Source organism: Tamandua tetradactyla, chromosome 24 (genome assembly GCF_023851605.1).
Source record: "Tamandua tetradactyla isolate mTamTet1 chromosome 24, mTamTet1.pri, whole genome shotgun sequence".
NCBI classification, from domain to species: domain Eukaryota; kingdom Metazoa; phylum Chordata; class Mammalia; order Pilosa; family Myrmecophagidae; genus Tamandua; species Tamandua tetradactyla.
In genome coordinates, this window is record NC_135350.1 from 27,000,115 (window position 1) to 27,243,907 (window position 243,793).

At 39.5% G+C, this 243,793-nt stretch overlaps 1 protein-coding gene and 1 pseudogene across 6 annotated transcripts; one reads left to right on the forward strand and one right to left on the reverse strand.

Moving 5' to 3' along the window:
- Window positions 1–40,154: 40,154 nt before the first annotated feature.
- Window positions 40,155–239,590, forward strand: TSPAN5 (tetraspanin 5). 6 transcript variants are annotated; one of them, XR_013168319.1, is made up of 9 exons: window positions 40,160–40,603; window positions 203,706–203,756; window positions 226,327–226,473; window positions 229,649–229,819; window positions 232,188–232,313; window positions 234,756–234,803; window positions 234,918–235,034; window positions 237,414–238,874; window positions 239,327–239,590. XR_013168319.1 is itself a non-coding variant. In XM_077142762.1 (8 exons), exons 1-8 carry the CDS (start codon window positions 40,523–40,525, stop codon window positions 239,416–239,418), a joined length of 744 nt encoding a protein of 247 aa, XP_076998877.1. In that variant the 5' UTR covers window positions 40,155–40,522; the 3' UTR covers window positions 239,419–239,590. The 6 variants fall into 6 exon arrangements, 4 of the variants coding, with proteins under 4 accessions (XP_076998877.1, XP_076998875.1, XP_076998878.1 ...); XR_013168320.1 differs by having other exon boundaries at window positions 239,416–239,590; XM_077142762.1 differs by lacking the exon at window positions 237,414–238,874 and having other exon boundaries at window positions 40,155–40,603; window positions 239,416–239,590.
- Window positions 100,888–101,699, reverse strand: LOC143668144 (small ribosomal subunit protein eS1 pseudogene; annotated as a pseudogene).
- Window positions 239,591–243,793: the final 4,203 nt, after the last annotated feature.

The following is a 243,793-nucleotide window of genomic DNA, read 5'->3' on the forward strand; positions in this document are numbered from 1 at the left end:
AGCAACCTGTCTTCAGAGTCCGGGTATCATCTTGATGATGTCTTAATTTGGACATTTTCATGGCCTCAGAACTGCAAATTTGTAAGTTAGTAAATCCCCATTGTTAAAAGTCAACTCATTTTTGGTATATTGCATTTTGGCAAATTTAGCAAAATAAAACAACATGATCTAAGAGTTTAAGAAAAAAAATTACAGAATCACACAATTACTTGGACAGTCTATCTTGTACCCATGATTAATACAATAAAATTAAAATGTTTGCGTCTGGCTTATTCAGCAATCCAAATATCAATGAATGATTTTTTTAAATGTTTCCCATTTGTAACCACAGATTTACCTTTTTGCTGATGTAATACATAGCCTAATATTCAATATTTGCATTTTAAAAACACATACAAGATTGGTGATAAGAAGTCAGCCAAGAGTGAGGTAGGAGTTCATGGGAAAATCTGCTTGAAAATTGGCTGCAGTTAATTCGCAAGGAGAATAATCCACATGTAGATTATTGAAGGTTAGCTGTGTATTCCCCAAAGAGCAAAATATTAGTTAATGATTTCTATTGAGGGAAAGAAATTTACTGCCTGCTTCAGTGTTTCAAGAATTTTACACATATTTTCTCAAATTCTTATGGTAAATTTACAGCATAGGTGTTATTACCCATGTTTTCTAGACTTGAAACTGAGGTCCAGAGAAGCTAATTAACATACCCAAAATCACATAAGTATTAGTGGAACCAAGATTGGATAATCCTGAGCTTATCTACCACACAAAATTATTTCATTTGTTCATTCATTCATTTATTCAGTTATTATTGTAGTGTACAAAGAACTGCCTAGATGGATAATAATTAACAAAACAGCTCAAAGGAAGAACAGGTTGGAAGTTAGTGCCTTTATAGTACACAACTTTAATGACAAAACATAAAAGGGAAGAATTATTTAGTAGAGGCTGATGTCTTTATAAAAACCAATAATTTTCTGAGATCAAGGATCTCAAGTCAATAGATGATAGCCTGGGAGATCTCAGTTGGGTCTCTAAGTCATTTGCAGCTATGACATCTCTCTCTCTCTATGCATGCTGAGCCGCTTTACATGTAAGCCTAAAAAAGAGTGATTTTTCTTTGATATGTAAAGTTCAAAGGAAGTTTGTTAGCCTGGAATTTACTTATCTACAAGTTGAATAATAACATAAAAATGGAGAAAGATTCTGGGTTGACTGGTAAGCTGTGGTTCCCACCCAAATTGCAAATATTTGGGCAAAATCAGGAAAGCAAAACATGGAACAGTAACTTTGAAGGGAAATGGGCTGCCCAGGAATCTGGAAACGGACTTGGATGCTCTTTAGTTTTATTGTATAATCAGTGATTAAAATCAAGCCAAGGTAAATAATAACCAAAGTAGTATTATTTTATCTTTTGGCCTTATGTGCCGGTTAGATAGCTTTCAACTCATACAAAATAAAACCCTCAGGGTTCTTCTTAAGAGTAACAATCTCCTGGATACTACTACTACTTCTTCTTCTTCATTATTATTATTATCATTTTTATTATACATTTTTTAAGAGAAGAGCCATTCTCATCCACCCTACTCTTATATCACCATCTTGGAAAACCTCTTGCTCTGGAGGATTAAGAATGGGGATATTCTATAAATCCCTTGCAGACAAAAGCAGGAAGAAACTGGAAAGGCTTCTGACCCATACATTCTACATTTAGAACTGGGGAAATGTGGTAGACGAATAATGCTTCCCCCACCCCCAAAAATGCCCACATTTTAATCTCCAGAATCTGTAAATGTGTTATTTTATATGACAAAATATTAAATATATTTGCAGTTGTGATTAAGCTAAGGACCTTGAGATAGGTGGGGCCAGTCTAATCATGTTGGCATATCCTTCCACCATATTGCTCCACAGTTAAACCAGGAGCAAGACTCTTCCTGTTTAGGAAGAATGCCCAGATAATCTATAGTTTCTCAGACTGAAGTCAAATCCTGTTGAAGTCCTTGTTACTTTTATTTTTCTCTTAGATTATTTTTTTTGTACTCTCTAAAAGGTGGATTGCAATTTATGCCTTTCAAATTTATCTCCTTGCCTTTTTTACTCTATCTGAAGATCCATAGCACAATTTAATTATTAATCAAAAGAACATTCACTTTATTATAAGGAAATAGCCAATGGTTATTCTAACATTGTCACTGATGGCTTCAGTTGAACCAAAGAATACGAAATTAAACAGCATTCAGTGGGCCCCCAACTAATATTATCATTATTATCACTATGACTAAATTTGGACATTTTCCAATTTATAATCACCATTGTTGATAAAAAAAATTGTATATACCCATTTTTAAAATGTTTTTATTGTAAAGTATAGCATACATACAAAGTAAAGAAAGAAAAAAGCAATAATTTTCGAAGTACACTTCAACAAGTAGTTACAGAACAGATTTCAGAGTTTGTCTTGGGCTACCATTCCACCATCGCAGATTTGTTCTTCTAGCTGTGCCAAAACGCTGGAGACTAGAAGGAATATTAATATAGTGATTCAGCAACCATACTCGTTTGTTAAATCCCATTTTCTCTGTTGTACCTCCTCCTTCTCCTTTAATCCTTCTCCCAATCTATAGGGATCTTTGGGCAATGTCTGTTCTAACTTTTTAATGTTGAGAAGGGGTGTCCACTCTAAAAGGTAGGGGAATGAAATTAATTGATAATCTTGGATAGGCTGGTCCCTCTGAGTTGCAGGATTTATATGATATAGGAACCCTCTGAGAATGATATACTCCAGGAAGACAAACCTAGTGCATGAAACCTTTATAGAGTCTCATGCACATTCATTTTTAAACAGATTAAGGAAAAGCTTTTGATCTTTGGCCCATATGAAACAAGATAATAATAATTCAAGTTAACTTCCAGTGGCCAGGTCCTCATATTACAGACCCTTTGGATTGAACAAAACCAAGTTCTCCAACTCTGACTTTCTCCATTTAAATCATTCTCCTTTATAATAGAAGTATAAGGGATAGAAAAAAATGCTTATATTTTGCATTTATAACTTAATAACTTATTTCCATCTACACTACTAAATTTCAACCCTGCTAGCTATTCCTTTCTTATTTATCTACTCTCTTTTCAACTCATCACAGGCTACCCTTGCCCCAGAAGGATTTTCTAAACTTTATTCCCTATTATCAAAATCTACATGTTCAAAACTTAAATATATAAAGGACATATCTCTCATGAAGCTTCAGATCTTTGACTTAGCACCGTGAGAGGCAGGTCTATCATGGAGCTAGTATAACCTAATTTTTAAGCCATTCCCCCATACATGGGCCCCTTGCAAGTTCAGACATGTTCACATGGTTAAAGATTTTTGCAAACTCTGCAAAAGCAAAATATTTCAATTATAGTTGGTTAATACTATTGTCTGTTTCCACTTTGATTTCCCATCTATTGCACTGCAAGTAGGTAGCAGTACAATGGACATGAGTATTTTCAGGATCCAGCTAAGGGGAAGTTGAGTTGGGGGTACATTAGGTTTCATTTTAGTGGAATGTATTTATGAGGTTTACAGTCACTTCCTTATATGATAAAGCTATTGCTGGTTGATTTGCATAGAAATGGTTTCTGGAAACAAGTCCAGATCTTGAGTCAATTTGTTGGCATCATGACATGAAGAACCAGGGACAGAGGTCATGTTAAGATGGGAATGCTTTCTGAACAACCTAGAAATGGAAGTATATGGGAGTGGAGGAAAACAAGGTTCCAATATCTGGAGCCAGAAGCAATTTTGTGGAAAATTCCTCCAAGCATCAGATCTGTCAAATTTTAACCAGAGGATTCAGTTCTCATCAATGCCTCATCAACCAAAAATTCTCTCCTGTCAGAAATACACTTGATAATACATTGTATATAATTATAAATCTGTAATACCTTGTCATGGGAATCATCTAAAATATATTTTACTAGAATTCCTGTGTGTCTGGCACACAATCCTGCAGTAGCAAGTACATCTATGTGTGAAACTGCAGGTTTTATGCATTTCATATATCAATGATAAAACACAAATCTTGACCAAACATAATAGAGGAAGACAAGTTTCTTTTCTCTCTATAGAAAGCCATGATACAAAATTGGCATCATATGAAAAGGTAATCAAAGAATATGCAGCCAAAAAAAATGTAGGGAAAAATATTATGCAAGGGTGTCACATAATTTAAAAGCAAAAGTATTATATATTTCTAGATTTAGGGAGGTTTGTAGTGATTTTCCTATTTCTAAAATTTAGGTTTTCTTTATTTTTTATTCTAAGTAAACATTTACTTTTATACCTAATTTTGTACTTATAATTTTATGTTCTTTTACTTAAAGAGAATAGTAAATAAATTTCAAGCCCCACATAACTTAGATTCATTCCTGCATCCACTTCTCTATATTGATTATCCAAATTTGGCAGTCTATGCTGGAGGTTTTTATTGCCCATGAAAACCTTTAGTTTGCTTCATTTCTTGTATGACTAAATCTACTGGGAAAATAAGAGAAAATAAACCAACACAACATTTTATAAATCTGAGAGCAAGTCTTATGAGTGCAATTGTCAACGAATCATTAATTAACTGTGTAGTCTTGAACAAGTTCTTATCCTCTTCAAAAGTCAAGTTCTTCATAGATGAAAGAGTTCAAACAAATGAAATACCTCTGAAGGTAAGAAATGTGAGACATAGCTCATGATATTCCTCAGTAGGAATATATAGCAAACTATATATAGTTTGCTATATATTTGAAATATATAGCAAACTCTGAAAAACAAAAACAGACAAAAGTAGCAATCTGGTAAGCAAATACATTGCAGAGCCTCACTTCATACCCTGAGAGGTTGACCCTGGGTTCTGGTTGCCCAATAATAACAGAATTGTGTTGCTAAATATTTGTGAGGATGACTTGAAATGCTTCATTTCCAGAAAAAAAAAGTCCATTTCATTATTTTCTGCTTTTTCAGAGCCAAAATCAGTATGCAGCTGTTGGTATTTTTATATAGGAAGCACATTTTTAAAGTGGTTTTATTGAGATATATTCATGTCATACAACCCAACCAAAATGAACAAACCATGGCATTCAGTACAATCACAAAGTTTTTCATTCATGACCACAATCAGTTTTATAATATTTTCATTACTCCAAAAGGAAAAACCCCATAACTCTATGCCCCTTATTATTGACACTTAGCATTGATGTGTGGGTCAGTTTGAATCTGTTGTGTACCCCAGAAATGCCAAGTTGTTTAATCCTCATTCAATATTGGTGGGCAGAATCTTTTTTATTGTTTTCATGGAGATGTGACCCACCCAATTGTGCATGGTAACTTTTGATTAGATGGTTTCCATGGAGGTGTCTCTCCACCCATTCAAGGTGGAGTTACTTACTGGAGCCCTTGAAGAAGGAACCATTTTGGAAAAAGCTTGCTAACCACCAGAACTGATAGAGCCAACAGAATGGACAGAGCCCCAGGGAAGCCACTGAATATTCTTGGAGAGAAAGCCAGTAGATGTCACCATGTGCCTTTCCAGCTGAAAAAGAAATCCCGAATGTCATCAGCAATTTTGAACCAAAGTATCTTTCTTTGGATGCCTGTAGTTTGGACTTATTTATAGCCTTCGCTTAATTTGGATATTTTCATGGCCTTAGAACTATAACTTGCAACTTAATAAAGTCCCCTTTTTAAAAGCTGTTCCATTTCTGGTGATTTGCATTCTGGCAGCTTACAAACTAATACAGTATAGCACTTTTGTTAAAATTGATGAAAGAATATTAAAACATTATTGTGAACTAGAGTCCACAGTTTGCATTAAGTGTATTTTTCCTCATATATCACCCTATTATTAACACCGTGTAATAGTGACAAGTGCATTAGTTCTAGTTCATGAAAGAATGTTCTCATATTTGTACTATCAACCAAAATCATCATCCACAACAGGGTTCACTGTCTTATATGGCCCCATGTTTTATCCTTTAGCTTTCCTTCTAGTGACATACATGACTCTAAACTTCCCCTTTCAACCACAATCACACATATACTTCAGAGCTGTTAATTATACTCACAATAATGTGCTACCATCACCTCTATCCATTTCCAAACATTTATAGTCAACCTAAATAAAAATTTTTCACAAATTAAGCATCAGCTCCCCATTCTCTACCCTCATACAGAATCTCTAACCTGTATTCTAGATTCTGACTTTATGAGTTTGCTTATTGTAATTAGTTCATATTAGTGATACCATACAATATTTGTCCTTTTGTGTCTGGCTTATTTCATTCAACATAATATCCTCAATGTTTGTGGTAGTTTGGAGGTGTTATGTACCTTCAGAAAAGGCCATTCTTTTAATCCATTCCTGTGGGTACAAACCTATTATAAGTGGGGCTTTTTGATTAAGTTATTTCAGTTGAGATGTGACCCACCCCATTCAACATGGTTTTACTCACCTTATGGAGTCCTTTATAAGAGGATAAAGGACACATACAAATGGCCAGTGAGCTCAGAGAAGCTAAGAGATGAAATTAAGAGAACCTCATAATGAAAGCCCCAGGGAAGCTAAGAAAGGACCAACAGAATCTCAGAGAGGAAACCACTGGAACCAGAAGCTGAAAGCATTGAAACCTAGGAGCAAAGGACCAGTAGATGACAGCCATCTGCCTTCCCATGTGACAGAGGTATACCAGATGACAGACTCCAACTATTGCCTTTTGATGCCTTGAGTTGGACATTTTCACAATCTAAGAGCTTTAAGTTGTAAGTTAATAAATCCTCATTGTAAAAGCTGACCCATTTCTGATATATTGCATTCTGGCAGCTTTAGCAAACCAAAACAAGATTCATCCATGTTGTCACATGCATCAGGACTTCATCCTTTTTTACAGTTGAATAATTTTCTATTTTATGTGTGTACCATATTTGTTTATCCATCCATTGGTTGATGGACACTTGGGTTGCTTCAATCTTTTGGCAATTGTGGATAATACTGCTATGAAATTCAGTGTGCAAATGCCTGTATTCCTGCTTTCAGTTCTTCTTAGTATATAATTAGTAGCAGGATTATTGGATCATATGACAGTTCTATATTTAGCTCCCAGAGGATCTGCCACACTGTCTTCCACAGTGGCTGCACCATTTTACATTCCCCCCAGCAGTAATGATTGTTCCTATTTCTCTACATCCTCTCCAACACTTGTAGTTTTCTGTTTGTCTAATACTGACCATTCTAGTAGATGTGAAATGATATCTCATTGTGGTTTTGATTTGCATTTGCCTAATTGCCTGTGATGTGAGCATCTTTTCATGTACTTTTTAGCCATGTGTATTTATTTCACCTTTGGCAAAATGTCCATTCAAGTCTTTTGCCCATTTTTAATGATCTCTTTATTGTTGAGTTGTAGGATTTTAAAAATATATATTCTGGATATTAAACTGTTATCAGATATGTGGTTTCCAAATATTTTGTCCCATTAAGCAGGCTGCCTTTTCAATTTATTGACAAAGTCCTTTGAAGCTCAAAAGTTTTTAATTTTGATGAGGTCCTGTTTATCAATTTTTTTCTTTCATTGCTTGTGTTTTAGGATAAAGTTTAAGAAAGGATTGCCTACCACAAGATCTTAAAGATGCATCCCTACATTTTCTTCTAGGAGGTTTATGGTCTTTGTTTTTATATTTAGGTCTTTGATCCATGTGGAGTCAATTTTTTCATGAGATGTGAGATCTGGGTCCCCTTTCATTCTTTTGGATATGGATATCCAGTTCTCCCAGCACCATTTGTTGAAGAGACTGTCCTGTCTCAGTTAAGTGGACTTTGCAGCCTTGTCAAAAATCAGTTGGCCTTCTCTCTTTAAACCAATCTGGCAGGTAAACTCACCCCCCCCCCCATATAGGACATGACTCCCAGGGGTGTAAATCTCTCTAGCAATATGGGACAGGACTCCCAGGATGATCCAGGACCTGGCATCATGGGATTGAGAAAGCCTTCTTGACCAAAAGAGGGAAAAGAGAAATAGACAAAAAAGTTTTAGTGGCTGAGAGATTTCAGTCAAGAGAGTATCCTGAAGGTTATTCTTATGCATTATATAGATATCCCTTTTTAGTTTATAGTATATTGAACTGGCAGGAGGGAAGTACCTAAAACTATTGAGCTGTGTTCCAGTAGCCTCAATTCTTGAAGATATAACAATACAGCTTTTACAATGTGATGGTGTGATTGTGAAAACCTTGTGTCTAATGCTCCTTTTATCCAGAGTCTGGACAGAAGACTAAAAGAATAACAATAAAAAATAAATAAATGATGGGGGGAATAAAGGGTTAAAAATTGGGTAGATTGAAATACTTGTGGTCAATGAGAGGGAAGGGTAAGGAGTATGGGATATATGAGTTTTTTCTTTTTATTTCTTTTTCTGGAGTGATGCAAATATGCTAAAAATGATCATGGTGATGAGTACACAACTATGTGATGATATTGTAAGCCATTGATTGTATACCATGTATGGACTGTATGTGTGTGAAGACTTCTAAATAAAAATATTTTTTTTTAAAAATCAGTTGACCATAGATGTGAGGGTCTATTCCTAAACTCTCAATTCAATTCCATTAATATATAGTATTAATATTCAATTCTATTAATATATGTTAATGGAATTGAATTGGGAATTTAGGAATATATATATATTTATGCCAGTATCATGTTGTTATGACCACTATTGTTTTGTATTATGTTTTAAAGTCAGGAAGTGTGGGTTCTCCAACTTTTTTCTTTCTTCCTTTTCAAGACATTTTTGGCTATTTGAGACATTTTTGGCTATTTGAGACATTTTAACCTTCCAAATAAATTTGATGATTGGCTTTTCCATTTCTGCAAAGTGGACTGTTGGAGTTGTGATTGGGATTGCATCGAATCTATAAATTACTTTGGACAGAATTAACATCTTAATGATATTTAGTCTTTTGATCCTTAAACTCACAATGTCCTTCCATTTATTTAGGACTCCTTTGATTTCTTTTGGCAATGTTTTATAGTTTTCTGTGTATAGGCCTTTTATATCCTTGCTTAAATTTATTGCTAGGCATTTGATTCTTTTAATTGCTATTGTAAATGGAATTTTTTTCTTGATTTCCTCCTCAGTTTGTTTGTTACTAGTGTATAGAATCACTACTTTTGTGTGTGTGTGTGTGTGTTGATCTTGTACCCTGATACTTTGCTGAACTCATTTATTGTCTCTAGTAGCTTTGTTGTAAATTTTTCAGGACTTTCTATATATATAGGATCATGTCATATGCAAATAGGGAAAGTTTTACTTCTTTCTTTCCAGTATGGATCATTTGATTTCTTTTTCTTGCTCAACTGTTCTAGCTGGAACTTCTACTACAATGTTGTATAAAATGGTGACAATGTGGAGAGTAACACTCCCGTTGTGAACAACATCTGGCCTTCCCTGAAAAGAGCATATTTTATTTGAAGCAAAGCAGTCACTCCCTAATGGCCATCGATGGAATTGCTCACCAAAGAAATTTCTGGCCTTTGTCTTTCCCCTAACTCTGTTAGGAAAGAACCCTTATCTCTCTCTTGGTTCCACATGAGGTTTTTTGTTTGTTTGTTTGTTTTTTTGAGGAAGGGAAGGGGACTAGAACAAGAAATCTGTCATGTAGTTAAGTAGGCAAAAAACATTAATCCAGTTTTGTTTGGGAGTTGCTTGTCCATATGATTATTTAAAAGTTCAAGTTTAGTTTCACAGACCCTTTCTCTAAAATTACTTTTGGGGTAATATTTAAAATGAGAGACGTTTTGTAACTCTGTATAATACAGAGGGAATATAACATTCCAGTGTACGCAAAGAAGGAAAATTCTTCAGTGAAATAAAGAGTATTATAAAATGGAAAAAAAAAATGGTGACAATGAGCATCCTGTCTTGTTCCATATCTTAGAAGAAAAGCTTTCAGTCTTTTACCATTGAGTACATTGTTAGCTGTGGGCTTTTCGTATATGCCCTTAATCGTGTTAGGGAAGCTTCCTTTCATTTCTATCTTCTGAAGTGTTTTTATCAGGAAAGGATGCTGTATTTTCTTACATGCTTTTTCTGTGTCAATTGAGATGATCATCTGGTTTCTCCCATTTGATTTGTTAATGTGGTGTATTACATAAATTGGTGTCTTGTGTTAAACCACACTTGCATACCTAGGATAAAACCCAGTTGATCATGATGTATAATACTTTTAATGTGCTCTTGGATTTGATTTGCAAGTATTTTCTTGAGGATTTTTGCACTTATATTTATTAAAGAAATTGGTCTGTAATTTTCTTTTCTTGTAGTATCTTTATTTGCATTTAGTATTAGTGTGATTGGTGTCATAGAATGACTTGGGGAATATTTCTTCTTCTTCAATTTTTTTTTTTTTTTGAAGACTTTGAGCAAGATTAGTATTAATTCTTCTTGGAAAATTCACCTGTGAAGCCATTGGTCCTGGATTTTCTTTGTTGGGGGATTTTTGTGACTAATTCAATCTCTTTCCATGTAATTGGTCTGCTGATGTCTTCTGTTTCTTCTCTGGTCAGTGTAGGTCATTTGTGTGTTTCTTAGAATTTGTCCATTTCATTTAAGTTGGCTAATCTTTTGGCATACAGTTGTTCATAGTGTCGTCTTAAGATCTTTTGTCTGTGGAGTCAGTAATAATGTCTCCCCTCTCATTTATGATTTTATTTATTTTTATCTTCTCTCTTTTTTTCCTTTGTGTTTCTAGCTAAGAAGATCTATTGATCTTCTCAAAGAACCAACTTTTGGTTTTGTTGATCCTCACTATTGTTTTTTCATTCTCAATTTCATTTATTTCTACTTGAATCTTGTTTTCTTTTCTTTCTTTTACTTTGGAGTCAGTTTGCTATTCTTTTTCTAGTTCTTCAAGGTGTACAGTTATGTCTTCAATTATAGCTCTTTCTTCTTTTTAAATGTAGGTATTTATGGCAATAAATTTCCTCTCAACACTCTCTTTGCTGCATCCTGTAAATTTTGATATATAGTGTGTTCATTTTCATTTGTCTTGAGGTATTTATTGATTTCTTTTGCAATTTCCTCTTTGGCCCACTGATTGTTTAAAAGTTTATTATTTAACCTCCATATATTTGTGAATCTTCCAGTTCTATGCCTATTTTTTTTTTTTATTTCCAGCTTCATTCAATTAGGGTCAGAGAAGGTATTTTGTAGAATTTCGGTCTTTTTAAGTTTATTGAGACTTGTTTTGTGACCCAATATATGGTCTCTCTCTTGGAGAATGATCCATGAGTACTTGAGAAGAATGTATATATTGATGTTTTGGGGTGCAAAGTCCTATATAGGTCTGTTAGGTCTAGTTCATATATCATATTATTAAATTTGTCTGTTTCCTTATTGATTCTCTGTCCAGATATTCTACCAATTGATGAAAGTGGTATATTGAAGTCTACAACTATTATTGTAAAAAAACATTTATTTCTCCTTTCAGTTTTGCCAGTGTTTGCCTATCTATTTTGGATCACCCTGGTTAAGTTCACAACTATTTATAATAATTTCCTCTTGGGAGAGTGCCTGTTTTTATTAATGTATAGTATCCTTTTTTGTCTCTTATAATAGTTTTGCACTTAAAGTTCCTTGTCCAAAATTAGTATAGTTATCCCAGCTCTTATTATTTACTGTTTGTGTGGAATATCTTTTTCCAGCCTTTCACTGTGAACCTATTTGTGTCCTTGGGTTTAAAGTGAGCCTTTTAAGCAACATATAGATGAATCGTAATTTTTTATCCATTCTGCCAACCTGTGTCTTTTTGATTGAGGAGTTTTACCACTAAGATTCAATGATATTGTTATACAAGTAGTAATTACTTCAACCATTTTTATCCTTTGGTTTTATAGGCCATATTTTATTTTTGTCTCTCTTTGTATCCTTCTAGTTAGTCTTACTGCTAATCTTCATTTCTATAGTCTCCTCCTCCTATCTTTCCCTTTCAGCCTGCAGAACTCCCCTTAATATTTCTTGTAGGGCAGATCACTTGTTAACAAACTCTCTCAGGTTCTGTTTATCTGTGAATATTTTACACACTCCCTCATTTTACAAGGACAATCTTGGCAAATAAAGAATTCTAGGGTGTCAGTCTTTCTCTCTCAGTACTTTAATATTTCATACCACTGCCTAATTACCCCCAAGGTTTCTGATGAGAAATTGACACCTAATCTTATTGCTGCTCCCTTGTGTGTGATGAATCACATTTCTCTTGCCACTTTTAAGAGTCTCTCTTTGTCATTGGCACTTGAAATTCTGATTACCTTGTGTCTCAGAGTAGGTCTATTAGGATTTTTTCTGTTTGGAGTACTTTGTGTTTCCTGGGCTTGTTTATTTATGTCTTTCATAAGAGGTGAGAAAATCTAAGTTATTACTTCCTCAAATATTCTTTCTGCCCCCTTTTTCTTCTTTTCTTCCTCTAGGACACCCATGGTACATATGTTTGCTTGCTTCATACTGTCATTCAGTTCCCTGAGAGCTTGTTCAATTGTTTCTATTCTTTTCTTGAGCTGTTCTGTCTGTAAGATTTCAAATGTCTTATCTTCTAGCTCATTGATTCCTTCGTTTTGTTCAAATCTGCTGTGTATGCCTCTAATTATTTTAAATCTCATCTATTGTGCCTTTCATTCCTATAAAATCTGTTTTATTTCTTTTCATACTTTCAAATTATTCTTTATGTTCACCTATGTCTTAACATCCTCTATCTCTTTAGCCATATTTTCCTTCACCTCCTCAAATTGGTTTAGAATATTTGTTTGAACTTCTTTTATTAGTTGTACCAAATTCTGTGCTTCTTCTGACTTGCAATTTGTTTCTTTGACTGGGTCATATCTTCCTGTTTCTTAGTATGGTCTGTAAATTTTTGCTGATTATCTAGGCATCTGATTATCTTGATGAGTTTACACTGAAGATCAGTTTTTCTCTCTTGTTTAGGGTTGTTTAAGATTTAGGGTTTTGTTGTTTGACTTTGTGTTAAGGGCCTTCTTTGACCTTTGCTTAATTTATTCTAAACCTTTAGGATTGCATGTGTTTAATGAGATTTATTCAACTCTTCTACATCTGATTCTTGCCCTGAGTATGCAGTACAATCTTTAAGATTGTTCCCTTTGTGCAATTGTTTCACCTCCAGGAGAAAGCTTTCTTTCCTCTATTCCTTCTCTGGGTATCTTGATCTGTTCTGTTCATTTTTGTTTTGCTTGTACAGTGTTTTTCTTGTTGTTTTTTTTTAAACTCTCCTTTCATTGTCTCCAGCTGCTTTGCCTGGAGGATAAATTCTGGGAAGAGGATCACCCCAGAGAGGACATTTCCAAGTCAGTATTTCCCAGCAAAACAGGGTCAGGGAACCATGAAGGAGGTACAGACCAACTGCTGAAAGGCCCTGGAGAGAGGGTCAGGAAAGATGCTAAAAGCTTTTGTTAGCTCCCCTACACTATGCTTTCCTGGGTTGCCCAACAGATGGTGTTCTTTAGCAAACTTTTCCCTCAGCCCCAAGTTGGGCAGTGTGTCTGTCTTTAAAATTCATTCAGTTATGCCCCTGCCAGGGGCAGGGTTGAAACAACTGCTACTGTAGTTCCTATCTGGGTGGGCTAAAATTAGGGTTCAGAGCTGGGACCCAGTCATCTAATTTCACTGATCAAAAGCCATGATCAGTACTCAGCTGTGCCTCACACTCCACCCCACCCCCAAAGCCCCATTTTTATGGAGGAGGGTTTTCATGTCCCCTTCCATCTGTAGCAGCCACCCAGGGACCAGACTTGATGCAGCTTTCCTCAAGGGTGGGGGATGGATGCCAGCTGCTGCCTCAGAGGAAGTTACAGTTCTTTACTGCAGTTTCTCATCTCTTTGTCTCACTCATTCCTGAATGCTGTACAGTGCTTTCCTGACCTCTGGAGCCCCTGAACAGTTGTTTCAGACAGTTCCTGCCTGTCCACTAGCTGTTTTTGGAGAAGTGAGTCCTGTAACTCTCTACTCCATCATCTTTCTCACAAGTACCTGGAATCACAACATAACTGTTTTAATATTTTTATATTCCCTTCCAATATCTTTATAGAAGTAGATTTTACATAAAGCAATTCCACTATGCAATGCATTTCTTCATTAAAAATTTCAATTTAAATCAATAACAACATAAGCTCCCACCATGTATCAGGTACTGGACACACAAAAATGAATGAGGCACAATCCTTGCCCTTAGGAGCTCATGGCGTAGTGAGGAAGTCAGACAGTAAACCACCACATAATGTGCTAAGTCCTAGGACAGGACGGAGTGTCAGGGCCAATGGGAGCTAACAACAAGGGCAGAAAATTGATGCCTAAAGGTTAAAAACATGGCTTGTAGAGTCAAACATCTCTGGATTCTTTCATTGGTTCTGTCCCTTGTTGTCCATGTGGCACCAATTATTGAAACACTCTGAGCTTCTGTTCCTACCTCTATAAAATGGATATAGCAATAATGACTACCTGACAGGATTGTTTTGATGATAAAATGAGATAGTACATTTTAAACATTTATCATCTTGTTTGGCTTAAAAAGGCATCAAGTAAGCACTAAAAAAATGTGCCAAAAATTTGGACATGCTTCTTAATTTGGGCTTTCCTGAAAGCAGCGATTAAGAAAAGGAGTCGGATGTAGAAATTTTGGGGGAGATTATCCCAGGAAACAAGAGAAAGGAAGAGGAGTAAGTGACCTGGGGAGGGGAAGTAGCTAATAAACGGTGCACTATTGAGCCATTTACACTTTGGGCACCTGGGGCTCAATCTTACTAGGGACTTTCCATGGGGTCAGGTAGAATACAGCTGAAAATTTTCCCTCCAAAAGATAGGGGACTAAGACATTTATCCACTAACTTCGACCTAATGTTACCCCCAAGGGTATTAATTTCCTCCACAGTTTCAGACCATCCTACCAAGGCCCTGAGTCCAGCAAGAAGAGATGCAGCAGGTCTCTGAGATGAGATGCTGTCAGATTCGTGGGTATTGTCCATCACAGCTGTAGTTGAAATATAAGGTGGGTCAGAGGAATATGGAGTAGGGTTCTTCTCAAGTTTAGTGTGTACCCCAGTTGCCTGGAGGGCTTGTTAAATCAAGCTTTTTAACAAACTTTTTCATTAGAAAATCAATAATAATATCCAATGCTGATGAGAATAAAGTATAAAGTGCAGAGAAACAGTCACTCTTATGTATTGTTATTGGGAATGTTAACTAGGACAATTTAATTTTACAGTAGAATTTAAATTCGCGGACCTGGTCTGTCTTGTTTTCAACTGTAGTCCCAGCTGCAAAAACACAGTTTAGCACACAATAGGAACTCATCACTTTTCATTTTGAATGAATGACTTATCTTAAAAGCTTATATTAAGCTGAAAGGGTTAAGATACCTAGACAAAAATCAGTGTTACTATATACCAGACTCTTGACTAAATAGATGGGAAGGGTCCACCCAGCCGGACTATCTATCCAAAAGAATATAAAAATTATAAAATTTCCTCACTATCATGAATTCTTACAATGGGACAAAAATTATAACTACACTTAAGTTTGCAGTATAAAAATATATGCATATTGTATATGTAGTAAACCACAAATAATTGTTTCCAATTCCTCCCCCACTAAGAAATTGGTAAAAATCCCTACCTTAGCTTAAAATTTTTCATCTCTCAAATTTCATTGAAAATGTCGAGTCTCATAGACACCCCAAGGAAAGAGTCTCTGATCCTCTGAGTTATGGTATGTTCTCCTGTCAATCACTCTCACAGTAGTACAAACTTCTTTTTTGGTAGCACCCATCACATTTGCATCTGTATAATGACCTGAGTTATGCTTGTTTTGAGCTCTAGCTTTGCCACTATTATATGTTCTATTAAAGCAGAACTTCTTTGTCTTCTTTCACTAAAGTAATCCCAAAACTTGTTTAGTGTCTGGAATATATTTGCTAATCAATACATATTTGCTGGATCATCTAATTAATTAATGAAGGAACGAGTGATAGAATGAATAAATGAGTGCGTGGAAGTATGACTAAGTGAGTAGTCTCTCATAGTCTGGTCCTGATTCCTCTACTTTGGACTTCACCTGAGTTCTGCTGATGATCCTCTTCACATAATAGCCTATTCTACGCCAGTCTATAAAGGAATGCCATTTTCTTTTATTATGGCCCTTATTTCTCTGCACAAATTCAATTTTTGCTTCTGAGGTAGCTCGAAATAGCAGTCTTTATCAATCCTGTTGCAAAGGAAACTGTTTTTTTCTGCAATAAGCTCTGTGAAATGCCTACTACTGCTGCTTATTTATTATCAGAGGAAGCCTCCCTTTCTATTTGCATGACTCTGTAGCTTTCTAGACCTCTATCTGAGTTCTCTGTGTTCCCTGAGCCGCAGCCTCTACATTCTGCCCACATAGTGTAAATGGAAGCTAAATTCTTCTCCTTTTAATGGACAGAGTAACTCATTGATTGGGGTGAGAGCTACAGAGGTATCATCACTGGGCAAAAATATGCACTTCCTCTGTAACTTTATTTAAGTACTCTTTCTGGCTGCAACAGGGAAAACTTTTTTCTAATTTAACCATTTCATGTCCACTATATATGCATAACTTTGAGATTCTTTCCATATGGCAGTTATTATAAATAATGGTATATTGAAATAGTTTGTTAAATGCTTTCCCCATGCAAGAATTATTTCTTTGAAAGAGCCTAGAAGTGGAGATGCTGGGTTATCAACTGAGCATGAAGGTCTTTAAGGGTCTTGATACAAATCCAAATTGCTTGTCTAAATGTATGCCACCAGGACAAAAAAGGGCCCTTTCCTAGACTGTATAGTATGATTTAAAAAAATTAATCTTTAGTAATAGTATTAGTGAAAAAATGGTAATTTTATGTTATTTATTTGATTATTATCAAGAATCAACATGCTTACATATCTACTTTCCCATTTTAATATTTGCTTATCAATTTTTATGCTTAGAATTTTTCATTTTTATGTATTCAAATCCACTGGTCTTTTGTTTGATAATTTCTTCTATTAGTTCAAAGCTTAGGAAATATTCCCCCTGATAGAAGTTTTTAAATAAATGTTTGCCTGTATTTCCTTCAACTGTTTCTATATTTAGAACTTTAAGTATTTGAATTTTTAATCAAATTAGAATTTACTTTGATGTGTGGAATGAAGTGAGAAATCAATTTTATTTTCATATTTTTGGACACTTGTCATAACACCGTTTATTGAGTAATTCTTCCCTGCCCAATGATTTGATGTACTTCCTAATGGCATAATAGATTCTTATGTACAATATAATAAGGTCAATTTATGAGTGCCAAAGTCAATATTTCTTAGACAAATGTTTCTCGAGCACATGCTACAGTTTATTAACTTGCTATCAGGGTATCAGAAAGGTGATGGAATGAGTCTGCCAAAATGGAAGGGTTATATAGTGGAACATGGAATGGTTACATAAGCAGATAGTTTTCTTTTTCTTTTTAAAGTAAGAAAGATTTCATTTTCACTTTGCAAGGTCATAAAAATGTCATGTCTATATCAGTTATTACAAACAAAGTCTGTGGCAGGGGAGTCCGTTATCCTGGTTGTGCTTTTCTGCTTTTCTGATACATTTTAATATCACTTTATTAGTTAATAAAAATAATCCATTGGTATTTTTAATCCGCTTCCTTGATTTTGTGACTCTCCTGGGTTTTCTCCTATTTTACTAGCTGCTTCTTTTTAGTCTTCTCTGCTGAATCTTCTTCCTTGTTCCCAGTTCTAAATGTTGGTGAGCCTCGGGATCCTCAGACTGCTTCTCTCTGTGTATTCTCTCCATTGATAACCTCATCTAATCTGCTGATAACCCTAGCGGTTTCCTCTGTGTTTTAGACTCTTAAAGCAACTGCCTAATTTCCACTTGGAATCTAATAGACATTTCAAACTTAATAAGTTCAAAATACAGCTCAACTTCAATCCCCAGCTCCTGCTCTTTCCCAGTCTTCCCATCTCCATACACAGCATTAAGATTCAACCAATTGCTTCAAGACAAAATCCTAGGGGGCCAACGTTGGTTCTTCTTTTTGTCTCACCTCATGTACCCAACTCATCAGCAAACCTTCTATGTCCACCTCCAAAATTACTTTGGAATCTACTTCTGATTCTTTCTACCCCATTATCTTAGTACAACCCACTGTTTTCTCCACCTGAATTATTGAAATAGCCTGCTAACTTCTCTCCCAGCCTTCACTATTTCTCCCCTCTCCCCCTCCCTAACCTATTCTAGGCAATGAGGTCAGACAGATTTCTTTAAAATGTAGTTAGATTACATTCCTCACCTGGGTCCAATATTCCAATAGCTACCATCAGACTTTTAGGACAAAGCCCAAATTCAAAGTCCCTATCATGGTCCATAGGCCCTACATGATCTCTCTTATATTACTGCTGTCCTCACCTCCTACCAGTCTTATCCCACTCTGTTCCAACAATGACACTGGATCCCTGTTACTCCTAGAATACATCAAGCATAGTTCCATACCTGGAAATACTGTTCTCTCAGAGAGCCAAGTGGCTCTCTCTTTCATTTTATTCAATTATTTGTTTAAATGTTACTCTTTTTTCAGGAAAGCACCCCCTTCCTTCATTCACTATCCCAGAAAGTCTAGGACATGTTTACAAAACAAAGAGCAATGCCCTTTGGTTGTGGATTGCGTTCAGGCTGCCCTGTAATCAAAGATGAGGCTGGAAACTTAGATTAGATTTCTATTGTGGAACTTAAAAGATAGATGAAGGGGTTTATATTTAAAGGTTAGGCAGCAGGGAGCCATTGTAGGTATTCAAACAAGGAGCTAACAAGGTCAGAGAAGCATAGATAAAGGGGGCTAAAATGGGAGAATGAGAATCCTGTTTAATGGCTGTAACCAGTATAGGCAAAATATAGGGAATCTCATATGAGGAGGATCAGTAGGAATAGAAAGCTGGAAGCCGATTTAGGATAAAAACAGTGTAGTTTGTGCATATGTGATGTTGAAAGCAGAGGGAATAGCAAAGTTAAAGATATCTTCAAGTCACTGGAAGCCTGAGTTACTGGGGGGTTGTACCACTAACAGGAAGATATTAGAAGTCAAAGCTGGTTGGTGGGTGAAGAGCTGATGAGCCACCAGATGGACATGGCTGATTGTGTCTATAGATTTAGATTGGGAGTCATCTTCTTAAGAATGGTAACTGACATTGTGGGATGTCATTAATGTCTTTTAGGAGAGTAGTTTCAGTAAAAGGATAGCTGAAGCCAAGCAGAGATTCTTGATCCTTGTTGTACATCAAATTATGGAACTTAAACAAATGGAAATAGCTGGAAACCCTCCATCTCCACCTCTATGGAATCAGAATCTCCAGAGATGGAACCCAGAACCATGTATTACTTAAAAGCTCTGCAGGTGACTCTCTTGGGCAACTAGAGTTGAGAACCACTGAGTAAGGGATAGAAGTTTACTATGAGAAGGGGAGCAAGTTATATAATCCATTTTCCTTGTCTGGAAGAGAGACACCCCATCTGTGTTTCTTAAGTTTCCTCTTTCACATCCTTCAAGCACCCCTTTATTTTTTTTTTCAGATTATCAATATCTAGTTAATATTTAAGCAGGCATTGATCTTCTCTCATCATTGAATATTAAAGAATCAGAGGATGTGAGAGGTAGAAGGAAACAGTCATTTTATTGCAGGGGTTTGCAAATGTTTTTTAGCATCAAAAACCTTTTGGCAAATGAAACCTTATATGAAACCCCAATGTGTAAACAGAGAAGAGCAGAACTATTTTGAGAGAAATCACAGCCCCAAACCCACTTACTTCTGTCTTGCTATGAGCAGGGACTTTGGAGAGTTCTTCTAGATCCCAAGGTTTCTAACCCCCAGGGACAGTCCAACCTTCTCTCTTTCAGGTAAGGCAGGAAATGACAGCTTTTGAGTTGTGAAGTTGTTTGTCTCCGGTGGCTTAATTAGTTAGATTAAGCATCCTAAATCCATAAACTGTTTTCTTTCCTTCATAGCGTGTCTAACATTTCCCTAAAATTTACTTTCCACTCCAACAAAGAAGGGTGGACAGGAAATCAAATTACCCACAGCAGCTTTGCAACCAAGGTTAAGTGAGGGAAGAGGCTGCAGTTCCTGACTGCCCTGAATTATGTGGGTTATCTACAGGGATCTCATTTATCTGTGCTGCTCCAATTTCAGCTCTCTTTGGTAATTCTGAGTGGCCTGTAAAATCGTTATCTGGCCAACTCGGGGAGATAAAAAGCCTTGTTAGTTTTAAAGGGAAAGTTTCAGTGATTGAAATTTTATCAGCAGGATGGGCATGGAAAAACTTTTTTTTCTTATACATATCTGAGGAAAAAGTAATATGACCTGAGGAATTATAATTGAAAATGAAAATTGTAAAATGTCTTTGGCATATATTATATGACAGTCAAAGGAGGCTACTTTGAGATATAGTTGGCATCTAATATTCTCTCTAATTATCCCGCAGCCATCTCCTGGCTCCAATTCATCTCCTTGGGAATGTTTGTCACAATGGTAGGTGCCATTTTGGAATGTGACTTCCAGAGAGGCTAAAATAATTTTCTGCCTTCGGGACAGTTAAGTTTGAATTCTTAATTATTTTAAATTTATTCATAAACTTGAAGGATTCTTCCCAAACAATTGCATCTAGGAGATTTAACTGCTTTACTCACTTATGCTATGTAATTGTGCAACACGCCTCTGTTAAGTTGAGTTGCTAATATTTGGTTGTGTAGTCACGTCACAGATCTAGATGGAATCCTAAAAAGCCAGTGCATTTCCATATTACTGTGCAGGAACATATTCAATCATAGAATATTGAATTTATCTTCTTTTTTAGGAAGTCTTACAGCAAGGTTTTCTTTTCCATAATGCCAGAAATTTCTGCAGGCTACTATTTAATTCACAGCTTCTTGTTCAGGCCTCAGAGAGAGGGTGATTCTTGTCTATAAACCATCTCCCAGCATCCTGGTAAGTATACTCATTTCCTTCATTTCTGGTATCATTGCAAGGCTTTCTTCATCAGTTTTGTAGGGAAGGACCTGGTCTTCATGTCCATGGGGAGACTATGCTCTAACTACATCCATCTTTAATTTGTGGTAAGTCAGCAGCCAAACTGCCTGCAAAGAAAACTTTTCCTAGTTGTGGCGACCTCATGTAGATGAATAAAACTCACAGGTACCGCATTTTGTGTGGCAACCCAACATGCAGGTGCTTATGTTCGCACCTAGTTGTGTCTCGGAATCAAATGCAGGCCCATTTTAGATAGTAGTACTGAAAAATAAAATTTGAAGCTCAACAAATAAATACTTCAGCTGACATATTCAATCTTAAGTCTGTGAAGATTCATGTGTAACAGAGGTTTGAATTTACCCTGCTGTTTGCATTTTTCCCGTGCATCTCCTGCCTTCTTCCTTTGATTTATATCAGCAGCCAAGCAGCTGTGGCTTGAAATACATATGTATTAATTTCCAGGTTCTAGCCATTGCTCCAAACTCTTCCTTCCTTGCTCTTCTGTCTTTAGCCATTCCTCTCCCTCCATTTCCCAAGATCTCATGCACTGTGCTGGCAATTTAGCCCTTAGTGGGAAGAAGAGGCTCGACAAGGCTATGCATATTGTCCCAGTGGCTGTGGCTAAAGGTATAGATTGATGATGATGACAGCAGACTTTGGATTTACTTGGACTTCCCATGTACAAAGTCATCCCAGTAGATGACAGGGCTTGAATCCACGTGGGTCAGCTCTCCCTAAGGGGAGACTCAGGGGAGCACTTTGAAGAGTTCTTGGATCCAGTATTTTCCACAGTCCCTTGGTGAAGGAAATCACCTGGGCACTTGCTAAAAACTCAGATTCCTAGATTCCAAACTAGATCCACTGAATATGAACATCTAGGGAAGAGGTGTGGACATTTATTTCTATCAACAGGCCTAGATGATTATTAGCATGAGCCCAGGTTCAAAAACACAGCTCTAGAAAGTCCCCTATTGTTCTTCTAGGTTCAGTGCCTGCCTCCCTGGGAGGACCCAGGGACCAAAATGCTGGACAGTTTTAAGGTGCCAGATTTATGCAGCCAGAGGAGTGTCACTAACAGGGTGCAGGGAAAGGCTGGGAGCTAGATATTCCACCCAAATTACACCCTTGCTTCTACAAAAGTACTTTAAGTAGTGGTGAGTTCTGAGGCACTGAAGAGCTAAAAGGAAGGGACAGAGTGTTTCTTAGTAACAGCAGTACATTTGAACCCCCTGTTAATTCTCTTGTCCCAGACCTGGTTTTGTAGTTTGATCTAGGTTTGCAAACCTCCCAGGGCTACTGGCTGGCCCATGAGTTTAACAGTATATATTGGGCTATTTTCTGCCTTATAGTGGATCTTGCCTGTGCTGGATGGAGTCTCAGAGGTAAGAAGGGGATGATGGACAAGCGGGAGAAGAGGGGTGGACAGGTAGAAGCGGAAGGTATAGAAACCACAATTTGGAAGTTTGCACATTTCTGGTGTTATATAAGACAGCAGGGTGCTGAAGTTCAACATACAGTGTTTTCTTTAATCCTAATGCATTATCTTCAAAGACAATAGCTCTTAGGCTGTTACCTCAAATTTTAGTTTCTCGTGGTGATATTTGGTATTAGGGCAAATTGGAAGATAAAATTTTAGATTTTCAGTGATCTTATGGCTTTTTTATCTTTAGAAGATAAATGAGCATTGAATTCAAATGAAACAAAAGTTAGCTTTTAGTTATAAATCATTACAGAGTATTTTATGCCTAATAATTACGTCACTGTAGAATTGATGAATTCATGAAAAAATATGGAAAATTATATTGGCTATGGCTGTGAATCTGGTGATGGGAAGATGCTAGATTTATGTATGTTAATTTGATTCATATGCAAGTCAAAACATGCATATTTTTAATCAGCAGATGGTTTAATATGCCTTCCACACTTGTAAAAAATGAAAAGAACTGTGAACTATGTTTTGCCTTGTCGTTCACTCTCTCAACAGTATTCACATTGGGAACTTAGGAAATGTGGGGCATTTGGGTACAAGGCAGAGTTAAAATGTGGTAGAAAATATCTTCCTTTTATAGGGGAAAGTAGAGTAAACTTAAACACATTTTTTCCCACTTTATACTTTGTTTATGCTTTGAGAACTGTTTCTCCATGACTGTGTTGTCATTTGTACTTTTATGACTTAAGTGGGTTTCCTACGTATTAGAAATTCAGAGCTGTTTTATAATTTTCCATTTGACCTTTTGTAGCTTTTTTTTCTTTATTAGAGAAGCTGTGGGTTTGCAGAACAATCAAGCATAAAACACAAGATTTCCATATACCACCCTATTATTAACATCTTGCATTGGTATGTAACATTTGTTATAATTAATAATAGCACAGTTTTATAAGTGTACTATTAGTGAAAGTCCATGGTCTAACAGGGTTCACTGCTAGTGTAATGTAGTTCCATGAATTTTTTAAAATGCTGTTACCATATTGATAAGGTAACATTTCCTCTTTCAATCACATTCAGATATATATATATATATATATATGTTTCAGTGTTGTTAATTGTGTTCACAATGTTGTCCCTCCGTCACCACCATCCATTGCCAAACATTTCCAACATTCCAAATAGGACCTTGTGCATTTTGAGCATTAACCTCCCATTCTTTATCTGCACCCCATCTCCTGGTAACCATTGTTCTGGTTTGCAAGCTGCTGGAATGTGATATACCTGAAACAGAACAGCTTTTAAAAAAAAAATTTATTAAGTTGCCAGTTTACAGTTCTAAGACTGTGAAAATGTCCAAATTAAGGTACGCAGGTAAAGATGCCTGGGTTCAAGAAAGCTGATAATGTTCAGGGTTTCTTTCTCAGCTGGAAAGGCACATTATGACGTCTGCTAGCTTTCTCTCTAGAAATCTTCAACAGCTTCCCTGGGGCTGTGCCTCTTCTGTTAACACTGTCAGTTCTGGTGGCTCTAAAGCTTTTTCCAAAATGGTTCCCTCTTAAAGGGCTCCAGTAAACAACTCCACCTTGAATGGGTGGAGACACATCTCCATGGAAACTATCTGTTCTAGTTTGCGAGCTGCTGGAATGCAATATACCACAAACAGAATCACTTTTAAAAAGGGGAATTTAATAAATTGCTAGATTACAGTTCTCAGGCTGAGAAAATGTCTCAATTAAAATAAGTCTATAGAAATGTCCAATCTAAGGCATCCAGGGAAAGATACCTTGGTTCAAGAAGGCTGATAAAGTTCAGAGTTTCTCTCTCAAGTGGAAGGGTACATGGCAAACACAGTCAGAGTCTCTCTCTCATCTGGGAAGGTGCATGGTGAACATGGTCAGGGTTCCTCTCTCATCTGGAAGGGCACATGACGAACATGGCATCATCTGCTAGCTTCATCTCCTGGCTTCCTGTATCATGAAGCTCCACGGGAGGTGTTTTCCTTCTTCATCTCCAAAGCGCTGGCGGATGGACTCTCTGCTTTGTGGTGCCGCAGCGTCCTCTCTCTCTATGAATCTTCTTCATTCTTGAAAATGTTTCCTCTTTTATAGGACTCCAGAAACTTATCAAGACCCTCCCAAATGGGTGGAGACGTGTTGTCACCTAATCCAGCTTAACAACCACTCTTGATTAAATCACATCTCCAGGGAAATGATCTGATTACAGTTTCAAGGATACAGTATTGAATAGGGATTATTCTGCCTTTATGAAATGGGATTTAGATTAAAACATGGCTTTTCTAGGGTCCATACATCCTTTCAAATCAGCACACCATCTAATCAAAAATTGCCACCCACAATTGGGAGGTCACATCTCCATGGAAACAATAAAAAAGATCCTACCCAGCACTACTGAATGAGGATTAAAGAACTTGGTTTTTCTGGGGTACACAATAGATTTAAAATGGCACACCCATATTCCAGAATCTGACATTATGAGTTTTCTTACAAATTATTTCAAATCAGTGAGATCATAAAATTTGTCCCTTTGTGTCTGGCTTATTTCACAAAACATGAATGAGGTCTTCAAGCTTTATACAGATTGTCATGTGTATCATGACTTAATTCTTTTTTATGGTTGAATAATATTTCATTGTATGTATATACTACATTTTATTTATGCATTCATTATTGACGGACACTTGGGTTGTTTCCATCTTTTGGCAATTGTGAAAAATGCCACTATGAACATTGGTGTGCAAATATCTGTTCAAATTCCTGCTTTCAATTCTTTGGGTATAGACATAGTAGTGGGATTGCCAGGTCATACAGTAGTTCTATACCGTTTTTCCTTGTCATTTCTGAGGAACTGCCACAATGCCTTTCACAGTGGCTGCAGCATTTTGCATTGCACTAGCAATGAATAAGTGTTCCTATTTCTCCGCATCTTTTCCAACACTTATTTTCCATTTTATTTAATGCAGCCATTCTAACGGGGGTAAAATGGTATCTCATTGTGGTTTTGATCTGCATTTCCCTGATGGCTAATGATGTTAAGCATCTTTTTTTAAAAACTCCTTTTATTGTGAAACATAACATATAAACAAAAAAGCAATAAATTTCAAAGTACGTTTAAGCAAGATGTTATAGAATTTCAAATTTCAAGGTATGGTATGGGTTACAGTTCCACAATTTCAGGTATTTCCTTCTATCTGCTCTAAAGCACTGGAGACAAAAAAGAAATATAAAATAAATAATATTTGATAAATAAAACCTAAATAAATCCTATCTTCTCTATTGCAACTCCTCCTTCTCCTTTGATCCTTTCCTCAATCTTTAGGGATATTTGGGCAATGACCATTCTAACTTCTTCATGTTGAAAGAGTATTGACATTATGGGTTGGGGGATGCAACTGATTTGATGCTTTTGGAGAGACTGGTAACTCTGAGTTTCAGGGCTTATTTGGCTTATGAACCATCTGGAAGTTTTAGGTTTCTGAAAAATAAACTTAGTGAGTGAAACTTTTATAAAGTCTCAGATAGAGCCCTGGGTATTCTTTAGGGTTTACAGAAATACTGTTGTTTGGGACTTGGCATACCGTGGCAATTAGCAATATCTAGCTGAAGCTTGCGTAAGACTAACCTCCAGAATAGCCTCTTGACTCCATTTGAAGTTGAGCATCTTTTCATGAACTTTCTAGCCATTTGTACATCTTCTTTGGGGAGATGACTTTTGCCTATTTATTAATTGGACTCTTTGTTTTTTTGTTATTAAGTTGGAGGATTTCTTTATATATTCAGAATATTAAACATTTACTGGATATGTGGTTTCCAAATATGTTCTCCCATTGCATAGGTTATTGTTTGACTTTCATGATAAAGTCCTTTGAGGAACAAAACTAATTTTTATGAAGTCCCATTTATCTGTTTTTTTCTTTTGTTGCTTGTGCTTTGGGTATGAAGTCTGAGAAACCATTGCCTTATACAAGGTTCCGAAGAAGTTTCCTTATGCTGTCTTCTGGGAGTTTTATAGTTCTGGCTCTTATATTTACGTGTTTGTTCCATTTTGAGTTGGCTTTTGTATAAGGTGTGAGGTAGGGGCCCTCCCTCATTTTTTTTTTTTTTTACAAATGGCATTCAATTTTCTCAACCATTTTTGAACAGACTGTTCTTTCCCAATTGAGTAGTCTTTCCCCCTTGTCAAAAATCAGCCAGCCATAAATGTAAGCATTGATTTCTTTATTTTTTTATTTTTTCATTATTATTTTTAAAATACCAATAAACACCAAACGCAAACATTCTTAAACTTTTGATCATTCTATTCTGCATATATAATCAGTAATTCACAATATCATCACATAGTTGCATGTTCGTCATCATGATCATCTCTTGAAACATTTGCATCTATTCAGAAAAAGAAACAAAAAGAAAACAGAACAAAATCATACATACCATATCCCTTACCCCTACATTTCATTGATCACTAGCATTTCAATCTAAATTTATTTTAAAATTTGTTTCCCCTATTATTTAATTTTATTCCATATGTTTTACTTGTCTGTTGATAAGGTAGATAAAGGGAGCAGCAGACACAAGGTTTTCACACTCATGCAGTCACATTGTGAAAGCTATATCATTATACAATCATCTTCAAGAAATATGGCTACTGGAACACAGCTCTACATTTTCAGGCAGTTCTCTCCAGCCTCTCCATTACATTTTGACTAACAAGGTGATATCTATTTAATGTGTAAGAATAACCTCCAGGAAAACCTCTCGACTTTGTTTGGACTCTCTCAGCCATTGACACTTTATTTTGTCTCATTTCACCCTTCCCCCTTTTGGTCGAGAAGGTTTTCTCAATCCCTTGATGCTGAGTCTCAGCTCATTCTAGGATTTTTGTCCCACGTTGCCAGGAAGGTCCACACCCCTGGGAGTCATGTCCCACATAGACAGGGGGAGGGTGGTGAGTCTGGTAAGCATTGATTTGTGATATCTCAATTTGATTGCATTGTTTTATATGTCTGCCCTTGTGCCAGTATCATGCTGTTTTGATTATTATGGCTTTGTAGTAAGTTTTAAGATCTGGAAGTGTGAGTCCTCCAACTACATTTTTCTTTTTCAATATGGCTTTAGCTATTTTGGGCCCTTTACCCTTCCATATGAATTTGTTATTTGGTTTTTCCATTGCTGCAAAGATGATTGTTGGAAAGTTGATTGGGATAGCATTGAATCTATAAATTGCTTTTGGTAGTACTGACATCTTAATGATATTTTGTCTTTCAATCCATGAACGTAGAATGTCCTTCTATTTAGATCTTCTTTAATTTCTTTTTGCAATGGCTTATAGTTTTCTGTGTACAAAGTCCTTTACATCCTTGGTTAGATTTATTCCTAGATATTTGATTCTTTTAGTTGTTATTGTGAATGATTTTTTTTTCTTGATTGCTTCTTTCAGCTGTTCATTGCTTGTGTATATAAAAGCTATGATTTTAGATTGTTGATGTTATACTCCACTACTTTGCTGAATTCATTTATTAGCCCTAAGAGCTTTTTTGTAGATTTTTCAGAATTTTTTGTATATAGAATCATGTCATCTGCACGTAATAAAAGTTTCACCTTTCTTTCCAATTTGGATGCCTTTTAGTTTTTTTCTTGCCTAATTTCACTGACTAGAATTTCAGTACAATGTTGAATAACAGTTGTGGTTGTGGGCAGCCTTCTCTTGCTCCGGATCTTAAAAGGAAACTTTCAGTCTTTTACCATTGAGTATAAAGTTAGCTGTGGGTCTTTCACATATCCCTTTTATCATGTCAAGGAAGTCTTCTTCTATTCCTAGTTTTCTATGTGTTTCATCATGAAATGGTGCTGGCAACTATGTGATGATATTGTGAGCCACTGATTGCATACCATGTATGGAATGTTTGTATGTTGAGAATGCTTGTGTTTGCAAAAAATGTTTAGTGGGTACAAAATTTATAATTTGACTAGTGCCTTTCCTAATATAACTTATGTGGACAGTTTAATTGATCACCATAAGTACATGGAATCTTGAGTAGGGCATGAGATTTTGTAGGTTTGTCCAGAGTGATGCCCTGATAAATCCCAGAGTGATTTGAATAGTGAATAAAAAAGTATTTGCAAAACGATGATCATGCATCTATGTGATGATGTTAAGAATTACTGATTACATATGTAGAATGGTATGATTTCTAAATGTTGGGTTAATTTCTTTTTTTCCATTAATTAATAAAAAAAAAAAAGAATAAAAAAAAAGTATTTGCAAAGTCCCCTTGGGGGAATGGTGAGAAAGGGGGAAAATTCAACTTCCCCATGTGGAGAATTCCCCATATTCTCACAAGCAGTGGGGACAACCAAAGCAATAGGCCAAGCCCTCAATCTTGGGGGTAGTTCATATGAAAATTATCCCTGCAAAGGATAGGCTAAGCCTACTTAAAATTAGGCCTAAGAGTCACCCCCAGAGAACCTCTTTTCTTGCTCAGATGTGGCCTCTCTCTCTCAGCCAACATGACAAGCAAACTCACTGCCCTCCCCCTCTCTACATGAGACATGACTCCCAAGGGTGTAAGCTTTCCTGGCAATGTGGGACAGAAATCCTAGAATGAGCTGGGACTCAGCATCAAGGGAATGAAAAAACTTTCTAGACCAAAAGGGGAAAGAGAGAAATGAGACAAAATAATGTGTCAAGGGTTGAGAGATTTCAGAGTTCAGAGATTATCCTGGACGTTATTCTTACACATTATATAGATATCACCTTTTTAGTTAAGGTATATTGGAGAGGCTGGAGGAAAGTGCCTGAAAATGTAGAGCTGTGTTCCAGTAGCCATGTTTCTTGAATATACAGTGATACAGCTTTCATAATGTGACTGTGTGATTGTGAAAACCTTGTGTCTGATGCTGCTTTTATCTACAGTATGGACAAATGAGTAAAACATATGGATTAAAAATAAATAAATAATAGGGGAAACAAATGTTAAAATAAATTTAGTAGCTTAAAATGCTAGTGATCAATGAAAGGGGTGAAAAGGGGTATAGAAAGAAATAGGGGAAACAAAGCTAAAATATATTGGGTAGATGGAAATACTAGCAATCAATGAGAGGGAGGGGTAAGGGGTATGATATGTATGAGCTTTTTCTTTTTTCTTTTTATTTCTTTTCTGAATTGATGCAAATGTTCTAAGAAATGATCATGGTGATGAATATACAACTATGTGATGATGTTGTGAGTTACTGATTATATACTAAGAATGGAATGACCATATGGTAAGAATGTTCATGTCTGTATGTTATATTTTTAAAAAATTAAAAATTAAAAAATTGAAGAAAAAAAGAATGCTTGTGTTTGTATGTTGTTTATCAATAAAAATATTTTTTTAAATGGTCCTGGATTTTGTTAGATAACTTTTCTGCATCAATTGAGATGATTGTATAGTTTTCCCATCATCTATTAATGTGGTATATTACATTAATTTATCTTCTCACATACATGGGATAAATCTCACTTGATCATGGTGTATAATTCCTTTCATGTACTGTTGGATTTGATTTGCTAATATATTGTTGAGGAATTTTGCATCTATCTTCATGAGAGATTTTGGTTTGTAATTTTCTTTTCTTATGGTATCTTTATTTGACTTTTGTATGATGGTGATGTTGGCCTCATGGAATGAATTAAGGAACACTCCTTTCTTTTCAAAATTTTTTGGAAGAGTTTGGGCAGAATTGGAGGGAAGTCTTCTTGGTATGTTTGGAAGAATTCCCCTATGAAGCCATCTGGACCTGGGCTTTTATTTTGGAAGGTTTTGATTGCTGATTCAATCTCTTTACCAGCAGTTAGTTTGTTGAGATCTTCTATTTCTTCTTGAGTCAGTGTATGTAGTTTGTGTGTTTCTAAGAAAGTGTCCCCTTCATATACATTATGTAATGTATTGGCATATAATTGTTCATAGAATCCTCTTAGAGTCCTTTTCATTTCAGTGATGTTCATAGTAATGTTTCCCCTTTGCATTTCTGAATTTTTGCATTTGCATCTTCTCTTTTTTTTCTTTGTCAGTACAACAAAAATTGATCAATTTTATAATCTTTTTAAGGAACCAACTTTTAGTTTTGCTGATTCTATATTGTATTTTCTGTTTTCTATTTCATTTATCTCTGCTCCAGTCTTTGTTATGTCCTTCCTTGTGCTTTCTTTGGGTTTAGTTTGGTATTCTTTTTCTATTTCTTTCATTTATTTTCTTTTATTTTTTTTATACATGGGCAGGCACCGGGAATCGAACCCGGGTCCTCTGGCATTCCAGGCAAGTGTTCTTGCCTGCTGAGCCACCATGGCCCTAGTTCTTTCATTTTCAAGGTTAGGTCTCTGATGAAGACTTTGCTTTTTTTAAATGTAAGTTATATGCCTCAAGATATTTCCTAATTTTTCTTAAACAACCATTGGTTGTTTAAGAATATGTTATTTAATTTCCACATATTTGTGCATTTTCCATTTCTCCCTCTGTTATAGACTTATAGCTTCATTCCATTGTGATCTGATAATATATATTGTATGATTTCATTATGTTTGAGTTTATTGAGGCTTGTTTTGTGACCTAACGTATGATCTATTCTGGAGAATGATCCATGTGCACTCATGAAGATTGTGTATTCTGTTTTGCTGGATGAAGTGTTCTGCATATGTGTTAGGTCTAGTTAGTTTAGAATATCACTGAAGTATTGTATTTCCTTATTGATCTTCTGAGATGATGTTCTATCCATGATTGAAAGTGATGTAGTAAAGTCTCCAAAAATTAATATAGAATCATTTATTTTTCCCTTCCAAACTGTCAGGATTTGCTTCCTATATCTTGGGCTCTGCTGTTAGGTGCATATATATTTATAATTGTTACATCCTCTTGTTGAATTGTCTTCTTTATGATCTGTGCTTGTTTGAAGCTGTTATGTACCCCAGAGAAAGCTATATTCTCTTGCTCCATCCCTGTGGGGGCAGACCTATTGTTGGGTAGTATCTTTTGATTAGATTGTTTCCATGTAAATGTGACCTAGCCCATTCAAGGTGGGTCTTATTCCTTTCCTGGAGTCCTTTAAGAGACCTCTTGGAGAGAGAGCTGAGAAGGAAAATGCCCTGGGAGAAGCTGAAAGATAAAGAAATGCCAGAACTTTTTGGAGACAGCCATTGAACCAGAAGAGAAGGACCAGTAGACATCAACATGTGCCTTCCATGTGACAGAGGAACCCTGGGGATGCCAGCAGCCTTTCTTCAGAGACAGTATCTTACTCTTGATGCCTTAATCCAGATATTTCCATGGACTTATAACTATAAATTTTAAGCTAATAAACCCCATTGAAAAAGCCAACCCATTTCTAGTATATTGCATTCTGGCAGCTTTAGCAAACTGAACCACCATCTTTGTACCTCTTAACTCATTTGTCTTTAATCTATCTTATCTGATATTAGTTTAGCTCTCTTTTGGTTACTTTTGCATGATTTATATTTTTCCCATCCATTTACCCTCAACCCTGAGGAAGTGCTGCATCTTTAAATCTTCATGGCCTGCACCCCTGTCTCAGGAGGGCTGAAACAATGACTGCTACCTTTGTCAGGGGTGGGTTGAAACAATAGCCACCCTCAGAGCTGAGATCCCAGTAATCCGAAGTTGCTATTCAAAAGCCATGCTCAGGACTCCCAGGGATGAATCCAGACCTGGCACTGTGGGATCAACAATTACATCCTGACCAAATGGGGGAAAAGAAGTGTAATTAATAAAGTATCAGTGGCAGAGAGAGTTCAAATAGAGTCAAGAGCTACTCTGGAGGTTGCTCCTATGCAAGTTTCAGTTAGACCTTGCTACCTATCATAATCTGCCAACCCCCAACCAGGACCATCCCAGACAATCCTAAAGAACACCTGGGGCAATTTATAAGATTCCACAGGGTTCCAGGCACTAGAATAACTTGCCAGAAACCTACAACTCCCAGTTGGGTTCCCAGTCCAGATAAATCCTGACACCTAGCCCAGCCTCTCCAGAACATCAGATAGTTCCATCTCCCTACCCCATATTAGTGACAGACCCTCCCAATATCAAAAATTTAGAACTGCCATAGCCCAAACAACCCCAGTGAGAGGTATGGAGAGATCCAAGGTGATGGTGGAATTATACATAGAAGATAGGACTTAATAAGCGAATATGAATACTGTATCATTAAATTCATATTTCTTTCAGTCGCCAGTATTTTAGAGCAGCTAGAAGTAAAAGCCTAAAATTGTGGAATTATAACCCATGCCGAAATCTGAAATATGTTCTACTACTAATTGTGGTGCTGTGCTTTGAAAGTTATAGCTTTTTTTTTTTCAATGGGCAGGCACCGGGAATCGAACCCGGGTTCTCGGGCACTTCATGCTGAGCCACCGTGACCCGCCCAATAGCTTTTTTGTATATGTTATTGTTCACAAAAAAAGGAGGGGAAAAAAGTCAATAGTGATAATAAAAAAGTATTTAAGCGCTCTAGCCTCCTGTATTCTGGAGCAGCTAGAAGGAAAAATATGATAGGATCGTATGGTAGCCCATGACAAACTCTGGGATCTGTCCTGTAACTATTCGTTGAAGAGTGCTTTGAAAACTATTGCTTTTTTATTTCTTTGCTCCGTATATATGCTATACTAAACAATAAAAAAAAGTTAAAAAAAAAAAGCCATGCTAGTGATCAGCTGTGCCCGACCCTGGTTGTGGGAAAGAGGATTTTTAGATCCCTTCTGTCACTAGAAAGCTAGCCAGGGGCTACACTCCATTGCAAGGGTGGTTTTGGGCATCAGCAGCTGCTGCAAGGAGAGACCAATTTACTGTTTTTTTTTTTTAAACCATAATTTAGAAACCATTTCCTCCTGCTCTTCCCTGGATGCTGTTCGGTGTTCTGGGCTTTGCAGTTTCAAAATAGTTGTTTCAGACAGTTCCTCCCTACTCATTAGTTGTTCTGGTGGAAGGACTGAGTCCTTGAGCTCCCTATTTTGCCATTTTCCCACAATCCTCCCATCATTGCTATTTGAGATTGGAGTTATTAATTTATTCATTCACTTCTTCCGTAAATATTATGCACCCAATATGTGTTGAGTACTCGCAAGCCAACATACTACCCAGCCTCTGTCCTCAAGGATTTTACCGTCTACTCAAAAAGGTAGGTGAGCTATTGAAATTAAAAAATATATCATCAACTGGGAAGATAACTGATCTCTCACTACACATCTCAATTTACCTCAGAGGTGTAGGATTTCTTGTCAAAGGCATGAGATTGCCAGAGCCTAAAGTAGGAGAAAAGCAGAGGAAACTGACTTCCTGTGGGAGATTGTGGGCTAGGGAGGAAGGTCTGGTTGGTCCCAGGGCTTCCTGAAATTTCCTTTCAGAGAATGTTTTTGCTCTCAATACCCTTTGTTAGGTTGTTAATGATCAATTAGTGAACAGCTGAATCTACTAGGGGAAATCCTGTTTAAAGAAATGCTGTAAAACAGAATCCTTATATGTAAGTATTCACTTTTTAATTTATTTCTACAGTTTCTATTAAGATTTCCAAAAGTGAGGACATACACACCTCGTAATCCTAAAATAGACACATCCAAAATTTAATGTAAATCATATTTAGACTTGTGAGATCAACTTATCATTACCATATTTTGAACTATTCCTAAATTTGTCATTCATATAAGTGTAGATTATAAAATTGATTCTTTCAGAGCCCTGATCTCATTCAAACAAGTGGTTCAGTTTTGAGGAATTTAATCTTGATAAATTTAACTAGTTTTTGTTTCTAGTAATTGCACCTTAATGCTATTACTACAGAAAAGAATAAAAAAGTAAATTCAGAAAAGGCAACTTTTTTCAGGATTCCATTCTAATCATTCTCATATTCCTCTTGTACTTTCTTGTAATTGCAGCACTTAATCAATTCTGACCCATGTCTTAACCACTTCTGTTTGTCTTTTTATTCAATGCAGTCTTGGGACAAGAATCATGAACAGGTTGTACTTTAACAGGAGATTTACTCAATAAATATTTGCTGCTGAATCAATTAGTTCTGCATAACAAACATAAAGAGATATCTGATGAATCTGCTAATATCTATGTTTCTGGACATTAAGTTCAGTATTCTACCAATGGTAGTTCATTTGAAAAGGAGATATCACACAAGCAAAATTTTTAGAAGGTAAAAGAAACCAAAAGGCAAATTACTGAATGACGGGATATGATTAGCATGTCTCGTGTTAAATGGAACAGATTCATAAGGGGTTGAATTATATTTTGCAAAATAATTTGATTTGGTGATAGCTGGAAGGGTGGAATTTGTAGGGGAGGACATCGTTTGGAGGTGAGAGTGAGGTAGGAATGAGCATGTCTCATTTCACAAATGACTTGAGGTGGGATTATCAGGTTTTTTTTAACCAAAGCCCTTTGATTTGCAAATTTGAGATACCCACTTCATAGTAGCTAGAGCCAAAATGGAATGTGATAGGATCTATCTAAACATCTCTAAACCTCAGGGGGTGGGGGGTGGTGTTGCTCTTGGAGAAATCCAAAAGTAGAAAGCAAGCCTTTTGCAGGGCTGGAAGCCTTTCAGAGCACAAAATGCACAAGCACTCACTGCAGAGGCTGTCAGTGACTCGTACACTGTTTCCTAAACTTTATGTTTAGGCTTCCTTCCTCTTTCTGCAGAGGCAGTCTTAGCTTCCTCCTGGACCCGCAAGCCTCCTGGTTCTCGTGTAACTGTCACCTCCATTTCAGCCACAGGCAGAGATTCCTTTGTGACTGAACGGCAATTTCACGGAGACTTTCAGGTTGGCCCACTTTGGATCTATCCTGGCCCAGTTAACTGAGATGTGCAGACGTGGCTGGGTGTGGCGGGAGCACTGCATGGTTGAGAAGGTTTGAGAGAAAAGGGGCTGATGTCAGCTGGCACTGCATATGGATTCCCCTGTATTGTTCAAGAGAGCCAGAAACAGGTGGGGAAGAGAGGAGAGATGGGGGGAAAGGAGGAAAAGGATGGTAGTGTAGGAAACATGAAAACATTTGTGATGAGGAAACAATCAAGAAAGCGGGCAAACTATCTAAAAGGGAGCGTATTTAAATAAGGATGCTTTCAGCTGTATGAAACTAAAAACTCCTCTTAAAGTGGCTTAAGCGAGAAAGTTATCTGACAAGAAGCTGTGAGGTAGGGTGAGATTCAATTAAGTCAATCAGGCAAACAACATCCTGAAGGTTCAGAATCTTTTCTATCTTTTCATTCCATCTTTGGTATGGCTTTTACCTTTAGGCTGTGGACCATCAGGGAGTTACTTCCAAACACCAGGAAAGTCTGAGGGCAAAAGGAGACCTCTTTGATGTAAGAAAATTCCAACAGATTCTCCTCTTATTTCATTGGCCAGAATTGGGTCACATGCCTATTCCTGAACCAAGCATTGGCAAAGAGGAATGGGACACCAGATTTGGCTTAGGTTAGGATCTACACTCTGGAGCCAGGCCAGGTCTAGCTTTCGCTAAACCCAGGGCTGTTTATAGGTGGGAGGCCACTGGACTCCATCAGGGTTCTGAGAAGGAGGGAGTGGGGGTGGGTGGGCAACCAGCAGTGCTGGTACTGAAAGAAGGAAAAGGAAAAATACAACAATAGAAGGGCAGAGAGTCCGACAGTGAAAGAGAGAAAGAGGACTGGGATCAAAGATGTATGTGTGTGTGTGGGGGGGGGGGGAGCGGATAATGAAACAGAGAAAGAGACAAGCCTGCTATATCTGGTGCCTTAGGTTAAAATGCTGTTGTCATATCTTGCTGTTCAGCTAGGCAACTAGTAGAAAAACATGCTTTACTGTTTTCACTGCTGTTTGAAAGGCAGAATAACTTTGCAGTAAACAACATCAGCCATTTTTCAACCTCAGAATTAAAAAGAAGATGGCCATAGTAGACTCCAGGGAGAAAAATCACTCTTCTTTTCTTTTAAAATAGACCAGAATTGTCACCTTTGCTTAAAAGAAAACAAAAAATAGACCAGATTTATTGAGTCATGAAAGAATTGTGGTGAAATAAATAAAATGATTACTTAGTTATTGGTTTATGACTTTATATATAATTTATAATTTTATCTTAATTATAAAAGTAATAAAACCACATTAATAAATTGGAAACTACAAACATGGAAACAAAATCACCCACAACGTAACAACTGTTATTATTTGGCAAGAATTAAGTCCTAATTTTTTTGTCATATAGTTGCACACAATTTTGTAGAATGCCTTATTCTTAAAAATAGGTTTGTCATTTACATAGTTCAAATTTCAAAAGCAGAGTTAAAAAAGAGAAAGCAGGTCTTCTTCCTACTAGTGTCCTTTACCCTTCAGACTGCCCACCAACTCTCCCTTAAACCACTGATACCAATTTCTTTTATTTTCTTCTGTAGATCGCCTACCCATTAACAAGGAAATATGCTATATATAAAAATACCCCACTCTCCTTTGCCAACACCAACTTTATTTTTTTGCAAAAATGGTAGCTTACTGTATATACTGTTTTATCATTTATCAGTATTACTGGGAAATAATTTCAAATGTAGTGCCTTTAAATTTTAACATTATACCATGTTCACACTTTGCCACATACTTTTTATAATCATCACCCTTAATGGCTACAAAAGCTTTTGAGTAAACGACTCTTCCATTCCTTTAATAGATACTTAGCAAGTACCTTCCACATCTGCAGGGTGATACCCAAATTAAAAGGAGATGGACCACACCCTTGAGGGAGCCACAGCAGAGTAGAGAAGAAAGACAGGTAAACAAGTATCACAGGTGTTTTCAAAGTACCCAAATACAAGAATGTAGGAGGTGCTGGGGGAACAATGGAAAGGAACCTTGAAGACACTAAGCCAAGTCAGGCAAGGGGCAGAGACCCCGCCAATGGCATGTGCTAAGGCAAAAAATGTAAAGGAACATTGTGGTCCAAGTGGCTACAAAGAGTAAGGTAAAGATCCCAATCCTGGATCTTTTGGTTGTGTCCAAGTCTTCAATATAAATAAATAATGCTATGACATACAACTTGAGTATATAGCTTTTTCCATATTTTAGAGTATTTCTTAGGCTAGATTCCCAGAAGTGGGATTGTTGAGTCAAAATGTATGAACATTCTGACCTGCTATATACAACCAAAATGCTTTCCAATGCCATTTTATAAAGACACCAGCAATGTATGTGCAAACCTGTGCTTGTATCTTTACATTATCATCACTAATTTGCTTTACTGTATATTCCTTTGATTACTAGTAAGGGCAATTTTTTCCTGTATAGTTGCTACTATTTCAATTTCTTTTTACATATCATTGAGATTCTAATTTTTACTTTAGCTGTATGAGCTCTACTTATAATATAGATAATCAGACTTTTTCTATTATGTTCGCTGCCAATATTTTTTTCTGGTTTAGGTTACCTTTTAAAAAAATGTTTGACACATAGAAGTTTTAAGATATGAACTAGTCATATCTATTGGTCATTTCGTTCTCTTGCTTCTAAGTTGAAAAATACTTCTTTCCATAGGTTTAACAAATATTCGATTTCCTTTTTTTAAAAAAATTTAACTCAATCCTCTTAGAACTTATTTTTCACATATGAAATAAGATGCATCCAACTAGTTTCCACCCCCCTCTCCAAATGACTAATGAATTGACTAGATTTTTTTCTCCACTGATTTTTATTTCGAAGGTAAGTCATATTTAGGGATCAGCTCATCTGACAATCGGATCTAATTTCTTCCTTCTCCTTTTCGGAAATGTGTCAGAACAGCTTAAGACAGCTTTGTTCTGATTTATTCAAAATTCCTGCAGCAACTGTTCTATTTCTATAGAGAAAGAATTACGATATAGCACAAATAGGCTTATGTGAAGCCTGTCAGTGCCTCCTTGTTAATAGGGAAACCTGCTGCTGAAAGACCTTACCTTTGAATTTTATCAGACTGGTATGGTATGTGCTTGGTTGGGTGGAGGGCACTTCTGAGGGAAATGGTGATCATATACAAAGGGATGAATTCATTGTTAAACAATGTCATGACTCTCGTAGTGTTGAATAGGTAGGATCTCCTGACCCTTTTACTTTTGTGGGTTCTCTGGCTCACACCTGTGACCTTACTATGTCCACAACCTTGCTGAAGGGTAGCGCTGTCTCAAAGTATGTAATGTTTGTGTTTTATAGGAAAAAGCAGTCTCTTGTCCTCCAAAGCTGGAGACTGCAGGTTGTCAAATAGCTAGCCAATTTTTGAGACAAGCCAGAAGTGGTTAATTAGGGAAACCCTACCAGTGGTTGTCAAAATAAGTATCCTCTGGCCAGCTTTTATAATCAAGCAGATTTCTTTGCCTGAATGTAAGGATACACAGGATGGTACTGGAAAGTCTTCCCGATCTTATTTCTTCAAAAGATTCCCATAGACGTTTACATACAATTCTACGAGTGTCTTCCTTCTCCTTAGATAAAAACACTGGTACCAACTCAGCCAGCACCTAAGAAAGTGCACCAGGAGGAAGGAAATACACAACTAAGGGGCACACCTCAGGGAGGGTTCTAAAACATTTTCCAGCCACTCGTTCTATGCTTTCCGAAAAGTCGAAGTTTGAGCTTCATGGTTCGTGATCTATAAACCCAGTTCGGATTCCCTGGAAAACCTTTTAGGAGCCTGTTAAGAACTACCCGTCTCGGAAGGCCTCTGCAGGCCCGCTGCAGACAGTCCCTAAGGAGAGGGTCGTGTGCCGGGTCGGGCCTCCTGTGGTCCATCACTCCTTCCTTGTTCCCATTTTTAAACTGAAGCTCTTATCCCCCGCAGGTGGGAAGGCTCGGTGTTAGCTACTCGGGAATTCGACTTCCAATTGCAAGCATCCCCATCCCCATTCCCCCCGTCGCTCACTCCCCCTCCTTTACCCACAGCAAAGTCCACAAACACTTTACTGTCGGCTCTATAACACGGCGTCTTTTCTAGCAACATAACCGGGTGGTGGAAGAGGGGACGTCAACGTGCTTACATCCGGAAGGGGACTCGTCAGAGGGCGGAGGGCTCCAAGGGTTCCCACTCACCTCCCGCCCCAGAGCGACCTTCTCTGCCGCTTCCCTTAGAAGCTGTCTGCTGCTGTCGGTGGCGGACCCGCTGCTCAGCAATCCCGGCCACTCCGCCAGGCTGCTCGCAACCTGCGTGCACCCCGAATGCCCTCCCGCCTCCCATTCGCCTGCGGTTCTCGCTAGCTAACCCGCTGTACGCCACGACATCCGTGGCGCTCGGGGCTAGCTTGAGAAAGGTAGGGGGGAAAAGGGAGCGGGAAGAGCGGAGGATAGGAGGTGGCGGCGGCGGCGGCGCCGGTGGCGGCGGCACCGACAGCGGCAGCAGCGACTACGTGGTGCCAAAGGCGCCCCGGAGCTCCTGGGCCCGTGCGCGCGCGCGCCTAGTGGAGGCTCAGGAGGCCGGCGGCGAGGCTGCGGGAGGAGCTGCGGAAGAAGGAGGCGGAGCGAACAGAGGAGCAGCCAGCCGAGCGGCGGGAGGAGCAGCGGCGGGCGGAGCAAGCGGTGGGAGGGTGCGCGCCGGCGAGCAGCGTCTCTGCCAGCATCTGCCGCGGCCGCGTTTTCCCGAAGCCTAGGGACCGACCGACGGACCGCCTGGCGGACGGACGAGGGCACTCGCTTTGTGCTCGGGTCCAGCTTCAGCTAGGCTCCGGGCTTGCGGCGCGCGGCTTTCCCGCTGGTCCGCAGCCACTCGGCTCCGGCGGCCTCAGCACGCGAGGGGCTGGACGTGCTGGAGCCGCTCTCTGCCGGTCGGTCCCCGGCACCGCGGAGCCCCGGCCGCCCGCGCTGCGGCCCCGAGCGACTCTGCAAGACTCCGCTCCCCACCGGGCCGCTTGGAGCAGCAACGGTGCTCCAGGGCGCCAAACTCGGGCTGCCGGGGCAAGTGTCTTCATGAACCCAGAGGATGTCCGGGAAGCACTACAAGGGTCCTGAAGTCAGTTGTTGCATCAAATATTTCATATTTGGCTTCAATGTCATATTTTGGGTAAGTTGGAGTGCTTCTGGGATTTCAACTATCGTGGCTGATCGATTAGCGATGATTTCCCCACGTTGCTCGTCGCCTTTACTTTTCGCAGCCCCTGAGGCGCTTGCCGGAGCGGGGGAGACGCATTTGCCTTACGCCTTTCAAGCTTGCGCGTTGGAGAGAGATAAACATTTAATCCTTTCTAGGAATGGAAGAGGTAAAAAGAAAAACCGAGCCGGAAAGGTGGCATCCAGGCCTTGGGGTGTCTTTTTAAGGGGCGAATAGCAGGGTACAGATACACGAAAGGGCTCGGCAGTTTGAGAAATGAGCAGCCACACGAATTAGCTTTACTCCCGGTGGGGTATGGATACTGGGCAGAGCGTGGTGTCATAATAAGGAAGGCTAATCGGGCAGAGCAGACCCTGAGGTCCACCTTATAACAAGGATCTGATTGGACGAGGGCTTGGTTCCGTGTTGCCGCGGCTGGTCTGTGCCATGCTCAGCGTGTATCTTCTTGCACCATCTCGGGCTTTGTGTAGGATGCAGATGCGGTGGTATATGGTTCTGTAATGTGCACGTAAATAACGCTTCCTGCACACTCTTCCCTTTCAGCTGGAAAGCGCTCCTTTTGCATAATGGGCTGGCCAGTGGGTGTGTGAGGTGGAGGGATTTATTTCTTTATATGTCGTTGCAAGGATAAGAAGTCACCATCAACATATCACGTCCTTTAAGGAGTGACATAGAGCGGGTCGTTTGGGGAAAAAGCTTGGAGAAATGTGGAGAAAGGTGTGCGAGACATGTTTTTATTGGGGAACCGAGAGAGCAAATACTTGAACACGAGACTCAAGCCGTGCTCTGCTGACACTACAGTGAACTGGGCATCTATTGTAATTAGGTCGGGACGCCTACTCTTTTGTTTTGTTTTGATTCTTTTCCTTGCTCTTGCAAGCATGTTCAGCAATCAGACAAAGAGTTACCAGGACAAGGGGAAAACGTGAGCTCAGAGATCATGTAATTTTTCCTCCCCATCCCATCTTACGCTCCTCTTCACTGGGCACTGCCCCCCTCCCCCGCGAAAGTAAAGATGGTGGCTTTTTTTCGGGGGGGGGCGGGGGTGTCTCCAAGTTGCTGTTCAGTATGTAGGTTCATTATAGGTTCATTGTAAGGTAAACAATGATTCAACTGCAGGATCTATAATAATCCAGGGCAGTCCAAACACAGGGTATATTTATTTTGACTCTTCAATTTTGGCCATTTGCTGTAAATATATACATCCGTGAGAATAGTTGTCAGTATAGGTCTTTGTATTCCTCTTTCCCACTGCACATTTACTGGACGATTTTATTTTTATTTTTCCCCTATTTTCTGTGTGTATTTAGCATTGGTCATTCATAATTTGCAAAAGAACTTGGGAGGGATTGGAGATCACTTTCTGTGTCATCATGTCATGTGTCCTCAGGATTGCTAAAGATAATGTGGGGGGACAGGTGAATAAACATCACATCCAATCAGTCACAGACATTTTTTTTTTTTGCCACTGATTGTGTATGATTTCTGTCATTATTCGCCTTCCAACCCCCAATCAAACACTGCAACATATAGGGGAGGAAGAAATGTTTTCTTTCTTTGCTTCATTTTCCCCCTGCTGGAAATGTCTGAAACTGGTCACATTTCTGAACAAGTTATTTTGATTTTATTGGAACTTGAAACTTGGTAACTTTGAAAGGCAGGGACTGCAACATTTGTAGTGGCCCTTGTTGGAGCAGTCTAGGCCCCTTGATTCTAACTAAACACTTCCAAAAGTTGTACATATCAGCTACCAGGCAACAAAAAGCACCCAGGGGCTTTCTTTGCAGTTTCATAGCAGGGACTAGAAAGGAAATAAAGGGATTTGAACTTGTTTCCCTCACAGTTTGGTATAATTTTATAAACGTAGCCCTTTCTGTGGATTAGGTTGCAACTAACACCCAGAACTGGAGGAGACCTTCAAAGAATTGAGGGGTACTTGCATAGAATTCTAGAGTAGAGCCCTATATTATCTGATTTTGGGGGTCCTCATCTCTGGGGGGAGTTTTATGGGAAATCTGAAAGCAGATCTAGATTGTGGAACTAAACAGTCTGCAGGGAAAAATTAAGTAAATGCCTTTGTTATGAGGGTCCTTCTCTTAGCCTCCTTTCTACACACCGTCCTCTCTCCTTACTGTGCCCACAGCTTTTTACTTAGATACCCTCCTGTCCGTTTCCTTTTCTGCTTTATGTTCCAAAATTACCTTTGATTTAGACCTCCCAGTTTATCGGTACCAGGGCCTCTAGTGAAGATCAACAGGAATGTAACCTTGTTATTTGATTAAAGTAATTTAGACTAAGATGTTAGTGACTAAAGAATTAGGGTCAGTAACGTGGCAGCCTGCTTCTGAGAAGTTGCAAACCTGTGCTCCGTACAGAGTCACCAACCTGTCTGTGATGGTGAGAAACAGCAGACTCAGTGCTACTTCTATAAATAATGAAGATGATATTGATGACAAAGTGCTTGGTTTCCCAATCTTTCATTTTACATTGTAAAACATGAGAATAAATGTGAAATAAATTGAAGATACTTGGAAGTATGTTTCTGATAAAGTAAAATTGGACATATGGTAGCATGAGCATAGAGCATTTGGTTCACCTATGAATCACCTGTTTGATTCCTTACAGGACAGTTAACTGCTCTAAACCTCCGTTTCTCAACTATTAAAATGAAAGAGTTGGATGAGTTGTGAGGTTCTTTCTAGTTCTAATATGAAATGAGTCTAGTGCATTCCAGTATGCTAGGGAAAAAAAATACAAGATGAGTACTAATATATAATGGAAATAACATATATTGAGACACACGTTAAATTGTAGATTTTTTCTCCTACTGAAACGTGTCTGAAAATTTTATTACCTTCATTTCTTCCTCAAAAATCTTTTCAGTATATTGATTATATAACAAGAATGGAATGATCATATGGTAAGAATGTTTGTGTTTGTATGTGGTTATGTTTCATAAAAAAAATGATTATGGTGAAGAATACACAACTGTGTCATGATATTGTGAGCTACTGATTGTATACCGTGTATGGACTGTACGTTTGTGAAGATTTGTCAATAAAAATATTAAAAAAAAAAAAAGTTAATGGATAGGGTGGGCCATGATGGCTCAGAAGGCAGAGTTCTTGCCTAACATGCCGGAGACCTGGGTTCGATCTTGGTGCCTGCCGCCGCCCCCCCCCCCGAAAAATCTTTTCATTGAAGAAATATCTTTCACTAATTTTCTTCTTGGTTTGTTCAGTTATCGATATAGAATGCATGTTTCCCTATCTCCATTGTGACTCTTAAATGTAATACTGGGAGTCATTAAATATGTTTTTCTTAGAGTTATAGTTTTGTGTGTAATAACCGAATCCTTTTATATGGCAGTTGTAGTAATGTTCTGAGTATCAGAGTCAACATCTTTACAGATTCCTTTCTCATTAGTTATCACAGGGTGGTGGTGAAAATCTTGTTTGTTTTCCCTGTTTCGTATTGGAAGAACTCAAGGGAATTGGTAATATTGAGAGTGTCACCATACTTGAACTTTATCTTGGATAACCCTGAGGGGCTGCTGTGTCATAGGGGAGGAATAAGGGAGAGGGGAGAAAAAGGTGGATTTGTTTTAAAGTCACTTCTTGGGGACTGAAACCCCACATCTCGTCACCCACCATTATTAATAGCTATTTTGTTCTGGACCCTTTTGGATTCTGGCACTGATTCTTGACTGTTCTGTATGCGTAGGCAAGTTAATTGAGCTGAGTGTTCTGGTTGTCTATTGTTACCTAACGTAAAATCCCAAAGTTTAGTGATTTAAAACAAAACTTAATATATTTCACAGTTCTATGATTTGACTGGTTCAACTGGGCAGTTCTCACTGGGATGTCTCGTGTAGTTGCAGTCACACATGGCTGGGGTTGGTGTTTTGTGACCGTGCAGCAGAACCCGGTGTCTGAGATGGCTCACTCATGTGACGGGCAGTTGATGGTCATTGCGAGCTCAGCCTGGCTGTGGACAGGAGCACAGTGGTGTGGCTTTGAAAGAGGAAGATTCCAGCCAAGTAAGACCACACCCAGCACTGGTACAGTGTCTCTTCTACCTATCCATTGGTTAATGCCCTCAGAGCGCCTGCTCAGTTTTAAAGGTGTGAAGAAATAGACTCCATCTATTGACAGGGGAGTGTCAAGGTCGCATCGAAGGTCACGTGGGTTGTGGCCATGTTCATAGAGTCTGCAGCATTGAACCTTAATTTCTTGTTTATAAAAGAAACATTATCTAATGGCGTTGTAATTTCAAGGATTATTGAGATAATATATCACCCAGCACAATGCCTGAATATTTAACAAGTGCTGAATGTCATTATTGTTACCGTCTCCAAATTTGTTACTGGCTCCATCCTGGGCTACAGAAACTGTAGAATGCCTTAGCCTGATACCTCAGCAGCATTGCCACCATGTATTGATACCCTTACAATCTGCCAAGGAGTTGAGGTAAATGGATTCAGAAGATTTTATTGCCATTGGTTAGGAAAAAGAAGTCGTGAGATCAGTGGAAATTTTGAATGACTTGGGTCATTTTTCTTTTCTCTTTGCAATACAAGGATTAGAACAGCCTTGGATACGCGAGGCAAAATTTTTCTTTTGATGTACTTTCAAATACTACATTGTGACTTTAAGTGGAGGTTTATCCCAGGTTGATAGCAGAATGTTGCATCTAATTTGTTTCTGCAGGGCTTAAACTCAGAGAGGAGGGAGATTTAGGGAACCTTGGTGGGGGTGGGTGCGTGGGTGGATGGGGCATCAAGTAGGAAACCTTACCTATGATTCACTGTAAATCCCAAGATATTCTGGAATGATGAAACATCAGCATTTTATATGTCATAATTTTTGTTTTAATTTGCTAGACATCTGTTAGTTTCGATGGCAACCATATGGGAGTCTAAATTCCCTTTTGAATTACAGGGAGATGGGAGGAAGAAAGCTAAATGTGGTTATGAACATGTCACATGGGAAAAGGGTAAGAAAGGTATATACACCTCAGTTGGAAAAGTAATTGAATACTGACTTCCTCCGTCAGGCTGCTCACTCCGTGGGTCAGCGAGAAGGCACTGAAGCATTTTCACTTAATGATATGCTCTGAAGATTGAAATGAAACCAAGGGGAAAAGTTGCAAAACCAAATAATGTTCCACCCACCATAAAATTGCCAAGGTACATTTGTTTCGATTGATCATTCTGTCTTAATAGGTCCACAGTAATAGTTCCTGGCAAAAGGTGAAAGAAAACGACTTGCATTTTTATCAGTAGCTTTACAAGTATGTCTTTCTTCTAAGCATCTCAAAGCGTTTTATAAGCATATTATGATATAATTGTGACAGGAAGAAATCAGAGTGCAGCGACGTGGTGTGACTTTGAGGTGTTGAGGAACATGCCAGAGTTCCCTTTTGGAGTGTTAAATGTCTTCCAGGAACTACTGCCCTAGCTTCTTGGTTTGAAACTTATTTTAGAAGATGCTTGCTATTCTAAAAACGTCAAGTAAGTAATTTGCATCTGTTCATAATTGAAAAGTGATAAAGTTTTTGTATATGCCTCAGTTAACACCACCCACAAGCACAAAAACTAGGTTGAAGAAGTTCTTATGATATATCTTATGCAGTCTCCTGAAAATTCATAAATGAAAATTGGGGTATCAAAGACAGTGTTCTTTAGTCACATGCTTCTTTTTACATGTAACACTGATAACTTGTCTTTCAAATATCTGACTTCAGACTTGCATCTGAATCATCATATTTCAGTGGTTCTGTAAGGGCCTCAAATGTGGGAACCGTCTCAGTCGTTTTCGTAAACTCAATGTTTAGCACATTGTCTGAAGGAGTTTAATAAATGTTTGTTGAATGAACGAATTATGAGATCACTGGAAGGTCCATTGGAGTCATCTCTTCTAACCTCTTATTCAGTGAAACATTTTCCTTTATAATATCCTGCCAGTACTTCTAAGGATGGATCTGTTTTTGGTCCACTTTTATCATTAGAGAGTTTCATCTATACTCAAAGTAGATGTAATCTATCTCCCTATAACTTCAATCATCCTAGTGTGCTGTGTTTGATTTTTTTAGTTTTATTTTGAAACAATCTCAAACCTACAGAAAAGTTGCAGACAGTTTAATTAACTTGTTTTCTCCCTGAGCCATTTGAGAATAAGTTGTCAGCATGCCTGTCACCACCGTATTTCAGTGTGTATTTCCTCCAAAGTAGAATAGATAGTCTTCAAGAGACTACAGTACAACCAGTGGAGTCAGGAAATTATCATTGATCCATTACTACCATGTAATCCTTCAACTCATTCAGGTTTTCAGTTGTTCAATAGCGTCTTTTAAAGCAAAAGAATCCAGTTCAGACCCATACATTGTATTTAGTTACATCGTTTTACTCTTTCAGTCCTTCACTTTCATGATCTTGACACTTTTGAAATTATAACCCAGTTGTTTTGTAAAATGTCTTTCAGTTTGTGTTTGTCTGACATTTCTTAATGCTTAGATTCAGATTGTTAATCTTGGCAGGAATATTACAGAAATGGTGTCGTGGTCTTCGCTTTGCATCCACATCAGGTGGCTCTGATTTCTGATAATGTTCAGTTGATTATCAAGGTGTTGTCTTCCAGGCTTCTTCACCATAAAGTTGCTCTTTGCCCTTTTGTAATTTATAAATATTTTGGGGCAAGTTACTTTGAAACTATGTAGATACCCCATTTCTCATCAACTACTTAATCTATTAATTCGTATTGATAAGGACTTATGGTTTCCTATTTTGTTGTATGTTTTAATCTGTTGCTCTGATTACACATTTTGAAGCTCAGATTGATCCCATATTTGACTAGGGCGTCCCTTCATGCTGGCTCCTGTGCCGTTTTGACTCCCATCATTCTTTGAGCACTTCCTTGCTTTCTGGCAGAACCAGATATTCTAAGCTCATCTTGTAATTTACCCGCATCATCTTTTATATCAGCCATTTCTCCAAAGAGCCCTGGTTTCTTTGAGTTGAGAATGGTATTTAGAAGACAGACTCAGGCCCCTCTGTGTGCTTATTGCTATCAGGTGGGTCCTCTCAGTGGGCAGAACTATGGAGTATTTGTATGTGCACACACACACGCACACACACACACACATGCACACACATTTTCATCTGTGTTTATCTCTGTATCTATATGTTTTGAAAACTATGGGTTTACAGCGATGCCTCAAATTCCTGTCTAATACAATAGGGTTTATTCCAGTTTTCCCCCTTCCCAAATATAGCTGCTTTTGACAATGAGAGACCTGGCTCCCAACGTTCTTAATATGTTTGCTTATTTGATAAATCTCTCTCATGTAATCAATCTCCTATTGCTGCCTCTGCCTACTCACATGGTTGCCCTCTTTACCTGTTGGTGTGCTAATATCCTGTGCCATTCCCCCTCTCCCCCTTTGTTAATCCCTCTCTCCCCACATCAGGCTCTGAAACCCTGCTTGGGCTTCTGTAGCATCCCTCTGCATACCTGCCCCTGTCCAAAGGCCTACCTTACTTGGCCCCATTTAATAGCTTTGGGACTGATTTTTTCAGGAAGGAGAAGTGGAAGGTGAAGCACCTAGGTTACTCGAGTGATACAAAATAAGATTAAGATCCCCTGTCCTGTCCCCACTCCCCATAGTGCTTCATTATTAAAAATAGCCATTATGTAAATTGTAAACCTTACGTTTTCCGCTTTTAAAAAGTCCTGGGAGTGGCAGGAGGGAAGTTCCTAAAACTGTTGAGCTGTGTTCCAGTAGCCTTGATTCTTGAAGACAATTGTGTAGTGATATAGCTTTTAGAGTGTGACCATATGATTGTGAAAACCTTGTGTCTGATGCTCCTTTTATCCGGGCTATGGATAGATGAGTAAAAAAATAAGGATAATAAACAAATAAATAATAGGGGGGTAAGGGGTAAAATAATTTGGGCAGATTGAAATACTAGAGGTCAATGAGAGGGAGGGGTAAAGGGCTATGGGATGTATAAGGTTTTTCTTTTTCTTTTTTTCTGGAGTGATGCAGATGTTCTAAAAATGATCTGGGTGATGAATACACAACTATGTGATGATATTGTGAGCCATTGACTGTATACCATATATGGACTGTATGTGTGTCAAGAATTCTCAAAAAAATTTTTTAAAAAAGATCAAATAAATCATTAAAGGAACCATGAAAAGAAAAAAGAAAAGAAAAAAAAAACCCTCCTAATTCCTCCATGTGTTCTTCATATACTGTTTCCAGATTTTGCTTCCCACTGGTCATGGTGAGCTGCCTGTGGTACCATTTGGACACACCTCCATTAATGAAGCAGCCAGAGTGGAACACATTTTTCACGCACTGTTCTGGATGTCTGGAAAGCAGAGGGCTGTTCTTTAAACCTCTTCCTTAAATTTCTAGGCAGTGCTGGACCTGGATTTGTCTTTAAGTAAGTTACTGTCAGAAAATTATTTCCTTAGTTGCTCACCTAAAAAATAGGGGAAAAAATTCTAATAGCTCAAAGAGGAGTCATTTGGCCTTAAATGGGATCATGGACATGAAAGTATTACATAAAAGGTAAGTCTCTCAATACAAGTATTATTTATTATCATAGAACAAACTGCATGTACTTTTCCTGGCAGTTCAGGGAGCTTTGTTGGCTGAATTTGAATTTCCAGTGAAATAAAACTTTCCCATTTCTTTCAGTCCCTCCAGTTAATTATACTTATCATAATTAAATTTTATTCTGGCCCAGAGGTTTTCAAACTGTGCTCCCTGCAGCCCTAGGGTTCCATGAGGTTTGCTGTGGATGCTGGTGGCTGACTGCGAACATTTCTGAGTCTCTTTTTTCCCCAGAGAAGCTTGGCCATTTATGTTGGATATTTTGGGGTACCGTGAAGGATTTTGCCTGATAAAGGGAAATTCTTTTTCAAGTGTAGCTTAAAGAAAAAAATGGAGACCATCCTTCTAGTCTCCAGGTGTTTTTTCATCTTGATTATCAAGACATTTTAAAAAGATACATTCCTTATGTAGGTTTTTACATTTTAATGAAGGGTCCAAATCTCTATACTTTGGAACACCCTCTCACTATTTGGGGGTGACTTCTGTTGGATTAGTTGATGAGTTGATGCTCTGCCCCTTTATAGATGTAGTAACCCCATTAGTAAGTTGTTAGAAAATTTCAGTCTCCCTACCAGGAAATCTGAATCAGTAGGCTTGGGATGATGCCCTGGAATTAATTGTTTTTTTTTTTAAAGCCCTGCGGGTGATTCTGATGCACAGCTGAGGTTGAGAAGCTCTGGCTTATTTTTATTGGCAAGATATGGCTTCTAGGTCCAATTGCCCTGTGGAGGGGATGCATGGGGGAGCTGGGAGTGGGTGGTATAGAGTGGTGATCAAAGGATGACTGATTTCACCAGCACATGAAGCTAGTGGTTTTTGCTGATCAGGGAAAAAAGTAGCTTATTTTATCCCTCATGGAATTTTTCATTAATCCTAAAAATGTCAGTTTATTTTAAAAAGTGAAAGCCCTAAAAATAAAATGAGAAAAATATCAGTTAAAGAGATCCTCTTGTGCTGCAATTAGTATACTGAAAATTGGTGTCATATAGGGATAGAAGCAACTTAGTTATTCTCCATCAACAAGGCAGAAATAGACTTTTCATTCTTTTGCTCTGGTAGTGCTGTGCATACTTCCAAGTCAATGGACTTGATCTGACTACAGATGCTGTCCTTAATTACAGCAGACCATCCTCTCCTTTCCAAATCAGATCCCCTGTCCTTTCAGCCTGTTTTCCTCCTTTGCCTCCAGCCCGAGGTTTGGGCAGGAACGGGGAGTTACTTTTTATATCTAGGTCTATATGGTTTAATTTATTTAGCTATTGAATTGACTCTGCTGTAATGCTCTGGAAGGGTCATTTCTTCTTCTGTATCCAAATTTGCAGCAGTATCACAAATACAGTTGACAGTAAAGCAAACATAGGAGACCCAAATACGATATTGTCAGCTTTCTCTAGGAAGAGAAGTTATGTTTTTTATTATAGCAGTTGTAGGATTACAGAAAAATCATGCAGAAAGTACAGAGTTCTTATATTATCCCCCTCTACCAGTTTTAACATTTTGCATTAGTGTAGTACCTTTGTTAGACATGATGAAACAATAGTATTATAATGATATTATTAACCATAGTCCATAGTTTACAGTAGGGTTTATTCTTTGTGTTGTACAGTTCTGTGGGTTTTGAAAAATAATTTTATTCTGGTAACATATATCCAGCCCAGAATTAATCATAAAACCACTTTCAAGTATACAATTTAGTGACATTAATATATTCACAATGTGATGCTATTGTCACCACCATCCATTACAAAATCTTTTCCATAACCCCAAACAAAAACTCTGCACCAATTAAGCATTAACTCTCCATTTGAAAGAAAAGTTCTAAAATAGAATATCCAGACTATGAATAGAGTTTCCCCATTATTTTCTTGACTTCTTTTCGTCCTCACCCCAGCTCTTTATAAAATGTAGTTCTTTGATTATGGCTAGGTCTCTAAAGTGAAAATCTCTAAGTAAAATTTTGAATAAAAATCTGAATTGTTTCCCTGAGATGTCTGGTGGGAGCTGGTAGTTACCACCACTCCCCAAAAAACAACCCAGAGTGTACACCAACCCTATGGTTAATATGGTGATATTAACTCTCTGTACAGAAAAGATTGTAATTTTGAAATGGTTGGTACAGCGTTTAAATAATATTGTTACCAAGCTCAGTAACAAAATAGTGTTTGGAAATATTTGGAAGCCAAACATTTTCACTTTCCTCATAGGAAAGGCAATGTGATGTTCTATACCTCTTCCAGCTACTATTTACTATTTAGATAAGGCTTGCAAGACATAGGGCTTTTTTTTCTCCTTGTTGAAAATTTTTTCTAAATTATACTTGGCATGAAGGCTAGAATTTCTAAAAATCTGGAGGGAACAGCTGTTCCTCTAATAAATATTCAGGCCAGCCATTTTAATGTTTTGCACTTAATGAAGTAGTCCTAATATAAGAGGAATACTTGACTTAAGCCTTTCTTAAAGTATAATGTTTTGTTTCCAACAAAAATTTGCCCCAGTTTTGCCAAATAAGTAGTTCTAATTACAGATGATGTGTTTAATGCCAAAAGTTAGTTTTCCTGTCTGAAGGTACAGTCATGTCAAGAACAGCCCAGCCCTCTAAGGGATGAAAATTCCACCATTCATTGACCTCTTAGAAAAATTCTTTATATGGCATGATATTAGAGACTGGCTAAAGGTTTGTCCTGACTCGGGCCTTGAAAGAGGCAGAAGGGTCTGATGTTAAGGAGTTTGGACTTGGAGTGATATGCCTGGATTTTATTTCAGCTTGTGACCTTCATCAAGTTATTTACCTACCCTGTGGCCAAGTCTACTCCTCATCTGAGAAGTGTCATTTTTAGCAGTATTATTATTTAGTATTATTAATAGTAGTATTAAGAGTATTATCTGTCTTGGAGTCATAGGATTAAAGAAATTAATATATGTATAACCTGCTTGGAATACTTGGTAAATATTAGCAATTACTTTATTTTCCTCAACACCCATAATTTCTTTTGGTGGTTTTTCATCTTTTAGAACTATTGAAATAATCTTACATTTTAACATATATTTTTTGTTCTCTGTAATGTTCTGCCCACATAAGTGCATTCACAAAATAACTAAAGGAAAAAAGATCTAATGAATGTTCAGAATGTTCTTTTCATTGTAATGAATGGCATGCATTTCATATTGTGAATATGAGACCATAAATCTGCATCTATTATTTATTGTTAATTTTCTTATTTTCCTTTGCCTAGTCAGATTCACTCTTTATTTTCTTTGCAAAACCGAACTGCCTCTTATTAGCGTTTCGTACTGGGAGCTTGACTTTCTGATGTTTAGGTCTGGTGTTAGGACTAACATCTGGGGAGAAAGAAAAACATTTTATTAATCTCTACAAGAATCTGGATATTCTGTAAATTTCTAGATGACTATAAGTATATGGTTTTAGCTTTTATGATATCGTAAATACTGCATATTTTAGTTATTGTTTTATTCTGTGTATCTCAAATGCATTCTTTAGGTTGTAAAGACAAAAATTGAGTGGTAGTACAAATAACTCAGGTTTTCCCTTTATGTGTCCGTATAATTGATGCAGAGCTGGAGTTTTGGCCTGAACCACGTGGATTGCTGACCGAATGGGCTACCCATCTTTGGGAATGGGTGACCTATTGGCTTCTCCTCTAGGGGATAAATGGGATGCTTGGAGAGCATGTACTCTTTTGTCCCTAGAGCCGTCACCTCATATGGAAGACAAAGGCTGCCCAGCTTCCAAGCATGAACTCCCCTCTAACTGATTCACCTAGGGAGGGAAAGACAGGAAACGCTAAATTAGCAGGTGAAAGGAAACTTGTCATACATTTCCATGCAGAAAGCATGCAGCAAACCTCCGTGTCTAAAAGGGGAAGGAGTGGGGAGGGGCGTAAATCGAATTTTTACCATAGTATTTGTTGATAAAAAAACGAATGATTTTGTGTAGCATGACAGCATTTTACGGAAGCACATTTAAAGTAATCTTTAGTTTTCTAAAAACATCACCCAAACTGCTAGTTTATATGCACTCGTTCATCCCATCCATCCATGGTGGGTTGCGACTCACCCTTGAGAAAACACAAAAGTCACCTCTTGACTTACTGAGCTGATTTCGGGGAATGTCAGGGGGATAGCTACCTGGTTATCTAAAGCAGCAATCCCAGAGTTCAGTCATTTGCAAACTGCTTGCATGATTCTGGACAAAGTCTTGCAGCAATCCAGAGTTTCTCAAATTTTAATGTGCATACTGGTCACATGGGGAACTCGTTTAAAATGCAGATTCTGATTAGGTGGGTCTGAGAGGAGCCTGAGATAGAGCACCTTTCATAAGCTCCGTGGATGGTTCTGATTCCACTGAGCTTTCACTTTGAATTGCAAAGACCTAGGTAGTTTCAGATTTATTCTTTAAGTTGCTTCAGTTTTAAATCTTAAATACATTTTCTTAGAAGGGAAACTGAAAAAAATCACTACTTAAATGAATGCAAGGAAAATAATCAGGCTTATTAACTTCTAGGTAGCTGTGGTGCCTGCTGGCAGCATTGAATCAGAGGCATATTTTCTTTTGTAATGGTGGAGGTTAGCAAATGTACAAAGTGTTTGACATCCTGGTCAAACGGAGCCTTTCGACTGGACCAGAGTATTAAAAGCAAGTTGAAAAGCAAATGACTTTCTCATTCAAGGTTATTTAATGCCGTATTTTAAAATTGTCTCCTCTGGCACCCAGGATCACTGGGGAATCACACTTTGGGGAACATGGCTTTTAAGTAATTCACAGAAAGACATGCAGTTATAAGCTGAAACCTATTAGCAAGATGTATGAATCTCTGCGGGTAAATAGTTGGGGGATGTGTTTAAATATTTGCTTACTCCATGTTCTTTTTTCCTATCACGAGAAAAACAGGGGCATCCCTTGTTTTTGAAAAGTACTAACCCCAGGCTCAGTGAATAGTTATATTTTAGGTATCAAAAGGAAGATGCTTTGGAAATTGTATCTTAGCTAACAGGAAGTCAACTTTAAATACTTAGGAAATCCATCTCACTGGGTTTTTCCTTTTCCACCACCTCCTCTTTCAAGTTAATACTATTTGCTTATGCTCAACTTTGGAATGAGTCTGTTTATTTGATGTATATTTTAGAATAAGGCACTTCCTTTGTGCTTTTCTATTGTAAAAGCAATACAGCAACATTAACATGCTTTTTTTTTAAGAGAAAAAAATTTACCGCAATCCTGATAATGCTTCATTTGCTTCAAGTATATTAAAAGTGGAGACTCTTCAATGCTCTAAGAGCAGCAAACACCCATGAAAAAGGGGGGGAGGTGCAAAAACATTTTAGAGTTTCATTTTCGTCACCTGTAAGGATTTGAATTTAGCAAACCTAAGTTAATTAACTTTGCAAAGGAAGAATGTACTTTTACATCATGAGCTTTTTAGAGCATTTCTTCTGATTTTCCCCCTCAGGATAACATTGAGAATAAGTATTTTCAACATAGAGAACAAATACCTTGTGAGTAAACATCAGTTTCACACAACTAGAAAAAAAAGAAAATCAATAAATCTCCTTTAGGCATTTGAAAAGCCATGTACTTTTAAAGGAAGGAATTACAGTGTTAAAACACTGAAAAGCAAAAACAAAGCTAAAAAAATCAGGCTTTTACCCTAAGTGTTTTCAGCATGGACTTTTTGTAGGCAGAAAATTGTAGCTGGGAACTTTCTGAGCACCTGTTTTATTGTCAGTGTTTTATTGTCAGTGTTCTCCTTATCCTGTATTTGGGCAGAAACTTTCCATATGACAACTCACATGAGAAATAATACTTAGTGTGTGTGTGTGTGTGTATTTATCTATCTATTTATATATCTATATATATATTTAACCTTATAACTAGGATTCTAGGGAAAATACTGTTTTTTTGGTACTAGTTCTGTTGTCTGTAGAGTTTTTTTTTTTGCATGGGCAGGTACTAGGAATTGAACCGGCTCTCCGGCATGGCAGGTTAGAACTCTACCTGCTGAGCCACTGTGGCCTGCCCTGTCTATAGTTTTTTTTGGGGGGGGGTGGGTGCATGGTCTGGGAATCGAACCCGGGTCTCCCGCATAGAAGGTGGGCACTTTAACCACTGAACTACCCATGCACCCCTGTCTATAGTTTTTGAAAGAATAAATTGAATGTTGAGATGGCTAGATGGTATAAGTAAAGCTAACATTTTCTTTTTTTCCTTGATTAATATTCCTTAATATTCTTATTGCATGCTTTGACAGTTTTAAAATTGCTTTATAGTAAGTATTGAAACAATTGCATGAAAGTTTGAAAATAGTGTTTTGCTCACTTTAAGACACAGAATCAGTATTTTAGAAGTGAGGGCACAGGGGTCATTAAAAAGAGGATTAAAATATTTTTTCTATTTTGTGATACATGTATTTTCCATTTAAATATTAGCTGTTTATTTGGATTTTTATATTTCAGTGTTTATCAATATATGTCCTCGATGCATGTTAATTATTGATATAAGTCCTTAGATAGTTCAGTAAGTAGACAAATGCCCATATGACCTCTAAATATTTTCATTTGCAATAGAGACCAAAACTTTCTTATCACAGTATACTGTAAATATGCAAACTAAATGAAACTGTTTTTATTAGTTAAATATAAAAACCAAGTATCAGGTTTAGGATCTAAGACATAAGCAGGAAAAGGATTGTTAATTATATTTTTGGATCTTAGATGAAGAATAAAAACTAAATTCTTTGAACTATGAAATTCATAAATCTTAGCTAGAGGCACTAGCAGATCATTAATTATTACTAAGAACCTTTCAAAATGCAATTTTTCATTTTAAATGTCCTTTCTATTGAATTTCCTCCACCCCTTTATTTCTGTGATTTTAATTTCAGAATCGAGAAGACAGAGCTTTTTGCTTTTAGGGAAACAAAATCTCTTTCTCACTCTTTATAAAAAGGTTAACCTGCTGATGAAAGAGCAGAAGGTTGAAATTATTTTGAACTAGAATAACTGTGCAAATATTTAATTCAGTGCTCTGTTGGCAGTTCTTTTTAGCACCTAAGTATAAGTGAACTATCCTTTAAATGGTCTTTCACAGTTCTGAATTATATAATCTTAGGACTTATATGTTGAAAGAGACCTTAAAAATTATTTAGACTTCTAGTTTTTAACCACCCTCCCTACCTATCTTCTTATCCCTTTTAATAGTGGAACGCTTTTTCCCCCGAATAAAATCTTAAGCAAAGTCCCTAATTTATAAAACAGGAAAAAAAAAATAGTTCTGGAAGCTTAGCGTCTTGGTAGGCTCCGCTACTCTCAGCCTCAGTGTGCAGTGGGAAGCCCTTGTGAATTCTGTCCGTGAGTCATGTCTTTTCTGAGAGGATGATGGAGAAGGCATCTGTTTACCATTTACACACTGAGCTAGGATGAAGTCGGTGTTTGGTCTGTGCTGTGCGTAGGATGTTTGCATGCTCATTGCCCAAGTTCCCGGGTCACAGTGCTTTGGTTGCATTTGGTTCTACAAAACAGTTTTGGCTCAGTCATTTTGATTAACATCAACCTTGCTTATGTTAAGTAAGTACTCAGGTTATTTGTTATATATTGCTCTCGTGCTTTGGAATGAACAAACTCAAAAACTCATGCTTCATATGGATTCCATATGTGGCTTCAAGTTAGCAGAAAACAAAGGCTTCCGATTAATTTGTACGTAAAATTGCATATTAATAGATTAAGCTTGGTGGCGTAGGTGTTATTTGAAATTCTTTGTCATCTCTAATATTGTTCATGTTTCACTGAAACAAGCTATTAGGTATTTCAATATTCTGTAGTGATGTTAGTTGAATGTAAAGTAATTTTGTTAGCTTAACTTAGTGTAGAGATTCACATATGTTCTATTTGTTTTTTTATTACTCAATGCTGATACCATAGAATTTATTTTGTTTGTTTTATGCTGATGAGCTTCAGATAGTAAGAGATGGTGTGTATATATATTTTTTATTTTGTGTATATAGCAGTGTGTATGTATATTTTTAAGTGACATGTACTCTTTATTTGTGTAATTTAACTCCCTACCCACCCTTTTCTAATGCCAGTCAGAGAATATTGTAATGTTTAAGACAATGGTTACAAGTGGAACTGCTTGCATGCAGATATGGGCCTTGACGCTTCCAAGTTGTGTGCCCATGGACAATTACTCAGTCACTCTAGGCTGATCCTTTAGGTCAAAAGGGGCCAATAAACCTACTCTAGGATAATCATACAAACTCAATGATATGATGTATGCACAGTCCAGAGCACAGTACCTGACAGGGTGACCACTCAATGAAGGCTGGCACTCTAATAATGTGTCAAATAGGTGACTGCTTAGGGAGATGCAAGCTTTTGGTTCAGTGTCACCTAGGAGAGGTGTTGTCAGTATCGAGGAACCTAAACTTTCCTTGTTAGGGAAGTGCTTCTGTATAGTATAATTTTTTGCTAATGGTGAACTTTGTTGGTTTCCTTTTGTCCTTCACCCACTGGAGGAGATCCCATCTCCATGCTTTTCTGTGGCAGCTGGATCTATCTGAGCAATTTCTGGCCAGGGCAGCTGCTACTTCCCCTCTCTGCTGGACCCTGTTTTCTTCTCCCATTTAGCTGCAGCTGTCCGCATGTCCATTCCTGGCGTGGCCCTCTGTTTCTATTCCACAAGTGCTAGTGTTTCTTATGTCTTACCTAGAGGGTCATTTTAAAGCCATGGACTTACCTGGGCATTTTTCTTTCTTTTTTTTTTTAAAATGGTAATATATGCAGAATATTACAGTTCCAATAAAGTAATGTATGTGTATATATCTAGAAAAATACCTAAATATAGTAGGTATTCAGTCATTGTTAACTGAAATAAGTTGGTTGAATGTAAAGTAATTTTGTTAGCTTAGGTGCAAAATTATCTTCTATTTGGGCCCATCTATAAAAATTTGTTATGTTTAAGTAGATATGTTTATGAAGTTCTTTACTTTATTAATATGTAATTTACTTGGATGGTAATTACAAATTTTACAATTGAATTGAATTTTTATTTACATGCTTACAATTTTTGTTACAATGGTGTTTATGGGTGCTGAATTTTAAGGAATCTCACATTTAAAATAAGTTTTCACTGTGTGAGAAGTAAAAATTTAAGCCTAAAAAATCATTGATGTCATAGTAAAAAAAAGCTGCCCCCTCCCGAAGTTAATGCTTTTTCAGAGTATGAGCATTTGCCAAGTAGATTTTTATATGATCATTTGCATTTTCTGTGCAATCATCAGTGATTTCTGTTCCTTCAACTATACAGATGAAGGTTTCTGAAACTAACGTTTACCCCAGTGAGACCATCTTCTACCTATTCACTGTTAGTTTATTTCTTAATTTCTTTTGCTTTTCTAAACATAGATAAGTTTCCAAAGGTGGAGGAATCTGGAGCAGGAAGGAGGGAGAGAAGCAAAGACTGGTTTGGGCTACCTGAATAATGGAAAGATATATTTGGGGTAATCTAAGACTGTGCTATTGGACTAAACACCTAAATTATGGGGTATTTCAGAGTGCCTTTCTGATGAGGATTGTGATGGCTTAGAATTGTACCCCAGAGAAAAACATGTTCTTAATCTTAACCGGTTCCTGTAGGTATGAAACCATTATATATGGGACCTTTTGAAGAGGTTATTTAGTTCACGTGTGACCCAACTGAACCACATGGATCTTAATACCATTAGTGGAGGCCTTACAGAGAAAGCCACAGAGAGAGAAGCCATGAGGAGCAGCAAGAAGTCAACGGACCCTGGATAATTCCATGTACATTGCCATGTGATGGAAAAGCAAAGAAACCCCAAAGACTGCTGGCCAGCCGGAAGATACTGACCCTGGAGGAAGCAAGTCTTCTAGTCTCTGCAACTGTGAACTAATAAATAACTATTGTTAAGCTGACCCAGTGCATGGTATTTGTTTGAGCAGTCGGGAAACTAAAATAAGGATCATATACTGCTGCTTTTGAAATCTATGACACGAGACATGTAGTGGGCGTTCATGTGGAGGAGATTTTTGGACCCTGAACTCCGTAAGGATAGTTGTCTAAATTTAGAGATATATACACAGTTGTTTGGAGATGCTCCTCCATGAAGCTAACTGGTTATGCCAAGAATGCTCTTTACCCAGGCCATTTCCCAGCGTTGTATTTGTAGTGAGCAACCTTGAAGGATGCAGTAAAGCCTCTCTGGGACTAAGAGCAATCTTGCTTACCACTTCCTATAAAGTGACAACCTCCCTAAGCTGAGTGTCCCTTCTTTGCCATGATGTAAATCCCACTACATGTGTAGCTTCCATCTGGGCCCCTCCACACCACCTCCATTGGACTTTTGCAGCTAAAGGAACTGATGCAAGTATGATGCTTATACTGCCTGCTGTGCCGTGGATAATAAAGCCCTTGGTCTCTGCCCTGGAAGTCTCTTGTCTTCTGCCAGCTTCCATGAAACAATAAGAAGCTAACTTACTAGTTTTTTTTTTTTTTGTATACTGTATAGTGGGGGTCACATTTCATTATTTTTCCATGTGAGTATCCTGTTATTGTAGCCCCATTTGTTGAATTTTTGTTTGTTTGTTTGCTTATTTTTTGGGAAGTGCATGGACTTACTAGCTTTTAAGTAAGGTAAAGGCAAATCCCAAACTTAATACTGGTGCAGGGTGTATTACTTGATGTATCCAGATATGTTCTGTTTATGGTGGGTGGCTCTTTGGAGCCTCTCAGATTCCTTAGACCTGATAGCTTCTCATGCATATCAGATCTGTAGCAACCCATGGAACCAAGGGAGACAGAATCTTTACCAAAAACTGTTGTATCCTGATAAGCCAGATAAACTAGATAATCCAGGTACAGTTTATCCAGGTAAACTGTCAAACTGTGATACATGTGAGTGCTTGATCTTAAGAAGACAGAACAATAAACCTAGTGTGATTGGCGGCAGGGGTGGGGCGGTGCACAGTGTCAGGAGCCAAGGCAGCCCAGGAGGCACAAACTTTAGCCAGGTTCAGGGGCAGGGGCAAGACAGAGTTGTTAGACATCATGGCCCTGAAAGAAGAGACAGTGATGTGAAACTGCAGGCGAAGGCATTAGATCAGAGCTAAGAAGGGCCAGGAAAAGCCAGTCTCAGAAATGACCTGGTTTTGTTGAAATTGAAACGGTGAAGATAATTTTTAAGTTTGCTTTTTGATATTTGTGCCATGAATGTTTTCAAGCAGATAACCAGCCTATTAGCAAATGACACTGAGCTCACCTCCAAGCCGATTTAGGCAATTTAGAGAAGTATGTATAATTGACAGTTGTGCAGCTATGAAAGCAAAGAACATTTGTTCAGAAACTTTTTTTTTTTTATGTGCTTTGTAATGTATCTCTATTTGCTACCTGCAGTAGGTTTTTGCTCCTTCCTCCGTCAAGAGAATAGTACTCTGTATAGTAGTTAGGCCTGAAATTAAGACTAGATGAAGAGAGGACTCAGAGGGCTGATGTCTCAGTTACGCTGTTGGAACTCCTGTTGTTTTAACTTCTGTTGTTTCTAAGGTGAATCTTTTTTTTTTTTTTGTAATTAAAGAAAAAAAAAAGAAATTAACCCAACATTTAGAAATCATTCCATTCTACATATGCAATCAGTAATTCTTAACATCATCACATAGATGCTTGATCATCATTTCTTAGTACATTTGCATCGATTTAGAAGAACTAGCAAAACAACAGAAAAAGATAGAATGTTAATATAGAGAAAAAAAATAAAAATAAAAATAATAGTACCAAAAAAAAAAAAGACAAACAAACAGACAAAAAAAAAACCTATATCTCAGATGCAGCTTCATTCAGTGTTTTAACATGATTACTTTACTATTAGGTATTATTATGCTGTCCATTTTTGAGTTTTTGTATCTAGTCCTGTTGCACAGTCTGTATCCCTTCAGCTCCAATTACCCATTATCTTACCCTGTTTCTAACTCCTGCTGGACTCTGTTACCAATGACATATTCCAAGTTTATTCTCAAATGTCGGTTCACATCAGTGGGACCATACAGTATTTGTCCTTTAGTTTTTGGCTAGACTCACTCAGCATAATGTTCTCTAGGTCCATCCATGTTATTACATGCTTCATAAGTTTATTCTGTCTTAAAGCTGCTTAATATTCCATCGTATGTATATACCGCAGTTTGTTTAGCCACTTGTCTGTTGATGGACATTTTGGCTGTTTCCATTAAGGTGAATCTTTTTGGCATTTAATCAGAACCAAATCTAAATAATATCTTTTATTCATTTAATGATATGTGAAAATAACTTGACTGCCAGCAGCCATCAGTTGATGACTGCCAGAATCTGGGTGATTCATGGATTAAGTAAACCATTAATGGATCTGGACATGAAATATAGTGGGGAATTCTTTTGGGGGGGGGCAGTGCATGAACCCTGATCCTTCAGGGCTGCCACATGTGATTACACAGGTTGCAAACTGCCCAACTCCCTAGGATGCTCCTGGTGTCCCCTGGAGTTGTTCAGTGTGGCAACTCTGCCTGCACTGGGGAGGGGGCAAGGGCATCGTTCACAGGTTTAAGTAAATGGCATATGATATGGGTGAACCTGTTAAGTTTTATGGGCTTAGATATTTCTGTTAGGATGATAAGTACCATCTGTACCTTTCACTCATGAAAGAGTAACTTGGTGGTGGTGGGAGTGAGACAGGGTGGGAGGGGGGTTCTTTTGGGAGCTAGGGAGCTCCTTGCCAAAGAGATTGGGTTCCTCAGCCTGCTGAGGACTGCTCAGGTGCCTTGGGACCCTGAAGAGTGGGTCGAGAAACCTCAGACCAGAATCCACTCTCAGCTGGTCCCCATGGGCCCAGGGAGACCAAGAGAGCAGCAGTTGCTTCACCTGTGTACTGTATTCTTGAAGTCCAGTGGTTTTGGTTTGCTAAACACTGCTAGAATGCTGTATAGCATTAATGAGTTTTACAATGGGGATTTATTAGCTTACAAATGTACAGTTCAAAGGCCATGAAAATGTCCAAATTAAGGCACCAACAAGATCATAGCTTCTCTGAAGAAGGCTTCCGGCATCTGGTTCACCTCCATCACATGGCAGGCACATGACCGGCATCAGCTGGTGCTTCTCTTTTGGGCTTTGTTGCTTCAGCCTCTGGCTTCTATGGCTTCCTCTCTCAACTTCTGTGGTTATGTCCTTGTCTTTCAGCTTCTCTGGGGCTCCTCTGAGCTCTTTGGGCTTCATCTCTGTGTCCTTTATCCTTTAATAAAGGACTCCAGCAAGAGGATCAAAATCCACTCTGAATGAGGTGGGTCACATCTCAATTGAAATAACTTAATCAAAAGATCCTACCCACACTAGATCTCCAGCCACAGGAATGGATTAAAAGAACATGGCCTGTTCTGATACATGACAGCTTCAAACACCGCATCAAGTAAACATTTTTTGCTTATGGTAATGAATGAATAAACTTGATCGTTCACATTCAAAACAGCTAACCCTTGTTTATCCAAGTGATAGTCTGTCTTGAATCTGGTATATTTGTATCAGAATGAAGAGTTTGTGAACTGAATTTTTTTCAGTTTCTTAGTTTTACTTTACTTTTTAAAAATTATGTGAGAAGTATTAGCAAGTTTAAAAGCACAGACTAACAGATCATTTTATATGTAAAGTTAGCTTTATTGCATATTTCTCCAAGTAATCTTGGGGTATAAAGACTGAGAATTGACATTAGAAACTTTTCTTCACCATTCTAAAGGCATTCTTGTATAAAACTTAACACGTTGTGGGTGGATTTAGGAAGGGACTAACACACGACTTGGAGCGAAGCCCTACCCCTAAACTCTCCCCCCACCCTCCATACAGATCTATCACTGTTACCTTTTAACAAAGCCTAGCTCTGTTTTACCATTCAAGTTTTGAAAGAAACAGCACAACAAATTGTTCTACTGTCTTTATAGTTGGACAGAGTTACCAGCCCCTATCACCAGCCTGGTTCCCTACCCAGATGGGCCTGGCCAGACAAACTCCAGGGAAGGCTGGAGGAACTATGTATCATCTCCCATACCCACCTGTACCACTAGCAGGCATCACTATGCTTTATGTAATTGGATTCTGAATTCCACTTCAGTTACCTTCTAGCTCTGTTACCTTGGCTCATTTTAAGCTTTGGAGCCTTAGTTTCCTCATAAGTCAAGTGAGTATGTTGGGAGACAGTTCTCTAAAGGTCTCTTATGTTTCTGTATGTCTTGTGGGCTTCAAGTGCTGACTGCTTTTCTTCCGGACTGTCTTTTCAAGGATGTTTGTACAGTGAAAAGCTTGGAAGATGGACACCAGTTAACATCCAGGCTCCCCAAGTTCAGAGGCCTTTCCTGTAGTGCTGGTATCGCCTGGCCCTCTTTGCATTGTCCTGTGGGAATTGGAGTTTGGGAAACTGGTGCGCATATACTGATACTGTTGCTAAGTAATAAGTTGTCCTTTGTTTCTGACTCAGGAGTTTCATGTCTTTGCCAGCATCCATGAAATTGTATTAAGCTAACTTGTTAGCTTGCAAGTAGGGTAAAATCTCAGACCGTGCACAGTACTTGACAGGAATAATAATACTTGAACAATTGTAACTTGTGTACTCTCTAATGCTCCTCTACCTTTCCCTGCCTTGGTTCAAGTCATTACCATTTCTTACTTGCATTATTGCAGTACCTCTTATAGCTTCTTTTTTTTTCGCACGGACAGGTCCCAGGAATCGAACACAGGTCTCTGGCATGGCTGGTGAGAACTCTGCCTACTGAGCCACCATGGCCCGCCCCTTATAGCTCTTTTTTAGAAATATTTCTTTTAATTAGTGAAAATATACCTTAATCTATTAGAATACTGAAAGGAAGGCACTTATATGTTTTTCTTCTGGCCATTCTGTATGTCTCCTTTCTATATGCTGGCATATATAGAGTACTATGTGTTGCTCTTAACTAAAGAGTGCCAACCTTTTTCAGTTTGAGTGGCTCTGGATGATCTGTTTTGTTTTGTAGATAACCCGCCCCCCCCCCCCCCATTAACATCCTATTTTCCACCTGATGGTTTTTGATTCACAGCAAATTGTTTTCCAAAGGATAAACCAAAGTGGGTTTAAATGATTAAAATACACGCTGACTATTAAATTGTGAGTTTTATAAGTTGTCAAGTCAAGATGGGTTGTGTTCTTTTCGCTAGGTCCGCTCTTAGCACCCGTTGAAAACAATGGTGAAAGATAAAGACATCATCAATAAATCCCTGCCTCATGTAGAGATCATGTTGTTGCAATTGCACCTCCATATGGCCATTGCCACAATAATCCCTTTCAGTGCTGATTTGCTTAGGGGGCCTATTTCCAGGAAAGCTGTTTTTTCACCATTGGTCTTTGAGCTCTTCGCAGGACAGGACCTGAATGCAGTTTCATCCTAGGTCTTGACAGCGCCTGGCTCTTGAAAGGCATTCCATAAATTGTTTTGGATGCATGAATAACTAAATAAAAAAAATGTGAGGGTGCTTATGTAACTGCAAAGCATTGATCAAATATAAATTAGCATTTTCCCCCCTCTCTGACATGGAAAGAAGTGTGTGTACAGGAATGAGATGCTGAGACTGAAGATTTGGAGCAGTGGAAAATGCCTGTTATAACTGGTTTTCTGTCTGCTTGTGCTTCTTTCCTTCTCCCTCCACTCTTCCTGCAAGGTTGCAAGCCTCCTGGTTGTGGAGTAAGTCCTAAGTATTATACCATCACAACCTCTAGAATCCACTGTAGTTCACACCTAAAGGAGCTTTCTACCAAATGGGCACCTTTTGTCTCATGTCTCAGTGCCTCCAGTTGTGTTTATAAACCCTTTAATCATTTAATTATCTCTACCTAATTCTAACTTTTCTGTTCTCCTGTTTATCTGCAGAGATTTATCTCTGTCACCATTTTGTATGTTCAGGGTGATATCTTTTCGCCCAGAGGCACAGCTCCCTCCTTTGTGTTTCCTGGATACTTTCTGGGACTCTCTTTTTTGAGGGAGTTGGGTGTGTCTGGTAACATAATGGGGTGAAGACTATATATTTAAAAAAATTCCATTTGGGGTAAAGCATCTAACAGGACTTTTTTTCCCCCTGCTTGCAGACTTAAAAAACACTTTATAATAGCAAATAAATTAAACCACATTTAATGAATTGACACTATTGAAAATAATACCATTACCTAAAAAAAGGGAAGAACAAAAACAGCAGTATATATATATTATATATATATATAATATATACATATATACAAAAACAGCAGTATATATATAATATATACATGTCAGTTTATAACATTTGAATATTTGAAATGGAAACTATCATAGAAAATCTGAGTTATTGTGGTCCCAGGTAAGGAAACTTTATGTTCTGTGATCCAGGCTTTGGTCCCAGATACTTTTACGTAGAGGAAAGCAAAAGGCCCTTTGTACTTGTCTGTTACAGGGATATCACTAAGGAAGAGCCCTGTCACTCCCTAACAGTTGAGTCCTTGTGACAGATCTGGATACTCTTGTGTTATTTGCCTGCTTGTGTTGTCAAGGTCACTGAACAGTGTCAGTGTTTTTGAACTGAAATATGTGATACAAATATGAGTTGTTAGTAATTTTTATTGTGGTTGACTATTTTTACGTAAGTACATGGGAATTCTTGGCTTGCCATACAGAAGGGGCTGGACAGTGTTCCTTTTCCTGTTGGTGATCTATTTCATGGAAATTCAGTCATTGAGGTAATGGTACAGGGTGGTATAGCCAGTGTAACCTAAACAATTCCTTTCTGTTTATTAATTGTATTTTCCCAGGGGGTGACTACCAGTCACTTTGAATTCTGTTTAAAAACAAAGTTGTTCATCGAAGTGATAGAATAAATGGGGACTTGATATGATTTTATAGATTTTCAGTCATAGAAAAGGCTTGAGATTCGGATACATTCTCTGAATCTGAAAGGCAAACTTCCTGTTTCACTCAGAAATCTAATAACCTCATCTTCAAATATATTATTGCGTGACATATCTGAACAGGTCTCTGCAAACACCGAGAATGGAGCTGTTTAGATGAATCTCCCTTGTTTAGATTGTTCAAAGATTCATTGATTTGTAAGTGAGGGAAAACTGTGGTAGGTACTCTTAGTGGTTGCATTTTGTTTTAAAATTACATTGCTAGGAATTTTTGAGGTCGTGTGGACAAGATTTTACAAAGCAATTGAGGAAGGAAATTGTATGAGAAAACAGCTCGCTTTGAATCTTGGTAACGTTCTTACCCATTGCCAAGGCCCATGGGTGCTACCTCTCAATCTGTCTCTCATCTAATCTCTGTTCCGTCCAGCTGTCACTGCCCCGGTCCAAGCCTCCATCCTCTGAACTGCCCTGGCCTCTTGCTCTTTATTGGCTTCCTGCTTTCCTGCCCATCCACTCTTCACCCTGTGCCAGAGTGGTCTTGTCCCCTCTCTGTCTTATCATGACACTGTCATGCCACCAGGGCCCCTATGGCTTTCTGCTGCCCTCGGTATGACCTAAAACCTTTTCCTCCACAAGCTGCCTGTGCCAGACCTCGCAGCCTCATCCCTACTCCCTTTCTTCCTGTTCTACCACCTTAGCCTTTTGCCCTTTCTTCCCTTCCTGGAATTCTTCTCCACTTGAGAGACTTTACATGTGCTATTCCTTGTCTGTCCCTCCCTCCCCCAGGCCCCACAGTCAGCTTAACTCTTGGAATATTTTTTCATGCCACTCAGGACTTTTCCTTCAGAGGACACGTCATAATTAGCTTATCTCTTTTTTATATAGTTGGGTGATTCTTTCATTGTCTGCATTCTGCACTAGACCGTCAGCTTCAAGAGGATAGGGACTCTCCACTTAACACAGCGTTTCTTGTAAACCCAGAACCCAGGGCAGTGTCCGTAAGGTGCTCCGTTGGTCTTGGTTTGCCCGTGACAGTTTATGTTTACCTATGGTCCCCATGTAATTGTCAATAAGCTTTCCAAGATACCCAGGTTGGATGGCAGTAGTATGTGGAAATCCCACTTAAAGCCTGAGGATGATGAATCATTCAGGTAAAGGCACCTAGAGCAGGAGAACCTGGGGTGACTGGGAGGAGGTTTGCTGTATTCTGATTCTGGCTGAAAAGGAGTTGTGTTCTTGTAACTCTGGCAGTAGATATACACACACCTGCATGTGCTTAACATTTGGAAATGGGAAGAACTTCCCTCTGGGCCTGGAGTTTGGAATGCTATAGTGGGAGGCATCCAGGCTGTTACAGAATGGAACATAAACCCAGGATGGCAGAGGTTAGATACTTCTTCCATTTAGACGCTGACAGCTTTCGATTGGAAGGGCGTGAGGATGCTGTTACATCTTGTTTGGAGAGTAAACGTGGCCCTTGCTGTTCTCTTTATGGGGTGGTCTCGGGTCGGCAGGGGACCTTATGGAAGGTGTGCTAGGGGTCAGCTCTTCAGTCTCTGTCCATCAAAGAAGGTGGTGCCGAGAGTGCCAGGGTGATCCTGCTAAATAAAAAAGCAGTCTTAAAAGGCAGCGCAAGGCCCTGGTTTCTAAGGCCAAGGGCCCAGGCCCCTAGAGACTCAGTGTGCTCCTTTGTGACTCAGAGCCGACACTTGCCTGCCTCAGGAAAAGGCTCTGAAGAATGGAGGGAGAATGTGCTTTGCAAGGCACTTTCAAATTGCTGGGTGCCGTCAGGGGAAAAGGACATTTTTTGATCTTCGTCCGAAGGTAATTTTTATCAGATACCATAGCCTGAGGTCTCAAAACATACACCTGCAAAAATGCCCTCTCTGGCCTGGCTTCTGTGCAGCAGTTGGAGCAGACCTTGATGTGGTGGCTTTTTTCAAACTGACCTGGAGGGTCTCAGGGAGGCCCAGGCAGTCATGAAAGATGCCAGAAAACAAACAGAAAAACACAGCAGGAGGGCCATGATTGCACATGTGCAGGTGTGTGCATTTCATGGGTTTTGGCACACACTCCCAAAGTCAGAGATAGAAAAATGCATGCCTGAGGCCACATGCTTCTGAGACAGCAGGCTGGACCTAATGAGAGTGCACTGATGGGCCCAGAGGTGTTTTATACACCCTTCCTGGCTTTTCAGCATCTTCAGGCTAAAGTTTTGTGCAAGGGCCATTCTCTTGTCTCTGCGATGGCTTAGTCTAGTGCCGTGGAGAACAGAGCCGGAAACATTGGCACGTGGGAAACTCACAGGCCCCAGGGAGGTTTTGCCAGCCGAATGATTCAGCATAGGATTTGCAAGGTTTCTCTAATAGTTAAAGAGCTGCAACTAGCTGAGTGTGGATTGGCTAAAGAGAAAGGTGAAACGAGGTCATCAGATTATATGATTTTTTAAAAAATCCAGGCATCTTGTGTTCTCTCCCAACCAGAAATATTCTAGCAGAACCATGAAAATGCCTTTCTTTGCTAAGCCTTCCAGATGGCAGTTTCTCAGTCAGTGAGCAAAAGAGGGAGTGTTTGAGATGTATGAGTAAGTTAATTGCTTTCCTTGATATGACCCAGTGAACTATTGTTCACCAGCTCTGCTAAGCCCACTGGTGCACCATCTGAAGTTCTTAGCTCTGAGTGCCTTTAAAAACCACTATGCCCCATTGCAAGGGGAGGAGGTCTTCAAATTTCATAACAACTGTCTAAATAGAGCACTTAAAATGCTTTCTCAGAAAACTTTTTGCTGTCTAAGTGAATTCCAGGTTTCTTGAGGACAGAGGCTTTCCTTTCTGCTGGGAAACACCAGTGTATAGGGAAGCTTGGTGGTGTGTTCCTGGGGCTCTGCCATTTCTAGTTGTTCCACGACCTCAGTTTCCTCAAGTGAAGTAGAGACTTGTTCTCCTGGCTATGTAGTCCTCACTATTACTCATTCAGTCCCCTGGGGTGCTTATTGAGTGTGCCTGTGCCTGGGACTATGGTACAAAATGGTTTAAGATGATTCCTGTACTTGGGAAGCTTTCAACCCAGTGAGAGAAAGCCGTATAAATAGTTACAGACAGAAAAGGGAAGTGGTGTGTCAGCTCGAGGATGGAGCAGTCAGGAAATGCTTCAGAGGAGGTGATGTTGCTCTGTATTTTGAAGGAAGGTTAGCAGAAAATATGTGCAGTATTTCCCCATTTGACTTGGAAGCCTCTATCAGCTCTAGTGCTTTTTCTTTGGGGCCCTCTCTCCTTTGTCTTTATCCTCATCTCGTTGATTTGGGCCCTTGCAGTCTGCCCTGTACAATCCTCTTTCAACTCTGGTTACCACTTATTTCACCTCTGTTAACGTTTTTTTTTTTGGCTTTGACAACAGGAATTTATTGTCTCATAGTTCTGGAGCTTAGAAATCTGAAAATCAAGGTATTGGCAGCCCATACTTTCAGAAGTCCATAGTTTTCTGATGGTGGCTTGCGTGCCTGTCACATGGTGATCTGTCTTTTTTTGGTCTCCTATTGGAGCTTCTGCTTTCATGTCTGAATTTCTTTTGCTTATAAGGACTCCAGTCATATAGGATTAAGGCCCACCCTGATTTAGATTGACCTGATCTTAATAGAATCATGAAGATCCTATTCACAAATGGGTTCACACCCACAGGACCGGGGGTTAAACTTAAAAAGGTCCGGTAGGGGACATGATCCAGTTCCCAGTAGGCTGTATACTGTGCGATATATGATCTTTTTTAAAAAATTATCTTTTACTGGCTGTGTTCTAGCCTGAGAATCCTGAAAGCATTGCTGGAGGATGAACTGTCTATTTGGGGATACTTTTAGATTTACAGAAAAGTTGCAATGCCGAGAACTTAAAATGCTGTTTAAGTTCTTTATGGAGATGAAGAGACAAAAGAATTAGAGTCTAAGCCTCGGGAAAGAATTTGGGATTCCAAAATGGGATAGAGGCAGTATATGTTATGCTCTTGGCAGCAGCCAAAATGGGGTCAACAAAGTAGTCTCTGGGGAATCTAAAGTTGGCACATATGCTGAGTTGCAATGAGAATACAGAATTATTTGTATAAGCTAAGGAAACAGGACAAGCACCCTTAGGGGGCTCTGTGTGCAGTGTCCATATTTTTCTTTGAAGAACTGGGTGGGCTTGGCTCCTTCCTCGGGTAATTGCTGTTGCTGAACATCTTGTTGTTTTTGCTGAATATGCTTGCATTTTGCTTTCTTCAGTTTTGCTCTATGCTTCTTGAACCAAACCTACAGTACTATTGGAGGTATACCCATTTTAAACGCCATTTCTTTCTGAAGGCTAGGGTTTGGGAAACAGGTTCTTATTGAACAAGATCTTCACATCTTCTAATGATTTTTCAGTGAGCATAGTTTGTTTGTGTTGTGGATGTGTCTGGTGCTTATCTTTGCAGTGAGTGCCAAGATTTGGCAGTCAACACCTGGACCGAGTAGTTAAAAGTTACATCACTGCACACTGGCAGGGGGAGACCTGGCCTCGTGCGCCTCTTGAGGTGATAGGAGAGGAGTGCCTTAGGAAGATCCTCTGAGTTTGTCACCTTTTAATCTTGGTCTGTTCAGGTGTTCAGATCCAGTGACAAGACTCTGTTAGCTTTTTCCTTTACTAGACTGTAAACTCTATGAGGGCAGGGAGCCCATAAAGCACAAAAGCAACACACTAAGGCAAGCACATAGTAGGGACTTTTTGCTTAGTTAAGTATTTTTATAGGTTGTTATGACCCGATTACATAAGTATGGATGAGACAGTTCAGCAGTGACTCTTGCGTATAAGCAGAATGTCTGCTTTTCTTTTCTTTTTTATCAGGAAAGTCCAAGTTTGTGGTCAGTGGGATGTTACCTCTTTGATGTTCATTCATTCATTTATTCATTCACTAACAGACTCTATCTTTGGGAATAATACCAGTCTTTTCCCACATTGAGATTTTTTTTCATTAGAGCAATTGTGGGTTTATAGAAAAAAACATGTAGAAAATAGAGTTCCCTTGGGCATATTGATAATTATTTTTTAAAAGTCTTTGTCTGGTATATTCAAAGTCTGGTCTTTGTTGATGTTTTCTGGATGTTTTCTTCTTCTTTTGGATAGGCCATCATTTCCTATTTCTTGTCTTGTAATTTTTTGTTGCACACTGTACATTTTAATATTTTCAAGTGTTAACGCTGGGATTTCATCCCTGAGCAGTCTCTTCCTTAAGTTTGCATCCAGTTAGTGATAAATAGGGATTTCCTTGTGCCAAATGCTAACAAAGCAAACAAGCTAATGCCCAAAACATCTTTCTCGGTCTTTTCAAATTGGCACTGTGTTGGCTAGTCTCTCCTTCAGAGTTTAGCAGTCTTAAGAAGATTATCCGGGCTTCAGTGAATAGGAAGTGCTGGGTCCTTTAGTTCTTTTCTGAACCTTTGTCTTATCTAGGGTTTGTGCTTTCTTGTGATGTTAGAAATTCTCCTGTGTACAGGCATTTGAATGCTCCCTCTACTTCTTATGAAATGGACTCTCTCCCACTCCTGGATGCTTTATTGTATCACTTAAAGCAGGTAATCCTTTGCCCTAGGCCACTATGATTTAATAATTTCTCATACTACTTTAGTGTCTGCATGTTGTCTGTCTGCAGACCAAGTTCCAGGAGGCTGAGCCAGAGATGAGTTTTCAGGTTGCCACCGATAGGTTGGCACTGATGTTCAAGCATTGCATGATACACGTAGAGGTTGTTATACTCCCTCTGAGAACAGGGCCCTGGACCCATGGTGGGCAGTAGGGTGACCCAACACTGCATCAGGGAGGAGATGGAGGAGGCATCAACAAGGGCTCCACAAGCATCTCTTACTTTTTTTTAAAGCTATACATTTATCCCTTCCATATCACACAGCTTAGGGACAAACAGTGCCCCCACAATCTGGAAAATCTGCATATAATTTTTTGGCCCTGCTTTTGTACCAGAGAATAATTTTTTCCTTTTTTTAAAATGGGTTTTTACAGTACCTTATTGGTATTAAAAGATAAAATATGTTGATATTATGTAATACTATATGTGTATTTTATGCATTTCTTAGTTTTTAAACTTTTTCTGTATTGGCCGCTGGCCAGTATGTGTTATCTGAGGCTTCTGCAGAAGTCCCCCAAAATGCCCGTTTACGTTCTTATGCTGACCCACGATCTGTTGCAACTGCAATGGGGAAAGTTGTGATCTTGAAGAAATAACTGTATTGTCTTGATTTGTTGCTTTCCCAGATAGTGCAACCCTTCTTTTCTGGAATTTTGAAAAAGATGGTGCTGCTATTTTTTCCTAGTTGTTGAGAGATTCTGATGGGATTCAGCTCCCTGGAGCTTCTTAGTCTACCATCTTCATTTATTGGAAGTCCCCCACATTGACCTTTTTTGAATGCTGCATTTTTACTCCTACAGAGTTTATTCTTGAAACTTTATAATTGTTTTGATAAATCTCTATTACTTGGATACTGGGTTGGAGCTAATTCTTTACAATCAAGTATCTCTTTTAATGGTTGGCCATAAACCATTTAAGGACTCTCAGTATTTTATTAATGACTTTTGAGATTTAGCAGCAGGTTAGATTGGCAATAATGGAATTTTTTTTTGGTAGAAGATAGTAAGACAGTCAGGCTTTTTACTCTGCAAACCAAGGCCAGAGATGAGGATATTTCAGTCACAAGGGCTAATTTATCAGCAATTTAGGTCAGTGTACCAAATAATACAAGGCTTGGCAATAATGTTCAGTTCTTTTTTTTTTTTTAGATGCATTGTCCAGGGATCGAACCTGGGTCTCCCACATGGCAGGCGTGCATTCTACTACTGAGCCACCGTGCACCCGTATTTCTTTTAATTTTTTATATGGCATTTATGATTTAGTGGGCAGTGTTCTGTGTGCTTTATGTTAGCTCATTGATTTTCTCAGTGAGCCCATGGTTTATAGGTGACATTGATCTTCACATTATGTGGATGTGGATACTGAGGCACAAATAAGCTGGGTGATTTGCCATGGTCATGGTCATCTGCTTTAAAACAGTCTTTCTGGGGCTGAAGATATTCTGTTCTGAATAATATAGTGGGTAACTCAAAGATTGTGAAATATTCAGAAACAAAGTGTAGTGTTTATTTTTTTGTCAGTTTAGGGCAGTTATTGCTTATTAATTATTTCCATTACAGGCTAATGCATGTGTATGTTAGTGATGGTGAGTTTTGAACTTGTTTGGAAGGTTTTCAAAACAATTAACTTCACATTTTGAAGACACCTCAAAGCGTACCGATTTCTGCAGCAAAGTGTTTTAAGTTAAAGATTATATACTTTACCTCTCTGTCAGTGATTCTTGTGAAAATTGCCATTTGGAAAAATGTTTGTGTAATTTAACTTAATAATATTAACTTATACTTGCCTCTAACGTCTTATTAGAGAAGTATGCATGTGATACAGCTCAGTTCTGGTATACTGTACATTGGTTTTTCGTTTGTTTCTTTTTGTTTGTTTTAGAAGCTGGGGTTGCAGGTCCTTGTGCTTACAGGGGCAAGGTGGAAGACGAGCTATCAGGGTCAGCGCTGGGAAGGTAACTGGGAGTTGCAGGGAGTATGGTAAAGTGGCCACTGAGTTTCTGCCCTAAGGGAGCCGCTCTCCGCCATCAGGTTGGCCTGGCTGTGTGTGCCAGTGTGGTCAGATCTTAATGGTTTTCCAGGAGAAACTGGAATTCCACAGTTTTATTGAAACAATTCTCAGTATGAATATGCTAGAAGATTCAAATGAAAACAAAACCAATACTAGACATGTGGTATACCCCATACAGAGAAAAGTAGGGGGCTTAAGAGATGCACTGCACCTATCCACAGTTTTTTCTGCAGTCTTCTTGAACACATGCATGCTTTCAGTTGCCTGTTGACATTGTTTTTAAATACATTAGGTAGAATTCCAGATAAGTTGCATGTAAACTAATTTTGTTTCTTTTCTGTACTTTTTAAATAGTCTTGTACCTTATGGGAGATCAGGGAACGTCTGATGAATTCTTTGGTATGGTGAATAATCATTGAACTTGATTTGCATGACTATTATGTTTAAAGTGAGAAACACTGTTGGCTGTTGAATATTACTTGAGCTAAGGAGGTCGTGAATGAGGCACATTTTGGGTTATTCAGAGATTCTTATTGCTATGGTATTTGTTGTAATGATCTTTGATTGTCATGGGAGCAAGCTGTACACACTTGCAGGACTGTTTGGTTCTTAGTACTGGTTTCTAAATTCTACGCATGTTGCGTGTAACTTCCAGTTTCAAAAAGTCTATGTCAATCTGTTTCTTTATAACCCGGTGCCATTGCCTCCCCTCCTTGCTTTATATTTAATCATTCTCTTTGGCTCACAACAACAACCCAGCCCAAAGATTTACTTTTTCTATTTTCAACCTCATCATTATTTTTATGTAAAAAGTATGCTTCAAATTACAGCAGTTTGTGGGGATCAAGCATCTACTCTGTAGGGGAAAGAGAGATGTCATTTACTACAGAATCTACACAGACAAATGTTCTGCTGAATGCTGTGTTTCCACTTTAATCCAGGGGGTTTATTTGCACTAAACTTAGAAAAATGACCATATTTAGGCTGACTCCAAGCCAAGATGTTACAGGCCGGGGTTTTCTTGAAGGAATGGGAGCAAAGGGAAAAGAAACATTTGGAAGAAATAGCAGTTTTCCCCTCCTGCTCATTGAGCATTTTATTCACAGATTATTTTCTGTATTACATTTACTCATATTATTCAAGGTCCTTTTGTATTTTCAAGATCCTTTTCCTTTTCTCTTGAAAAATTTCAAACTTATAGAAAAATTGCAAGATGCTAAAAAAGAACTCCCATCTATCTTTACCTATAGACTCCATTCAAATCTCTCCATTTATCCCAGTAATGTCCTTTATAAGAAAAGCATCCAGTTCAGGGCCACACATTGCATCCAGTTATCACGTCTCTCCTTCAGTCTGGAAGAAGTTACTGGGTCTTTCTTTGTCTTGTGACTTTGACATATTTGAAGATTGCAGGCCAGTTGTTAGGTAGAATATCCCTCAATTTGAGTTTGTCTGATATTTTTTCGTGTTTAGACATAGATTCTTGGTTAGACTGTCGCAAAAGTGACACTGTGATCTCAGCGAATCCCATTGGCTGGCATGATGCCGATTTGTCCCCATCCCTAGTACTGTGAATTTTGATCATTTAATTAAGATAACTGCCAAGTTACTCCAGTATAAGGTTACCATTTTCCCCCTTTGTAATGAATTAAAATTGTGTGGAGAGGTACAAAAACCTGTAGTTTTCTCGTTCCACTTTCAGTCCCTAGTTTTATATCCATTAAGGTTTCTTGCCTGAAGTTGTTATGTTGATGGTTACCAAATGATGATTTTTTAATTCTAGTATTCCTTCTACGTTTATTATGTTGTACTATAAGGGCCTTCTCTTCTTCTTTTTTATTTATTCATTTATATGTTTCTGTCAGCATGGCTTCATGGATTCAATCAGGTTATAATCCATTTCCATCATTATTATCTTGATGCTAAAATTGTCCCAGATTTGGCCAGTGAGAGACCCTTTAAACTTGCTTCTGTATACTTTTGGCAGGTTTCTATCCTTCTTTGATACTTCTTTACTTTGTGGCACAATAAGATGTTCTAGGCTCATTTTGTACATTTCAAGTCTGTGCCTTGATATCAGCTATTTTTCCAGAAGTCAAGATCTGGGTGCTGGGTGTGCTCTTTCCTATCACGATTTCAGTAGACAAAGTTATGAACTACATGTGTATATGTGCATGTGAGTATGTATAGAAATAGCCATTTATTTAATATATATATATATATATATATATATATATATATATACACACACCACACTTACATTTACATTTATATCTACATGTATATATCTGTCTACCCTAAAAAGCCATGAGTTTAGACTGATGTGTCCATTTCAGTCTAGCACCGCAGGATTTCTGTAGTTTTTCCTCTTTTCTTCCATCGTGGGAAACCTGACTGCCACTATCCTTACTTATTTGCACATTTTCTCAGTAGATGGCCAAGTTCTCTACCTCATTTTCCTGCTGCCCCACTGTCTTGTTTGCCCTGCTCTGATGCCCTTCGCGTGGGGGCCTAGACTGCCACCACCTGGCCCCCTTTTATGATAATGTGGGATTTTGTTTCCAAATAATGCTTTTTAATTCTTGATAAGAATATTTGAAGGGATTACAAAGCCCTGTTGACATAAAATAAAATTCCTAAATTCCTATGTGACTGTTATGGTTACTTTTATTCTAGCCTAGCCATTGGGAATGGAGCCTGGGTATGCTGTCCTTTTCCCTTTCACATGGTCTGAAAGACTGGGAGAAGGATTTTCTGGCACCATCTCTTCCTTCTTCCTGTAGGGCCATCCTCCTTGTGCTGTTTGCTGAGGGTGACATTTATATAATGCAACCATTTCAAAACTCAGCTTGTTCCTTTTTTTAGAGGGTGTTCTCTATTCCACTTCAAAACCTAGCTTGTGTGTTCCAGTAGCCATATTTCTTGAAGGTGATTGTATATATTGTATATATATTGTATATTGTATATACTGTATGATTGTATATATTGTATATATATCTTTAGCAGTGTGACTGTGTGATTGTCAAAACCTTGTGTCTGATGCTCCTTTTATCTCCCTTATGGACAGATGAGTGAAACATATGGATTAAAAATTAATAATAGGGAGAACAAATGTTAAAATAAATTTAGTAGATTGAAATACTAGTGATCAGTGAAAGGAAGGGGTAAGGGGTATAGCATGTATGAATTTTTTTCTTTTTTCTTTTTATTTCTTTTTCTGAATTGATGCAGATGTTCTAAGAAATGATCATGGTGATGAATAGACAACTATGTGATGATATTGTGAATTATTGATTCTATATCAAGAATGGAATATCATATGGTAAGAATGTTCGTGTTTGTGTTATGCTTAAAAAATGAATTAAAAGAAAAAAAACTAAAAACAAAAACAGAAACAAAAAAAACCCAGCTTGTGTGGGGACAAGTCGGCTGCCCCATGAAGGGTTAGTTGCTACCCTCTCTGGACTTCTACAGTACTCCATTCATTCTTTATTAAAGTATTGGTGATATTTTTCCATTCATCCAATCAGTAAATATTTGTTGGAGTGTCTGTTTAAGGACAAAATAGACCCCTCTACCAAAAAAAAAAAATCTCTGTTGTCATGGGGTTTACATTTTAGTAGGGGTAACAGACCATTAATAAGATAAACAAGTAAACTGGTAAGCATGTTGGATGTAAGTACTAAAGAGGCTAAAATAAGGTAGGAAGGGGGGTGGGGATGGTGGTTCTTGACGGGATGTCCAGGGAAAACCTCACTATTAAGGTGATCCTGGAGCAGGATCCCTGAAGAAGTGAGATAATGCAAGGAAGAGTGGTTCCTGGCAGAAGGAAGCTAGAGCGAAAGCCCTGTGGCAGGTGGCCCAGGGGTGTGGAAGAGGGTGAGGCAGCCTGGTGGCTGGAGCCCAGGGGAGACAAGAGTGGTAAGAGATGAATCAAACATTCAAGGCCTGTGGACGGTTTTGAGCCAAGGAGCCAGGAGCCCTGAGCTTTTACAAGGATCCTTCTGTTGTGTTGAGAATAGCAGATGTAGGAGTGGGGGTGGAATAGAAGCAGACAACCCAATTAAGGGGCTGTGATAAATTCTTTCCACATTGTCCTATTTTGCACACAGAAGGGACTCAGTCAGTCGTTCTCAGACATTAAGATGCATAAGAGTTATCTCTCTGGGCTTCTTGTGAGTGATGTGGAGGTCTTGAGTATGAATTGTTAGTGATTCCCCCCCCCCCAGCCAGGTGATTCTCATGTGAATGATCCTTGAACCATATGTTGATAAATATGAAGACAAGTGATTTTGAAATGAGCGAATAATTGGTCTACGGAAAATCTTTTAGAGATTTCTGCTCTTATTGCTTTATTTCCTATAAACATATTACTCAACTTTTTGGTAATATAAATTTTCTCTTAAAGCATATGTGCTACATAACCTAGGCAATTTATTTGTTTTTCAAGAGGTGAGTGTATTATATGAAGTAAACGTAATACTCTGACATCCTATTTTCCTGCCTATAAACATGTGGATTTCAGAAGGAATGAATAAATGCTAATAGGATTCATTCACAAAGAAGCTATTAAATATATTCAAGAGGAAATTGAGTTCAGGAAGTAGGTTGGATGAAATCATTAAAGATAGATAACAGCAAAGTGAGTAATCATGAGTAATCTAGAGCTGTAGTGGACCAGATACTCATGGGACATGGGTTAGGAGATGTTTTGGCCTTCTCGGTGCAGGAACCGGTAAAGGGCAAAGCTTTAGGAGACTTTTGTTTCTCCTCCTTTGTTAAGTGTGTTTAGTTTTGCATGGGTAATTTTGTGTTGAATGGGAAAGCAAGCTGCACCTTGATTAGCTGTGCAACATGGCAGGCAGGAGCGTGGGTTGTGAATCCTGCATTGTACTGTCATTGTGATTCTGGCAACTTTATCTTTCTGCACTTCAGGGTCCTCATAGGGGAGAAATAAATATATCTATCTATCTCCCAAGTTTATTGTGAGATTGAGTTAATGTCCAAATGGTAACTGCATATTGTTGAGTAAACACTTAACAATTATTAACTTTTTCTCCTTTTCTTCCTCCTCTGCTGTCCTCCTTCTCCCCTTTTTCCTTCTTCTATTTTGATACTTTCAAATCACACTTTGCCTTTTGCAAGTTTTCTGTGATTGTCTTTTGAGGATGAGTACTATTATTGGTAGTGTCTAAAAACATGCTCGTTAATACCTCTGCGTATACGACGAATTTAACGTCCTTTGTGTAGTGTTAGTCCTTTATGTTTATGTTCAGCCCTTTTTGGAAGTAGGTTGCCATCACTTATGTAATATAGGCTTTTTTTCCCCTCTCTTACAGAGGGGTGCTCATACTTACTTCAAGGACATGTGATGGGAATTAATGAATAAGTTAGTGTTTGTGGCTCTGCCCCATGAAGTGCTAATTAGCATCAGTTACCGCTCTTACATTCTCTCCAAGCACTATAATCATATGATTCTCTGAACCAGGGGCATTGAGAAGACTTTTTCTAACGGCCATAGGGAACAGTTTTGTAAACCATTTGCTGTTGCTTTAACAATATGAATATCACTCCCCACTGGGAATCCAACCTGGATCTCTGACATGGCAGGCGAGAAATCTGCCTGCTGAGCCACCATGGCCCACCCAATCTAAACTTTTTATACCTCCCCAACCAAAAAGCTAAATAAAGTCAAATGGCAACTCTTATATAGTTCTTCATAATAACATTACTTGTTTTAATAAATAAATATTATCCCACCATCTTTCATTTTTTACTTTATTTTCTCTTTGTTTTGCAGCAGTTATATCTGTCCCTAGCAATGACATTCTGAAAATTCCCATGACATCCGTGAAGGCATATGTGTGGTAGAGGCAGTACCAGCTTTGTAGTTTTTTTTTTAAGTTTATTTTCCAATTCTTTGTACCCACGGTCAAGTTTTGGAGCTTCTGCACCTCAGGGCCTTTGTAAACTGAAATAATACTTATCTTTTAGAGTCCTAATGAAAATTGAATTTCTCCCTAATGTAGAGGTACCTTAAATGTCCTAATATCCAGACTTACTCTGGAAGGGTACTTCTTTTCGTCACTTGGTAAAATGAAATATATCAAAGTTTATGAATAAACGGTAAGTATGGGATTTTATTTATGTATGTGATTGTTTTATTCAAATAAAATAATTCAGTATAGTGGTATTTTACATTTTTCAATTTTGTGTTGGTGTTGTAGACAAACCGAAGAGAGAGTCTGTATGCGAAGAAGGCCAAGGGCCCTGGGATAAGGTTGGTTCCTGTAGTCTTTTAAAGGCAATGTTTATTTAACCCTGAGAGTCTTTTGTTCACATAATTACAAAGTTAAAATTCAATTCCTTGTAAGGCAGGCCTGAAGGGATTAGCTACACTATTGATTGATATGTAAAGAGAGTTTTATAATCTCTGCCACTATGGCTTTTGAGGAACAAATAATCTAAACTATAATTTCATAATGGGATAAGAAGACATTATTATAGGTTTATTGTTAGGATTATCATCTTTTGACTCTGTAATTAAATATGTCCTTGTCAGAGGGTGTGTGTGGGGGGGCAGGGGTAACCATTACTCTCCATGGCCTGCTTTAATCGCTGCTGATTTTTAGTGATACTTTGAAGTGACGTCCAGCTGTCTTCCATAGCTCAGACACTTTGATGAAACAATAGAAACTTGTTAAGTACACAACCAGATTTTTTCACTCAGTTCTCTTAGGGGAGATCTATTTTGAGTTAGATGTGTTCGATGTACAGACACTGAGTCATTTATTCGCCAGTTCTGATAAAAGGTTAAGTAGCTTAACCTCTTACACATAAGACTGAGGGAATGGAAACCATTCCTTCCCACTGCCTCTCCCCCACCCCCCAAAAAGGGAAGACAACAAAAAAGAAAAATATAAAAGAAGTAAAAATGGGGTTTATCTTTTTTGTTGAAGTATCAGATTTTAGACCTTTGTCAGACCTCCTGTTTTAATGACAGCTTTGTGAATCACTTCTGTCTTTGCCCCTCCCTCTTTCTTTCTTTCTTTTTTTCGAATGGGCAGGCACTGGGAATTGAACCCAAGACTCTGGCACGGCTGGCGAGAACTCTGCCACTGAGCCACTGTCCACTGCCCCCTTTCTCTTCTTAATCCACTGACTTTGTAATTTTGGAGAAATTCTATTTTATCACTCCTTTTTTTTTCTTGTCAAATGCGGATTTATTTCTCCATCGTACTAGAAAAATGAGGCTCAGAGACAGTAAATAATCTGCCTAGAGCTATTCAGTACCTCTTTCCTTTCTACATACTGATATTTCTCTACCCCGCCATTTAATTTTCTAGCTCCTAAAAGGTCAAGCCTCTCTTTTTTATGCTGGGTACTTTCTCTTGAGGAATCTAATACATGCCCATTTGAGGCTGCTGAGTCTCAAATTTTATCTACAGAGCCAGCCTCTTTTCTAAGCGCGAGAACAACTGTCCTACTGACACCCCCATTTGGATGTTTTAAAAGGCATGTCAGACCCATGGATCCAAAACGGAATTCATGCTCTTTCACAAAAGTGGGTTCCTATGATTTTTTTTCCCCATAGTTCTCATGTTTACCTCATTTACTTAAAACTCTCCAGGGAACCCTCATACATGGCTGGCAGGAATGTAAAATAGCTCAGCCTCTGTGGAAAACAGTTCGATGGTTGCTCAAAAAAGTTAAACGCAGAGTTTACAGGTTGACCCAGCAATTCCACTTGTAGGTGTAAACCCAATTGAAAACAGGCCGTCACACAAAAATGTGAAAATGAATGTTCATAGCAGCACTGTTCATCATAGCTGACAGGCAGAAACAACACAAATGTCGATAAACAGAAGTGGTCTGCCATACGAATAAAAAGGAATGAAGTACCGATGACATTGGACTCTGAAGACATTACGCTAGGTGAAAGAAGTCAGTCTCCAAGGTCCATATAGTCTATGGTTCCCATTTATATGACATGTTCAGTTTGGGTAAATCCATACAGACAGAAAGCAGATTAGTGATTGCCAAGGGATGAGGGTGGGAGTGGTATGGAGAGAGAATGGGCAGTGACTGCTCAATAGGTATGGGGTTTCTTTTGGGGATGATGAAAATGTTCTGGAATTCGATAGGGAGAATGGCTGCACAACATTGTGAATGTAGTAAAAGCCACTGAATTGTACACTCTGAATTGGTTAAAATGGTGAACTTATTGTTATGTGAATTTTACCTAGAGCAACGACAGAAGCTACCAGGGGCTTCTAACAGCTCTGAAATAAGAGACCACAGCCCTGAACATGGTCTGACCCAACTGCTTTATCAACCTTTTTACTTTCTCTCACTCTATACTCTGGCCAAGCTGGTCAGCCAGCACCATCTGACCACAGGACTGGTGCCTACAACCTACTTGTATTTGTTTGTTTGCTTGTTTTGCCACCTCCCCACTCCTCCATTTGATGGGCGCCTTTTCATATTTCAGATCTCAGCTCCAGTATTATTTTCACAGAGAGGGCTTGCATGACTGTCCAGTCCAAGCTTCTTTTTTTGTATATAGTACCTTTGTTCTGGTCATCTACTGCTGTGTAACAAAGCAACCCAGAATTTCATGCTGTTAAATAACAACCATTCTTTTATGCTCACGAATTCTGTGGGTCAGGAATTTGGAAAGGGCAGAGTAAAGATGCCTGCTTCTGCTACACGTCTGGAGCCTGGGATGTGAAGATTCGAATACTGGGGACTGGAGTCATCCAGTGGCTCCTTCACTCACATGTTGGGTGCTTGGATTCGGATGACTCGACAAGCTCAGCTGAGACTGATCAGAGTGCCTTCCAGTAGCGTGGGCTCAGTATAATTGGACTTCTTTTCAGGGCAGCTCAGGGCTCCAAGAGCCAGTATTCCAATAAATACAAGGAAGCAAGCAGCTGCATGGAATCATGTGACCTTCCTTTCACAGTCACATAGCATCGGTTCCACCATAGTTTATTGGTTGAAGCTGTCAAAGTCCACCCATATTCACAAGGAAGGGACAGAGACCTCACCTGTGCAGATAATCAGAATTTGTGGCCATGTTTTTGGGTTTTTTTTTACATTTTTTTAAAATTTATTTTTTATTAATTTATTAATTAAAAAAATAACAAAAATTCTTAACGTGTGATCATTCTGTTCTACATATATAATCTGTAATTCACAATATCATACATGGTTGCATATTCATCATCATGATCATTTCTTAGAACATTTGATCAATTCAGAAAAAGAAATAAAAAGACAACAGAAAAAAATTCATACATACCATACCCCTTACCCCTCCCTTTCATTGATCAGTAGCATTTCAATCTAAATTTATTTTTAACATTTGTTCCCCCTATTATTTATTTTTATTCCATATGTTTTACTCATCTGTTGATAAGGTAGATAAAAGGAGTATCAGACATAAGGTTTTCACAATCACACAAGTCACATTGTGAAAGCTATATCATTATACAATCATCTTCAAGAAACATGGCTACTGGAACACAGCTCTTCATTTTCAGGCAGTTCCCTCCAGCCTCTCCATTACATCTTGACTAACAAGGCGATATCTATTTAATGTGTAAGAACAACCTCCAGGATAACCTCTGACTCTGGAATCTCTCAGCCATTGACACTTTATTTTGTCTCATTTCACTCTTCCTCCTTTTGGTCAAGAAGGTTCTCTCAATCCCTTGATGCTGAGTTTCAGCTCATTCTAGGATTTCGTCCCACGTTGCCAGGAAGGTCCACACCCCTGGGAGTCATGTCCCGCATAGAGAGGGGGAGAGCGGTGCACTCACTTGTTGTGTTGGCTGGAGAGAGAGGCCACATCTGAGCAACAAAAGAGGTTCTCTCGGGGGTGACTCTTAGGCCCAATTCTAAGTAGGCTTGACCAATCCTTTGTGGGGTTAAATTTCATATGAACAAACCCCAAGACTGGGGACTCAGCCTGTTGCTTTGGTTGTCCCCACTGCTTGTGAGAATATCACAAATTCTCTGCTTGGGGAGGTTGAATTTCCCCCCTTTCTCACCATTCTCCCAAGGGGACTTTGCAAATATTTTTTTACTCACTCTTCAAATCACTCTGGGATTGATTGAGGCATCACTCTTGGCAAACCTACAAAATCTTATGTGTGGCCATGTTTAAAAACTGCTATAGGACTCATCAATCTCTGTTCCTTTACAGTGGTCCTTGGCCAGTCACCCACTCCTTTGTGTCATAATTTGATTGATGTCTGCTTTCTTGACCATGCAATAAGCTTGTTTTTGTTTACCATGTTATTCCCAGTATCTAGTCCAGTGGCTGTCATGTAGTAGGTGTTTGGTAAGGATTTATTAAATGACTGTTGACTATGAAATATTAGAAAGGGAAGAACAGGGAAAGTCATTTGCTTTTATCACCAGTTTGTGCAACTGATCTGAGCATGATCAACAGTGCGTGTGCCCAATGACTCATGGCTTTATTATTTCATTCTCGTGATTTCAGTTATTCAGTAGTAAATCAGCAGCTGCCCTGTGCATATTGATGTGTGAAATGTCTGAGAGCTTCAACCCAAGAGGTATCATGGATGCCTGCAATGAAACATAGCAGCCTAGATATAAGTGAAGCCAAATGTTTGCTGAATGAATTCTCCAAAAGAGAGTAAACAAATTAAAAATGTATGGTTTAAATAGGCTAATATTAATAGGGTTTGTGTGTATGCTCATGGATTTCTATGCTACTGGGTAAAGAAAGGATGGTAGTAAAGGGTGCCATTTTTTATTTTTTATTTTTAGCAAACTGACTTTACCAGAGCCATATGAGGCCTGATCATGTTTATTTACCACTGCCAGCAGAATTTAGAATAAAATCCTCCCTCCCTCTTATCCCACAGCTGCTCATTTCTTTCAGAGATCTCAAGTCTTAGACAGACACACGTATGACCTTGCTAGGCACACAATTCACTTGTTCCGTCTGCCCCCTGAATAGCTGCTTGACATCTGTGTTACAGACTTGTTAGAGCAGCGTCAGTTTCCCTTCCTTGGCTATAAATTTTCAAGACATTTATACAGAACCTCTTAAAGTGCAGGTTGATACAGTTCCAATAAATTAAAATGCAGCTTTAGTTTTTAGTTTTTCCTTCTACGCACAAGATGCCAAGTGTAGTGTAAAGTTAAGAGCACTGGCTTGATGTTACATGGACCTCGGTTTGAACCCTGACCCTGCCATCTTTGATTTATGTGACTTAAGGCAAGTTAATTAACCCCCAGATGCTTAAGAAAAGGAAGGGGAAATAATAAAACTGTTAGAAGAATTTAGTGAAATAATTATATATATATAAAGGCCCTAGCATAACCTGGCACATAGTAAATGCTCAATTAATGTTGGCTGTTATGATTATCATTATAAAAATGTAATTATTTGGGGTTTATTTGGAACTTAAGTATAGTGATAGAGCAGTGGCTTTGAAAATATATTCAGTCTTGTTCTGGTTTTGCAGTTAATTGGAAAGTTAGTTAATGCCACTTTAGGTCTGGGATATTTGTAAACTGGTGCCATTCTTCTTACGTTGTCTTAGTTTTTAATATTTGTGACTTTTGCTTTTAAAAATGTCTAATAAAAGTAAATATAAATTGAAAGGGAGACATTAAATGTTTCTGCAGTTTTCTACATTTACTGCAGCTAATGCTTCCAGATAGGATACATGGGTATGTTTGTTTTGGGATGTCTAATTTAAAACTGGCAGCTCTCCTATTTCCAGATCAGAATCAGAATGAGCCTGCCCTCTTCAAGGTTGTCAATGAGAGTTCCATATTTCCAGGTCAGGAGGCTCTCCCTCGTTCCCACTTGCATAACCAGGGCAGTGGCAAATGCTGTAGTCTGGTGCAAAGTTGGAGAAGGGAGGATCCTGTAACAGATGGTTTCTTGGATATCTGGGACTTGTCCAGCTCTAAGCTTTGAAAATGACAGGCCAGATCCTGCACTGGCAGGGATATAGGCTTGATTGCCAGAACAGGAAGTGAGGTCCTAGGGTGATGTCTTTGGGGCAGCTGCTGCCACTCGGCTGGTGGGCTGGCATCAGCAGCATTGGCTTCCTGTGGTCTGGCGAGGCGATTGTGTGTGGTTCAATAACAGCAATGAGGTGAGAAACTGGGCCTGGAGTCTGAGAAGGACGGAACCTCTTTGGAGCTGTTGTCCTGTTTTCAGAGGGTATCAGCTTCTGTTCCTGGAGGACTTTGTGCCACCTTTGATGTGGATGGAAATGTGTGAATGTGGGAGCCAAAATGGTATACACCCTCCAGGTCACGCTGACCGGCCCAGGGGTATGGCTTCTGTGGAGCAGTAAGCAATGCTTTGTGGGAGGGCTTGGCTGTCCTCTGACATTAGCCTCCAAAGATTAGGAGCTTATCCCAGACTGTGCTAATATCCTTCTGATACCATTTTGGAATAATTCAGTCAGTCTTGGCTGGGTTCTAGTATTTGGTCTGCTTCTGACTAGCTGGATGTCTTTGGGCGAATTACTTAATCTCTCTGTGCTTAACTTTCCTTATCTATAAAATGAAGAGGCCAGACCAGATGATGATGTCATAGGTGTGAGATGATTTTTCATGTCTGTTCTAGTTTGCTAGCTGCCAGAATGAGACACACTAGAAACAGAATGGCTTTTTAAAAAGGGTGAATTTAAGAAGTTGCCAGTTTACAGTTCTAAGGCCGTGAAAATGTCCCAATTAAAGCAAATCTCTAAAAATGTCCAAATTAAGGCACCAACAAGAGGTTACCTTCACTCAGTAAAGGCCAATGAAGTTCAGGATTTCTCTATTAATTGGAAAGGCATATGGGGAACATGGCAACGTCTCCCAGCTTTCTCTCCAGGCTTCTTGTTTCATGAAGCTCCCCCAGGGGTGTTTTCCTTCTTCATCTCCAAAGGTCTTTGGCTGCATAGGCTCTTCTGGTTCTCAGTTCTCGTGACTCTGCCCTCTTCAAAATACTTCGTCTTTTAGAGGATTCCAGTAAGTTAACCAAGACCCACCTAGAATGGGTGGAGTCACAACTCCATGGAAGCCATCTAATCAAAAGTTATTGGGTGGGTCACATCTCCATAGGAACAATAAAAAACTCCCAGCCAGCAATATTGAATGAGGATTAAAGGACATAGCTTTTCTGGGTTCCCTCACAGATTCAAACCATCACAGTGTCCAACTCTGATTAAATAATATTTATGAATCTATTCATTTATTTTGGTACTTGCTACCTTGAATAGTGGGTTCCACAAATTTGCTTCAATGTAAAGTAAGACATATGCCCTTTCTTTAGTTTTTTTTTATCATTCCATTCTACATATATAATCAGTAATTCACAATATCATCACACAGTTGTATATTCATCATCATGATCATTTCAGTTCTTTCTTTCCTAAAGAATTCTTTCTTAAGACTCAGGTGGTACTTCCCCATATGCAGTTGAGTTTGGAAATAAGACTCTATTACTGTTTTATGGAGAGGGGGACTCAGCTTTTATCCTTTTCCACAGTGTGCAAATGATCTTGTCCTGTTTACTGCTGGGAAAGTGAAGTACGGAAATTCTGGAACAGTTATAGAAGCATATCATTGCAATGGCAGTAGAGACCGTGTGCCGAAACCCTTTTATGTTTAGGGGAGATGGAGGCCCAGAGTGGCCTGACAACATATCCAAGCCTGTGCTTTGCTCATCTTGACCTTCCTAGTGCCTCTGTAGCATCAGGCCCAGCCGTTTTTTTTTATCAGCATACCCTTAGGTAGGGATCTCACACATGAGCTCTTCCCTTGACCTGTTGAGTGCCGAAATGCCAACTTACCCATGTTCTGAAGAATAATTTCAAGACAGAACAAACTCTTGGAGCCTTAGATTTACTGTTCAGGGTAGTTGTGTTGAAAGATGGGCTGCTATTCAGGGGCCGGACCCCGGCCCTGGAGGTTTTCTGAATTCATGGAGGTCATTTCTTATATCCTCCCTCACAATTCCTTTTTCTCTGAGGGTTTTAATTTGCAAGAGGAAAGTTGTGTACCCCAGAAAGGCGTATTCTTTAATCCTGATTTAATATTATAGGGGGAATCTTTTTGATTAAATTGTTTCCATGCAGATGTGACCCACCCATTCAAGGTAGGTCTTAATCCACTTACCGGAGTCCTTTAAGAGGAAACCATTTTGGAAAAAGCTTCAGAGCCCACACAGAGACACAAATTTGGAGATGCAGAAAGAAAATGCGCCCCCCTCCCCCCAAGCTGTTCAAAGGAGAAGCCAGGAGAGATGTAGCCCTTTGCCTTCCCAGCTGACAGAGAAACCTGGAACATCATTTGCTTTCTTTGAGTCAAGGTATCTTTCTCCGAATGCCTTAGCTTGGACATTTTTATGACTTAGAATTATAAACTTGTAACTTAATATATTCCCTTCATAAAAGCCTTTCCATTTCTGGTATATTGCATTCCAGCAGTACTTAACAAAATAAAACAGAAGTAAAGATGCAATTCTGAAGAATGACACAGATTCTGTGCAATGTAAGGGAACCTAGGCTGAGAGGTTTGGGTTAATACGGGGTTAGAAAACTGTAGCAAGGGAACAGTGCAACAAGATAGGCTTTGCAAAGATACCTAGTACATGGATAAGGTTCTGCAGAGCTCTGGGAAATTGGAGGTTGAGTGTGCGTTGTCTGAAATGAGTTGTTTTGTTTTCTACAATGGGTTGTCTCATTTCTTTTTGATTCTCATTTGTTCCGCTTTTTACCTTGCTATAGCTGCCAAATGCCCTATATGACATTTCCTAGGACTCTACTGCCAGCCAGATTTGTCCATTTCTGCCTAAATCCCACCCTTTCTCCCTATATTGTAAATGACACAGCTAACTTATTTCCTTCATTCTGAGACATTAACTTTTAAAAACATGCCTGAAATTTGCTTAAATCTAAGAACCAGTGTATATTTAATGTAGTGATTTTCCTTTCCCCAAAACACTGTTACGAAATCTTTGTATCTGAGAATCCAGAAATAACAATCATCAAACCTAGACTTTCTTAATAAAGAGAGAAGATGAGGGGTTGTGAGAACAGTTAGAAAAGGCAGTGAAAGTCATAACAGTGGGAACAATTTGCTAAGTCAGATGGAAAAGAATTGTATTCTGTTTGCTCCCTTAGGTTTTCAGGCTTGGGTAAATTTTATACAGGAGGAACCTCCCCAGAATTGTCAGGAAAGTTGAGGCATTAGACTCTCCTGGTTCCAAGGCACAAATACTGTGTAGCAGGGCTTATCATCACAAGCCACATTGGCAAGATAGTTAGAAATCTTGAGAATATCTAAGGATACCATCTGTGTCCCCTGGTCAAGCCTCCCTGCTCCTGATTGACGGTTTTTTTTCTAGATCAAGCACGGCATTTGGGGATGCCAGCAGCAGGAGTTTGTAATTATTTTTTTTCCTTGAAATTCCTGATAGGATTAATCTAATGCGTCTGTTATTTCCCATTTCTGTTTAAGCAGAACGTTTGATTAAATACATTGTCCTTTGTCATGGGATGGCAGGGCCATGTGGTATGTTGTTGGGGAGGCTGGAGGAGGTGGTTGGCAGCAAGTCTGTTTAGGTCGTGCCTCACATTTGTGAAAGACCTCAAATTTATTTTTTTAGCGTTTTCTGCACATGAACGCATATATTTGGTCACCAAGACAAGCTGGTGAGATTGAAAGAAGACAGCATTCATCATCCAAATTTAAATTTGTTTCTCATTAACAGACATTCTGCCTGTAGTGCACTATGAATTAATGTGTTTTATAAATCTTGTAGCTGTCTTATGAATAGCATAATTATTCATAAGTGTTTGGGTATTCGAAATGTTAATTTGTTCAATGTAGGCATTAAAGTATTTTGTCATTGCCTTTTTCTTTTTTAGCATATGTGGGAGAGTTAAAGATGAGCGGCTCAAACCTCTTGATCTCTGACCAGCCTCGCTGAACTGTTTTTGCATTGGCTGCCTTCGGTCATGTGATCACATCTGGTCCAATCAGCTGGACCTGCGGGCCTCACATGACATGGGAACCATTTCCCTCCTTGGTACAGGGGACATCTCACTGCCTTTTCCCTCAGAAAGTGCTGTGGGTGTGGCCGGGCTGGGACTGGACAGAAGATGGGGAATCTGGAAGTCGGATTTAAAAGAATAAGGGCTCTAAAGCAGAAGTCTGATTTTAGTCATGGGATTTCCAAAGTTTTAGGCGACTCAGTTAATTTCTCTGCTTCTATTGTAAACTATGGATGAATGACATGACTGGCTTTTGAAAACTGTAAAACTCATGTATGCTTTGAGATATCAAGCCACTGCTAAGATAGTTTGTTAAAAATGAAATAATTGTTTAGGCAGTTGCAGTTGTTTTGGAAAAGTTTCAGAGAGAATAGCCCTATGAGAAAAACAGTCCCAGAACTATGGAGAGGATAAAAAGATGGAAGAGGCTATTTAGTCAGCTAGATAAAGGCTGGAAGTGATATTTGGTTGTGCTTAGGGAGGGATAAAATTGGAAATGTAAATATTCAGCTTGAGTCATTTTGGGGGGGACCTTTGAAATGAAAGAACCTGTTATTTAGTAGAAATAATGACTGTGCATTTTAAATTTATAAACCTACCATTCCATTCCTAAATTTCTCTTTATCAACCTGCAATGATTTATGCTGCAACCACTACCAACAAATTTCAACAGATTAGATATCGCCATTTTTTAGTGGTTGTTTGGCCAGAGCTTTAATGTCTACAGTAGGGACCAGAAAATTTCCTGGGGAAAGAATGGCATATTAACAGACATTGAAATAAGTACTCTGGCCCCTGTTGTGTTATGAGTGGAGGGATTTGAGACTTTTGTGTTTTGCCGAGGCAACATTTCCATAATTAGAATGGGATTATGGGTAAAATGGCTTCAGCTACTAAACTATCCAGCATTTATCAGTTCTTGTTCATTCACAAAATACCTTTTTGATGTGCTTGTTGAAGCTATGGTATGGTATCCTCAGTAGGCTTTATTGCAGTAATTTATGGTGTAAAAAACGTATCTGAAAATAATAAGAGGGTGTTTGCAAGGCTGCTTCTTTATGGGGAGACTGTGCTTATTAGAAATTGTAGCAATACTGAAAATTTTTCTCTAGATTTCTTTCATATAGAGTTATTTGGTATTCCAATATGCTATTTTACCAGAAAAATGTCAAATTAGTACACTTCTCAATAAGTCATTTTGCATCTGAATCACCTGGGGAACTGTTACCAGACAAAGATGGTGGATTCTTGCCTCTGTGCTCAAATGACCAATTCCTGAGACACTGGGGTTTCAGAGAGAGAGTTTATTTTGCTAGGCGCAAAGCAGATCAGATGACCTATTTGCCCCAAAATCTGTCTCCCGGAACTGCAGTAATTCTGATCGTTTTTGTAGAATTAAAAGATCGGCAGATTTTAGGATAGTGAGCACAATGGTCCGAAATGATATAATTTGAGATGATTTAATTGTTGACCGTGCACAGATTGATTACATGCTTAGTTACAGAATGTATGTAAGCAGATGGCCTTAATATGACGATGGGTGTGATTTTTAGTATTATAATGAGTTGTAGGTGACTTGTAGGTTAAAGTCTAAGCTACTGTGCATATCTGGCAGAACCCATTTTAGTTAGACCCGGTTTTGGTTATCAGGATAACTCTAAATTTGGGATGGATTAGATCTGGGCTGACCTAAGACCCTCCATTAATAAACATTAAGGGCTGTTTTTTAGTGATCACAGGGCTCTAAAGTTGAAAAATTGGATAAATGGTTATAAGTGAAGGTTAGTCACAAGGTTTTTACTATCACAAGGGCACAAGATAAAGGCTATTATACAATCTTTATCAGAGATCGAGGCAGCTGGATTACTGCCTGGATTATTCAGAGATTTCAGGTATTTCCTTCTGTCTAATATACCAGAAAGTCAAAAGGATCATATAGTAATTCAGTAATCATAATCACCCATTAAATCCTAACTTCTCGTTTTTTACAGAACTTAAGAACAAACCAGAACAATAGCAGCAAAAAAAAACATATGCTGGGCTCAGCCCTGATCTGTTATGACTTAATCTCCAGGACTAGGGCCTCGGAACTGCACTTTTTTTTTTTTTTTAACTTTTTTATTGTGAAAGATAACATACAAAAAAGCAATAAATTTCCAAGTACATTTTAACAAGTAGTGATAGAACAGATTTTTAAAGCTTGGTATTGGTATTTGGTATTGGTATTTGTTTTGGTATTGAAAAATTCCATGATTTTTTGTTTTTTCTTCTAGTTGTTCTAAGACACTGGAGACCAACAGAAATATCAAAATAATGATTCGTCATATTAGTCTGCTCTTAGTGAAGTTTTTAAAACATTTTTCTTAATCATCTGAGTACTCTGTCTAGAAGGCAAAATTTTACATCAAAATAATATCTTTGTTAATGTTTATGGCCTTATTCTTTTTTAAAAATTTATTCATTTTTTATTTATGATACATAACCACATACAAACACAAACATTCTTATCATATGATCATTCTGTTCTTGTTATTTAATCAATAACTCACAGTATCATTACATGGTTGTGTATTCATCATCATGATCATTTCTTAGAACATCTGCATCAATTCAGAAAAAGCAATAAAAAGAAAACAAAAAAATTCATATACAACATACCTCTTACCCCTCCCCTTTACCGATCACCAGCGTTTCAATCTACTAAATTTATTTTAACATTTGTTCCCCCTATTATTTATTTATTTTTAATCCATGTATTTTACTTGTCTGTCGATAAAGTAGACAAAAGGAGCATCAGACACAAGGCTCTCACAACCACGCAGTCACATTGTGACAGCCATATCATCATACAATTATCTTTAAGAAACATGGCCACCAGAGCATAGCTCCACATTTTCAGGCAGTTCCCTCCAGCCTCCCCATTACACCTTAACTATACAGGTGCTATCTATTTGGCACTACACTTTTGATTGTAATGTCTCTTCCACCCTCCTTCAATGAATATATACTGAGCATGGTGACTGTCATTGTACTGGTTATAAAATGGTGAATGAAACACTTGATTCTTGACCTCTTGGCATTTATATGTATGAGGGACTCAGATAATGAATGCATCAATACTGCAGGAGAAACAATAGAATTATAATTTGTAATAATTGTAAGTTCTATGGAGAAAAAAGTAAAATACAGAGTGGAATTAAAGAGAATAAAAGGAAAAACCCAATTAAGATGGGGGGGGGGATTCTCTGAAAAAATGATATTGAAGCTGAGAACTGAGGAATGAAAGGAGGAGTTAGCCATGTGAGCCTAGAGTATTTCAGGCAAGAGGGGACAACATGGTGGAAGGTCCTGAGATGGGAAAGGTCTTGTTGAACTTGAAGAACTGTGATGAGGGCCTCGTGGCTGGAGATTGGAGAGGGCAGTGAGAGATGAGTGTGCTCCTGGAAGAGATGGCAGGGCGCCTGGCTGTGTTTATTCTATGTTCCCTTAGTATTGTGGTTATGAAATGACTTGCCTAAATGTCTTGTTAAATGAAGAGGGGTCCTTGCCAGTTACTGCTATGTCACTGTTTAGGTCTCCTAAGCAAATTTTAGGGTGTGTGTCAGCTTTGTTTTGGGAGTTGTAAATGGATTTCACTTGAGAACATTACCAGAGCTGAAAGATAAGTTTGAGCCAAAGAATGTAATTGAAGGATGCATCACCATTTTTGCAAATCCCTTGATGTTTGGCTATTGTCTTTTGGCCTTTTCATTCACTGTTTGCTGTCAGCTGCTTCGCCTTGGGCTGTAAGCCTTCAGCTAGAAACCTGTCTTTTTGTAATGGGGCTTTCCTTTTTTGTCTTGAGAGCATGCATGGGAGGTGGGAAAGAGAGTTTATGTAGCTGTTCTTTGGAATGCAGTATAGTTCAGTTTTTATGAAGGAATTTTGGTGGATTTACTGACAGGTGGTGATTTCTTTCTAGAATTAGGATCCCTAGGAAACATTAGGCCCAACTGCATTATTGATGATAGTGCCCATATGTATTTTAAATTTGAGACAGAGTCCTGTGTGTGTTGGTATAGGTTCTTCCTTGCACAAGGCTGAGCAACAAATAAGAAGTCAGTCCACAGAAATGCAGCCCATTTTCTGTCCTCCACAGTCCATGTCCTTGGCATGGAGCTAGATCAGCCAAGAGAAAGGGAGTGTCTCTTTCTGTTTCTCATGAAAGCAGCTGTGGTGGTTTGAAAATAAGTACCCTAGAAAAACATGTTCTTAAACTTAATCCATTCCTGTGGGTGTGAATCCATTGTAAGTAGGAACTGTTGATGAGATGGGAGAGAAGACTTCTCAGAGGAAGTTATACTGAAGCTGAGAGCTGAGGAATGAAAAGAGGAGTTAGCTTCAATTGGAGGCTCAATGGGTTGAGGTGTGGCCCACCTCAATCAGAATGAGCCTTAATCCTATTACTGGAGTCCTTTATAGATAGAATGAAATTCAGACAGAGAGAAAGCTAGAAAGGGAGCAGCCAGAAGGTAAAAGTCAGCAGAACCTGGAAGAAAAGGTAGAGGCCAGGAGAGGCTGCCATGTGCATTATCATGTGAAAGTAGAGCCGACAACCAGGGATCACCAGCAGCCAGCCCCAGAATGCCAGTCTTTGAGAAGAAAGTATCGTCTTTATGAGGCCTTGATTTGGACTTTTGTCTTAATGAGGCCTTGATTTGGAGTTGATTTAGACTTCCCTTAAGCTCAAAATCATGAGCCAATAAACTGCCATTGTTTAAGCCAAGCCACTGCATGGCTGCCATTGCTTGAGCAGCCAAGGAGACTAAAACGGCAGCTCACCAAGCCATGCCCATTTCTGAAGTCCTGGAAAGGTGCCATGGGGGCTGGCAGCAGCTCAGCCTGGAAGATACCTCGATGGCAGGCCTTGGATCCAGCTTTCTTGCCCAGTTATACCGTGCTCTCCAATGGGAAGACCAGAACTGTGGTTTGGTCTATCACGTTAGGCTTTATACCACACTGGTCTGCCTCACTTTTTGTTTTCCTCGTTTTTATGGACTAAAAGGAGCAAGGGGAGGATGCTGGGGTGCTGTACTCTTTCTATCCATACAGCCTTAGGGTAGGTGAGTAATAAAGATATGTAATGAAAGGCTGCAGCATAACATTTATGCTGTTTCCACTGTAGCTATAAATTATACAGATTTCTTTTTGTACATACACTTGAAATCATGTTTATAAGCATTTGACATATTCTGAAATATTTCCATCACCATGCTTAACTTACGTTTTAGTTTGTTATCAAAAATAGTATTCTCAGGACAAATATATGATGTCAGCAGTATGAAATAATTAGAATAAACAAATTCATAGAAACTAAAGTATGCATATCCAGGGGCAGGGGTGGATGTAGGAAATGGGGAGTAAATACCTAATTGGCACAGAGTTTCTGTTCATGGTGATGGAAGAATTTTGGTAATGAATGGTGGTTATCGTAGAACACCATTGTGAGTGTAATTAACACCACTGAATTATACATTTAAATGTGGTTAAAAGAGGGTATTTTATGTTGTATATATGTTACTAGAATAAAATTAAAAGCAGGACTGTGCAATACAAATGGTGAATGCTAATATAAGCTATGGACTATAGTTAATAGTACAATTATAAAAATGCTCCTTCATGAATTGTATAACAAATTTACCACATTGATGTAAAGTGTTAATAATGGGGGTGGTGATGCTATTATACATTTCTTGCATGATTTTTTTTCTAAACCTACAACTTCTCTCTCTTTAGAAAAAAAGAGTCTCCAAAAAATTGTATTGTGATATAACTTAGAATTACTCAAACCTAGTTTCATTCTGCTGCAATACTTTCCACCAGTGTATAATGTCCAGATTATGGTTGTATTCATTCATGGAGGTTGCCTTATATAGCTTTATTAAACACTTTTACTCTATTTTACTTGATTCTTATTAATAAAATTGAGCAGATATGTTCATCCCCAATTTATTAAAGGAAGAGACTGAGGAATAGAGAGGCTAAGTGGCTTGTCTCAAATATATTAGAGGTTGGAGCTAGGCTAGTTAAAACAGGTTCTTTGCTTCCTTCTTGAATTAGAGGATTAATTCTTCTCTTGTGACTGAGACACCCCCAAGTACAGTGTCTCTTCAGATCTGAATTCAGAGGTGAGTAGTCAGGGCTGGAGGGTCAGCTCTGCCTTCCTCTATACCTGGCTGCCCAGGTGGCCCCATGGATCACCATGACTCAGCCAGTGATAGAAGTGGCTTTGTCTTTTAGAAGATAACCCCAGAGTTGGACACATCACTTCAAGTTGTGTAACTTAGTTAATGATTTATGTCCACAGGAGCATACCTAGATGTCAGTGAGCCTGGGAAATGTCATCTCTACCTGGGAGGGGGGGCCACATGCCCGGATAAAACTGGGGTGGGGGGGTTAGTACTAAAAGGAGCAAGGGGAGGATGCTGGGGTGCTGTACTCTTTCTATCCATATAGCCTTAGGGTAGGTGAGTAATAAAGATATGTAATGAAAGGCTGCAACCTAACATTTTATGCTGTTTCCACTGTAGCTATAAATTATACAGACTTCTTTTCGTACATACACTTGATTATGCTTCTGGATCCAGTACAATCACTTTACAAATAGGTGTTGCATTCTAACTCTTAGCACTGTGTAGTACAGAAATGGGTGGTATGTGTAAGATGGCCTGGCCCAGTCCAGCTCACTAGGAAGGTCCTACTTTTATACTTAATTTTGAATTCAGACAAGAAGGATATTAGTTTACCTGTCATCAGGTTTTGAAAGAAAGATTTTTGCTACTCACAGCTACTGAATGGAGCTCAAAATGGAGAGAGAGGGCTGTCAGGCCAGCAGCATTTCCTGTACAGCAGCTGGGCTAATGACCCTGCAAATTATATTAGCCTGTTTGTGTTGCATGAGGTGCCCTCCTGCTGGTTACATGAAGGCAGGGTGCTCATGAAGCCAAAGAAATCAGGTCTTTAGCCTCTGACTTAACCTTTGTGCTCCCTCTTCTGCTCAGAACCCTTTAGCTTGAGTTGATTTTCGTGCTCACTTTCCCTCAGGCTCCGCTCTGTCTTCCCTGTTCTCTCCCAGGCCTGTGTTTCTGGAGAAAGCCCTTTCAGTAAGGGACACATACTGCCTCGACCATCCAGGGAAGGGGAGTTTGGAGATTAGGAGTCCTCTGAATTTAGAGTTAGTGGTGATGGTAAGTAAGCTCCTAGAAACTTTGTCCTTCAATACATCTATGAATCAAATCTGCACAGAGTAAATCTGCAAGAGGCTGGGGACTGGATTGGCAAGTAGGGCTAACCTTCCTTCCCTGTCCAGCTACATGGGCTGCTGGCTTTGCCCAGTATTGCTCAGAGAATAGATTCCCCACAAACACCCGAGGTGGGTGATCCTATCTCCTTGGGAGAATCAGCAAAAAGGGACATGCAGAGGACACATCCAATTTTCCTTTCAGCATTCCAGCCATCACCTCTATCTTTGCCCCCATTCCCCACTCCAATCTTACCCCGCTGTTTCCATCAGCGAATATTCTGGGCTGGGTGTTTATCCATGCCGCTGCCCAACCGAGTAAGAGGGGAGCTCAAAAACAAAACAAAACAAATCCAAACAAAAAACCTAGTCTAGATCATCCCACCCCCAATAATTCTGATTTAGTAAGGCCTGCCTTGGGCAGCAGCATTTATTTTTAAGTTTTCTGGTTGAATTTAGCATATGGTGAAATTAAAAATCCTGTCTGGGTAGTGATTTGCGTCTTTCCCTGCTACCACCCTTTGGACCACTGCTGTTTCCTAGTCTCATCCTAATTTGCTATTTAAAACCTGCTAAATGTAAATCTTATACCCAAGAGAGTGATGTAAGTCTTGGTTTATAATAAGTGCTACATACTCAATAAAAAGAAATGACTGTCATTTGTTGATAACTGCAGTTTTTACCTTGAACAACAGGAAAACACTTAATGGAAGGGGTGGGAAGAAGAAATAGATATCTGTTTTTGAGGCTTGAATACTGAGGTTTTGGACTTAGTGGAAAAGGTCCTCCCAGAAAAGAAAATTTCAAATCAAAGAGAAATGCTGGGGGAAGAGATACATGAAGGAAGCTCTGTGTGAATTTTGTTGTGGTTAAAAATAATGCACTGCATTTATGTAATCTGTTTCCTCCGCAACAGTGGTAAAATGTAGATTTTTTTTTCCTGGAGAGAAGCATTTTGCTATGTAACAGTAGAGAAGAAAATCGTGACCCATAATTAGAATATGCAAATTAATATGGTCAGAAACTAGAATACAGGGGCTGGGATGGAGGTTGGGAATAAGAAATTAATGTTTAGCAGGTACAGGGTTTCTGTTTTGGTAATAGGGAGTAGTGGTGGTGGTAGCACAATATTGTGAATATAATTAACTTCAGTGAATTGTATATTTGAAAGCAGTTAAAAGGGAGAAATTTAGGTTATATATATGTCATCAGCATAAAAAAATAAAAAAAAAAGTCCTTAGAACTGTACAAGACAGTGAACCCTAATGTGAACTATGGACTGGAGTTAATAGTGTAATTATAATAATATTCTTTCATCTGTAACAAAGGTACCATGCTGATACAAAATGTTAATAATAGGGAACGCTCTACGTGTGTGTGTGTGTAGTGTTGGTATATGGGAGTTCTGTACTTTCTGCATGATTTTTCTGTAAGCCTACAATTGCTCTAATTAAAAAAAAGAGAAAAAAATCATGCCCAGGTCCTCATCTGCCAGTGTTGTGTCCCTGTCTCGCAGATGGCTGGTCCTCTTTATGTACCTCCGTGACAAGTCACTAGGGATAGAGAAAGGGGATTAGGAATTGGTAGCCCCACGTGGAGCTCCTGAAATGGGCATGTTGGGCCTGAGAAAGGTCCGTGTGGCTGACCCTAGTGGAGAGTGATCACCTTACCTGGTGCTTTGGTTTGCTGAAGCTTCCCGAATGCAATATACCAGACATGGGTTGGCTTTTACAATGGGAATTTGTTAGTTTACAGATGTCCATGGCTTTTTAAATCAGAGTCCCTAACGGAATCCAGTGAAGGGAGTGTAAGATTCCCATCCTAGGTGTGTCTGTGATAAGGGAGGAGGTGTCTGCATAATATATAGAATTCTTGTGAATTCAAACAGATTTTTTTCTTATGCATTCATATTGTAGCAGTTTATGTCTAGCACGTTCTGCTATAATGATTAAGGTTCCAAAATTAAACTTATTTTGTGAGAAATTTTTCAGAAAAGATTGCCATTTTATGAATAGGTACAGTGTATTTACATTTTTTTCAGGTGCCACAGATACTTTCTGTTTTTAAACTATATAATCATAGGCAAAAAGTATTTGAGGAAGGTTGAGTATATATAGACAACAGGACTATTTAAAAAAATGCATATATTTTAAAAATGTATATATGATAAAAATGTTTTTAAAAATACTAAAAATTACTAGAAGAAGGGGGGCATAATTCTACCAGTAACTTAGTATAGTGAAATAACTGCAAATGAGCATTGCATTAAATCTGAGCTCCCTGGAAACCAAGGTCAAAAGATAAACATGGTAGGTGTTAGAATTCTCTTGTAATTAAAGAAAGCAAAATTATTTCATTAGGTGAAACACTGTTTCTGCGGTTAATGTCTAAGATTTCATAGCATGTATGCGTCTTCATCCTCATCACTTTAGCCAGACATTTAGAGATGCTTTTCTTAGACTGGTTTTCGCTTCAAAAGTGTGTTGTTTGTGAAAGTTTTTGTGTGGGACCTTTCGCTAATAGGATCCTCAGGATGTGGTTCTTGGATGAGCCCTGTTCCCATCTTTTGGGGAACTCACTTGTCTTAGCTGCCAAGAATTGTAATAACTGACAATTCAAGATTATGCTCTTTGGATTTGCCCAGAACATGGATGATGAGGAGGCTGACAATATGCTTTCCTTCAGGATCTACACGGATCCTAACTTGACCAGAATGTCTGCTGGGATGGAGGATTTTCCCACTTCAGGGAGCTGAGCTGTGGGAAGGCCCTTTGCTGGGAACGTTGGCAAATCACGCACCTTGTCACTTTCCAAAGTACTGTTTATTTCACCTCCTTGCAAAGCGCTTTTGCCTTGTGACTATTCCTAAAAGCCTCATAACGATAAAAATGTATTTTTTAATTTGAAATGAAAATTGCAGTTGAGCCTTTTTAGAACCAAATTATGATTCTTTACCACAGTGCAGGGCTTTCTTTTTCTGGTCCTTTCTTTAAAAAAAAGCCCGCAACATTTTGGAATAAAAAACCTAATTTTTTTTTTTTGGTTCCTCATTTCTTTCCTTATGTGTTCAATAATGTGTAATTGCTCTCAGACTGCCACTAATTGTACTTTTTCTTTGAAACTAAAAACAAGTATCCAAATACATAAATGATTCAGAATTTTTTTTTAATAACATTTATAGTGTTTGATCTAGGATGAGAGTTGGAAAGCGGGGAATGGAAAGTATTTAGAAACTCATGCAATTGTTTTTAAGAATCATCTGTCTGTCTAGCCTATTTATATCTCCGTGGTGATTTTTCTAGAAGTGGTATGTGCAGAAACAGAAACGTGTTTCTTTATCTTCCTGGAGTAGTTCATGAGGAGAATCTGATAATGCTTTGGAAGATTTTTGGACTGTGTGTTTTATGTTTGTTCTTTTCTGAAAAGTGGAAATATGAGCATTAATTTTCCAGGATAGGGCAGAGGTAGATCTGAATACGATGTGGTGTTTTATGTAGCAAAGAATGTTCCAAGGGTACAGGCAATTTTTTTTTTCTTTTTGCATGGGCAGGCACTAGGAAACAAATGCAGGCAATCTTTTGAAATAAAATAAAACTTCTTATGGTTCACTTATTCCCACATCACATGAAAAAGGCTAAGTAGATTTTTTTTTTCCACAAATAAGGCTTTTTATTTGTCACTTTTAAAAGTCCAGATTTTAAACAGATTCTTGGACTGGTGGCTCATATCCATCAATTCGCTCCACTTCAGCACCTGTCGCATCTCCAGTTGCTTTTCCAGAACTACTACCTTCACCATGAAGCTCCACGAGTTTTCCCAATTCAAACTTGGGCTTCTTCAGCATTTTTGCTTTTCTAACAAACACATCATGGAGAGGATAGATAGACTGGCAAGCCTTTTCTATGTCTTTACCAATGCTGTCTGGAATCAGCTTGTTGACCACTTCTTTCAAGTCATTTGTCTGCACCTCTTGGGTCATGATTTCCATCATCTTCTTCTGGATTTGATGGACCTGTTGGTGCTAGCATAAGAGGTCTTCCGAATCTGATTGTTGAGTTTTTTTTGTAAAACCAACACAGAACAGATGAAGCAAATAACCATCGGTAGTTTTGACATCAACATGAGCTTCAATCATCGTCTGGCATTTTTTGACCATGGAACACATTTTGTCACGGGTAAGATCCATGCCATGGATGTTAGTTAGGCAGTTTTTGCCCTGCACATCAGCTTGAATTTTCTAAATGCAACTTCATCATTCTACAGATCAGCAAGGCTCACTTCAAAAACACGACCGTTAAGGCCGTCAGATGCAATTTTGGTTCCTTGAGTCCTTGTAACTAGTGTTTTCCCAATATTTCTTATATTAAGCATTGCTGGTGCTTTCACATCATACCAATCTTTCTTAGAAAATGGGTCAACCACTTTCTTCTTGGCCCCTTTCTTGCCACCTTTTGTAAGGCGCTTGTTCTTGCCAACCGCCATGGTGCCGCGCCAAGAGCCAAAAGGGCTAGGTAGATTTTTTACTCAATTTGTGGGATATGTTTAGTGTGGTCCAGTTTAAGCTGTGGGCTACTGTGATGTGTGTGATTTTGGATGGTCCTGATTGTCCAGGGTCTGCTGTTCAGAGAGACGTGTTTGACTGTCCTTTGGGAGAAAAATGCCATATGCATTAATGTGCCATAATCAGAGACGACAAACGGTGGTGTTAACATGAGCCCCACATCAGGTAATCAGAGCAGACTCTGGACAACAGGGACAGAGTTGCAATTGGGCTGCTTGTTATGAGGGAAACTCCATGAAGCCCGTACCACAGGAGAGCAGGGAGGTATTCATATTCTAATGGTTCAGGATTTTCCAGAACAATACTGGATATGCAGCTAAAAAATAGTGTTAAAAAGACACAATAACTATAAATGGATGAATTTTGCATAGCCACGTGTCTCCATTTTTAGACTATTGAGAAGCTGTAAAAAATTGGTACTTCCTATGCTTATTCACAGGTATGAGAGATCCAGAGAGACTGAACTGTTTAAAAGATTGTATGAATGAGGCATTTTAAATTAACTTTATAAATGAATTTCGACATCCTGAAGAATACTTTGCCTAAAGATTGTGTGCTTGTCTTGGCCTTTCTTTGGGTCAGAGGCTCAGGGGATTCATATCATGGTGAGTAGCAGCTGCAGAATTAGGAGATAGGGCGGGGTAGAGGTGTTTCTACTCTTCTCACCCATTGGGTTGTGTGTTGGTGGCCCTGACCACGGAGCAGTCCTGGCACCTACTTTTGTAAGGATAGTGCAACATTATTTTCAGTGAATGAATTAGTGCCCCCAGAATTGTATTTTAGCTAAGTTGTTGATTGATAATTTGGCACATCTTTTTTTTTTTTTTTTTTTTTTTTACTTTTTTCTACATGGGCAGGCACCGGGAATCGAACCCGGGTCCTCTCTCTGGCATGGCAGGCAAGCATTCTTGCCTGCTGAGCCACCATGGCCTGCCCCACATCTTTTTTTTTTTTGACGGGTTGAGAATCAAGTTATTGCTTCAAAGTTATATTGAAAGGTTCATTAGACTCTTTTAACCTAAGGATTTATGATGATGCCGGTAGACCAGCAGACTTTCTGAAATAGTTGTTTTCACCAAAGCAAGGAATCGGGTTGAGGAAGAGAAAAGGAAGGATGTGTTTCTCTCTGTAATTCCTACTATTAATGGATTGTTAAGCCTCATGAGCTGACTTCTTTTCATGGAAATATTTATTTAAAACGTGGATAAAATGGGATGTGAATTAAATCCTGGGTCTGATAAGTTCGAGGTACCTGAGGAGCAGTTGGATCTCTTAAGGGTAAAGTCTGATTGGAGAGAAGGGTTGAGGAATCCTAGGAGGTTAATATCTTTGAGCCTGAATTTCTACAACTGTACAAATGCCATACGACTTGCTTTTCTTTTCAGGGTTGTGTTAAAGATTAAATGAAGAGATGTATAAAGTATACTAAGAACATAGTACATGCTCAATAAATATTCTTTTTTCTATTTCCCTTCTTCTGGGTTTTGAGGATAGATGTAAAATTCTTTCACATGTTTGGGAACACAGACTTTACCTAAATGCAAGCCCCGCGGTCCTGTTCCAGTTTATCCATATACCCTGGAGATTGGAATCTCAAACTACACATTGTATTTGAGTAAGAATCCTTCTATTGCCTGGATTATGGGAAGGGAAGTTATTTCACAGTCTTGCGTGTCTTATTCCTATCAGTACATCTCATGTCATGTTAGTGTTTTATAAGATGATTCATGGCTGATTCATCTCAGCTCTTAGTTCCAGAACAGCTTGGTGTCAAAGATGCAGTGGCTCTGTCATTTTGATGAGATGTTAGAGTATTTTCAGAGTGAGAATCTGTTTAGCATTACAAAGCATTCAGTTCTGTGGAAAGAAAAGAGTTATTCATGAAGTCCACGAAGTTACTAAAGTAACCATTTTTTGTTGTTGTTTGTTATCCAGAATAGAGCATATTTGAATTTCGGGTGATTGGTGATGGGGAGAGTTATATGAACTGAGTTTTGGCCTCATTTCCCAGAGTGATAATAATGAGTTTGCCTGGTGCTGCAGCACCATAAAATCACTGTGTATCAAGACTTCACTGTGAGGTTTGATGATTGAAAGTACTAATATTGTTTTTTTTTCCATTCTGTTTCAACCCATTTTCACACAGCTTCAAAGGCTAAGTAAGCATCAGACAGAGAAAAGGAAGTGGGAGACGAACTGAGTGGTAGTTCAGAATGACCAAAGTAATTCCAGAGAAATTCAAGAAAGTAATTGTTTCTCAAGTGCCTATTAGGGTTCGGCTGCCTTAGACTCTGCACAGCTTGGAAGTGATTACAGGGGTTTTGTGAGCTTTTCTATTCTCTGATGGCTGGAGCCATTTGCAATCTCCAGAATAAGTAGGCCGGCAAGTTAGATAAGAAATGATGCAAAGCCAAAGTGGGCACCAGTTTTATTTTCCATGGTGAAGGAGAGCTGTCTCTGTATCCTGCAGTAGGATCACCCACCAAATTAAGTTGGACTCTTGTAGTATGTTAATTTACATAGTTTAATTGAGCCAGGTCTGACCCATTTGAAAGGGTTTGTCCCATTAAAACTCTAAGATGGTTGCATAAACCAGAAGTGTTTTGTCTGTTTCGTGGCTGATGTCTACATTCTTTACATAATTTTATTCATGAGAGTTGAAATAGCAGAAAACAAAAACCCCCATGACGTTGGTGTATCAAAAGCACTGATTTTGTTCTTCCATGCCTTATTGCAAGCTGGCTAACTAATCATGGTTTTAGGCTCAAAATCTATTGACAACAGCTTTGTTTTGACAGCACAACTGCTTTTATATTTGAGTTTCTGAAATCTGATCTTTAACAGTAGGCCTGAGGCAAATGTCCTTTGGCAACATCTGGAAAACATGTGATATTAATGATACAGCTGGGTGGTTCTTTAGGCAGTTTAGGTGTGTATTTGTTCCTAGGGTTGAGAATGCTGTATAGCCAAGTACCTGGTACCTAAAGAAACTAGTAGGTAAAGTTATTATTAAGGCTCTTATTCTGGTATAGATGTAAGTGTAGCTTACAAATGACATCCCCTTGCCACCACCATGCTGCCAGTAGTCTGGGTCCTATGGTTAAAAGAACCTCAGACTTTTTGAGAATCTTTGAGTTCAGAGATTTAGAAGAAGGAAAGAAACTGTGATAAGTGGAAATAACTTTGGGGGACAGTGTATATAACTTAGGCAGGTCTAGCCCCCAAAACAGTGAACTTCCTAATAATCAATAAATCTTCCCCTGTGTTACCTCATGTACACATCTCCCTTTTTTTTTCACTTCATTTTACTGCATTTCTATATGTCATATATGTTAGCGATTCATTTGAAATAAGAGCCAGATTGTAAAGTTATAGAGACAGCCATTTTCATCTCTTTAACCTTTGTTTAAGCATTTTCATTCAAAGTGGTTATGGAACCTTCCTGCAAAAGTTCATTTAATCAGATTGCCTTCCTAATTCCCACATGTGAGCATTTGAACAGAGTGGCAAAAGTTTTGATTTGTAGGAGAAGCTTTGCAAAATGGAACACTGAGTGAGAGGTGGGTCAAGTTGTGTAGTTTAGTTAGGGATGTAGAGGAGGCTTGGTATGGGGATGGCATCGAAGGAGATGGGGGAGTGAGAGAGAGGTCTATAGATGGGCTTAGTGAAAAAATTTGAAATTGGCAGTGTTTCTAGTCTTGCCTACATAAAAATGGGGAGAAACTTCTTCCCTATAACCCTTTTATATCACACAGGCTTCCTTCCTGCCAGACCAGTGGTAAGTATCAGGCACATTGTAGATTAAAAAGGCATGGTGGGCAAGTTTTAAATTTTTACCATTAATTGCAAAGTAAAATGGTACAATGTACATTTTGGAAAACCATTTGGCAGTTTCTTAGAGATTTAAATAGGCACTTATATATAACCCAGAATTTCACTCCTGGCTGTTTACCTAAGATAAATTAAAATATGTGTCCACAAAAAGACTTGTGTGTGAATGTACAGAGCAGCATTATTCATAACAGCCCCAAACTGGAAACAACACACGTATCTCATCCCCTGGTGAATGGTTAGACCCATTGTAGTACATCCGTACTACTCCGCAACAAAAAGGATCAAACTACTGATGTGCACTGCAACATGCATTCATCTCAGAAACATTGTGCTGAGTCAAAGAAGTGAGATACAAAAGAGTACATACTGTATAAATCCATTTCTATGAAGTCCTAAAATAGGCAAAACTAGTTATTTACAGAAAGCAGTTTAGTGGTTGTCTGAAGGCTGGATGTCAGAGATTTGATTCTGTAGGAACACAAGGGAACTTTTGGGAATGATTAAAATATTCTGTATCTACTCATTTCAAATATTCTAATCTAGGTGATGGTTACATGGGTCTACATTTGTCAAAACTGTAGATGCAAAATGGCTATGCTTTGGTAAATTGTACCTAGGTTGATTTTTTTTGTATGCTGTATGGTGGCGGCAAGGGTGGGGTGGGCTGTCACATTTCATTCTTTTTCCATGTAAATATCCATTATTGCAGCACCATTTGTTGAATTTTGTGAGGGGGGTGGGGTGGGGGAAGGGAAATGCACAGGCCAGGAATTGAGCCTGGGTCTTCCACATGGCAGGCATGAATTTTACCACTGAACTACTCTTGGACCCCCCAGGTTTATTTTTAAAGAAAAATCCCTGTTAGAAAAGTAAAGACATTCATAGCATTGCTTATAAATATACTCTTAATTATGACATTGTTTCCATAGACATATATCACTTCTCAGCTTCAAAAAGCCAGTTTAAAAATGACTTTTTTTTAGATCTGATCTATATGAAATTAGGAATAAACTGCACTTCTCTAACTCTAATCTATTTTGATTCTTTCTAAACAGTCTTCTAGATTATATATTATTTTCAGAATGCTTTGGGAGAGTTTAAAATGTATGTTTTAATAAGATTTTCCTGTAGATCTTTGGCAAACCGTGCACTTTTATTGTTTAAATATAAATAACAGCAGAGCAGAATCATTTCTGACACATTTTCCTCTTGTCCTGCTTCTTTTATGTTAAATGATTCTTCAGTTCCTGTTGCTTGTGGCTTTGAACTTAGAAAAACAGACTATCTTTCATATACCTGAAATTAGGAGAAAACATATAAAATATAGGAGAAGACTGACAGGACAATATTGCTGGTTTCTACTGGGCTGTGACTGAGGGCAAAGAACTGGGAAAGTTGATTTTCTAACTGATGTAGACGCAGATATTTGAGGTTTAGTGAATTACCCCAAAATGTGCATTCCTTCTCTTGCTTTCTCAGGTCCTTGCATCTATGGGTGATTACTTGGAGAGTCAGGTATTTGAAGAACTCATGGTTTAAGATCCTGAAATTTCAGAGCTATTAACTTGCTAATTGATGAAACTCAAATGAAAGGGAATTAAGTGTCTGGAATCAGTATTTGAAATAGAAAACATGAGTTGAAATGTTTTAGGATGAGTTGTTGAATGAAAAGGAGATAGTATCTTGGAGTCAGTCCAAGACCAGGTCTGATTTCCTTGCCAGACTGTTTGTACCCAGAATTGTCTAAGACCTGTACAGAAGCAGATTAGAAAGGCAGTTCTGTCTATGCTTTTTCAAGATCAACTTCTTAATGCTGGTACCTAGGCTAAAGGAGCCACCACCTTTTGAAGTGCATGGTTTAGGTAATGAATAGACATTGCACTAGACTTAGAGTTCAGTTGACCTGTATTCAAACTGTGGCACAGGCCAGCACTGTGATCTTGGGCAAGTGTCTTAATCTCATCATCCTCTTTCTTCATCTGTGAAATGGGAATGTCCACTTTGTTTAGGGTGTTCAGTGATTAGCATTGTGCCGCCACATAGTAGGCCCTTGGTAAACCTGGATCCATGCCCTTACTTGGTTGGGCAGTCTCCTGGCTCTGGTTCATAGCACATGTAACTGCATGTCCAATAGCACCACATTCACTTTGTAAAAATACTTGGCTGATGAGAATGAGGTGAGAGGAGTTTGAGACCTTGTGCCAGATTTTTGGTAAGGCTTTCAAATTGGAGGTGGTACACCTTCGTTTTCTGGTCTGTGTTGTGTACCTTGTCTCCACAATGAACGACCTGATTGAATTACATACAGTGTGCTGGGATGCTGAGAGTAAAGCTGATGATCATTGGAGGCTTGTTACCTATAACTGCAGCACAGGAAAGAGGAAGTGTGACTGTGTAAATGGAGCTTGATGTGCTATTGAAATAACTCAGCAGAGTCTGTGAAGAAAAAAACAGGAAAGAGAGAGACAAAAAAAAAAAAAACCCTTCTGTGGAGGTATTTCCATGATGTGCTTCTCCTGACACTGCAATACTAGATAAAAGATACAGTTTATTTTGCTCCATTATTTTTACACTTTGGTCAGAGAAAATACACTTATTTAACCCTAGGCAGTGAGAAATATTGAGCCCTGGTATAGTACTTATAAGAAGTTTAATTATATATTGATGCTTCAGTTTTGAGCCTAATTCTGGTGGCCTGAATGTGGATGGCAGGTCAGTCACTAGTTGAGGGTCTAGGCAGTTGGAGGATGGCAGCAATTATCCAGCTAATGTAAAGACAGTCCTGCTAAGGAGGAAAGAAGGGCCCCTTTCACTCCCTTGTCAATTACTCCAAATTGGTGTTTATGAGGAATTGAATTCCCTGGTAAATGCCCTCCCTGTCTCTTTCCTTATCTGTTAGAGCCATCATCGGAGACTTGAAGTAAAAATCCTGAGAGTATTTCCAGCCTCTTCTCCAAGTCACGCCAGCGACTTGGCCACATTTCAGTGTCTCTCAGCAGGGCTTCCAGGCCTGGAATTAGTTGACCCATAAGAAATATTATTCAAAAATATTCTTGCCCCTAGTTTGCTTCCCTGTACTTGCTGTCCAGGAATTCACAGTGTGATGGTGTACACTCTCTGGTATGAAAGATAATGTATATCTCATTTCCAGATGGAGGAATCCGGGGTGAATTTAGCATTGGAGAGGGAGGTATGCAGAATGAGCACTGGATTAGGGCTCAGGCGTCTGCGGTCTAGTCCCGACACTGCTACCTTCTACCTGTGTTTCACCTTTTCAGGCCTCTGACCTGGTCTGGGCCTCAGTTTTCTCATATGAAGAGTGTGATAGTAATGGTTTATCTTCCAGCCACCCTTTTAGGTGTTTTTTTTTTTCTTCAGAAAGATAAAATGACATGTTATAAATGAAGACAGTTTAAAATACAAAGCAGTCGACAAATGTCAGATATTATTAAATGTAAACTCAGTGACATTGTTTTAATGTACAATTTAGAGAAATATCATTTGAAGTCTTCTGCTAACACAAATAATTGTAGAGCTTAAATTTCCTTTTGGGTGGAGCTCTTTTAGGACAGATAAATATACTGCAGCTCAAACTTATCTCTTTGAATATCATAACTGGATTTTCTTTGGCTTCCTTATTCCAGGTTTAATCTTGTTATCTTTGCCCTTCATTTTCAAGCATTGGGAATGACAGGGGAACTGAAAGACTTACAAATAGACACGGAAATAAGTTGAAGAATCTATGAGAAGAGCAGAAATTACGGTGAATGTAGTCAAAGCAAGGGACGGAAGAGGGCATTCTTGAAAAAATAGACAATGGTATCTTAAAACTCTTTTTTTTTCAGAGGTGACAGACTCAGGAATAGAAAAGTGGGGCTAAGTTGTTTTTTTTTTTTCCTAAATTGAAGTTAAAACCCAATGCTGCCCTTTCTTTTACTTAGCAAGACATATGGTAGAAACAGTTCCCTGTGAGCGTCTGCAGTCTGTTTCTAGTCACCCCATTCATGTGACACTGGCACAGTTGGCTTATTTAAAAGGCTCAGTGATGTCTTAGAAGCCTAATGCCTCTTTATTTTACTTTTTATCCCTCAGGCCATGATGAAGTTATTTCCTTTTTAACTTTCTGAGGCGATCACTTTTACAAAAGGAGAAAATGAAAGGACTCTCAAAAGTACAACACACAAAATATCCAGTTTTCAGATAGACAGTACAAGCTTGTGCTCAGTGGGGGGATGGCTGGAGATGTATTTCATTTAAGACCTCAGAGCAAAAGGACTTGGTGGGAAGTTTAGGGAAGGCCTTCAGGGAAATGGGAAAGAGGCCAGTTTAATTAGTGGAAAACTTGGAAAGGGACAAGCCTCGTGAGGCTGGGTGTGAGCACCGTCGTCTTTATGGAGGTGGCATGTGTACCCTGTATCACTGAGGTCTGAATGGAAAAATATCCCATTTGCAGACTTAGTGTTGTCTTCCCCACCCATCCCTACCGTCATTCAAATCATGAAATACATGTTTACTCTTCAGGAGCTGAGAAACAGGCAGACAGACAAGGAAGAGACTAATAATTAGGTCTCTTTGGAAGGTGTGAGACAAATTGGCAGCAAGGCTGCCCAGGAAGACACAATGGGCCTTTGTTTGCAACCAAGGAAGCAAGAAATCATTGTGCCCGGTTGCTCCAAGGTTCTGTAGCTGTGAGAAGCCTCCCCTTCCCTGTGCCAAGCGGGACTCTCTAATCGGACCATTGGTGCACACAAATGTTTCTTCGTTATCTCTGCCCTTAGACCCTCAAAGCATCTATTTGTTATTGTTACTGTGGTGTTATGAATTGACCTAACTCTCTCCTCCCCCTTATTTGGCTCCCTCCACTTTTCATGGAGGAAGGTTGGGAAGCAGCCGTTTGGCTTGTGTGAAGGCAGCCCTGCATGCTGGCCATCAGAGGATATCCGTCAAAGGAAAAGCGGCCTTCCTCAGCCCCTCACCCTTGGCTTTTGGCCCCCTCTGCCTCCCAACTGCGGGTGCATTCAATCCTCTGTCTTTGTCAAAGGGGCAGGACAGGGCACTACCTCTTTGGCTCCCTGTTTCCATTTGGAAGCCAAAGTCACTCCCCCGACTTGGGAACTGTGAGTTTCTTGTGTTTGCCCCTGGCTTGGTGGGCAAATCAGAAAGGGAATTCTCACTATTTGTTTTGTGAAGAGTTGGCAAGGATGCATATGCTCTGCCATTGTTTTTTTTTTTTTAATCTATAAGGAAACTGCTAAAACAAGTGTCTGGAATTAGATCCAGTGCTCCAAGACCTCCTTTCCTTTCTCCATTTACACTTTTTCAACAGAAACTACTTTTCTCTTGATTAACTGTCACAAACTCTCTTTGGAGTTTTGTAGTTTGGAAACCATACCACATGGCCAAAGGAGAATCATTGTCTGTTGTAAAAGCCCAGACAAATTCCTCCTAATTTAAATGGAAAACTAAAAAAGAAAGGTTTAATCTATCTTCTTGCCTATTAGTGAAATACTACTGAGTGACCTAGTTCATTTACATATTAAATGTACTAGACCTATCTGCCCCCTCCTTTTTTTTTTAATTTGTTAATGTGGGAATGATGCCCTGGTTCAGTAATTGCATGAACCTGCAACAAATCTGCAACCTGGTTTTTCCACACTGAGAAGGCAGTTTAATGGAGAGAAGCTGGAGTTTTTCAAAATGTCTTCACTGGTTAGTAGAAAAGAGAGAAAGAAAAAAGTGAGAAAGATTTGTTCTTTTGATAATACTTTCAAAATGCTACTTTAAAATTGATTGGGGGCAGTTTTATATAGATTGCAAGAAATAGTAACTTCAGACTGCTTTTAAGAACTTCCCCGATGCATCCGGCAGCACTGGCATAAGCAGGAAGGATCAGCTACGAATTGACACTGAATTCCAAACCTACTATTAGAGAATCTGCTTTGTTTAATAGCACTGGTTCTTCTAGATTGTTTGGCAATGTCTTGTTTTCTCGGGCCAGCTTTTCAGGAGGCTGAGAAGTAAGATTTAAAAATAGAATTTAGTCAGCATCCAGGGAGCAAAATTGGCTCATTTTCCAACTTGAATTTGTAGTTTAAATATCTTGGGTGAAACAGGGAACCTTTAGTGATCATCTAGTCTGACTTCTTCATTTTACAGTTGAGGAGATTGGTACCCAGAGAGATGAAATACATTTCCCATGGTGCACATCCGGTGTGTGGCAGGGTCTGGTCTGGAAATAGGGTTTCTTGACTTCACTTCTTGTGCTCTTTCAACATTAGTCCTAATCCACATGCATCACTTGCTCTGAGTTCTCTTAGGGGCACAGTTGGGTTAGAAGAATGCTATTCTCTTCAGGCCAATTCCAGTCAACTTGCTTGAGAAAACTGTGAAGGAGGAGACAGTGTATCTTCAATCTTTTAAATCTTCTCTATTTAGTATTTGTTGTTGATTGAAGGAATTAGATTAAGTCTGGAGCCTCGGGTGCTACTAGGATAAATGGACAAAATTGTACCTTGCTGATCAAGGGACGTTCAGTTCTCTTGGAAATTACATCTTTTCCAAGTTCGTTTTACGATGCATTTCAGTGGCCATAAACTTGTAGTATGAGGAGACAAATGTCCTTTAGCCTTTTTCCTCTTGAAATTGGGACAGGGACAATTTAGCCTGAGGCAGTCACAACATCTCTGATTTCCAGCCTGAAAATATTTTCAATACGATACAGGATTCTGGACTTAACTTTGAACTGAATAGTCTACGTGTAAGAACTGAAACCTTTTCTTTGTAAGAACTCTTGTGTATTCGTTCCTCATCAGTACAAATGTTTTCTTACTTGTTGGGTCTAGCACTGATGGTGTATTTGTTTGTTCATTCACTCAACAAACAGTTACAGAGTTCCTACCATGTGCTAGGCACTGTGGAGAGTGCTTAGAAAGCAGAGCTACCAATTATACACAAGTTTTGACCTCAACAATTTCTTTATCCCCTAAGTATATGAGCATATATTTAGCATAGATGCTTCTTCAGTAACTGGGAAATTTTAATAAAAAGAGATGAGCATTTTGAATGTTTACATTTAGTGTGATTAATTTTTTTCTTGACTTCTAATATCCTTATTATTGTAGGAATAACTCAGAAGGTCTGTGTAAGGTCTCACCTCTCTTCTTCATCAGAACAAGCTCTCGTGCCAGGCGTTACGGTTAGGATCCATAGCCTTTGGCACAGGAGGTTAAGACTGAAGTCAGGAGTTGGGGTGGGGAGGGAACTAGGGATAAGCAGGGCAGAGTGAGTCTGGCTGTGTGTATAAATACCCAAAGGCTATCAGCTTTGCATTGGAGGCCAGATGGGAAGGCGGAGTGGTGAAGAATTTCATAGTAATATTAGCAGGTGCGATTTCCTGTCATGCTCCAGAGGCCCAACTAGGTGCTTTACATACGTCATCTCACTCATTCCCCCCTTTTTTGTTAAGTATAATTTTATTGAGCTATATATTCATCTAAATTGTACAGTAAGTGGTTCACAGTATATCATATAGCTGTGCATTCATCATCAATTTTTGAACATTTCATTACTCCAAAAAAATAAAAAGAATAAAAGTAAAAACAAAAGTGAAAAAAAAACCACTCATAACATCCTTTACCTCCCTTCCCACTATTATTATTAAAAAAATTTTTTTTCTTATTCATCTGTCCATACACTGAATAAAGGGAGTGTCAGTTACAAGGTTTTCACAGTCACATGGTCACACTTTAAAATCTCTAGTTATTCATTCATCTTCAAGAATTAAGGCTATTGGGTTACAGTTCAACGGTTTTAGCTATTTCCCCCAAGCTATTCCACTACACCAAAAACTAAAAGGGGATATCTATATCCTATATAAGAATAACCTGCAGAATGACCCCTCAACTTTATTTGAAATCTCTCAGCCACTGAAACTTTATTTTGTTTAATTTCTCTTCCCCCTTTTGGTCAGGAAGGCTTTCTCACACCCATGTTGCCAGGGAGATTTGCACCCCTGGGAGTCATGTTCCACGTGGTGGTGGTGGGGCAGTAAGCTCCCCTGTGGAGTTGCCTTAGCGAGGAAGAGAGAGGCCACATCTGAGCAACAAAAGAGGTTCTCTGGGGGTGACTCAGGCATAATAATAAATAGGCTTAGCTTGTCCTTTGCAGGAATAAGTTTCATCACTCATTGCGTTTAATAACTGTGAGAGTGGCCTAGTTATGTTCTCCCACATCACCTATGCCGAAATTGATACCTTGAGCAACATGAACAAGGCTGCGCCGCTCATAAGTGATGCCTTAGGCATTTTATTGTGGGTCTTTCTGCTGCTGGAGCCAACCAGCTTTGGCCTCCCCACAGCACTCATACTCTTTTATCAAGTTGAAGATTTGTCAGGACCTATGGGACTAATTTTCTCTCTCCTTTTAATCATAAAGTCATATCTCTGTTTTGCTTCTTCAAGGGGATGGATATAAGAAAGCCTTCAGGGAGGTGGGCCCTAATGAATGACGAACAGTTATACTGGAATTTCAAGGACAAAAGTGAACATCGAGGACTAAACTGGTAAAATGAAGAAGAAATGAAAGGAATGATAGTCACAAGTTTGATTTCCCACTTACTTTGCCGTAAGTTATTTGACGTGACAAGTTGAAGTTGGGTTAGGGTAAGGGTGGGGGGGGAAAGGAGGTGAGGGACTTCTGGATAAATACAATTCCATTTTGTAGGTGTTAGTAGATCTCTCCCCCACCATCTTTTTTTTTTTTTATGATTCCAGAAAATGTGTTTTGCGTTTGTTTCACATAGGGAATTCACATTTGATAGTGGTTAGTTTATATCTTTTGTGGGTACTCTGCTATTATGCACAGTTTTATTCATTCAAGACATATGAGGGGCTACTCTGCCAGATGCTACAGAAGTGTTATGTGCTGTGATGTAATAAAGTCAAAATAATTCTTGCCTTCGGGGAGCTTATAGTTTAATGAGGGGGGCACACATGATGACAGTGTAGTGTGATTAGTGCTGGTGAGGCATAGATGAAGAATATAGTGTGAATTCAGTGTTGGCATTCTTTGAATTTTAGTAATGGAAAGTAAGCTAATGGAAAGGTGTTTTGGACTTCATTTTATAAGCAGTCTGAGGAATTCCTCAAAGAATTGTTTTGCAAAATTGTTCACCTCGAGACTCGTGATTTTAAACTTGGTTTTGAGATCATTGTGAGTTTCTTGTAAATGAGGCTTATATTCATGCCAGTGGCAAGTCAACATATGGCAAATACCTTGCTTCACTTAAGTGAAAGCAAATCTCTTCTGCAAGGCTTTTCCATCTCATTTTCTTTATTAGTGCATGCATAGTGTGCATTTATCTTCCTTGAAGATTTGTGTAAATTTAGCCCTAGACAATATCCCAATTTGAATCGAATTGCTGGAGGTTAGGGTAAGCCATTCTGTCTAGCACCTGAGGTGCTTTCTACTGGGTCCATAAATGACCTCAATTTCTAGTCAGTTGTGTAAAGAGTACTATGATATGGTTTCATGCAGTGTGTCTTTTAGACAGAATCACATTTATAGGCAAATTACTGGCTGTACAAGTAATTTTGAAATATTTCTAAAGCTTTTAAAAAATCAGGAAGTCCATTAAGCTGAAGATAAAGGGAAAGAAGTGCCTCTTCCTTTTTAATGTGCAGCTAAGTCTGCACTAATGATGCAATTACACTATATTAAGTTAATACAATAAATAAAAAGTTAATCTATTTTGGACTTTATTGTATTGTATTGTCCTTGTTTGTAGAATAATATAACTGTGACACAGTAATTAATATCCTGCAGAGGGATTAGCAGTCAAGATTGAGATAAAAGAACAAGGAGAAAAGAACAGAGTTGCCTAGAAGACTGGAGTTTAGAATGTGCTGAGATAAGGAATTTCCTTAGGGTGATTTTTGGCTTTCTTGACTCTTACTATATATTTCACATCTTGTAGTGATAATGAACTGGGTTATACAGGTAAAATGTGTCAGAAATGATGGCATTCTGAGATGGGTCAGCTTTTTCTGTTCGCAGTTTGAGAGTTAGAATGATGTTCCAAACAAGCCATGGGCCGTCATTTGAGGCTTTATTTTGTGTTCAAAAAGACTTTCTTATTTCTGTCTCTGTAATTTCTATGTGTCTCTTATTTTATCATTGCAAGGTCTTTTTGGTTATCGTTTATTTGTTAACACAAATCTCTGAAAAAGGAAAGGAAAAAGGAGCTCCCCCAGGAGATGTGCATTTTTTCTTAATGCTCTCTTCTTTTAAAAAAAAATAAAGTTAAACAGTAAAACAAAAATTCACAAACTCCCTCCCTATCTATCTTCCACCTCCTTCCGCGACCTGCAGCCTTTGGCACCGCCTCCCTTTTCTTCACCCCGCTCACATAGACACAGAGGTATCCAACTGAGAAAATGAAACTGCTCTAAGCACACAAAGATGTGATGAAAGGAGGGGTTGAATTGTGTCCATATTCAAGGTTAAACTTAGCGGGTCTGCATTTTCTGGGTTGCGGGTGGTTGGTTTCCTTTTCATTAGACAAACTGGAAAAAGAAATTGCCTGGACCCGATGCAAAACCGAAGCCCCCTGGGGCCACCGAAGAATGCCTTGAAGGTACTGTCTGCATCAAAATCACCCACACTCATGCCCTCCTTATGTAGGGCTTGTCCCCTGTCACGGTGAGACTTTTTCTTGGGATCAGAGAGGATGGTGAAGGCTTCTCCAACTTCCTTGAACTTTTTCTCCTCCTCCTTCTGAACTTCAGCACTGGCTCCGCTCTGCCGATCTGGATGGAGCGTCAAGGCCCGTTTCTGATCAGTTTTCTTGATCGCGTCCTCAGAGGTATTCTTGTCCACTCCCAGAATCTTGTAGTAATCTTTTCTCTTACTCTTCTTCAGCTCCAGCTGTGCATTTTTTAGGAGTTATGTTCTTTTGTTTTCTCCGTCTGATACACTTTTTCAATAGACCCGCACATCTTCTTCATACTATTCTGTATCCATATAATGCTGAGCTTTTTCTCAAGTAGGCTTTTATATGTGTCCTCGACCTTCACTGCATTTGTGCTGTCTTCTGTTGCATCAGCTAGTTTCTTAAGCATGGGATTAACCATAGCACCGATTAAAGTAGAGTTTAGCATTTGTTTTTATATTGTTCAGGTCTGTGTCCAGGGCTTCTGTGTACATATGCTGGCTTGTGATTTTCTTCTTTAAGTGCTTTATTCCCATCTTTCTTTGCTTTAAGTGGTTTGGCATTTCTGCAAGCAACACAAGCCTTCTCATGGTCGGGAGCCATCCTGAGAACCTGTATAAAACAACTGAACCGCCTTCTCATTGCAGTCTTCATGATAAAGGCAAAGACTTTGTACGTACAGAGCATCCACATTGGTGGAATCCATTTGTAAAATGTCACTGGCCACAGACTGTGCTTCGGATAATGACCCAGCATAGGTAAACAGTCTGCTTTGAGGATATGAGGCGATGGCAGGTAGGAACAAATTCTAGGGCACAGTCCATGCAGAAACAACCTTCCCAAAATCCCATTTCTCAATATCTGTTTCTGCCATTTTCTCATATTCTTTGACTGCATTAGTCCTGTTGTGCCTGAGCATTTTTTTTTAAGAAAGAGACAGATTTTTTTTTAACATGGGCAGGCACCAGAACTGAAACCGGGTCTCTGGCATGGCAGGTAAGAACTCTTCCTGCTGAGCCACCATTGCCCACCCTGCCTGAGCACTTTTTGTGATCTAGTTCTAGAGCTCTCTGGAAACTGTGACATGCTTCCATGGCATTCCCTAGAGAAAGGTAACACTTGCTCTCTTTCAAGTATCCCCAGACAGAACTGTCATCCAACCTCACTGACTGCTGTGCATCACCAAGAGCTTCCCAGAACCTTTACGCATCATCAAGGTGGCCACTCGGTTGCCATAATAGCTAGCATTTTTAGGACACGTATCTATGGCTTTTGTATAATAATTATAAGCTTCCTTTTAATCTTTCTTGGGACAGTTTGTTCCAATATGTTCCAGTATTTCCTCGTTCCATGAAAGACTGTGCTTCCCATGTTGTATTGTAATCGTTGGTTTACACATGTAACTCTTGTAGTTGGTGAAATTCTGTTGCAGCTTCAATGCTAATTCATCTGTTTTTTCAGCATATAGCCAAGTTCCTGGCACAGAGTAGGTGCTCAGAAAACATTTGATAAATAAGTGATTAAATAAATGAAGGGTTACTGTGCCATGGTAGCTGAGGGAGAGACTTTGTGCACAGTAGAGACACCAGAACTGGACCCCATATCCAGAGAGCCCAGAACTGTGTGCTCCCGGGCACAGTCCTGGCCGTCATTTCCCTGCACTTGGTTTTTTTTTGTTATTTTTTGGTGGCGGGAGAGGGTGCATGGTCCAGGACTCGAACCCAGGTCTCTTGCATGGAAGGCGAGCATTCTACCACTGAACCACCCGTGTAGCCCCTGCACTTGTTTTTATACCATGGTGAACCTCTCAGTACCAACAATTGTTCTGGTAACCTCCCTGTCCCTTTTATTGGCTCTGCGGGTTCTGATGGTCAGCTTGTGCTTCCAGATTGAAGTCACTAACTGTTATCAAAAAAAGAGGGATTTGAGAATAGGAGAAGACAGAGGAGGGGAGAAAGTAGACATCTGGCCAGAATCTCTTGTTTTCCACAGAAATTAGAGTTGAAAAAACCATAGGAACCAGAATATGTCAGCCTTGTCCTTCTTCACCGTCCCTGCCCAGGCAGCAGTGAGGGAAAGTTCTCTATTTTTCTGTAACTACCTCTACCTGCCTGGTGTTTAGTTTTCTCATCTTTGGAGTAAATAATTTTTAATACTAAATTATTAAAAATTTTATGGCTTGATTTTAAAATAATTCACCTTATTTACAAATGAATGAAATGTTGTTTCTAGTTTTCTTTTAATTATTTTGTCTTCCAGTGTTATTCCTCTTTGCCTTCATGGCCACTGTGTTGGCATTCTGATGTCTACCTTTCTTTTCTCCTTGGCTTTTCTCGGCACAGGCTGCTTCAGGTTGGTTTGTTCCTCTCTCCTTGGCTTTCCCGTGAAAGAAGATTGAAGTAATTGTGCGTGGGGCTGCCAGCCTGCTCTGAAGGTCTGAGCCCAGGGTAATTTTGCTCTCAAAATCTTTCAAGAGCTTATGCCAGAATACAGGTCAGCTGGACAGCTTGGCTCCCTGGAACCGAGCAGTTTGGGTCAGAGGATCTCCCATGAGCTGTCTGTTGGGTCAGATGTTGGGTTGGTATATGCCAGTGTCAGCCTCTGGACTAGCCTGATAGTAATGGGTGGCCGCAACCAAGAACAGTTCCTCAGAGACCTTTTGCGTGTAAACCCCACATATAAACAAACATGCTAATGTTTATAATTGTGATCTCTCTCCAGGCAAGAGCTTTTTTTTTTTTTAAAGAGGATAATGGAAATTTTTGTTTCAATGAACGTTTCAATTTTTTCTCTAGGCAAAGAAGTATTACAGTTTTTTCCCCTGCACAAAAACCCAGAGAGACTTGTTAAAGTTGAAAATGCTATTGTGTACTGTTAAATGTCACAAAATAGGTATTATCTATGAGCTGATCATCATATATGAATATATGCCTATCTTGATTCTTTTAAAAGATTGTTTAAACATTCTTTTGGATTTACAGTTATATTTAAAAAATCTTTGTTTGGCATCAGATACAAATGTGTGAAAATGTTCGCATAAAGTTTTATGTAATGATTGGGACCAAATTATTTTTAATTCATGTCTGACCTTCAGGTTGTTTATGAAGCTCTGACCAGAATAAACAAAACCTGGAAGCTTTTGTCTTCCAGAGATAAGCCTAAATGCAGCTCTGACCCTGCATAAAATAGGTAGGATTAGAGAAACTCTTGAAAAGCAACCTTGGTAATAGGGAGTGATGGCTTTGTGTGAAAGCCTTAATGCTGAAGTACATTCTTGTAATGCAGTTTTCTTGTCCTCCTTGTTATCTTACAATTTTAGCAGGAAAACTAATAACAATGTTATTTCAAAGAAGTGGTTAAAAAATAATCAAATTTAACAGAAAATGAAACTTTGGCCTTTGGTTAAACATTCATTTACTCAGCTCTGAGGGTCTTTTTTTTTTTTAAATAGATCTACAGAATCTTTCTATATAGTTGCCTGGGGTGATATCAACTCTTTTATAGCTTACTCAGTGTTCAAGCCTGCAAAAATTTAACGTGTTCCTGTTCATGTGTGAAACACTGCACCTGGGAATAGGTTTGTGGAGGCTACGAGGATTTTTTCCTTCCCTCAACTGAGTATATAACAGTCTGATAAAGGAAGAGGTGCATGTGTGAGCATGCTGGAGAATGCCAGTAGGAAGGAAGCTGGGGAGTGTGGATGGAACTGAGGCCAGCTTGGCTTCCTTGGGGATGGGGTGCAGTGTGGATATTTTGCTGCAATTGCTCAGTGCCCTTTCTGGGGTCCTGGGTGGCCGGCAGATGTTCTGAATTTGCAGCTTTGGGTAGAGGAAAGCTGTTTCTGCACCCCGTCTTCCCCCATTCTACCCAGCAGATGTCTTGAAATCTCATTGAACATGAGGAACAACATCGGGGTATTGTTCATGTATTAAAAGAGTTACAAGACAATCCGTTTGATGTTGGGTATACCCAGATGAAAAATAGACCAACATTACCCCAAGAAGCTTTTAGCTAGTGTGTATAGTGGGGAGGGATGCTGTAGGCTGTAAGGTGCCACATGCAGCTTGGAGGAGAGAATGATTCCAGAGTTGGTCAGGGGCAGAAAGAAGAAGGCGAGAACTCAGGATGGACCTGGAAGGAAGGAGGGTGGAACTAACACCTAGGAGAACGGTACTGCAGATACTTTGCTATTTCTTCCATGGTCAAGTGGGTGCATAAAATAAGTAACATTCGTGATTCAAGGGGAAGAATTGGGACAGATGTTCAGGTATGGGGAACATGTATAGTTTTGTTTATTCCTTTGGATGTGGTATATACTAAGGACACTTTTGTCAATCAATGCCTGTTTCATTGCTATAGCTCAGCAGTTCTGTCTACTCTACATAATGCAGCATTGCTCTGGAGTGAATTTTTAAAATCTCAAATCCAGGGAGTTGGAGATTTTCTGAATAAAGGAGAGACTAATCAGATTTCAAAATGGGAAGGAACTGTGACTATTTTGCTTATATTTTATTCTCAAAGCCCAGCACAGGATCTGGCATGTAATAAATGCTAATAAATACTTTTTGAGAGAAGGGAAAAAGTCTCTAGGTTATTATTTGGGGAAGAGCTAAGAGGGTAACTAATCTTTGAATGGATTAAATGAATATCTTCCCAGAATTTTTCTGTTTAAGTATACATATTTATATATATGTACCATAAATTATCTCCCTCACAGCCATTCTGGTTCTGTAGGGATAAATATGATGTGGTCTCCAGCTCAGATTACAGGTTTATGTCTCAGGGGAAAGTCAGCGAGACTTCAGAGCTGCCTCCTGACCACACGGCTTTGCATAATTGATTAATTCTGCACAACTGTTTGCATTCCTGTCCTAAAATAAATTTCACTTTCTAATTAACTCTCTGGTATTAGTAAGTGTCAAAAAACAGGATGGGTGTTGAATCTTGTGGTCTGATGTGATGCAGCTTGTTCCTAGAAAAGTTATAATGAATTATCATGACTCTCATAGGGCATTGTTAATTCCTGAGTTTGCAAACAGGGCTCTAAAAAGAACTAATATTTATTGTGTGTTTACTTTGTGCCTGGCACTGTGCTGAGAATTCCACATAGTTACTTCGATTGTTTCTTATCACAAACACCCTGAGAACTAGTGCTATGGAGTATCTCCATTCCTAGATGTGGGCACTGATTCTCAGAGGGGTGACATTATGACAAAGATGATACAAGCTGGTAAATAGAAGAACTGGGTTTGAGCGGAAACAATCGGACACCTAAACCAGTGTGCCTTAAAGCCGGGCAACATCACTTCTGTTTCTTTCCCGTGGGCTTTCCCTTTTCCTTGATGCTTTCTGGTTCTGCTCTCTATCGTCTGGGCTTTTGTGTGACACTCATATTCTCTTGTCAAATGTGATAAACAGCGTAAGTGGTACAGTGCAGCTCTCAATGAATGGAGCCTGATACCATACCATGGATTAAGAAAGTTTTTGGCAAATCACATTACTTGGTTAATGGTGGGTCGTGGTCATTTAAGGCATTGAAAGTTAATTGTGGAGAGAGACTATGAATGAAAGGTATGCATTTTACATCAGCTGACATCTTTGGGCTGGGAGAAAATGATGGGGTGGAGGGTTCTGGAATCTTGGGGGACAACTTTAAGGATTCTGGTTGACAAGGCTCTTGGAAAATTTTAAGGACAATAAACATTTTAAATTCAGTGCATCAGCAACTTCTGCATGAGAAATACCAGCTACTTGACAAAACAGTTGAAATGAAATGTGTGAGCATTTGGTTGATAAACAGAAATGATATTGCTTCTCTCAGTGCTTCTAATAGAAATAGAAAAAGACAGAAGTATCAAGAATTTTTTTACAAATTGAGTTTTTATATTTTGGTTTTTATTTTTAAGTAGAATATAAAACAATTATTTTCTTTCTCCATGAAGACCCAGATAGGAGACTTAATAGAAAACAGAAACGAGGTTTGTTAAAAAATATATCATCTTTATTAATGACATTTTTTTTTTTTTTTTTTTTTTTTTTTTTAAAGAGAGAGGGAGGAAGGGAAGGAAAGACAGAGAGAAGGAAGGAAGGAAGGAAGGGAGGAAGAAAGGGAGACATCTTTTTAAACATTTTCTTGTTTTATTATATTTTGTTTGTTTGTTTGTTTCTTACATGGGCTGGGGCCGGGAATCGAACCGGGGTCCTCCGGCATAGCAGGCAAGCACACTTGCCCGCTGAGCCACCGCGGCCCGCCCCTAATGACATTTTTTAAATGCAGTTTTATTGAGATAAACTCACATACCATACAATCATCCAGTCAGTGGTTCACACAATCAGTGGTTCACAGTATCATCATATAGTTGTGCATTCATCGTCAATTTTTGAATATTTTCATTACTCCAAAAACAATAAAAATAAAAATAAAAGTAAAGAAAGTTTGTCTTTATTTTCTTACCTGTCATGACATGTTTTGAATCACACTGTTCAGATGATCAAAGATAATCTAAGTATCTAGATAATCTAATTTGGTTGATGTGTGCTACTATTACAACTTTTCCTTTTTTTAAAAAAAGCAGATTTTGTGGATATTGTAGACCTAGCAATAAAACATTAAACACATTTTGTAGCATTATACAAAACAAATTTTGATAGCATTGCTTTGGAGTTAACTGAATAATTTGAAATTTTAATGGTGTTGAGAAAGTGGATACGTGCATTTAAATTGAGAGAGAAAGAGAAAACTAATACTGTTTGATTTTTTTTTAAATCATTTTATAAATGTGAATAGAATACCCTAGGCCTTCAGAAATAGAAAAAGGAAATAATTTTTCCCCCCTTTTAGGACACATGGATGGGGATGGTATTGAATAAAATATTCAGGATATTGTAATTTCTATTGAAAAGAAAAAGTTCCCAGAATATTGTATGAATACTGTATGAGGTACTGATTACTTAAGAAAAAAAATTAACCATAAGATTTTTTTTAATTGAAATACAGAGAAGAGCTTAATTGAGATACAGAGAAGATACTATTCCTGACCCTCCTTTTCAGTCTGAGGAAAATAAATTTATGGATTAACCTAAATGGCTTTTGCTGGTAAAATCACCTAGTAAGTAATGACAGACACCAAATAAACAGAAATAATGCTAAAGAAAATAAGTAGAAGGAGCCAGGGAATAATGTTCACTGAGGTCTTAGGTCATATTTATATGAAAGAGCTCAGACCTAAGATTAACACTTTGTGTTATTGGGAAGGAAAAGATTAACACATTGTATTATTGGGAAGGAAACTGACAGTACTGTGGGTTATTCCTTCTCTAAAAACAAACTCTTCACTTCTCCCGAATTATAGATACAGATATACTATGTGTGCAAAACATTCTTAAAAATTTAGAAAGCCTGTATATAAATATGGGAAAGTATCTGAGTGTGTGTACTGTGGTTATCCTTAGGGGCTTACATATTTTGTGTGTTTTACAAATGCACACATCTCAGTATTTAGTTGGTACTTAATGTTTTTAAATTTACCACTATGCCATGAGCTTTTCCTTGTGTCCTTGGATATACTTTGCAGGGAGAACTGTGAGAGCTCCCCAGCTCTGCATTTTTGTGCCCCCTGACTCTTTCATCTCCATTTGGTGCTCTGTACTCCAGAAACTGCCCTGCTTTTCCTCTTAGTTCTTGTGCTCTCTGCTCTGTGCCTGGGCTCTGGCAGCTTCCACCTTCCACCCACTTCACCTGCCTAACTCTTACACCTTCATGGTTCCTATCTTTAATGAGATAAATTTAAATGCATTGGAAATTGGACAAGGACTATTTTAACCCAATTATAGAAAAGGTGGGCTTCATGGGCAGGACAGTCTCTAACTTCTTCGGTATTACTATTAGTTATCGTGTACCTGTTGGGGCCAGGAACCTTAACTAGTGCTGTTCATGCTGTCACATAATATACCCTGGCTGGCAGGTGGCATCCCCCATTTTGGAAAAGATGAAACTAGGGCTGGGAGAAAGGTAACAGAGGGAGACAGTATTGGTAGCCACGGCTGTCACTCTGTCACTAGATTGCACAGTCTTTTTATTGTGTCTCAGAGGACAGAGGAGAAATCTTCATGGGCACTGGAGTGAAAACTACAGCTCATGCTGAAGATTAAAAAGACTGTCAGACTGGAAAGATTCACAAAATGATCCTAGTCCTAAATACTTTTAAGTCGAAGAGGTGTGGGAGAACATTCAAGAACTCTGAGGGTTAACTGTTAAAAATTCTACAGGAATTAGTCTTAAGTCACATGTGTGTGACAAAGGTAAGCTTTCTCGGTGAAGACGGAAAAATTGGCCTTTAATAAAATCTCTGATTTCTGAAGAGAAATCCTGCTGATTGTTAATAGATGGTAAGATTAGAAATAAAAGAAATGTAACTGTAGTTCGCAAATAGGTGAAAATATTATGATGTGGTAGACTTTAAAGGCTTGAGAAGTTAGTTGCGTTGGTAATAAGAATTAATTTAAGGACTAATCAGTCAAAAAATCTGGGAGGTTGAAATTTCTCTTCTCTACATCACTTGATCCAGTTCAACAAATACTTTCCCAGGCCAAATGGAATCATTAGCCTTGTAGAAAACACTTGGCCTTCTCTAAATGATGACATTGTAGCCAGTTTTGTAAATATAATTTGTGCATGAATCAGTAGATCATGGGTCAGGTTAATTTTGTAATACTTAAGGGAAGTCAGTTTGTGGAGAAATAACTCTGCATCTTATCAGCAGTATTAATGACCTACTTCTACCATGAGATTGTGATGTTTTTGAGTTATCTAAATATTTTAATGTTCCCTGAAATGTAATTTTAAACCGTGGGCACATTTTTTTTGATAATTTTACTATTTTGCTTTAAAAGTAAACTCAAATCTAGAACATTTTGTGCTGCTGCTTCTCATTAAGATAGTTTAGTCATTGGTGGATGATATGAGAACAATAACAGTTTGAGAGTTCTTTTTCTCATAAATCAAAATAGTATTTTATGACAGTTCTGTATTGTTTCAGATGTTGATTTAAATTCATTTGTAGTTACCCTTTTTGAAGATGGTTACCCTAATTTAAAACTTGATTTTTGGTGATGTGGAGTTTTCAAAATGCACTAGAAAATATATAAGGAAAATAATTGGTAAAATATATTTGTTTTGTGCTTTTTATGCATTTCTCTTCATATCACTAGTTCAAACCAGAGAGGACAGCTAAAATTCTGGGGCTCTAGGCCTGCTTACTGTATGTCTCCTGGAAGAGCCCCTTCAAAAGTATCTAAAAATTATTAGATGTACTTGGGTCGATAGCCATGACTAAAGCAGTACATACATGAACAGAACAACAACAAAAAATTAAGTAAAAGAAAATGGAGGAGTAAATGAGAATTGTCTTCTCCCCAATAGGAAAAATGCATTTGTTGTGTTTTTCTTGGAGAAGGGTGTGTGCTACTCTAGTTTGGCTGTAGATGAAAATAACATATGGTTAGTTTTATAAGGACTGAGAGACAGATGGTGACCTATAGGCTAATTATGCAGTGGGCAAGATTCTCTAAACAAATCACTGTAATTGTTACATGGCTTTCTCATGAATTAGTCTGGACTGTTTATTGTCACACTAGGTAACCATGTTCCAGGTGAGTGGGGAAAAGGAGCTACATGAAGGAAGTATATTTACAGCATCTTTTCTTCTCCATATTCATTTTAGCGGCTAAAGGAAAAAAGTGAAGTCAAGAATTAAAAGAGAGTACAGTAAGATCTCAACTCTTTCTAGGGTTGCATTCTTTTGGATAGCTTTCTACGTAACTGAGGGTTGGCCCCATTAAATATCAACATTTTCCTTTTAGTCATGTTGAATGGAACTCTTTCTGAAGTCTTCCTTGCCCTCTTAAAATATAATATCCAGAACATGTGTAAGCTTTTGAGATGAACATTACCAGTCAGGCTGCCATCTCAGAACTTTTGCACTTGCTTTCATTATACCTGGAAGTGTTTGTTTCCCAGATAGATATTCCTGGTTCATTCCATTGTCCAATTCAGGTCTTTAAAATTGCATCCCCTTCTTGATATTTCCTGCTTCTCTCTTTGACTTTATTTTTCTTCCTCACACTTTTCAACCATCTGACATATTGTGATGGATTGAATCGTGTTCCCCAGTTTGGATATGTTGTCAGTCTTTATCTTAACATACACACAGTCTGGTGTGCATGGACCCTTTATAAATAGGATCTCTTGAAGATGTTACTTCAGTTAAGATGTGGCCCAACTGAGTCACATTGGGCTTTAGTTCAGATTACTAGAGTCCTGAAATTCAGACAGATAGAGGAAGCCAAGGGAAGATGCTGGAAGTCAGCGAAACCCAGAGGAGAAAGGAGAAGATATTGTTATGTGCATTGTCATGTGACAGAAAAGCCAGGGACCAGAGATCAGTGGCACCCAGCCCAAGAATGCCTTGGGGGAAAACATCACCTTGCTGACACCTCAAATTTGGACTTCTCCTAGACTAAAAACTGTGGGTCAATAAATTCCCATTGTTTAAGCCAACTAATTGTATAGTATTTGTTTTAGCAGCTAAGAAACTATTACATGTGTGTTTTTAATTATCTAGTTCATTATTTCATCCCAACTCCTTCCTCCACCCCACCTATACAGAACCTTCACCAAGCCAGGCAGGGGTCTTAGTGTGCTTTCTGCTGTGATGTCAGCCCCTGGAACAGTGCAAGCACATGGAAACATTTAAATATTTGCTGATTAATTAATTAATTAAAGCTCCTTTAATCTTCACAACTGTGCTGCACTATAGGCATTGTTTTCCCTAGTTTGTAGACTGAGTCCTTCACATGCATTACTCCTGCACTTAGAGTTTTTGGGCAATCACTATATTGTGATTGCCTTTTCTTGTCTAGTTTCCCCCACTGAACTCTCATGCCCATGACAGCAGAAATTTTGGAGGTTTGCCTTTATGTATTTGTTCATTAAATGTTTGAACAAACTAATTCACCAGGGGAAATAATCACTTGTCTGGACTCTTTACAAAAATCTGTAAGCATCAAAATAGTGTGAGGCTGACACAAGGGTAGATACTTAGACCGATGGAATTGAATTGAGAGCTCAGAAATAAACCTTCACACCTTTGGCCAATTTTTTATTTTTTATTTTTTTTTATTGATATAACTTAATGTACAAACATACAGACGCTTCATACCTGGTATACAAATGGTTCATAATATCATCACATAATTGTGTATTCATCACGATCATTTTTTTGAACATGTGCATCACGCCAGAAAAATAAATAAAAAAAGAAAGAACTCATACATGCCATACCCCTTACCCCTCCCATTCACTGACCGCTAGTATTTCCATCTACCCAATTTATTTTAACCTTTCCCCCCCCATTATTTGTGTATTTTTTATCCATATTTTTTACTCATCTGTCTATATCCTAGATAAAAGGAGCCTCAGACACAAGGTTTTCACAATCACACAGTCACGTTGTAAAACAATCATCTTTAAGAAACGAGGCTATTGAAACAAAGCTCTATAGTTTCAGGTACTTCTCCCTAGCCACTCCAAATATACCATAAACTAAAAACGGGTATCCGTGTAATGCTGTGCCGGTTTGAAAGGACTTATGTACCCTAGAAAAGCCATGTTTTAATCCTAATCAATCTTGTTTCTTCTAATTCCTATTCAGCACTATAGGCTGGAAACTTGATTAGGTTATCTCCCCAGAGATGTGACTCAATCAATTATGAGTATTAAGCTTAATTAGATGGAGGTGTGTCTCCGCCCATTCTATGTGGGTCTTGGTTAGTTTACTGGAATCTTATAAAAGAGGAGACATTTTGGAGAGAGTTCCTTTTGTGAGAGTGAGGAGAGAGCCACAGAACCACGACAGAAGGACAAGAGAACCACAGGGTCCACCAACCAGCAACCTTTTGAGATGAAGAAGAAAAATCCCTCCCGGGAAGCTTCATGAAGCAAGAGGCCTGGAGAGAAAGCTAGCCATGTTTGCCACATGCCTTTCAGGTTGAGAGAGAAACCTTGACTTCATTGGCCTTTCTTGAGTGAATGTATCTTTCCCTGGGTGCCTTAACTTAATTTGGACATTTTTATAGACTTGCTTTAATTGGGGCATTTTCTTGGCCTTAAAACTATAAACTAGCAACTTTTTAAATCCCGCCCCCCCTTTTTTTAGTATATTGCATTTCAGGTATATTGCATTCCGGCAGCTAGCAAACTAGAACAAATGCATAAGAATAGCCTCCAGGATAACCTCTTGACTCTGTTTGAAATCTCTCAGCCACTGACACTTCATTTTTTTCTCATTCTCTCTTCCCACTTTTGGTCAAGAAGGTTTTCTCAATCCCTTGATGCTGGGTCCTGACACATCCCGGGATTTCTTTCCCATGTTGCCAGGGAGATGTACACCCCTGGGAGTCATGTCCCACATAGGGAGGAGGCAGTAAGTTCACATGTCTTGTCGCCTTAGAGAGAGATGGCCAATTGTTTTTTTTTCTTTTTGTGCATAGGCAGGAACTGGGAATTGAATCCGTGTCTCCAGCATGGCAGGTGAGAACTCTGCCTGCTGAGCCACCGTGGCCCACCCTTTTTTTTTTTGCCAATTGGTTTTTGACAAGTATGCTGAGTCCACTCAGTGGGGAAAGATAGTCTTTTCAACAAATAGTGTTGGAAAAACATGATATCCATACACAAAAGAATGAAAGTGAACCCCTGCCTCACACTGTAGATAAAAATTTACCCAAAATCGATCAATCACCTAGATATAAGAGCTAAAACTATAAAACTCTTAGAAGAAAACAGGAAGACATATGCAGGACCTTTCATTAGGCAATGAATTCTTAGACTTTACATGAAAAGCACGAGCAACAAAATGAAAAAAAAAATAAATGGACTCTGTCAAAGTTTAAAACTTGTGTGTGTGCACCAAAGGACACTGAAGAAAGTTAAAAGATGAACTACAGAATGGGAGAAAATATTTATAAACCATTTATCTCATAGGGGTTTAGTATCCAGAATATAAAAGAACTACATCTCAGCAATAAAAGACAAAAAACCTGATTAAAAATGGGCAAAGGATTTAGACAGACATTTCTCCAAAGAAGATATACACATGGCCAATAAGCACTGAAAAAATGTTCAAAATCATTAGCCATTAGAGAAATACACACCAAAACCACAAAGATGCAACCTCACACCTAATAAAATAGCTATTATTTTAAAAATGGAAAATAGCTAGTGTTGGCAAGGATGCAGAGAAATAAGAGCCCTTTTATATTGTTGGTTGGAATGTAAAATAGTGCAGCCACTGTGTACAGTAGTTTGGTGGTTCCTCACAAATAGTTGACTATGGATTTACCATATGACCCAGCAGTCCCCCTTGTAGGTATATACCCCAAAGAGTTGAAAACAGGTACTTGAATAGATACTTTTATATACAATTTTCATAGCAGCATTATTCACAATAGGTGAAAGAGAAAGTGACGCAAGCAGATGAATAAACAAAATGTGGTATATAAATAAAATGGAAATTGTTCATCTGTAAAAAGGAATGAAGTTCTCATATACATTATGTACTGGCATCTGTTATGTACCCCAGAAAAACCATGCTCTTCTATTTCATTCTTGTGAATACAGACCTGTTGTGGGTGGGACCTTTTGATTAGGTTGTTTCCATGGAGATGTGACCTACCCACTTCAAAATAGGTCTTTACTCCTCTTTACTGAAGCCCTTTGTGGAAGGATAGAAAGATAGTAAAAGCCAAGAGAACCCAGAGACATTTTAGAAAGAGCTGATACAGAGACTAGAGAGATGCTACTAGTGGACCCACAAGACACAAGCAGCTCTGAGCAGTGTCACCAGAGGAGCAAGCACGTATCCACAGGAGCTCAGAGAAAAGGTCCCTGAAATCAAAAGCTGAAAGCAATTCAACCTGGGAGCAAAGGCCAGCAGATGCCAGCCATGTGCCTTCCCATGTAGGAGAGAACCACTGAATGCCATTGGCCTTTCTTCAGAGTCAAGGTGTCTTTCTCTGGATGCTTTAATTTGGGCATTTTCATAACCTTAAACTGTACATTTGTAACCTAATAAATCTCCTTTTGTAAAAGCCAGTCCATCTCTGGTATATTGGATTCCAGCAGCTTGAGCAAACCAAAACATGCTACAACATGGGTGAACCTTGATGACATCATGTGGAGTGAAATAACCCACATACAAAAGGACAGATATCGTATGATTCCACTTACATAAAATAACTAACGCAAATTCATAGAGGCCGAAGTAGAGTACAGGTTACGGGGTAGGGTTAGCAGGCCTGGGAGTTCATGTGTAATGAAAACAGGGTTTCCATTTTGGTGAAGGAAAAGTTTAGGTAATAGATGGTGGTTGCATTAGTTTGCTAGAGCTACCGGAATGCAGTATACCAGAAATGAGTTGGCTTTTATATAGGGAATTTATTATGTTACAAGTTTATAGTTCTGAGGTCTTAAAAATGTGCAAACTAAGACATCCAAGGAAAGATACCTTGACTGAAGAAAGGCCTATGGTGTCTGGAACACCTGTGTCAGCTGGGAAGGGACATGGCTGGTATCTGCTGGTCCTTTGGATTCTAGTTTCAAACAGTTTCCCCAGGAGCATTTTCTTTCTGCATTTCCAAACATCTGTGTCTGTGTCTTCATCTAAGATTTCTCCAAAATGTGTCTCCTTTTAAAAGACTCCAGTAAACTAATCAAGGCCCACCTTGAATGGGCAGAGTCACATCTCCATCTAATCAAAAGGTCACACCCAGAACTGGGTGTGCCACATCTGCATGGAAGCAACCACTCAAAGTTTCCCACCCTAAACAATAGACCTGACTCTGGAAGATTGGATCAGAATTAAAACATGGCTTTTCTCAGGTATGTAGTAATTTCAAACCTGTAGAGTGATGATGGTAGCACAGCATTGTCAATGTAGTTAATCTCTCTGAATTGTATGTTTAGGAACGGTTCAGATGGGAAAGTTTATGTTTATGTTGTCTATCTGTTATCACAGTTAAAAAAAAGAGAGAGACTGGAGAGACAATAACAATTAAATGCAATACATGATCTTGGGTCAAATAATAAAGGAGAAAATGCTTGATGAGATATTGTTGGGACAGTAGGGAAAACTGGAATATAGGCTATATGTTAATATCAATGTTAAGTTTCTTGAACTTCATAATTGTACTTATTGTGCTTACGTAGTGAATATCCTTGTTTAGGAAACGTATGTAATATTAAGTGTTAAAACAGTAGATATACATCTACCCTCAAATGTTTAGAAAATAGATTGAGAAATCATAGATAAATAGATACATGGATGGAATGATATGACAAATATGGTTAAAATGGCATACGTTGGCAAATCTGAGTATCTGAATGGGGGCATGCTGGAGTTCCCTGTATTGTTTTTTTATTATTTTTGTAACTTTTCTGTAAATTTTAAGTTATTTCAAAATAAAAAGTTAAAAACAACAACCACCTTCAAAACTTTATGCAAGTGATCTTATCTGTGACAATGCTGGGGGCTTGCTGGAGTTTGCCAGCCCTGCACTTGAACTCGTGGCCCACCGGTGGCCAGCCATCTCTGCACCCCCATGCTCTACCACGTGATGCCTCCCCTTTATGGGTTGCTGCAGACTTCTAAGTTGTCTTAGTTTTTCAAACTGCCTTTGTGATGTTGTGTGCCCTCCTTGCTATCGGTTTTAACTTTTGTCAGTATAACTTGTAGCCAGCCCCTTTCTAATTTGCTGCTTTGTAATAAGCCTTGGGGTTGAAAGCCAGTTAATCAAGCCTGCTAGAACTTGAGTGAGTAAAGTGAACAGGTGGGCTCTGAGTGAGCTGTGGGAACTTAACATGGGATTTGTTTCTTCGAGTTTTGCTGCAGGTCCTGAGAGACCTGATTGTCTTGCCTTCTCAGGGTAAGTAAGATGTCAGCTTGTGCCAGGTGAGGCTTACACTCATTATACACAAGCCAGTATTTCTTGCTCAGTTCTGTAGGAGGTGGGTTACACACATAATGAGGGAGGAGGGGTGATACAGAAAAGTAGAGAGGAAGAAAGGAGAGGTGAGATGAAAAATCACTGACTTCATCAAGGGAATAGGTAAGCATGGAATACACAGGGGCAGAGGCAGATTCATGTTGATACTTCCTCAAATACCTCTTCCCTCTATTTCCCTCTTTCAGCCTAAGCCATCATGGTTCTGAGCTGGTTTAGATACCGCCTTGTCTCTTTTCATGTACCTCTTTTTTTCCCCCTCTACTAAGGGCTGAAGTTTGCAGCCAGGAGTTATACGTGCCTTTATAAACAAGGCAAATCTGGTGTATGAATAAGATGCTGTGATGGATGGTAGCATTTCAGTTACAGGGAAGTGATGTTTTTTGTTTTGTTTTGTGTCCGGCGCCGTCTCGCTCAGCTTCTGGTCCCCGGCCGGCGGAGGGAACAGGAGGGAGAGAGAGACAGACGCAGACAAACCGACTCAAGTGACAGACATGGGTTCGAGACACGCTGCAGTTGTGAGCACAGACCTTTACTGGAGCTAAGCTTGCAAGCTCTGTTACAAATTCCGCGCGGGACAGAATACCCCGCGGGGGAACAACCTCTATGCGGCCGTCAGGTACGGCTCCCTATGGGTCGTCTCCGCCCACCCTGTCCGGGTAACCTCTTATATACTGTGCCCAAACCCAATAGGTTAGTGCCACGTATACAGAGGTGATTGGAAGATAGGGTTGGTGGGCGCGTGCGTCATACGCGGAAACAGGATGCGGGCGCCATCTTGACTCACTCGATGGGCGGGGGGAACTCTAGAGCAGGCCGCAGCGTGTCCACTAGGCCAGACCCGGGAGGCGGCTCTCCACAGTTTTGTTTTTCATCACAAATCACAGCTAGCACTGCTGTTAATGCAGAAGTCTGTTGTCGCAGGTCTAGATGTTCCAAGTCTTACCTAGTGTATGTATCTCAAAATTGCTTGCCACCATTTTGCCTTTTTACTGTGATTTGGTTGAAAAGTCACCACAGGAATGTGTGATATTGACCAGTTTTTCCACCCATCCATTAGTCCAGTCTATCTGTCAGTTACTTCATTCCCCACCTTTTCCAAAACTGAATTAGATATGTATTATCTTACAATATTACATATGTAGCTTAAAAAGTCACATGAAGTAGGAGTTAAGAAGATAAGCTCTGGTGTCAAATTGCCTAATAAACACTCAGCTGAGGCTTGTTATTAATATTAGCTATTAACGTTACAATCTTAAGGTTATTTTCATTCTACTGTTTTTAAATACATTAGGAGAAAATTTGAAGGAAAAACAAGAGTAAAAGGAATGCTTTACACTGGGAGAAGACTGAACTTGCCTAAAGTGAACTGCAAATGTGCTCTGAGCTTCCTACTAGCCAGTGCAAAAAAGGGAAGCATGTTCAGGCTCATGTTACAAAATACACAGTACTGCTTACAGAAGTCAAAGGGCCTTGTAAAATGGATACTAGATAATAAAGTGGGAAACATCTTTAGTAAAATCCCTATATGAAATACAATAAGGAATTTTTAGGAAATTTTTCTACCATGTTCCTCCATGTTGGCCAATGGGAAAATTTTAAAAAATGCATCTTAACAAGAGCAGTCTACCAAGAGCAAAGGAGTTCTGAGGGCATGTCTACAGAATGTGTAATGAAAATATTTTTTCTCAAATCTTCCAGTCTTATTCTTCTGCAAATTCAGCTAGTACTTTATACTAAGACTGGGGTGGATAGTGGGGATGGGGAAGAAAAAAATGTGGGCAGGAAGTATAGACTCTAACCAGCGTTGTCTTCGTTTCTGTTTTTGAGACCTGTCTGCATTTTTACATCTGTCATTCAGTGCTCTCAGCTCTGTCCTGGTGACTGAGGAAGATCCTGTGTCTTTCCAGAATTCTCAATTTCTGGTGGCCTCAGAATAATTTCTTTGCTTTGGACACTTAATATTACTGTTTTGGGTAAGTCAGCCAGATTGCAAGATAATATCCAGAAAGTGTCATATTTTCTAATTTTGCTTTTGTTTTCATCTCTGAGACTTTGGGATCTCTTAAATTTTCACTAAATGGAAAATTAAACTGTTAATATGAGTCACATAATGGAAACTTTGTTCTAGGTGATGAAGCTAAATGAGCATGTGGTTCTTTAAGTGGGCATATGCCTTACAAGTTTGGTGTTTGCCTGAGTATTAGATATTTGCCTTTTCATGGGCTTTTATAGATCTGGGACAGTTCTGGGAGACTAAAGACTCCCAATGATTAAAAAACAAAAAAACGAGCAAGCAAACAAAAACCTTTATTACATCATTGGGAATCTCTATACATGTTGCATCAAGCTGAAGTTGGCCAAGATCATATTTTCCAATCCTCTTGCTGTTTCGCCACTTCTAGGATGATAGAAGTAAATTTAGGTATGGCTTGCTGGCTGACTTAAATATCAACATTTCCATGGATTCCAAAAGTCAAGAAGGTGAAAAAAAAAGTAGTGATTCTTCTCTTTAAAAATGGTTGATCTCTTTTGGCTAAAAAAGTTTGATTCTGTCCTCTGTGGTGTTGATTGAGATGTTCCCATTGTACTCGCACATATCCCATCATAGCCTCTACTCTATTTACTAGTACAGCCAACTGACTAGCCTGTCAACACTGCTTACTGAGAGGTGAGCTCTTTGTAGGCAAGGCTCTTCGATGCCTGGTGCCTGGTGGAGTAACCATATGGAGAAGTTAGGATCAGAGGATGATTATGGTTGCTGAATCATCATATAGATATTCCATTTTGCTTTCTGGTATATTAGAGTAGACAGAAATATCCAAAATCTCTGAATTGCAATCCCATGACCTTGATCTCTGGTAATGATTGTGTAGCCTTTACTTTTAATCTTGTGCCCTTAAGACTGTAAAAACCTTGTGGCTGACCCTCAGTTGTACCCATTTCATCTGATTTTTTGACTTCTGAGTCTTGTGATCACTGAAAACAGCACCTAATGTTTATTAACAAAGGGCCTTGGGTCAGCCCAGAGTTAACTCACCCCAAGTCCAAAGTTATCTTGATATCCCAAACTGGATCTAACTAAAATGGGCTCTCCTGACATGTGTAGTAGCTTAGACTTAACCTATTAGTTACCTATATCTCATTTTAATACTAAAAATCATACCCATCGTCATATTAAGGTAGCCATTTTCTTACATCCATTCTGTAACTAAACATGTAACCAATCTGAGCATGCTCAATAATCAGATCACCTCTAATTACATCATCTGGAGGCATTGTGCTCATTGTCCTAAATTCTGACCATCTTTTGATATATAAAACTATCAGAATTATTGTAGTTCAGGAGACAGATTTTTAGACTGTTAGACCATCTGATCTTCTTCGCACCTAGCAATAAGTGATTTCTCTTGTTGAAACCCCAGTGTCTCAGGAATTGGTCATTGGGTGCATCTGGCAGAGAACTTACCATCTTTATCCAATAACATAACATTTATTACATTGTAGACAGTAAATCCTTGTGGAAGGAGTGGTATATCAGTCAACATAATGAAAACCTTAATGATCCCAACCCCAGTCATTGGATTGAACATTGCTAGTAGTGTCAACTCAGATGAACATATCTCAAATCAAATTAGGTTCATCAAATCTTTCTCTCTGTCTTTAGCAGTAGAGACCCGTTTTAGTTTGCTTAAAGCTGATAAAATGCAATGTATCAGAAATGGGTTGGCTTTTACAATAGGGATTTATTAACTTACAAGTTTACAATCCTGAGGCTGGGAAAATGTCCAAATAAGGCATCAACAGGTGATGCTTTCTCCCTGAAAACCGGTGACCAGTGATCTTCAGGGCATGTGGCAGTATCTTCTCGTCTCTCCCTTCTCTCCTGGGTTTTATTGCTTCCAGCTTCTGGCTTCCTCTCTCTATCTGTGGTTTCTTTCTGTTTACTTTGTGCTCTCTCCCATCTTCTCTGGCATTTTTGTCTGAGCTTTCTCTCTGTCAGCTCTCTGTTTTTGTTTTTATCTTTCTGTGTCTTCTCTCTGTCTTTTATCCTCTTTTATAAAGGGCTCCAGTAAAAGGATTAAGATCCACCCTGAACAAGGTGGGTCACATCTCTGTTTAAGTTCAGATCCTACTTCCAATGAGTCCACACCCATGAGAATGGATTAGCTTTAAGAACATGATCTTTCCTGGGGTGCATAGAGCTTCAAACCATCACAAGGCCCTACTCAGTCACTGAGATAGAACATCTTTGAGTATTCTTTGCTTCTCTTTTACCCTCTTAAGCTTCTCTTGAATTTCCTCTTCCTTTCCACTCTTACTGCCTCTCCTTATATTTGTGGACTGTGAGCTAGCCTTGCTGAGTCATGCCCCCCTTGATTTCCCAGCCATCCCATACTCTGCTATAGCCAGACCAGGCTCCCATTAGGCCATTCCTGTGGATGGCCAGAGTGGATTTTCCCAAGCAGTTTTGCAGAGCAGTGTGTCCTCTTAGTGAGATCCTTGATCCCTTGGTGACCTTCAGTCCTCTAGTCTCAGAAACTGATTTTACGAGCATTAGCTAATCTCTCCATTGTGCTAACCAGTTCAGGAAGTGGATATATAAAACCAGATCGCTAGTTTACTGACATAAAATAAGAATAGAGCTGTTTCTATTTCCATTCTATGGCCTGGGATTCTAGTGTGGGAACAATCAGTATGCATTCTCTTCCTGTAGGCAGGCCTGTGTGGGAAGCCAAATCATAATCAGATGCTTATTTGGCTGGTATGGAATTAAAACAAAGAGAAGTTAAGTGTCAAATGGCATCAGGTTAGGTCTGAGGCATCCATTTCCCAGTTAGGAGGTCTGACGGTGGGAATACACAGACTGAGTTGACTTCAGCTGCCTGTGTCCTCTCCAGACTGGGCAGACTTTGCCAGTAAACCTGAACCCTGCAAGGGCTAAGGATGCCACCTAAGACCCTCTCTCCCTTAAGCACTGCTCTTTGAATCCCTGCTTGTCTCTGCTTTCAAGTCTGACCCAGCTCCTTCTGGTTGACATTCTTTCCCCTAGATTTTCAATACTTTCAATTTTATAGGCCTTGGAACTGTTTCCCTAGAATGACTCTCTGTATCTTTGCTTTTAAAGTTTTCTGAAACAATACTATTTTCCTAATTTCATAGCCTCAGCACAGTCCCCGACTCCCACTGGCAATATCTTCTTAATTCAAAAATCTTTTAAAATTCCTAAATCCTGCTGCCAGTTGGCTAAATTTCACTGCCTAGTTGTTGAGATTCTGTCTGCCTTATTTTTATCTCCTCCACTTGATGAATAAGAGGCCCAGACCAGAAGACCCAGTGTAAGTCATTTGATCTCTGCCAGGAGTTTCCTGAGTGCTAATAACCTGTCTTCTCTACCTCACAGATAAGAGAGAGCCAAATAAAGTGATATATGTTCATTTATCACTGCAGGATTCCACAAGGTGAGAAGACTTTTTTTTTATTATCGTATACTGAGCACAAATACTTTTCATATATTATTTCACTTAGTCCTCTTTGAAGTAGGTAATGTTATCATCTGTTTTATTGATAAACTTTTGACTGATCCCCAAACCAGCCCAGCTTACTTGTGCATTTCTGCTCATCTTTCCAAGCCCATTTCCAGTTGTACCTTGTGATTGATTACTCTCCTCTTCTCTCCAGTTCAGTTTGCTTCCATCATCTCTGAACTCCTGTACTACTTGAGGATGTACCCATCTCAGATTAAGTCTCAGCTCTACTGTGCTGCTTTGGACAACTCAGTTAACCTCTCCGAGTCTTTGGGGAAAAAAAACAAGCATAATAATGATGGTTGCCTTGTGAGGGCTTCTGGATTATTTCATGAAACAGTATGTGTGGAAGTTTTTTGTAAATGGTCAATTGTTACTGTTTTCTATACTTTAAAAACAGGGAATGTTACTTTTTCAGCTACTTTATAACTTTTTCTTTGCCCACAGTTGAGGAATCCATTTTAACATTGTAATCTGATGGCTGTGGGCACACAGAATGGGATCAGTTTCCACAGGATCTTTCTTTTCTACAGTTTGTGTTAAAAACAATGCTGAGATTGACACATGTAATTGATTTCTGCGATCCACAATGGGAGTCTACCCACAGTTAAAAACAAACAAAAACTGACCTGGGTGACAGTAAGCTCCTTGAGGGCAGGGTGTATGTTTCTTACCTCTGCATCCTCACAGTTCTCACAGGTTATAGAGAAGCTGAGTGGGCTCTTTTTGGTGGATTATTGGCTGGGGATGGGAAGATAAAGAAGGGGGAGATTTATGTTAATTATACTGTCATATATTGAGTGTCCCTTTGTGTGAATTGGCCAGTGAGACGCTTGGGGGCTGGGGAGAGCATGGGGTCAGCTTTGTTTCTGCCCCACTTGAAGCCATCAACCCTTTTCTGCACTTGGCCAGGTAGGCTGCAGTATAGCTGTTTCTGTGACAATAGACCACAGTATTTGATTCCTTCTCTCAAGGCCAAGGCATGTTTGTTGGTCTGGAGGATGTGCTGAGCTGGGTTTCGAATCTTCCATTCTGTGTGCTCTGCCTCTGCCCCGGGGCCAAGCACCCACGTGTCCCAGAGCCCAGCATCTCTGCTCGCCTCATGGTTTCCCGGCTGTGCCGATGGAGACGGCATTCCGTGGCTTCCGAGTAAAGCGCCACCGCATATATGCTGCCCGCCTGCTTCCCCAGCATCCGGGTGTGCAGTGTAAAAGCCTCTTACATCCTCGGGCGGGAGGAAACAAGCCTGCCGCTTGTGGAGTCTTAGCACCAATTTGTCACCCACTTCACTCTGCGCTAGCCCTCCGGGTCGCCTCTGTATGGTATCTTTCTTTCCCATAGCTGCTCCAGCTGGGCTCTGGCCTGACATTGGAATCACATGTTTTGGCTTTAGTCTTTGGTATTATTGTCAAGGTTGTCAGCGTACATCCCCACTGCCATCTTTTTCCCATGCAAAGGTCTTTTCATTAATAGTTTTTTTTCCCCCATGAGACTTGTTTGGGCTGATGCTTTTCCCTCTAAGGCATTTACATACCAAGTGCAAGTCTTGATTTCCAGCCACTTTCAGAAGAATGCTCAGTCTTTACTTTGTGTTTAACACAGACAGCACAGATAACTCTTTCAGTTATGTTAAATTAAATATCACTTGCTTCTCCCAGCCTTTGAAAGCATTTATAATTATAAGCACTGATTATAAACACTAGTACTCTCCAAAGCCAGAGTCAGGGAAACTCATTTTTTTTCTTCTTCTAACCATTCCCTAAATCAGACATAGCAGACAGTTGTTGCCTCTCCTCTCCTCATTTCCCTTCCAAATATATCCCCCATGCTGTCTGCCTATTTCTTTCCCTTCTCACTAAAACCAAATAATTTTCTCTTGCATTTCCTTTGGGCTTCTAATTGTTCATTTGGCTTTTTATCCATGCTTGTTTTAAATTGCTTCATGATTTTGTGCCTGGAGAGCCTTTGGCATAACATCGCTCACAGGGAAGTGTTATTTTGCTATTGGACTTGCTTCACTGCAGCAGTTTATGTCTGAGTGGGGTGTGCAGGTGAAGCGTGTGCTCTGGGCCAGTGGGAGAGGAGAGAACACAGGCACCCAGGCTGACTATTGGTATCTGTGATTTGCTCAACAGAAATGCTGCTTGTGTGACTTTCAAAGAGCCCCCCGGGGTCCTACAGCTTCTTGTGATATAAAGGCTATAAAACTCCAGGTAACTTTTCAGTCCATCTAAGACCTGTACATAATTCCCATTTTAAAGCATGTTAAACGTAATAGGGAGCAATGGAGTTAGATGTATAAAGATGGCATCACATCAACAGCAGTTTCTTTAATCATTATTTTTTTCAAGAATTCAGTTTCAAGAGGATTAAGTGAATTTAGAAATCCATATATGGGAAAAAAAACTTCTCAGCCAGTAAATTTGGTATCTACTGTGTGTCCATTTACTGCTCATTCCTTTAAGAACCCCCAAACTAGGGTGGTGCAACGGCGGCTTAGCAGGCAGAATTCTCACCTGCTATGCTGGAGACCCGGGTTCAATTCCTGGTGCCTGCCCATGCAAAATAAAAAAAGACACCCCCCCTCCCCCAAACTGGATGAAGAATCACTTGAAAGTCCTCATGCAAAATAATAAGAGCAGGTGATCTGATCCATACAGAAATATGTTGGGAAGAGATCAAACATGTTTTCTAAAATGTCATTACCAGTTATATGAAAAATGCAAGTATATAAGTATTTTAAGATTTAATTGATATAGAGGGATTGAATGTTCCTGAGATTAAAAAAAAATTTCATTGCCCCAAGGGATAAAAACTAGTGTCAAAAGGAGAAATGCCCTTATCTACTCATGCAAGCATTCCCCTTGCTCTTGGCTGCCACAGAGGACATGATGAGCCATATGGTGCAGGGTGCAAGGTTCGTGAGAAGCACGTAGTAAGTGGCAGGTGGTGGGAATGTGATTTATGTTCCATGAAAATCCATTCAGCAGTTGTAGCACTTCCAGGGCATTTGAGGCTTAAGGGAACCATTGTCTGTAACATTCAGGGTGAAGACAGAAAGGCAGAAAGGCTTCAGTTGCTGAGGGTGCTGGTCTGGGATAGTGCTATTCTGTCTCCTTTTCCAAAAAGGGCAGGAATATGATTGCCTCGGGTATTTTTTTATTATTGTTTTTGTTTTCTTAAATCAAAGGCTTTTGTGTTTTTTCATTTCGTTCCAGTGAAAATCAAAATAGAACTTTAAAACTAGGAATAAGTCAATTTTAGTGTCAGGACCAAAGCAAATGGTGGAAGTTAAATTGGATGCCTCATTTGAAAAAAAAAGGTGAAAGTCATTTACGCTTGTTTAAATTTTGAGAAAACATTCAGGATGGCTGTTGTGGTAAAGCGTGGGAAGCAGTAATTAGTAATGGAAAAAGACCTCAGATTAATTTACATCACTTATATTTAGCTTTTGATTTTATTTCATTCTGTTTGGTTTTTATCTAAATGAACTGGTAGAATTGCATATATCAAAATGTAGGAAAAGAATGATCAAAAAGTGAAGAAGTGCTTTGTGGTTTCATTATTTTTATTATTGATGTTATTTGTGTGACCCTTGGAAAAATAATAATGGGATTTTTTACAAGATGAAAGGTTTATGGTTTTCAAAAATTTTATTCATTTGGGACAGAAATTTAGTGTTTTAGTCAAGAATTTGATAGAAATTCTAGAATTTGTTTTATGGAAAAATTGTATTAGGTTTCTGTTCTGGTTTGCTAGCTGCCGGAATGCAACACACCAGAGACAGATTGGCTTTTAATAAAAGGGGATTTATTTTGTTAGTTCTTCAGAGGAAAGGCAGCTATCTTTCCACTGAGGTTCTTTCTTATGTGGATGGCACAGGATGGTCTCTGCTGGTCTTCTCTCCAGGCCCCTGGGTTCCAACAGCTTTCCCCGGGGTGACTTCTTTCTGCATCTCCAAAGGCCTGGGCTGAGCTGCAAGTGCTGAGATGAGGAATGCCAAGCTGCTTAGGCTGGGCTACATTGCATTCTCTCATTTAAGCACCAGCCAATTAAGTCAAACGTCACTCATTGCAGCAGACACGCCTCCTAGCCAACTGCAGATGTAATTAGCAACAGATGAGGTTCACGTACCATTGGCTTATGTCCGCAGCAACAAGACTAGGTATGCTCACCTGGCCAAGTTGATAACTGAATCTAACTAACACAGTTTCTAATGCCTCTTACTGACTTTCACGTAATTTGAATTGGGATCCTTAGAAGGCAGTGATTGCACAAGGAGGAAAGTAAGTGAAATTGTTGCCCCATTCTTCAATATAATGTGACAACTGCTTTCCGTCTATTTAAGTCTTATCTACTTTATGCCAAGAAGTTCTTCCTGGCCCCAGGTCTCAAGAAGCTTGTAGTTTAACACAGGTTTTCTCAACCTTGACTCTATTTACATTTTGGGCCAAATAATTCTTTGTTGTGGGGACCTGTCCTGCGCATTGTGGGATGTTTAGCAGCACCCCTGGCCTCTAACCATTAGATGCCAGTAGCACCTCTCCTCAGTTGTGACAACCAGAATGTCTCCAGATATAGTTAAATGTCCCTTGGGGAGCAGTCCCCCTGAGTTGAGAAGCATCGGGTTGACCCAGGACAATTTGCTGTACCGAAGTAGTATGGAAACAACCTCAGAAACAATCTGTGCCATTATAGGTATTGTTCAATTATTTAGGTTTATTTCTAGTTTTAGAAAAACGGCTTGAAAACTCCAAAAGTGATTTGTATTCTATCATAATTCTTTCAAACAAGAATGAGGAGGCAGAGGAGAATTGTTAACTATATACACATGAGTATGTATAGGGACAGGTGTTTTCATCATTGTCATCATTTTGCTAAGAAAATGGAGCCCCCGAATTTGTGAGCCAAAGGAAGAACACTGAGGTCTCTCTTTTTTAAAATTTATTTATTAATTAAAAATAATTTAACAACAAACGAACAAAAACATTAACATAAGTTCATTCTGTTCTACGTATATAATCAGTAATTCACAATATCATCACAAAGTTGCATATTCATCATTTCTTAGAACATTTGCATCAATTCAGAAAAAGAAATAAAAAGACAACAGAAAAATAAATAAAATTAAAACAGAAAAAAAAGATACATACCATACTCCTTACCCCTCGCTTTCATTGATCACTAGCATTTCAAACTAAATTTATTTTAACATTTGTTCCCCCTATTATTTATTTTTATTCCATATGTTCTACTCGTCTGTTGACAAGGTAGATAAAAGGAGCATCAGACACAAGGTTTTCACAATCACACAGTCACAATGTGAAAGCTGTACCATTATTCAGTCATCATCAAGAAACATAGCTACTGGAATACAGCTCTACATTTTCAGGCAGTTCCCTCCAACCTCTCCATTACATCTTGAATAACAAGGTGATATCTACTTAATAAATAAGAATAACCTCCAGGATAACCTCTCGACTCTGTTTGGAATCTCTCAGCCATTGATACTTTGTCTCATTTCATTCTTCCCCCTTTTGGTGGAGAAGGTTTTCTCGATCCCTTGATGCTGAGTCTCAGCTCATTCTAGGATTCCTGTCTCATGTTGCCAGGAAGGTCCACAGTCCTGGGAGTCATGTCCCATGTAGAGAGGGGGAGGGTGGTGAGTTTGCTTGTTGTGTTGGCTGGAGAGAGAGGCCACATCTGAGCAACAAAAGAGGCTCTCTTGGGGGTGACTCTTAGGCCTAAATTTTACGTAGGCTTGGTCTATTCATTGGGGTCTCTTAGAGAGAACACGGGGAGGTTTGTTTTTAGTAGACTTCTGACATTCCCTATATTAATAAAAATCTGTTGAGACCATAAAAACATTAGAGGTTAATAAAATTGTTGAGCTCTTAAATGTAGAGGATATAAGATTTTTTTGCAGTTTAGTTTTAAAAGGAAGCCCAAGTGAAAATGGAATTGCCATGTCCCTCTTTCCATCTGCCTTCTTTTTCTCCTCTTTTTGGCCTCCCACCTGTGCTTGCTCTGCAGCAATTCTTTTGGCAAACCTGTTGCTTACCTCTGTAATGACTTTGGTGAATTAGAAAAAGGCATCCCCTGTTTAAAGATACTTTATGGTCATCTACTAGAAAATTGCTGTAATAATTGTGAAAAATTACAATGATCTGGGGCATCTGGAATCAGTGGTGGCTGTCCTCCATGCAGTGACGCAGGGACCCAGGCCCCTTCCATGTTGGAGCTCTCATTCCTGTTGTGGTCTGCCTACATGAAGAGGGAAAAGAGTATGGAGTAGACATAGCCATTCTTTAAAGCCTTGCCTCTTACATTCCCTGGGCAAGGAGCAGTCACAAGATCACCTCGAACTACAAGATTGTATCATCATTAGTTGTCTGCATATTAGCTTAGTGTTTTCTGCTTAGAACACTTTCCATAAAAACAGTTGCAAGGCTTGATGCCTTTACCTCATTTAAGCCTCTGCTCAAATGTTGTCTTATCTAAAAGTTCTTTGAAATGTAAGAGTAGCCTATCTAGAAAAGCTCCTAAACCTTACATTGCTTTCTTGTTTCTTTAAAGCCCCTGCCACTCATATTGTATTTTACATATAATTATAGTTTATTTCCTCCCCACTCCTTAGTAGAGGGCCCAAGATTTGTATTGCTCACTGCTGTATCCCCCAAGCCCAGACCAGTGAGTGCATGACACTTACTTGTCTTCAAGGATTACTTGAAGACAACTCCTTGAAGGTAGGGATTTGTCATTCACATTTCAGCAAGTTTTTGACAAGCAGTGCTTTGTACTAAGCAGGTTTTGGAAAGGCACATGCTGGACAAGATAGGACCCTGACCTCCTGGAGTGTATAGTCTGTGCAATAAGTTTTTAATTAAACATTATTTCTCTTGTTCTTAGCACTTAGCGGCAATTCAATATATGTTTATGAAATGAGAAATTAATAAATAGCATACTTAAACAGTCTCCCTGTAGTTTTAGGAAATCACAGTGATCTAAGAAGTATTTTGCAGATCATGGGAAATACTTGAGTGATGAAAATCTACTCTGCTCTGCTTTACCCTTTGAAAAAAAAGCCTGCTTATAAGTCACTCTCTTCATTGCTAATAATAACGCCAGTGGGGGAACTTGAAGAAAGAGGCATTTGTCACCAAATGGTAAGTTAGCAACATGTCTTGTTATCTAAGTTGGAACATGTAGTTCATTAAATGACATTTGGACTAAATCTGATTAGAATTTAGAATTCAGGAACAAATAGAAATATGTTTCTGTTTAGAAAAATTGCTTTTTCCACTTTAAGATGTTTGAGATTAGAAAAGGCTTTGAATTAATTTTAAGGGAATAGTCTTTCTTTTGAAAATGTTGATGGAAATTCTTCAGGGACGTGACACCCCAGGAGGGGAGACACATAAGAGCTCAATTTAGAAAAAATAACTGAAACTGATTATTAGTTTTCTATAGGCTGTGGCAGGTGGATAAGTCAAAATTTCTACTTTCCACCAATTATGGACATTTACCCTTAATTTCTGGGAACCCTTGGATATTCAGTTCTATCTGACGATTCAGGGGCTGAAGAATGTAACCATGGCAAGATTTTGGAGCCAATTCATGTTTTGAAGTATTTTCAACTGGTGATTATTAAAATAATTCTAGCAAAATCAGTATCTAATGATAGTTTAAAAAGCTGCCTTAAAGTAGTTTTCAAGAAAATTCTGTGTTTGGAATATTTTATCATAAAGGCTAGACACTCGTATGTCCTCTTACCCCAAATTTCTTTATTACTCTATTTAATCCATATTTATATATTCCTTTTCCCTTTCTAGATAAGGACAAATATAAAGATCGTTTTTTTCCCCTCAGTGTGACATCTCCCCATTAGACTGTTAATGCCAGCAACGTTTATTTTGAATATCTGGCCATGTTTAGCCATTTGTATTATGTTTAAGGATATTCTTTATCATTTCTGAATTTGGGAGACTGGGAAGGAGTGTCTTTACTGGATAGAAATTTTACCAAAACAGCAATGTCTTTTTCCTGTAGAAAACCTGGAGAGACACTGTCTTACCATTTTACTGGTACTCTTCAGATTCCTGAAGGGCTTGTTTCCATTTGTGTTACTACATCACATTCAAGGAAGAGAGCATGCAAGCCTGAAAGCGCACAGGCTTCGGGCAAAGAGGTCTGGATTTGAATTCTGCTCTGCCAGCCCTGGAGAAAGATTTTTGCCATTGCTGAGTCAGCTTCTTCGTTTTAAAAATGAAGACGATAGAAGTAGTTAATCCACTGCATGATATAATAAGAAAACATAATGAGGACCCAGGCCAGGGTAGGCAGAAACTTTTATCCTGCTTATGTCCTGCTGCTAAAGAAAAGGAATTAAAGTTTTCAGTGTATTGGCAGTCTAAAAAATGGAGCTGGCTCTCAGCTGGACTCAGGCCTGCTCACATCCGCTCAGCATGCCCACGTCAGTCTCAGACCGTCCGCTCTGCTCTGCAGCTCAGTACGTGTGGACAGGTGACCGTGAATGCCGAAGGAGCTACCAAAAGCTGGAACTGAACATCAGGATTCGAAAACTACCTTCTAGAGTGTTCAGATATTAGAAAAAAGCCTTTAAAGGTACTTTGAAAAACTCTACATTATGTTAATTGAGAACATCAAAAGCAGTAGATCTAGCAGAAATAAAACACTTCATACATTAAAATTCCCAGCGGGGGCTGTGGGGGTTAGCTCACCGCTGTGCACAAATCATTTACCTTTCATTTCTCTGAAACTTTAAACAGTTTGTGCTTAATAATATCCATTCTGGATTCACTCTGGACTCACTTTTTTCCAGCCCCCAAAATTGAGATCCAGGGGCAACATTAGATATAGGTTTGTATTGCTGATGTCTTTAAACATTACTTTTTAAATCTTCACCTCCCCCCTGCCCCCCACCTTTTTGGAGCTTTACCCTTTTCTAATCTTTTTTTTTTTTAATTTATTTTTATTTGTTATTTTTTTGAACTTTTTTTTATTGTATAGAATAACATGTATTCAAAGCAAAAAATAAAAAAGCAGTAGTTTCAAAGCACTCTTCAACAAGTGGTTACAAGACAGATCCCAGAGTTTGTCGTGGGCTACCATATAATCCTCTCTTATTTTTCCTTCTAGTTGCTCCAGAATATATATGAGGCTAGAGGGCTTAAATATTTTTTTTATCATCACACTTGACTTTTTTCCTTTCTTTTTTTGTGAAAAATAACATGTATACAAAAAAGCTATAAATTTCAAAGCACAGCACCATAGTTAGTTGTAGAACATATTTCGGAGTTTGACATGGGTTACATTTTCACAATTTTAGGTTTTTACTTCCAGCTGCACTAAAATATTGGAGACTAAAAGAGATATCAGTTTAATGATTTCAACACTCATATTCATTTGTTAAATCCTGTCTTCTATGTATAGCTCCGCTATCACTTTTGATCGTTCCATACTTCTCTTTAGGGGTGTTCGGGCTATGGCAGTTCTAATTTTTGATATTGGAAGGATCTGTCACTAATATTGGGTAGGGAGATGGAATTATTAGGTGTTCTAGAGAGGCTGGGCTAGGTATCAGGACTTATCTGGACCAGGGACCCATTTAGAGCTTGTAGTTTTCTGACAAGTTGCTTTATTGCATGGAACCCTTGTGGAATCTTATAAATTGCCCTAGATGTTCTTTAGAATTGTCTGGAATGGTCCTGGTTGGGGGTTGCCAGGTTATAATAGGTAGGAAGGTCTAACTGAAGCTTGTGTAAGAACAACCTCCAGAGTAGCCTCTGGACTCTATTTGAACTCTCTCTACCACTGATACTTTATTAATTGCACTTCTTTCCCCCCTTTTAGTCAGGAGGGAATTGTTGATCACATGGTGCCAGGTCTGGATTCATCCCTGGGAGTCATCTCCCACGTCACCATGGAGACTTTCACCCTGGATATCTTGTTCCCTGTATGGGGGAGGGCAATGATTTCACTTGTGGAATCAGGCTTAGAGAGACTGAGGCCACATCTGAACAACAAAAGAGGTCCTCCAGAAGTAACTCTTAGGCATATCTATAGGTAGTCTAAGCTTCTCTGCTATCTACATAAGCTTCACAAAAGTAAGCCTCATGATCGAGGGAATCGCCTATTGATTTGGGTGTCCCTAAAGTTTGACACAGTATCAGGGCAAGGTTTAAAAGTTCCATAGTCGGACTTCCAGAGAAGATGGTGGCTTAGTAAGACACGCGGGTCTTAGTTCCTCCTCCAGAACAGCAACTAAAGAAACAGAAACAATACGAAACAGCTCCCGGAGCCACGACAGAGACCAAAAGGACAGCATACCCCATTCTGGAACGGCTGAACGGGCAGGGAGAATCCGCTGCGGTGAGATACCCGAGGAGCGCGCTTCCCCGGGCCGGGGCGGCTGGCGACCAGGGTCCCTTCCACACACGTGGCTTCCCGGTCCGACTGGGAACGTTGGATAGCGGGGCCCTCCCGCCACGCTTGGCGTCTCGGGCCAGCTGGGCAATTTGGACCGGCACGCCCCCAAGCCGCGGTGGCCGGCGACACCCCCTCCACGTGCGGTTTCCCAGGCCGACTGCGAGATTTGGATTGCCAAGTTAAAGGAGCCACAGCATCTTTTACTGGTGGGACCCACAGACAGACGAGCGCCACGAGCGCCACCTACTGGGCAGGAAAAGAAAAACAGAGCCCAGAGATTTCACAGAAAAACCTTTCAACCAGCCGGGTCCCACACCCAGGGAAATCTGATCAAATGCTCAGACACCAGCAGAAAATAACGGATCACGCTCGGAAAATTGAAGATATGGCCCAGTCAAAGGAACAAACCAATAGTTCAAATGAGATACAGGAGCTGAGACAACTAATGCTGAATATACGAACAGAAATGGAAAACCTCTTCAAAAACCAAATCAATAAATTGAGGGAGGACATGAAGAAGACATGGGCTGAACAAAAACAAGAAATAGAAAATTTGAAAAAACAAATCACAGAACTTGTGGGAGTGAAGGACAAAGTAGAAAAGATGGAAAAAACAATGGATACCTACAATGGTAGATTTAAAGAGACAGAAGCTACAATTAGCGAACTGGAGGATGGAACATCTGAATTCCAAAAAGAAACAGAAACTATAGGGAAAAGAATGGAAAAACTTGAGCAGGGAATCAGGGAACTGAATGACAATATGACGCGCACAAATATACGTGTTGTGGGTGTCCCAGAAGGAGAAGAGAAGGGAAAAGGAGGAGAAAAACTAATGGAAGAAATTATCACTGAAAATTTCCCAACTCTTATGAAAGACCTAAAATTACAGATCCAAGAAGTGCAGCGCACCCCAAAGAGAATAGACCCAAATAGACGTTCTCCAAGACACTTACTAGTTAGAATGTCAGAGGTCAAAGAGAAAGAGAGGATCTTGAAAGCAGCAAGAGAAAAACAATCTGCCACATACAAGGGAAACCCAATAAGACTATGTGTAGATTTCTCAGCAGAAACCATGGAAGCTAGAAGACAGTGGGATGATATATTTAAATTACTAAAAGAGAAAAACTGCCAACCAAGACTTCTATATCCAGCAAAATTGTCCTTCAAAAATGAAGGAGAAATTAAAACATTTATAGACAAAAAGTCACTGAGAGAATTTGTGACCAAGAGACCAGCTCTGCAAGAAATACTAAAGGGAGCACTAGAGTCAGATACGAAAAGACAGAAGAGAGAGGTATGGAGTAAAGTGTAGAAAGAAGGAAAATCAAATGTGATATATATAATACAAAAGCCAAAATGGTAGAGGAAAATATTATCCAAACAGTAATAACACTAAAAGTTAATGGATTGAATTTCCCAATCAAAAGACATAGACTGGCAGAATGGATTACGACCCAGCAATACCACTGCTAGGTATCTACTCAAAGGACTTAAGGGCAAAGACACAAACGGACATTTGCACACCAGCGTTTATAGCAGCATTATTTACAATTGCAAAGAGATGGAAACAGCCAAAATGTCCATCAACAGACGAGAGGCTAAACAAACTGTGGTATATACATACGATGGAATATTATGCAGCTTTAAGACGGAATAAACTTATGAAGCATGTAATAACATGGATGGACCTAGAGAACATTATGCTGAGTGAGTCTAGCCAAAAACTAAAGGACAAATACTGTATGGTCCCACTGATGTGAACCGACATTTGAGAATCAACTTGGAATATATCATTGGTAACAGAGACCAGCAGGAGTTAGAAACAGGGTAAGATAATGGGTAATTGGAGCTGAAGGGATACAGACTGTGCAACAGGACTAGATACAAAAACTCAAAAATGGACAGCACAATAATACCTAATTGTAATGTAACTATGTTAAAACACTGAATGAAGCTGCACCGGAACTGTAGTTTTTTTTTGTTTGTTTGTTTGTATCTTTTGTTTTTGGTTTTTTTTTCTTTTTCCTTTTTTGTATATATATATATATTTTATTATTATTATTATTATTATTTTAATTTTCTTCTCTATATTAACATTCTATATCTTTTTCTGCTGTTTTGCTAGTTCTTTTCCTAAATCGATGCAAATGTACTAAGAAATGATGATCATACATCTATGTGATGATATCAAGAATTACTGAGTGCATATGTAGAATGGAATGATTTCTAAATGTTGTGTTAATTTCTCTTCTTTTTTAATTAATTAAAAAAAACTGTAAATAAAAAAAAAGTTCCATAGTCTTTCTTCCATCCCTCAGGGCATTTTGCCAATAATTTGTGATTATCTGGTTAATACACTGTAGGATGTTTCCAGGCATTACAATAATTATACAGGATTAAAGGGCCTCTTATTCTGGGCTCCCTGTGTTTCAGTTGTTCAAATGAGCTATACAGAGAGGTTGAATTAGACTGTGCAATACAGAAAATTTCAGTTCCAGACCAAATACACCTTTCTTCTATTAGTCTTAAAGATTATGTGTGGTTCTAAAGTATAGACAGTGTCTTCCTTACCCCTGTGTTCTGAATTACTTTAACCCCAACCTGTTTGGCTTCGTTCTTATCTCTAAATATCAGGTTATATAAAAATATATATATATATAAAACAGCCTCTCAAAATCCAGAAATAATAATTACCACTCTGGACTTACTGTGTCTGCTCTAAAAGCTTACAATCTAGGTCCTCTTCTAATCTTAAAGTCCCATAAAAATTTGAAATGATTTTAATTTTTCAGTGGCTTTTTAAAGATGACAGCATTCCGCTAGCATGAAATTTTAGAGGAAATAATTATTTTTCTTTTAAATTAATTATATTCTGTTCAATAATAAACATACTTTTTATTCTTGTCGACCTTCTACCAAACTGCTGTATTTTTTCTAAAACTTTTTGTTTTGAAAGCATTTCAAACTTTCAGGCCAGTTGTGAAAATAATACAAACCCCAAACAGAGAACTCTAACAAACCCCCGCTCCTTCAGATACCTGTCTAACTACTTTAACGTTTTGTCACATTTGCCATTAGTCAGTCAGTGTCTCCATCTACCTATCAATACATCATCCAGTTGTCTTGTCTTCATATTTTCTGAATATTTGAATCATGCTCTTAGCACACATAATACTCCTGATCACATTTCTTAAGAATAAGGATATTCACTATGTAACCACCTTGAGTGTAGTGCCAAGTTTGAAGAAATTTGACCTTCAATAAAACTTATAGTCTATATTCCAGTTTTTTCATATGTACCAATAATGTCTTTTAAAAAAAGTTTATTTATTTATTTATATTGGCATGGGCAGGCACCAGGAATTGAACCCAGGTCTCCAGCACTGCAGGCGAGAACTCTGCCCACTGAGTCACCGTGGCCCACCCAGTAATGTCTTTTTTGAGCCTTTATTCCACCATTGTTAGAGCCCATCCAGGATCACATATCGCATATAATTGCCATAGTCTTTTTGGTCCTTCCTTCCTCCCTCCCTCCCTTCCCTTGGAAATATATACATAACATAAACGTCCCTATCCCAGCCACTCCAAGTATATCATTCTGTGAGGTTAATTGCGTTTACGATGTTGCAGTACCCTAGTATCTTTCAGTCCTAGAACTTTCCTTTACTTCAAACAGAAACCCTATGCCCATTATGCATTAATTCCCCATTCCCGCTGCCCTCCCTGCCCCCCACCACTGGAAACCTGTACTTTGTTTTCTATCTCTAGGAGTTAACAGATTCTCTGATATTTTCTTTGCATTTACCATGGTGCTTAAATCTAACACCCTAAATCTATAGCAGTCTCATTTGGTTTGATTCCAACTCTGCTTCAATAGCATATGCAAACTATGTTCCTCAATTGCCTCACCTTTTTGTAGCTCTTGTCCACAAATTACATCTTTATGTGAGTCCCAAACCATTGGTTTACTATTACATTATATTTGCCTTTTAGATCCTTAGAAAGTAAAAAGTGGAGTTACAGATAAAAAATACAATAGTACTGACATTTATGTGTATCCATTCATTACCTGTACCAGAGATCTTGGTTTCTTCATGTGGCTTCAATTTATTGTCTAGTATCCTTTTCCTTTCAACCTGTCGAACTCCCTTTAGCATTTCTTATAGGGCTGTTCTAGTGGTGACAAGCTCCCTTAACTTTTGTTTATCTGGAAATGTCTTACTTCATCCCTCTTTCATTTTTGAAAATTTGCCAGATATAGAATTCTTGGTTCACAAATTTTTGCTTTAAACACTATAAATATGTCATATCACTGCCATCTTGCCTCCATGGTTTCTAATGAAAAAATCAGTACTTAATCTTATTGAATCTCCCTTATATCTGATGTGTTGCTTCTCTCTTGTGGCTTTCGGAATTCTCTGTCTCTGGCATTCTACTGCTTGATTATAATTTGCCACAATGTGTCTATTTGGATTTATCCTGTTTGGAGTTCATTGAGCATCTTGGACATGTATGTTAAGTCTTTCATTAAATTTGGAAAGTTTTCAGCTGTTATTTCTTTGAATATTCTCTCTTCTCTGTTCTTTCTTCTCTTGTGGGAACTCCTGCAATGCATATATTGGTGCACTTGATGGTATGCCACAGGTTCCTCGGGCTCTGTTCACTTTTCTTCATTATTTTTTATTTTTGCTTCTCAGACTGAATGACTTCAGTTACTTCATCTTCAGATTTACTAATTCATTCTTCTGACAGCTCCAATCTGTGGCAGAACCCCTCTGGCGAACTTTTTTTTTTTGAAAACTTTTTTTGTCTTTATTTTATTACTCATCTACCCATACACTGGATAGTGGGAGTATTAGTCTTAGGTTTTCACAATCACAGGGTCACAAGATAAAAGTTATATAATTATACAATCATTATAAAATATTGCATTGTAGTAGCACAGTTTCAAGCATTTCCTTCTAACTATTCTTATACACTAGAAATTAAAAAGAAATATCTATGAGTTGAGTCAGTACACATAATAATTTCTCAGTTACACCTCCTCTGCTCATTAGATCACTTTCTTAATCTTCAGGAATATCTGTGAATGACCCCTTTAACTTCTTTGAGCTGGAAAGGGATGTTGACCTTTTAGGGTGAAGGAATAAAACTGGTTGATGTTCTTGAATAGACTGGTACCTCTGGGTTTCAGAGTTTATCTGGCAAAGGAACAGACTGGAGGCCTGAAGTTTGTGAAAAAACAAACTTACTAAGAAAAAATTGTATACAGTCTTAGATAGAATCCAGGGTATTTTCTAGGGTTTTCAGGAATACTGTTGGTGGGGGCTTGGCATACTGCGGCTATTTGCAATATTTGGCTGAAGCTTGCATATAAAGCAACCTCCAGAGTGACCACTCAACCTTATTTGAAATCTCTTAGCCACTATTTTAGTTTATAAAAGCTGCCAGAATACAATATACCAGAAATGAATTGGCTTTTAAAAAGGGGAATTTACTAAGTTGCACATTTACACTTCTGTGGACATGAAAATGTCCAAATTAAGGCAAGCCTATAAAAATGTCCAAACTAAGGCATCCAGAGAAAGATACATTGGTTCAAAAAGGCGATGATATTCGGGGTTTCTCTCTCCTGTAAAGGCACATGGCAAAGTCTGCTAGCTTTCTCTCCAGGCTTCTTCAACGTCTTCTCTGGGGGCATTTTCTTTATGCATCTACAAAAGTCTCTGGCTGTATGGGCTCTGTTGGTTCTGATGATCCTGCTGGCTCCAAAATTTTTTCCAAAATGGTTCCCTCTTAAAGGGCTCCAGTAGCCATGCCACCTTGAATAGGTGGAGATGCATCTCCATGGAAACCATCTGATCAAAAGTTACCACCCACAATTTGGTGGGTCACCTCTCCATGGAAACAATAAAAAAGATCCCACCCAGCAATACTGAATGAGGATTAAAGGACATGGCTTTTCTAGGATGCATGACAGTTTCAAACCAGCACAACCACTGAAACTTTATTTTGCTTCATTTTATTTTCCCCTTTTGGTCAAGAAGGCATTCTCACCCTCATGATGCCAGAGCCAAGCTCATTCATGGGAGTCATGTCCCACATTGCCAGGGAGACTTAACACCCCTGGGAACCATGGCCCATGTAGGGGGAAGGGTAGTGAGTTATGTACAGTATTGGCTTAGAGAGAGAGAAGCAACAAAAGTGGCTCTCTGGGGTTACTCTCAGACATAATTATAAGTAGGTTAAAGTAGGTTTAGCTTCTCCTTTGCAGGTATAAGTTTCGTAAAAGCAAGCCTCAAGATTGAGGGCTTCACTTATAAGATTGAGAATCCCTAATACTTGAGAGAATGTCAGGAATTCCCTAGGTGGGAAGTTTAATATTTTCACATTTTCCCCCCAGTTCCTCAAAGGAACTTTGCAAATATTTTTTAAATTTCTGCCCAAAATACTATGAAATCTATCAGGATATTGCATCAGTCTGTACAGAATAACAAGATCTCATTCCTTATTCTAGGTTTCACTTAATTGTGTTATTTAAGTAAAGTGACTAGACAGATTTAATTAGTGTGCTACAGAACATTTATATTTTGTACCAAATAGACATCTCTTCCTTTGATCTCACACAGAAGTTGAAGCTTTAAAATATAGACGATATCATTCTTTACGTTGTACTCTGATTTCCCTTAGTCCTAACCAGGTCCATTTCATTCATCTCTCTAATTGACGTCTGATTTTTTTTTCAGCTTAACAGTTGCTTAATGGAGTAGTACTGACTTTCAGAGCTGCAGAACTCTACCTCTGAGTCTCAAGTGTCACACAGAAACCCGAAGTTCCAGGAAACTACCAAGTTGTACACAAAGAGTACAGCATCTCAGAATTTAGAAATAACAGTTAAAACACAGAAATAAATATGTGACTGCTGTAAGAGCTTGCAATGTAGGAACCTTTACATTGCACCTGACTGAACATTCTGTACTCCTTAATCATCAGTTGCCCAAATTCTGCCCACTTTCCATCCCCTGACAGCCCATACTCTTGGATTCAGTTCTCAGAGTTTGCTCATTATAGTTAGTTCACATTAGTGAGACCATACAATATTTGTCCTTTCTTTCTGGTTAGCTTCATCAACATAATGTCCTCAAGGTTCATTAGCTTAGCTGCATGCCACACAACTTCATTCCTTCCTGTAGCTGCTCAATATTCTGTCATATGTGTACACCACAGTTTGCCCTTCTATTCATCAGTTCTCTGGAGAATTTTTTATTTCATTTACTGTGGTCTTCAGCTCTGTTTGGTTGCTTTTCACAATTTCTCTTTATTGATAATTCTCTTTGTATTCACCTATCGTTTTCCTAATGTCCTTTAGTTGTTTTCCTTTATCTCTTTGATCATATTTAGGACTATTTTTAAAATTGTACAATTTTAAAAATTGTATGTCTGGTATGTTGCAGTTCTGGTTCTAGGATGCATGACATTTCAAACCAGCATAACCACTGAAACTTTATTTTGTTTCATTTTATTTTCCCCTTTTGGTCAAGAAGGCATTCTCACTCTCATGATGCCAGGGCCATTAATAAGAAATAATAAGAAATAAGAATTAATAGAAACTTCTTGATAGTTTCTAATGCTTTAATGTTCTTCTTTGTTTGGGACCTCTGCCTCTTGTTTATTTGTATGTTTTTGTGCTCTTTTCCTTGAACCTGGAAATTTTGATATTTTAGTATGTTATCACTGATATTTAGACTGTGAGGCATCTGTTCCTTAAGCTTGTATCCAGCTAGTGTTATTACAGAGATTACTTTGAATGCTAGGAGCTAAACAACAACAAAAAATAAATAAAAGAAGAAGAAGGAAAAAAGAAACCTTTCCCAGTCTTTGCTGTTTGGGCTGTGTGAGAATGCTCTCCTTTGAAGCTTAGCCATAAACTGAGTTTAGAGAATACCTTGAGGCAAAAGAGTGGAGTCTTCCCTGGTCCTTTTTGTGTATGCATCTTGTCTTAAGCATGTGTGTGTGGCCCCAGGATTTCCCTAGTTTACATGAATACATATGTCCTCTCTTCCCTAGAAAACAGCCTTTCCTCACGGTCCTGAGCACTGACCTGCATGTCCATAGCTAGCAGTCTCTTTCCCCAGGCAGCCATGACTTGGCTGCTTTCCGAAAGCATTCTGTGAGCTACCTCTAGTATGCAGGGCAAGTTCTGGGATGGCAGGCTCACAACAAATGTCTGGGTTCAGTCCCTCAGGCCACCACCAAAGAGAATGGGCCAGGCATACATGCTCCCAGTATATGTACAAGGGTTGCTCTGCTTCCTTTGGAACCGGGACTGGGGAGCCACGCTGGGTGCATAGCTCCAAACTGAAATGGTAACAAGATGGGGAAAGGGCCAGCAAGGGTGCCACAAAGTTGTTTTTTTTTTTTCTTTTTTTTTAACCATTTTCATGTTGCCTTTGTCTTGATTCGGCTCTTTCCCCGTTATTACAATCCATTACCTGTTTTCTGGAGCTTTGAGAAAGATGTTTCAGCCCATTCTTGCTTGTTATTCAGAGCTTCTGTGGGAGGATGGAGTCCTGGAGTGTCTTTCCCCACCATCTTGATCAGGTCGAACAGCTATATATATATTTTTGAAGATATAAATAGACCTTTTATTGATGAGCAAATAGATGGCAAAAAAAAGCACATGAATAGCTGCTCATTTTCATTAGCCATAAGGGAAATGCAGATCAAGACCACAACGAGATACCACCTCACTTCCATTGAGAATGGCTGCTATTAAACAAGAAACTACAAATGTTGGAGAGGATGCGGAGAATTCATGACACCTATGCACTGCTAGTGAGAATGCACAACGGTACAGCCACTGTGGAAGACATCTGGCGGCCCCCCAGAAAACTAAGTATCGAGTTGCTCTTCAACTTGGCAAGACCACTACTCGGGATATACCCAGAAGAGCCAAAAGCAGGGCTGCAAGCAGTCATTTGCACACCGATATTCACAGCAGCAGCATCCACAATTTCCAAAAGATGGAAGCAATCCAAATGCCCATCAACAGACGAGTGGAGAAACAAAATGTGGTGTATACATACAATGGAATACCACGCCGCAGTAAGATGAAATGATGTCCCTGAACCACATGACAAGATGAATGACCCTTGAGGACACAACACTGAGTGAAAACAGCCAGACAAAAATGGGTAGACACAATAAGATTTTGCTCTATGTCCTTGGTAAAGATAAACTCAGAGACATATATTACAAAATAAAGGGGACGAACAGCTATATTTTAAGACAAGTGTTTGAATAATCACTATAATAGTCTTATCCTCAAAGAGGACTCCAAGGTAGGTCTCTCTACTCTATTTAAGGATATTGCCTCCTGAAAAGTTTTGGTAAATAAACTCTCTAATCCTTTAGTCATATTAGGTAATTGACATATTAATGTAACTATCACATTATGACTACGGCTACACTTTCTAGGAAGTGGGATGTTTCATTTATTCAATGAAATCTAATTAATATTTTCAAATGCCAAATGTATCATGTCTGTATACTCATTTGATTGGTTTTTAAAATAAAATCATTCTAGTAGTGAATAAACTGAAGATGAATTAGTAGATTTAAATAGAAAACTCTCAGTTTCACTGTGTACCACTCCTCGCACCCCAACAGCTGTTCTTAGGTCATCAGAGGAACAACTGAACGGAACTACAGGTTCTGAGAACCTGCTGAGGCAGGTTCCCTTCTTATCTAAAGTCACATTCTATAATTTCTGAAGAAATAAACCCAAGGTACTACAGCTCTTCCTTCCAAGTGAAACTTTGTAATCGTCTGCAGGGGAACATAGCAGTAAGAGTCTATGTTGTTTGTATACTTCTCTTCCAAACAGATGAAAGCAAGGTACTACAGCTCTTCCTTCCAAGTGAAACTTTGTAATCGTCTGCAGGGGAACATAGCAGTAAGAGTCTATGTTGTTTGTATGCTTCTCTTCCAAACAGATGAAAGCTCTTCATAACCTCCCTTCTTTAGGTTTTGAATTGTGAGCTCATAGAAATCCTTCTATTTCATCTGTAAATAGCTAGAAATAATTCGATGGTATTGATAGATTCAAAGTATCATGGAAGATAATCCTGTGCAGGCTTGGTGCTGTGGTCAGGAGCACGGTTGCTGGAGAAGGCTTTATAGAGCAGCAGGCACTTCACCTGCTGCTGCTTGACTCTGCTGCATTAAGAGATGTGTTTCCCACAATTGCACCATGGAACCTAGTTCCTGGAGATATGCCCCGTTTTGCTCCCAGACAGTTTTGTGGTTAGATAAGTTTGGGGAATGGTGCACATTCACTGTGCACATTTGCATTGAAGATGTTAGAAAGTTCATCAGTAAAGGGGCGTGTTTTACTTGGTTTCGCTACATTTGCCTAGAGATTGTGACCACAGAAATTCCCCAGTGTGCACATCCTATATTTTTCTCTGTAATAACTCTGTGAACTGTCAGTCCACAGAAACACGTTGAGGAATTTTCTGAGAAACCCTGGTTTTAAAATAGCGCATTGGTAAGGAAATGGCAGACAAATTAATAGGGTAAGAAGGGAGTAGATATGAATGAGCTCATCTTTAGACTCTTTTTTTTGGGTGCTTTTGTTATTATCCCTTTTTTAAGACAAAAGCAACATCAAAGAACAAATCACCATCTCAACAACAATGAAAACAAACTTTAAAGATGGACAAAATCCTCATTGATACATTGAGTTTGGCTATGAAAAGTGTAACAGCCAAACTCAATTGTATTTTTTAAAATAAACTTCATTTTTTAGAAGAATTTTATATTCATGGAAAAATTTTAGCTACTACAGAGAATTCTCATGTACCCCACACCCAATTTTCCCTGTTAACCTTTTACACTAATGCAGTACATTTGTTATAGTGAAAGAACTGATGTTGACACATTATTATTAACTAAAGTCCATTTACTTTATTCAGATTACTTTAGTTTTTACGTCATGGACTTTTCTATTCCAGGATCTCGTACATGATTACATTTAAGTATTGTGCTTTGAACTTTGAACAGTTTTTAGACTTTTTTTTTCCGATGACCTTGCCAGTTTTGAGTAGTAGTCAGGTACTTTGTTGAGTGTCCCTCAGTTAGGATTTGTCTGAAATTTTCTCATGATTAGATGGGTGTTATGGTGGAGGGCAGGAAGACTTAGAGTTACAGAGCCATTTTTGTCACATCAAGGGTATATACTATATCATTGTGACTTACCACCATTGATGTTGACCTTGGTCACTGGCTGAGGTGATGTCTGCCAGGTTTCTCCCATGTAAAGTCACTCTTCTTCCCCTTTCCACATTGTGCTCTTTGGAAGAAGTTACTGCACAGCAGTTATGCTCCTTGAAGGCAAAGCATCTACATGAAGGCAAAGCATCTACATAAATTTATGATATTCTCCATCGTATTTTTAAAGTATAACTTTAAAATCTGCTTGGGAAATTGTTGAATGACAGCCCAGGAGCCTTGATCTTTTATGATGATTGCATAACTGTACAGCTTTTATCTTGTGAATGTGTGATTGTTAAAACCTGGTGACTGATACTTCCTTTATCCAGTCTATGATTAGATGAGTAATAAAATAAGGACAAAAATGTAGAGTATAGGGTACCTAGAGATAAACAGAAGCTAGAGATGGGGGAACAGTTACCTAATATTTATAGACTTGTTAATGATGTTGAACTTAAATGTTTGGGAATGGGTAGAGGTAATGGTAGCTTGTTCTTGGGATTGTAAGACATAGTATTGTAGGTAAATTTGATTGAAAGTGGTTGGGTAAACTCATGTATGTAGATAAGTTCTTGCATGAACCACTACAAATGTAAAAAAAAAATAGGAGTATATAGGAAAAATATAGCTACTGTAGATAATTTAATGAACACAACAGTAACCATTCATTTAACCATCTAAGTATTTTTTTTCAGTTTTTTTTGAGGTATATTCACACACCACACAACCACCTGAAGTATATAATCACTGGCTCACAATATCATTTCATAGTTGTGCATACATTCCCATTATCGATTTTAGAACATTTTCATTACTCCAGAACAAAAGTAAGAATAAAAAAATAAAACCCAAATTTTCCCATACCCTTTATCCACCCCCCTTTGTTGACCCACAGTATTGGTATAGTACATTTGTTACTATTGATGAAAGGGTATTAAAATATTTCTGTTAACTGCAGTTCATTCTGATGGGTATTTTATTCTAATTAAGAGAAAAAAAACAGCTTTCCAAATTGCAGCTACCCAGCCTTGATCAGAGAGAGTGTATAATTTGTATTTCTACCAGTGTTTATTCTTAGTGGCATGCCAGAAATTCCAGATGCTGCCCTCTCTTTTTTTATGTGTCAAGATTTAATAGTGTTTGTGAATTTTATTCTGCTTCAGTGATTTTAGTATCATTTTGGAGATCGCAGACCTGTTTGTACCTTCCATTTTATTGTAGTATGTATACATGGTTTAGAGAAATACTAGTATGAAGACATTTACTATTTTTAAATATCTTTATATATTTTACAAGCAGTATTACCAAAGAGATCTTTCCATGTCTATTGATTGGCCTTGACTTTGTCATTCCCAATAATAGTGTGTAATGAAAAATTTTGTACACAGTCAACTTTTAAAAAACATTCTTATATTTAACATTTGTGTAAATATTATAATACAGTGTGGTTGTAGGGATTGTTTCGTTTCTTGGTTCTTTCGAAGTATTGGTATCATTTTTTAACACATTTATTATTTCAACATAACCATTTTCATAACCATTGAGCCTTTGGGAGCTTCCTGAGACAGGAAGGCACGGGCCATTCTAATGTTGTGTCATTATCATCTGTATATCCTTCTGCAGGAAGGATGGAATTGGCTTTCCCACCCACAAATTTGGCATAAAATTTCTCTTCAGCTCAGGCCAAGGCTCTGTGTCAGGACTGTGAGGTCCCCAGTGGGTTGGAGGTGGAGATGCCAATTCAGGGCCGGAAAGCCTTTCCTGCCAGACACTTGTGGGGAGGGGCGGGGACATGCCGGGGAGGGATGCAGAGGCGGCGGTGCGTGCGTGTCTGGAGTGGTTTTCTAGTCTTTTTGCAGAAAGAAGAAAAACGTGAATGAATAGCAAGGCTTTTTCTAATAACAATCCAACAGTATTTGGTGGATGCTTTTTGTTTAAATGGGTGGATTGGATTACAGAAACTCTGTTAGTTTAATTTATTGTTGTGACATTAGCACCGTGATCGGCTGATGATGGTGGGTAAAAGCAAGGAAAATGATAACAGTCTAAAAATAGAATTTTTATTCTTTCTCAGTTGAAGGTAAATCTTAATTTTTAAACCACTCGTACTGTTTATTTGCATATTTATTTTTATAATTACCTTTTAGTGGAACTTTTTTTTTTTCTAACTGTGAGGTATCATTTACTTATTCAGCCAGTTTTTACACTATGCAAGGCACTGCTGAGGGGACATAGGTGAATACGGTGGACATGATCTCCATTCTCCTGAGCATGGGTTTTAGAACTGGGGACGGCCAAATCAACAAGTACAAACATAATTACACGAGATGATTTCAGGATGTGGCAAGTGACATGAATGGGGAATAAAAAGTCCTGTAGCTTATAAAGACCAGCAGGGGAGACCAGAGGAAACTTCTCTGAGGAGTTGTCATTTGAAGTGAGCTTTGAGGGGTGAGGGTGAGCCTTCCTTACCAGGAAGAGGTGCAGCGAGCACAAAGGTTCTGAGATGGGGAATGGCTGGGCGTGATCGAGCAGTACTAGCTCAGAGGACTGGAGAGAGTGTGTGTGAAGTGACATTGCAGAGGGTGCAGGAAGGGGGCCAGGGAGAACAAAAGTGCTCATATTGATGGATTTTCAGAAACTGAACAAACTTCTGTAACTAGCACTCATCTTAAGAAACTGAACATTTCTGGAAATATTGTGAGCATCTTGAGGTGGGGGTGGGGGTGGCTGAAGGCTTTAGCACTCTCGCTTTCACTCCTTTGTGCGTGTGATCCAGTCAGGCTTCAGAGCTTACCTTGGGAAGGCTTCCTCTTTTCTCAGACTAGCTTATAGCCGTCTAATGCCTAACACGTCAGCAACATACATGGCATTTCATAACAATCTCTCCTCTTCCCCCTGTACTCCACCATCAACATGTACGTGGAGATATTTGGACATAAAGATTGGACATAAATTAGGACATAGATTTGTTTTCCAAACATCTCTCCTCTAGGGAGCAAAAATTGTCCTTTCAGAGAGTTCTTTCTCACATTATTTATAGATTTGTCCTTGAGGTCCACGCTGAAACTTTTGTTTTCATTCAGAATTTATGCCTATTTTAACGGAGTTTATATTTTCACTAGTAATGGAATATTTTAGTGTTTATTGCCTCATTATAATTAGATCCTTATATAAAAAGCCTGTGGGGGCATATAACCAAATTTAAGCTAGAAATAAATTAAAGATAATATAGTAATTTCACACAGCTTTCTGTTCAAGATGAGAATTTAAAGTTATTATTCCACAGTGAATTTTAATGATGATTGTTGTGTACAGTGGCAGTTATGGGTATGCAGTAACCAAAGGAATACAATTAATACCTTAGATTATGGATTTGTAATGTGAAATGAGAACTTTTTAATAAGCTTTCTCCATAATGGTTCACGCTGTGAACACACAAAGTGCCCCTAAATTATAGCTGGGCTTTTGAAATCAGTAGGCTCATGTTTCAAATCAAGATGAATTTCAAAATTTTAAAAACACAGCTACAAAGTTAAAAAGACAGTTATGTAACCAAGTATCTTATATCCTTTTGGAGAATTGGGACAAGATGCTTCTTTATATAATGCAAGGAAAATTTTACTTTTGAAGGGATCAAGTATAAAATGAAATTGAGGTTACACTTTGAGAAAAACTTGTTGATTATAAGAACTCATTAGGATTTAACACACAATCAATGCTTTTGACTTTTTCTTTGGGAAACTTTTGGGGAAGAACTAGCCAAAATCTGTGATTTGGTTGGTTGTGGTCTTGTTCAAGTTGGGGTTTGGTGATTGTGGCTCTCTGATCTGGTAATCCTCAGAAACATTCTAGAAATACCTGAAAGCACAGAAATGCCTGTATTACCATTTAAAGTTTCTTTCAGTAAAATCATGTGAATATATTTTGTGGGGTGAGTTTAGTCTTATGAAGTTTTAAAGAAGAGCATATCATTATATTTAAAATGTATGATTATTGTACCTTTTGTTTTAAAAAGCTAAATTTTTCCCATTATCAAAATAATGTAAATTGGAAAAAAAATACAAAACTATTAAACTTTCCCACCTGGAAAACCCGAAATACTCTCTCAAACATGAAGGACTCCCAAGTGAATAGGCCAAGCCCTTGATCTTGAGACTTGCTCTTATGAAACTTATTTCTGTAGTGAAGAAGCTAAGCCTACCTATAATTATGCCTAACAGTTACTTCCAGAAGATCTCTTTTGTTGCTCAGATGAAGCCTCTCTTTCTTTTAGCCCAACTCTGCAAGAAAATCATTACCCTCCCCCACCGCATGTGGGACATGATATCCAGGTGTGAATCTCCCTGGCAACATGGGAGATGACTACTAGGGATGAGCCTGGCCCTGGTACTGTGGGACTGACAATGCCTCCCTTACCAAAAAGGAGAAAAGAAATGTAACAAAATAAGTAATCAGTTGCTAAGAGAGTTTAAGTGGAGTCAAGAGGCTATTCTGGAGGTTGCTTTTATGCAGGCTTGAACTAGATATGACAACTTGCCAGGAATTGCCAAATGCCAATCAACATCATTCGTGTTAACCCTAAAGAACACCTAGGGCTTTAGCTGCAATTCTACAAAAGTTGCACGCACTAAGTTTACTTTTCAGAAACCTAAAACCTTCATATTGTTCCTAGGCCAGATAAGTCCTGAACCCAGAGGTGCCAGGCTCTCAAAGAACATCAGCCAGTTCCATCTCTCTACCCCACATTGTCAACACCCCTTTTCAACATGAAAAAGTTAGATTGGGCGTAATCCAAATATTTGTAAAGTTTGGGAGAAAGATCAAAGGAGAAGGAGGAGTTATAACAAAGAAGTTAGAATGTAACAGATAAGTATGACTACTGAATCATTATATTGATATTTCTTTTTAGTCTCAGAGGAAACAAGAAATATCAGTGTCTTAGAGTCTTAGAGTAGCTAGAAAGAAAAACCTGAAATTGTGGAACTGTAACTCATACCAAACTTTGAAATCTGTTCTGTAACTACTTGTTAAAATGTACTTTGAAATTTATTACTTTTTTTTGTATATATGTTTGTGCTGGTTTGAAATGATGTACGTACCCTAGAAAAGCCATGTTTTAATCAAAATCCCATTTCGTAAAGGTAGAATAATCCCTTTTCAATACTGTATGTTTGAAACAGTAATCAGATCATCTCCCTGTAGATGTGATTTAATCAAGAGGGATTGTTAAACTGAATTAGGTGATGACATGTCTCCACCCATTTGGGTGGGTCTTGGTAAGTTTCTGGAGTCCTATAAAAGAGGAAACATTTTGGAGAATGAGAGAGATTCAGAGAGAGCAGAGAAGAATGACATAGCCATGAGAAGCAGAGTCCACCAGCCAGTGATCTTTGGAGATGAAGAAAGAAAATGCCTCCTGGGGTGCTTCATGAAATAGGAAGCCAGGAGAGAAAGCTAGCAGATGATGCTGTGTTCACCATGTGCCCTTCCAGATGAGAGAGAAACCCTGACTATGTTCACCATGTGCTTTCTCACTTGAGTAAGAAACCCTGAACTTCATCAATCTTCTTGAACCAAGGTATCTTTCCCTGGATGCCTTTGATTGGACATTTCTATAGACTTGTTTTAATTGGGACATTTTCTTGGCCTTAGAACTGTAAACTAGCAACTCATTTAGTTCCCCTTTTTAAAAGCCATTCTGTTTCTGGTATATTGCATTCTGGCAGCTAGCAGACTAGAACAATGTTATATTTCACAAGGTTAAAAAAATTAAAAAATAATGTAAGCTAGATGGACAAAAGACATGTGGTTCTTTTTGTTCTGATTTTCTGTTATACCGTCAAAGATAAGTTTTAAACTTTTTGATAGCTAATGTATTGTTTTCACTTTTTTTTAAGATGCATTTCAGTGTTTTAACCTTGGACTTTAATATTTTTTTCTCTTGGAGATTTGGGTTAGTGCTAAAATGAAATCTTGTTGTTCCTGGGAAATTTTAATCAGCTTTATTTAATACCAGTAGATAATAAATCAGATAATTTTATGCTTAAGGTATTAACTAGCAATATGTTTTCCTTACTGTTCTATTGTAAGATATTAGTTCACAGGAAATTAACTTAAATGAATATTAAAGTTGAAAATACATGCCTTTAAATGAAGGCCATTTTTTTGTTGACTAGCATTGTAGTGGCAGAAAATGGGTCAAAATGACAGTAAATAGGTCATTTATCATTTTTAATCTTTCACATTATATGGCAGCTTAGTTATTCTGGGTACCCTTTGAGAGGTGAACCTCGTTCGAGAGAAGGGATGGAAAAGTAGAAATCTGAACTTATAGTAATGATTGATGTACTGTGTGAAGATAAGGTTTACTAGCTCATGTACTAGAAAAGAGCTTCAGCCAGGCATCTATTCAAAAATCAGATCATTCCACAAGATCTTACTCCAGTGCCTGGATTTCGAGTCTATTTGCAGTGGTGTCCGCAGTAGGCAGAAATATTTTGTTTTGGAGAAATAAGCCTTGTTAAATTAATTGGTATTTGAAATAGAGATACTTCATTTTTTACACCAAAAGACTGTCAGTATTTTTGTTTGCAAGTGATAGAAGGGGAATTCATTAGGCCACATATTTGAAAAGAGCCCCAGCCATGGCTGTATCCAGTGATCACACCATACCGTGATGGTTCTCTCCATTGCTTGGCTTTGCTTGCTTTTGGGTTGGGATCATCTCATCAGGGTATCCCCATATGGTTTCACAACGGGCACCAACAGCTCCGACATCTTTCCTATGAGCTCTAGGTCTCTAGCAGGTGAGAGTTTCTCTTTCCAAATACTTGAGTCCCAGGATTGACTCTCACTGGACTGGTTTTAAGCACTTTATATTCCCCATGCAATCATTGTGGCGAGATAGCTGGAATACCATGTTTACTACCAGGGTTTGGCCACATCCTGCCCTAGAGTACCAGTGTAGAGCTCAGAGTTCAGGCTGTTGTAACCAGAAGAAGGGAAATAGATTCTAAGCAGGCAACAAAGCCCCTGGAGGTCCACTAAAAAGATAAATCAAAAACGAAATCTAATTTTTATTGCATCTTTAACGGGTGCCATATAATTTAGTAGACAGCTGTGGATGGACTTTTCACTAATGCATCAGTGCATTAGTTTTGTCAAGATGAAGGATTGAGTCTTTTACTTTTTTTTTTTTTTTTTTTTTTTTTAAAGAGAGGGAGGAAGGGAAGGAAAGACAGAGAGAAGGAAGGAAGGATGGAAGGAAGGAAGGGAGGAAGAAAGGGAAACATCTTTAGACATTTTCTTGTTTTATTGTATTTTGTTTGTTTGTTTTTTACATGGGCTGGGGCCGGGAATCGAACCGAGGTCCTCCGGCATGGCAGGCAAGCACTTTGCCCGCTGAGCCACCGCGGCCCGCCCGTCTTTTACTTTTTTTGACCCTCTCAGGACTACCATGGTCCTAAATAACTGAACCTAAATATGTAACTGATAGATAATTTCTGAAATATAATAGAGATAAGTAGGAAATGTTAGCATCAATGTTTCTTTCATTTGTTTTTTGGTATGTGTTTAGGGGAAAACACCTACTTCCCTAATTGGGCTTTTCTTTTTTTGCTGAAAATATATTGAATGCTATAACAGGTGATATAAACTAGAATTGAAGACCTTAACCTGGGGTTCATGTACTTTCTAGAAGACCCATGGAGGGGTTTTGGGGCATCCGTGAGGCCCCTGAAATCCTATGCAAAATTGTATGTGTGTATGTGTGAGTGCACATGTGTACACACCAGTGTGAGAGAGAGTTCATAGCTTTATTTAGATGCTCAAAGGGGATCCCTAATCCACAAAAGGTTCAGAACCACTGAAGAAAAATATTGAATACTGACAGGAAATAGTTCTTGACTTTAGGAAGTTAAGCAACTTCTGTGTGGGAGAAGCTGAGAGTGATTCAATTTAGGAGAAGCACAAAAGATTTTAAGCTTTTGGCTGAATTATTAATCTAAGTTAATGAATTCAGTCCGTACAGGCTTCAAATAAAATATATTATGCATGAGCCTATAATAAAATGGGCTGCCTCAGCCCTGCCAGCTCAATGGTTAATGACTGGAAATTTGCTGCCAGCTGATTTTGGCTCAGGGTTTTGAGGCCGGCACAGGCCCACCTCTCGCCGTTTGGAAGCAAAAGGAAAGTAATAAAACATGTTACTCTGCTCTTAGAAGCAATTTATGACAACAGTTTAGTAAAATTTTAAGGAATACCCTTTCCCTGGGGGAGGAGGAGAGCCAGGAAGCTTCAGCAGGAATTAAGTTTGGGATCAGGTATTAAACCCCTCGCCATCTCCTTGTGCTGCCTTACACTGGTAGCTACACAGGAAAATTGGGGGGGGGGGGGGGGGCGGGGGGGGAAGAGCCAGCCTGATCTTTCCTTAACCTGGTCAGGTTGCTATTGTGCGTATTTGTTGTCCCCACCCCTCACCCCAAAACTCTAGTTGTCCCAGCAAGTTGAACTGGAGTGCTGCCTACAGCTTTAGCTCCTCGTGCTATCTGCCATGTGGGCGACATTACTTGAAGCCAGCACATTTTGTTTAACTATTGCTGGCATCACCCAAAAGTTTTGAATTACTATATAAACATCAGATGTTAGGGTTCAGTGAACCCTTTAGTGAAAGGATTCTCAGCCTCTCCTATTAAGAAAAAAAGTTCTTTTAGGGAATCAGCTGGATTAACATGAAGGATTTTCTCATGAAAATGTATCGAAGCATGGGTCAGTTTTAATTTTCCTCAATCTCTTGGGACTATTTCGTTTTAATTTCCACCTCTCTGCATACCCCTTACCCTGTGAGTCCTGCTTCAGGTGATTTTACCCGGTGTTTACAGTGCTTTTACTCTGTTTACCAGAGTGGCCTTAAAATATTTTTGACAATCAAGTATAGTAAGGCATATATTATATATATATATATATATACACACACACACACACACGTAGAGATATAACTAAAAAAGTTCCATAAAACAATATTTTTATAACACATATTTTGATATTTTCTATTCTATTCCATCAGGGAAAAATACTGTTGGTCTCAGCTTATTAAATCAGTTCCATGGCCCACTGATAATTGCAACCTGCAGCTGGAAAGCCAGTTTTCTAAAAGTTACCGACCGTATAGGGCAATGCCTTGTGTGTCACCGTGTCGAGGCATGGCTTAGGGCATGAGAGTGGCATACAACAGAACCATGGTCTTCTACACTAGAGCAGAGGGGTTAACTTCTAGTTGGCGTTCTCAGTTCAGCCATGGCTCTACAATTGGGCAAGTTTCCTAATTTCTCTCAGTCTTAGTTTCCCCTTATTTAAAATTGAGATCATAAAAATACTTAACTTTAAGAAGTTATGAGGTTTGAGTTAAGCGTTTAGCATAGGTGCATAATAAGGTTTAACCAATGTTGGCTGTTAGTACTGTATTTTAATATTTACATGCATCCCCTCCTAGATTGCATTTTCCTTTATATTGAGCCCCTTTGAACTTAGTGGCTTATGTGTAAGGATGAGCTCTGTCTTCTGAAGTGTGGTTTGTAAGGCAGTGTAGTTAAGTAAAAAAATTAAATATTGCAACCGGATACTTACACCTTGAATTAGGGTGGTTTCTGTTACAAGTGACTGAAACCCCAGTCAAACTGGATTAAGCAAAAATGGGAATTTGTTTATTCATGTAATGGCAAAGTCTAGGGGTGTTGCTTTAAACATTGGCCGTATACCCCTGCACTGACGATGTCAGCAATCTTTCTCTTCATTTCCTGCTCTACCTTTCCCTTTGGGCTTCATTTTTGGACAGACTTGCCCCAAGTGTGGCATAAATAGCCACCGGCTGCTCTGGTTTTACATTCCGCTAGCAGAAAGAGAAAGCTGCGTTTTGGTAGTTTCCTGCGTCTGATACGCATTGACCTGATGGAATAGACTCAAGTCTGCCCTCCTGACCCTCTGCTGCCCTCATTCGCTGAGCGAGGGGAGGCACCAGTCTTGAACTTACCCTGTGGGCTCAGCTGCACTCAGAGGACATGGTCCGAATCGGGAAGAGCTACTCACAGGAAAGAAACATCAGATATTCACCATATACCCTTTCCTTCTCTGCACATAGGACTTCTGTGTAACACGTTTTATTGGGATAATCCAGTTGAGCATTGAGTTAGCACTTAGGAAGTTCTCATTGCAAATGATACTTCATTTCCACTCTTAATTTATAGTGGAGTAGGTGTTCAAAAAGATGCTGTCCCGTACTTCTGAGCACTGCTTAGAAGGTTCTGTTTCAGCCACCCCATCTTTGTATTGCCACAGTCATCTTTTCATTCTCTTTCCTTTCAATGCCTCCTTCTCTAAACTGCTTCCCAAGCTCTGAGCACTTGCCACCCTCATTGTAAACAACAGATATGGAGATAAGACACCCTACCCGGTCAGCAGGCATTGCCTTTCTTTTTGCTGTCTGGCCAGCTGGAGGGTCAGGATTGCGCTCTGCAGGGCCCCGTTCACCCTCTGGCTGTGAATGAGGAGCAGTGATTTACTAGACTGCATGGGACTGGGTCTCTGTTTTGTTGGACAGGCCTTGGCTTCTGCTGTACATGCACACACACACGCGCGTGCACACAGACACAGATGGGGCTGTAGACAATGGACACTTTGGTTTCAGTAGGGGCTCCAGATGGTGAATTGTGTCTGCCAGAGAGTCTAATAAATGTGGGTCTGGAGCACAGTGAAGTTGAGGGCACACCCCAGAGTCTTTCATCTGCCACATGTAAGATATGTTTAGCCCACTAATTAAATTAGAAATAAGGTAAGCACGCCTTTATTTTTTTCATGAGCACTCCTTTGTTTTTTTTTTTTTTGCGTGGGCAGGCACCGGAAATCGAACCTGGGTCTCCGGCATGGCTCGCGAGAACTCTGACACTGAGCCACCGTGGCCCACCCAGCACTCCTTTATTTTTAAGCTGAGAATTGTGCTTTCATATTTTATAGCTCTATAGAATGAATACATCAAATGGTTTATGAAGTCTGTATATAGGCAGAGTATGGATTCAGGTATTCCCAAAGTATGTATTATTTGGCGGGGGGGAATTAGGAAATTTTCTAAATACATTTAAAAATTCTTTTCAGAGTCTCAGAACTTTTGGGCATATATTTATAAATGTGTGGATATACATAGATGTTACGTTCACATATTAAGAAGTACCGCAGCAAGGGACATCCAGGTGTCATTTACATATATTAACTAATGGAAGCTTTATTACCCTGTGAGGCACATATACTTGTGTGTGAACACATGCACACACTGTTTAAAGCCCTATATTGTAATTAAATTAGGACCCCTTCATTGTTCAAGTAATCCAAAGAGTCAGTTAAAATGAGGATATATAATTAATAACCCATCGCTTAAACATTTTACTATAAATGTTTTAACAACATTTTAAGCAATATGTTGATCTGCATATTGTTTTTTCCCAGCTAATGCTGTATCCATGGAGACCCTGATAGTTTTCTCCCAGTGGTCTGCCACTTGCTGTAAAACTTTAAGTACTAAAAATTGTTTTGATGTAGGCCCAATGCCTTTTCTCTCTGACTGAAGTATCTTTCTCACCCATAATTTATAGCTACTACTTCCATTTCCATTTCTTTCACTTTGAGAGTAATCTAGGTTCACAATTCTTCCAGATTTGTTCTATTCTTTTACAGCTATTTCTCCCATGCTGAACTCAACAGCATACTTTCTTTGTGGTTTACTTTTACTGTGTCTTTACAAGGCATTTAACTTAGCTTTTATAGAAACAGCTCTTTTTTTGACGTTCATGTTTAATTGCTTTTACATAACACGTGCTTAATGTAAATGCAAAGCAAGGACAATTGGCACAAAAAGTTTTGAAAGGAAACATAGCTCACCTGGTGTAAGCATAGGATTTTGTTGGTGGGAACCAGTGAGCAGGATGTTGGCACTAGTACGACTAGTAGCTAACACTTACATGGGACGTATTCTGTGTGCTAAGCTCTTTACATATATTAACTTCATTTAATTTAGTCTTTATTATACCTCTCAGGTAAGGTACTAGTATCTGGTTTTTATGGATGAGGAAAATGATACACAGAGAGGATAAGAGATTTGTTTAAGAGTAGCCTGCTAGCTGCCATCATTCAACATTCAGTGTGCTTTGGGCTTTAGTCAATGTATTTTGCAAAGAGAATGAGAGCATTTTATATAGATACATTAAGAGCAGAGAAAAACAGTGCAAACCTGCACGCGCGAGAGACTATAGAGATATCTAACCCTTTAACAAAACCCCCATCATAATATGTCAAGACTTTTAAACATCATCTGTTATCTCCCTAAAATTAGAATCTAGGCTTTTAGAGGTAGAAATGACCTCCATAATTATTTAGCCTCCTCCCTGCATTTTTCTGACAGGGTAACAAGTCCCAGAGGAGCAAGATGATTTGTTTTAAGGGCATCTACCAGTTAGCATGTTCTTCGTGAAGTTTAGTTTCTTAACTTATACCACGTTTTCTTCCAGAAGAAAGTGATGCACACCAGTGTGTAATCTTCCTGAAACATACAGAAAATGAGTCTCTCTCAGAGTTTGCCAAGAAATAAGGAAGGTTGTTAGATATGAATACCTTAGTGTTATCCAATCCACAGAAAAGCTTAGACCAGAGACACTGAGGACTGGAAAAGGGTCTACGGATGTGTTTTTACCTATTCCTGTTTAGGGATGGAGGGAAGGAGGCCTGTTGAGCACCTTACAAAGTAGATGCTATTATCACCGTTTTATAGGTAAGGAGGCTGGACTTCAGAAAAGAAAAGTGACATCCAAATCTCACAGCTGGGAAGAATTGGGATGAGGAAATGAACCCAAGCCTGCTGATGCTGAGCTTTGGTGTGTTTGTACTGCCTCATGATGCCGTCCCAAGGAACAAGATGATTATTAATCCAGTGCAGTTTTTTAACAACAGGTCTTTCTTGGCTAGAATTTCTTCTTTAATTTAAATTTGCATCCTACTGTAGTCCTTGGTCAACAAAATGAGTAATTGATCATAATATTTTGGGTAATAATCCTTATATTTGGTGAGTGGAATTGCATCTTGAATGGACAATTTTGAGCCTATTTGAGGAAGAAAAAGAAGACACAAATAGACGTATTTTGGTGTCAGTAGTCACAGTCAAAGAATCATAGGATGGGATAAATTTATGATTTAGTTCAATTTATCATTATATGTCTGCTCCATAGCATCTTGGTCAAGCCTGTGCTGGATGGTTTTTGCCAAGGAATTCAGAGACATGAGAGAGAACCCACCGCCTTAGACAAACCCATTCCATCTTTGACTAGGAAGTCACCCACGCATACAATGTATTCTGCAGGACGAAGCTTTAAAACATGTTTATTTTGATTTCTGTTTATAAAACTACATATTCATAATAGAAATTTTGATAACTGAAGTAAAGCTCTTTGGTGGCTTGAGTTATATATCCCAGATTTTGACATGTTCTTGGTCTTAATCTGCATTTCTGTAAGTGCGAAGCCAGTGTAAATAGGATATTTGGGGGGTGTTATTTTTAGTTAAGGTGTTGCCCAGCTGAATTGAGGGTAGGCCTTACTCCGGATTACTGGAGTCTTTTATAAGAAGAAATTCAGAAATAGATACAGCCTTGGGATGGGGCCAGAAGCCATAAGTCTGTGGGAACCCAGAAGAGGAAGGAGAGGACATGGCCACGTGATGGGAAAGCCATGGAACCCTGAGGACTGAAGACCCACTAGGATGCTACCAACCCCGAAGGAAGAAGTCTGCAAACCACGAGACAGTACATTCCAGCCAGTCCATTGTGTGATGTTTGTCATAGCAGCCTGGAATTCAAGACAATCTCAAAGAAGAATATGGAAATATATGTTCATTAGTTATCCATTGCTATGTGACAAATTACTCCCGAATTTAAGACCTTAGAACAGTAAACATTTATTTCCTCAGACAGATTCTGAGTCAGAAATATAGGACTGGCTTATCTGGATGGTTCTTTCATTAAAAGATCTGCTTCCAAATTCATGTGGATGTTGGCAAGCAACTTCAGCTTTTGCCACTTGAGCCTCTCCATAGAGCTGCTCACTCTGTGGCTTTCCCCAGAGCCATGTTGATATGTAAGAGAGAGAAAGAGAGAGAGAGAGAAACCATGTGCATGAACAAGTGCATGACCAAGACAGAAGCCAGAATCTTGAATAACCTTATCTTAGAAATGAGAGTCCATCACCTCTGCTGTATTCTATTGGTCACACAAACCAACCAACCCAGATATAATGTGGACTACCCAAGGATGTACTGGAAAGCTGGGATCATTGGATGCCATCTTGAAAGCTGCCTATCCTACCACAATGTATAAATTAAAATTTTGTTAGACTAAATTATATAGGTTTTTTCCCACATAAATAAAATAAATTGTTGAAGTCCTACCTGCTGATACCTTAGATTCATCTTATTAAAAAAGCATTATAAAATGCAAAAGGCACCGGGAAAAAAATTTGAAGGGAACCTAATGCTGAGTGAATGCTCCATTGAATTTGTTTTCTTGCTCTCTTGTCCAGAAAGATCTTCCTGATTTTATTCCAAGTCTGGCATGTCAAGATGCATGTGATTTGGGGAAGAGGGAAGTAATGGCAGTAGAACGGAGGGAAGGGTCTGGACGCATCATGGTCCTGAGGTTGTTTGTGTTTTGAGGAACCAACCCCCAAACCCCTGCTGCCCTGAGATCAGATAAGATTCAGTCCAAACTAAAACTTGGGAGAGGCTCATGACTCTGGACCTCCTTATCCTGCTGTTTTGGATGCAGTATAAGAAGCAGAGATTTGTAAGATATATTCCAGTTTTTATAGGTAATTATTTGAGGAAAAATAAGTACTTTAATTATAACTGCATGGAAGGTGACTGAAAAGTGTTTTTCTGGGAAAACATTTTATTTATGTAAATATACTGAAATCCAGAAGGAAATCTTAACATCTGGATAAAAAAATAATAAATTTTTTTTATTTAATCCCACTAAATATTAAATCTTATAGACAGTGTAGGAAACACAAGGGGATATAGTTGGTAACACATTTACAGGTAGGTGACATTTTACATCATCTATGCAGCGCTTTTTAAAAAAAATAACGGGTATTTTTGTGAATAATAGTAATACAAAAACAAACTATAATATCAAATACATTTGAATGAATTGTTTTATAGTACATACAGTCACAGGAAATGTATCAGTAAAAACTCATACAAAATGGAATAAATTTGAATGAATTCCTGCACAGGCATTCGCAGTATGTGTTGATAAATATTTCAGCATAAACCAATAAAAAGTATAGCATAAAATATTAATTTCATGGAATTCCTGTGTCATGCATTCAATAAAAACTAATATTTTCACTGAATAGTGGTACGTGCCAAGCAACAGAGGAAAAAACAGAATAATTTTAACAAGGTGACTTGAACCTAACGTTTATGTCGGTGTCTTCTCTGCTGGCTTTGAACCACAGGTTGCAGTAGTAGCACAGATCTGTCTACAATGTTGTGAATAGCCCAGGCCCTGCCTCTGGACAGCTATGTGGCCCTTGGCCTCAGCCACCCATTGCCTTGCCACTTTGGCAGACTTGGGGGGCTAAGGCGATGTGCTGGGGTGTGGATGGTTGGGGACCATGGAAATTCTCCATCCCAACCAGACCTGTTGATGGTCAAGTGTGGGGAGCAGGCAGGATGGCCACAAAGTAACTGTTCCTGGTCTTTAGCTGGACACTAAAAAGACAGTTTCCAAAGTCCAATTGCTTGTTTTTAAAATGCAGCAACTTCATGACTCGCAGCTGACTTCCAGAGCCTTTACACATCCTCCCTTTCAGGTCTGGAGCTCTGTGGCATCGAAACAGTCTGTTTCCTATTCTGGATCCTGCTGCTGAGTCCTCTCTAGGAGTGTGAAGAACCCGAGCCTTCCCATAACCATGTTTTCCCTGTTCCTGCTGATTCAGGAAAAGCTGCACCAGGCAGGACACAATCCAGCATCTCTGGTGCCAGGGTTCCCCAGCACTGATGTTGTGGCATCGGCCCAGCCCTTTTGGGCAGCACAGAGCCCCCTTTGTTCTGCTATCAGCTGGAATCCAGGCAACCCAGCTCAGAACATGGGAGAAGGTAAATGCAACTTCTCTCCGTGGGGAGCAGTGCTTTGGATAACAGTACCACAGAGAAAATGGAGCAAAACCTGGGTGATCCTGCCAACCTTTCATTGTGGGATAAATGCATTTAGTTGCAGGGGGTGTGGATGGAAGCGGCAACACTGCTCATCACAGACCTCCCTGCCCAGTCCTTGCTACCTCCTGAACGTTGGCTTGCAGGGAGGAAGACGAGGCATGTGTCAAGACCACAGGCTTTAGCAGCAGGAAGATCTTCAATAAGTTACTTAACCTCCATATGCCCCTATGTTCCTCATGGGGATCATAAAAGTGCTTAACTTAGTAGGATTGTCATCCTACTAAGCAAATTAGATAATGTACAGAAAGATTAAGTTAGATAATATATAGAAAGAGACTAGCAGCATTTCTGGATGTAATAAAGGTTTAGTACATATGAGATAAAAAATAAAAGCTCTGTAATCTGGTGTGAATCTAATACCTTCTCTAGGCTATTAATGAAAAGATTAGACTAGACTATTTCTAAAATCTTTGTCAGTTCTGAAATACCTCCGCTTCAGATTAGCACCCATTTCTTTCTCCCCAAGTCCAACAACACCCATCCCTTCTCCTTGTTTCAGTTTCTGATAGCAGGAGTGTGGATGGATTGTACAAATCCAGAGGATATCCAGCTGTAGGTCCTCAGTAACCATCAGAATGAGAATATTTTCTTATTTGTATTGGCTTTTGTGATAAAAGTTTGTCAGTACATGCAGCTGTGTAATAGAAATCTGTGCATTACACACGATGGTTAATCCAAAAATAATTTTTTGTGTTTGGAATATAAATTACTTGTTTTTGTTCAACCTGAAGACTCAATGCTATAATGAAGAACATTAGTTTATATCAGTTAATAGGATGTATATGTTCATATCAGTTAATAAGATGTATATGTTCTAAGACTATGAATTGTTTCTTTAATCATTCTACATGGCTAACATGTTTAATAAATATAATAATACAATCAGTATAAACAATAGAATCCCCCGAAAATAGGCCAAGAATGTATAGACATTTCTCTAAAGAAGATACATAAAGTGACCGGTAAGCACATGAAAACATGTGGCCTACATCATTAGTGATTAGGGAAATACAAATCAAAACCACAGTGAGATACCACTTCACACCTACTAGGATGGCTACTATTAAAAAATGGAAAATAGCAAGTATGGGCAACCCATACTTGTTGAAATGGGAATCCTTGTGCATTTTTGGTAGGAATGGAAAAGGATGCATCTGCTGTGGAAAGGAGTTTCATACTTCTTAGAAAGTTGAAATAGAATTACCAGATGACCTTGCAATTCCACTTCTAGGTATATGCCCCGAAGAGTTGAAAGCAGGGACTCAAGCAGACACTTGTACACCAATGCTCACAGCAGCTTTGTTCACAATAGTCAAACAGTAGAAGCAATCCCTGTCTGTCAACAGATGAATGGGTAAACAAAATGCGATGTGGATGTACCATAGAATATTATTCAGCTGTAAAAAGGAATGAAGTTCTGATGTGCGGTGCAACGTGGATGAACCTTGAAATCATGTTAAGTGAAATAAGATAGACACAAACTACATAATTCCACTTGTGGAATATCTAGTATGAGCAAGTTCATAGAGTCAGAAAACAGACTGGAGGTGACCAGGGGCTGAGGAGAAGGGGAAATGGACATCATTGTTTAGTAAGTACGTAGTTTGGATTTGGTGTGAAGAGAAGATTTTGGTAAGGAGTGGTAGTGATGCTAGCGGCATTGTGAGTGTGATTAATAGCGCTGAATTGTGCACTTAAAAGATGGCGAAGGTGGGAAATTTTACATATCTATGTTACCCTATTAAACGTTTTAAAAAAATTACTTAACATTTATTGAACCAACCAATAAGAACAAAACTACATTGATAGCCTAGTGAAATCTGGTAAAGGTCTCTGATGCACAATATTGACAAACCAAAACAACATACAAACACGAACATTCTTAACATACAAACATTCTATATATGGTACGCAATCAGTGGCTCACAATATCTTCACATGGTAGTATATTCATCACCATGATCATTTTTTAGAACGTTTACATCACTCCAGAAAAAGAAATAAAAAGAAAAAATAAAAAATTCATGCGTATCATACCTCTTACCCTTCCTTTTCATTGACCACTAGTATTTCCATCTACCCAATTTATTTTCACCTTTGTTCCCTTTTTTTTCCATACCCCTTACCACTCCCTTTCATTGCTCACTAGTATTTCAGTCTACTCAATTTATTTTAACATTTGTTCCCCCTATTATTTATTTTTAATACATATTTTTTTACTCATCTGTCCATACCATAGATAAAAGGAGCATCAGACACGAGGTTTTTACAATGACTTTCTTTTTTAAAAGACTAATGGACCTCTAAGATTTTTATAGTAAATCTATTCATCCATAGGCAAATTTGTTTGTTCAATTTCTGGATCATCGGACACTTACAGGGACTCATGAAATGATTTTCATTTAATTCGTTGCTCAGACGATTTGCCAACAAGCGTCCTTCCTTCCGTGGATTCTTCTGCATCCAGTCTGCCATATACCAGAGCCTAAGATGTGTGTCAAAGGAAGCAGGATTTGCCGTAAACGAGATTTGGAGAAAATATTCTTTAACTATTTTAAGTGTTTGATAAAGTCATGTTCACATGGAAGTCAGTTTTGAGAGGAGGACATTAAAATCAGGTGGCTTATTTTATAGTACTTACCGAAAACCCACCTGATAGGATTGACATAGAACACCAGTTCATCACCCAGGGTCTCCTCCTTCACTAATCACAGTGCATGAAACTTCCCTGCTGGCTGATGCTCAAGGGCAGACTGTGGGCTTCCAGCCAGCTTATTTTTCCTAAGAATTATGCTACCACTATAAATTAATGTGAAGCTAATATGTAGCATCAACAATTTACTTTCACATGGCGACCCTCTTTAAACAGTTTTAAATGAAATCCTGTATTGAGAATTAAAGAAGTTTCTTGCAAAGGATGAAAAGAAAGATGTAAAATCCTCTTTGCTTTCTTTTTTCCTGTGATACATAGTGTTTCGGTCCTGATAAAAATCTGATAGAATCATTGAATAATGCATGAATGTCATTATAATTACTTTTTGTTATCTGAAAAGTGAAGCCTGTATTATGCTCAAGGAAGAGATTATTTCTATTACATTTTTAATTGCAATAGTGTGCTTATTGAGTGCCTACTATACACAAAACCCTTACGTACCTTAACTCATTTAAGTCTCACGTTGATCCTGCGTGGAAGCTATTACTGTCTCCATTTACCCATAAAAATTTTGAGACTAAGATTTGTCAAATAACCTGCCCATTGTCACATCCAGTAAATGGTGGGACCCAAATTTGAACATTTGTCACCAAAGGCTGTGCTCCTTTTACTGTGTTATTACTCCCAATTCATATGGTCCCTCTATATTATTAATTTGTGATCTCACTGATATGAAATAATTAGAATAAACAGATTAGCAGAGTCCAGGGGTGAGGGTGGAGTTTGGGAATGGGGAGTTAATCCTTCGTTGGTACAGAATTTCTTTTTGGGGTGATGGAAAAGTTTTTATTTTATTTTTATTTTTTTATTAACGGAAAGAAAAAAAAAAAAGAAATTAACACAACATTTAGAAATCATACCATTCTACATATGCACTCAGTAATTCTTAACATCATCACATAGATGCATGATCATTGTTTCTTAGTACATTTGCATCGGTTTAGAGGAACTAGCAACACAACAGAAAAAGATATAAAATGTTAATATAAAGAAAAGAAATAAAAGTAGTAGTAATAGTAAAAAACAACAACAACAAACAAACCAACAAGCAAACAAAAACAAAAAAAACCCTATAGCTCAGATGCAGCTTCATTCAGTATTTTAACATGATTACTTTACAATTAGGTATTATTGTGCTGTCCATTTTTGAGTTTTTGTATCTAGTCCTGTTGCACAGTCTGTATCCCTTCAGCTTCAATTACCCATTGTCTTACCCTGTTTCTAACTCCTGCTGAACTCTGTTACCAATGACATATTTCAAGTTTATTCTGGAATGTCCGTTCACATCAGTGGGACCATACAGTATTTGTCCTTTAGTTTTTGGCTGGATTCACTCAGCATAATATTCTCTAGGTCCATCCATGTTATTACATGGTTCATAAGTTTATCTTGTCTTAAAGCTGCATAATATTCCATCGTATGTATAGACCACAGTTTGTTTAGCCACTCTTCTGTTGATGGAGATTTTGGCTGTTTCCATCTCTTTGCAATTGTAAATAATGCTGCTATAAACATTGGTGTGCAAATGTCCGTTTGTGTCTTTGCCCTTAAGTCCTTTGAGTAGATACCTAGCAATGGTATTGCTGGGTCGTATGGCAATTCTACATTCAGCTTTTTGAGGAACCGCCAAACTGCCTTCCACAGTGGTTGCACCCTTTGACATTCCCACCAACAGTGGATAAGTGTGCCTCTTTCTCCGCATCCTCTCCAGCACTTGTCATTTTCTGTTTTGTTGATAATGGCCATTCTGGTGGGTGTGAGATGATATCTCATTGTGGTTTTGATTTGCATTTCTCTAATGGCCAGGGACATTGAGCATCTCTTCACGTGCCTCTTGGCCATCCGTATTTCTTCTTCTGGTAGGTGTCTGTTTAAGTCTTTTTCCCATTTTGTAATTGGGTTGGCTGTCTTTTTGTTGTTGAGTTGAATAATTCTTTATAAATTCTGGATACTAGACCTTTATCTGATATGTCGTTTCCAAATATTGTCTCCCATTGTGTAGGCTGTCTTTCTACTTTCTTGATGAAGTTCTCTGATGCACAAAAGTGTTTAATTTTGAGGAGCTCCCTTTTATTTATTTCCTTCTTCAGTGTTCTTGCTTTAGGTTTAAGGTCCATAAATCCACCTCCAGTTGTAAGATCCATAAGATATCTCCCAACATTTTCCTCTATCTGTTTTATGGTCTTAGACCTAATGTTTAGATCTTTGATCCATTTTGAGTTAACTTTTTTTTTTTTTTTTTTTTTTTTTTTTTTTTTAAAGGAAAGACAGAGAGAAGGAAGGAAGGAAGGAAGAAAGGGAAACATTTTTAAACATTTTCTTGTTTTATTGTATTCTGTTTCTCCGTTTTTGTTACATGGGCTGGGGCCGGGAATCGAACCGAGGTCCTCCGGCATAGCAGGCAAGCACTTTGCCCGCTGAGCCACCGCGGCCCGCCCTTGAGTTAACTTTTGTATAGGGTGTGAGAGATGGGTCTTCTTTCATTCTTTTGCATATGGATATCCAGTTCTCTAGGCACCATTTATTGAAGAGACTGCTCTGTCCCAGGTGAGTTGGCTTGACTGCCCTATCAAAGATCAAATGTCCATAGATGAGAGGGTCTATATCTGAGCACTCTATTCGATTCCATTGGTCGATATATCTATCTTTATGCCAATACCATGCTGTTTTGACCACTGTGGCTTCATAATATGCCTTAAAGTCAGGCAGCGCGAGACCTCCAGCTTCGTTTTTTTTCCTCAAGATGTTTTTTTTGTTTTTTGTTTTTTGTTTTTTTTTTTTTTTATTAATTAAAAAAAGAATTAACAAAACAATTAGAAATCATTCCAATCTACATGTACAATCAGTAATTCTTAATAACATCACATAGTTGCATATTCATCATTTCTTAGTACATTTGCATCGATTTAGAAAAAGAAATAAAAAGACAACAGATGAATCCTACTTGGTCATGATGTATAATTCTTTTAATGTGTTGTTGGATACGATTTGCTAGAATTTTATTGAGGATTTTTGCATCTGTATTCATTAGAGAGATTGGTCTGTAGTTTTCTTTTTTTGTAATATCTTTGCCTGGTTTTGGTATGAGGGTGATGTTGGCTTCATAGAATGAATTAGGTAGTTTTCCCTCCACTTCGATTATGTTGAAGAGTTTGAGGAGAGTAGGTACTAATTCTTTCTGGAATGTTTGATAGAATTCACATGTGAAGCCGTCTGGTCCTGGACTTTTCTTTTTAGGGAGCTTTTGAATAACTAATTCAATCTCTTTACTTGTGATTGGTTTGTTGAGGTCGTCTATTTCTTCTTGAGTCAAAGTTGGTTGTTCATGTCTTTCCAGGAACCTGTCCATTTCTTCTAAATTGTTGTATTTATTAGCGTAAAGTTGTTCATAGTATCCTGTTATTACCTCCTTTATTTCTGTGAGGTCAGTAGTTATGTCTCCTCTTTCATTTCTGATCTTATTTATTTGCATCCTCTCTCTTCTTCTTTTTGTCAATCTTGCTAAGGGCCCATCAATCTTATTGATTTTCTCATAGAACCAACTTCTGGTCTTATTGATTTTCTCTATTGTTTTCATGTTTTCAATTTCATTTATTTCTGCTCTAATCTTTGTTATTTCTTTCCTTTTGCTTGCTTTGGGATTAGTTTGCTGTTCTTTCTCCAGTTCTTCCAAGTGGACAGTTAATTCCTGCATTTTTGCCTTTTCTTCTTTTCTGATAAAGGCATTTAGGGCAATAAATTTCCCTCTTAGCACTGCCTTTGCTGCGTCCCATAAGTTTTGATATGTTGTGTCTTCATTTTCATTTGCCTCTAGGTATTTACTAATTTCTCTTGCAATTTCTTCTTTGACCCACTTGTTGTTTAAGAGTGTGTTGTTGAGCCTCCATGTATTTATGAATTTTCTGGCCCTCCGCCTATTATTGATTTCCAACTTCATTCCTTTATGATCCGAGAAAGTGTTGTGTATGATTTCAATCTTTTTAAATTTGTTAAGACTTGCTTTGTGACCCAGCATATGGTCTATCTTTGAGAATGATCCATGAGCACTTGAGAAAAAGGTGTATTCTGCTGTTGTGGGATGTAATGTCCTATAAATGTCTGTTAAGTCAAGTTCATTTATAGTAATATTCAGGTTCTCTATTTCTTTATTGATCCTCTGTGTAGATGTTCTGTCCATTGATGAGAGTGGTGAATTGAAGTCTCCAACTATTATGGTATATGTGTCTATTTCCCTCTTCAGTGTTTGCAGTGTATTCCTCATGTATTTTGGGGCATTCTGGTTCGGTGCGTAAATATTTATGATTGTTATGTCTTCTTGCTTAATTGTTCCTTTTAATAGTATATAGTGTCCTTCTTTGTCTCTTTTAACTGCTTTACATTTGAAGTCTAATTTGTTGGATATTAGTATAGCCACTCCTGCTCTTTTCTGGTTGTTGTTTGCATGAAATATCTTTTCCCAACCTTTCACTTTCAACCTATATTTATCTTTGGGTCTAAGATGTGTTTCCTGTAGACAGCATATAGAAGGATCCTGTTTTTTAATCCATTCTGCCAGTCTATGTCTTTTAATTGGGGAATTCAGTCCATTGACATTTAGAGTTATTACTGTTTGGATAATATTTTCCTCTAACATTTTGCCTTTTGTATTATATATATCATATCTGACTTTCCTTCTTTCTACACTTTTCTCCATGTCTCTCTCTTCTGTCTTTTTGTATCTGACTCTAGTGCTTCCTTTAGTATTTCTTGCAGAGCTGGTCTCTTGGTCACAAATTCTCTCAGTGACTTTTTGTCTGAGAATGTTTTAATTTCTCCCTCATTTTTGAAGGACAATTTTGCTGGATATAGGAGTCTTAGCTGGCAGTTTTTCTATTTTAGTAACTTAAATATATCATCCCACTGTCTTCTAGCTTCCATGGTTTCTGCTGAGAAATCTACACATAGTCTTATTGGGTTTCCCTTGTATGTGACGGATTGTTTTTCTCTCGCTGCCTTCAAGATCCTCTCTTTCTCTTTGACCTCTGACATTCTAACTAGTAAGTGTCTTGGGGAACGCCTATTTGTGTCTAATCTCTTTGGGGTGCGCTGCACTTCTTGGATCTGTAATTTTAGGTCTTTCATAAGAGTTGGGAAATTTTCAGTGATAATTTCTTCCATTAGTTTTTCTCCTCCTTTTCCCTTCTCTTCTCCTTCTGGGATACCCACTACACGTATATTTGTACGGTTCACATTGTCCTTGAGTTCCCTGATACCTTGTTCAAATTTTTCCATTCTTTTCCGGATAGTTTCTGTTTCTTTTTGGAATTCAGATGTTTCATCCTCCAAATCACTAATTCTATCTTCTGTTTCTTTAAATCTGTCATTGTAGGTATCCATTGTTTTTTCCATGTTTTCTACTTTATCTTTCACTTCCATAAGTTCTGTGATTTGTTTTTTCAGTTTTTCTATTTCTTCTTTATGTTCAGCCCATGTCTTCTTCATGTCCTCCCTCAATTTATCGATTTCGTTTTTGAAGAGGTTTTCCATTTCTGTTCGTATATTCAGCATTAGTTGTTTCAGCTCCTGTATCTCATTTGAACTATTGGTTTCTTCGTTTGACTGGGCCATATGTTCAATTTTCTGAGCGTGATCGTTATCTTCTGCTGGCGTCTGGGCATTTAGTCAGATTTCCCCGGGTGTTCGACCCCACAGGTTGAAAGATTTTTCTGTGCAATCTCTGGGTTCTGTTCTTCCTATCCTGCCCAGTAGGTGGCGCTCGTGGCACACGCCTGTCTGTGGGTTCCACCAGCGAAAGTTGCTGTGGGTCCCTCAACTCTGGAAAACTCTCGCCGTAGGGGAGGTTCGGCAACCGAAGCGTCTTGGAAGAATGCCAGCCAGCCCGGGGTTCCAAACGTGGGGAGGGTCGCCGGCCGTCGCAGCACAGGAGAGCGTCCGGCCAAATTAGCCAGTCGGCCCGGGGCACCAAGCGTGGCGGGAGGTCGCCAGCTGTCACACCCCGGGAGAGTACACTGTTCCCAGCCGACGGGGGAGTCACGTGTTTGGAAGGGATCCCCCGGTCACTGTTCTCCGCAGTCTGGGGATTTCCGACCCAACTATCTCAGTTGTTCCGGGGGGCCTCGTGTGGTGGGGGCACCAGCCGCCGCGGCCTAAGGGGACCGCCTGTCCAATTCTACCAGCTGGCCCAGGAAGGTGGAAGGGAGGGTCTCCGGTCGCTTGCCGTCCCACCCAGGAAAGCCCGTGCCCCTTGGTGATCTCACCGGAGCTTGTTCTCCCAGATAGTCAGCCGTTCCAGGATGGGGTACGCTGTCCCTTTGATCTCCCTCGTGGTTCCGGGAGCTGCTCTGTATTATCTCCACTCCCCCAGTAGCTGTTCTGGAGGAGGAAAGGTGAGGGCGGCAAGGCTGTCGAGGCTGGTGGCCGGAAAAGTTTTTGTAATGGATGTTAGCAATGGTAATACAACGTTGCGAACGTCATTAACAGCACTCTTTGAATGTGGTTAAAAGGGAAATTTTAGGTTGGATATATGTTACTAGAATAAAAAGTTTAAAAAACCCAAAACCATGGGACTTTATAACCCAAATAGTGAAGCCTGATGTCAACTACAGACTGGTCATTAGTACAATCAAAGTAATTTTCTTAACAGGACTAGATACAAAAACTCAAAAATGGACAGCACAATAATACCTAATTGTAAAGTAATCATGTTAAAACACTGAATGAAGCTGCATCTGAGCTATAGGTTTTTTTTTTTGTCTGTCTGTTTGTTTGTCTTTTTCTTTTGTACTATTATTATTATTTTTATTTTTTTCTCTATATTAACATTCTATATCTTTTTCTGTTGTTTTGCTAGTTCTTCTTCTAAATCGATGCAAATGTACTAAGAAATGATGATCATGCATCTATGTGATGATATTAAGAATTACTGATTGCATATGTAAAAATAATAATAATAATAATAATAATAATAATAATTTTCTTTCATCAGTTGTAACAAAAGCACCATGCTAATGCAAGGTGTTAATACCGGGAGGGGTATAAGGGAACTCTGTATTTTCTGTAAACCTGCAAACTTCTCTAATTAAAAAAAAAAAATTGCATTAAAAAATCTAATTCCTGTTCCCATTTTGATTTTCCACACTCATCTGAAAAAAATCCTTTTAGGAGCATGTTGATCTCTAGTGCATTGTTGTATATCTTCAAACTGTTTTAATATAATGCTGCTTTTGTTCAGAGAACAAAAAGTTGTAAGCATCTTTAAACCAGAGGAAATCAGTGAGGCCTATTCACATCACTCACGCTGTTGTTCATCATGAGACTCTTCCAAACAATTCTAATAGAAAAGGAAAATTCCAGAGTGCACATACATGGATAGTTTCCAAGATACTGCCATTGGCTGTGGTTGAGAGCCTGGCCTTCTTTCTATCCTGAAGCTGTGAATGGTTTGACTACAGCTTGTCCTATATAAATATTAATTCCCAAGAGTCTGTGTAATAGATTCTTATATAAAAGAGTAATTTGTCAAAACCATTTCTCCTCTTAAAAATACCTAACTGAGAGTGCGCAGGTTGATATTTAGTGGTTTCTGTGGGTTCTGTGTTAAGCTCAACACTTGCCTTGTTAGTATGCAGCACTGTTGCTCTTGGTTGAAAAGAATCCATTCCATCTCTTTTTATAGTGTCATGAAAAGTTGGAAAGAGGAAAAACTGAGCTGAACATACAGAATAAATAACTAAATGGTGCCGTCAGGCTGCCCTTTTGTTTTCAGACAACCCCCCCCACCCCCATCCTTTGTGAATCATTGAGCTGGTAAGAGGGATCAAAGCTGCCTCAGTGTATAGAACATTTTATGTGGAGGTTATTTGTCATCCACAACAAAGAACTAATTGCCTCTAGGCCTTCTTTCACATTATAATCAATGGATTTGTATCTCCTGGGTGTGCTCCATGTCTCCTGCATTCATTTCTCAAGAAATTTTAAGTTCTGATTCAATATAAAGCATCAAAAAGATGTCAATTCATTGAAAACATTGAATTTTAAACATGAATATTGAAAGGTTAAAAAAAATTTGAAATGCAGACACCTGCCACCATTCTTTTTGTGATTGTTTGATTTGATCAGAAAGATAACTTCTGTGATAGATAATTAAGAAGGCCGCGGGGCATTTTTAGGATGTGGCATGCCTCTCTTAGAATTTAGCATTTGAAAAGACCCGCTGGGAGAAGTTTCAATTCCTGTTTGAATGGGAACTTGAGTTCTAAAAGATGATGTCTTGGATGCCTTTGTTACTAATATTATGAGTAAGATTTCATTTTAATGAAACATTCTAAGTTCTAACAAAAAGTCTGAATATAGTTCTCTGTAATGACTTTGCTTACGTGTGTATGTATATGTTTATTGGGAAAGGGGGTAGCAGGTAGGTTGGACAAACACTGTTCAACTCATTATATATAGTGCTTGAAGAATTCAAGTTACATTCTCTTGGGAATCTTTATCAATTATTTCTAAGAAATTAAGGCAAAATGTTAACTAAAATTTACCTGAAACCTGCAGTTATTTCTTAAGAGTATTTTTAATATTTAAATTTAAATGAGGACATTGCAAAATGATTGTAGCACAGACATCTGTTTAGTAACCTAGTCACTTTTTCTCTAAATACTTAAATGTCATTATGTTTCTTAGAAAGAAAATAGATTTAATCAGCAAATCAAATGAATAAAAAAAAACACAAAACAAAACAAAAAAACATGATACATAAGATAGTGGAAGAGTGCATTTCGGTTAAGTTAAAAGGAAGAAGCACCAGACATAGCTAGTAGTTACATCTCCTCAGCCTTCTCAGAGGAGCTCTGAATGCTCTGACTGCCCACAAGCACAGACTCTAGAGCAAGCTGTGGGTTCTGGAGAACAATCTACTGGGAGAGAGGGAAACACTGGTCCCTCTTCCATGTGCCAGCACATAGACGTATATTTGGAACTTGCTCATCTGCAGCTCTTAAAATTGTCAACACTGTGCTTGCTCTCCTAAGAATCTGCATTTCAAATGCCCAGCGCTCTGCACAAGCACCCTTGAAATAGGGGAAAGAAGGTAGAACAGTGGGGAAAGTGTGTGTTCGATGTATCAGAGATTGTCTACAAGTGCTAATTGTCACTGTGCCTCAAGTTAGAAATAAGCTTTTATAAATGTACTAGTCTTTGGAAGCTTCTTTAATCATCAAGGTTGGTCACATTTCTCCTTAAAAATTCTTATCACTGTTAAATGTTAAAGGTAATTTATTTAAAAAAAAATAAAACACTTAGAAACAACTGCTGTTTGCAGGGCTCATAAAGGACTGAATAAGATGGAATGTAAATTCTGTAGAACAATAAAACAAAGTGTCAAGAACTGTGAAGGCTCTGATTTTTTCAGCCTGCTTGCCTACTAACAAGTTACCCTGACCCAGTATTATGGGGGTGCACGCAGAAGACAGCAGACTCCTAGGACAGAGACAGCACCAGTGGCCTGAGGATCAGCAATGCATCTTCTCTGAGCCTGGTTCTCATGGGGTGATGCAGGAGGTCAGGTGACACCTGTCTTCATAGTGGGTCCTGTTATAGGAGAGGAGCCCTGAGCTTAGGGAACCCACGTGGTTAATAATTGTCACTAAACCTGCCTGTCCCTTTCTCTGAAGGGAAACATTCTATCTTCCAGGGCTGTCCACCATACAAATTCCTTTTAAAAGATAGCCTGTAACAATGGACTCTCTTGTCATTCCAGTCGGTGTCTTGCTCATAAGACGTGTAGAAACGCCAGGGAATTGTGTCCTGACACAAAGTTCTCAGTAAACAGACACCAAATAACCACGGATTCTGGGCATGACTCATCTGCCCTGAGTTTAAGGGTGACGTATCAGATGATAGAGCCTAGTTACAGTGCATAGCTCACTCTTTTATTTTAACAGATGGATAAAATGGGGTGTTGTAATTACATCAACTGTCCATATAGCACAGCTTTTTCAAACTGTCTTCCCTTCACTTGCATATGATCTTCACAATCCTGTATAACAGAGGCAGGTGCTATTTCCTATTTACACTTGAGAAGGAGATTCAGTGACTTGTCCACGGTGCATCTCTAGTTAACGGTGGTGTTGCCTCTGCAGCCTGAGCTTCCTGACACCCAGTCTATTGGTGTTCATAACTCTGCCTCCCTTCTATCTTCTATATAAGGCCAAGGATATTATTGACCATTGTAGGCATAACTCCAGTTCAGTCCCTGCGTTCCTTTCTGACAGTCATTGTCCCTCTTCATCTGATGTTGAGTCTTGCCCAGCCACACTGGAGTCAGGGACTAGTTTGAATTAGGAGGAAGTTACTTTTTAGATGATCTCTTGTTGCTCAGTGTTTTAATTTCAATTTAATTGAATATAGGCATCCTCCACTGATTCAACCTCTTTGCTTAGTAGAGCCAGCCCTGTTCTCTCCCTAACTTAATTAATTCACACTTACAGGTGATGGGCTTAGGTGCCTACTCTTTGCCGGTTTCCTAATGTCTGTATATCTACTTCTGTCTCCACTTCAGCTCCCCTCCCCCCATCACTTCCCTGTAACTCTTAATGTTTCTAGAATAAGGCCTTTTCCTCTTCTCTTCTCTACAGTATATGTGACCTTAACAATAACCATAATAATGGCTATCTAATGAGCATTTTTGGAGCATATGCTGTGTTTATATATGTTAGGCATGTTACTTGCATTATCTCATTTGATCCTTTTAGTAACCTCATGAGATAGGTACTATTAACTTCCTTATTTCGTGGAGGAAGAAATGAGGACTCGAAATTAAATTACCTGTCCAAACTGAAGGGATACAGATTGTGCAACAGAACTGATGGTAAAAATTCAGAAATGGATAGCACAATACTACCTAACTGTAATACACTAATGTTAGAACACTGAATGAAGCCGAATGTGAGAATGAGAGAGGGAGGAGGCCTGGGGGCACAAATGAAATCAGAAGGAAAGATAAACGATAAAGACTGAGATGGTATAATCTAGGAATGCTTAGAGTTTATAATGATAGTGAATAAATGTACAAATTTAAAAATGTTTTGCATGAGGAAGAACAAAGGAATGTCAATAATGCAGTGTGTTGAAAATAGATGGTAATTAACATTTTAAAACTTTAACTTATGTGTGAGACTAAAGCAAAATATGCTTATTTGGTACAAAATTTTATTTTGACTAGTGCATTTCCTAATATAACTTTTGTGGACAGCTTAATTGAACACCGTAAGTACATGGCACCTTGAGCAGGTCATGAGATTTTGTAGGTTTGTCAGAGTGATGCCTCGATAAATCCCAGAAGGATTTGAACAGTGAATAAAAAAGTATTTGCAAAGTCCCCTCGGGGGAATGGTGAGAAAGGGGGAAAATTCAACTTCCCCAAGTGGAGAATTCTTGATATCCTCACAAGCAGTGGGGACAACCAAAGCAATAGACTGAGCCCCCAATCTTGAGGTTTGTTCATTTGAAACTTAACCTCGCAAAGGATAGGCTAAGCCTACTTAAAATTAGAGCTAAGAGGGCAGGCCACAGTGGCTCAGCAGGCAAGAATGCTCGCCTGCCATACCAGAGGACCCGGGTTCGATTTCTGGTGCCTGCCCATGTAAAAGAAAAATAAATTAGGCCTAAGAGTCACTCCCAAGAGAACCTCTTTTACTGTTCAGATGTGGCCTCTCTCTCTCAGCCAACACAAGCAAACTCACTGCCCTCCCCCTCTCTACGTGGGACATGACTTCCAGGGGTGGACCTTCCCCTGGCTATGTAAGACAGAAATCCTAGAATGAGCTGGGACTCAGCATCAAGGGATTGAGAAAACCTTCTCGACAGAAAGGGGGAAGAGAGATGAAACAAAAGAAAGTATAAATGGCTGAAAGATTCCAAACAGAGTTGAGAGGTTATCCTGGAGATTATTCTTACACATTAAATAGATATCACCTTTTTAGTTAAGGTGTTAACAGAGAGGCTGGAGGGAACTACCTGAAAATGTAGAAAGTAGCTACCATGCTCCAGTAGCCATGTTTCTTGAAGCTGATTGTATGATGTAGCTTTTGCATTGTGACTGTGTGATTGTGAAAACCTTGTGTCTGATGCTTCTTTTATCTACCTTATGGACAGATGAGTAAAACATACGGATTAAAAATAGATAAATAATGGGGAGAACGAAGGTTAAAATAAATTTACTAGATTGAAATGCTAGTGATCAATGAAAGGGAGGGGTAAGGGGTATGGATGAATTTTTTTCTGTTTTCTTTTTATTTCTTTTTCTGAATTGATGCAAATGTTCTAAGAAATGATGATGATGATGAATATACAACTATGTGATGAAAAAAAAATTACCTGTCCAAGATTATACAGCTGGGAAGTGGCGGAACCTGCGCTGTAATACAGATTTGTCTGGAACCACCTGCTGTCCAGCCTCCTGGCTCTCATGTGAATGTGGCAGGACATTTCTGTTGAAGGTGTGGCATCCATTTCGGTGGGTAACATGCCTAAAAAGGTTTTTCTCCTAAAATGGTCTCTTCCAGTGTTCCTAACTTTGTAAATGACACCACTGCCTACCAAGTTGAGTAAGCTAAAAACCTGGTAATTTTCTTAGACGTCCTCTCTTTTCCTCATCTCTTACAAGTAATTCTCTCACTCATTCAACCAGTATTTCATTTGGACCTACTGTGAACTACACGTTGTTCTAAGTTTGGGGCATACAGAATGAACTAAACAGATACAAATCTCTACAAGAGCCTTGTTTTTATAGAAATTAATATTCCCATTTTTCTAGATTTGGAAACTGAGGTATAGGGAGGTAAAGTAACTTGTCCAAGGTCAAATGTTTAGGATTCAAACCCAGGCTTGTTGGTTCAGGGGCCCGTGATGTTCACGGGGCACCAGTCTCTTCCTTCATGTTCTCAGCTTCCTCCATTCTCTTGCCACTACCTTTGCCTTGATTTCAGTTGTTTCCTTCCCTATTGCAGTAGCCTTCCAACTTGTCTTGTTGCCTACCATCTGGCCTCTTTCCAGGTCATTCCAGTTCATTCTCCATGCTATACTGGAGGGCTTTTTCTAAAATACAAATCTGACCCTGTCATTTTTGCTTGAAATCCTTGCTTAGCTTCCCATAGTTTGGCAGCATCTCGGAATGCACAACACACAATAATCCTTATTGAAAAGACTCCTGCTTTTCCTTCTAGCCCAAGGGTTCTCAAACCTTACCTCCCATCTGAATCACCCTGAAGGCTTGTTAAAACTGAGTTTTTTGGGCTTCTTCTCCAGGGTTTTTGAGTCTGTAGGTCTGGGGCCACCTGAGAATTTACATTTGTAACGAGTTTCCGGGTGCTGCTGCTCCTGCTGCTGGTACCATGCCGTGGTGTCCACTGCTTGCCGGATGCTTTGCCTTGCTCTCTCTACCCCAGCCGCTCTGGAACACCTTGTGGGTTCCTTAAGGGACGTGCCCCTTCATGCTTTGATCCTTTTGCATAAGCTGTTTCCTCTGTAGAAGATGGTCTTCTTCTCTCCTTCTCTTTAAAGAGTCAAGTGTCACTTCCTAGGAAGCTTCCTCTGACCCCGCAGGGATCCCATAGCCTCACCTCCGTGTTTCCATGGCAACCAGTGCATGTCCGTGGGAAGGCTCCATTCCCTGTGCTTGAGTTGTGGCTTTACTTGTCTCCCACCCACTCCTCCCAGACGGTTAGCTGTTGGAGGAAAGAGATCATCTGTTGTATTATTCACCTTTGTATCCTGGCACCTAGCACAGTGCCCCATATATGTTGAAGATGCTCGTTAGATGAATTATGGAATTCTACTTGTGCTTAAAAACCCTGTGTAGGTTTTTATTCTCATTAACTTTTAAATCTTGCCTAAGAGGTTTTTAAAAACATTATTAAGATGTTTCAAGACAAAAAATGTACGTCCGAGAGTATTCAGCTTTCAAAGCTGTCATTCACATGAGCTGCGCTGCTCGGCTGTTTAAGGGGATCAGCAGGGGCATATTCCCACAGTGTCTGATGCATATCTGTATATAACTTACTCCTCATGCCTCGGGGTTGAAATACTTGAGTTATTTCTCAGTCCTCCTCAACCTTCAGAGCATCTCTGCGCCTTGGTTTTTATCTAATCAGGGAATTACAGATGGAATAGCCTGGGTAGGGTAAGCCTTTCTTTTCACTGAGACAAGCCAAGGTTAGTGGGCTGTAAACTTGCAGCATCCGTGTTTCCATCCAAAAGTGGATGGTTTTAATCCTTCAGGCTTCTCTCTGTGTGCCTGCATTGCTTGGGTAATCTTCAAGAAGAATACAAGTTTTTTTGTTTTTGCCTGCACAGCATTCCCCTTTTCTCTCCTTTTTCCATTTCAGATTACTAGTTCTTGCCAAAATGTTAAGCTCCAAGCCTTTAACAAAAGAGTTTCCAAACCAGATTTGCTTTGTAGACATTTCTTTCAGAAGAGCCCTGGCCTTCTTCTAGTGTAGGGAAAGTTCAAAGGCAGTGAGCTCTTCCGTCTTCTCTGGGGAAATCACCCAAAATGTTTGAGTACTACCAAGAGGCCTCTCCTGCACTGCCTCCCCCATCCCACCCCCCTTCCCAGCTTCAACTATTGCTTTTGCAACCATTTCTTGGATTCCACCTGTACAATTCTGCCTCCAAAATTCAACAAGCAGGCAGGGTGCAGCTCTTTTCCTTCAGATGAAAGTGTGGCTGCCGGCGGGCCACGGTGGCTCAGCAGGCAAGAACGCTTGCCTGGAATGCCAGAGGACCCGGGTTCGATTCCCGGTGCCTGCCCATGTATTAAAGAAGAAAAGAAAGTGTGGCTGAATTAAATGGGAGAGGGATACTTGCAATAGGAACCCCAAAGATATTGCCTGGATCCCAGGATCACGAAGTGAGCCAGGCCTCCTGGCGATAAGCTGCAGGAAGCAGTGAAGAAGAGAAGTTAACTTTTGATCTCTCCTGCTTTCTGCATCTGGATGCTCTCCATAGCACACAGTGCTTATGCACATACTCTCTGTTCTAGTGCAGGGGTAACTGAGGCTAAGGGAATTCACCATGTCCAGTTCCAGATTCCTGGGAAGGATTCTGAGCTAGCACAGTGTTTTGGTTTGCTAAAGCTTCCAGAATGCAGTATACTCAAAGTGGGTTGGCTTTTACAATGGCGTTTTATTTGCTTACAAATTTACAATTCTAAGCCTGTGAAAATGTCCAGATTAAGGCATCAACAGGATGATATCGTCTCTGAAGAAAGGCCGCCAGCATCCAGGACACCTCTCTCACATGGGAAGGCACACAGCCAGCATCTGCAGGTCCTTCTCTCCTGGGTTTCATTGCTTTCAGCTTCTGGCATCCTCTCTCTGCTTTCCCAGGGGATTTTTTCTCTGGGAGTTTCTAGGCTTTTCTGTCTTTTATATAGGACTCCAGTAAAAAGGATTAAGAACCACCTTGAAGGGGGAAACATCTCAGTTGAAATAACCTAACCAAAAGATCCCACCCACAGTAGGTCTGCACCCACAGGAATGGATTGAAAGAACATGGCCTTTTCTTGAGTACATAACAGCTTCCAACACCACACCTAGTATCTAAGGGCTTGGCTCCTCCTGAATCACATCCCCTGTCTTAATCAAATTGTCTGTGCAGGGAGGGTCAAGTGGGGAGTAGGCCTTCCCTTATAAACATGGCTGCAGGGACCCACCCTTGAGGGTGGGGGTCAGTTTTCAGAAAGGGAGGGTCTAGATTGAAAAGCCACCCAAACAACGTTGGTTATAATTTGTGACTCATACAAAAACATGGGCCTAATGAGACCAGAACCCATTCACATGGGATATAATACAAAAACAAATTGCAGTATGGTTAGGGAGAGGGAATATGTACCAAAAAGCCCTCGTTGGGAAGAAACTTATTTTCATGTGGGATTAAAAAAGTATTGTGATTTTATGACCTGGGGCTGATAACATCCAGAATTCATGAGCCAGATTGCTAAAAGAAGAAAGAGAAAAGATTTGAAATTAAACTTCATTACATTATTCTGACCGAAGCTTATTATTTTCCTTTACATAATGGAGATGCTCGTGGACAGTTTATGGAAGGATACACAAGCTGGTGACAGGGCAGGGAGATCATTAATTGGAGAGCAGGAGCTGCCACCCTTAAACAAGGTCCCCATTTCTCCTGTTTCTGATTCCCGCCGCTGTACTCCTTTATAATTGTGTGTGTGTTGGGTTGCTGTTAAATAAATCCCTTCAGTGACTGGCACAGAAGTCCAGAAGAGAGAGAGCCTTTGCTCAGTGTGATCTGGGGTGTTTCCTCATACTTGGAGGAGGTGGGACTTGATCAGGGTTTCATGTTGGCCAGCTGCATGCCTGGAGGTTTCATGTTGGCCAGTGCCGGGCATGGACTCTATGAGGAAGGGGGAGGGAGTTAACACTTAGGAAGTATCTGCCAAGCAGGCACCATGATGGGCTGTGGAAAGCGCATTCCGTCCTTTAGCATCCTGATCCACACAGGTGCTTTGGGTGGTTCGTTCCTGCCCTTAGTAACTGCATTTCACAGATGGGGCTCTAGGAAAAAACCTCTCCGTGATCCCTTTTCTCTCAGAAAAAGTCCTTCAGAGGAACAGCACCCTCTGCCAGATGTTTTTTTTTTTTTTCACTTTGCCACGGTCTTCCAAGTCTGATGCACTCTGGCTCTTGTTACCCTCCGTCCTCTGCACTCCAGCTCCTGGGACCTGCTGTTCCTCTGACGTAGCTGTGCAGCTCTGCCTCAGGGCTTGAACTAGGCCATTCCCTTTGCCTGGAACACAGTTCCCTGACGTCTTTGGCTTGGTTAACTCTTTCACCTCCTTCATGTGAAAAAGCTTGCTTATGCGAAGCTTTCAGAGCGGAAATTTACCTTAACCACACTATTTTAATACTGCGACACCTCCTTGCCCTCCCCTGTTTTAATATTGTGACACCTCTGCCACACTTACAGTCCCTTTCCACGGTGCTTCTCACCTGCTAAAATGGTATATAATCTACTTACTTATGCTTATTTTTATTGTCTTTCTCTCCCCACACCCCAACTAGGATGTTGTTACTGGATAAAGGCTGTGGATTCTTCTGCCTGGCACGCTCAATGACCAATTCTTGAGATACCCAGGTTTCAAAGAGAGAAAGAGTTTATTACTAGGAATGTAGTAGGAAAGCAGATGGCCTAGCGACCCAAAATGTCTCCCCGAACTGCAGTAATTTGGGTAGTTTTATTAGAGAAAGGATGGGCAGGGTTTCGGATAGAACTGCAGTAATTTGGGTAGTTTTATTAGAGAAAGGATGGGCGGGGTTTCGGATAATGAGCATAGTGGCATCAGATGATATAATTAGAGGTGATCTGATTATTGAACATGCGCAGTTTGATTACATGCTTAGTCACAGAACGTATGAAAGAAAATGCTGAAATGAGGTATAGACGACCTGTAGGTTAAAGTCTAAGCTACTGCGCATGTCAGGTGGGCCCACTTAAGTTGAATCCAGTCTTGGTAATTTGGGACTTTGGGTGGGTTAGTTCCAGGCGGACCCAAGACCCCTTCGTTAACAAACGTTAGGGACTGTCATGGTTAGGGACAGGTGTCAACTTGGCCAAGTTGTGGTACCTGTTCATCTGATTGGGCAAGCGCTGTCCTGTCTATTGCAATGAGGACATTTCATAGGATTAGGTCATGAGCACATCAGCTACATCCACAGCTGATTCCATTTGTAATCAGCCAAACGGGAGTGTCTTCTGCAATTAGTGATGCTAAATCCAATCATGGGAAGCCTTTTAAGGAGGACTCAGAGGAGACAGGTTGCATTCCTGCTTTGGCTGGTGAGCCTCTCCTGTGGCGTTCATCCAGGCCATCCATTGGAGTCATCGGCTTCGCAGCCTGCCCTGTGGATTTTGGACTCTGCATTCCTACGGTCACGTGAGACACTTTCATAAATTTTATATTTGCAAGTGTTCCCTGTTGATTCTGTTTCTCTAGAGAACCCTAACTAATACAGGGACTATCTTTAGTGATTACGAGATTCTAAAGTTGAAAAACTGGATAACTAGGTACAGATGAAGATTAGTCACAAGATTTTTACATTCACATGGGGCAGAAGATAAAAGCTATACAGCCATTATCAGAGATCAAGGCAGCTGGATTACAATTCAGAGATTTCAGGTATTTCCCTGTCTACTCCAATATACCAGAAAGCAAAAAGGAATATTTATATCAAAATCATCCCTTAAATACTGATTTCTCAGTTACAATGTCAGCTCCCCAAGAGCAGGGAGTTTGATCTGTTTGTTTCCCAATTTATCCAAAGTCCCTAGATGATTGACATTGTGGATGCAATTAAAAACCATTTGTTGGATGAATGATGACCTTTCACCAAGATCAGGGAACTGTGAAGCACTGGGCCAGAGTGCTCAGGCCACGTCCAGACTGAAGAGAAGTGAGAGGATTTGACACAAATGGCAGATGTCCTGTTTACAGCTTTGGGTCCTATCTGTCATTCCATCTCATCATGAGGATCCCTGACAGTCTGAACATACAGTTACCCTCTGTCCGCTTGAAGTCCACAGAGACCCAGTGGCAAAACGGGGATTGACTTTCCGTGCATTGAATTTTCCATCAACCCACTCTTACTCTTTTGGTGTGACAACAATGATGCCTAGAGCCTTTTTCTTTCTGGCAGTGGGAACCCCAGCTCTATAAAGACAACATTTATTCTGTTAATATAGGTATTTAGTGCTCTGGTGTGGGCTGTGCCACCCCACCCATCCCCACCAGAACTGGAGTGTTGTTCAGACTAAAGTGTCAGAAAATATCTAATAAAAAGAACATGTGTTGCTGCTTCAGGAAGAGAGGTTTTCCTAATGGCCCTTTTTCTCTTTCCTCCCTTTGTGCCAAACATTTCTAATACATCTGTCTTGTTTATCCAGGCAGAGCTTAAAAATCTTTAAAACTTCAGCACCCTAGTTATTTTCCCCTCCATTGTTATTTAAGATAATATTTTTGAGGCTCCAATTGAGGTGAGAAGATTGACCTGATTTTTATTTTCCTCTATCATGTTTACCCTGCTGAATTGTTATTTTGAGTCTGTTCACAGTTGCTGGGCAGATGCTGTTGACGTAATTGCTATTTTTTAAGCAAAGAGGATTGACTGTCAATTTAAGGTTTGCCTATGAACCTGCGAGTAGAGGGTCACCATATACATAACTGTTTCATTTTTATGAATAAAAGTAGCTGTGGTAACATATATACAGATTTTTAATAACGTATTATTTAAAGGTAGACAAGCTTACTTTGCTTCAGAGAGAATTCAGGTGGCAGCCAAAATATCCATAAACGAAAGTGTCCTTTAGAAATGCTGCTGGATCTCAAGCTAGTTATGAAATTGGTATCCGAGAGTTATTTCTGTCAGAGGACATGAGATGGAATTTTGAAGAGCCATATTCTCCATGCAGAAAATGCCAGAAACCAGGCGTTAGCGTCAACACCTCCCTTTCCTTCATCCTTGCCCCCCCCCAACGCCATATTCAGTCATCACTGAAAATGTCAGATTTACTTCTAAGTAGCTCTCAATTCCATCCACTTCTCACTGTACTGCAGCCCGGGTATCATCAGGTCCTGCCTGGATGACTGCAGCTGCCTTCTGTGGGTGTCCATGCATCCACTTTGGACTCCTAATCTTTTCTGCAGTCCAGGACCGTGTTTTCCAAAATCCAAATCTGATACTGGCCTGCTGTCCACCCTACCCCTCACCCATACTGCCAGCCCTTGAATGCTTCCTGTTGCTTGTAGGGTTATTACTGGATTCCTTACTCTGTGTGATGGCTGATTTTGTGTGAAACTTGGCTGTGTTAGCATGTCCAGTTGTTTAGTCAAACACTGGCCTAAGTGTTGCTGTGAAGGTATTTCGTCTCAACCTTCTATGATGCATCTACATTCAGTTGACTTTAAGTCAAGGAGATTTCTCTTGATAAGGTGATGGACCTCATCCCATCCGTCAAAGGCCTTAAGAGCAAAACCTGAGGTTTCCAGAGGAGGAAGAAATTCTTCTTCAAGACTCTATCATCTCTCTGAGCTTCCAGCCTCCTGGTCTCCCCTATGGATTTTGGACTCAGGATTTCAACATCACTCCTACTGGAATTTCCCTACAGACTCCCAACTTGCCACCCATAGCACCCCACCCCTACCCCCATCTTGTGAACTGATTCCTTAAAATATATAAAATCTTGCACATACAACCATACATATGTCCTGTTGGTTCAGTTTCTCTGGAGAATCCTAATATGCCATGCTTATAAGACCCTGTATTGGCTGGTTCATGCATCTCTTAATTGCAGACCCAGCACACAAGCCTTCACCTGCCTGATTTCCTGTGCTCCCACCACCAGTCACCTGTTAGACCCTTTTTCTTGCCATGTTCCTCTCAACACAGAGCCTTGGCATATTCTGTTCCCTCTGCTCTCCTTCCTTGGCCTGTTAACTCCTCTTCATCCTTCAGGCCTAGTTCATGCAGCTGTTGCTCTGGGAAGCCTTCCCTGATGGCTTTTTTGTTGAAATTCCCCTTTGTTAGGCTCTCTTGGCCCTTGGGCATTTCTCCTTCTGGTACCATCAGGGATGATTTTCTCTTTTAGTCTGTGATTATCTGATTAATGGTTGTCTCTCTTACTGGACAGTCAGTTCACTGGGGACAGAGACGTATCTCTTTTCTTATCTCCATTTATCCCAAGAGAATAATAGTATCGAACACAAAGTAGAAACTCAAAAAATATTTATAGATGGGTGGATGAATGGCTTCTTGAAGTATCCATTTTTAGTACTGTTAGGATGGGGCACTTGATTATTTCCAAGGTTTTGAAGGTCAGCAAAGACTAAAGTAGCAGAGGCACAGATCATCCAGTGAAGGGTCTCAGAGAAAAGGGGACAGGTGTGTCTCTGCCAACAGAGATGCGCAGTCGCCTTAGTCAATCCCAGGACTGTTGCCTCTCCACCTTCTCCTGGGAATCACCTGTGCTGCCCCTTATTCTACCAAGCCTGGCAGGCTTCCCACAGTGCAGGACCTTCACAATTTTGACCTATAGCCTTTCTTGCTCCCAGAGAGGAAAATGTACCTTCGATTTCCCTAGAAATGAAAGGAACAATGGTTGAGTCTCAGGGCAGGAGTTTTTAATCTTGTCTGTCCCTGGTTTGGTTCATCACCTTGGAAAGGTACTATAATAGTTACATGCTTGGGCTGAGCAACCCAGCTCAGCCACTTCTCTGTGATCTTGGGAGAATTAGTTTCTAAGTCTCAATTTCCTTATCTTTAAAATGGGGATAAGGACAATACCTACTGCATGGGGTTGTTTTGGGATACTTCAAATCTGTGTTGTCCTATAGAAATGTAGTGTGAGCCACCTACACAATTTAAATTTTTCAGTGGCTATACTGAAATTAATTTTAATAGTGCATTTTTAAACTCAGTTTGTCCAAAATATTGTTTCAACATGGGATCAAGAATAAAACAATTATGAGTGAGATATTGTACTGTTTCTTGCATTAAGTCTTTGAAATCCAGTGTATATTTTACATTTACAGCACATTTCAGTTTGAACTAGCTATATTTTGAGTGATCAGTAGCAAGTGATTATTGTACAGGACAGAGGTACTTTAGCTAATTCATATAAAATGCAGCACCTAGCTCATACTTAGAATTCAACAGATTTTGGCAAAATTGCTGTTCTTAATTTTAAGGCATCCAAAATTGGGTGGACAAACATTTGTATTGCGTGTTTGCAAATATTGCCATGTGGGAAAAAGCCTTTGGTTTGGTTTTGTTTCCATTGCAAAGGAATAAAGGGTTGATTTTCAGTGTTCTTGGCTGTTCTCTGTCAGTTGGCCTCTCTGGGTTGCAAAATGAGGTCAGCTTCGTGGTTTATGGTCTCTTTTTTGTTGTTGGGAGGTGGGGAAGTGGAAACCACATGTGCCTTGAGTGCTGCGTGCCCATCTTTGGTTTTTGGCTCTTCTCTATTTAATTATTTGGAGCTGGAACAACGTGATTTTAAAACAAAACATATGGACTGAGAGTAATTGGGAGGACATTTGTTGGTGATGTAGCACAGAAGGTATGTGTCAAGTGGAGGCCCCCGGCCCTGCTATTCACTTGCTTAGGTATCGAGTGTTTTCCTTAGCTTCAAATTCAGTGTCTTTTTCCAAACTCTTAAAGCCTTGTTTGGAAAGTGACAGTTAAAGCGGGAAATAACTGGAGCAAGTTTATAAAAGAAATTTCCTGTGCGTCTTCTTTAAATCCCTTGTTTTCCTCCCTTTTCTTTATGGAAAACCATCGGTTTCCAATCTGTTTATATGGTTCGTGATAGAAAAAGTTGTTTTCAAATTGCCAAGAAGAGAGAGGAGAACATTATTCAAAGAGGAGAAGGTTGACCGATCCCTGAATTTCTCTGTTCTGCTGTTTCTGCTTCAGCCTACACCAGCACAGGGAATTTCAACTTTAACTCCTTCCACCCCAGTGTGCTCCCTGGGGGAGGCATATAGGATGCTTTTATCATTTCTCATATAATTCCAACCTGGATGCCTCAAGTCTCGGTTTCATGGGGTAAAATGGGAATTTATCAAGGACTGACAAGAACATTCTCTCTGCTGATAGATCATCTTGGTTCAAATCTTTGCCCCTCCACTTAGAAGCCATGTGCCTTTGAGGAGGTTACCTGAACTTTCAAAGTCTCATTTTCCTCTTTCTTAAAATGGGGGAATGCTAGTACATAGTTCAAAACACAAGTGTTGTGAGGTTTGAGAGAAGCTTTGCATCCCAAAGCTGAAGCTCAGTGCCTGGCAAGTAATGACTTCAATAAATGAGAGCAGCCAGGCAGAGGTCCTTAACAGGACCACCTTCCTCATTAGCGGGAGGGACTGCTGAGCACCATGTCCCCTGCCACAAAATCCCATCCCCTGCTCATGGTGGCACTGTGATTAAAAACTCTGTCAGGGGAAATCACCAAACATTTGTCTACAAAGAGCTTTAGAATTAGGAAGTCAGGCATTTTGCTGGGATGAGTTTGATGTCATATATGTGAAGTCACAGCCTCACCTCTGTGCTCCCATGCTTGCTAGGACCTATTAATACGAGAGTCACATGCTGAATTATTTTATTTTTGGTTACAGAGTCCCAGGTACCTTTAAGTCATTTGGGGGACTGGATTATTTGTTGTTTTGGATCTGAAACTTAAAGTGGAATTGCACCCTGACCAGAACAGTAAGGGGGGTGTGTGACCACAGTTTTTCTATTGGGGTGTTGAAAACAGGAAATCTTTCTAAATAATTCTCATATAGCTCCCTCATAAGGAAAAGGGTAGGAAGAAACAGTTTTTCCTTTTTTTTTTTGCCAAACCCAAGGATATGCTGAAGGTTTTCCATATAGAGGCTAAGAATGTATTGCACATTTTCTTAATACAGTGTCTGATAATTGTCAGAGTTTTGGAAAGTTGCACTTTAAGAAACATGACCACATTTTCCTTTCAGTGTTATTTATTTTTCATTCTTCAGCCCCCTGCTTCCCCTCTACTCTTACTATTTTACCAGAGCTTTTGGATATATTATCCGTCTCTTACAGATTGCCAGTCTCCCTGCTGCAAATGGTGAGGACCTCTCCAGGTGGACATTTCTCAGATTTCCCTGAAATTGTAACAAGTAACCACCCTCACTCTTGTTTTCTGTGCACACCCCTTTCAGCAGCCAGCTTTCCTGACATTTAACTTAATCAAGATGTTAGTAAACAGTGTGGGCTACCACCTTGGGACTGAAACTGCTTGCCAACCTGCCCACTCTCCTTTCATTTCACTGTTTGGAAAGGAAATTCAGAGTTTCCACTGTTAATAAAGATAAGGAACGAGATGTATCTTTCCTTATGACCAATTACACTCCATCCTGATCATTGAGCATTTTGTGGGTGGCCAGCCCTGTACGATGTGTCATCAAATCTGTGATACCCCAATGACAAGTTACACTCTTACTTTAGGAACAATCTAGGAAAAAAGCCATCAATTAAATTATGAGATACCATTGATTTTAAATGAGATCCGAATTTCAGAGAAGTTAAAATATGAAATTAAGAAATGTGTATCTGAGAACAGATGGAATACAGTGAGAACTAATTAAAATGGAGAGTCCTCCTGGGTACCACCTGCTCCCCCCCCACCACCCATATTCAATGCAGCTAATTGACAGAACTGTGAGATGCGTAGCTGTAGATGAGATGCCGCCTCTGCACTGCTGTTGGATGCTTTCTTGTGTTCTCCTTTAACTCAATCCTGCGTGTTATTTGTGTGCTTATACATAAGGTTATGAGACTGAGTCGAGATAAGAAAGATTTCAGAAGCCCTCTGAATTGCAATTTAATTTTTTGCAAGACAGAAGAATCTAGGAATTTTCTCTGAGTCACATTGGAATTGCTAAGAGTCATGTTATCTTTTAAAGAAGTGGTAATGAGCTTGTTGAGAGGTAGCGGGACCTTGTGTACCCTCTATGACCTGGCCTATTTCTAATGGCGTGGTGGTGAAAAGCGAATCACCACATTGGGATACTGGGCTCTTCTGAATTCATGCCTCTGGTTATCCATTTCCGAATGAAAAGTGGATGGCCTCAGGTTCATAGGGGTACTCACAGCTCCCTCTCTTACCCTAAAAGGCAGCTTTAGCCATTATTGACAACTTTCATTGCACTCAAGTTCTACTTAATTATTATTCTTCAGAAATCTGAATAACTTGTAAGCATGTAAATGTCACCAGCCCTTATTACTCTAATAATTTTAGCCAAGGAGCTTATGATATTTCTTTTCCTGATAAAGATGGATAATTTTAGGCAAGGAGCTTATGATATTTCTTTTCCTGCTATAGATGGTTTACTCAGATTTTAGATAATGCTATTTTCCAGTCCAGTAAAGTGACAAAAATTGATTGAAAACTTTCTTATTTGTATTTGTATTAGTGAAAACATGGCATTCACCCTTATACTTACACTGCTTTCTTTCTTTATTTCAGTTTTTGGGAATAGCATTTCTTGGAATTGGACTGTGGGCATGGAATGAAAAAGTAAGTTGAATATAATGAAAATGCACACATGTTGGTTGTTGAAGCCTACCCATTATATTATATATTGTCTCCTTTTCATCTTTGATAACTGTAGAATATAAAGAAACAAAAAGGGTTCTTAGAAGATAATGTCATACTCTCAAGACTGTTTAGGAACAGAGCCTGAATTGATTACTGATCAAAATAATTACAGAAATAACAATATATATGCAAAACAGAGGGTGTACATTGGAATTTTAACAATTAACTGGAGATAAATATTTCAACAAGACATTTCTTCAGTCTGGCACAAGAATTTCAGTAAAGCTCAGAAATATCACTAAACCACTTGTTTCTTTTTTTTCTCTCTTACTTTTATTTTTGAAAACTTTGGAAGATTACCTAGGCCATAAAATTACTTCTTAGTGTGAGCATTATGTGATACACTGTTAACATATGATATGAAGGAAGCTGGATATAATTCTTGAGTAGTAGATAAACTCAATACTGAAGAATGTGAATGCCTGCTGCTGATTGCAAGTATAAAAAATACTCAAAATTTATATCCAAATGCAGTAGAGTAAAAGGAAAAGAAAAAATATGGAAATATAGAGTACCACGTTTTAAGTTCTAGTGGAGATCCCATCTCTGGGCAGTTCATGCTCTAAACAACATATTCATGACAACTCTATGCTATTTCCACTCTTCTACTTTACTTTCCATGTGTGTCTTTTAATTTTTGCTCTACAACATCTCTAAGTATTAAGAATTCAAAGATGAATATGAACTCTTTTTTTTTCCTTCATTCTTTGGAAGTGAAATAATTTTCAGGATGTTATCTATCCTGGCTTTGATTACACCATAAAGCTTTGTCCTCTTCCACCTTCAGAGAGTGAGGGAGGATTATGGATTGGTTAAAAGTTGCTATAAACTAGGAGATTAGTTTAAATTTTCCTTGAAACCATTTTCTTATCTCTCTGGTATTTTGCCCTCAGAGCCTGACCATAGCCTGAAGCCAAGATTCTTTGAAGTGTTACATGTATTAATAGAGGAGAAAAAAACTAAGAAAACCCAGCAAAGAAAAACCCTCAGATCCCGGTAGGAAGTTCCACAGCCAAAGCAACGTTTACATAAAATGTATAAAATAAAACTCAAAAGTAAATTCAGAGTTTTGAAAATGAACTACCTTCTATTTATTTAAAAAAATGCTTTTACAGAAGGTAAGATGTTTTACAGAAAATGAACCACATACCAGCAACCGGATAAGGTTATGAGACAGGGCAGTGATTACATGTGAAGTGAAACATTAAATCCCCAAAAACAGAGATAATTTTATCTCCAGGAACATTTATGTTGAATATTGGTCTTCTTTTGAATTATGATTAGCTTCTGCCTCAATCCCTTTGTAGACTTGGAGATTTGTATAGGTAGAATCTCAGAGATTCCACTTTTAGAAACTCTTTGTTTGGTTAGAGGCCAGATTATACCGTTTTTTATAAATTCCTTAATAAGAGTCCATTTCTATCTGCTTTGAACAGATGCTGGTAAGCATTAAATGAACTAATTGTCTATTCTAGCTATAAACAGGCAATTGGTTTATTAAGTGCTTTTTTTTTTTTTTTTCTTTTTATGAACTGCAATGATCTTTTCCGTTCATCAATTGCTCCAAGTATCTCTACTCTGATGAAATCACAAACTTCTAGAACTGGCAGTATGGCTCAGCTATCAGAGCAGGGGGGTGAGGTGGTCTTTAGGGAGAAATGGAATCTCAATCCCTTCTTTGTCAGGACCACATTTAGTAAGTGGAAACCTGCTCTTGAGAGCTGAAGTTATGTGTCTGAGGTCACCCAGCTACTGTGCAGCAGAGCTTTTGAACTGGGGTGAAGTGGAGGCGGCAGAGGGTAAAGGTTGGGTTCAGTCATGCATCTATTCATCCACCAACCCAGTTTGGTGAAGATTGGCCATATGTCAGGCACTAGTCTGGGGCTGGACCATCAGCAGTGAATAACACGTAGTCCTTGCCTTCGTGGAGCTAGCATTCTAGTGGGAGAGACTGATGATCAGCAATTAACCAGCCAAGTATATGTATCCAGGTACTTGTGCACACTGGGAAACAAAAAATAAGTGTAGGGTGAGTGTTAGTTAGAGGGTGATTGAAGAAGGGGTCTGTTTTAGATAGAGTAGTTGGCAACAGCCTCCCTGAGGAGGTGGCATTTGAGCAGGACCTGGAAGAAGTAAGAGGGATCCACTGAGCCTGGGAGGAAGAGCATTTCAGGCAGAGGGAATAGCAAATGTGGTGGCTCTGAGGCAAGGGCATGTGATTCCAAGGTACAGCAAGAAGGTCTGTAGGGCTGGAAGGGAGAGAAAAAGGGCAAGAAGAGGTAGGGGTGTGATGAGAGAAGCAGGCAAGGCCAGGCAAGGGAAACTACTGTAAAGGTTTCCATGTACTCTAGCTGTGAGAGGAAACCACCAGAGCATTTTAATAAGGGGACTGGCTTGATCTGGCTTTTAAGGTTACTCTGGCTGCTGCTTGGATAAAGAGCGCCATTTTGTGAATAAACAGACCTGGGTTTGATGCTGGCTTCTCCACTTACCATCTGTGTGACCTTGGACAACTAAGTTAAATTCTCTGAGATGTCCTTTGCTCTTTTGTAAAATGGGGACCCTAACATCCACCTCAAGGACTGTTGTGAGGATTAAATGAGATTGCTGACTCAGGGCATATGTCCCCAGCACAGTCCTGGTATAAGGGGAAAGGCTCACCAAATGCATGATCCCTTCCATTGATATGTGGCCGTAACATGCCCACCCCTACATGGCAGCAAGAGCAGAGTGGTTGCTTTGAGAGTTGCCTCAAAGTTTAGGAGAGCTCAGGCTCTGCTCCGTGGAGCAGATAAATGATTTTGTCTTGGGGGTTTCCTAAAGACGATATGATGTGCATTGATTGTCTTGGTAACTGCAAAGGCTGCTCTGTCAAAACCCTTTGCATTAACATCTAAGCTGGACAAAGCCTCTGCTGGGAAGGCTCTCTGGGACGAGCCATAGCCATTGGAGGATGGTGGGCAGCTTGCACCTGCTGAGCCCATAGCAGCAGCCTGTGAATCAGTAAATCCCACAGATGGGGATGGTGGTGACATTTACTTTATAGGAGGCCTCGAGGGTAAATCCCCGAACTAGGTCACAGCTGGAAGAAACAGGTTTCCTTTTTGGTGTGGCTTTAAACATTTTTAGGTGGAGAGCAGAAGCATTGGAGGCAAAAAGTATTACCCCTCATACTTATTGGTACTGGGCTGAGTTTTACACCTTCAGATGATGATTACATTTGATATTCTACCTAATAATTAAACAATTCATTTTATCTAAGTTCTACATCGATTTTGATGGCTCCACAGATGACTGTGTCTCTGGGGGAAACATGTATTTGTAATTTTTCAGAACTCATAGGATGTGCTCTTTTGGAAGGCACTTTAACAGTTATAGAATATATAAATCATCTCTGTGTAGTGTGGATCAACATTGGCCACATCCAGCCATAATCAACACATTCATTCAAATAGCATTTATTGAGCAGCCAACATGAGACAGTGCTTGCTTGAGCTGCCAAGTGTATGAAGATGAAGAGACCTAGTTTCTGTCCTCAGGAAATTTACATTCCAGGGAGGGTGTGCCCATGTACATAAAATAATATATAATAATAAATGCTAATTTGGAGCGTGACATATGTGTTAACTCCCATAGCAAAGTGTTCACCATTTCTGTCTTTTTGGATATCTTTGAAAAGACCTTCCTTCCACCAAATTGGTATCATATCCCAGTAGTTTCTACTCACTGATTTTTAAAAAAAAATTATTGAATATTAAGTTGATACAAAAGCATATTTAAAATATATGCAAAGTATAAAGAATAATGATACAGTAAATACCTGTTTACCCAGTAACTTCGGATAAGTAGAGAATATAACCTTTACCTTTTAAGACGTTTGAACTCTTTGTTGTCCCCTCTAATCCCATATCCCCTTTTCATTCTGAATTTTTTATTAACAGCCCCATATTTTTTATTTTTAATAATATATTGCACCCACTGTTTATAAAATATCGATTTAATATATGATCGCTCTACCTATCGATATGAAATTTTGGAGAGGTATTTTATATTCTTTTATTGTATCAAGCCTTTCAAAAAAAATTTTTTTTTTTTAGTAACATATATACAACCTAAAATTTACCCCTTTAACTGCATTCATATATATAATTCAGTGGTATTAATCATATTCACAGTGTTGTGTAACCATCAGTATCATCCATTGCCACGTCTTTTTCTATCACCCCCAAAACGAATTTTCTACCAATTAAGCTTTAACTCACTTTTCCTAGCCCTATCCAGCCCCTGATAACCTGCTTTCTAGTTCCTGATTATGTGTTTGCTTATTCTAATTGATTCATATCAGTGAGATTAAATAATATCTGTCCTTTTGTGTATGGCTAATTTCACTCAGTATGATGCCTTCAAGATTCATCCATGTTCAAGAGCCTTTTCGTGGCTGAATAATATTCCATTATGTGTGTGTGTGTGTGTGTGTGTGTGTGTGTATAAAACATATTTTGCTTAACCACTTGGGTTGCTTACATCTTTTGGCAATTATGAATAAAGCTGCTATGAACAATGATGTGCAGATATCAGTTCAAGTCCTAAAAGAGGAATTGCCAGGTCATATGGTAGTTTTTTTAAACTTTTTTATTGTATAGTATAACATATATACAAAGCAAAGAAATAAAAAGCAATAGTTTTCAAAGTACTCCTTAACAAGTGGTTACAGGACAGATCCCAGAGTTTATCATTGGCTATATCATACGATCCTCTCATACTTTTCCTTCTGGTTGCTCCAGAGTATAGGAGGCTAGAGGGCTTAAATTTTGTTTTGTCATCACAATTGACTTTTTTCCCTTCTTTTTTTGTGAACAGTAACATATATACAAAAAAGCTATAAATTTCAGAGCACAGCACCACAATTAGTTGTAGAACATATTTCAGACTTTGACATGGGTTACAATTTCACAACTTTAGGTTTTACTTCTAGCTGCTCTAAAATACTCGAGACTGAAAGAGATATCAATTTAATGATTCAGCATTCATATTCATTTGTTAAGTCCTGTCTTCTGTATATAATTCCACCATCACCTTTGATCTCTCCATACCTCTTATTGGGGTTGTTTGGGCTATGGAATTCTAAATTTTTGATATTAGAAGGGCGTGTCACTAATATAGGGTAGGGAGTTGGAACTATCTAATGTTCTAGAGAGGCTGGGCTAGGTTTCAGGACGTATCTGGACCAGGGACCTATCTGGAAGTTGTAGGTTTCTGGAAAGTTACTCTAGTGCATGGAACCCTTGTGGATTCTCATATATTGCCTTAGGTGTTCCTTAGGATTAGCTGGAATCTTAGGAGATTTTTGATGACTGATTCAATCTCTTCACTTGTGATTGTTGAGCTCTTCTATTTCTTTGAAGGTCAGTGTAGGTTGTTTGTGTGTTTCTAGAAACTTGTCCATTTCATCTTGCTTGTCTACTTTGTTGGCATATAGTTGTTCATAATACCTTTTATGATCCTTTCATTTTGTGAGGTTAATTAATCTTAAATAAATTAAGATTATTTGTATCCTCATTTTTTGTCAGTCCACCTAAAGATTCGTCAATTTTATTATCTTTTCAAAGAACCAACCTTTTAGTTTTGTTAATTCTCTCCATTTTTTTTCTCTATTTTGTTTATTTCTGCTCTAATCTTTGTTATTTCTTTCCTTCTGCTTGCTTTGGGTTTGGTGTGCTATTCTTTTTCTAGTTCCTCAAAGTATCTGATTAGGTCTTTGATTTGAGCTCTTTTTTTTTTTTTATTTACATGGGCAGGCACTGGAAATCAAACCCTGGTCTCCGGCATGGCAGGTGAGAACTCTGCCACTGAGCCACCATTGCCCTCTCTCTTTCTTTTTTTTTTTTAAATATAAGCATTTAGGGCTATAAATTTCCCTATGAGCACTGCCTTCTCTGCATTCCATAAATTTTTTTTTTTTGCATTCCATAAGTTTTGATATGTTGTGTTCTTCTTTTCATTTGTCTCAAGATATTGACTGATTTCCCTTGTGATTTTATCTTTGACTCATTGGTTGTTTAAGAGTATGTTATTTCGCCTCTATGTATTTGTGGATTTTCTAGTTCTCTGCATGTTGTTGATTCCCAGCTTCATTCCATTGTTGTCAGAGAAGATGCTTTATACAATTTCAATCTTTTTTAAGCTATTGAAACTTAATGTGGCTTGTCCTGGAGTTTGATCCATGTGTACTTGAGAAGAATGTGTTTCCTGCTATTCTGGGGTGCAGTGTTCTTGTAAAAGTCTGTTCAGTCTGATTCATTCATTATATTATTCAGTTCTCTGTTTCCTTATTGATTATTTGTCTGGATGTTCTATCTTTTGATGAAAGCAGTGTATTGAAATCTCCAACTCTTATGGTAGAGGTGTCTACTTCTCCCTTCCGGTTTTCTGGTGTTTGCCTTATGTATTTTAGGGCAATGTGGTAAGGTGCATAAATATTTATGATTGTTATTTCTTTTTTATGGACTGATCCTTTTATCAATACATGCATCTGTTTTTTCTCTTGCAAAGCTTTTGAATTAAAGTCTGTTTTGTCCAGTATTAGTTTAGCCATCTGTTCTAGTTTGCAAGCTGTCAGAATGCGATATACCAGAAATGGAATGGCTTTTAAAAAAGGGAATTTATTAAGTTGCAAATTGACATGTTCTAAGGCCATGAAAATGTCCAAATTAAAGCATGGCTATAGGAATGTCCAATCTAAGGCATCCAGGGAAAGATACCTTGGTTCAAGAAGGCCGATGACATTCAGGGTTTCTCTTTCAACTGGAAAGGCACATGGCAAATGTGGCAACATCTGCTAGCTTTCTCTCCAGGCTTCTTGTTTCATGAAGCTCCCCTGGGGGCTTGGTTGCATGGGCTCTGTCAATTCTGGCGATTCTCTCAACTCTGGTGACTCTTGTGGCTCTCAAGGCTTTTCCAAAATTATTGGAAAGGGCTCCAATAAGCAACCCCACCTCGAATGGGTGGAGAGACACATCTCCATAGGAAAACAGCTAATCCAAAAGCCACTACCCACAATTGGATAGGTCACATCTCCATGGAAAAAGTTCCCACTCAACAACTCTCTTGATTACTGTTTGCATAGATTATCTTTTTTCATCCTTTCACTTTCAACCTGTTAGTATCTTTGGGTCTATGGTGAGACTCTTGTAAACAACATAGAGTTGTAGTATGTGTGTGTGTTTTTAATCTATTCTACTGGTCTGCGTCTTTTGACTGGGGAGTTTAATCTATTAAAATTTAGTGTTGGGACTTTCAGAAGATGGTAGACCAGAGTGGAATGAATTCATTCCTGCTCTGTGAAACAAGGTAGAAGATGGGGAGAAAATATCCAGGACTACAGGTTCTGGGGTGCTAGAAGTTCAGCTTCGGTCTCCTGCCTGGTAGTCAGCCATTCTGCCATTGGAGTATCCATGCACCCTGGCCTACCTTTTAATAGACCCTTAAGTTGAATTGTATCCCCTACATGAGATCCAGACCTTAATTTGGCAGAGAATAACTGATAAATAAAGTGTGAAAGGAAACATTCAGCAAAAACTAAGGAAATAGGAAACTTAGAAAAGGAAAGGAAACCAACTTGCGTAATAACCATATCAAGATAATCAAATGCCCAGAACACAACAGAAAATCACAAAGCTCATGAAGATCCAAGCAGAAATGGCCCAGCCAAATGACCAAATCAGAATTTCAGAGGGGACAAAGAACATGGAACAACTACTCAAGGATATTTATAAAGAAATAAAGAATATCCGGAAGACACTAGAAGAGCATAAGAAGAATTCAGGACATTAAATAGAGAAACGGCAGATCTCATGGAGATGAAAGATACAGTAGACCAAATAAAAAATATACTGGAGACACATGATAGCAGATTTGAAGAAGCACAAGGAAGAATAAGTGAGCTAGAAGATACAACAGTAGAACTAAAATGCATAAAAGAACAAATCACAAGAAAGATGGGAAAAAATGCACCTGGATCTTAGGGAAATGAAGGACAACAAAAGGCACAAAAATTTAAAAATTATCAGTATCCCAGAAGAAGAGAAGAGTAAAGAGTTGGGAAGGTTAGTTGAAGTTATGATTGGAGAAAACTTCCCAACCCTTATAAAGACATGAATATGCACATCAAAGAGGCCTGGGGGCTCCAAATAGAATAAATCCGAACAAGTCCAGTCCAAGACCCATACTAATCAGTCTTCTTTGCCTTTTCATGCTCAATTCCTAGCACAGTGCCTCCTACGCCATGGACACCCATGTCTCTAGAATAAATAAATGAGAATATGCAGACGAGGTCAACAGATTGTAAAATGCCACACAGGAAAATCTGCCTCATAAATGGATTTCCTCTTCATTTCCCTGATTCCTGTTTCTCCTCAGGTTAAACTTTAGGAGAAGGATGACATTTTCTTTCAGAGGGGGGGAACTGAGGCCCAAAGAGTTTACACTGGGAGTCCTCTCCCTCCCATTCCCATCCCCAGTCCTGTGGTCCTCCCTTGTGCTCACTTGGCTGGGATTTGTACGGGCTGCGTTGGATAACACTGTTCCCATTAGGAGACTGGGAAATTAGAAGAGCTCTAGCCCATGTGTTACTACTTTTGCTTGGTTTTCCTGCAGATGATGATGCTTGTTCTGGAGGCTTTTTCCATGACTGCTGTATATAGCCCTGAGTCTCATTTCAGTCCCCTCCAGTTACTTCCTGTCAAAATCAAACAGTAGATTTACCTTGGGAAAACTTTCCCTATTTTCCCTCCCAGGAAGGAAATTTAGAGACAGAAGTTGATTTGGGCAGTTCCAAGCGGTAGAAATTGAGTTTCCATAGCTGGGGGGAGGCTAATGGAGCAAATGGATACCCAAAGAATGTGGACAGAAAAATAGATTCTTTGGGTTTGAAACTAACTACTCTACGGAGACATTTCTGAGATGCTGAAAATACTTCTTTGATGAATTCATTTTATAGACTGAAACGTAGTAAGTTTGTCTGTATCTCTCTCTCTTTTTTTTAAACTTTTTTTATTGCATAGTACAACATGTATGCAAAGCAAATAAATAAAAAAGCATTATCTTCAAAGCACTCTTCAACACATGGTTACAGGACAGATCCCAGAGTTTGTTATGGGCTACCATATGATCTTCTCATATTTTTCCTTCTAGCTGTTCTAGAATATTGGAGGCTAGAGGGCTTAAATATTTTTTTGTCATCACAATCGATTTTTTTCCTTCTTTTTTTGTAAAAAATAACATATATGCAAAAAAAAGCTATAAATTTCAAAGCACAGCACCACAATTAGTTGTAGAACATATTTCAGACTTTGACATGGGTTACAATTTCACAATTTTAGGTTTTTACTTCTAGCTGCTCTAAAATACTGGAGACTAAAAGAGATATCAATTTAATGGTTCAGCATTCATATATATTCATTTGTTAAATCTTGTCTTCTCTGTATAACTCCACCATCATCTTTGATCTTTCCATTCCTCTCTTTAGGGATGTTTGGGCTATGGCCATTCTAAATTTTTCATATTAGAAGGGTCTGTCACTAATATGGGGTAGGGAGATGGAACTATCTGATGTTCTGGAGAGGCTGGGGCCTCTAGGTTTCAGGACTTATCTGGACCAGGGGCCCATCTGGAAGTTGTAGGCTTCTGGAAAATTACTCTAGTGCATGGAACCCTTGTGGAATCTTATATATTGCCCTAGGTGTTCTTTAGAATTGGCTAGAATGGTCCTGGTTGGGTGTTGGCAGGTTATGATAGGTAGCAAGGTATAACTGAAGGTTGGGTAAGAGCAACCTCCAGAGTAACCTCTCCACTCTATTGAACTCTCTCTGCCACTGTGTATCTCTCTTAATTATCCGATTAACCCATACAGTTCTCCATTATGTATAAAAAGCTAGAGATGGAACAGCTCTTGCTGAGTGCCTGAAATTTACCTTATGATCTGATATGTTACAACCAATAGGTTCAACAAACCTATGAAATAGGTTGGAAAAACTTAATTTTTCTCTTCTCGTGTAATCCTTTAAACTTTATGCAGAGAGATTTCCCAGAGTTAAAAATTTATGTGAGACAAAAATTCAGTGATTTGATTGTTCACTCAGGTATTACAGTCCTACTCTCACTTTGCAGCACAAATCCAGGGCCAGTTTAGTCATTAGAATGCCAGCTCTGTATAGTAATCAAAACTCCAAACCTTTCTTTTTATTTCTTTTTCTGGAGTGATGCAAATATTCTAAGAAATGGTCATGGTGATGAATATACAGCCAAGTGATGATATCGTGGGCCATTGATTGTATACCATATATAGGATGTTCGTTCGCATGTTAAGAATGTTTGTGTTTGTATTTTGTTTTGTCAATTAAATAAATAAATAAACTCCAAACTTAAGTTCCTATTTAAATCTGCTCCCTTGCCTGTGTTGATTTGCCTCGGGGCCCTGCAGAGGGGAGGGGAGTGAACTCTCCCCCTTTCCCTGAGGCCAGGAACAGAAGGGGGACTGGGGCTTTGTTCTCTGGACCTTGCAGATGATAAAGTGGACGATGATGCCCACTTCGGGAGCTTCCCTGCGGCGTCCCTGTATCCTTCCCTGGGCTTGGTGGGGACCTGTTCCAGGTGACCCCCTAGGACCCCCGCTCGGACCTGGCCATCTTATCTTCCTCAGCCCGGCCACCTCTGAGCTCTGCCTGCTGAGGTCTCCTCTCAGCTGCAGGCCGACCTCCTGCGCAGGGTCCAGGACGACCCCACGCCGCTTGGCTCTGCCGTCCTCATCTTTCCTCCTGGACACTCTCCCCTGGGGATGAGGCCATTCTACCAGAGCAGCCCTGTCCCGCCCGCCCTTCTCTCGCCTGTGGTTTCCTGGATAGGAGTGCGACTTCGGCCCACCGGCCCCTTCCAGCTCCACGAACCACCTCGGAGCCCCCCTGTGGTCCCCAGGAAGCCCTTTACTAGGTCTAGGAAGGGGAGGAAGCTGGCTTCCCCGAGGCTACCGGTGTCGCATGGAACAGCGGCCACTTTCTCCAGAGGAATTTCAGTCTCTTCACTTCTCTCCTCTAACCACTTAAAGCGTGATTTCACCAAGAATGCAAGAGATAAAAGTTTCTTCTTTGCTTGTGTGTGTGCGTGTGTGGGGGGGTGCATCTCGTCTCCTACTCACTTTGGCTTGCAGATACTGATCATTCAAATTAGAGGCAAGATACTGTGAGGCAATGATTATATATGTAGGAGGGTTTTATGGTATGTGAATATATCTCAATAAAACTGCATTTTTTAAAAAATTGGAGGCAAGAATTCTAACACCATGTTGCATATTTTTCTTAAAATTTTAGAAACAGACATAGGATGTTAAGTTGACAGTAAGATTCCTTTTGCCTGTTGCTACTCGCTCTCTTCAGGTAGGAGGGACTAATGGTTTAAACACGGCTCTGGGGTCAGGCTGCCTGGGCTCAAATTCCCTGCTCTGTCAGTTTCTAGCTGGGCGAGTTACTCAGTTTCTCTGTGTCTGTTGCCTTCTCTGTAAACGTAGGTAATTGTGCCTACCTGGCGTGTTCATTGTGAGGCTGCAGTAATCCAGGTAGCCTGGTGCCTGCGGAGAGGAAGTGTTCAGCCTTTAGGCCCCTTTGCTCAGGCTTCCTGCACATCTCACCTGGATCACCCTGGAGCCTCCTGGCTGCTTCCGTCTCACCTTCCTGCTGCCCCAGTTAGCTTTCTCATTGTCAGTCAGACCTGGCTCTTTTCTCTGCTCAGAATGCCTTCAGGTAGGAACCCAGCCCCACCCTGCCAGCCTTTTAGTCTCCTCTCACCACCTGTCACACTCACATATGGACCCCTTGTTGGGTCAGGTTCGGCCACTCTCTCCTTGCACCTGCCTACATGAACGTGTCTGGTAGCACAAGCGTCACCCAGGCAGAAAACCAGAATTAGCTGGTTGTGGCCGTGTCTCCTGTCTTCTTCTGATTGTGCAAATGAAGATGGCTGGAGGGTGGCCAGGGACGTGTCTGAAACGTGACACTCTTGCATGTGTCCCCATGTTTTTAGAGGCTGTCATGCATGCTGGGGGGTGCCATGATGGTGGTTTCCCTGCCTGTGAGTGGTGCCAGCTGACAGAACTTGGTACAGCTGGCCTCCCAACAGCTTCTTGATTGCAGGATTTTACCAGGACCTAAAAGATGACAGCCTCCACCTCCTCCTTCTTTCCCTAAAGGCAGAATCATGGCCATTTTTAATCTGCAAGAAAAGGTTATTTGATCTAATGACCGACCATTTGACAAGAAAAGGGAAACCATGTGCCTGAAATGCAACTGGGCTTCTTTAAATGTGCTAGTCATCTTTAAAAGAACTTTAAAAACTAGTCTTCTTTAAAAGAACTTCTTTTCACCTGGTCATGAGTTGTGTGCCCCTTCTCTCCCCTAAGTCTCCTGGACTGTTCCACTTGCTTGTTTTCCAAGCAAGCTCCCTTTTCTTCTCATCCCTCATCCTTTCTGTGGCCTCTGCAGTAATTCCTTACATAGACAGATGTTTTGGCTTTTGTAGAGTGGTTTTGCCCTGTAACTTTCTTTGAGGATCATTGCTGAGTTTTTATAGGGGCAGATTTCCCTTTGGGCCTGTTAAGTCCCAACTTGGTTTTCTTGTGGCCATTGTTTGAAACCACGGTTCCCACTTCCCAGACACCCTTCTCTGGGCTGCATTTTCTTTAAGATGTCCTATCTTGTCACCCCTTCTGTGGCTGTCTCAAAAGAGAAATGCTTCTCTCCTTCTTAACTCTGGGAACACTGCTGCCGATTTGCTGCCGATTCCACCCCAGTAGGGTCTAGGTTAGGAGGGGTGGGTGAATCTGGACCCAATACTGTAAACCGCAAAGGCGTACATCTGGCCTGGCTTTGTAGGCACGTTTCATTTGCCTGCCTGTTTCTCATCCAGAGTTTGGAAGAAATGTGCTTGTATATGCAAGAGCAGAAGAGTCCCGGACCTTGGGGGCCTGTCAATGCTATTTTTGCATTTCTTTTCTATGTGGGTTGAGAGAGAAGAAACTGAAGCTTGCCAGGTGGCACACAGAGGACACTCTGTGCTTGTGGTGACAAAAAACACAGACACTCCTGAAGTTTATTGGTTTGAAACCCGCTGGAGCTTTGCCTTTTCATTTCTGCACTCATATAGAAAACTTTTCCAAGAAGAAATTGTTATTCAGAACATATTCCCTTGTTGCAGAACCGTGTGTGCTTGTGTATGTATGTGTGTGTGTGCGCACGCGCGTGTGTAACTGCTTAAATTCCAGCTGTAGCTGAATAAAGTGCTTATGAAGAGCAGGGTCTGAGGGAAGCTAATGAAGAGGTGGAGGTTGGAGGGAAGATTGTTTGATTTTTCACATATTGAGACATACTGTGTTCATCAAACCATTGACCAGCCAGGTCTCACGGGGCATGGAATATGGTTCAGCAGCAGGACAAGTGCCAGGTAATTCAGAAAGAGTCCCTCTTTGGCGTTCTGCGTGGCCAGCAGCTCCCCCGCAGTGGAGGCGTCCTCACTACACCGTCGCGGTGGCTGAGCTGCCCATCGCTCTGGTGCGCTGACCGCCTCTGTCTCCCCTCTCCTCTGTTCGGTGCTGCACCACTTCCGTGTACTCTTACTTCTACCTAGTCATGGCTTCTGCCTATTCTTGGCTTTTGCTTACTTGAGATTTCCTCCTTCTACCTTTTCTCTGTGTGTCTCTCAGATGATTCTAGTTCCTCAAGAAAGACAGTCTGATTAGTTCAGTTAGTTACTGCCAAGTCCACTGGGCATGATTATCATATGTGACCGAGGATTTCCTTAGAAGGGCCTCAGGCCAGGCAAGTGCCCAGAGTAAAACAGATTCTTCTCCAGTACAGATGTATTAGAGACTCTTCCTGTGTGCTTGCATACATCCCATGTCTGCACCTTGTTTAATTAGTAATGATGATAATGATTGTGCCAGTTTGAAACTGTTATGTACCCGAGAAAAGCTGTTTTAATCCTGATCCGGTCTTGTGGGGCCAGACCTATTGCTTAGGATGGGAAACTTTGATTGGATTGTTTCTGTGGAGATGTGACACACTCAGTTGTGGGCGTGGCCTTTTCATTAGATGGAGATGTGCCTACCCATTCAAAATGGATCTGATTAGTTTACTAGAGTCCTTTAAAGGGGAAACATTTTAGAGACACCTCAGAGGCAGACACTTGTAGAACAGTTGCTTCTGAGCTGACAGAGACATGGATGTTTGGGGATGCTTGGAGTGCCCACAGAGAGAGCAGATGCCTAGACATGGGCAAAGACCAGCAGACATTGCCATGTGTCTTCCCATGAGATCCTAAGCAAGCCAGAACTGGAGAGTGCCAAGGAAAACCAAAAGATGAAACCCAGGCCAGAGAAGCCAAGTGAGGACGCTCCACAGGAAACAGAGACTGAAAGCAGTGAAGCCCAGGAGCAAGGAAGCAGCAGATGCCTGTCACGTGCCTTTCCAGCTGACAGAGGTTTTCTGGATGGCATCAGCCTTTCTTGAGTGAAGGTGAACTCTTATAGGTGCCTTAATTTGGACATTTTCATGGCCTTAGAACTTGTTCTGGTTTGCTAGCTGCTGGAATGCAACACACCAGAGACAGATTGGCTTTTAATAAAAGGGGATTTATTTTGTTAGTTCTTCAGAGGAAAGGCAGCTAACTTTCCACTGAGGTTCTTTCTTATGTGGGAAGGCACAGGATGGTCGCTGCTGGCCTTCTCTCCAGGCCTCTGGATTCCAACAGCTTTCCCCAGGGTGATTTCTTTCTGCATCTCCAAAGGCCTGGGCTGAGCTGCGAGTGTTGAGATGAGGTATGCTGAGCTGCTTGGGCTGTGCTATGTAAAGTTCTCTCATTTAAGCACCAGACAAGTCAAACATCATTCATTGCAGCAGGCAGCCTCCTAGCCAACTGCAGATGTAATCAGCAACAAATGAAGTTCACATACCATTGGCTCATGTCCACAGCAACAGAACTAGGTGCCTTCACCTGGCCAAGTTGACAACTGAATCTAACTACCACGGAAACCTGTAACTTAATAACTTCCCTTTATAAAAATTGTTCTATTTCTGGTATATTGCATTCTGGCAACTTTAGCAAACCAAAACAATGATGGTGATAAACTTTTATTGAGTGCTTATTTGTGTGTCAAGCACTTAGTAAGTGCTTGGGTTTATTTGAATTGTTTCCCTAGCTTCATAATAACCTTTTGACATAGTGTACCATTTCACAGATGTGGAGATTGAGGTTTAAGGCAGATTAGGTAGTAAGTAATGGAACTCGAATTCAAGACAAGATCGTCTGTATTGTAGAGTCCTGTCTGTGTGTCTGTCCCCCACATCTAGTCATTATCCACCATACCCCACTTTCTGTGTTTCAGGGTGAACCACATGGATTTGAATACAGTAAAGGATGTGTAGTTCAGGAGGAGATTGACCCTGAGTTGCTCCCTCTGCCCCACTCTAGAGCAGGCTTCCCTAACTGGCTGGAATACCAGCAGTCTTCCTTGTACTGTGATGGGTGCACATTGGTAATTCTTTTTCATTGGCTTTCCTACTTCTTTTATAATGATGTTGCCTCAGACATGTTCCATTAGCATATCTTATTTCTTTTTAGGCACATATTAATCTCCTTGCTAAGTTCTTAGAGATAGTGTCTTCCTAGCAGATAATGGAAATCTCCTATTTACATTGGAGAATCATCTCTTAAAGGCTACAAATTGATATGCCAAGAGACAATTGTCCAAAAGCCAATTTGCAGAATGGCCAGTTTGCTGAATATACTGGTTTCTTTCAACTTTTAAATTGAGCATTATTCATTTTGTCTGTATGGCATTTTGTGGTATGTCCCATTTGTTTTCGCCTACGCTGCTGTGGCAGCAATAGCTATTGACTTCAGTTAGGAAGAGGGGAAGAAGGGGTGTTTATTTTGAATATGAATTCTTATGATTATCATCTTCATTTATATGATGTCCTTATTGATATAATCTGAATAATGTATTAGTAAAGACTAAAAACACAACCTACAGAATGGGAGAAAATATTTATAAATCATGCCTCTAATAACAGTTTAATATCCAGATTATGGAAAGAGCTCCTATAATTCAGTTTAAAAATGGGCAAAGCGGGCGGGAGGTGGGCAAGGGTAGTTCAGTGGTAGAATTGTCGTCTGCCACGCAGGAGATGTGGGTTCAATTCCTGGCTCATAACACTTCCTAAACAAACAAACAAAGGAAAAAGCAAACAAACAAAAGTTCAGCAAATGGTGGCGCAATAAGGGAATACTCGTATGGAAAAAGATTGAAATGTGACCCCACCATACATCATACTAAATAAATAAAATGGGCAAAGGCCTTAAATAGACATTTCTCCAAAGACAATGAACAGTTGTCTAATAAAAGCACATGAAGAGACACTCAATGTCATAGTCATTAGGGAAATGCAAATCAAAACTACAACAAGATACCACTTCATACTCATTATGATTGCTGTTATAAAAATATATGTGTATTGGTAAGGATGTGGAGAAATTGGAACCCTTGTGCGTTGCTGGTAGGTATGTAAAATGGTACAACCACTGTGGAAAACAATTTGGCAATTCCTCAGAAAATTAAACATAAAATTCCATATGACCCTGCAATTTTGATTCTAGGATATACCCCAAAGAAATGAAAACAGAGATTCAAACGCACACTTGCCCCTGAATATTCATAGCAGTGTTATTCACAATAGCCAAAAGTGGAAACAACCCAAATGTCCATTAGCAGATGCAGGGATAAACAAAATGTGGTATATACATGCAGTGGGATTTATTAAGCTGTGGAAAGAAATGAAGTTCTGAGACATGCCATAACATGGATGAACTTTGAAAAAACTATACTGAGTGAAATAAGCCAGACCCAAAAGGCCAAATATTGGATGAGTCTACTTAAATGGACTATCTAGAATATGCAGATTCATACAGGCAGAAAGTACATTGAGGAGTTGTGGGAAATGTGGAGTTATTAATGGATACAGGGTTTCTTTTCGGTAGGATGAAAAAGTGTTGAAACTAGGTAGTGGTGATGGTTACATATTGTAAATGTAATTAATGCCATGGAATTTTTCAGTTAAAAACAATTGAATGACAAATTTCATGTTATATATATTTTGCCACCATAAGTTATTTTTTTAAAAAGAAAATATACATACACAAATTCCTCCCATATTCTTGAATTTATACTTTTGAAACTGTTTTTCTTGTAACTTGCAGTCTTGGGCTCTGGCTGTCTCTTATCCTGTTTCTCTTTTTGCCTGTCCTGCTATTGTTCAGAATCCCACCTCAGATCAATCAAAACTGAGTGGTTAGAGGAAGTAAGTACATGTAGCTGATTATTTTGCTTCTGTTTTGAGGAGATGCACTTGGCATCCGTTTATCCTTATTCTAATTAGATTCCACTCCATAGGATGATATTTTCTAATGTTATCCATAAAGTCCAGTACCCCTGACGCCTTTAACCCTAGAGCTTTGCCTGTAGGATTCAGGTGGAGAAGTATGAGAACTTACTTCTGGGATACGCATGTCAGGCCCTGTGTGTGCACCTCTTTAGCATAAGCAGCATTTCTGGATATAGAATAGATTACCCAAGTGACATTTTGGATTTATTTTATTCTGTATGTTTGGGTTTTTGAAAATTGGCATTTAAATCCAGAGCCGGGCATTCGGGTTTATATGTGAAACTGGAGCTTTATTTTGAGTCTTGTTTTTGTTTTTGTATTTATTTTATTCTGTATGTTTGGGCTTTTGAAAATTGGCATTTAAATCCAGAGCTGGGCATTCGGGTTTATATGTGAAACTGGAGCTTTATTTTGAGTCTTTTTTTTTTTTTTTTTTTTTGTATGCTGTATGGTGGGTTCACATTTCATTCTTTGTTCCATGTGAGCTTCCCATTATTGCAGCACCATTTGTTGAATTTTTGTTTGTTTGCTTGCTTGTTTGTTTTGGGAAGTGCATGGGCCAGGAATCGAACCCAGGTCTCCCACATGGCAGTCAAGAATTCTACCACTGAACCTCCCTTGGGTCATTTTTTTTTTTAACTTTTTTTTATTGTATAGTATAACATAAATACAAGGCAAAGAAATAAAAAAGCAATAGCTTTCAAAGTGCTCTTCATGACGTGGTTACAGGATAGATCCCAGAGTTTGTCATGGGCTCCCATATGATCCTCTCATATTTTTCCTTCTAGCTGCTCCAGAATATAGGAGGCTAGAGGGCTTGAATACTTTATCATCACAATTGACTTTTTTTTCCTTCTTTTTTTGTGAACAATAACATATATACAGAAAAGCTATAAATTTCCAAGCACAGCACCACAAGTAGTTGTAGAACATATTTCAGACTTTGACATGGGTTACAGTTCCACAATTTTAGGTTTTTACTTCTAGCTGCTCTAAAATACTCGAGACTAAAAGAGATATCAATTTAATGATTCAGCATTCATATTCATTTGTTAAGTCCTGTCTTCTATGTATAATTCCACCATCACCTTTGATCTTTCCATACCTCTCATTGGGGTTGTTTGGGCTATGGCAGTTCTAAATTTTTGATATTGGAAGGGTCTGTCACTAATATGGGGTAGGGAGATGAACTATCTGATGTTCTGGAGAGGTTGGGTAGATTTCAGGACTTATCTGGACCTTGGGTCATTTTTTAACATGGGCATATGCAGAGAGTTTATTTACAGCTCTCTGTTGTGCTCTCAGATACAAATGCAGTCAGGCTTGAAATTCCCTTCCCAAGCTTATGGCATCAAGGGACTCCATTATAAGACCCCTGGAGTGAATCACAGAATTCAAGGGCAGGCCTCAGGAACAGCTGGAATGGGGCATTACAGTGCTGCCAGCATTTCCCTCCCCCGGCCTTGTTCTTTGTTTCTTTCTAAGCACTGACTTTCTCCTTCTCACTGCAGACTTTCTCCACCTGGTGACAAATACGCAGCTCAGAGCTCCTGAGTTTGACGTTCCACCAGTGTCAGCCACTAGAGAGCGGTGCCTTTTCTGATCCTGGAATCCCAGAAAGGAATTCAGACCTCTCGGCTGTCAGGAGGGCAGTGGGGCCCCATAAGAATCTGGCAGCTCTGAGGGGTCATGGAGTGGATGGTGGGGAAAGGACCCTTCCGATATCAAAAAAAAAGAATTCCTCTTTCCAGAAGGAAAGGAGTGGTGCCTGCAGCTTCCCCAGAGAATAGGTGTCCACTGGTGATGTTCTCGCACATTCCTGAGGATTCACCACAAATCTGAGTGCCTATTTTAAATCACTTGGCAGGCTTAACTATAATCTTTGATTTTTTTTTTTCTTCTGGCTTCTTGTCAACTATGAAGCTTTAATTATAATTATTTTTCAGCAGGCATTTTTAGTGCTTCTTAGTCATCTGTCGAATTGAGTTTTACAAAATTCAAAAGTCCAGTGAGAGACCCCGTCCTTAAGGACGCAGAAGGCTGGTCTGCCAACTCCCTGTTTTTTTTTGTAACCCAGAATCATTGTGTCCCGCCTGATGCCCAGCTGCCCTTAATCTCTGTGTAATCCCCCAACAGCCAGGCTGCTGCTCTTCAGTGACTGTTTGGAAATGTCACACAGGTGAAAGAATAAGTCCTTTTTCCCTCCTCCATCTTGGTAAAGTATACCTAATCCCAAGTAAGAGAAGGCTGGTCTATGCGCATTGACTTTCTCACTTTGTGCTTCAAGATTTGAATTCATTTTCAGCTGATCACTACCTGGGTATATTCTGAATATGCTAAAAATAAAGTTCTTGCTACTCTTTTCTGTGCTTTGCAGTATCTGTCTCCAGCTGTGTCTTTTGCCAGACTTTAAGATTAACTGAGTGGAATCTTGAGTCCAGTTAGGCCCCCAAATGATTGTTGTTACCATGGAAACAGTTAAAGGCGTCTCAATTAAAACTGCCCCTGCAGGCTGGGGAGGGGAAGTATTAAAATGAGTTTGTCTGAAAAGCCAAATTCATATCCTCCAAACTAATTTGTCCAGAGAGGACAAATGATCCAGAAATCTGCTGGCAGTTGAAAGGATGCTCTTTGGCCTTTTGGGGGAAGGATTAGCTGGGTATTTCAAGCACAGGTGTGTTTGTTTGTTTCCTTGCTTGCTGTTTCCGAGTTGCCCTGATAATTGTCCTTATCCACTGAGCTCCTCGTGCACAGCCTCGGATTGTGGAGAGAACGTTTGGGAACAATCTGATCTTTGCTCAGAGTTCAATGTGAGTCACAAATACAAGGTCCATCGGAATGGGTGAAATCATAGAGCAGTCTTCAAGTTGGAAGGAACCTAAAGGTCCTCAAGACCCAATTTCCTTTCCAATTTGGGAATGCCTCTAAGAGTGCTGTTGACAAATGAATGGTCCCAGCTTCAGTACTTCTGTGAGGGGTAAGCCCATATTTTTCCAGGCCGCCTTCTCCAGTTCATTGCTAGACGTCTCGTGTTCAAAATGTCTCTTTACGAACATCTCATGTCCACCTCTGTCGCCTCTCCTTTCTGATGCCCAGCAAATTGAGTCTACTCTTCTCCCTTTAATTAAGGTTACCATGTGTCCCCAAATTATTATTTTCTTCTGGCTGAGCAGGTCGAAACCAGTAGGACTTTGGGTATCTAACACACCTACATTTAGAGGCATTCTGAGGGGTGGGGTTGATTTCCTTCCAATGCTGGCCCCTTACCGGGGTTGCTTAGATTTTTTCTGACCTTTCTGGCAACTTTTCTCTCAGCATCATTCGTTTACATGGAAAATTGGTTACAGTATTTCTGTATTTTTCTTCAAGTTTTTTCTCCCTGCAGTAAGTATGCATAGTTCAGAGCTTGGAAACCTAGGATACATGAAAGTGGATCAAATCATTGGTCTGTGCAGTCTCTTGAAGCTATGGTCCCTTCTACTGTCACCTCTGAAGTTAGTGAATACACCCTACATTCCTAACTGCTTTAATAATCTCAGCCATTTATCTGTGGATTTATTTAAACTCCTGACCTTTTTCTTTCCTCAGATTTAAGTTGTACATTTAAAGAGTCCTTTAACTTTTCCTCATATGTCTTCTAGAATTAAAATCCTATTATTGTTAAGGTGATGCCCCACCAAAAAAAAAAAAAAGGGAAAACTAACAAATAAATAAAATATTTCTCTCCAACTGTTCCTACAACCTTAAAATGGAGAAACTTAAAACTCATGGGTTTTAACTCATTAGTACTTACTGGGAAGAATTTTACCCTGGCTTCCACTTGGTAGGGAAAAATTACTGAAATAGAGACCCTCCTCTGGTTCTGAGAATTGATAGCTGTGTGACCTTCACCAAGTCACCAAATGTCTCTGAATGCCACTTTCCTCAGTATACAATCAGATGAGTACTCTCTATTCTCCTGGGTTGTTGGGAGTGATTCTTTTTTTTTTTTTTTTTTTTAAATATTAAGGCATTACCACAAACAGTACCATGATACTCCATGGTATTTAAAGAATTCAAAACAAATTTAATAAGTTAGAAAATATTTCTATATCTGTGTATCTTGAAAATTATTGGCTACATTGGGTATTTAAGACTCACATATGTCCAGTTTCAGACTAACATAGCCAACCTCCATATGAACGAATAGTAAATTTGTACCATGTATTTTAGAGAAAACAACTCTCATAATTTCTAACATGGGTTCTGGGTGGTGATTGAAGTGGGAGAAATTCTCATACTTAGAGGAGAGAGGATTATAGTGGAGAGGAGGCATTTTTCTAGGGATAAATGAAATCTCCCTTTTTACCTTTGGCAGAGACTCAAGGAAAGCAAATAGGAGGGTTGAAAGTAAGGGAGTAAACTTGGATTTGTAAATCATTCAAATCCCAACTCTGAAAAAAGATGGTAAGGAAATACCCTTAGTAACTAACCATGGACTAGGGAACAACACACCGCTTTTTTTCTTGCATGGGCAGGCATCAGGAATCGAACCTGGGTCTCCAGCATGGCAGGCGAGAACTCTGTCTGTTGAGCCATCGTGGCCCACCCGACACCCACCTTTTAATGGGCTTTTGGGATCCGGGCCTACTAGTGTCTCGCATGAAGTTCTAGGTGGATATGTGAGACCTCTTATATTTGGGGGCACAGACCAAATGTAACAAGGTAACATTCGTGTCTTATCCTTGCAGGGTCTGATGGCAATTTCTTTGTCGGTTCTTTGCTTTATGTAGTTTTACCAAAAGTGTAAACCCACCCAGACCTTGGAATGAAAGCAATTAGTATTTGGTTTTCTGTTTCATTTGCAGTGTCTTGGTGTCTCCTGAGTATTCATTTCACTGGGTCAACAGCTTACCTCTGACATTTTTCTTTGGGAGTTGGGCAGAAAGACAAGTGTAATATTCTCATGTTGGAAAACTGACCCCCGCATCCTGGTACCTTCTTTTGTGTTCTTTTTCCACTCCCAGGGAGTTCTGTCCAACATCTCTTCCATCACCGATCTCGGCGGCTTTGACCCAGTTTGGCTGTTCCTCGTGGTGGGAGGAGTGATGTTCATTTTGGGGTTTGCAGGGTGCATTGGAGCTCTACGGGAAAACACTTTTCTTCTCAAGTTTGTAAGTATCAGACCCTCTGCTCTCAGCCTGAGAGCCAGACTCTTATCTTCTATCATTGTTATCTATAGGCAAGACAGCGAAGTTTTCCAAACGCACTGGCAAGACTATGGTCAAGGAAATGCTTTCTGCAGGGCTCTCAGACCCCCTCCCTACCCCTCCTATCCTGAACGACTCCTTGGTAATATAAATGCCACTCCCCACCTCCCAGCCCACCCAGTGCCATCCATGTAGGTTTTGTACATGTGTATCGCACATTTGCATTCCAGTCCTTACTTTTAGGACAGAGATAAGTATATATATATTTCTCTTTTAAGCGATTTTTTCCCCTCTCTTTTAGGCAGGTGATAAACAGAGAGCAGCAGTTCAGGTAACTGGTTTCTCTGCTGAGGCACATGCACAGCCTGTCCAGATTAAAATTTGTTAAACAGTGGGTTTTGGTAAATATGGAGAAGTAGTAAAAGGCAGTACAAAGTTCTCGTTTGTATGACCAGCATAAGTTTTAGGTGCCTTGCAGTGTCTCTGGTGTGAGCAGTGTTCACGTGGATAGTTGTGGGGGAGGCAGTAATAAAAGTATTAAAAGTAAAAAGTACCTTCTGGAGTAATGAAAATGTTCTGATATTGTTTGTGGGGATATATGCACAACTGTGTGATGATAGTAGGAGCCAGTGAGTGTATGCTTTGGAGGGTTTGTATGGTGTGTGAATCTATCTCAATAAAATTGTGTTAAAAAAAAAAAGTAAAAACTGCAGAATAAAAGTGAAAACTTTTCCTCAGGAGATTCCTTCCAAATGAGAGCAAAATGGCATATGCGTGCATACGTGTATCCTAAATATTCGGTTTGTGTTATTTCTTGGCTTTTCTGACTCTTGGAGAATATTTCGGATGGCCCGTGATGACTCTGAATGCAAACAATAAAAACTGACCTTAAATATAATTTGACCTAGAAAATTCTCCCAGCACGAGCTTTGAGATGAGTAGGAAGCAAGTGTCTATAGGATTTCACCCAGCCTCGCCTGATCTGATGGGCTTGAGGCTTGGAGAAATACTGAGGGAAACTCCAAGAGCGAAGATACAGTGAGGTAGAAATGGAGCTTCTCCTTGGCTGAGGCCTGGGGACAAAGCCAGTGAGTCAGTCTCTGCACCTTTGGAGACAGGGGAAATGAGTTCACAACACCTGGGGCATGTAGCTTTCTGCCAGATATTTGAGGTGAATTGAATTTGGACTCATTCCTGATACGTATATTATGTAACATTATGAGAAAATTTACCAGGGGAACTGGAAAATGAATTAACCCAACCTTTATGGAGGTAAGAAGGAAAATCTCATTAAAGTCTTTGAATGGCTTCTGTCTTGGTGTTTTGTGGGTGTGTGTGCATGGGTCCTACATATGATTTTGTCATTTCTAGAAGTTTGATACTGTCATATTTACATGCTTAGAATGGTACCTAATAAAGGGAGGGGCGTTTTACACTCTGCGATAGGCATTGAGAAATGTGGTGTGATTAGGTTTTGGGTTTTTTTTTCCTTTCCTTCCTTTTTTTCTCGATCAAGGGAAGTTTAATTTGAAATTATGAGTACCACTGATAATAATTAAAAACGGTTGAGATTTTATTTCTAGTGAGTTCATCAAGGACAGGTAACAAGAAGCTCTATGGAAACCTGAGGGCTTAGCTGGAGGAAGTAGTATTGGGGCCGAGACCTTGGGGTCTTAGGATTTGCCGGCCATTTATTTCTTCCCACCCCCATGCTCCCAGAACTGCCCTAGAGCCCCAGGGCAGACGCTGTTGCATGTGTCAGCATGTGATGTGAAATACCGCCTACGCAACTCTCCTCCCCACCACTCCCCGGTCACGCCGGGGCAGTGAGGGCAGGGTCAGGAGTTTCTGCTCAGCTCCACCTCTGCAAAGCCCACCCCAGCCTGACCCCTGGGGGATCCTTCCGTAGTTGTTTGCTGAAAGAATGAACATTTTTTGCATTTTCTAATTTTAAGAAGCAACTGTTTTATTTCCTCTGCATCCCTCCCTCAGTACATTTTCCTCTTGGCAGGCTGCCTGATGTCTGCTTGCTGACTATAGAAACAGCAGGCTGCTTCACCCGCTCTGCCCCCCAGCCCCGTGCTCTCCCGCAGCCCTCCGGGGCTCTGCCGAGCAGGTGTGGCCCCAGCCTTGCCCTTTCCGTCACTGTCACCAGAACACTTGACCTGCGGTTTACCCTCCTGGCCCTTCGGGGCCCCATTTCCCATGATCTGTTTTGGCGAAACAAAGATTTCAAAAAGGATAAGACTGTGGGGGTGGTAGCAGGTGGAAAGAATCATGAGGTAAACTGGTATGTTGCTATGACTAAGATGGGGCTCTGCTAGATGGAAGGGAAGTGTCTTCAAATTTACCAGGGTGTATCACACTGCCTTAGGGCCTCTTGGCCTGCCTGTCTCAGTTCTCGTTTTCTGTATTAGCCAGAAGTCTTCCTTTGGCTACAGTCGGATGTTTTTAAAAATGTTTCCTGAGACTGGTATTTCATAAAGGAAGGATAGCACAGCTAGCCTTTCCGAGGAAGCCCTCAGCCCAGTTGTTTCATTTTGTTTTCGTGATGGAAAATTATTTTAATGTCACAGTCACCTCACTCCCTTTTTGACTTCTTCATCTAAAAATTAACACGTCTGCTCTTTTCCCCTGTACAGCCAGCGCAAAGGAGAATTAAAACAGTGCCTGGATCCGTAACAGGAAAATACTGTATACAGAATCAAGGCCACTGTGGCAAATGACAGGCAATCTTAAAATATTGGCTTAACCTAGCTTTCACCACGACAAAAGCTTACCAGAGGGGGTCCAGGTCATTGTTCAAGCATCTGGCAGTGCATTAATCACAAGAAATTCATTAGGCCTTAATGTGGGTCTAATGAGAAATTCCTGTTACCCAGATTTGCTTATGGGCTTTGTTGGTTAATTACCAGATGGAACACCAGAGCCCCAAAATGTGATTATGAAATGATTTTTTAAAATCCTTTCTTGGAGTGTAATTTTCTGTTAATGAATCTCAAGAAACTGAAGATTATTTGCTCTGGAGATGCCTAACGATCCAATATAATTACAAGGCTTTTTAGAGAGAATCCTTTAACTCAATATGGTCAGAATCGCCCCAATAACCGTTCTCTGTGTATGTGTCTTTTTGTCATAGTTTTCTGTGTTCCTGGGAATTATTTTCTTCCTGGAGCTGACCGCTGGGGTCTTGGCGTTTGTTTTCAAAGACTGGATCAAAGACCAGCTCTATTTCTTTATAAACAACAACATCAGAGCGTACAGGGATGATATTGATTTGCAAAACCTCATAGACTTCACCCAGGAATATGTAAGTTTATATTTGGTTTATTTTTAAGTGGAGAGCCTTCTTAGAAGGATGACCCCTGCCCCCCGTGAATACTCACTCCTCCTGGTTTCTCTTATCTGCTAACAGGAATCCCCCTCTGACTTGATTCGTGGTTTTTTATTTGCTTGTTTATTGTTTTCGGACACTCTATAAGCATTGTGCTCTCTGGTTTAAGGAATATGTACCTTAAATGAAAATATCTTACTTATACTTCAGTTAGAGGAGAAGAGAGGAAAACTCTTGAGGAAAAAGGTTATAACCACAGTTGCCATCTGCTGTTGGCATTTGAAGAACATTGGTCTGCTGTAGGGTTAAAGCTTTATTAGGTTATTTAATATAGATTCTTTACTTCTCCCCCCACCCCCACCCCCGTTTCAGTAACCCTCCATTCTTTGCAACTCATAATAATAAACTTGTCAATAGGATATTTGTCCACAGAGTCCCTAAAATATGCCTGTCTAAATAGCATTATAATGCATGCAGTTAAAACTAAATGTTCAGAACTTTGAAACCCTAGCAGTTTCTAACACGTAAAGAATTCTGCACAGTTGAGAACTACCAGCCCCACGACTCCAAGTGTGAGTATGTGATTATTCCTGATAGTTTGTCACAGTGTAGGGACAAGCCACAAGGCAGCAGATACCCTGTTTTGCTTGGAATGCAAAATGGGGTAGGTGGGTCCAAAGACACAAATTGTGGTGCTGACTCTGATTAGCTGTGTGACCCCAGGCACATCCCTATTTTCTCAGTAGTAAAATGGCTATAATAATAGCTGCTGCCTAGCTCACAGGGATAGTATAGTACTCTAAGAAGATAGGCATAGTTTTATAGGCTTAAGGTGTTATTGTCCTACAGACTGGCAGGTCTTTATTTGCACGCACCAAAAAACTGGGCTCAACTGAACTGACCTGGATGCCTGTTCCCGTGACTCTAATGTGAATGGAGGAGGCTGGAGAGCAGACAGCAGCCCACAGACCAGCTTGGCTGGGCAGTTTTACAACTGGACTTTTCCTTTGATAAAGGGAGGATGTGGCTGTCAGTCACCGTGAGTGAGGCTGCCCTCCCTCGTTAGGCACCTGCAGCCAAGCCGCCAGCTGCGTGGGGTTGTTTTTGTTCAGTGTCGGCAACAGTTGCCGCGGTGAGCTGTACCTCAGGTGTGAAATTAAAGCCCTGCTGCATCTCCTCAGCAGACTCCCCCGTTCTGTTAGGTCATAATGGATGCAAGCTCACACCTCCCAGCAAGCTCACACCTCCCCATCTCCCTTCCTGGCTAAGTTGCACGACAAAGCGGAGGGAGCTTTGTAGCCCAGCCTGGAGATGCACAACCTGCGCCCTCAGAAGGACCCTCCGTGTTAGAAGAACATGCGGATTCGCGTTCTCTTGAAATCCTGTCTGCTTTCTATGGGAATACTGTTATTTCATGTGATTCTATTTTTCTATCATGGAGTTTGATATGTTGAAGTAGCTATTGGCCCTGAAAGTCTTTAAGAGGTCAAGGCTTAATGCTTGTGTAACTCAGAGGTGGGGGTCCTCGGGGGGTGTGGAGCAGCCCTTGAAACAGGCCCTATTCAAGACCTTCTGAACTAAACAGCTTGTTTGATTGCTTTTTTTTTTTTGCATGGGCAGGCACTGGGAAATGAATGATTGCATTTTTAAATTACATTTTAATTAGACAGTTTAATTATTGTAATTGCAAATGTAAAGACATGCTCCTGGTTAAAAAAATTCGTAAGAGTAGAAATAGCTATAGAGTGAAAAGCCTCTTCTTTTGGGGCTGGTGGATGTGTTCACTGTCTTCATTTGGTGATCTTTGAGCATGTGCATATGTCAATAACAATCAAATTGTACACTTTAAATGTGTGCAGTTTATTGTATGTCAATAAAACTGATCTTTGAAAAGTGATTAAAAGGCAGAGGAGAAATTTTTTTTTAAAGTAAGGCTCTAGATGCCCCACATACAACCGCAGCTGCCTCATCCAGACACCGCCATGTTGTTAGTGTCACGTTTATCCTTCTAGAATTTTCCTCCCTGTACCCACGCCAAACAGAGCTTGTTCTACCACAGCCCCGTTGCGCAGCGCCTGCTCTACCTGCACCTTGGGTAGCAGAGTCTGCACCTTTCTCATCATCGTTTAAATCATGTGCCAACACACCTTTACAAACCTTCCGCCTTAATTACTTTGGAAGTTTTCAGATGGGTCCTTTAGAGTCAACTTGGCTTAAAAATAAATTCCGAGACAGAAGAGAAGGTTGGAGCTGGCAAAGGCTGGGTGTCGTTTTGGCGGGTAGAAGAGTAGGCGCCTGGTCGCCTCCAAGTCGAGATGTTCTAATTCTCTCCTGTTTGCTCTAGTGGCAGTGCTGTGGGGCTTTTGGAGCTGATGATTGGAACCTAAATATTTACTTCAATTGCACAGATTCCAACGCAAGTCGAGAGCGATGCGGCGTGCCGTTCTCCTGCTGTACTAAAGATCCTGCAGTAAGTAAATGCCGGCAGTGGACATGGGGTGGCAGAGTGATTTTCTTATCAGAACTATTTCTAATGTGCCGATTTCTAATTGTAACTCCTGCAGGGGGTGTGGTGTGGTGCGGTGCTCAGATCGTCCCAGAAGGAAGAATAGTTTCTAACGCTCGCTTAGCAGTAGCTGCCAGTTTCTGTTCTAAGCCTTTATCTGCATTGGCTCCTTTAAGCCCAGAGCACTGTCTCCAGCATGATCTTCCTTTTACAGGGGAAGACACCAGAGCGCCCAGGTTAAGTCGCTTTCCCAAGCTCATGCTGTTAGCGAGCCATGGAGCAGAGCTGAGCGTCACACTTAGGCAGTCTGCGGATATTGCTTCGTTGCTCCTTTTTGAGAAGGATGGGCTCATACGTGAGCTCTCAGCATTGGTTTGGAGTTAGTAACTCTTTTCTTCCTGGCTTGGTTCTCAGGGAAAGTATTAGGAATAGGAGAAGATTTTGAGACAATACAGGGCCAGACTACTGTGTCTGCAGACGACCACAGCCACCCAGACTCCTTGGAGTTGTAATGATAATAATTGCAGTTTGCATTTTATTAAAGATTTTTTTAACCTATTCACAAGGCATTCCCTTTTACCACCGGTTTAGGTTGTATTTTGGGTCAAATCTTGTGTTTGCTTTATAGAATGTTACAAAATGTAGCTCCCTCATTGTAAGTTAAAAGCCAGGGTTCCTTGTTAGAATGATGAACTTCAGAAGTTGCTCCCGTGCCTGTCCCTGCAAGCTCTTATACTGCGGCCCTGCTGGGGGCTCTTCAGCCTCTCCCACCTTCCCCCACAAGATCTCCTCAGCTCACAGCTGAGTTATGGGGTGGTGGTACTCCTGCCAGAAGCAGGGGGTGGGACTCTTGAAAAAGGGGCAGTGCAACTCAGCATGTGAACTCACGGCCCTCCCTCCTACTAGGCCATGACTTCCAGGAGTGTAAATCTCCCTAGAAACGTGGGACAGAAAGCCTGGGATAAGTCAGGGCCCAGCATCAAAAGATTGAGAAAGCCTTTTTGACCAAAGCAGGGAAGAGCGAAATAGAAAAAATAAACTTTCAGTGACTGAGAGATTTCAGAGTCTAGAGGTTATCCTGGGGTCATTCTTATGCATTATGTAGATATCCCTTTTCAGTTTATAATGTATTGGAGTGGCTGGAGGAAAGTACCTGAAACTGTTGAGCTGTGTTCCAGTAGCCTAGATACTTGAAGACGATTGTATAAAGATATAACATTTACAGTGTGACTGTGGGATTGTGAGAACCTTGTATCTGATGCTCCTTTTATCCAGGATATGGATAGATGAGTAAAAAATATAAAAAAATGAGTAAAAAAAAATAAATACATGAATAATGGGGGGGGGTTAAAATAAATTGGGTGGATGGAAAGAAAAAGAAAAGGGGCAGTGGTCTTGCAGTGTAAAAGCAGAACTTCCCTGCAGGCCTCTACAGCTGGCTGCCCCTCGGGGGGATTGGCCCAGGCTGTGTCTTCTGCTCTGGCGGTGATTGAATCACTAAGAACTTGCCACCTGGGCTCTGAGACCTGCTGGGGGTCACGAAGAACTGACCTCTCCCACCTGCCAGCTTTTCTGACTCCTCAGGTCAGATCGAGGAGGCTGGAAGGAGGGAGAGTCCCAGGCAGGGGGCCCGGGATTTCCCCTCCAGGCCGCCTTGCCACTGGCCAGTAAATACTGAACTGTGCCCTCTCCGTCTCTTGTTCCTGCCCTGTGTTAACAGTCTATCAGGAGAATGCTGAAGAGTCTCAGGAGGCATCATGCCTTCCCTTTCAACAGCCGATTCCCTCGGTAGAGAATTCTCATTGCATAAGCTCTAAGCTAATAAAATCCACCCCCTATCCCACAGAGGGGAAAAATTTACAGACCCCAGAAGTGGAGCCCACGTTTCTGATCACGTCTTGTGAGATAACAGCAGGCTATCCTGGGTTATGTGGTGGAACAGCCTTGTTTTTTAAATTATTAAAGCATTCTCATTGAGAAAACACTCAATATAGAAGTATGTGGATTTAAAAATGGGCATTCCCTAAAAAGACCATGAATGAAGGCAGTATTTTGCCCCTTAATGCTAGTGTTTATCTACATCTCCAGTTCCCTAAACCTTGTAAGCTTTGTGAGATTATTAACTTTGAGTCTTGAGCCTCCTGCATAAGGGACTTGCTGTTATTCCTGGTATCCCCTGAGCATCAGCTTTCGTTATTTGTAAAATGGGGTTTAAATTTTAATACCTACATCGGAGGATGATTATAGTAATTACATGGGACAATGCGTGTAAGGTGTTTAACCTGGTGACTGTGACATATATGTGCTCATTTTATTACCCTTAATGGGGTTCTCTGCTAACGTGTGGGTGGGTCTCCTCTCCGACAAAGAGTGAATTTCACTTTTGCCCTTTTCTTTCTCCACCAGGAAGATGTCATCAACACTCAGTGTGGCTATGATGCCAGGCAAAAGCCAGTAAGTGGAGTCTCATTTTGTCGCTTAGCACAAAGAGTGTTTGGAGGAACTTTTGAGTATTTGTGGTGCCGTGGCAGTATCTGTGACACTGTTCTCTCCTCTTCCCTTATGAAGGAAGTTGATCAGCAGATTGTAATCTACACGAAAGGCTGTGTGCCCCAGTTTGAGAAGTGGTTGCAGGACAATTTAACCATCGTGGCTGGTATTTTCATAGGCATTGCACTGCTGCAGGTAAGACAAGGGTTCTTTATGGATAGCAGAGGAAAATATCCTGAGACAGCCTTTGCCAGGAGAGGCGCCTCGATTTGACTGTTTTTTAGACACGTTAGAGGGCTGGGGAATAGACTTAAAACTATTTGGTTTGCGTTTTATTAAAGCTCTGATTTTAGATGCTGCTGTCCTGAAATAGTTTAGGAAACCCTTTTTTTCTTTGACGATGGGGATCTTGCTGAAGTCAGCGGTTTCCTTTTGGCATTCCAGCGTTTGCAAGGGCTTGATAAAATTGCACTGTGGAAGCAGGGGCAGACATGAGCGCCAGAAGGAAATCTCAGTTGCATGATTAAGGCTTTGGGGAGTTTCACAGAGATGATGCCATGATCCTTTCTCTCTCTAGACCACGTGGCCAAAGTGCTATGGAGGGAAGGGAGCATCTATTTTTCCTCCTGGGCAGTCCCAAGATCTGAACTTGCCCTGCTGTAGAGAGGTGAAACGTTCCTTGGAGGGTCAAAAACTTAGCGCAGTAGTTGAAAGAAATTAAAGAAGACCTGAATAAATGGAAAGATGTCCACATTCATGGATTGAAAGACTCAATATTGTTAAGATGACAGTACCCCTCAAATTGGTCTACAGATTCAATGCAATCCCTATCAAAATTCCAACTACCTTTTTTTTCCAAAAATGGGAAAGCTGATTCTGAAATCATACAGAAATGCAGGGAACCCAGAGTAGCCAAAACAAGCTTGAAGATGAAGAACAAATTAGGAGTACTCACACTTCATGATTCAAAACTTAAAACAAAGCATTGGTAATCAAGATAGTAAGTAACGGTAAAAAGTTAGGCATATAGATCACTGGAATAAAATTGAAAATCTAGAATTAAAGCCATACATCTATTAGCTGATTTCTGACAAAGAGCCCAAGACCATTCAGTGAGGAAGGTATAGTCTTTCCAAAAATGGTGTTGGGACAACTGGATATCCATATGTGAAAGAATGAATTTGGGCCCCTACCTCACCCAAATACAAACATTAATTCAAAATGGATCACAGACCTAAATGTATATGTGAACACTCTAAACTCTTAGAAGAAGATATAGGAGTAAATCTGCATGACCTTAGATTAGGCAATGGTTTCTTAGATGTGACACCAGAAGTTCAGGTGTCAAAAGAAAAAATGAATTGGATTTCATCAAAATTAAAACTTATGTGCTGAAAACAATACCACCAAGAAAGTGAAAACACAACGCAGAGAATGGGAAAAATTATTTGTAAATCATGTATCTGGTAAGGGTCTAATATTCACAGTATCTAAAGAACTTTTATAACTTAACAATAAAAAGACACATAACCCAATTAAAGGAGGAGCAAAGAATTGGAATATCCCTTTCTCCAAAGAAGATGTATAAATGGCCAAAAAGCACATGAAAAGATGCTGAACATCATTAGTCATTAAGGAACTATGATACAAAACCACAACGATGTACCGCTCATACCTATTAGGATGGCTATAATTAAAAAAATAAAAATGAAAGGACACGAATCTTGGCAAGAATGTGGATATCTGGTTGGGAAAGAAACTGATGCAGTCCCTGTGGAAAACAGTTTGACAGTTCTTCAAAAAGTTAAACATAGAGTTACCAAATGATCCAACAATTGTACTCCTAGGTATATACGCTAAGAATCGAAAACCTATGTTCATGCAAAAATTTTTACGTGAACGTTCACAACAGCATTATTCACAATAGCCCCAAAGTGTAAACTACATGAATGAATGTCCATCACCTGATGAATGGATAAACAAAATATGATCTATCTATACATTATATTATTCAGCCATAAAAAGGAATGAAGCTGATACATGCTAAACACGGATGAACCTTGAAAATATTATGTGATGTGAAAGAGGGCGGATAGAAAAGATCACATATTGTATTAAACCATTGTAGTAAATATCCAGATGGACAAATCTATAGGGACAGAAAGCAGATGAGGGTTACCAGGAGCTGTGGGAAAGGAGGAATGGGGTTGAGACTGCTCATGGGTGTGGGGTTTCTTTTGAGCGCCAATAAAAATGTTCTGGAATTAGATAGTAGAGATAGTTACACGTTCTTTTGAATATATTAAAAACCACTGAATTGGACATGTTAAGAGGGTGAATTTTATGGTACATGAATTATATCTCAATTTTAAAGAATCAAAGTCTTTAAAAAAAGGGACATGGAGCAGTGCAACGGTGGCTCAGTGGCAGAGTTCTCACCTGCGATGCTGGAGACCCGGCTTCCATTCCTGGTGTCTGCCCATGCAAAAAAAAAAAAGGGACACGGTGGCCAAGGAAAAAGACTGAATGAAGTTAGAGTTCCGCTGTTTGACTCTCTTTTCCTTCCTTTCTCAGATTTTTGGGATATGCCTGGCCCAGAATTTGGTTAGTGACATTGAAGCTGTCAGGGCTAGCTGGTAGAGCCCCCGCCACAGCTGCTGCAAGACACTGGATAGACCCATGCCTTCCTGATCCTCCAGCATGCCGAGCGGACGTCCAGGTGGCCTGGACTCCAGTCCCAGAGGCACCCTGCAACCCCACCTGACCGAACTGCGAAGAACTTGTTTTTTGTTTTTTGTTTTTCCAGGGGCGGGGGTGGGGGATGGGAAATGCTGCTCATTGACAGAATTTAAAAAGAAAACAAAACAAATCAGTATGAAAGTCGTTGCACCGTGAATCTACTGTAGCCATGGATTTATGGACGGTTGGACACTTACCAAATAAAAAAAAAGAGGGTGGGGGACCCAGCTGTGCTTACATTGTAACAGAATATCCTTGAGTTTGTGGGAAATGCCATTTCGCTCTCTCCTTGCGGAACTGGAGGGTTGACAGACGTAGTTCTGTCCTTCCTCACAGTTTGAAGGGACTGGCTTCGGTTCCGCAGCCCGAGGAAGAGCGTCTTTTCTAATACGCGGTCTCTTACCTGGGGGGCCGTCTCCTCCACTGAGCATTTCAGGAAGCTGTTAACAGCTGTCACCCCCAAGAAGAAAACAGCTTGTCTTTGGGTTCATATTTTGAACAAGTAACTTGTAAGGGCAGGTTTGGTCTATTCTGGAGTGTCTCCTTCTAAGAGACACATGCTGTATTCCCTGTGCACTGAGCCAGGGTGTGGGAAGACTTTATGATGCTGTATCTTAGCAGGACAGACCTTTTTCTGAGTAAGCCTGAGCTTTATCTAGCAATGAAATCAAAGGAGAAAAAAAAAAAAAAAGAGGTGTTAGCTGAATGCCCCTACCACCTCCAAATTGTCAGATTCTTCTTCGGAAACTCTGGAATACTCCGTATTGGGGTTTTTCTTTCTTGTGGCTTTTGTTTTGTCTCTCGAAGGCGAAAAAGCTTTGATTTGGTTCTACTTAAATTTTAAAATGTCCTCTTACTCAGCTCGAATATTTTTCTTTCGTATAATCCTACCTGCATGACCTGTGAATTTAAAATTGTTTTTTGATCAACATTTACTTCATAGGCTCATTGCCTTTATGAGGTCGTGGCTGGTCCCCTGGACTGGATAGGAAGAGACCAGCTGTGCCATCGCAAATGCTTCCGTGGACTCAGCAGTCTCGTTACAGCGTTGAGCCTCGTGGCCTCTCCCACGCCCTCCCCTCTTTCTCTTTGAAAGGACCTAAACCCAATTCCAAAGCAGTGTGTTGACACAATCAAAAAGCTTTTTTTTTTCATTCCTGTTTTAGTTGGCTTTTATTAAAGAAACGAACGCACGTTCTCTGTTCTCTTATTGCAGACTAACCATCAGAATAGTAACAAAGCACAAACACTTTGGAGGGGAGTGCATTAACCTGGGGCGCATGTCTGTGACACGAGGTGGGAAACCCCTTGGTTGGCACTGGTGCTGCTGCCCCCGCCCCCACTCCTGTGGGAGGGACGAGATTTGCCCCCAGATTTCCCTCCAACTGGTATCCTTAAATATGTCCACCCAGGTATTGCTTTTCTGGGGAGCAGATATTAGTCTGTGGAATGCTGGGGAAACCACAGACATATTTTACAGCACATAACTGGGCAGCTAGCTAGCATACTTGGTGGAAATTTAATAAGGTTTTCCATCTCAGACCCATGTGGCATCACTGTGGCTGATGACTCTGTCATTGTGCTCAGATAAAGAACAACAATTCTTTTAAAATCTGATCTCCACAGTTTGGGTGTGTGTCTGGCTCTGTGTGTGTGTGTGTGTGTGTGTGTGTGTGTGTGTAGTCAGAGATGTTTAATCCATATTCCAGCTGTGAGATTATCTTATTTCATCTCTGCCCTCACCACAGTTATCATTTTGTAATGTCGTGCCATCATGGAGAAGACATGAGCTCTCCAGTGCCGTTCATCTTTTTTTGTTCATTTCCTCATTCTCCAGTGAACTCCACCTGACCAGTTGATTCAGAATCAGATGCTATCCCCACCCTTTGGCACATCCAGCGAAAGGCCAAACCACAAGTCCAAGTGAATTTGAAATTTCAATCACCCTTTATTTTTTACACTTGAGAGCGGTTGTAATAAAGGCTGTCATTAATAAACTTGGTTCTACCTTACATGGAGTTATGTCTTTCTTAATCAGTTCTCTCTTGGAATTGTGAAATTCTCAAATCCAGTGGCCCCCCAACTTCAGAGTGCATCAGAATCCCCTGGAGGGCTTGTTAAAGCACAGATCGTTGGGCCCCATTTCTAGAGCTTCTGGTTTAGGAGATCTGGGGTAGTACTTAAGAAGATCCATTTCTAACAAGTTCCCCAGGGATGCTGATGCTACTGAGAACCACTAAGGGAAGGAGAGAGGTCAAGTTTTGTAACTGGGGGAGGAAAGGTTGCTGATGGGAGACGGGGGTGAAGCAGACCTGGATGTGTAGGAAACCCTTTTCCCTCCACTTGGGGACCCTTTAAGATACAGACCCCCAGGTTTTGCCCTTCACATTTCTGGAATAGGGAACCCAGAGTCTGTATTTTTTTAAAGCTCCCATGAAAATTCAATACACAAATTTAGGAGCTATGGGACCTACCTAAGTGTTGATAATATTTGTAGTCTTATTAAAATAATTTCTAGCAGTTCCTCAGAACAGGAATCCTAAAAACTCATTTGAGAAGTACCAACTTAAATGTCTTTTCATTATGAAATCACCAGTGCAGAAGAAAACTTATGTCTTTAAAGGTGATTGGACTTTTTTTCCTTTTGGGTGAATGGTCTGAGAATCGAACCCAGGTCTCCCGCCTGAAAGCCGGACGTTCTAACCACTGAACTACCCAAAAGGTGACTGAACTTTTTTGAAAAAGATCAAATGAAACTGTGACCATTTAACGTTGGGTGCTCTCAATTCCAAGAGAATACTTTGCCTCAGTTCCCTGGATATTTGAAACAAAAATGTTGTTTTGACTTTAAGGAAATTTAGCGATGGTGATTAGAGGTCACCAATCCCTGTTTCTTGAGTTTTCTATTAGCTGAGCTGTAGAGATGCTCTCCATTGGGTAATTGGCTCTCCTTGCTCCTTGCATACGCTAGACCAAGGAAGGAGGAAAGAAAATACTGCTCAGAAGTGAAAATGCTTTGACCACAAAACCCAACATGAAAGATGTTTCTGTGTGTGTTTTGAAAGGAAGAATCTGATGAAGAGGTGAAGCACAGGGCACTGAAACGCTGTGTGACACTGTGATCGTGGATGCGTAACCTTTTGTCAAAACCTTTTTTAAAAGGTAGATTATGGGAAAAGATTATTAATTTTATGTATCTGTTATTTGACCTTTTGCCATGAATACTGTTGCTTCCATAATTAAATATCTAACAGTTTTTAAAAATGAACTCAGGAAGAAGAAATTAGAGAGTTTTTACTACAAAGTACTTGAAAAAGAAGTGCTTGTATTTCATTCTATTCTTCCCGTTTCTTTCACCAGGGAATAAAACTCTGCTTTTCTTTCCACTTTCTCCATACTGGAGGTCCCAGTCATCCTTTTCCTAAGAGGATTCTGAAAAGTGTCTCTTGGCTCTTTCTTAATATGCTAAATATTTTATCATTCATGCCTCTGTTTTGTGTGGGCAGGAACAGAATAATTTTGCAGTTTTATGCAGCTCCTCTCAGGGTCTGTTTCCGGCTCGCTTGGACAGGAGCCCTGGGGGGTGGGGGGTGGGGGTGGTTAACAACGAGGGGACGGAGCCACTGACCTGGCAAGCCTTCCCCAGTTCTCTTAATCATTTATTCCATGAAGCCCTCATTCTCTAGACCTCCAAGGAAGAACTGGGAACCTCTCCATAAGTGTTGGCCACCAGAGAGCCGTGGTCATCTCTATTCAGTGAGATCTTAGACATTTCCCTTCTCTACGAGTGAGAAGCGGACTCTCTGAACCAGGAGGGAAACGGCAGTGTCTGCTTGGGAATAATTAACATTGGCCTTATCCTGGTGATATGGTAAAATCTATGGAGAGTTTTGCATGACAACAGACAACAGGTGTGTTTGGGGTGGGGCCGGGGGGGTGAGGGTGGGGAGCAGGGAGAAAAGCCAAACCGGACAGGGACCAAGGCCATTGCCATTTTTAGACTGACCTGAGCCCTTTCCCTCTCTCTTCTCCAATTATATATGTATATATATATATGGAGGAGTTTCTGCAAAGGTTGGGTTTATAAATTTACAGCTCTGAGGACTTCTTTAATTTGAGGAATTAAGTGCAGCTTTGTTTGGATCATTCCTGTTGAGTAGTCCTCCTGTAGGCGTGTGATTTAGTTCACACCTAATATCCATTAACCCAAACTAAACTCCTCAGGACGTTCACAGGCCAGTGCAATTCATCCCTCCACTTCTAGGACCTCACCAGTGAAGAAAATCGAAAGGAAAACCAGGCTAGTTCGTGGGCTTTACACTGTGTATTCAGAAAACAGAAGCGTGAAAAAGGTAGTGCTTCTCATTATGTTGCTCTTCCTTGAATGTACAATTGCCTTAAATGTGTGGGGGAAAGCCAATTAGAAAGTTACCTTTTAAATCTGGAGCGTAATAATCGTGCCTAAGCTTTGCAGAGCAATTCAAAAGGAATGTTTTAGTAGCCTGCCCTCTAGCGTCCATCGTGTAAAACAACTGCTTCAGGAATGAAAACGCTGTGTATTAACAGGTATTTGAACTCTGGAGGAACTTTAGGGTATGCAGCTGCATGTTGCGTTCTTAGGATGGGCAGATGGTTCATTCCTTTTGCTCTGTAGTTAGGAAACAGGACATTTTGCTCGCATCACTCTCTTTGTCCCGATCTTGCTACTGAGACTGCATTAGGGTAGGGCAAGCAGGATGCATGCAGGTGAAAGCTGGGCAGTGCTCTCACACCAAGTTTGACACAATTTATAGAAGAGACTGGTGCAGATCTACAATTGCTTCTCTTTCAGGCAGATAGGCACTTGCATCTGCAAAGATGCTGATCCCTGGGAGTGGAAGGGAAGCTGTTTCAACAGTAAGCAGTCTACATTGTATCTTCCAGTGCAGGCCTGAGCTGCCACCCTCAAGGAAATCTGGATACATTTGTGTTCTAGTTTGCTAGCTGCCAGAATGCAATATATCATAAATGGAATGGCTTTTCAAAAGGGGAATTTAATAAGTTGCTCGTTTACAGTTCTAAGGCTGAGAAAATGTCCCAATTAAAACAAGTCTATAGAAATGTCTAATCAAAGGCATCCAAGGAAAGATACCTTGGTTCAAGAAGGCCGATGAAGTTCAGGGTTTCTCTCTCAAGTGAGAAGGCACATGGCAAACATAGTCAGGGCTTCTCTCTCGGCTGGACAGGCACATGGCGAATACGGTGTCATCTGCTAGCTTTCTCTCCTGGCTTCCTGTTTCATGAAGCTCCCCGGGAGGCGTTTTCCTTCATCTCCAAAAGTCGCTGGCTGGTGGACTCTCTGCTTCGTGGTGCTGCAGCATTCTCTGCTCTCTCCGAGTCTCTCTGAGTCTCCAAAATATTTCCTCTTTTATAGGACTCCAGTAAACCAATCAAGACCCACTCAAATGGGTGGAGACATGTCATCCCCTAATCCAGTTTAACAACCGTTCTTAACTAAATCACATCAACTAGGGAGATGATCTCATTACAGTTTCAAATATACAGTACTGAGTAGGGATTATTCTACCTTTAAGTAATGAGATTTATATTAAAACATGGCTTTCTTAGGGGGCATATATCCTTTCAAACCAGCATAATTTGTGTAAGTGGTCCAAGGCGCCAGTGTCTGGATTTGCATCTCCATTTCTCTGCAAAACAAACAACTCCCCTGAAACAATAGAATATTTCCTGTATTTCCTCTAAAAACACCAACATGGATCCCTGGAGTTTGCTTTTATCAGGGAATTTGCTAATCAATTTGCCCCTGATTTCAAAAGTCATGAAGACTGGTAGTGCATTGGGGTGGTGATATTTTTAAAATGATCACAACCATAGCAATTTGACCACCTGCTGGTGGGTTTCAACCTTTTCCAGGTCCTACTAATCCAGCTACTTTTCACTGGGAGGATGATGAGTGTGTATGCGCCCCCTTTTATTTGAATGGATGCACCTAACCCTGGCAGGAAAGCATCCTCTTTGTATTTGGTTTAAGCTCCTGAAAACAGCCTTGACACATTTTTGTGGGATTTTTGTTAATAAGAAATGCTTTATTACATTCTGGCGGTACTGCATTTATTTGCAGTAAACTATTTAAATGCAACTTGTTAGAGTGGTTAAAGTTTTATAAATAAAGTAGTCCTATTTCCATCACATAATGCATGCTTTCTTTGGTCCTC

Bases quoted from the DNA above. Each gene is read 5' to 3' on its own strand.
- TSPAN5 (XM_077142760.1), top strand. From the start codon at position 40,523: ATGTCCGGGAAGCACTACAAGGGTCCTGAAGTCAGTTGTTGCATCAAA. The intron at 226,474-229,648 runs GTAAGTATCAGA...TTTTTGTCATAG, and splicing joins ACACTTTTCTTCTCAAGTTT to TTTTCTGTGTTCCTGGGAAT. The intron at 229,820-232,187 runs GTAAGTTTATAT...TGTTTGCTCTAG, and splicing joins TAGACTTCACCCAGGAATAT to TGGCAGTGCTGTGGGGCTTT.